This window comes from Apteryx mantelli, chromosome Z (genome assembly GCF_036417845.1).
Source record: "Apteryx mantelli isolate bAptMan1 chromosome Z, bAptMan1.hap1, whole genome shotgun sequence".
In the NCBI taxonomy this organism is placed as follows: domain Eukaryota; kingdom Metazoa; phylum Chordata; class Aves; order Apterygiformes; family Apterygidae; genus Apteryx; species Apteryx mantelli.
In genome coordinates, this window is record NC_090020.1 from 37,685,897 (window position 1) to 37,974,254 (window position 288,358).

At 38.5% G+C, this 288,358-nt stretch overlaps 2 protein-coding genes and 1 long non-coding RNA gene across 6 annotated transcripts; 1 reads left to right on the plus strand and 2 right to left on the minus strand.

The window, feature by feature from the left end:
- Positions 1-24,853: 24,853 nt before the first annotated feature.
- Positions 24,854-33,381, minus strand: MINAR2 (membrane integral NOTCH2 associated receptor 2). 2 transcript variants are annotated; one of them, XM_067315922.1, is made up of 3 exons: positions 33,156-33,381; positions 25,934-26,179; positions 24,854-25,086 (listed from the first exon to the last, which is right to left on the minus strand). In XM_067315922.1, the coding sequence occupies exons 1-3, from the start codon at positions 33,318-33,320 to the stop codon at positions 24,907-24,909; spliced, it is 591 nt and encodes a 196-aa protein (XP_067172023.1). In that variant the 5' UTR covers positions 33,321-33,381; the 3' UTR covers positions 24,854-24,906. The 2 variants fall into 2 exon arrangements, with proteins under 2 accessions (XP_067172023.1, XP_067172024.1); XM_067315923.1 differs by lacking the exon at positions 24,854-25,086 and adding an exon at positions 25,483-25,833.
- Positions 33,382-38,728: 5,347 nt separating this feature from the next.
- ADAMTS19 (ADAM metallopeptidase with thrombospondin type 1 motif 19) lies at positions 38,729-197,390 on the minus strand. Of its 3 annotated transcripts, none has more exons than XM_067315930.1 (23): positions 197,235-197,390; positions 195,718-196,328; positions 162,547-162,712; positions 153,762-153,934; positions 152,813-152,896; positions 151,687-151,844; positions 141,709-141,752; positions 119,843-119,948; positions 104,084-104,224; positions 102,790-102,940; positions 92,307-92,408; positions 89,166-89,296; positions 87,342-87,511; positions 83,670-83,797; positions 81,499-81,619; positions 79,303-79,383; positions 71,667-71,824; positions 70,593-70,746; positions 67,131-67,266; positions 64,437-64,641; positions 62,323-62,475; positions 43,050-43,227; positions 38,729-39,971 (listed from the first exon to the last, which is right to left on the minus strand). In XM_067315930.1, exons 1-23 carry the CDS (start codon positions 197,308-197,310, stop codon positions 39,820-39,822), a joined length of 3,579 nt encoding a protein of 1,192 aa, XP_067172031.1. In that variant the 5' UTR covers positions 197,311-197,390; the 3' UTR covers positions 38,729-39,819. The 3 variants fall into 3 exon arrangements, with proteins under 3 accessions (XP_067172031.1, XP_067172032.1, XP_067172030.1); XM_067315931.1 differs by having other exon boundaries at positions 43,055-43,227; positions 79,303-79,404; XM_067315929.1 differs by having other exon boundaries at positions 79,303-79,404.
- LOC136995352 (uncharacterized) lies at positions 197,339-228,255 on the plus strand. The gene is made up of 3 exons (XR_010886937.1): positions 197,339-197,419; positions 203,989-204,154; positions 227,659-228,255. It is a non-coding gene; the product is annotated as an uncharacterized lncRNA (long non-coding RNA).
- The last annotated feature ends 60,103 nt before the right edge of the window (positions 228,256-288,358 follow it).

Consider the following 288,358-nt stretch of genomic DNA (forward strand, 5'->3'; position numbering starts at 1 on the left):
GACAAGGCTTCACCCCGACATTATCGCTATTATGAGTGTCTCAGCTTTCAGATGAATTTTCCACTTAAAAAATACTATTCCCGCACTCCCTTCCTCTCCCACACACAATTTTGCATGGTCCTTGTGAGTCATACGCAGCCTCTCCAGCAGCGAGGGCTCCTTTACACCTGCAGGTCCCCATCATCTCCTAATCATGCTCACCTCAGTTTTCAGACTACTTACTGGTGTGGATGGAGTCGCACAGGCGTAACGTGTGACACTTCCTAACCGATTTCATTATGCGTACAACAAAATGACTCTCTCCCTTCAGTGTCAGCTGTGCTGACTTCCCAGCTCTGACAGCTTATTTCTGTCACAAAAGGAGCAGATAGACTCACAAGACACAACCATAAAGATCTTTACAATGAAAGTGGACTTTAAGGTGTTGCATATTATCAAGGTAGTTTATAAAGGAATCAAGCATGAGGATGTTTGGGGCAGAAATATTGAAAGGCTGCAGCTGCATTTAAGTTTTTAGTTCAGTACGTTGTATTATACCGATGATTTGATACACTATTGGGAAGTTCTGTCCTTAAAAAAAAAAAAAAAAAAACAGACTTTTTTTGTCACACACTAAAATGCATTTATACAGGCAACTGTGGCATCTAGTGGTTAGTAATAATAATAATAATAATCCTGTATCTGTATTCACTGAAGTAATGGAACTCAGAATGTCTTTCCAGTTCAAATAAATACTTGATATAATAACAAGTTTGGTTGGCTCTCAGGAATTCATGTCTAGTTAGCTTATTACATTTTATAATGCAGTTGATAGGAATATTACACCAGTGTCACACTGAGTATGTTTGAAAGCAATAGGCGAGGCCAAGGCTGGAATAGCCTCAAAAACTTGGAAGAAAAATTTGTAATAAAAATTTAGCATGGCAATAGAAAAAAAATAAATCTGTCTTCTGTCCATTGTGCCACACGCTTCTAATTATAATCTTTGTGGAGTCTCTTAATGGCTTTGGTTTTTCTCTTGTAAAAAAAAAACAAAAAACAAAAAACAAAAAAACAAACAAAATAGGGGAGAATGTGCAATCTCCCATTTTAGCTCAATAGCTTTACAGCTTCTAATCACCTTTTTAAAGCAATTTGAGATCCTTTGAGGAAGGAGGTGCAGAAACATAGAAGTATCATTAGTAATACTTTTAAATTGAAATAATATTGCTTTACTTTTCTGAAGGTAATTCTGGCCGCACAGAATCCAACAGTTTTGTCTTCTACAGCCACAAAGTCCAGGATTGAAGGGACGGGCTGTACTTCTGCAGTGTTGGAAGGGAGACAACAGCATTGCAGAGCTGGTTATTCCTAAACTTTCTCTCTCATTAGTCTTAAGACTAATTCGTTGGTCTTCAGACATTTTATCCTCAGGTGCAAGTCCAAAACCGTCAGCTATAGATTGCTAGGAATTGCAAGCAGGGCTTCAAGACTGGACAGGGAAAAAAAGGAAAATGTCTTAGGTAGATTCTTGGATATTTTCACTCCTCGGCTCGCTGAGGCATCTGAATACGATGCCAATGCTTGTTCTGTCTACAGATTGTATCTGGTGCATAAAAGGGCGTCTAAATCAAGATAGCCTTACTAATAACTCTGTCCATAATTTCTTCTCAAGAGGTGTAAATGAAAAGCAGCAACCCAAGCCAGCTGCCCTGCAAGCAAGGCTGAGGGTGAGCTGTGAAACGTTGCCTTTGGGCACTGTCTTTTGTCCAGCTGGTCCCATATCCTCTGCCAGTAACCTCAAGAAGTGATGCTGTAAAGGTATAGGTTTATCAGCCGAAACGTGCATAGCCCAGGAGCAGACTACAGGGAAGAGAAAGCATCTGATTGATTGAATTTCACTGCCAGGAGGGAGCTCACTGAACTGGATGCTGTTCCAGCTTTATTTCATTTGCCCCCAGATGTCCTACACGAACAACTAAGTCTGTTAGACCCGTAAGATTTCTTTCCTGCTTTAGGAATTAGTTGCTAAAACCTACAACATGTCACCTCTAAAAGAAAACTTAGGAGTGACGGTGAGAATAAATTAATTTCTCCACGTATGTTAGAGCCGTTATTTAGGATAGATCTCTTGACACCTAACTGTGCTAAGAAGTTTTGCTCTAAGGAGAGCTTTATGGAATACTAAGATTTAAATAAATAAATAAGCATACCTTAAATATATGCACACACATGTCAAAGATCAAGTAGCTGTTACTATATTTGTTGATAAAGTAGTTTAGTGACATGCCAGCTAAGGGCCCATTCACTCACTGAAACACTAACAATGTCTGCTTTCCCCAAGACAGGCCAAAATCAAGTTTACCACTTAATCAGTTTTTGGGTTATATTTTGAGGTATTAATGAGAGCTTTAGAGAATTTCAGAAATGAAAAACAATCTCAGTTGTCTTTTTTTTTTTTTTTAACAGGATCTTGGTAACATATTGTGAGAATTCAAAAAGCGGTCTTATGGGTGGCTTCAGTTTAGGTTGTAGCAGCCACTAAGATCAATTCAAACTCTCTCAAGATGTTGCCAACAGAGACAGAGTAATGGAGATTAATGCTACCTTCAAAACAAAAACCAGACTCCAAAGCCTAAAAAAGATTGATGACAAATGGATTTGCTTGATGGAAGAAAGAAATTTCAGTATTCTTGTAGAGCAAATTTTTTTGAAAACATTGAGCTTGAAATTGCCCTTGCACATTCAGTATTCTTACGTAGGCACATACACATCACTTACAGAGCAGTTATAACTATTAATCTTCCTATAACATTTTTATAAGCATATGTTTATTCATTGATACATCTGGGTAATCATTTGCATTTACAGTGCATTAACTAAGGAATAGTTTTATTGTGTTTATTTTTAATCCTATGCACTAAAACTCCTGGGTGTTTGTGCTGAACCTGGTATTGTTGCATGGTATTTGCATTATTACAACATCTGACTTTTATAGCCATCTGCATTTCAATATACAGTTTGATCTGAAAAGTAATTATAGATCTGATCTATTAACCCTGAAACCCATCATACTGAATTTGATTTGAGTCTTTTTTGTTGATTTTACGGGGCGCTGGACCCAGCCAAATCTTGCATAAATGTAGCCCTTTCTTCTGTGACAAATCAGCTTCCTGTATATATTCAGTCATTTCTACACACTTACCTTCTTACTATCATTTCCTTATGGAGCAACAACAGCTCCCAGAGCAGGAATCGGATTGCAGTATTTTGCACTATTTTACTCCTTTGCTATCGTCCACAGAACCATTTCTGAAGCTCCATGTACATTGTCATGTTGCCATCTGAGGTCAGTCAAGTTAAATGGATATTACCGAAAGACAAAACTTTATACATTCTGGAAACATGTATGGTTCTGAAAATCCAGCAGTAACTTGAATTTTAGACTCAGGATGAGTTTGCGACACTAGCTATTACAAAAACCCATGTTTTTACTTGTGAAGTGAACATGCTTGATCAGCAAATAAATGAAAGATAAACATGAAATGCCATATGACTGTAATTCATATCTGGATTAAAACCAGAATGGAAAGAATACGTGCTATAGGCTTGGTTGTGAAATCTGTACTTGTGAAAATCCTTTCAGATTTAATGTTTATTATATGTGATCTTACATTTATGAAGAATTGTTATGATGCTTAAGTTTACACTGGTGATTTATATGTAAATTTTATTTAACGTGTAGTATTTTACTTTCTTCAAACTATTTACTTTTTCTGTATTTTATAGAAGAAGTCCTCCACCAACCTTAAAATACAAATAAATGAGACCAAATCACACTCTCTTATGAATAGGAGGAATACATACACAGCTCTCCCACCTACCTCAGGTGGACATGGTTTCGTGGTGGAGAGTAGCTAGTCTTCCTCCTTTGCACCTAAAAGGCACAGTTTCAAATGATTTCATATGGGCTGGCAGGTTGCATATCATTTCTCCCCATAGGAGCTGACCTCCAAAAGATACCAAGAGAAGGTAGGAAAAGTGCATCTTTCCCAGCAGCGCAGGTCCATCCGTTGCACCCATCTCATGCCGATGAGCTGATAGTGATGTCTAACCTGTAAGTTTGGTAGTGCGCCGCGGGGTCTTTCGTCCTGACATCAGATGGGGCTTGCACCCTTCCAGCGCACCCGCGTAGCCTTCTCCTCTTTGAAACCACGCGTTGAGAAGGGGCTGGTGTGGGAGCAGCTCCCATGCCCATGTGGACGCTCTCACCTGGGAGCTTGGAGCACGTGTGGGAGCTGCAGTATGTGTGCACCAAGGGGGACTGCAGGCAAAGGGCCTTGGCCCGCTTATTCCAAGAGCCCACAAAACCTGGCAGTTTCCCCATTTGGAGCATGTTCTGCATACTATCCCCAAAACTGTGCTTTGGGCTTAACTGGGTTGCTTGGGGTAATTTTCTCGAGAGTCCCAAGCAGGGGAATTATCAGAAAGTTTTAGGGGAATTAAAAGACACGTTCATCCAGCAGAACTGTGGGTGAAAGCCTGGTTCTGCTAGCTCCTTGTACATGTCCAATAGTGGAGGATGCAGTGTTGTTGCCTGCACTATTACTTTTGTCACACTTCATTGCCGTGCTATTCTGGCAGTGGATATAAGGATTAAGAAGAGTAGTTTCTTCCATGTGAAAGGAACTCCATGTGCTGCATCTCAGTACACTCTTGGGATAACTTGTTTTAAGTCACCTACACCAATCCTGGAAAAGGGGTAGTTACAGTCAGGGGACACAAGGGCAAATATCTTCTAACAATCTCAGCAAAAACATTGCTTTCACAACGTGCTCCAAGAACTGGCTGTAGATAGAAAGATTAGGATTGAAAGTAGAAACCTTACTTACATCTTACTTCTCTACAAAATCTGCAATAGGAAAAGAACCCATGTAATGCTTTCTTCCAAGACTATAAAATATGCTCATAAGCTAGTAAAAGGAAAGTTCTTGTTCCAATAGCTTTGAATAATTGCTGTAACACCATAGGTAGCAGCACTGTTTGATCAACCTGGACACAAGAAGTCTCCCTTTTCACATGGAAAAAAACCAAAATAAAAAAACCACAAACCCCAAAACCTCTAATGAAAAAAAAAAAGAGAGAGAAAGGTAAAACACAAATTTAATTGCTAATAGTGATAGCCATGCCCACTGTACACTAATACATTAGTGATACATTCATCTGCAAGCTGAGGCAACGAATGTGAGGAAGCAGCATGAAGCCTTTTCATATATTTTGTTGTGTTTTTTGGGGACATTTGGGGGTACTGCCTGAGATGCAGATCATTTATAATGTTTACACCACATTTACTGCCACAATACTGTTTTGCATTCTCTGAAGGTTATTCCAGCCATTTAAAAAAAAATAAAAGTGAGAGAAATCAATTTTTTTTAATGACTTAGAAGAAAACTTTAGAAAGAAAATAGAAGGATGCATACAGAGGTGAGGGAATAGCTCCCAGAGTGAAAGCTAAACCATTATCTTCCATTATAAATCAGAAGAAACAAAAGTGGTTTTAATTACACACACACAAATGTATTCTCCCAACTTTTAGTGTCACCAAACCATGTGACATTCACAAAGGAAAAATTAATCACTTAATAACTGAAAAAAAAAAATCCCTTCATTTTTTCTTTAAGGGTGCTAGATGTTCAGATTGAGTTTAAGAATTCAAAATGCTTCTCTCTGGATATCTGAGTTATCCATCTTTTTTATTGAAGCAGTAAAAATATTATGGAGTTTTGTATAATCAAGAATATGTATTCAAGATGCAACACAAAACAACTACAGATTTCTTAAAAAAAAAAAAGGTACCCTTGGCATACCACACTTTCTTTTTTTTTTACCAAGAATCCTTCAAACTCAAAATGTTGAGCTATAAGGCGTAATTTGTGCTTGTAACAGCTCTCACTTAAATAAACCCTTACTTTTGTTCCTTAAATGTGGGTCATCAGCACTTTTCTTACGTCTCTGACCCATAGGGTCAAGAGAATAACACGAGGTTGTGAGGAGAAAAGGGTTGTCGTGTTCCCCCCAGCCCACTTTACCAGTCCAGGTAGCAGCAGCCCTACTAATTATATAATAAACAGATTACAGAAATTAAACACCAGACACTCTACTCTCTTCCCACCTCCACCAAAGAAAGTGTAGCAGTATCCAATTTTGAGAACTTGTTCACCTTATTTCAGGAGTATCCAGTTCGGGACACGTCCAGCTCTGACTTTAACAACAGTTGAACAGGACCAGATGGCCTAAATCTGGAATAACTACAGAGAAGCAACTGGGGTCATGAGATTAATTCAAACCAGTGTAGCCTGAGGTAGGATTTTGTCCTTCAAATCTAAGGGAGAACTGCAAGCCCAGAAATCTTATAAACACATTTTTTTCTGATCCTAGGCATGTGGTTTGGTGATATTGCTGTGATATTTTAAGTAGTCATTTTTTAAAGATTTGCAGAAGAGGGTGTTAACAAGATTATAGCAAATTTGGAAGGAAAAAAAGTTCCATTTGTTAGGTAGTTTATTCAAATATCTCTTTGCCTCAGACTTGGCATCAAAATCACCTAATGGAATGTCGTTCTAGTCTGCAACTTGAGATGTCTGGATGAAGAACAAAGAGCGATGCTTAAAATAAAACTTTGAATCACTATTGCATTAAATATTGTAATAACATTATGTTTTGTAATTGTTATATAAGTCTAGGAAAAAAAAAACAGCTTTAATTTGTATGTCTATCATGACACTTTTCCCTCCCGATCCTGGAGAGGAATTTGCATGGTTTGAATTGAAGAACTATAATTAAGAATGTAAAGAATTATACTGAAATATTAAGAAAGCAAAATATTCAGACTTTTAATTATAACCCAACTCTGCAGTACATAAGCCTTCTGAGTTTACTTACAAGCATTCTCATGGAATTTGGTGGGATTATGGACGTGTCAAGTTACATTTTCCCAGTTCAGCTCCTAGTTCTTATTACCAGTTGCATTTATTAATAGTCATACTAAGATTTTTAAGAAGTCAGATAAGAGCTAAGTATTATGAGCTTATTATTCCTGGTAAGTTTAATATGTTGTCTAATATAGATAATCATGCACAGGATTAGAAAGCCTGGCAAGAGGGTTTTTAAAAGGCATTGAATACAGTTGGAGAATAAATTCCTTTTTTTGTTGTTTAAGAAACAATTTGTATATCATGCATAATCTAGACACTTAATAGAATGGCAAATATGTATTCTGTTTTTGCAAATCAGGCCCTGGTGATTCTGGCTGAGACCTCCAAGTTGGCTGTATCCATGCTGCATGTGCCAGCGGCAGCACAAACTCGTGTCATCTAACTACACGCTGCCAAGTAGGGGTGGGTGAAACCTTCACCTTAAAACAGGTATTAATTGGACTATTCAGTTAGGTCCCCGGTACTCTTGTAGCTAAGATAAAGATAACCTTTAGTGCTATGCGCAAAAGTAGTAAGTTACAAGCCCCGTTTGTGTATACGTGCCTGTTTCAAAGGGAATTGCTAAAGGAATCTTTTTTCAGCATTGAAGCTAAATAGAATTGCTGCAAATAATTGTTGTTCGCTGTGTTCCCTAACCTTTACCAGACTCAGTTATCATTTAAAAGAACATTTTTCAGCTTGATGAACAGTGTATTTTTCCTTTTCAAGATCAGCTTTCAGAGTGATGACCAGAATAAGAAAGGAGTTCCTTAGCCTGTTTAAGGACTAGTAGTCTCGTCCAGGAGACAACACCGCTATGCAAAAGTCCCAAAGGGTTCAGGTAGTAAAGAATTGTACTTAGAAATGCATCCCATCTTCTGCATAATCATATGGGAAAATTGCTAAATTCAAAACAAACCAAAAAAAGATTAGGTTAGTGCGCCCATGTTAAGCAGTCTTTCAGCATTATTTCTGTAGAGATAGTTTTCTTAAAGTCAAAAGCAATTACAAAACTGCTGTGGAGAAACTATTAAAATCCTTTTGAAGACTTTGAAAAGCTTATTAAATTCAACAAGCCTTGGATTGTGCCTTAGGACTATGTTCAGTATCTATCTTACCTACATTTTCTGGGTTTTAATATAAGTAGGCTTTTTAAAGCTACATCAGGAGACTAATTAGACATTAACCTCTTCAGCAGTGGTTGAAGAAATAAATACATGCACAGTATGAAGAGTAATTCTGCCACCTTGTGAAACAATACTGTGGCTGCAGCCTGATGCTTTCTGGCAGCATTTCATTATAATTCGAACCATCATGTGGCATCCCTGAGACTGAATTATTGTTATACAATTTTATTTTATACCTTTTATTAGAAAATGACATTAAAAGGAGCTGTTTCTCTATTTGCTTTATGACTTATTTGCTGAAAATTCCATTACAGTTTTGAAAATGTTACAGTTTTAGTTGCTGCTTTCCTGCAGTCTATAGCTAGAGTAAGTTGTGTAAAGAGTAGACAGCTCTTAACAGTATAGGTTTTTCCAAAAGAGTTGCATCTTTGGCAAAAATATCAACCAACTTTTATGCAAGTTCCTTCTCCAGAAAATCTAGAATTTTGTAAAAAAATAAAATAATCCAAATATTCTACAGGCATAGGGATCTTCCTAAGGGAAAAGTTAAATTGTGTGCTTTATCATTTTATAACTACACTCAAGAAGAAAAAGAATTCTCAAAGCCGTTTTAAGAAACTTTTTTGGTTTAAAAGATATGAGGGGTTGTATAAGTGAAAGTATGTGTATGAAATATTGATCATGAGCTCACTTCAGCAAACTTCTACAAGGAAAAGTTACTCTATTTAAACAATATGTCATGCAAAAAGAAGTACTTCGTAGTTTTTCCCTTTATTGTTTACCTATAATGGGAATAGGAGGCTGGATACGGAAGATGTCCGAAACCTGCATTTGGCTGAAGAAAATCCAACAGTTACAGAAAGGAACATATGATATTTCCTTTGTACCCTTTCATTTGATTAATCAGTAGTTTGGGGCATTTTGGTTACTGAGTGCTGCACATGACCACACACTGGCTCAAATCCCACAAGACATGTTCTTATTAACAGAGAAGTAATCCAAGTGGAACTAAGACGTTACATCCTCAGATCTTGAAAAAAAGAGTCTGGAAAAACTGTGGAAGACTCTTTTTGTAGCTAAAAAGAAAAAGATGCCACCAAATTATGTTTTATAATAGCTATATTATTTGAATATATCAGAGGTTCTACAAAGTTAAAGTGCTGGTATATGTTTAGAAGGACAGATCCCCAGTTGCTAATATGGGTATCAAGTTTGTCATGATTATGGAGCAAATAGGTTTGAAATTATGCCCATTTAAACTTTTTTTTTTTTAATATAAAGGAGTTCGTGATTTCCTTAAGTCTAAGCACATATAAATATAGCTCTAGGTATAGTTTCCCAATTCAGTCAAGCTTTTTTTACTTGAAAGTGTCTATAGTGAATAGATAAATTATGAAATTCATAGTTTTTCATATGCATTTAGTAACTAATATTCTCAGAACCAGGAAAACTCCATGGGGTCCAGCTGCTGACATGTCTGCTGTAAAAAAAACGCGTAGAAAAAGCGCGCTTTGCTGAGAAGCTGCCATTCACACAACTGTGAAACATCATGTAATAATCTACAGAGAATAACCAGGACTCGGAGTCGTTCTTCAATTTAGCCTGCAGCCCTGGTGAGAGGCTGCAGAAAATTTACAGATGATCATTCTTATGCCAGAAGTTTCAAAGAGATGTCCACATGGGTAAACTTTTAAAAAAACTCAGGAAGGATAAAACAAATACCAATGTACTCTTCTACTGGTAAAATAAGTCTGTATACCTGCCTTCCTTTTGGACTCTCTTGAATACTGCAATCCCAAACGGCCGTTGCTGTGCAAAACTTAGGTTAAAACAAAAAGGCTTTGGATTTCAAAGGTAGTCTAGTTAGGTTTTTTTACCATTGAAAATGCCCATAAATACCCCCCCCCCCCCCGAATGCTGGTAAGCAGAAGAATTCTTGCACTAACAACAGTTTCAGTTTAAACGCAGATAGAGAATAATAGGCATGTGCATGCATGTGTGTGTACATGGAGGTGGATTAGGCACAAGAGAGAAGGAAAACATGACAGAAAAGTAAAATCTGAGGTTTAAAGTGCAGGCATGTGGCCAAACTCTCTTTGTGTTTTAAACTAGGGCAAGGATTGTAGGAATATCATAGTTAATGTAATTCTTTTTTTAAAAAAAAAAAAAGTTGAAGTCTTATCCACATGAGAAGAGTGCATCCAGATTTGTTCTTTACGTGGTGGTGGAAAAATCCAGCCCCACTGGTGCCGATGGCCCGCCATGGTCCCTGGCCCCATATATTGCTACCTCGCAATATGCCTCATGGCACAGCTATGCACAGGAACCCCTCTGCACCAGAAAACGCAGTTCATGACAGATAGCTAGACCGACTCTGATAAATTTTCATCTAATTTTCCCTAAGGAAGTCCATTGTTTTCCAGGGTATCATGCCTTTGCTGCAGAGCTGCAGCTAAACAGTATTAACTAGCATTCTGTTAAAGTTAAACCAGTCTGCGTGCAGTTTTGACCAGGGCACTACTTTGGCTCGGAATAAACCCATCTGTTTGAACTGCTTTGCTTCAAGGCAGAACGTCTGGGTACTGTTTCAGACAAAACAGACAGTGTCCAGAATTCATAAAGAAGGAAACGAGTTTATTTAATCAAAAAAAAAAAAAAAAAGTTTTCCTGTTCGCATTCTGATTTTTCATCTGGGCTGGGAACTTCAAATGGCTCTTAATGTTTTGTCATAAGGAAAACTGTAGCCTTTGGTTTGATGAATTACTCGCAGGACTGTATCATTAGCAAAAAAAACATTTCCTATACCTTATGGTATCATGTATTCCTGGGTCGATACGGCACGTGTGGAGCCAGAGCAGAAGGGAGCCGTGCAGATGTGCCCACAGAAGCGAGGCAAGGAGGACCGACCGGCACATTAATTGAGGGAGATCTGACACCACCTCGGCATCGTTCCTCAAATAATCTACTCTGTTGCTCGTGTTATCCAGATTTCCTTCCGGATTGCTGGGATTGGGGCACTCGAGGAGGATAGCGAGGGGTATCGTCTGGACAACCAAAGGAAATGTCACATCATGTCCCAGGCTTGGGAACGTGACGCTCCTTGTGGCTGTATTAGCAAGCTGGACTTTGATTCCTGTTAAAGCTCACACTTTGTCACTTCCCCTCCTCCTTTTTTAAAAACATATAATTGGGGGGTGAAAAACCCCAACAAAATACCAACAGACTTTGTCAGGCTTCAGATGCAGCTCAAAGCGTGGCTATGAAGTACAATAAGAAAAATATTCTTAATTTGGCAGGGGATGGAAGAGAGAACCTTCCCCTCACTATCCCTAAGATTGACAGTAAAAAAAACATTCAAAAATACTGCCTAGAGAGATTTATATAAATGTTAGTGGTCGAGTCTATCTTTATTTATTTTTATCATGCCAATTACAGAAAACAAGGAAGAAAGGAATCAAAGTTACCTAACCCTTGCTGTTTTCATATCATGATTTTTGCCTTCTTTCATTCAAGTAATCTCTACTTTGAATTTCAAGGCTAGCACCAACAACTCTCTAAATATTTTAAACAGATTTCAGCTATTTAGCAGCTAGCCCAACCTAAGACAGCATCCAACAAACCATGCCCTGTCATGGACTAAAGGTGTCACCTTTAGCTATTGACACAGTATCAATTGCTCAACGTGTTAATCAAATCCATAAGCACAGCTAATAAATATTTTTACTTGGATTAATGGAACATCACATCAAAGTCCCTGCTGCTGCAACTACCTTGAGAGGAACAAACTTATAGTCTCCATTCTTCCACAAACACGTTGAGGCTGTGCAGCTTATTTGCTACATACACATTTTCTAGAGATGGGCATCACTGTTCTGATGTAAAGGTCCCAACTTGAACTCTTCTTATGCTCTAGTTCAAAGTGTGATTTCTGGAGTGCAGGTGAGGAAGAGGATTCCTCTTGCCATGTCAGACAGGAGCCTATTAAGCAGATACTATACCGATATAAGATCTGCCATTCTCCCTCATTTATTTAGTTTCACTCTCTTAATCCTTTTTTGGAGGAGTCATATCATCACCTTCAAGGCACTCGGTGATTGATCTCTTCTGGTTTTCCGAGTTATATTTGAAATCCTTCTCCTAGTGAAGAACACTCAGCATGCTGCTTTGTATACAAACACTAGACAACAGATCCAACATAAGGAAAAGACCCACCACTTCAATGAAGTTACCTTTCTTGATTTTTTTTTGTTTTGTTGGGGGGGGGGCGCATTGTACATTGGAAGAGAACCTACTGCTGACACTGGTTTTTACCAGAGTTGTACATTCACAGAATTGGCAGACTTGAAAAGAAACAGGTTTCTTTGAGTGAAAAAAAGAAAAAAAAAGAAAGAAAAGAAACCACAGAAACCACAGAAGTGGTTTCTCAAAGAAACAATGCCAGGCAGGGCTGAGAGAAGGAAATATCCCAGTGCATTTCCCATAATGCACAATAACAGGTCAACTTGATTTAACTGCACATTCCTTGTTGGCCTTAAATAGAAGAAGGAAGCACACAGGAAGTGCAAAATAAGTCAGATTACTGAAGATAAGGATCAAAATACATCACAAGGATCTGGACACCAAAAAGATGTGAGATAACAACAGTTATCAGAGATAACAAGAACTCATTCTGTAAGCACACAGAAAAGGTGTCAGGAAAGCAAAGATGCTAAGCAGGCCCAAAGGCATACACGTGGGTGCTCATATCTTTCTTTCCTTTAAAATGCCTTTATATTTATCATTCTCTCTGCTCTCTGAAAATGCTAGTTGTGAAGGCTTGGATAACACAGTGTATATCAGCATCAAAGACACAAAAATTCACTTTAAAATAAGGGAAGAACTTACCAGAGGGAGCCCTTATGTAAGTTAGATATTGCTGAAGTTGGCTGAAACTGCAAAGCTTCATCTTAGCATACCTGCAGGTCTGGAGAGCAATCTTAAAACTGGGAGCTACCTCAGAAGAGGAGTTTGGTGAAATGCTGAAAGAATGGAAGAGGACGAAGTATAACATTAGCATTTAAAAACAGGAAGGTAAGAGGAGCTATGGAGCTGTTTGCTTAACTTCAGCTTCTAGGCAGAATAACCCAAAACAAAACAAAAGAAAAAACTATTTGTTATTGTGTAAAAAATAGCAGAGGTGGCTTGGAGGTATCAGAGCAGAAAGCTCTCTTGAGTGGGGCTTCACAGGAACCTGTGTTTGGTCCATCTCTGTTTTTTAACAGCAAAGAAGAGGATGTACGCTGAAACAGCAAATAATAGGGTGTATTCTGAAACAGTAAGGTGCTTCGTAAAGTCAAATTAGCATTTTTCAAAGTCTGCACAAGAATTTTTATTTTGGAAGTCTTTCATCTTTGGCAGAGACTGCATGGGAGCTCCTGGGCAGAACTAAGCTCAAGGGACCCCAGTCCCACGATGCACCTCTGCACCCCTTGCACACTCTGTTGAGTTTGGATGATTTTTTTTCCAAAAGACTTCTGTTTGGGTTTCTGTACAGGAGCCCTAATGGCCTGCCAGAGCAAGAGATTTGCCACCGCGCTCTGCAGTCAATCCTGCTCACACGACTCGCTGAGCCTGTGCAATAAAACATGCACATGCTCATTCCTAGCAAGCATTTGCTGGTACGCAGGTAGCAATAAATGTGCTCCAAAAAGTAATCTTCCTTGTCTGCCATTTCCTTATCTAGGTCATGAGCACAGCGCCTGTGGTAATGTATGTTAACAGCAATCTCCAAAAGGAAAGCCACAAGCATGGAGTTTTTTTGTTTTTTTCTGGGGGGTGTACGATGTAGTGGTGTCTTAGGACAAAAGGAATAACTTTTTATTTGCAAATTCTGTTAAGAGTAATTCTGTCAGGGTGTATTTCCTGCAAAAAGGATTCGTTCACAACAATAAAGTTAAATTGTTTGAGAGTTTTTCATACAAATGAGGGGAAGATAGAATCAAAGATAAGTCCTCTAAAATTGGAGATTAGTGTTCCTCCTCTCAGTTCTTCTGTTCCCGCAGTTGAGAAAAGCATCAAATTAAGCTTTGAAGAAAAACTTAAGGATTTAAGAAACTTTAAGAAACTGTGCAATGCAAGAGTAATCATACATATGTTCCCTGGTTTGCTGCCAGTATTTTTATCTTCAGCAGTTTGCTTAAGACCACTTTTATTTTAATATAAATTATCTGAGAATTCTAGCCACAGTGGGGGGGAGAGGGGCTATACTGATTGGAAAGCAATTTATGTTAAGGGTACTTCACCAAAAATGTCCTTTTCAAAGGTAATAGACCTTATTGCTTTGTTTGATCTGTAAATATTCTTCTGGAAGAAAAAGGTGGATGTAAATTAGAGTCCAACCCTGCAGTTATAATACATAGCAGTTACAGTCAAAAACTTTGTAAAACTGGCCTATATAGTCTTCAGATTTTTTATTTTTTTCTTTTAAATGCAAAGCTGGAAGCCTTAGAAAGCAGACTTAAGCTGCAAGGCAGAACAGTCTGCCTCTACTTACTGAATAAATGGGAACATTTAGGTTTTTTTAGCATATTCCACTTGCATAAACAAGGATTTTATTCTCCTTTAATTACAAACATCACTTTGAATTACTCGGAACTCTTTGATTTTCTACTTTTGGAAAGGATAGTAAGTTGGGTTTTTGTTTTTTTTTTTGTTTTTTTTTTTTTTTTAAGCATTACTGCATGCATGAAACGATATGTGCAGAGCCAGTCAAAAATATTCACCTCTTTAGAGAGCAAAGAAATAAGGGCGGGGGAAGAAACCCCTGAAAACACGTATTCCTTTCCTGACAGTAGCACAGCGATGATTAAGGCAGCATCTCTGTGTGAGGCCACTTGGCGCTCCTGCGTGGGAGATCCTGCACTTGCTAGGGAGCAGGAGCAGCTCATGTGGGTTTGGGTCAGGACTCGGCAGTAGCCGCCCGCCATCGTCTCCCATTGAGCAGAAGCCCAACTCCTCCCTTGGCAGAGCAGCCCCGACCTGCTGCTTGCCAGGACCTGCTCAGCCGTATCTCGGCTCCGAGAAATTAATTTTAAGCTTCTGTTTGTTTTCATCAGTCTGTACACATTCATTTTGGAGTCTATTTAAAGGCGTAACGGCCACTTTTTGAGTTCTCTGGCCCCAGTGCAAAGCTGTAGATAGCTTTTGCACAGCTCCTTATTGCTACCTGCTGATGCTTCTCATCTGCAGCTGGACAAGCTGCACAGAAAAGACTTCTCTGAGAGAGCTACACCAAATGATTGTGAAGCTTAATTTTGCTCTCCAAGCTCACATGCTGCCAGTTTGTGGCATAAATGCAAACTGGCTTAAGGCAGAAGCAAACTGTGGCTATAGCTGGCTCAAGAAATTTGAATGTTGGCTTGTAACAAATCCAACATTGGCATAGTCAGATATAACCAGGATGGGTCAGTAAGGGTGAAGCTAAATTTGTGCAAGAAGGGAAACTTCAGAAGAATGCTGTAACTATACCCTAAAAGGATGAGTTATCTAAAAAGTCTTGTTCAAGTTATGATGAAGAGCTTCCCAGGTATCCCAACACCCTCTCTGAACATAATTTATGAAAAGAGAAGGGGGGGGGAATCAAAAAAACCCACCCCAAACACTTGAACCTTTTTAGGGCAAGAAGAGTATTCTGATTTCTTAGGAGGAATTCTCAACATGCACCCCAAGTTGTTTTCAAGTCTTAAAAGTAACTAGAAACGTAACTCCTAATAGAGGGAAAAACAGAATGGAGGCATACAAAGACTTCTGGACTTCAGTATCAGACAATTAAGTTTACTATATCACTGTATCATAGTTAAAGACAAATTCAGATCTTGGTAACTTGTATAACCACAGAACAACCACATTCATCATCATCTCATTGATCAACAGCTTCCTCAAATGGATGCTGCTGATATGATCTACGACAGTTTATTCTCCCATACTTCATGAGAATGTCTTGATATTATATTCGATGATTAGATACAAAACTGATTTTGCACCTTAAAACAACCCCTGATAATTCAGTGTTTCTTGCCCTTACGTTCTGCACCAACATGCTAGCAACGGCAACAGCGCTCCGTTAAGCGGATGTGGAGCAAGGAAGGGCAGCCACCTTCACAGCTTCCGACTGAGCCATCATCACTGTAGTTATGTCTAAACTGAGGGGAGTAGAGGACAATCTAGTGTAATGAAAGGAGACCTCGCTCCGAATAGAGGCAATTTTTTGGATGGTAGAGTTGCCTTGTGAAAACAAAGTCACCAACTCCCCAGCCCAGTACCTTGCCATACAGACACAGACCCAGTGGTGGGAAAGCGTGTGACCAAGGTAATACAGTTAGACAACATAGTCAGGGGGGTAAAATGTTTAGTGGGGTGCACTGTATAAATGCTACCAGCATGTATGTTTATTTTTCTTTATCAATAAAATCTCTGTTGTAACAGATCAGTTGAAGACTAATTTTTAGTAAGCCTGAGGAAACTGATTTTCCATTTCAAGGGGGAGACATGCTTTTAGCTCCACTATGAATCCTGTCCTCCCTTGGTGGTTTGTTATATATTGTAACATTCATTTCCACACCAAAAAAACCCCACTGCTACAAGCTCTAGGTTTTACTCATTTGCTTTCTACTGCCCAGGAATTCGACAACTTGCCAATTTATGCACTGACATCCAAGAAACACCCTCACTCCAGTTGCTGGGATAGCCCATTCTTCACTAGCTTTGAGCTTTGTATGCCCTCATACGTCAGGCCTACTGATTTATAATGTTTTATATTTTTCACTCATATGCACAAAGTCAGAGCTACTGTTGCATGATTCCATTCAATCCTAAATGCCTTGATGGGGTTGATTCTTATTCTAACAGTAGCTCATTTTTTTGTACCACATTTCAACCGGGGACTTGGCCTGACTGAACATCACGGTTATCTCTCTGTCCTCAGCTGATCTTAACAAAGCAGGTAGTTTCATCTTCCTCTCTCTCTCTTTTTTTTTAAAGCATCTGATTTAAAAGCTCTCTCTTATATTATGTTGTACTGACTACTGTACTATATGATAAGGTAATATTGTAGGAACCTCAGGTGCTTTTATGGGACAGACTGAAGATATGAAAATCTGTCAGACCTTTAGAGCAAGGTAAACCATTTCAGAGCAAAATAGAACTTTGCAACTCCTGATTTCCATTTGCCACCCTGCAACTTTAAATCCCCACATAGCTAGCAGAAATGGTTTTCAGTGGAAACTGAGATTCAGTGGAGTTAGTCTTAACAAACAGCCGAGAGAGAGAGAAAGAGAGAGAGAGAGAAAGAGGAAGAGAGAGAAAGAGAGAGAGAGAGAAAGAGAGAGAGAGAGAAAGAGAAACCCCAGCACCTTCAACTCCTCACCGAGACAAGCCTATGTGGATTATCCCATGTAGCAGTATACTAATAATTGGTTCAGCTGGATTCTCATTAAGCTGTGATAGCATTTATAACATTATTCATTAAAAAGAAAAGCAACTGGTACAAACATAATGATTGAAGGCCCATGTTTGTTTAACTCTACCTCCATACAGCCCACAATCTTTTATCAATTCAGCACCACCAGTGCCAGCCAGACGCAGGATATCATTCACTTAGGGCTCCCATGCCTAAAAAGTCTGTGGGCTGTCTTGCATATTAAGCACTTTCAATAGGATACTGTGCTTGCAGCTTAAAAAAATCAAGTGCAGCCAACAGATATTAGACTAGACACAAGAAAACAACATCTTCCACAACAAAGCCACTTTCTATCATCTTCAGTATGGATTGTCTTTACCTCCTCCTCTTCCGAAGGGGCACTAAGTTAGAACAGACCAAACCTACCAGCTAAAGACAAAATGTTGATTTAGGATGCACACTTACATGTATTTTTCAATATTTAACTGCACCTAGAGAGATGTAGCCTTAAAGACTGAAAATTTACTTTATATACCCCATACCCACACGCACTAAAAGACAGAAATCCACCAAATTTGAAGCAAAAAAACCCTGATACGCAACAGATTTATGCTGTGTGGTACAACTGTGTGCTGTAATGAAGCATCCTCCTTCTCCCTTCCCCCTTACCTCCACACTGCATCCTCCAACATGACTAATTTCACAGCAAGCAACAAGGAACTTCGCAAATGAACCTACCTAAAGCTACAAGAGTTGCAATTCATTGTGGCAGCTGCAGCAAATTGATTTTTGAGCTGGAAGTGGCCTTTTGGAGCATTTCCAAGAGGAGCACAATCAGCCCAGAGGAAATCCCAGGGGGAAACAAGCTCTCTTCAAGGACGCTGGTTGAGACGCTGGGTTGTTTGGAGCTATCTGTGAAACTAAATATGTGGGTGGAAACAGAAAGGAACACCAACGTGGGATTTAGACCTTCTCCTGAAATTCTAGTGTGTCATACTGTCATTAACCAATAATTCCCCTCTCTCATAGTGCCACAGAAACTGTCTGTTGGCTTCTTTCAGTAATGCCTTGAAAATATGTCTATGTTATGGTAGTTTTGTTGCTGGGTGGCCTTAATAGAGCTTAATATATCACAGGAGAGAGTGTTTAGCATTTATTTTCTACAGCCAGATGAATTATATTAGGTGCAAGGATGAAAAAAAAGATAACAAATGCCATTCATAACATATTCTGGTTCTTGGATTCAGTGTCTTCTGGACAGCATTAGGGCAGGAGCAGAACCACTCTGAAGCGTGTCCAGCTGCAGAGACCCACAAAGTTGCCCTCCACGACTAGAAACTCCTGCAAAGTCCCTCTGTTAGGATGAGGGTGGGCTGTCAGGGCACACACGACCGGCTGCTTCCTGGGAAAGCCTACTGAAAAGCAGCCGCAAAGGGGAGAAGTCAGTGTCACACCTTCGAGGGGACATGGGCAGAAGCTCTTTATCCTAAACCACGTGTACTCAGAGTTCACCTCGGTTCAAACTTGAACTACATCTGTACTTCAGCAGCAGCTTGCCTGTGTTTTGTCTGGGTTTGGGAAGTATCTATCGAGGGGCAGAACCGGGCTCTGCAACGCTTCTATTTGTGTCGCTGCAAACATCATTCATTGCTATGTGCAGCTGGGCAAGTCTGGAGAAGCTGAGCACCTGCAAACCTAGGCAGCAAGCCACTTTCAAGATTTAGCTTAGTAAGTTTACAGTTTGAGCCTAGCTCAGTGGGATAGGTTGCGCATCCGTCAAAAGCCCAGATCCCAGCACTTATGAACTTAAATGAACCTGGTTGGGAAAAAAAAAAACAACACCAAAACTCAAAACCACACTGAGTCTGCATGCAGCAGTCGCTGGAGTTTGAACTGGTGTTGTGGGAGATAGGACTGGAACAGTGATAGCCCTTCCGTATCCTCCGGAAACAGCAACTCACCTGGTTACAAAAGTCATTCCTGTTTTTATTACTGCGTTCCTAAGCAATACAAATAATTGGGTTATGGCAGGTAAGCCAGTCGGGGATGCAGGTAAGGTCAGAGCAGAGCTGTGAATTTATAGAAGTGCTCTGGAGATCCTAAAAAAATTACATAGCGCAAAAAGTTTTTTTTTTTTTAATAAAGGAAACTATATAGGAGAAAAGTGCTGTCATCAAAAAAATAGTATAATCCTCCTAAAATACTGAGTGATAAAAGCTTTTTAGATGTATCTCATGTGACAAAAGGAGACAGTGCACCTGATGTTATACCTGCTGTTTGTTACAGTGGGGAATGACCCTGCTGGAACAATTTGATGCTGCTCTAGACTTTTTAAATCTAGAGGCTTCTGCTAGAAACCAAAATCACATGAGAAAACAGTCCACGGGACCCTCACATCTGTTGTTTCAAAAGTCTGGCTGGTGCTAAGTTTATTTGACTTACAGCCCCCTAAATTTGTACTCCAGTGAATTATTCCCAGTTTACAAGACCTTAACCAAGCGGAGCAAGGCCATTTGGAGCGGACGCTGCAGTCTGTCCTCTGTCAAAGCGTCTCTTAACTTATTGGCGGCAGGGGGATTTGGGGGCACCTTCCTGATCTCTCAGTGATAGTGAGTCAGAAATACACTCACACAGGTTCTGCTCTTATAATGCTTTAGCAGTCAAATCAACATTAATGCAGCCCTCACCCACCTGAGCATGGTAATTGAAACTTCTGCCCAGCCCAGAGAACTTTTGTAATGCTTGAGATCTCACAACTCCCATTGCATTTTCTTTTTTTTAAATCTCACCCTGATGTGACCAAGGCAACATTACTTGTATTAAAATCAAAAGCGTCTCTTACCCTCTTCTTTTCATTTTTTAAAACTTGTCTAGTTAGCGTATTGCCAGGAAAAAAAAAGAACAAAGCCTTAAGCTAGAAACTGTGAAGACACATGCTTTACTAAAGTAACCAGCCTTGCAAGACCTTTTATGTGGATGAACTCTATACTTCACTATGGTAGAGAAATAGCTGTAATTTTCCCAAAATAGTGCCTGCTGGAGCTTCACAACCAAGTAGGAGCCAGCGTGCCACATCTTCAGAGACTAAAAGTAAATAAAAAGAGAACTCAGTTGAATATTTATTGCAGGTTATTCAACTTGACACTTTTTTGGTGGGGGAGAATGAAGGGAAGAAAGAGGAAGAGGAAGGCTAGAAATGTCATCCTGGAAATTTTTCAAGATGTTCTAGGAGTTTGGGAAGAACGGCTGTACTAAGAAAACAAGAAAAAAAAAAATTCCAACTCTTAGAAAGTTCCGCAGGCTAATCTGTATTTGCTGGAGAGAAAGAAGCTAATGTTGCCAGAATCACTTGTGAAAGAAACTGTAGGTGCAATTAGAAGTTGGCAGAGCCTGAGTGAACAAGTGCTCTCGCACTTTTTTTTCCTTATATAATTATGATGGAATTCAGCTTGCAAAAATAAATGTCTAGGTGTATTTTTGCGTAATGTGCAACAAAATGACTGCTGTCTCGTATTGAAAGGTCCCATATAAGATGTGTAACAGCCTTGATATTTCACACTATTTGTTCAAACTAGCGTTTAGTGTTCCACGTTCTTCTAACGTGAAACCTGAAAGGCTACAGCAGCTTAATGGCAAATGAGTGTAAAATGCAGGCCAGGTTCACTGACATTTACGGACTTTCTGGCAAAGTGAATTTAGGCTGATTTAAGCCTTTTTCTTCTGATAACATCTGGTACATTTTAGAACATGATGGATGGAAGGGAAATTTGTTTAGGTGTAGCTACTTGAAGATTTCTAAGCAACTCTTGCTATATTCAGTGCAGTCATACAAGCTCAAAATGACATATGCTTAAAAGATAAGTCTCTACGCCTCAAAGAAACACCTGTTAAAATGTGATATAAATGTGAACCCACCTGGGGAAAGAGCAGGGAAGTATGTTACGTGATTATGGAAGCAGTCCCGTGTTTTCTGCAGTCCATGGCTATTCTGCCAGCGCTCTGAGAGGTGTTGCGGCCGCCTAATCCTGGGGGTGATTTCTAGCCATGTGTCGGTAGCAGAGGTACGTTAACGCGATATTTTCTAACACAAACCTCCTACTCCTGGGGTTCCTCATCAAATTTTGTCCCCGTGCTGCTGTAAATCTCAGCTGATACCCACATGGCTAGTAATTCTAGCTTTCTACCAGTAGAAAGGCAACAGAGTGTTTTTATTTTTCTCTCTCTAAGGCCCCGTTACAGTAAAACACGTCTGTTCAACAAAGAGCCTGGGTGAAGGGTGGATCAGGAGTCCACCAAGCAATTTGGTCTGTTCATAGTTGAAGGAGCATGTCACACCTCCATGCTGACTCTTTGCGCAGACAAGCATTGCCCTGTAGCACCCAGACTGGACAAAAAGCAACACGCTTCCAGTGGAACTTTTTTTTGGTCAAGTCAGCAAAAGAGGTGAGCTGTTTCCATACCCTTCACTAGTAGCCAAAGGTGCGTGGGGAGAAACTAAAGCAAGGAACAGGGAAAGAGATGACACTGTTCCTCCTCGTAGGAGAAGGCAGAGTATAGGAGAACACTGTAAAATATTACATTTACAGCCAGTAATGTAATATTACTGTATTAATATATTAATGTAGCAAGGGGTGACCTGGTGGCATGTTGGCCCTATATTTTGTATGTATGTTTTTACTGGCTATTAAGTAGAATATGAGACTCTAAATAGGAGACTTTGCTGGAATTTGAGTTGATTACCATTGGAATAAAAAATTTATAGCCATGCCAACATCTGTTCCTGTTCTGATCCAAACTGAACTACTTGCTCAACTGTAAGCACCTGCTTAAATCCAATTGAAGTGAAATAAAGTGTGCATGTAAGTGGTCTCTTCAAGCTAGGAATAGACCCCTGAATTTAGATCTCAGAAATTACTTACTATGGAAAAAATGTTGTATGTCCAGTTTAAATGCCATTACCTACTAGAGCTGTTTTACTCTTCTAGCTTTAAAAGCACTTTTGGAATACACTGAACATTCAATTTTCCAAACACCAATCCTCATCCCAAGGGTTACACGATGGCTTTTTTTGCTTCAGTCACCCGTCACTGATAAATTTTAAAAAGTCAAGCACTAAAAACAGCAAGACAAAGCAATCCTGCCAACCACAAAATAAAATTGTTCATATACAACACGTCTAGCCGAATATTTCATCCAATGGGTAAAGCAGCGGTGTCTCCTCAGTTGTTTTTAGAGAAGTAAATTGTCCGAAGGATTCTCATGCTCCACCCGCCTTGCAAAGAGGTCTTTTGTCATCTCTCAATCTATTCCCCCCCTCCCCCCCAAAGTAGTCAATGCTTGTTGACTGCCCTCCGCCCTCCCCCACCAGGTGGCAGCAAAGGAGGCCGCATGAACAAAGTCGCAAAAGGAGAGGAAAAAAAAAAAATCCCCCAAAAAGCGAATTACAGCAAAGCCGCCAAAGGCGTCTGGAAGCTTTTTCGCCTTTGCTGACTCCCCGCTAGATGACAGCAGCGCAACCGGACTGAAGCAGCCAGTAATGGACTTATGGAGAAAACGATTTTATCCCCGCTGCTAAACCCTCAGAGAGCAATGCCGTTAAGAAACTCTCATTATTGGCCGTTTTCCTGGAAATTACAGTGCTCTTTGCTTTTAGGCTTCCCGCCTACAGGCCTCAATAATTTACAAAAATATGTTTCTGCATTGTATGCAATGCACATAAAGCAAATGTACTCGGGCTGGAAAAAACAGTTAAGTATTGTTGCTTTAATGTGAATAATTACTTCATAATGTCGGCTATTAGTCTTGTAAAATGCTTCTAAGCTCTTACTCCCATAAGCTGGATGGATCTGATCTTTCAGACAAAAAGCCTGTCTACGCTAAAACTACAGCAAGCCAGGAAACCAAGTTCCCCAATACATTTACAGCACCATTCAATTTTATAAAGTAGGTACTAATTTTATGCCAATGGCTTTGCATTAAAATGCAGCTACACTTTTGCTGTTGCCTGGTCACCAGATTAAAGCACCATGTTGTTTTAAGCTGGGTCTTCAAAGCAGTTGTGGAACAAACTAGGTTAAGGACAAAGTTATGGCGTAAACCAGGCAAGGAAGCGGGGAATTAAAACCGCTTACCTTCCTGTCATCCCATGCCTGAAGATGAATCCACCCCAACCTAAGTTAAAGCACAAAACCACGCGAGGCTTAAATAGAGCATGTCCAGGATTCACAGGGGGCAATATACACCCTCCCACCTTTATCCTATTCCTGCCCTATTTCAAAGCACTTTTTGTGCAAAGAGAGGCAGCCCTGATATAAAACCAACTTCCTGGCTTTCGTGCCCCTGTGAGATTCCCTTGTGCGAGTGAGTAGCATAGCCCTTTGCTCTAATGTAGAGGTATAAGGGGTCTGCAGCACATGGGGTGTGTTTTGGAGAGAAAAGTAATTTAAATGCTTCTCTCTTTGCCCATTCACTTTTTATTTTCTCATTAAATACTGCCATTTCATCTCGTGTTTTCATTCTCCTAGTTATTCCGAGGTGCATGAACTTAATTGTCTGAGTTCTCTTACCATTTATTTTTGTTCCTTTCCTTTACAAAGGACCTTTTTCACGGCACGGCTATATCACTTAGTCTTTAATCTTTTCACTGTATACTCTAATTCCAGTTTATACTCTAGTACTCCACAAATTTTGCTCCAGTTTTTGACATGGCAGATTAAAAAAATATTGACACTCTCTCTTTTGGGGTGACAGAGGTGCTACATGTTCAATGAACATGACACAGGGGTGAAGAAACCCTGTCTCAGATAATTCTTCTGATGGAATTTCAAAGATTTCAAGGTCTGTTTTTTTCTTTTTCTCCTCTGAAAAAGCGTAAGGAAACATTTATGCATTTAGGACAGCTTTTTGATAAGTGCTGAATTGCTGCAGCAATACATTCAGTCACTAGTAATGTGCAATTTTTCATTTGGGATATCTTGAATGCCACTTTGTCATATTTTTCTATATTCTAACCATAGCCAGTGTAAAAAGGTGAACACGATGGTGCATATTTACTAGAGCAAATAGTCAAATTGTTGCTTATTCTGACCATATGTACCATACTGGAGATTGGATCTGGCCCAAATCACTAGTCAAAAGAATAAGGCATTATGAAAAGTAGCTTATTTATAGTTTTCTTTTTAATTATACCCATAAGGCAAGATCTGTTGTGCTCAGAGTATTTGTTTCTTTTCAGGATCAATTCCGTATGCTGCACAGGAACATTATAAAATAGTGATGTCAAACAAATTGTATTTGTGACAAAAATTTTGGAATCCAAATAAAACAAGGGAGGGGAATAGCTTAATAAAAATATTTATTGAAAAACTCCGATCAACAGTATTTGGCTGCATTAAGTAAGTAAAACGCTGAGTGTGACTATGGTAGTCAGGATGCAAACAGCTAGTACCGTGAGCAGGATGATTCGGCAACATTTGGAATGTTTTTTTTCTCTCTCTTTCTTTTTTAACAAGGTATCATACCCAGGAGTATAAATATCCCCCATCCAGAACTGTAGATCATTAGGATTTTCCTAAAAGAAAAATCAGAAAATGAACTCAGTTCCTCTGTCTTGCACATAAAGTCATTCGACCACAGCTAGAAGTATTCTGGCTATCATCAGATTGTGATTAATGAATTTAAGGCATCATAACATAAATGCAAGAGACTTTCACTTGAACATAGGTTGCACTACTTGCCAGATACTGCAAATGTTGTTCCACTGGGGAAAATTAAAACCACACTTTTTAGCCAGAAACCAAACGTAGGACACCAGCCATTGAAAAGTGATTAAAAGACCCAGAAGAAACCATGTCAAAGAAGAGATGCTAATTTACAAATGCCGATCCGAGTCACCTTCCAAAAAAAGGAACAGTAAAAAAAAAAACCAACCAAAGATAACCGTAAAAGTGATCTGTGTCACAGAAGGAAGGAGTCTGCATGGTGTAGGTAAGGCTGAGGAAATGTATGTTAATTGATGAACAGAATGACGTTATTTAAATGGATATTTTTGTGACCATCTAGTATGTTAGTACCTCATTTATGGATCTCCCCTGTATTTTTCTCATGTGAGGTAAAAACTATACTGTAGCTGTTTTATAGATGGGGAAACTGAGTTATGGGGTGTTGCGGTTGAAGACTTTCTCTAGTCACAGAGGTTGTCTTCAGCAGAACTGAAACTGCTGAAGTCTAACCAGAGATGTAGACTTCTTTTTCTGATCAGACTCCTGTTAGTGTCATGTCTGTACAGGAAAATATGTTCATATTCACTTCTGGAATCCTACCATGGAGAGAGCAGAACATGCTATATAGTGGTTCACGTACACGCACCTTCCTTAGCACTTTACTTTTTGCTCAAATACACTTCAGCAGCACATTACCTTGATGTTACTGGCCAAGTTGGAGTGCAGTGAATGCCTGTCAAAGTCTTGCGCAGTCCAGGAAGGAGTCTTTTTCTTCTCCTCGCAGTCACCATCCATGTGGATATCGCTGTACAAGGGGTTGCTTTTGATGGTGGATTTAAGGGTGATGGGTGTTATGTGTTTCCCAAGTGCTTTGTCTATCATTTCTTGGCTGACCGTGCTCAATTCTAAGCAAGGCAGCTCCGTGACATTTCTCTTTTCTCTCTGTAAGACACAAGTTAGAACAGAAGGTGGCTTTCATCTTCATTTGCCTCTGACACAGGTCCCATTCCAGAGTTATCATCTGTAATATAATAAAACCGTTTTAAAAAATTACACATGCACCAATTTCTCTTGTCCTGGCAAACATCTACAGTGAAATAAGGGGGCCTGACTGTTCAAAGCACATGGGTACAATAGGAACGTCAAACTCTTCTGTTAATATGAACTGGCATTATAACGTTTGCTGGAAGAAGAGCCTCTGTTTTAGAAAGACAGTGTAATGGAGCACCGCAGTGGAGCCTGCAGTTCTGATGAAAACCAAGGGAGTGTGATGCAGAAGCAGAGTTGTAAGGATGAAAGCTGAACAGAGCAGAGGGATAAGGAGATATATATATATAAGGCCTGGCTTTCCTGGAGCTGCACCTCAAACAGCAGGGGTGCGATTCACCACTCTGTTCATGTTATTGAATGCTAAATCTGTGTCGGGATGTCAAAGGGGCCCTACATTTGACTGGAGGAAAAGTCCTTAGTTCAGGCATTGTCAGAACTGAAAGGTAATTAAAAATCTGAGCAGCACCCCAGCAACAGCAATAATTAAATCAGACTACTTAGAAGAGGGGGATGGCAATGGAGGGGGAGAAATGCCCCTGGTGGGATCTGATTTTTGGAGAACTCACAAGCTGCTGCTTACCACAGATGAAGAGTCTTTTCAGATTTGGTAAGGCTGTAGTTACAATCTTTTCCAGTCTGATTGCAAAGAGGAAGGCCATTAGACCATCTAGTTCAAGCTGTCCAACATTTCAATTCACCATAATGTTTTCCTCCCTGAAACTTTGAATTAATCTGTTACTGCTTTGCGGTTCCAGCCTTTTGCCAGCTTCCCCAACAGACCTATTCCTGACACAGCCATTGCCTCACACTAATACCTACCCTGTGTCTCAGGACTGCTCTTCAGCAGTGTAAATTATCATTGCAGTGTAAATTGAGTTTTCCTTGTTAGCAAATAACACTTCCCATTAGCTGCTTTGTCCCTAGGAAAACCCTTGCTTTGAGAAAGGGGAATCTTCATCTGACATGGTGTGCTTGTGGTAGGTGTGTGGAAGACGTATTGTACTCCAGAGCCTTCTGCTCCTCAGCAATCACAGTGTGGACAGTACCCCCCTGCCATATACTCATAAAGGCAGGAGTATACGTGATAAACAGCTGATGGAGAGGCTCAGACCTGACAAATTTCTGTACACGGACAACTACCGAATATGACCTCTTTCCCAGAAACTTTCAGGGTACTTCACTTATACTCAGATCTCCAGCCCTACAGTGCCAGAGGATGGGCAGATTTGAGTACCCAAAGGGCTCGCTGCTGCTGGGGCACATCCCGCTCTTCCTTGCACTGCTCCTGGCTCATGGGGTCCCACCTCTTCCCACACACTGGCTCTGGGGCTGCCCTGACACTGCACCAACCAGTGCAGCTCCCCAAGCTGGTAGAAAACTATTTGCTTTCGTTTGCTTGGGTAATTTTTCTGCCACCTTACTGGGCTGAGTAGGGCGAGACAAGCACAGAGGCAGCACACTAAGGGAGAGGGGCCGCAGCGGTGGGGGGGTGAGCTTCCACTTTCGGTGGGAGCCAGCTGCAATACTGTATCATCACATACCTTATGCCTCAATGTCCATGCGCAAGCATAGACACATGTGAGTCAGTCTGGGGCAGGCAGGTGTAGAACAGAGTGGAAGGATTGGTTTCCTTTAAAATGGAAAGAAGGAGAAGAGAAAACAACAGCCTTTGTCTAAGCAACCCTGGGAGGAAGCATCACGCTGGCATTCTTATCACCAAATCATGCACAAGTGACTAAGCTTGTTTCCCATCAATAATTATCATTAGTAGGTGGGTGGATCCTCAGTGCCGTCCCAGGCCCTCTATTAGTTCATAATTTCCATATGTCATTCCTTAACCTTGACATATCCCCTGACAATATTACTCTTTTTGCATTGCAGTTGCAGCTGGCACTGAAGCCCACTGGATTCTGCTGGCCAGATTTCAGTCGAGCTGATGTTTTTAACTGTCATTTCTTTCTGACTGCATTTTATTTTATTTTATTTTATTTTATTTATTTCTTATTTAAAAGTTGTCAGCGACCTTAATGATGCTTCCCTCAGGCTTGCTAGATAGTTGAACTTGGAGAACATTTTGCTGAAAAAGGCAAACTGTCACACCAGGGGATGTTCAGTCTCCTTAGGCTAACATGTTGTGAAAAGAATGTGACTTGACAGTAATTTTTAAAGCTGTTTTAAATAAAAAGGCTCCAAAACTGTGAATAAAAGGCATGATGCAAAACTTGTTCATAAAGAGTGCTTTGTGGCAAAACTTTTTTTTTGCTCCGTTGCCTGAGGACTACCTTCCTTCTCATGGGCAACAAAACATGAGACCGGGAGAATGTGGTACTCCGGAGGAAAACTAGCAAGGAAATATGATGGGAGGGGCAACGAGATTTTACCATGAGAACTGGAAACGGGGGCAGGAGAAGGCTTTGGAGGGCAGATGTAGAAGTGCCAAGTTAATGAGGAGAATATGCTTGAGTGCTGCTGAATGCTTGGTGGTGAAACTTTTGCAGTAGCTATGTCCTAGAGACTAGTTAGGAAAAAGGAAAGAGAGAAGTTTGAAGCACAGACAAAAAAAGATTTAGGTCGAAGAAATGATATGGAGAAGCAGATTGCATGAAACATATGTATTTACACAAAAAACAGAGAAACAGAAGGAGATTAGAGCATTAAAATATATCTGCAAGTATTAATTCAAGTGGAAAACTGCACATTTCTTCTTTTAACATCTGCAACATCTTCCAGCACTGTTTTCACAGATTTCTGTTCCTTGATTCTGATTCAGGAGAATAAATGTTTAAAGAAAGGGGAAAGTACTGTAAACTGAGGTGTCCATATCCATTACACAACTGATATTCGCTGAGTCTGAGGAGCAAGCTTGAGTGAGGGTGGAACAGCTCTACTCTAAAGCAGAAATTAGAGCATGTAGTTTGTGTCACTCTTCACCAAATGGAAGTAGAGAATACCTAAAAGTCAAAGCAACAGTAGTTATGAACAAAATGAGAAATTGTAGTTGAAATGTATTGAAGAAATACTCATTTAATGAGATGAAAAATGCTCAACTGCCAATCAACAGGCAACTCACCAGCAAGGAAGTTGTTAGTGCTTTTAACTGATTTCTCACTGAGAACAGTTTGGCCCAAGAGACACAGAGAGCTGACACAGCCGGGAAGAGGAGCCTGTGAAAAGCCTCGAGATCTGCAGAGAGAAAATGTTGGTTCCACCCCAGGACCTAGATCCCCCCTAGAAGGGATCAACGAGAAGCCTGAACGACAAGCAGTTTCCGCAGCGCGAAGCCCAAAAGGCGAGAAGCTCGGCGGGAACAGGAGGGAGGGAGGGAGCCCGGCCCTCCGCCACGCAGTGCCTCCCGCCGCCACCTCGGCTGTCTTCCTGTGCGTCCCGGCTGCCCCGGGGCACCGCACAGCCTTGGCCGCTGGCCGTGGCCGGCAGGCAGGGGTCATTAACCAAAGCAGCAAAGGCTGCGGGTGCGCCGCTACGTCTGCAAGCCGTACCCAGAGAAGGCTGCTCTCAAAGGCTTGAGAAACTTGGGCCACCACGTATTGCAGGAATCGTTTTGCAACAACCTCCTCAAGCCCAATGAAAGCGGGTGATTATTATATTAGCAAGTAATTTGTGGAGAATTGCAACCTTCTGCTGCGCAAAGCATGGCAGCACACCCTGGAGAGCGCTCCCAGCACAGGGAAGGGCATTTTTCTTTTATAAAGACCCATTCCTAAGGCAGACAAAAAGGTCTGACGGACAAAAAGCAGCTAGGCAGTGACCTCAATCAATCCCTGTAGTAATTGTAACAGCTGTATAGGTATTGTAAGGCATTCGATCAATAACCAAAACTTATTTATCAGAATAAATAGTTATTAGATCTTTTGAATTTCCTATATAAGTTTTCTGTTCACCCAATCTAACAGAGGGTGCGGTGGAAAAGTAGTCGGGAAGACTCGCCATGAGTGGGCAAGCAGATGTGAAAGCCAATAGGGCAGACAGCTCACTTCAAGGATGCTTCACGCCTGTGAATGCAAGGTTTCTTATCAAAAGAAGTGAAGGGAATCAGATGCACTTTCCAGAGATGTGAAGCAGTATCATGTACCACAAAGTAACCTGGGAGCCAATCTGACATGAATAGGAGGCCAGAAGATGGTTGTAAAACTTTGGCCCTAAATGATAGGACTCAGGAACAGCCATATTAGAGAAAAGGAGGCGTTCATACTGACTACTTTCATTATAGAGTGTCTGGAGTACTTCTGTCCTAATAAATAACTATTTATTTGAAGAAAGCTGTTTTGTCCATCATTCACTGCAGAGATCTGCAGGGTTGCGAGTACATTATATAAAAACTGCTGTACGGAGTCAGACCAAAGCTCCCGCCAACCTTGCAGCTGGTGTCTGGCCGTGGCCAGTTGCAGATGTCTAGGGAAGGATAAGGGAACAGAGGAAGTATGTAATGCCGGTCCGAGCCAAGGGACGAACGAGTGACTGTAACCCAGGACGTAGCTAAGAGGTGAAAACCTCATCTTGCCGACTTCAAAATGCACGCAAGGGAATGACCTGAAACACAGGCGCTATGCTTAGATAAGAGACCAGGAGAGGTTAGGAGTGCACTTGGCACAGGTGCTGTTACACATGCAGTGGCAAAATTTGTAGAGGGTTGTGAATTCCTAAGCACCAACAGCAGTGAAAAGAAGTAGCATGGCATTCAAAAGCAAAATGCTCTTCCAGAAACAGGGAAAAGCGGAGAATACAGGCAGGAAAGAAAAGTCTGGGAATTCCAGCAAATGACCAGATAGACTGAAGGAGAGCGATGCAACTTGGCTCGCAACAGCAGATAAAGACGATTAATTGGGTGTATTCTGAGCACTAAAAACATAATGTGGGGCAGAGAGTCCAGCAGGACTGAAAGCTTTGGGGACAATCAGAAAGCGGTCTGTGACTAGCTATTTGCAGAAGACCCAGTCTGTGCTTTTTATGCTGCTTTTCACAAGGGAGGGCCAAGATTCCTGAACTGCTTTACAAACTATTTTATTTAAAGTAGATGATGAAAATATACACTAAGAAGGAAAACTACTCAGGCCCAGAAGAGGAAAGTAAGGAGAAAGAGCAACATCTTTTTCATCAGAAATACAAATTGCTGTTACATCAAGCTGCTTTTTATAATGGAAATAAATTAAAATACTTACAGGTGGAGGAAACCTGTAAGCACTTAAGAGCACTTTCAATTTGCACAATCTTATGATAAAGGTCTGGAAGAGCCCACAAATACAAAGTCACTTTACGGAGGGAGCCGCAAGTAGTAGTAGTTTCTTAAAAAAAAATGAATTCCTGAGCAGGGACCTACTCTCCAGGTTTAATGACTTCAGGAGCCCCGGGGTCACCCACATATGTTCAGAAATGCATTCGCCTCCCCCCTGCCCCGTTTCCATTTCTGAATTACCTAACCCTTAACCCCATTAGCTCTCTCATCTTCGAGCACAACATGTTATTCCTGTGCCGTCAGTGCCATCATGTTTGCACTAACGTCTGGAACTCATCAATGCTTTTCCCTTTATTTCATTGTCAGCGAAGAAAAGGAAAAGGAGGCGAGTTCATGAGTGAGGAGGCACACTGAATTTTATCTGAACTCCTCGAACACACTAATGACCGTGCTTAAAAGAAGAGGTTGTGCCCCGGTACGAAGCATGCTGCATTGCGAATAGCATTTCCAGAGACCGTCCCCGTGCTGGAAAGGGAGCTGCCGGCAAAACCCCCAGCAGGGGAGAAAAGGGGATTGGGGGGGGGGGGGCGGGACGCTGATCTGCGGAAGAGGCCTGGACCCCGGGCTGGCAGGGAGCGGAGGAGAAACAGCGGAGAGGGAGCAGCAGGGCTGGAAGCAGCTGCGGGAGACTTTACAGCTTTCTCTTCCCCTCCCCAGGCTGAGCGTTGTAGGCTCCTTCTCCTCAATCCCCTCAGGTGTTGGACCCCCACCCTAAGGACCGCCAGGACACCAGCCCCTCGCCGGTCCCCACAGCTGCTGACACGCTTCCCCGTCCCATGACGAGAACCAGAGCTGGGAGCTTGCACTCATATTAGGGGTGGGAAAGGCCCAGGGCTCCCGGGGCGGCCGGAAAAGAGCGCCGGGGAAGTAGGAAGCGGGGCCTCGGCGGGGTGTGAGCTGATGCAGCTGGGCTGCTTCTCATCCACAGCTCAACGTCTTCCCCCTGAGCTCCAGGGCCTCCAGCGCACAGGGCAGATTTACCAAGAAACTGCTACTGCCTCCCTATAGGAATTTGCATTAACACGGTCAGTACGTTCCACACTTAAAACAGTCTTCTATCAGGGTAGCAGAAAGGTGAAAGCAGAAAAACAAGGCAAAACAGAGGAAGCTGCTGTAAACTATGCAGACATATAAGCCAGCAAGATACTAGCAAGAATCTCTAATGCCGTATAGCACTTCATTGGGTTAGGGGAATACAGCCTGGATTTTAGGTTTAAGCCTGATTTTTATCTCCCATGGACTTCTTTTCCCATCTTTCTCCTACCTCGAATTTCTTTAGTGGGGGAGGTTCATCAGCCCCCTTAGTACAACTAAATGCAATTTGTTATTAAGAGACTTGCTGGGAAATGCTATGAAAATGCTACAACAAGCAGTAAAAAGCCTAACGTATTTAAATAAAGTAGGTGGACCACCACAAAGATGGTGACCCTTCTCCTGGAGCCTGACCCTCCCTGAAGTCAATGGGAAAACTTCCAGGGATATCAGTGGTGTGGATTCAGTGGGGACACTGGAAGCTGAATCAATAGCAGAAGGCTCAGACTTGCATGTTGTTTGTCTCCAGATACCCCAACCGAGGTAGAAAAATCAGGAAAAAAGTCAGCCTCTGTTAGTCCTTACCTGTAAATAGACTCTGTTGTGCCACCGCTGCACTCCAGGTAAAGCTGCTTCTGGGAATTTTGCCAGGCTGGCTTGGAGGAAGGCAGGGTTTTTCACTAAAGACTTCACCTCCAGTTGTAGGAATTTATCAGGATGGTTGTTGTTTGGCAAAACAGAGAAATCCATGTTTCCCTCCTGTTGAGTAATAGTGAAAACAGCCCAAGCTCCCGCTTCCTGGCTGTGCACGCTCCTTCTATTATTAATGACGTGAAGAAGGATACGACAGTTTCCTGAAACTGTATCTGACCCCTGTTTGGTGTCAGGCTCACTTATATCATCTACCAATGATAAAAGATGATTTAGAAGCGGCAGAGCAGACAGGACGTGTTTCTTTAAGTGCCTAGCTTAAGTTTTTGAGTTCAAGGTCTATTTTAATAGATACATATGTGCTCATTAAATTTAACAGAGTATCAGTGAGTAGATGCATGAGACACTTAAATGCATACCAGCATTTCCTCAAGTGACCTGCCAAAAATTTCAAGCTTACAGTACTTCAAAGCAAGCTCTTTTTTTCAGAAAATTAGAAGCAGTTCACAGTGCAAAGCAAGGAGCAGCACAAGTCCTCCTTTTCTGTGGCGGTACCAGGACACCTTATTGTGCTATGCTGGTCAGTACCATTTTACCACGACTGCTATGACATGTACTTCCGTAGGTTCAGGGGTTTCTTTGACAGTAAATTCTTCTTTGCATGCGGAAATATTAGTTTGTTTGAAGCAATTGATAACAGAAGTGTTCTTCAGGGAATTGTCTCTGCTCCTGTCCAAGTGAATGGAAAACCTCTTACTGACTTGAATGGTGTGGCATCAGTCCCTCAACTTCCATTATTTTATTTTGAGATTGGCTATTTTTTGTCAGCATTTTGTAAGTATTAAGTTCTTTTGACTTTCAGCTATGAAATTCCCTTTAATCATCATAGTCATCGTTTACGATCAGCAAAAGTAACCTCATATTTAGGTTAACCTTGTATTCAAACCTTTCAGTTTTCGTAAGACACGTTTCATTTCTGGTAACACTGTCACATAGGAAAAGTTTTTTGAAAGTTCATTTTTGAAATCTAGAAAAACCTACTTTGGATTGAGTTAAGCACTGGGAATTAGGGCATCACAAAACTTTTACCTTGTACTTAGACCAGAGAATCACTAAACAGAAATTACACTGACCAATCCATTTTTCTTACACAGGATTGCTGAAATTTAAAAGGAAAATAAAACCAGTAAGCCATTTTTGAAATTTTAATAATGTGAGGTGCTATTGTAACAAACAAATAATTTGATATACATATCAGTTAAAACCACTTATCTAATTAAAAAGCTCATGAATTTTTCCTGCATATATTTATTGGCAATTATTTGACAGAATGATTGTCAATTATTAATCTGTTGCTTTTCAAGAAGAAACTCATATTAGAGTTTCAGATTAGTCTGTATTTTTGACCAGCCACAAAACAGACGGTAGGGATCATTTTTGCTGACTGGACATACACACTCCTGAGGAACCTGCTGCTAAATTTACAGCTCTTTTTTTTTCCAGCATAGTGAAGACCTGAAGCTCTGTAACACACCTTCATAATGTACTGTTAGTGACTATCACGAAGTTACTGTTCCAGATCTACCATAACAGGTAGTCACTCTGTTTCCCTGTGCAGAACTAAAAGAGTAATAATTAGTGTTCTAAAATACAACCACACCTTCTCTCTTCAGCGTACATTCCCTTTTTAGCATCCCTATGAACACAGAATTTTTCCATGTTACTGTGGCACACAAGGTGGGGTGCAGCTGTGAAAAATTACTTACTGACACAACTTCATCACATAAAAACATAAAAATGCCCTACTGGGTCCAACCACCTAAGCCCAAGATCTAGCTGGCTTTTTTCCTACTATTTTTATAGAGCCAATAACTTAAGACTACGGTAACCAATGACACCAAGATCTTTCTCCAGATCTGTAACTGCCAGTTGCAAGTCTGGTATCTTGTAAGCATAGTATAGGCTATTTTTCCATACTTGCACTACCTTACATTTATCCACAATGAAGTCCATCAGCTAACATTTTGCCCAGTCACTCAGTTTTGTGAGGTCCTTCTGGAGTTCCTAGCTGTTGAGACAACACTTGCTAATCCAAAAGAGCTTAACATCATCTGCAGAGTTGGAAATCTCAGAGTTTACTCTTTTCCTCCAGACATTGATGAAAATGTTGAACAAAACACCATCATCATTCCTTGGAGAACCACACTGCTGACCCTTCTCCATCCTGAAAAGCAACTGTTGAGCTCCACCTTTTGCTTTCTATCCTTTAACCAGCTTTCAAACCATAAAAAGGCTGTTCTGCAGTCCTGTGTGAACATAGCTTCTCAAATATTCTTTAATGTGGAACTTTGTCAAAGATTTAAAATCCAAAGATACTGTATTTACCAGATCCCGTTTGTTTAGGACACTACTGAAGCCATGCTGACTCCTTCCCAACAGCCCACCTTTGTCCATGTAGTCAGTGATCTTATTCTTTAATAAAGGCAACTACTGCACCAGGAAAAGAACTCAAGACTCCTTAGCCCGTAGTACCCAGGATCCCCTGGTGACCCCTTTTTCTGTAGCTAGGAATTACATTGCAACTTGCCAGCCCTCTGGCACAGGGGCTGTTTGAAACGACAGGTTACGCACCATGGCCAGCAGTTCTGTAATTTCACCATTGTGTTCTTTCAGGATTCCCACCCTAGTTACTTATTAACATCTAATTTACCAGTTGGTCTAATATTCTTGTATATTTACTTTAAATTAATCCAGCTTTTCTGACCATCCCACTATAAGGAATGGGCAAGGTATGAGAAACTGTACAACATTTCAGCAATAAGGGCTAATGCAGAGGCTTCACTGAACTTCCCTTTCATAGCCTTGTCATCTCCAAGTGACTCTTTCATATCTGTGTTATCAAGAGGTCCCACTGATTGTCTAGTTGTCTTCCTGCTTTTGATGTATTTCAAGTCCCTTTTACTATAGGTTTGGATATCGGTTTCTACAGGGCTCTTCAAAATCTTTTGGGGTTCATAATTTCCTGTTTACATTTGACCTGCCATGTTTTAGGGCCTCTCTTGCTCGCCTCATGCAAGCAAATGTTCCATTTTTGATCTCTTTCACAACAGGCTAATGACACTGTCTCTTTGTCCTCGAAGATGACAATGGAAACTGAAAGAAAAAATAAAAACAAAACAAAACAAAACCCATCCTCCAGAATGAAACAACAAATACCGTCCAGAATAAATGACATCATATTAAAATTCTGGTATTCCTTTTCTCTTTCAGAAAGGTATAAGAAGGGGTAACTCATAACTTTTGGTCACTGCTGCATTTAGCCAGTATGCATCTACAATGAAGTATCCCCACTGCGCACTGGCCTAGCACAAGCCCTGTGCACCACTTAAATCCCACTTAATCTATCAAAATAGAGCCTAAGTGGGATTTAATTAGCAGAGAAGTCTACTTGAGTCCCTGTGAACTGGAGTGAATTTCACCTTTACTTGCCAGCTGAACTTGACTGATTTGAAATTCATTAGTTGAAGTGTTACATATTCATCAGGCTGGAAGAAAAACACATTCATGCAGAGAGATCATTACTGGGGGTGGGGGCAGGGGGGGGAACCAACTCCAAACCGAGTAAATTGGGGTGTGAATGTCTACTGGTGCAGATGGCAAGTGCTTCCCTGCGCACAGCTGGGAAGCGCTGCCAGCTGGGTCTGTGGCACTGCCCTGCACAGACCCACCGAGCGTGCTGGGACCCAGGCCACAGGCTGGGCGCACGCCCCAAAGCTGCTGATCATTTTCTAACAAAACAGATGCTTTGGTCTCTGTTGCTTCTCCAAATGCTAACGGAGTGCATCAAAACAGCAAAAGCAAAATGAACTTGCTTTGAAACTCCTTCAGAGAAGGAATTAAGAGGCATTTTTGCTATGTAAACACAGACCTGCTTCCAAATGATTCACATACAGCTAATTAATAGTTTTGTACTATAGATACCGAAGGAATTAAAGCTGGAGCTGAGATTAGAACCTCCTGGTTTCACTCACTATATTTATAGAGAACGTTCATTTTGCTGTGCAACTTTCCATCCTTGGTCCCTATTCAAATGCCTTTCCTTTTGCGACGTGCTATAAGGATGATTGGAGCACAATTCACTCAGCTCTTTTCAACAGACGCAGGCAGGGTTAAAAATGTACTTCTCCATTTTGCGATAAAGTCAGCTTTCTTGTTCATGAAATACTCAGAAACAGCAGAGCATAAACATTTAAAATTGTGTGGCTGATATCCCCAGTTGAAAAAAGAGAAGTCCTCTTGCCCTTACTTTGGAGACACCTTAACATTTGTTTGATTTTTGTTGTTGTGGTTATTCAACAAGTGCAGAAGCATTTGTAGGACTGGATTCTGGGTAAGGATGAAGAAAACTTAAAATAATGATCGTTTTTTATGCCTGGCAACTACAATAATTCCATTATATTTTAAAATGCGTGTCTGTGACACTGAGGAGTTATGTACAACAGCAGCTGAGCTTTCTGTGCATCGATATGGCACTGTGTCATTTTAATTATACAAAATATATCTTCACACTCCATAATGTCAGAGTTATTTTTTCTTCTTTACTTTTTAAAACCAAAGTGTATTTAATTTAAAATCTTACATGAGCACATCATTAAAGCTGCAGTTTTTGAATGTATGGCAGTATCTGCCAAACCCAACACATTACAGCTATTTGAAAGAACATATATTGATTTCAATGGGAGGGAAGAATGCCACTAAGTATTCTTCCTTGATATGACTGCCATCCTGACTGGTGAGCCTCAGTATATTAAATCTTGTGCAGGTATCTACATCACATCTATAAAGGAGACTCCATGGAGAGATTTAAAAGGCACATTTGCTCAAATCAGAAAAGGTGCATTCCTTTCATTTGCTTTGGGCACAAAATAGGAACCTGAATCTATTACTTATGCCTACCAACAAGCACGGTAATTTAATACACGGTAGTTACTACAAAGATGTCAGATGCTTAGGGCAGTCTACTGGAACACTGCAGTAATTCAGCGTGGATCCAGAGTTCCCCTTTCTGCAGAGCCTTGAAGGGAGGCAAGTTCACATTAAATTGTTAGAGTGATTACTACATCCTGTGATGCCTTTCAGACCCATTTCTCCAGCTGTCTTGCCCACAGGGTTTGCTCTCCTACGTATTTTCAGAGCAGGCCTAATGGCTTGCATTACGAAAGGGAGGCAGAGGTCTTACTCCTCTCCCACAGCCAAGTTCAGTGGTTACAGAACTCACTGGAGATACTAGCTTCTGCTCCACTGAATATTACTTTATTATATCTTACTTTTCATATACCAAGCTTCACAAAGGGTTATGTCTGCCTGCAGCCAGAGAAAGCCAGGAGACAGGAGACATTTGCTGTAGGCAGTACTGTAGCAGTTCCCTGCTCCTACGCAGGTCTCAGTGGATTCTGCTATCAGACATGGATGCCCAAATAGGAAAAATGCAAGTAACAAAAGAAGCTTTACTTTTTATTGAAAATGTAAAAATCATGTGAATCATGTACAATATTTTCTCATAAGGAAAATTTTAGCTGTTTCATAACGTTTCACAAAACTGTAAAACATTTTATTTTTATAAAGACTTTTTCATAAAACAAAGATAAAACTAAAGTAGTATTACAAAGCTATTTTCTAAATCATCAACAGAGAACTGAAAATGTTTAACAGATTAACTCATACAAGTGGCAGGAGGAGGGGCTCTTCCATTTGTAAAACTGCAAGAGGACACACAAAGGTATAGAGGGGCATGGGTCTTTTCTTTCAAAATGTTTAAAATCAAGTGACATGTTAAAACAGTACAGACGTGATTTCATAGGATGGTACAAGTTCTAGGACTGCATTTCTCTACGCTACCTCGAACAGTGCAACAGTGATTCAGTGTAAATCTCTACAGTGTTTCATTGATTCAATACTTGTGTTCAAGTATGTGTCCATGAGAATGATCAAAATCCCTACGTAGCTATTTTGATTTTCCTGTTTATAATAGGTTACAAGTTACAGTAGTCTCTCCTACAGTATGTTTCTAAATCAAATGAACTGATTTCACAATACATTCTGTAATAACCTGTTCAATAATGTTAGCTAACTCACCTCAACATCTGTTGCAAAATACGCAAGATCATTCTGACTCTGAATGCCAAAAATATAATAAAATTAGGAAGGGCTTTATTTCCATATACAGCAAAACTATTCAGCTAAATTAAAATAAATTCAAGATAACATGATGGCTTTTTTTGGCAACAGAGAGACGACGCCTACTGAAAATAAACATTTAAAATACTAATTATTATTATTTTTTTAATTCTGATAAATGTATCCAAAATTGTTCATATAAAAATTAATTATGAAAACCTCAGAGGATAAAACAAGTAAGATGTCTAACCAAAACAATAAAGGATGTCTGGCAGGCAAAAATAAATTAATTTGATTAAATTATATGTAATCTGATAATATTTGGTCTGAAAAAGCACGTGTGTGTGTGTGTGTGTGTGTGTGTGTGTGTTTATAAATAATAAGATTGTGAAGAGCTGAGAGCCAGCCAGCCTGACAGAGGTCAACTCTTTTGTTGCATTTTTTGCGCATAAAAGTCCCTGCATGTCTCACAGCAACGCTGATACCACCTCATGTCTTGACAGAGGTTCTTCTCTCGTATCACCCTGCAGTACACAGGCCACTGGTCTCCCAGGCACTTGAATGTTAAAGCAGCTGTGAAACGACAACAAAAAAAGATCAAATACACTTAACTAAGCGTTACACTTATTAGTGAAGAATCAGGTAGCAAAGGTGGAAAGGACACCAGAAGTGTATCCATGGATGGAAAAGGAGGATAATGTAGTTCAGATTTCAATAAAAGAAAAAAAATCCTCATTATAATGGAAAAATCCTGATTATAATGCTGTCAAGTATTTTCAGCAGTAGAATTTTTGAAAGCCAGCTTACTGTTATAAATTAGAGTAAGTTGCATTGAAACTTGAGAGAGGAGTAAACCTGTGTCTCTGCGCTGCACAAAGAGGAGCACAAAACAGCTCCAGACTCCAAGGATCGCAGGGCAGTGGCTTGGGCTGGGGTGGGGGCGCAAGAACCAGCTCCAGTGCAGTAGCACTGGGGCAGCAGCTCCAGCAAAGCAGCACTTGGACTGAGACAGGCGCCATTGCTGGAAAAAGAGGAGGCCTCAGCTTGAATGATACTAGAATGTGGTTCTCAGTTATGCCTATAAAGGGATTTTTTTTTTAATTTTTTTTTAAATTGGGGACAGGTAGGAAAAGGTATGGAACTAAAGCAAGGAGACTGCTGTTTGTTTTCCGATTCAACTTGGCGTGCAAGATATCAAGACTTTGTGCCATCTTGTAAATGAATGGAAATTGAATAAAACTACACAACGACATCCCTAATTTTTCCCTGTAAGTGAAACAATCTGCTAGACCTTTAATTTTGTCCGGCCCCTTAGATCAAAGGGACCCAAATATATTGTCTTGCTAGCTTGAATGCTACAGATGCCACACTATGAGGCATCCTTATAAGCACCGAGGTTTAAAGACGGTTAGAAAGTCCTGTGCTATACTTAGTAAAGCAAATCTACTCTATCCAGAAAAATGAAACTTACAGTACAGAATCAATAACCATCCGTACAGAGCAGATTTCAGCAATAGGTCAATATATTTGTCCAGTGGCCCAGTGATCTCATTTTTGCATCTCAAATGCACAGATACTGTGCATTTCTTACTTTTTCTCTTCTTTTAAAGTACATCCAAAATGTTGTTTTTAAAATTATCTTCCTAGTCCAATTGCCTGACTGCATTACCCTCTTTTTAGTCACTCCGATGGATTGTTCCTCCTCCATGTCAAAGTCAGGCTATTATTCCTTACCTCCATGTCTTTCAATAGCTTATCCTCACCCAGTTATTCAGGTTGCTCTATTAATACTCTATTGCCACTTTCTAACTGCAGGAATCCCTACCTGCCGACTTCTTTCTCAGAAACCTTCTAAAAATGAGAAGAATACCATACAAGCCCGAAAAGCCACCACTTTGTTCACTCTGCCTCCTCCCACGTTCTCTGTAGCAACCATGGGCATTCAGATGTAGAAACCTGACTATTCTTCATGTTGCCCAAAACAGGCTTATTTTCATTTGTATTGTCTCTCTTCTTTTGAAGCCAACTGTTCACCCATCCACCTGTTTCACTTAAGTCCTTTTACAGTGCTTATCACAGAAGGGCCTGGGTGCCAAAACTGGATCTTGGCACATTCACTTATTCAGTCTGCAGAGCATACACAGAAGATGGGAAAACAATGAAAAACAGGACATGAGAAAGACTCTCCAAAAATCATCATAAACACAGAATTGACAAAAGCAGTCTCGGGGACAATTAGAGTTGCTCTCCTTTCTTTAAAAAAAGGAAAGAGAAATTGAGATTTTTTTTGTAAAAAAAGTAGAAATAGATGACACAATCCACATCCACTGCCACTAGTGGTACCCCCAAATCCAGGGGATCTGTACTGCATAATAGGAATAGACCTGGAGGCCAAAACGATCTATATTCTCAAGAGAAGCACAGCAGAATACTAACATCAGCGCTACATAATCCATTCTACTTGGACAACATAGCCCAATCCCTTTTTGTGGCACTTCAAATTAAGTCAAATTTTAATCAGTCTGAAGTTATATTCATTCATGTAAAACTTTGTGGTTTGTTTTGCTCTGCGACACAAAGCTGCGTATACCTCCCTGGATGGAGAGTGCCAGTGATGGAGCGATGGCTTCTCGCTTCTGAGAGATCAGTTGAACAAAGAAAGGTAAAATGCAAAGGGCAGCTTTACAACAGCGAAATAGTAGATGAAGGGGGCCATAAGCAACAGCTGCTGTCTCATCCAGCAAACTGAAACAATGACTACTGCACAGAAACATCTGTGGATTAAAAACTTCAAAGAGAAATACCCTTCACTGCCTCAAAGGAAGGAATACACACAGCCTGAAACATTAGACTTACTTTCCACACAGGAGTAATCTATTTGACAGGAGGGTTTATCCTAACAACAGCTCTGGAAAATCATCTGGAAAGGGTATGCTGTCCTACAGCAAGCCTTTGAATATGCCCCGATCGTGCTCAAGGAGCAGAGTAACCTTTTAGGGAGCTAATGATAAGACCATCATCAACTCTCCAGTAGGAAATGACAATTAAAGGAATTACATTGCTGCGTAAACACAGAATTGTCAATTCTGTTAAGAGCAACAGAGACCTGGTCTGAATTTAATACAGCAAATTTCTTCACATTGGCAATTTTCTTTCACGTGCCCTAATGCATCAGGCACAGGGTAGAGAAATCTGAGTTAATGACAACTGAAAAGAACTATTTATATTTGTTCCTCAAATAAGGGTCTCCTTGTTCTCATGAAGACTATGAGAATATTTATGAGTTTTTAAAGAGAAAAACAGGAATTTTCTTACTTTAGAAATGTTTGATAAAATGGAGGGGACAAATATATATGAACTAAATTCTTAGGCCTAAAACAAACATATTTTCATCTAGGATGGTTTGAATCCATAATACAATATAGTCCCATAATATGATCCTTCCTTGGATAACAAAATTCTTTACCCTTCTGAGGTACTGTCTCTGATAGAGACACTGGGAAACTGAGACAGAGAGGTAAGTCTTTGGAAACAATTTACATCTCCTGAGTCCCACTTCTGCGTTTTAGACTGGGACCATCATTACTCTATACAGAGAAAGAAGACTAAAAAAGTAACGTACAGCAGAAATGTGTCATTTTAATTGCTTACCTAACCTGGGTGATGTTATTGTGTTAACATTAATTTTCTCATTGCAGGGTTGAAGATGACAGGGTCTGTAGGCTGCAGGCTTTTCTGAGGAAAAACATTCGTTGCCGTGCCTTCCCGTGATCTTGTGCATGCACTGGATGACTCGGGACTGCATTCCTTTGCCACAGGTAACAGAGCACTGAAAAGCACAGAGCACAGACAGTCATTGGAAAGGTATTTTTCCCTGTAAACATGAAGGTACAATGCCAATCCGGCTGGCATCAATGGCAGTTACTTCAGTTATCAGTAACCCAAGATTTCTGCTTTCCACTCAGTTACCTAAAAGAAAATCAATTAAAAAGCACAAAACATTTGGCAGTATCACTGAAGCACTGATTTTAGCTTCCTGTTGCTGTCAAGGCCTGTTTTGCAAAGCCAGTGATGAGACTGAACTGCAATGATGTGCCCAAACAGAGCAAGGGCTGTTCTCCTCTTTCTGTTTCTTAATTTACTCTTATGAGTCAATGTCAGTGAGAGTGACGGAAAAAAGAAAATCTTCACAGACACCGAGGGAGAGCAGTCGCCTATCCTAACGAGCCGTTACTCCTCCTGCGGGTGCTCTTTGCATTAAGCAGAGTGATGCCTCCTCCTGCTTTTCCTTCACATCTTCAAGTTTTCACGTGGGTCCCACAAATGAAGCACACACAATGTGTGAGATGCTGCCCGGCCTTCAGTCAAACTTCCTGTCTTGTTGCCACAGGGAATGAAGTGAGAAAAGAAAACTGTAAAACCCTGTAACGATGGTAATTTTCTGCTTCTATCACTGTAAGATAATATCCTGGGAAGGAAACTTGGACAGTGCCTTACAAATGCATACGAAAACTCTTCTGGACGAAAGAAACGTAGCCTTTCCTCTTCACTGACATTTTATGAACAAAATTTCACAGCACATAAAGTATTATTTGTTCAGTATCACTGCTTTAACTACAATTTCATTGCAAAAAAATATATATTGCAATTTGCTCCTACATGCTAGTGATTTTGACTCATGTAACTACAAATTCAATTTAGTTTTGGAAAAATTTACAACAAAGAACATCTTCAAATATTACTTTAATTTTTTGCATTTAATGATATGAGCATTGGCTGCAAATTCATGCCACTGCTATATGCATAATCCTGACAGCACTTTTAGTCTAGCAAATTTTAATTTCATAAATATTCTCAAAACTTTTCTGCCACATGCTCTAAATTCTGTATCAGTATGCCCTGAAAAGCAATTCCCAAGTCAAGTGGTAATAGATATATGTCAATAGTATGCCTGATTCCTCACTGCCTTGCACAGTTGTCTCCTCTGTATACTGGGTGGCTAGTCTGATGTTGTACCTGCCAGTATAAACACACATTTTTGGAAGAGGCATGTAAAATTTTAAACATGCTAGCCTAAACAAAAATGGGAGCTGGGAAGTTTCAAGAAATAGCTGAAAAAGCATTGAAAAGAGAGAGAGAAAAAGACAAGGAGAGGGTGCTATAATGACAGAAGCTTCCCAATCATCCTATTTCAAGATGCAGATAGTTGGAGAAGCAGAACATACCAAGCCTCCAAAGAAACAGTAACGTTTGAGTGTAGAGTTTTTACCCTTTACATTTGTCATCTACGTGTTTCTGGATGACATTTTAAACACTGTTATTTGGAGGAAAGATTTAGACGTGCTAAATGGGAAACAGAGGGCTCCCACCCAACTATGTGACCCAAGAAGAGTGAGACACGTTTCACTCCGAAAGTTATGAGAGACTAGGATATATACTTGAAGGGTGTTCTCAGAAGTGACTGACCAGGGTTCAAAGCACACTAGAACTTATAACTACATGAAATTAAACACTGACATCCTATGGGGCAGTAAGTGGACTTGATGTGGACCAGAAGTGGACTTCTGTTCTCACTGATATAAATCAGGAGTAACTCCACAAAGTCAACAAAGCTGTTATAATTATTTGCAAATTTAATCAGACACAGCCTGCATGGTCCAAGGCATGCACAGACATCCAATGAGGAAAACACAATTTTCTTTTCAATAGCAACCACAATGTATCATATGAACCAATGTGCTGATTACAGGAGTAAATTCAGCTAGTACTGAAATCTTTTCAAAGCAGAAGTCTCTCATGAACTTTGAATTTAGTACACTGCATTTAAACTGCATGAGAAAAAGACTCTCAACATAATTCCTTTTCCTGAATTCTATGCCTTTTTCCTGCGCAGCTAAAAATAGTCTGACTTCCTGTAACGACCAACATTATAGATGATAAGCATGTATTATTACATATACACCCACCCAAATTTAATCACCAACAACAGCCAGAACATTGATTTTAATCTTGCCAAAATGGCAAGCTTGTTGGATTTTTCTCTCCGTAGTTTCAGGCAAATTTCTTTAATATATTTTGATGGACTAGTGAGAGTGACAATAGAATGGCAACATTAAGAAACCATAAAGCTGAGAACAAGGGAAGATGAAGGTATATCGACTCTTTAAAGATTATCACAAGGATCTTAGTTTAGAATAATTTTGCATGCAGTATTATATATTTTTTTCCCTTCAGTAAAACCTTTTCCTGTTTATTAAACAAATCTGGACTTTGTGTGAACCTGTAACATGCATGTGTCCTCTTTTATCAGAGAAAGAGGACAGGTAAGGTGGATCTGATGCATACGTTCCCTTGAAAACAATTTCTCTGTGCCTAACCTTTGGTTATTCTAAAATAAGAAAATGAAACCCAGCGGTCAGGAGCACTGGAAGGAAGTGAGAACAGGATTTGAAACCACTGGACTTCTGCTGTCAAACTGGGCTCCAATGAATTATCTGCTAATTGTTAATGGAGAACAAGTTACATATGTAGGTGCCTTTCTGGAGAACACTCTGCCAGCAGCCACATCTTATTTATATTAAATGAGCTCTGGATTGAATGCTTTTAATGACTGCAATTGAGACAATATGTAACAAGTAGGTAGATTTCTCTCTGAAGTAATCAGTGTTTAGGCCTTGAATTTCTATACAGAACTTAGGAAGATTTTGGCATTAACATCTCAGTCAGAAAATTAACATCCCTTTAGTGACTGAGCCACTGTATTTTGCGTAATGGTGGCCTTTGTGGGGTATCTCAAAGAGCTCTATGAAGCATTACACTCTAGTTTTCCATCCAAAGACATATACATCTGCAAACAATTAATTTTAGTCTTGCATGACCCCTTATTATCATCCCAACTTCAGAGGAGGAAACAGAGTCTAAAGGATAACAAGATGACATGTCTCAGAAGACATGGGAAATGTGTGGCAAAACAAGAAATAAAATGAGTCACCTGTCTCTTCCCCCCTCCCCCCCCCCCAAAAAAAAATGTACTAGTATTTAACCTTGCATTTATTTCTATTTTATAGCACTGGGAACTTTTATTAGGGCTTGAAAGGTGATTGGGCAAAACTGCCAAGAGGCAGGGCTACCAAGCTGGTTTGCACTCTAAACTTCCAAAGCCAGGTTGATCAGTTTAAAAGAAAAGAGAGGCTTTTCAAAACTGCTAGTGTTTTAAACTCAGTCAGAGATCTGGCAGTCACGCTGTTCTTCCTTGTTCAAACAACATCATCAGCAGCAATGGAGTCTAAATTCAGAATTAATTTAACATTTCTACTGATTATCTGTGAGCCAGAAAAAAATTCAGGTCACTTTACTGTGTCATCTCTGCCACATTCAAGTCACATGAATAGAGTATTTATTAGCAAATTCTACAATTGCAGCAGATACACACAGGGCAAAGGAACTATTTCTAGATAGTCATTTCAACAGCACTCCAAAACAAAAGGAAAAATTTCAGACATTCTACTTTATTTGCATGAAATTAGGGAACATATATCTCCGGTACAGCATTTCACAGCCATAGCCAACTGGCTAGCAGTTGTATTTGCTAGCTACACAAACAGCTACACAACAGTTCAGGTTGTCTCCACTAAGTGGTCTTACACCTGACTCCGTGCCACATACACACCAGCCAACTGCTGGCACAACTGAGCACAGCCACTGAATACTGGAGAATATAAGGCACCCATAGTATTTTCCTTTTTGCCTGTGCAAGGGTATGGACTTAGTCCAGTATCACTAGACGACTCTGCAGTTCCTGCAAACCAGCTAGCTGCAACTCAGAGCAATAGCCCTGACCCTCATTTTGGCGCTCACCTTACTGTGTATGCACATTTGCATTCTAGCTGAAGCCAACTCTTCCCAAACTCTCTCTTAAGCTTGACCCACTTTTGGGCTTGCTCTCATTGAAAATATTCAACCAGAAGCAAATAACACTCACTATATGTGCAGGTGTCACATTTTAGGCAGCAATTTTGGCCTGTAGCTAAAGCTGCATAGCTTCTGTATATTTCTGCAGTTTCCATATTTAAAACCGCAGAAGATTTTCAACCTAGAGCAAATAAAAATACTTCACTTTTACATATTCAGCAGTGAGTTTAATCAGAAAGCAATCCAGTCTGTCAAAATTGATTATGTTTTACATGATTTTATAAATATAAAATACGTAAAATTTACAGCAAATATCCACTCCAAACTAATGTGCAGCAATCTGCAAAGATTAAGCACATCTCAGATTAATTTCAACTCACTGTTTTCATTACTAGCAAACAGAGAGTGTTTTTCTATAGATCTTCTTCCCCTCCTCCCAAATGTCACACTTTTATATGCTACTCCTGATTGTTGTGGTGGTTCATTGCTTTTCATTTTTGACTGTTCAGATGACCTACATTTTAAGGCCATGCAGCTGATTAGCAAAAATTCCCACAGGACAACTGTGTTTGTAGGTTTAGACTAAATGTTCTAATATGCAGCCAGAGCTTTTTTATGTGGCTGTTAATCTGTGCATTTTGGACACAGTCCTAAAGGTACTGTAAAACCGTTCAAGCAGCAAGACATGTAAAACATTCCTGTTAAAGATTACAAAAAATTCCTGGATAAATATAGTTAACAGCTATTTTTTTTTTTAAGTTTTTCTTTCTTTCAAACAAAAACTATCCGGCCTATTTGAATTTTGTCCTACTTTTGAACTTCTTTTAGACATAGTTTCAGGGACAGATAGCTAGGTGTTAAATATAACAATCCTTATACTTGGCATGCACACCATTTACCCAGGATTCCTTCTTTCTGTTCCCTGCCAAAGATATATATTCTGGAGAGAATACATATTCCCATGGCCAACAGCTGAGGAAGGTGCTGTAATGCCTTAGTTGTTTCCAGCTGGCCTTCATAAGAAGTAGGAATTCCTAAATTAAGGGAAAAATCGTCACTGGCAGACAGTAACGGTCAAAATGTATCTTTCTGCCGAGACAAGAGGCAATCATTGCAGAGACTGATACAATCCACAATGAAAAACTCAATCTGTGACAATGTTAACAGAATTGACTTGGACGATTTATTTTCAAGAGTAAATGGATTGTTCAATAAAAGTTTTTTACAAGTCTAAGTAGCATTCAAAGTGGAGAGAGATGTTCTCATAAGGAAACTCAATGACAACTTCTACTGGAAATTATTAGCAGAGCATTCCTAATCATTTATGTATACGTTTGTCGGTTCCAGCATTTAAGCAGTTTCAACCTTTTAATAAAGCAAGCGTGAAACAACATAGCAAGCAATCAAACATTAGCAAAATATTTGTGGACATGCTCACAATCTTTTTGCTTACCTTGTATTTTATAAAGCTTGCTTTTGAAGGCAGGTAGTAGGTAAAATGGGGTATTTGCTTTCAATAAAGGCTTTCAACTGAGTTTAAAAATATTCTTAAAGGTTGCTAAATAGAGCAAATCATCTACAGCTTATTTATGCACTATTTATTTTTTTTATAAAGACATTTGTGAATAGTGCAGCTAATACAAAAAAAAGAGACTAAAAGATCCAAACATAAGACGGAGTCCGAGTTCTCCCATGCATCATTTCCAGGAAGGTTGTTCTGTCTCTCTCATTTCTGACACACCCAACACCTCAGTATGTGAATGCCAAATTTAAATTTCAGAACTTGTGCTAAGTTTAGCTGAAAAAATTCTGCTGTTGGTCTCTCCTAACTTCAGCAACTTCATTTGTCCTTTTATTATTATTTCCTTTCTTCTTTCTTTTCCTTTTTTTTCCCCCTTTTTATTTTCAGCTCTTCTTTCTCGAGTATTCATTAGCACTAGCTAACCGTTCAAAAGAGGTAACATTTGAAAGGAAGACAGACACAAGCCCTGGCTCACCTTTGATAAGTTGGACTAGAGATGGGTATATAATGAAGGGAACCCTGATTTGACCTCTTTTTTTTTTTTTAATCATTTTTAGCTTCTCACAGAGATCAATTACATCGTTTGGTGGAAGGTAAGGGAAACTGTCTTTGGAAATGACAAGAAGTCACTTAAAATTTATGAGTATAATTTGAATGCCAAAAAACCATAAGACATTTGGCGCAATATGATTATTAGAGAGATGACAAAAAAACAAATCATTTTTGCTGGGCTAGCATATGAAAATCTCTCCCTTGGCAATTCACGCTTGAGAGCATCATTATTCGTTTGCTCAGAATCAGTAGTGGGGTTTGACAGGCCTGAATCTTAATAGATTTGCCGGACTAAACACGGAAGTAGCAAATTCTTTGCCCACAAGGAAAAGCTGGCTTCACTTTCCCAACTTCTTTTTGGGACAGACTAAAGAAACGGAATCACCCCCTTGATGATTCGCTAAGTTTGAGTGTCCCAGTGAGACGAACCTGTTTGGTTAGGACAGCTGGGCTCAGCGGTTCCTTCAGGAAGTCTGCTTTCAGTTCCTCCTGGAGGTTTCCACCATGGAGTTCGCGCACAAGCTCCTGCTCAGTCTCTGGGATGTGGAATTTAGAGGCTAGATAACAGCACGGCACAGCGGCACTCACGAAAAATGAGATGAAAAGAGAAGTAATGGTGGGCCACGAATCTCCTCAAGCTCAGGGGAGGCTGATGCCCCAGTGTACTGGTCGTACAAGGAGGGATACAAGACGCCTGAATTTGGAAAGAGAAATCTCTTGCAAGACTGAAGGGTTTTCTACTGTGGCACACAGGGCATAGATTCGGATCCCTTCGGAACCAGGAAAAGAGAAAAAAGGATGGGTATTTTTTTCTGGTAGATTACTGTACCAGCTTTACTGACTTCCAAGCCTCTATCATGCAGATTTTTCTTTTCCCCACAAACAGAAGTCTGATTATTCTTCCCCGCCCCCAAATACTAAGTTAAGAAGTTCCTCAGAAGTTCAAAGCGAAGGTTACACCTGAGAATAAAGCTGCGAAAATTCCATGTGTGACAACGTGGAATCTTGATTCACAAAAACAACAAACTGTCTTACAGTCCCTCGCTTCCCCCCACTCCAAATCAAGGAAGGTATCAGCATTTTCCTCTTATAATAAATTATCTATGTCAAGACAGTAGAATAGTTGGAATGCTGCAGTAGCTACAGGAAGCAAGATTTCTCTATACACTTTATAGAAAGTACAAGATAGACTTTACTTTCCATATATTCTCAATTTTGTATTTAGCTTTTCTATAAATCTATATTTAACGCAAAAGCACATGCAAGTTTAAATCAGACCATTTTTAGTACATCTCTCCTCCTGAAAAATTAATTCTTTATTCTTATCTGGGACCTCAGACACACTGTTAGATAGGATTTGACACTTGAACACCCTTGGATTTTACAAAAAATCAGCTGGCAAATTTTGACATGATACATCAGCATTCTACATGGCTGTAGCATTCTGCTGTAAAAAGTAGAGACATTCACACTTACTGACCATACTCAAATATATCTTCAAAGAACACTTTTAAATTTCAGGGCAAGCCTGACTTTTCCATGAAAAAGCAAGTTACGCAGTTGGTCCATAATGCAAGTCAACACTTTCACCATCACATTTTTATCTCTTTTTTTTGGGTTAAAGACACCTAGATAAATGTATGTTCCTGCTTAGGCTTAAATATATCTTGGCCCTATGATACACTCTCTTAAGTCAACTGAAGACCATTACTGTTTACAGATCTATAGGGCAAACATAATATTATTTACATGCTTCTCAGTAATGTGAAGCCTTAGTTTTTATTTTCCCATATTCTAACTTGTCTTTGTCCTTCAAAGTCTTTAAAGGATGTATATATATACATATACATATATACACATACATACATATACACACACACAGCAGAAACCAAATATTCAACTTTTTTTGCGTGTTAAAATAGATCTGTGGTGGTTGTGATATTTTGAGATGAGGGAAGTGAACGAAAACCTCATGAAGACTATTCCTTTAGGACCTTTACCTTCTAGCCAAGGAAACAAACAACTCCACTCAACAGCACTTGTACAGAACTGGGGCTTATTCTCAGTGTCTCTACGGATGTTTTACAATTCAAGCAATACTAAATGTTTGCCTAAGACTTTCTGTTGTTTTTAAAGTGTGTCAGCAAATAAACTGGAAGGAGACAATTATTTGTTCGAGCCATGTGATAAAATCAGTTATTCCAGGTGCAACTTGTATCTGTGTGAGAAGATTCATACTTAGTGAATTAGACTCTATATTGCCAGCAGTTGGTAAAAAACAAAAAACAAAAACATAAACACCCTTTTGGTAACACAGTGTAAATATTACTGCCATTAATGCTCAGTGATAAATCAGACATTATATCTCACACTTTCATATCTGAGATATTACTGCATGGTCTTTGGTGTGGCAAAAGATGACTTTCCATTGATGATAACTATCAGACTTGCAATCAAGAACATGACAATCTGAAAGAAGTTAGATTTGAAGTCCTCATAATTACGTTCCTCTTTTCTCTAAATTTACTGGAGTATGTGGCTGTGGTCTGATAAAAATGAACTCTCCAAATAATTTCAAATATTAGCTTTTTAATACATAATTTAATGTTAGCATATATTACAGCGCCTGCCTGCTGCTCTGTACCTTCCAGGGAAAAGCCTAGCTCATCAGCACAAAAATGTAATTAAAGGATTATAGCATTTCTAATGAAAAGACAAGTCAAAGAACCCACTAAGAACATAAACAAAACGTCACAGGAAAAAAAAAAGTTCCAAGAAACACCTTTCTTCCCAAAGCTTCTATTGTTTTATATATTCACTTTTCAGAAATAAATTTGCATCCAAAAAACTGTTCTGTACAACATAAAGTTAGGTATTTGCCTTTAAATAGCATTATGACATGTAGTGCTCTCCATTTTTTCTAGTACTGCTATAAGTAAATGAAAGAGCTCATCCCAAACAATGATTTTACTTCCATTCACTACATCTATTGTATATTAAATCACAAAGATCTGAAGTGATAGCAGGTATCTAAGCCAAATGGATTTGAAAGACATTAAAAAAAAAACAAAAAAACAAACTGACAGTTTACGAGGAAACTGAACTTTAAGAACTTCTTTGGCTGAAATACTATGACTCACATAAAGGTCATTACTTTTGAAAGAAAACATTAAAATAGAAACAGAAAATGAAGTAGAAAAATGTTTCACAGGTTATTGACAAAACTTCCACTGGTTGATTTTCTCTTCAAAATGTATAAACACAATCACTGGAAGAAAATGGATTCCTCCAAAATGATTCTAACTGCTCTGTTAGCAGGAAAACCACGTTGCAATGTAACACGTTCATTATGTATGATGAGGTCACCCAAAACTAGGACTGTCCTGCGGGAGCTATCTGAGAGCCAAGAGAGAGACGATGCTAACCTGTGTACGTTGTTGTGACCCTGTGATAAATTTAACCAAGAAAGATCATTACTTTGGGGTGAACTCTGTTTTATGTCAACATTATTGGAAGTACTTGTGGCAAGATTAGATGAGGGAACTCTAGAGATTAAACATAAACCTATGAACAATAGCCTTCTGCACTGAAACAGCACGGATAAAGCAAAAGAAATCTTTCTTCCAATATTTAAAGATCTATAATATTCCCTGTAATTCACTAAAACTGGTAGCCAAATAATATTAAGTAGCTATTCTGATTCTGTCTTTTCAGTCAGAAATCAGATATAAATTTTAAACAATTTCAAAATGCATTTTCAAGAATTAGTTATTAATTATGTTTTTAAAAATATTTTTTAAAAGTCCTGTTACAAGCCATTAGAAAATAGTGAAAAGTGAGGTTCACATAGATCAAAACCAAACAACAAACAGGAAAAAATCATAAATACTTCTGTGACAAAATGGTAATGACTTCATAGAGAATCAAGTTTATTTCAAGAATGATTAACTGAAGCAGTGCTATCTACCTTAACTGCATGAAAGATAGGATCAAAAAAAAAAGCATGAAAGAAAAGAATTATCCAACACACACAAAAAATCTAGATTCCACAAAAGCAGAAGGATAAATTCCAGCAGAACCCAAGCGAACCAGCTCAATGAGTTAAGTGTTGGCAAATTATACAGTCAGTGAGGCTGAGGAAAACATTTGGAAGGAGAGATGGATGACCTTGGAGATGGATGATCTTGGAGATGGAGACACACTAGGCAAAAGAATGCAGACTGGACTAAGTCTCAGCACTGGACTGAGTAACTCAATCTTCCTGTACACATTGACAGGTTTGGAAGGAGTTGTCAACTATCAGAGAAAAAAAAAACTCTAGGCATCATCATGAACAGACTGATGAAATTATTTGTCTAACATGTATCACCAAGCGAAAGTCAGAAGGAGCATTAAGAGAGAAAATGCAGTAATAAACACACACGGCCAAAGCCTACACCGAAAAGAAAAAAAAAAGTTGCTGTAAGAATGGTTTGGTGTTCAAAATGTCAGGGAACTGGAGATCTATTCCCAACTGCGGGACTAGGCATGTAGTGGCAGATAAACTGCAGTGTTTTCCAGTTTGTTGAGCTAAGATAACACTTATACTACCTTATACTGGGAACGTAGCCTCAGGTACATAACCAGGTATTGTAAAGAGGCTGGAGATCCTGATGAATAGACTATACATACATGTATGCAACACATTTATTTCAGCTGAGTGAAAGCTTGAGAAAACAAAACAGAAGTGGCTTTTCTTGTTTGTCTTTCCCCCCTCTCCCCTGTGCCTCACCTCAATGTTACTTCTAAGTCCATTAGCTCCTTTCTTAGTTATTTCCTTGTCATGCTATTTGATAATTTTTTTGCACATAAATTCAGCATAGCTCCTTGGGATACTGCAAAATTTTGATGGTCCATGTAGACCCTACCTTATAATCACTTGTTGAGAATAATCTTTTTAGTCTGGACCTGAATGAGCAAAGATCAGTGTCAGCGCAAGGATTAAGCAGGGACGTTCAATGTTGCTACTCTTCTTCATTCGCTAGACTACTACTCGGGGCTACAGCCCTAGTCAGGCTATAAAGCTCTGCTTTGTAACGGATGTTTAGTAAAGTGTTAGGGTAAAGATTTCAGTAGCAAAACATCATTTATCTACTTGTGAATTATGCATCAGCCTTCCAGAAGACTCATTCTGCAAGGATCCCAGGAGTCCTTAACAAAACTCGACTGGTACTTCTGGGAGAGCATATGGTAAGTTCTGGGTACAGGGCATTGCTTCTGTTCAGCAATTCACAACTCTGTTTTTATTCATTTAAATATATGTATATATGCACACATGGATTTATAAGATCTCTGCAGTGTAATGCCTGGCCTGACACTATAAGGCTCACAAGCAGAAAAGTTTGGGAACCGGTATTTAGTGGCCTGGTCAAGACTGCACTAGAATGATTTAGAAAACAGCAGGCACTGGCAAAGGAGGTGACGGAAAGCTGCTATCGCTCTTTCTGCCTGACCTCTGCCTTTGTAGTTGCACAACATATCTGCCATCAGGAGCGAACTTGTCCCATCTGCCTGGTCATGTTTGCTCCATGAGATCACTATGTCCACATGTTGACAAACAGCAATGAGTAAAACTCAAAACAAGCAAGTAGGCTTGTACTATTATCTTCTTCATAGCAGAACCACTAACAGTTACTCAAAGGCATGCTATCAGTTTGTACTTCCATCTCCGATAATTATAACTGAGGTATTTTTTAAACAGATTCCACACTGATTCTAATTTGCTAATTTTTTCCCTCGAGGGTAATCTCAAACTCCTTTTTGAAAATAAGATCCAGTATCACAGCTTAACATTGCAATACCGCTGCACATGTATGATTTTCCCTCTGTGAAGACATTAAGTAAATGTCATGGTGCTTAAAAGTTTAACCAAACTTTCTCCCTGAAGCAATACTTTTGTATTACTCTCTATAATTATGACAAGCCTTTCTACCAGTTGGTCCAAAAAAGCCGTTCCAAGAACTTATTAAATTGACAGTAACTTGTATGACCAATCTATTTCTTATGCAAACATCTCAGCTTTATTTTTGGGAGTAATTAATTTTTACTTTTAAAGAATGTTTGAAAAAATATCCTCGCCACCCAGACATTCCAATTTTCACTTCATCTTCTACAGTCAGAAGATTTTTTAAAACATCTTTGTTAAAAATAACCCTTTTGGAAATCTGACTATATGCAGTTTCTGGACTTAAGATTAGGGACTCCATATTCACCACGGTTGAAACAGGCTGTTAATGTTCGTGTGCAGTATCAGCACTTTTCAGACTGCCAAACACACACATTCCCACTTTTCAGTGTGAGGCTGCAGGAAGAATAATTTCTTTCAACACAGTCATTTTTATGGAAAGAAAGGTGCTCAACAGATAGTTTAGATATCTGAATCCAATGCACCATTAAAATATCTAATGTATTCTCCAAATCTGGCAGTTCAAAAAAAAAAAAAAAAAAAACTAGACAAGCTGTCATTATAGAAAGTAATTACAGAAGTTGACAGACAGTTAGATGTCAACAACAAAAAACTGCAAAAGAGAGATCATCTAACATTCGTGAAAACATGGATAACTACAGTCTATTCAACCTAAGACAAATTGGACTAAATTGTATAGTGATAAATTTCTTAAAATTCATGCCAACACACAGAGCAATTTCTGCTTCACTAGAAACAGAAGGTTATTTTGATGATGTCTTTCTTAGATCAGTAAGTAAGCCAGAGCCCAATCATTCCTGTCAATTTTGAGGAGTGGCAAACACCGCTAAGGCAAATGGGAGCCAGGCTGCTTCACCTAAGTTGCAGGCTATGGTTAGAACAGAGGATGTGGCTCGAAGGACAGTCTAGGAAATTTGTAAAGCTGCCCAAAGGTTCAAAATCTATGACTGTGTACTAATTCTAATAGCAACAGTATTTATTTCTGAAATATTGCTGGGTATACATGGAAGGGAATGTCATTTATTTATCTATGAAGTTCTCAATCTTCCATTTTAGCAGCATTTCTCTCATTTTATTTTTACCAGCAGAGAGTAAGAAATGCCTAGTTTCTTCAGTTATATTCCAGACCTCCTTCTTTTGTGGGCTTTCCTAGACTCCCTCTACCTGCCAACGCTTATGAAAATGACTTACAAATCAACCTTTTCCCTACTACCAATTTGTGTCCCTAGTGTGTGTTTCAGCACGTTTCCCTGACAACCTCTCTTTAAAACCAGTGGAGACCAAAGCGATCTAATAAAACTGCTGAACTCATCCATATTACTCTTTTCTTTCTCAGACAGGTACAAATTTACCTATGTAAGTGAATCTCCTCTTTCCCCTGGGGGCTGTATTTGCCTCTGCAACTGGCTTCCCTTTGCCAGGCATCCTGTGCTAGCTATCATGGATTCTTTTTCATATCTGCTCCCCTTCTTTTTGCATTTTATCATCCCGTTTACTCCAGAAGAAGGTTGCTTTGGGTGCCCACTTGCTAGCCCACTTGCTAACTTCTTTAAGGAAATGTTCAAAACAAATATATATGGACAGGCTGCACCTTCTGCCTGAGACCCTCTCAGCATGCATAAAGAAATAAAAAGTAGCAATCAGATATTTTTTTTAATTATATAGCGCTTAGGTATAAAAGATTATGTATTTGATTATATAGTTCTCCCCCCTACTATGTCATTTGTCAGATAAGATTGTAAGCATCCTTCAGCAGGGACTGTAAGCTCCTTTTGTTCCTACTTGTTGTTGCTACAGGGCCTAGCGGGGCTCTGATCCTGATGCAAACTGCTGATGTAACACAACTCAAAATCTTTCTAATATAACCCTGCTTAAAGATATTGCACTTCCAGAGGCAATACTGCATCCGCCCAAATTACCTTCCGATTCCAGTTTGCCACTCCTGAAAACTTTGCTTACCCTGAGGAGGCTCGTATCAGTAACAACAGAACACCAACAAGGGGTCCTGCTAGGTTTCTGTGCGATGAAAATATCAGTGTCCCACTTATGCGGGAATTTATGCATGTACGAAATGGGTCATGTCTACTTTCAAAATCCTTCTCAGTCTATCAGTACTTTTGCCTATTATTGAGAGTAGTCTTGTTCTGTTTTTCTAGGAAACTAACATTACACTTATTCCAGGCAGAATACAGTACATTTGAACGGATCTAGAAGAAAGCTTTATCTGAAACAAATCATATTGATATTACAGGATCAGCTGGAAATGAACAAAAAACTCCCCACTCTCACCTGATTATATTGACAGCTGCCACACGATTTGCTCATACCTCATTTCTGAAACAGAGACATAGCTCACTTGCTGGAAACTGACTGTATAATTAACTTTATATAAAAGTTATTAACATGAGGCCAGTATTGCTTTGACTTCTATTATTTCACAAAAGTCACATAATCTCTTTGTCCATACATCTATTAATAATGTCATATGTTGAAAAGTGGCCAGCACTGTTCCATTCCCAGAATCTCAAAGAGCTAATAATTTTGGATTGGGAACCAAAGAATAAAAGCAAGGCTAATTACCCTGTCAGTGCAATTATATCATTAATAATATCCAAGTTCTACACTTCATGCTTTAACTGAAGGAGACCAAATTTGCTGAGTCTATTTGCTATGGAAATTTAGTGTTTGTTTAAATGTTTAAAAACACAGTTTAAAGGTTGAATGCCCATGCTGTTGAACAGGTTGCAAAAAATACATTTTTTTTTCCTCTTTCCCCATTTTTGCATCCTCTTTGACCAGGACAAAATAAGAACAATCCTCATCACTGACAGCTGTTTTTGTACCACTCAAATGGGAGATCTTTATGTGAACTGTTGGGTTTACTCAGTCTCCCCCCTAACAGCTGGAGATGATTTTTTTCCACTTTCTAGAGGGCACTGTATGTACTGTCCGCCTTACATAAATAATTTGGAATGAGCTACGCATTCTGGGACTCACTGGTGTAAAACTAAGCAGTTGCTTACAATATCCTTTGAGATTTGCTGGAAAAGCTTTATCAGATAAACCCTTCATTCCCATTTTCTCTTCTTCAGACTAGAGACAAAGCAACCACCATCCCAACCATTAGGACCATATCTCCAGATGTTACATCTAACTCCTCTGTCTCTCTAGTCTAATACATACATACTATTTAAATTCTGTTGCTGCTTCTTTAGCAGCTACTGAATACATCCTTTCTTTCCAGTTTCCATAGCCAAATCTCTTTTCAGAACTTATATCACATTATGCTCTTTGGCCTCCTATACACATATGCTTTATACCTCTTCATTTCTTACAAATGGCTGCTGCTAAATTCGGCTCCCTTGCCTGTTGTTTTGACCCTATTAATCCTTGCTGAATCCCTCCAAAGGTTTCCCACATAATATCATATCAAATACATTTTTATTATTATTTTCAGAACCTACTCATCTCTCCAAATTATTCTCCTTTTCAAAATTCATACTGCTCCACTTCATTTATTTCACCAATGTTATCAAGATTCTAGATAATATATATATATAAAAAAAAAAGATCTGTGTGTCTTCTAAAGTAAACTACACAAAACCTGCCCTGAAAGCACTCTGTTCTGTTGACATTTAGGTCTTTTTTGGAGAGTTACTTCTACAATAATGTGAACTTCTCTAGTGAGTCAGGCTGACCTGTAAACACGCATTTCACTTCACCCTTCCTCTGCCTACTTGTTTATCCTCCAGTCACAAACTCCCATGAGCAGAACGCACTCCTTGTAAGTCCTCAAAAAAAAGGTAATAGGCGGCTTAGGAAAGGACACTACTGCTAATAACAGTGAGCTAAGCCTCTCACTAACTGGGGCTGTAGGAGCTGTGGTGAGCTTTCCTCACCTGGAGGCAATGTTTACATTGTTAAGCATGGTATTCCGGGGTGGCATTTAGCAGAAAGGGAGAATGCAGCTGGCAGGACTCCCTGCTTCTAGCTCGAGAAAACCAGTTTGAGCCTTTATTCTATACTTAGTCGTCATATTCATCTTCCTCACCAGGGCAGGTATGGAGCTCCAACTGATGTTAAGAACAGCAGTGTTCAGTGTATTGAGCCACTTTGCTGATTTAAGAGTAATTAGGGAATTTAATGCTACATACAGTCAGATTATGCAGCATACTGTCAAATTAAAAGTCAGAGTTTTAGAGGGACTGATGTGCTTATTGACCTATTGGAGCTTTCAATTTTCATCAAATTTGCTTTGATCTTGTTGGTATTATTGTTAAAAGGATGAGCAAAAACATTATTTGATCTCTATGTGAGTGCATCTCTAAAACAAGTTAAATTCCATTACAGCACTATTATGATTATTAATAATGTTATCTTTTCAGTAATAGTCCAATTTAAGCTCCATTTAAGATTATGGCTTAGGAGTTCAAGGGGAGCAGCAAAGCCAATGAGGATCACATTAAGCCTCTTGTTTCAATGTGTGAGAAGCGTCATTTAAATTTTTCAAGCCAAGTCTTGGCATTAGCTTGGGGGAACTTGGCTCTGCTCAAAGGAGCAGCCTTCTGTCAATGTCAAGAATGATCCTAAAGAGCAGAAACAGTGAACACAGAAGGCTGCACTGAACCCTCTGAGTTAGAAACAGTGAGCAAAGATTAACATTTATCTGAGCTTTCCATTTGTTTCCCCCATTGTGGACACATTAATATGTATGCCATGACCTCTCGTTGCTATGTACTCTAGCAATGGAACAGAATAGTAACGGGGGGAAAAAAAAAGGAAATCCAAGTACACTTTAAATTGAACTCATGTCTCTGTAGAGAAATTAAAGTATCTATTTTTTGGTATAAATCTTGGCAAATCTCAGCTGCATAAGTCACACTCAGGCTGTATGTTAACTACCTAAAAGGTTTCATCAGTTCCATGTGAAGCATTTCCTAGTCTTCTGGTTCTGAAGTTTAAAGTACAATTTAGGTGACAGTGGTACAGCTTTGACTGCAGAAGGAAAGCAGAATACATGAGATGCCAGTAAATTTTAAAAAGGAAGAAGTAAGTTCTTGTATATTTGACATAGATGTTTGTGAAAAATATTGAATTAGAGAAGAAAGTCCTTCTCTATCCAGAGGGCACTGGGAACACAGCGTAACTGTCTGAGCATCCCCGCATAACCTCAGCAGCCCTGATTTGAACGACCGCTTCCGATTGAGAAAGCAGATGGTCTTTCTCCGTAGGCTATTCCCTGCTGGTGCTAGTGCTAAATGATGCAGGTTTTTATTGCTGTTCTGTGGTATGGAACTGCAAATACGAGACTTATTTCCAAACACATCTTGTAAAAGTAACTCTGCTATTAATGTTTAGTTGCTTCTGCCTGTCGTTTACAAATTAATGGTTATACTACTTTGTGCTTCTGCAGTAGTTATCAAGGGGAGGTGGGGGGTTATCTTCTAGCATCTATAGGGGTGTTTCAATCTATCATTTTAAACGATCAGCACTCTAAAAAAAGTACTTGACACTATTCTTTTAATCAAAATGTTAAAAACTAACTTACAAAGAAGAAAAGGAAATGGAATAAATAGTAATTTGATAGCGACAAATAGCCCTATAGTCATAAAATGGGAGCTCCCAAGCAGAGTTCTGTGAAACACTAGTTGCCCATAGAGTACTTGCAGCTAATTCTTGGAAGGCTGGCTAGTCATATACTGCTGGCTTTAGTCCTTGTTTCCAGCTGTTACATCACATGAAACACAACTAAAAATATATTAAATACTTCTCCATACAAGCACGTTCAAAAGCTACTGCAAGAATGTTATGCACTGAAAGTAGAAGAGGTGTGTGCAAAGTTATGAACAGAAGTGAAAAAAAAATGTTTATAATCTCTCTGCTGAAGTGTGGTCTACAATGGGGCAAAAGAGAAACTTGACCCTCAAAGGTTCAATTTCGGTATTTCAGCATGTCTTGAATATTCTAAACTGTATCAGATGTTCAAGGTCTCAGTCCAACAGCACACTTAATCATGGATCTAACCAAGACTTCGTGATACAGTTTGGCATATGCTTACGTACCTCACTGAAATCAAAAGCCATGTGCCAAGGAAACAACATACTGAGAAAAGGCAGTAATAGATGCATCCTAGATATTAAATGGAATCCTTTTGGATCCTTAATAGGCTAAAGGTGCCTCCTTGCAAGGACGGAAGGTGTAACTTATTAGAAACACAAATTAGTAAAATGTGCAAACTGGGATGCTGGAGTGTCCTGCAGCAAAAGAAAAGAAATATAATAGATTACAGTTGGGGGGGGGGGTGGAGAGGACAGTAGCATGGCCAAAGGAAAGTATTTTTAATGCTCAGAAATTGAAATGTTATCTTTCCAGAACCACTTTGTTAAGCAATCCTTGAAAAAGACCAGCCAAAGTGTGTATTACACGCAGCCAACAGATAGCCTCCACTCTGCAATCTAGAAACAATCAGCTCTTGCTGTGAGCCAAATGCAGTACGCTGTGCATATAACACATGGCCTCAGTAAGTTATCTGGCCAGAAGTGGGCAAGAAAATAAGGAAAACTGAAAATAAGCAAAGACTACAAACAAGATAACTGGCACATTGTTTCATCAAATGTCATCACTAGTCTCAAACAGGCCTGAAAAGGGAGTAATCCTGATAGGTGACTTTGCAGACATTAATACTTGACTCTGCACAATACTCTCCAGTTCCTGGAGTATGTGCCTGCCTACTGAAAACAGTAAATTTATATCACATCTGCATGATTTTTAAGATTCATCTCATGCCTTCTTCATATTTATGATTTTTATTTATACTTAGGTCACAGCGTGACTGTAGGTTCTCTTTTGTTTGTAGCCTTATTGTTCCTTCAACTGGAAGACCCTACACCTCTGATAAAACCAGTACTTGTTACAAAGAACTCAGCTTGCAAAATGCATTCCACTAAGTGGCACAAGCATCAACGGCGTCTCACCTTAGACCAGTCTCCCATTCTCCAGACGTAGCATTTGGAATAGTCCTCGCAGTCTTCTGCTTCTTTAGGTCTTGTGGACAAAACACATTTCTTGCGGGGATTGGTGCACTTCACAGTTCGATGTCGTACTCCCTTCCCGCACTTTACAGAGCACTGTTGGAAACAGACATTTTTTCAGGTTTTTGCACGAGACATAGTTACCCCACGGAACAAAGTAGGAGTCCTCTGGCCTTCCAGTGACCTCTGCCAGGCTAACATAAATAATTCAAGACTTCAGTAATTTCCTGACTTCCAATCCTCACATGTATAGATACTGGATTTGTTTAAAACTAACAAAAGAATAAAAATCCCTTATTGGGCAGAATAATCATTTCTGCATTTTCAACTAAAAATATATAGCTTGAAATGATCAAAAACACCTGCTTAAGGAAAAATTAAGCTTTAAAACAGTATTTGGATAAGGAAAAATTTGAAAGATTATGATCAAGTGAATGCAAAGAGTTACAGTTTACATATTAGTTTACATAGAGTTTACATATTAGGCAATAATTTTGTTCTAAGAATTAAAGAAAACATAATGAAAGAAAACCTAAATAGTGTTCATAAGGATAAGATGTGAAGCAATTTCCAGTAAACTCTACTAGTGTCTAAAAGACCTTTTGGGGAGGAAAAAAGTTAAAATGGCACAGTAAATGTTCCAAAACTGTATGCAAGAATCCAGACTGAATTTGAAAATTCAAATCCACTGCATATATGGTATGTGAAAACTGCCTTAATGGTTCACAGAAGGTCTTAATCTATGTTTTTTTCAGCTATTCCCACTTATGCTGCCAAAAATTATGCCATTTCCTTCTCAAAACATTATCACTGCTTTCGATCATCCCACTGCTTGCAGATTAAAACTCTCTTTTGCCAAGCTGATTACAACTGCAGGAAGCAGTGGTGGCCAGCTTCCAGTGTAATGGTGATAGTGGGAATGGCCATGGGAAACACCTCACTCTTCAAAATATATTTTTTGCTTCCAACAAAAACATGCTCGCTTCTTTCTGCTTTCTCAAACGTACTAAACAATCTGGGTTTCTTTCTCTCACCTCTGTAAGTGAATACTGTTCTTCCCAATGCCAGCTCCTGCATTATAAACCTCTGCATACGAGACCAGGAACTCCTGCTGTTTACTTCTTTTTATCTCTACCTTAGAATCTGCTTTTCATCCTTGGAAATGTTCCCTGTGCCTTAGCTCCTTCTTGCTTGGGGAGATCAAGGGCTGCTGCTGAGCGGAGGAGTCCAAATGAGGGACTGCACCCATATTCAGAAGCTGTTCTCGTACTTTGAACTCTGAGGGACTGAGGGCGCAGCTTCTGCGATGGGAGGCATGCAGAACGGCCTTGTACTTCCAGCGGAGGGAGAAGCTCCAATAACCCCTACAGTTTGTCCAGATGGCCGTGATAACAACCCCTTCTGCCTCCACAGTCAAACACTACCAAGCCTTTCAGAAGCCCAAGGAAAACACACTGACATGGTCAGTAAAAGTATCTTAAAAAAACCTTCAAATAGTAATTACAGTTGGCATCAATGCTTCAAGATGCAATGGATATGAAATTGTTATTTACAAGCAGTTTTGCTCAGTGCACATGCTGTTCTTGGAAAAAGAAATGAGAAGAGAGAAGAAGGGAAGGAAATGTGCTTTTTGCAAGCAACTCCCCCCATGGTCTCTGTGAAGCAGAATGGCAGCAACCATTTGCCTGATTAACATCCATTGGTACAAAAGCATTTCAGAGATGTTCCGCCTCTGAACACAAGTCCTGATAACTGAGAAGTGATGGTCTTAATTAATTCTATTTACCCTTAGTTACCCACTACTACAGTCAGGACATATTTGACTATTCTTGCTTGAAAATTGCCCAACAGAAACCATTTCAGAACATTAGCTAGGTAAAATGTAGTAATTTTACACGGTTTTCTGAGCCCCTGATCCCTATGCCAAATCACTGCATGAGGACCCAGAAAATCTTTAGGCTGGGCTGTGCCATCTGTCATTGAAAAAAATCATATTCCCAGAAAACTTTAAGGCACAAATAATTACTAAGGAGTATCTGTATAACTGAATACAGTACCTCAGACCAGACTCCCGCTTCCCACACTGTCATGCAGTCCTGGCCTTCGCAGCGCTGCGCAGAAGCGGGCTTTGGCCCCAGGCAGTCTCTCTCCCGAGCTCGGATCAGGGTGCCATTTCTGAGCTGCTGTGTGCAGGCCACTTGTCTGTTCTGGGTCCCTTTGCCACATGTCCGTGAACACGGAGTCCATTCTGTCATCATCCATCTACAAAGATACATAGGCGATATAGTAACAAGAAATCAGGCATGGAAAAGTCCCCTTTAGGCCATCTTATTCTCTTGCTTACCAATACCTTTGCTGCCTAAGACATATTGGTATATTTTCGGTCTCCTTTTTAATGAGATAATGGACTAATTATTTATCTAATGGATCTTACATTTAAATAACATGTTAATGTGCACTTCAGCATTTTTCACTCCCCAGTACCCACCCCTTGTTCCTATGTTTTCAGAGTACTTCATATTTCTTAATCAGTTCCCCTCTCTGTCATTATAATTCCAATTAGAAAAGCTCCAAAATGCAACCATACACAGTTTAAAGGTGACAGGTCACTGACCAGACAATCTATTATTCTCTGGATAGCTATATGAATATCTATATGCCAAGTCCATGCTCTGCACGTAAAGTCCAGCAGCCTTTGAAAATAGTTACAAGACGGAATCACTCCTGTGCCAAAGGCTCGTTTCTCTGGAGGAAGTATAAAAGCTCAGACTTCTTCATGTTCTTTAGGGTCAGGCCTAACTCAGGATGCATGGTTTAAATCACAGAAGCAAGGAAAGCTGATGAAGCGTGGCAGAGCTAACGTATCTGGAGAGCAATAGTTCTAGGGCATAATTTTTCCCAAATGTTCAATAGTTCCAGACTACAGCCATATGCCCTTAAAAAAAAAAAAAATCAAAAAGTTCTGCCACTGATGCAGTGCACAAGTGCATCCAAAAGACTGGATTTGCAAGGGAGAGTCCCTTGGAAACTGAAATTTAACATATCAGTTCCAACCTTCTGTCAGGCATTCATTGTAAGAAAATATAACATTTAACTAAGGTTTTTCATTATTAGTCCAGAGGCTCAATTTACAAATCACAGTTTGTCAGGTAATGCAATACAGTTTAAGATACATCTTCAAGAGTCAATAACAAACAACTAGTTACGCAAGCATATGTTTTGGCTGCATTTCTACAGAAAGGCAACAATATTTGTTTTGTAAGAATCATTAATAGTATATTAAAAACTAGATATATAAATTGAGGAGCATGATATCTTTCTATATTTCTCAGCATAGCATCTCTGAGTAGCAATTAATAACACTTGAAAAAGTACAGCATATTAAAAATAGAGTTGACAATGTCACAGAAAAAGATCACACTATTCCACTTCTATCCATTAAGTGTACATGATGTTAATAAAACAATAATCTGGTCCAGTACATATATAGTGAAATATAAATAAACCCTTTAAAGTGTAACGCTCTAGTCTGTGAAAGTCAGAAGCTCAGCAGTTCCATCTAACTTAAAATGTATTCATCACTGGTATTTTATGGATTTCAGCGCATCATTCTTTCCAGGAAAACTATGTCATCCGGTTCATTTTATATACATTCCTTCAAAAACATTTGCATTTTATTTACTTTGCATTGTTTTCTTTAAAAATACCATCCATCTCTCCTTCATATGACTCCAGTAGCTATACCCCTGAGCTCGCTCCCAAGGACACTAGCTATCGCTCTCTGTCCTCCCCTTTCTTGAAAGGTGGCAGGCGCTTTCCCTGAGTCTGCACCATACTCAAGGACTTCCCTAAGCATAATTCTTAGCTGCAATTGAGAAAAAGGATTGCAAACGGTGAAAGAGGTCCTGGGCAGAAGCCTTTGCTCTGGCCTTGCGGCGTGGTGACACGCTGCCCCCGTGGAAGATGCCCGGCAGGTGCAGAAAGGTCCCTGCAAGGGTGGCAGGCAACAGTCACTGCGTATCAGCTGGCCAGCACGAGGTGACAGGCCACCGAGCCGCTCAGCTGCATGGCACCATGTGGGGTGGTCTCTGCTCGGCACAGACTGCGTGCTACAGCTGTCTCCTGGGGTGAAATTCAGGGAAAAAGCACCTTCTGCTTCTCCTACCACTCAACCATCAAAGTCCAATTCTGCATACTGATCCACAGACACGGGGATGGGGGGCAGAGGGAGGAGAGGAACACTGTCTACTCCAAGTTAAATCAATGTATTAAAAATGAGTAACTGTTTCTTTCACTACCTAGTACGCCCAGAGCATATTGTGTGCTTTTAAAAGAGTGCAGCACTGCAAAGAGTGCAAAAACCAGGAGAGTGCAATTTTGTTCATTCAACAAAACACTAAACTATATCATTAATTAAAAGCATGAGATTAAATCCATCCCTATATAAACAGCATTTACATTTCAATTTCATAATACACATCAGCCTGTGGGGACTCTTACTGAGGAAAGTAATGAGCTGCATACTGAATAAGAATTGATTTAGGCATGTGCTTAAGGCTCTCTCTCCTCTCTTTCATTGAGACTCAGAAGAAACAGCAGCCAGCATTTCAATGTTCCCTACATTTCTTGTTATAAGCTTGGGATGTATGTATTTATTGCACATTCATCGTCACAGGCAGTCACCTCTCTCTGTTGCTCCTAAGATTTTTACATCTAGATATTACAGTCTAATTTAATCAAATAACTATTACCTGGTCTGGCATGGCTGCTCATTGCACTTTCGGATCTGTGGTTCAGGTTTTGTTAAATATTTGCACTTTTTGTTGTCGACAAGACTGATATTCTTGTTCATAATCTTTGTGCAAGACACTGTTGTTTTTCTTTCACCTGATAAAAAATAAAGCAAGTATGTGGGAAAATCAGGAATATACAACTTTGTTAAAAAAAAATGATGCCTGTGGAAGGCCAAAGGTAACTTTATCAGATACAGCTGTTTCACGTAGAATTTGGCTAAAAAGTATAAAACAAAATATGTTAAATTAGGCACTTAGAATTTTATAAAAATATACATTATACAAGGTTCATTCCTTCTACAAAAGTTTACAAGCCATTGATTAGAAAAGTAAAGACTTTGTGAGAAACAATTTGTGCTGAATTCATATACATGCTTAGAACAAGTGGGATGTGCCGTTTCTACATTACTGAATTTCAATCATGGAAACAGAAGACCCAGGAAGGTTTAAGGGTGGAAGGCTCCGGTGGGCTGAAAAAGAAGCACTGATTTATTAACCGCACCGAAAAAGATGCAAAACTGGTAGACAGAAATACATTTGCACAGTATCTTCCTGCTATTTTATATATTCAAATACACAATAGCACACATTTTTCCATCACCTGGACTCACACCCCATCACTCCCCCAACCAACGCGCACGGTTCGTTGACCTAATGGCAGCACGGCAGCCAGTATTCCTGCCTCCCCTCCCTGGGACTCCACACTCTTCCTCTGATAGAGCAAAACAGCATGTTGGATACTTAAAGTGAAAAGCAAAGAGAAATTCTAAAGTTTGTAGGGAATAATGTGATTTTCTAATCCAGTCTTTGCATACCAGCATCAACAGAGTTTTGCTGCTTTATCCCTGTAACGAGTCATAGGCCAAAACCTGAGTCTTAGTGACTTAATTGTTTCTCTCTCAACCACTGAGACCCCGACATTGGGAAAAGCTTGCGGAAAAATTTCACAGAAAGTAAGTTTGCCCATTAACATATAAAATAAGGGAAGGAATAACAAGTCCTGCCTTCCTGTATTGCTGGAGTTTAATACTTCTGCCTGGTTTAGCAACGTATTGGTGAGCATGGCCAACACTTAGCTAAAGGGGATCAGCACATGCAACCTTCAATAAAAAGGAGCCTGCCCTATTCCCCATCAACTAAAGAAAAAAGGCCACATAACTGATCTGATATGCAGAGTAATAATTTAAGAAGTCCAGGTATTGCTTGCTGAGACCTAAAGCATGTTCTTTTAAAAATACCTTGCCTTGATAGATGGGTTGGAAGCTGGTATCTCTTGAAGCCAAACACTGTCAGAAATCAGAATTTAATGTAATAGCTACTATAATTAGTAACTTGTAATTGGACTTGTGCATAATTTTTTGAAAACTAACCAGCCTTGAATTAAAGACTTCATTTAGTAGAAAACACATTCATTTGTTCCTACGGTTAAGTTATAACAATTTACTTCTACCTAGAAGTTTACCGACAGACAGGGTGCACGCAGGGGCAAGACCAAGTTAAGAATGCTGTGTCACCAGTGGTCAGAAATGTACCCGTGGATGGAGCGGTAAAGTTATAAGTACGTCTTATGTGTGTGACCACAATTGACATTTTACACTGCATTTGTGTACGCAACAGCACATGCAAATAATCTATCATATACAGCATTTGATATGTTTGATCTTTTTTTCTGCATTGACATATACATGTGTGTACTCATATTCTCTCCCATGCACATACACAAAGCAAGCTTTTTCCGCAACAAAGGAGGTCACAGACGAGTTACATATATAAACATTCACAAAACCACACAGCTTCATCAATAGTTTCATCCTGACATACACTTTAAACATTTAAGGAAAACATACTGATAACTGTTGTAGTCATTAATCTGATTCATCAAAATATTGATGTTAAAAATTCAAACGCAAACATTTACACAGGGTACAAGCTGCAACACTTTAATTTTGTTATTGCTTCATATAAAACCCCAGAATGAACAGAACAGTTCAAATTATTCTGTCTAAAGTAAGAAATAAACTTTAACTTGTACTTCAGAATATTTGGCAGTTTGAAGTTAGAATACCTTTTATGGAACTTCGTATTAACTCGACTACTTTAAACAATACCAAAAAATGAAAGCCAGTTACATCAGAAAAATATGATCAATAAACATTACAATAAAACTCTCTAATATTCATAAAAGTATTAACGTAGAATAAATTACCAACATATTGCCTTTTAAGGGTTTTTCCAGACAATAGGTAACTTCAGAAACATCCGAGGCAATAATGAGGGATTGTGGTAACACTAAAATTAGACTAAAAATATTTCAGGAAATTGTAAAAAGCATGAATATTCCAAGTGAATATGAGTGCTCCGCTAAGAAACAGAGGATGCTACTTGCACCACGTACAAAATACCTTCAGGGAAGAAGTTTTCTTACCAAGCCACAAAAGGCATGTTTACGGAAACTACGGTAATCTGTCGTGACACCAGGATTGTTCACAGAGTCAAAGTAGCTAGAACACTGTGTTCTTTAAACTGCTGTTTGGAGCAAGTAAAGTGTTTCCAGGCTTTCCTGTTCAATTAGAAGGTGCACAGCAATTTTCAGGAGTGCTGATCAGAAGAGCCATGATTGTCAAGGTTGTGAGCAGGAAAGACAGGTATCAAAGACCAATACAGTATTCACAGCTTAAGTCTGATTACTCAGGGTATAAACAGATCTCTACAGGTTGCATTCACTAAAAACTCAGTGTTTTTCCACTGTAATAACCTTTTCTAGTAACCAACTTCTAAACAGGAATTTTTAAGGATTTTGTTACAATAATATTATGTTCCCATATCTGTTTTTGTGCCTGTAGTTTGTTTTTCCAAATGCACACATTAATGGTTTATAAACATAAACACAGGAAAACTATTGCATCATCATACTAATATCTGCTGTTACAACGTTTGTTCCACATGTTTTTGGATCATCCTCAGCTCATGTTACCAATTGTACATAGCTGATCTGAGAGTGCGGTTCAGCTTTTCTGTAGTTTGAAATGACTTTTACAGATTATTTATCTTCAACGGTTCCAAATACACAATGGAATACAAATGCAATGAACCTTCTACTCCTGTTCCAGCTCTTGCACTTCCTTTTCTTCTTGGAAACAGTGTCCTTAATTCTCTTTGTTAATCCAGATTTCATTCCTTCACTGTCATTTTTGTCTATTTACTTTATTTAGTTTGCATGTTTTCCTATGGCTATCATTATTCTTTTAATCTAATCAGGAGGCATGAGATTGAACTATGTGCTCCATCATTCTACAACTACCCTAGCCTACAAGCTGCAACTATGATATTATTATTAAAAACGTTACAATGATAACCAGTGTCTCAAGTATTAACACACCACGTGTTTTGATTGCCATATGCATGTATGCATATATTTACCTCCACCACATACAGCATCACAGTCCTCCCAGCCAGAATGAGTCCACATGAAAAGAGGTTCGGGTACTTTAGAGCTCTGATTCTCAGGAAGAGGATCCAGTGGGATTGTGTATTCATAGTGTAGGCCATAACTCTGGTCATGGAAAAGTAGCACCTGCAAGACACAGAGAATGAAGACCCACCTGCACAGCCACTGCCTGAAGACAAACTTGGACCTGTGAAGAAATAACCTGAAGAACACAACAGAATGAATTAATGCTCTATAGTCTTGCAATGACAGCTTTTGTAGAAGTAATTAACGGAAGTGATCAACTCCAGACAATGGGAAAAAATGATCTTACCTAATCTCTAGGTAAAAGAGGTCTCCTTAAGAAACAGACAAACAAATTTAACCAGCAGTTTAGAGGACAATCTTCCCTATGATTTCAGTGTTCTTCAATAAGGCAGATCTTGTTTCAACATGTATCATATTTGAATCTATTTTAGATGGATCGCCCAAATTCTTACACTTGAAGGATTCTGAATTGTGAGATACTTCCTCATCATCTCTCCCTCTCTCCATCTGCTTTTGTCACTGTGGCTATCAACTTTTCCTTCCCTCTGCTGAAAAGCATCACAACTCCACTTCCTCATGGAGAACCTGATGATCACAACCCTGAAGGATGATGATGTGCTATGATCAGCCAACAGGATAGAAAACATCTCATATGAATTTTTTATCTCTCTCCTCGAGCTGCACATCAGCCTTTTATGAACCCTGTAGTAATGTAAAGACTTTTCATCCCACCTCAACAACTTATTATTATTGGATTTATTATTATTTATTATTATTATGCAATAATTGGATATTATTATAATTGGATCTTAGTATTATTGCTGGATATTATATTATTATAATAATATATTGATATTATTATTATTGGATTTAAATAGGGGTTTTTTTTAGGAGTGGGCTGACAGATCAGCAGGTGTAACTTACATAGATCTCATTACCTTAAGAAGCCTGGAAGAAAAAATATTAATTACCATGCATTATTATTTGAAACAGATTAAAAAAAACAAACATTTTCATACCAATAAATGTAGAGGTGATGTTGTGGGACCTTTGGCAGATATCTTCTCCCAGAGACCTCTCCGAACATAATGGACAGTGGTCCCAGCAATATTGAACGTTCCTGAATGCTCTATCTTCCAGTCACTATTGATTGACTGTTTTCCAGCATCTCGAAGAGCTGCAAAAATATATGAATAAAGACCAGTATAAAAGCTTTCTGTCCAGGAGCGATTTGGCCTCTACTTACTTCCCATTAGTGTAATTTAACAGGTTGATGAAATCACATGATCCTATTTGCAAAGATATTTGTTGATCTTAATATACATGTGCTTCAATAGGAACATGTTTTAGAAACAATTTCTGGAGGGAATGCTTGGCAAAAACATGTGCCTAACATTAACTGAAGTTAATATCAGTGTTCTCATGCCTACAGAGACTGGCAGCCTCCAGCATAATTCATAATTTGATCACTGAATTAATCTGATTAAGAGAAAGACAACCAGTCTTTATTCCCAGAGTCGTCATTTCTATGATCCATAAAAGACATAGGAAATAAAATTGTCAAAAGAAACACTTCAGGATTTGTGGAATTAGATTAAAACTTAAAAAAATTCTGGCTCAGAATTCTTTCGCTCTAACCACTAAATTTGTTTTTTTATCCCACCTCAAAATGTAACAATACTACCATCATCACACCTAAATACCTATTTTACACAGAATTTCACCACATAATTTGATTTCCAGGGGGAAAAGCTTCTTCATTTTGGCTGAATCATTTCTCTTTTTGGTCTAATTAATACCCCAAAGTATCAATAAAGTCAAGTAAGATACATTCCAAACACTGAGAACACAATCTTTTACATTATTTTTTATAGTAAACTCCAAATTGACTCCCTTCTGTGAAGAACCTGTAATTTCATTTTAGTTTAGTTTAGCTTAGTTTAGAATCATGTCTGAAATAATCATGTGAAGTAAAATATACTTGAAGTCACCTTCTGCACAAGAAGTTCTACACATTCCTCTTCATTGAAATTGCATGTTTGGCATCAATCTGCTGTAAGAGAACCTCAAAAGTTTAAGCTTTGTCCAAAATTTCTTTTTTAAAGTTGTAAGTTAATGTGAGTCATTCCCGTAATCAACTTCTCTCCTATTCATATTTATACTGTTATGTTTTGTTTCTATGGCAAACAATGGCAATAGGTCTAAGGACTGGCAGAAACACAACTGCATGAGACACCACTGATGTGTGCCACTACAGCACTGTGTTAAATGCTAAGACTATAAAATCCAGCAACGCTGCAGAACAGCCCCGTGCTAAAAATAACCAGTCCTTTTACAAGATTTGAAAATTGTTACTTTAGGTTTAAAGATTTTATTATTTAATGCTAACTAAGTTCCATCTAGAGGTTAAATTGTAGGGGCCAAACCCTCTCCCCAGCAGAGAAACAAAACAAATGCACTTGAAAGCGCCGAGGTCCGGTTGAGTCATGCTGCTCAGATGGAGTGGCATCCTCTCCTCGGAGAACAGTGGACTCGCACGGGCTTGTCTTTAAAATTAATGTATATGCTGCAGCACATGTACGCATGCAGGGGACTCAAACCCTGGCCCCAGCATTCCCGCAAATCAGAAATATGCCTGTTCTTGCACGTTCTGCTCTCAGATGCCCCACTTGAGCCACAGAGTTTAGAGGAAGGAAGGAAGGAAGGAAGGAAGGAAGGAAGGAAGGGTGTCCTTGTGCCTTAAAGCTAGGCTTCGGTTCAAGCAATCTAGGTTCTGTTCGTGACTCTGCCACAATCCATATTGCGAGCAAGTTCACAGAGTTTTCCTCCACTCCACACCATGCTCCGACTCCCACTCTGCTCAGCTTACAGAAAAGGATGAAGTCCTCTACACAGGAACACAATATAGAAGGAAAACTAAGCATGCAAGCGTACCCTCTCTCATGCTATAAAACAAATGGAGCAAGATATCTACAGCTAAACAGACAAATGAACAACAACCTCCCACCCCCGCAAAAAGAAAAAAACTGACCAGTGAAGCCTCCTGTAACTGCCACTGAGACCAAAAATTCAATGCTAAAACAAGGAACAACACAAGTTCATCTTTGCAGAGCATGAAACAACCACCAACACAATGACAATTAAGTGATGCCAATCAGCGTAGTGTATTTTTTAATCTCTTCCTAAATGCCAGAAAAAATTTAATAATGTTTATGACATATTCCAATAATCAAATGTTTACTTTAAAACTAATCAGGGCTATAGTTAAAGCGTTTGACAACCCTTACAAGTAAGCCCATAATAGAACGAAGCTACCTAATACAGTCAAACTAACATATATGAATTTAACAGTCCTTGCTGAAGAGTCTCTTTTGCATATACATTTTTGTTGTATTTAGAAAAAATGTTTCTACTATTCACTTTTAAGCATTCCTACACACAATCAATGTTTACTAATTGGTAAGTGGGTTTTTTAGAACAACAATTCTGATAGTAGACATATATTTTGCATTCATGTGTAAATACTAAACATACCAATGAGTAAGCAGCACAAGCCCACAAGGGCTGTTCTGTTTTATAAGTGATACCTATCAACCCACAGGCCACTTGCGGAGGTCTACATACTAGTAGGAGAAGATGACAGCATTTCAGCATCACCTCAGCTAATTAACCCCCACTGGTCATTAATATGCAGGAAATCCTTGTGCTAAGATCATTACTGCTATTACAATGAGAACCTGAGAACAGAGAAGGCAATATACATGCTTTGATACAATTGGACAACAAGCCCAACTCATATTAAAAAAAAAAAAAAAGAGACTGTATTTTTTCTCAAAAGTTCTTGCAAATAAAAAGGAATAGTCAGGTTGTGCTGCTTAATTTTTGTAAGTGGTATCTATCATTCCAGGCTAAACCAATTACGGTACTAATTTACAGGTGCCTCACCTATAGTCATATTTGCAATCTAATGGAAATCCAGGACTTGTAAGACTGTGCTTAAAGATCAGTAAGTGGTATTTTTGTTTGCTATATTGTAATGCTCACACATATAATGAAATTATTTTCCAAATTAACTTTAATTCAGAAATAAACTCCTGATTTATCTGCCTATTTCTTAGTTACATGTTTTCACTCACAGATTTGCTGACCTATTTGCACTTACTTCATCCTTTTTATTTCACAGAACTACAGCACAAATTCTTTCAATATCAAATACAATTGCACGAGAATATTAAATTAATGGTGTACACATATGCATGTGTATATATATAATCTGTTGCATAATTCTACATAGACAAGAAACTTTTTCTAGAAAAAAATCTGAGATACATACTAAAATACGTACATGTAAAAATATACTGCTAAAGTTTATGTGCATACATAACTTATTTGCATGTGCTTAGCAGATAACTTTAAGCGTGCAACCCCATGTAGGTATCCATCTTTGCTCACATTTTGGATCAGACTTTGAAGGGGTTCTGATCATCCTGAGTTTTAGTTTTAATGACTGTGAAGGAAGAGCTGATTTATATCACTTTTCATTTTGTCTACTCCTACTTTGGTAAAGTTAGATTTCAGTAGACATGTCCATCAGGCTTAAATACAACTTGAAGAAAATAGACTTTACTCTCTTAATTCTGGATGTTTTCTGAAATGTGTCACTCAGCTGTTGCCAGTTGTGTGGCTTTGTGCACACACACGGTGATGCTGGGGCACCTTACTTCTTTGGATCCCCAATATTTGAGTCAACAAAAAAGAACAAGAAGGGACAGTAAAAAGGCTTCATTAACACACTAAACACTAAAAACTAAAACAAACAAAACATGCACAATCTTATCCAGCTGAAAAAGAATTCAAATTCATACAAGACTTACTTGAATTTGGCAAATTGGTTTGTATTATTATAAACTACCCTTTGCCAGATGCACTGATGACAGCTTTGAAAGATATGAACTAAATCGCAAATGCTAAAGAAGGCATATTTGTTTCATCTGGATGTAAAACTGTTTCAAAAAGTTTTACTTATTAACCATCTTATATGGCTTTTTATATATGAAAGGAGGTCAAATTTAGTCTCGGGGGACTCTGTTGCCTAGTATGGGACCAGGTCGTCAACTGGCTTTCCTTGAACTTATTATAATTTTTACAATCTAAGAATTTGGTCCAAGATATTTTAAAACTATTATCTTTGTCAGAAATGAGGAATTCAAAACTTTGTATACTTTGTTAGATCCACCTCTGCTTTCCCACACCCTCCCCCCAAAATATACGATATATTTTTTTTTTTACTGGGGAAACATATTTCAGAAAGGAAACCAGATGAGAACACAGCACAATTACGGACTTGATACCTATAATGGATTCAGCAATTAGAGTCATGCAGTGTTAAATTGCAAGCCTCCACAGGGTCTGCATCTCTGAAGCAGATTGATCATACATCCGAGAATAATGATACAGCTAGTTCACTTCTATATTCTGGCTGAAAACAAATTATTTCTCTTTCTTATTTCCAATTAGCACAGACCAAAAGATCACAGTTTTTAAACTGTAGAGTACTTGTTTAGTTATATAGCATTAACCAGTCCTATTGAATCATTATGTGTTGGACCATGTCATGCCATTACATAACAGTGCCACAAGAATGAGCACTCCCATCTCAAACCCCAGTGTATCTCTTACAAAAGAATACTGTAAAATTCCTTTCTGTACCTTACATTGTTTTAAAAACAGAAGACAATTGTAACACCAGCCAACTATAAAGAAAAATTAGCATCAGCGAAGGCATAACCTTATAGCATAGAAATCTAGGTAATACTTGAAACAGTCTTTATCAGCTTGCAATGAAATTCTTTTAAGCGTAAGACAATGAATCAAGTCTTTGGCCAACACAGTTTTAAGCTGATAAGGTTACACCTTTAAGTTTATTTCTTAAAAATAAACCTCAAAATCCTTCCTAAAATATTGCATTTTAGTGCTGAAATTAATTAGGTATTTACTTTAGAAAATATTCTCAAATTAAATACACACCTGTTCTCTCCTCTATATTACTACAAATAATTTCTATTCATGAATACTCGGCCAAAGAAAGAAGAACTACCATCTCATATATCTTTTCTTATACAACTTAACTAGGGAAGACTAGCTAATAACTGGATAATTCACAGTAAAAAAAGATTCTGTAACTCTCAAATCCATGAAGAAATCCTCACTGGAAGGGAATCTGTATCCTGGGGCGTCTGTGCTCTTACCTCCCCAAAAGGGGGATGAGACAAGGACAGACGGGCCTTGGCAGATCCATCAACTCAGAATATGCAGATACAAGCTGTACCTTGCCTCCTTTCCCAGGACGCCAGAGCTCCTGTTACTGGGGTGTATGTTGATTTTTCTTAGGTAAAAGGTAAATCTGAGGTGATTAGGGAGAAATCCTCCAAAGATTTGCTTCAGCAGCACGATCAGTCCATGATGCTATAGATGTGGACTGCGGTTTTATTAATCAACTTAGCGGCATCGTGGCAGTTTCTAGATCATAGTGATGCTGCTTCTTACCACCACATAAATCCAGAGAAAGGCTTTTTATTCTTACTGCCTCCAAATTTGACTTACACAGTACAAAAGGGATCAAATTTTCCATCAGTTTAAATTATCTTCTACTCTGGAAGCCACAGCTATTACTGGAGGCTGGATTACATTTTGTTTACAGCTATATCCTTAATTATACTATTATATAATTAGCTACATTATTTAAAAACTTTAATTATAAAATATGTATATGAAAATTAGCTAAATAGAAATACTGTTGGCCTGTACATTGATTCCTTTAGCTTTCAGGTACAGAAATTGAGAAAGCAAAGTATTCTATAACAGACAATTAGCATAGAGAATTATAAAAGAGAAAATAACCCAGAAATATGGGAGAATTCAATTTGCATTACATTTCACATTTTAGTTACAGTGCTGAATATTAATTCTAAGCTGAAAGATTTATGCCTTCTCCCGAAAACTTGCACTACTGTTCCATTCAATTCAAATTTTTATGCTTTCAGAACAAATGTCCTTCAATTGAAGATTTAAGTTCTTTCTGATAATAAAAAAAGAAAAAAGAAAACAGTAACAATGCTATTTAATTCAAAACATTGCAAGAGAGCTGTTCTGTCTTCCCCAAAAATGCTGAACAAAAAAAACGCAATGAAATACTAGCTGATCTTCACTCAGACTAACATTATTTAGCTAAATTAAGCAAGGTAAAATTAAAGTCCCAATTAGTTAAGAACTAATTTTCAACTCCGCCAGTTAGAACACTTAAAAAAATTAAGCAGGATGTCTGAGAAAGTCCTGCAAGTTATTTGGTGATATTATATAATGGGCATAAAAAAGCATTACATTCTTTCATCTGTGGTAAGGCAGAGGAGGAATCATTTTGGTATTCATGAAAAAAGAATTAATTTCCCTAAGTACAACTCCAATATTTGTTTATTTTTGAATTACTTAAAAAATAAAAAATAAATTGTACTTCAATTGCCCCCATATCATAATAAACAGTGGGAAAAACCTTGGAAAATGTAGAAGACACATCAATGAAACTTCAGTTATTGATTTGACACCCTCCTATATGCACTTATATCCCACAGCAGCTATTGGGGCATCATGAAATAATCCAGAACTCTTGATCCCTTGAGATATCTTAACAGGACAGGAGCAGCACTCATGATAAACTAATTGAATTATCACCCTTTGATAATTTAAGCTGACATAATTAAGACTCATCAGCTTCAACTCACTTTCCATTAAAGTACCAAGAATGCTCAAGTAAAAAGTTTCTTGAAATGTAGATGTTGCTTATAAGCAGAACAAAGAATAGTGACCAAACCAGGGGATTTTTCATTTTGCTGTTCTATTTTTAATACTGAGTCTCTCTCAATTTGAGCTGTAAGCAATGAACAGAACAGGACCAGTTATGACATTTCAGATATTAATTTAACTCCCCCTAACTATAATAACAATAAATTTTACTCTCTTAGACAAGTTTTAGAACTGACTAAAAGAGGAAAAACATTTTTTTCCAGACAACTTTATAGAAACTGGAAAACTAGAAAAATTGATTTTGATTAAATTTGTCCATGAAAGCATTCAGAAAATTTGAAATAATGTAAACAATAAATAGTTTTCTGGGTTCGTTGGTTCAATATTAAAAACTCTGTTGACTTTGTTGGTAATGTGCTATGCATTGGTCAGCATGGTTTTATATTGGCTGAGTGCAAATTATTTCATGTTTCAACATAAAACCTTTTTTTTTGCTAGTTTCAATGTGAAATATTTTCTTTAGCATTTTCCACATGAAATGTTGAAAATGTTCTAACAGAAAATCTGCAGAATTTTTCCTTATGCAATCTAAATGTATTCCTTGAAACATTCTGAAAACAAAAAGGTAAGCATGGCAACATATTGTTTTCACTGTATTTGAGATGACACAAAAGTTAAAAAAAAAAAAAACTGTCATAGCCACTCTTTAATTCTGTCGTTTCTATGAAATTTCTTTAAATGTTCTTTTGAAAGTTTTCCTTTCCACTCACAATTTTGTTTAATCACAAAAGCATGTTTAACTAGCAGTCTTCAGTGTTGATTCAGAGTATGAACACTAAGCCATACAAAGTTTACCTAAATAACTGTGAGCAGGTTTTTCTTCCACAACTTTGATTCTCCTTGCTCCTGCAGGTATCACCAAAGCTTCCACATAACCTAAGTATGAGACCAAATGTCCTGAGTAAAATACAAAAATACAGAAAAGTACCTCTAGCATTTTTTCAGTTATTCTCTTCTGTTTTGCTTTTCAAATATAATGTTATATTCTATATGACAATGGTTTGAGGGTCCTTGCTCATGTAAAGATGTCAGTTATTAGCTTTGAAACAAGCTCTGTAACTGTGCTATGTGTAATACATATGCCATGATATACAATGAACAAAGTAAAACATAACAAGAGTTAATGGGGCTGGGGAATACACAGATAAAGTTGTCTCCAGCCAAGCACAATTTTCTGTCATTACCATCACCAGATGACCACAAGAGAATGCCAACTTCACTCAGCATGAAGAGCTAAATGACACAATGCTAAAAACCAAACAGCCCTCTGTTGCCTTTATTTATTTATTTATTTATTTATTTTGGATGGAGGGGGGATAAATGTTTTGTACTCCAGCTCCCTCTTGCTTTAACACATACAAACCCTGTTCTGAATGGCTTGAGCTTTGAAGTATACTCATCAGATATTTGGTTTGCATTAAAATTGCTTTCATAAAGTGTGGGATTAAGAAATGCTGTTGAGTCATTTGCTTTAAGTAAGAAGGAGTGAGAAGGCAATGAAGGTGAAAAATTACATGCAACCAGGAATGTTTATTAATAAAATCAAATTTCAGATTACTTGGGTGGACTTCAAAAAGTGGATAGTAAAATAAAGCTTTATTCTGTGTAGTTACATAATGTTATATTACAAAATACTGAGCATTTACAACACCTTGTCTATAATCCTGATTTTAACATAGTATAGTTGCCAGGCAGCATTATTTATCTTTAGTTTCCTTAAGAGCTAATAACACATTCTATGTATTGCTGACATTCAGCTTCTGGAGAAGGAACAGTAGTTGTGTTTAGGTGGCAGTGCCAGTGTATTATATACCTGCACTGAACCCTGAATAAAACCTGAAAAGTGTTTGCGTATTTACTTCAGCTATAAAAGAAAGCTGAGACATTGTAATTTGTATTAACAACTACCTTCTCTGTAGTTTTTGCTCTGTAGCTGACATCTTTTTTCTGTGCTTGTAGTCTTCCAGACTCCTCTGTGGTTTAGGATTTCTGTTCTACATTACTGCTAGCCTAAGAGAAGGCTGGTCTCGAGCATCTGAAGGCTGTGCCTCACTTTTTTTTTTTTTTTTTTAGTATTATAGTTTAGCCTAAAATGCACTGAATTCTCTTGATTTTTCAAACATATATTGTTTCTTCTAATTGTACTACTTTGTGATAAGTGATGTACTTACAATCTTGAAATTCTGTAAATTTTCTAAGCAAGAAACTGAAAGTGTAATGGCAAACAAAGGCTGAAAAGAAATGTTCCTCCAGAGAAGAGACTCTTCGTGGGGAAAAGGCATATAAGGCACATGATGAACATTATTAGGATCTCAGTCCTCTGTTCTGTCAACACTATTATATTGGGGCCAGTCAATTCAACTCAATTGAAGAACAAATTGCAGAACCCTGAAAATCTACTGTTTATTCTGCATCAGAAAATCTATTTGCTCTTTATGATATGTTATTATAAGCATAAAAGAACAAATAATAAAAATATGTAAGATTGCTTCTTGAGACGTTTGGCTTTATGTTCACCCATTGCGTACTTGTTTAATGACATTTCTGTAGGCAACAGACCATAACTTGAATATTTATTTTGAAGAACACTAAATGAATGTAAAAACTCTAAAAAATATATAGCGTATTTACTCAAAATATAAATTTCACTTCTTAAACTTATCAAAATCAACCTCTTCTAAGATATAATGTGCTTCTTACAGTAATATAAATTAGGTAATTCCTTAATTTAATGAATCTAAGGAAAACAATATGATTTCAAAATATTTACATTTAAAAATATTCATGAATCTTATCTAAAATATTGAATATATTATCATATAAATATTATTATATTTATATGATAAATTTTATTATCATAAAAATTTCTTCTGTAGCTCTGAAATTCCTGTGAGGCACTGCATCATTTAAGAAAGCATAGCGTATTTTCCAATGGTCAAAGCAGTCAAAACATCTAACAGTTTTCCATGTATTTGAAATAAGCAGATTTACCTGCTCCTCTGGTATGGTTAAAATCTCCTTTAATAACTTTGCATGATTTTCCATTACCATTGCACACACCACAATGATCTTCACGAGCCAGAGATCCTAATATGCCATCACAGCCAAATTTCTGTGGGAGAAGAAAATAAAGCTTTTGAGAGACAGCCCATGACTGCCATAAAGCTGCCTTTCCCAGTGGGCATTTCACCCTTTTGCAAGACACCTGATCAGCCTGATCTAGCTTTGAAGCTAGCCCTGCTCTGAATGAGGGCTGGACTAGATGATGTCTGTCCAGAGATCCCTTTCATTCTAAATTCTTCTACGATTTTATGTAGGTTACTGTGTTCACTCTTCTTGTATAGTTGGCCAACTCCAGAGCTGCTCTCTAGCTGCGCTATGGCATTTCTGAGCCACTGTGCCACACACTCAATGGGTCCTCCTGCTCAGAGATGGCAGCGTGCTTGACTCTAATGCTTTCTGAGCTCAAATTATGGTAGATTCTTTGCCAACCCCATAAGGGTCAAGTGCCATCTGATGTCAAGTCAGTTATGCATCTCATGTCTTATTTTGAATAGAATACAAACATATCTAGAACATGTGAATACAAACTTTTTTTGTGCTTTATGAAAAGCTAGCAACAAGCATTTACTTAAAATAAACAACATTTACTCAAGCACCCTCAAATTACCACGTTAGCTGTATTTCCATCATTAAAATCACTGCTAGCTTGACAGTAGAAACATTTACAGTTAATACTATATGTTGGCCTGACATGAAATAAAAACATTCTAAAATCTAGAAGAATCATCACAGTGTAATCTTGTGCACCATATAAATGCATCTGATGAAACCAATAAAACTTCAACTGCATTTGATAAATGGTGAAGTTAAGACCAGGTTAATGAGGAAATAAAGGATTCCCATAAAAAAACAGAAATCATGGTCTACCAGGAATTTGCTCATCTCCAAGCACATGAAGATAGTTACTTCATGTTATGCATGGAATTTCTATTAGTGTTCTTTGAATTAAAAAAAAGAAGAGAGCAATATAGATTTTAAATTAGGCATTATGTTAGAAGCATACAAAAGACTGCATATCCAAAATGGTAAATCTGCAAAATTTACATTCGTAACTCTAAAGCTGTAATCCCAAAAGTTCTTGCTCATCTGGCATCTAAAAGCACAGGCTAAAATATGGGAAACCTTATAATTTAGATATTTAAGTTTGATAAGCACCTCTCTATACCTCTTGATATTCCAAGAGCCCAATTTAGTCTTAATCAGGCAGGTCTGGTTTGGGATTTGTATTGTCTTTATTACACAGTATTCACAGACACAAACGTGAAGAGTGGATGATATACAAAAGATATTTTTTTTTGGAAAAATGGGGTATATACCACCTTTGGGATTAAATCTGCGAATGTTACATGATAAGCAAAAGCCCCAAGGGTATACTTGTTGCATGTACTCAGTCACTTGAGAAATGCTTATTTGACATACATATATGTACATGTGCACATGTATGCATAAGTTAATTTGTTAAAAGTTATTAGGTTAAAGGTTGTGTTTTTGTTTGTTTTTTTTTAAACTGAATCCAATGTGTACAAAGAGAAGCAGACCAAGAAGAAGGAAAAAAAAAAACCCGTGGAACTTTTATATGGAAGAGTTTCCACATGAAGTACTATAAAAGTAGCAAGAGAACTTCTATGAACCAAATCAAATCTGAGGAGCATGAAGTAACATGAATAACACAAGCATTCAGATTTAATTATCTGTGATGCAGCTCCTTTGGTCCCGGTTTATTTAGATGTAAAATTCTGTACAGGTGAAAAAGGCAGAATTAAACATACATATGCACACCCCATGGCAAAATTCCCCAAGCTGTTGAAAGCTGAGGCTTCCCTTAGAAGATGGAATCAATTATAGTCATCCTTCACTGTGCCGCAATTTGTTATTATCATCCTTATCATCATAGACACACATTCCCCAAGCTAAACCTTCATGTCCTGTGTTGCATTGAGTGAAAGGAGTTTAAAATATTTCAATACAAAAAGAGGCATTCAGTCCTGGTTATGCCTTTTGCAACGTTCTGTCAGAGAAGTAACACATATGCATAACAAACATATGCACCTGCATATGTGCGTGCATATGTATCCAGGCTCTAAAGAAGGAATTCGTACCTGGCATCTGCCATTTGCACAGATATCTACCCCATGCTGGCCACAAGAAGTCCCATCTATCACCTTTTCTGTTAGGAGAATGGGTTGATCCTTTCCAGTTGGAGAACAGAATAAGGCACATGGCTTTTCTGTAATAGTAATTGATGAAAGAAACACCAAATTAATAAAAAGTCACTTAATAAATGCAAAATTATTACCAACAGGATTTTTAGAACTGAAGCCTGTTTATCTGTGTGGCATGAATCTCTGTTAGTATAACAAGTTATCTTGGGAAAAGCGAGAAAAAAAAAAAAAAAGCTTTTGATGCTTTTCCCATCTGCTTGAAAAACTCAAATTCTTTTTCCTGCTAGAACATACTTGTGCTATAAACTTGAGCCTACATAATACTCATGTCATGTTCATTGTAACAATTAAGAGTATGCACATTACAGCTGTTGGAATATTTTGGTTGTAATCTATACTTTCATTCTATTATACTTTTGGCAGATCATAAATACTGGTTAAAAAAGTAACTTAACACTTTCCAGATTTTCTAACTATGCAGGTCAAAGAGAAAAAAATTAAGCAAGTGAAAAACCCCGAGAAGAAAAATATACGGCTTTACAAAGTCCACATTAAAAAAAAAGACAAAAATTGAACTCATTCTTTTTAACATTGTTAGCAAGGTCAAGCAATTTTCTACTACATTTCTGAAACATTCTGCAAATCATTTATAATTTTGAAAAGAATAAAAAAGTAATAATATCAAAAGGCTGATTTTTGGATCCTTAAGAGCCCTCTTTTATAAATAACGGTGTTTGCTTGCCCACTGTTGAGGTAATTACAAATAAAATAAATTAAATCTCCTCTCAATGGTCAACACAAAATTACATGATGTTTTCATATCTTTACTTATTCATAAGCATACTAGCTCAGAACTTCTTCCTAAATCTTTTGTAGATTTTGAAAGTATAATGACAATTCTGAATTCTTAGCTGATTTCCCTTGGACACAGTCTATGCTACTCTGACTTCATACTGACTTCTAGCTAGATTCCTGGAGTGTATTTTATTAGTAAATTAAACAATTCCAGGAAACATTCAAGGGCACTGGCACTCTACTGCCAATACAGTTAAACGGTAGAACAGTCTCCGGCACGTTTTTGGCCAGCGCCAACTAGCACTAACTGTGTCTAGACTGGAAATCACCACCTGCAAAGAACCATTTCCAAAAAGCGGTTTGGATGTCACCACCCATTTTCAGAGCGTAAAAGAGTTGAAAAGGATGGACACAGGCCTTCTGGGCCAGCTGACTTGAGCACAAGAGACTGGCCTGCATGCATTTAATTTGCTAAAATTGACACAGCCTCTGGGCATCTCTAGGGGACAAGTACAAACAGACGTCATCTCCTCTGCCAACATGTGAAGACAGTCAGACACAAGCCATCTCCAGTTGAAAAGTGTGAGGCTCTGCCTGAGTTTGTGCCCTCTACACTGCTGTTATACTGCTTAAATAGTAATTGCAAAGTCACCCAGTAGCTCAAGAATAGCCTGTATGAGGCATTTAAAGGAATTTAAAGGAATGCCTTATCAAGACTTTGAACCTAAACATTACTTTAAGAAGACTGAACTCAAAGAGACAAAACCCCAACAACACTGGGCAACTTTTGTAAATACATGGGAGTTATAACACTCAGAATACTTGCAATTAAAGAGGTTGGGTTACCCACCTTCGTTTTCACCGTACAACTTTGTGGCTAACAGACTGTTAAACACAATTGACGCTATCTCAAAATTCTCCAGAAAAACCCTTAAAAGATAAACAATTCTGATTCTCTTTTATAATTTTAAAATAGGTATTTAACCCATCTTCAGAATAAATTCCAGATTACCCATTTAATTGCTACAACTCTATTTTGGAAAAGGCAAAGTTATCAAGTCAAGCAAAACATGTCATTGATGAGTCTTCCCAAAGAGCCTAATCCTATTTAGGTCACCCCAAAAGTGAGGTATTATCAGTTTTTGATCATATGCTACTTTTCCAAATATCAATTCTGTTTTATGAAGCATGCCATGCAAAGCAGTAACTACAGAGACAACTGCAGCCCCCAGGCTTGGCAGTAACAGACTATAGGAGACCTCATTTAAATACGAGCATTTTGGACATGTTGCATTAGGGTCTAGTAAAGGCTAAAAGGGCAAATAATTAAAGACTTAGGATCAATGTGTTTCTGTAATACTGGAACTCTTTAGCTGGTGTCCAGTTTTGTATCCCCTGAGATACGCCTCAAGATAACAAGATCTCTCTGAACAAAATTAGATGGAAACAACCATCCACACTCCTTAATGTGGGACTGGAGCGTATCAGAGATTTTTCAGTAGATGACTGAAGTATTCAAAGTCAGGCTGAAAGCTTTTGAGCCCTTAGGATATAAATCATGCATCTTGTGCTAGATCACAAGTTACTAAAACAAAACCAAACTGATTCACTAGGTACACACCTATAAAATATCTGGAGAGCGTTCTCCTTCCTCTGAACACCAGCTAACATACAAGCCAAACTGAAAACAGGTTGATCAGTTTTCATTTTGGCACTTTGAGAGTAAGCTTAATATAGAAAATATCCCTTTTTAGCTAAATATATTAGAATAAGTTTGTGATAATACATTCACATTTTTCAGGACTCAGCAAAACAAACAGTTCTCTTAAAATTTATGCTTCAGGATGGTTGCTGATATTATCTTTCATGCTTGAAATATAAATGGCAATAATAAACTACAACAATCTCACACCTTAAAATACGATAACACATACTTATAGTACTCCAGTGTTGTTTCAGGCATTTCTTTATCACTAGTTGCTAATTTTTTTTTTAAAACTGTTTTCATAACTTAAGTCTTTTTGTTGGATTTTTGAATAAAATACAGTATCACAATTTAGAGCAAATTAATTTGAATGGCAGTTACTGTTCATATTCCTAGCATGAACTTGAATAGAATGTTTTGGTTTTTAGATGTTGATATTTCATGACAACTTCATCTCTGTAGGTATTATAAATGTTTGATACTACTATTCTCTTACTTGAACACACTGTTAAAGGCACAGTAACTAAGCAAGACTGTTACACCAAAATGTCAAGACCTTGCTTGAAGTAGCTGTCTGGATTTATAGAAAACTGACCTAACTGCAAGACCTGCAGTACGTATGTATTTTTGCCAAAAGCCAATGCTGGATATCTGAAACATCCAACTGTTAAACCCAAAGTGCTTTTCTCCTTCTTCAAAAGTAAATGTTCACTACAATATCCGTATTGTCTTGCTGGCTTTGCAGATAGAAGTATAATAGATACACATACACTGAAAGATGTAGCATTCCTCTAGAAAGCTGTATTCATGAGTGACTTCATACTACTTTTCTGTTTATGTAAGACCAAACTGATGTTGAATTTTAGTACAAATGTAGTCATCACATATTAAGAAGCATAAATTCAATAGGAACATGAGACAGTAAATTCCAAAGCATGTGAAAATACCACCAGACTTCGGCAATGAAACAAAAACAGCTTACTAAAAATCTTGGTCCTTTAAATTTTTTTTCAAGTTTCTACCATCTGTTTCTTAATCAACGGCAATATGAGCTAGCTATAAGACATATTAGCAGATAACAACGTGGGAGATAGATAGCTTATACTCACCATCATCAATGACAGCCTGCCACTGGTGCACGTGCTTCTGATAGGAAGATCTGACACTGAAAGCCTGGCACTGCCAGTCCCTGAAGGCAGGCACGCCAGCAGGACAAGAAGGGTTTTTGCATATTCTGTACTGTACTGTGGGACCATGACACTCTACTTCAAGGCCTGGACTAGAAAAGACAGCACAAATACCATGCTTGTTTGTTGGACACATTTTGTCAAATTTACAGCATAATTTATTTCTTCCATATACAAAGTCAGTTTAAATAACAGAATTTTTGTTGAAATGTAATATTAAGACATTACCCACAAGAAAATCAAATTCGCAAAACAAAACATGTTTGCCTTCTTTCTGGACCTGTTACATTACATGTGAAGAGCCACAGATGCTAAAATGTACACTTAGCTCCAAAGAAGCACTAGGATTAGCAGGAGTGTTCAGTAAAGAGAACTTCAGCTGTGTTACTCATATAGCTCAGGTAATTTTTTTCTGGCCTGACTGAGCCAAAGATGCCAGTGAGGGGACGCTTCCATTAAATTACATTTGCTGCCTCCTTTGCAGGTGTGGTGTTACAAAGCTCAGACAGTATGCTTTGTTTTCTTCTGGTCCATCCAGTTGTGCCTGTGAGTGCTAATGCACAAAGGCAAAAGAAAAGCAGATGCAGAAACTGGAGCTAATTACTCCAGTACGTTGCTTGAAGAAATGAATGAAAGTGAAATTAAGACAGCTTTAAATTCTAGAATTAGCTTTCGGGCATGCAGCTGGAAGTGACATTTAGATGGGAGGGAATATGAAGGCATTTTGTATATCTGGAAGGCATTTTTCTCTTAGACTATGTTGCTTTTGTATAGCTATATCCATGTTTTCCTCACGTTTCTTTACACAAATTTTTCTATTTTATTGCCTCTGTCTTTCTTTTCCTGTTTCTTTTGCTCAAAATCTGTTATATTGTCTTTCACCTTTCTTCACTTCTCCCGTTTTTTTCTATTATTTTCTAAAACCATCTATTCTACTGTATTCCTACTTCTCTTCCTCTTTTTTCCTTCTTTTCTCTGTGTGTTAGTGACCTACAAAAGAGAAATGCGGTATTGAGTAATTAAGAGGAAAGTATCTTCTATCTGACTACTGAGATCCCTGTAGTGAAATATTGGCTCCATGCAAGTCATTGGTAAAAACTCCCTTTACCCTCAAGTCATGGGATTTTCATTTTCACAAGATAAGAGTTTTATAAATTTTGTTTTCAGATATTCCACACCTAAATGCCTGCAGAGCTGCTAGAAAGATCTCTTTGAAAAGGTTTTAATCCCTTGACCGTCCAAATGAGAAATAAGACTTTTTTTCCCAGTAAAATAAAATAAAAGATGAGAATTTTATTTTGGACACTCTCCAAGTCAAGAAAATCTAAGTGTTTTTCTTCTTCAGGTAAAGTGTGAAACAAAGGTTGTATTCTCCCATTAATGTTATCTAAGCTTTTGTGAACAGTAGAAATGAGGAAAATTAGCGTTTCCACATAATAAAGAAAAATCATTATGGAACAGATAATTTCCTAGAAATTGCATGTTCTGCTCCCATCACCCATTTACATGCACATCAAAAGCTCATGACTCTTACTTGGTTGGGTAAAACTTATACGACCCATTTGTTGGAAAACAGAAGTTCCCAACCGTAAGTAACTTTTCTCCTACTGAGTTTTTCAGTATTCATAAAAAATGAATTGCTTACATATATGGCAATGGTATCTCAGCAGGTTTCTGTACTTGTAAGAATCAGATTCTATTCAGAAACACAGATGAACAGCAATGGAAACCTGAACTTGTTTTTACCTGGGGCATTTGCGCTGTCGACTGCTGACTCCAGTGTTGCAAGTTCGGCTGCAAGTGCTCCACACGCTCCACTCCCCCTCCATGTGCTCCGCAAAAGAGGTTCGACTGATGCACTCGCCAGCCTTACACCACTAGGTCAAAATTCAGCTCTTAGGTAAATAAATCAAGACACATACCAAACAACTCATTGCTTTACAAGCACACAGGAAGCCCAACATAAACACTTTGTTGAATGCACAGTCCTCATTTGAGTCAGGAATCTGTGTTCCTATTGATCCCAGTAGTTAATTTTTCTAGACTAGCAAATATAACAGCCAGAGTCCCTTCTCTGGCTCTGTGGCCGTGTAGTAAGCGCAACTCTTGTCCACAGGCTCAAGCTCAAGTCCATTCCCAGCACAGGGTAGCTACTGGAACAGCCTGCTGCAAATGGTCCCTAGACCAGACTGTCCCCTTCACCTGAGGCTGAGCACTGCCTAGGAGAGTGCCGTTGGGTCCAGCCCAAACCCACCTCAGGGATCAATCACCAACTGACCTGTACAGATGATCACAACATAGCGTTCAGGGCTGTTCCCTGCGCTTGCTTGGTTTACTGGCATAGACATAGCCAGTGGGAACTGCACTGGCCAAGGACTATCCACATATATTATGACCACTGTCATAATATAAAGTTATATTACAAGTTATAGAGAAAATGAGGCTTTATTCACAATTTGTATTCAAAAAGCAGAGGATGGAAGCCCAAGTGAGGTAGTCCCGAGAAAGTCAATAGAAGTTCTGGCATTTATTTAAAAAAGGCCAGATTATCAGCTCTGGATGAAGAAAGTACTGCTATTTCTCATGTAAAAATTATCCAAGTAAAACTGTTATGTTCTGTAATCTGGTACATATCATCATAATTCTGTAGAACAGTATTACTTTATCAGCTTAGAGTAACTGAAAAGCTGTCCCATGTATTATGAAATTTTAACAACTGTAAAGCAGTAAGACTACAAAAAGACAATGAACAATTAATTTCATTGACATCTGGAATTTAACACATTTCTCTTTGCACTCTGAATTATTTGAATTACTGTTATTAATGGGTAAAGTGCCTGAAGAAGTCTCATATTTCAAGCAAACCAAACCATGTCAATAATGCAGTCAATAAAGACCTTTATAACTTCTTACAATACACTTCTGCTATTATTTGCAGTGTCTGTGCCAAGTTCTTGTCTGGTGATCTTAAATTTCACCTGCAGTTTCAAACTGGTCTTCACTAATCAATCTTCATTTTCTGCCTTAAATTATTGCACTGTGATGATGGCATAATTATACCACCTTGAAAAGTCTTCATATTGGACAGCTGCATTATTATATTGGATACGCAATCACAAACTATAGATTTTGTAATGCTTTTGAATGTTTCAGACTGAAAATGCTCATATTTATTTAAAGATATTCCCACAGATACAGTGCATAAAATGGATTTTTGTCCAGGAAGAGGACATAGAGGCTGAGGGTTGCTTATAAATCCTCGACTTACAAAACAACTAAGCTGGAATGGGCTGAGCAATGAAATTTCCATCACTCCTTAAAGATCCTAAGAGTGGAACAGAAGGCAACAATACTCTGTCTCTGCAATCTAAAGTAAAACAAAGCAAGTGACTTGTAAAATCCAAAGCTCATCTTGGGCCGACAAAGTAAATAAGAAGAGCCCTTCCTAATCCACTGAGATGTTTCAGTGATGTCTGCTTAGTTTTTTACTGCTAGGCATACATAATGTATCTCTGTAACCTGGCACAAAGTTCAGCAAGCACTGGTCATTAGAATCAATACTTCTTACCCTCATTGCTCAGTGCGAGCCTCCTGCATTATTTACTGCATACTAGCTAAGCTCTACAATAAGAAAACAGTGTTACCATCCTCATGGACTTTCCAGGAGCCATATCACTACCATATCATTATGCTCCCACGAGCATCAACATAACTCTTAAGAATGAGTCCTCTGCAATGAGTTGCTATTATCACATTTTGCAAGTGAATTAATGAGGCACAGACATTTATGTGCAAAATACACACTAATTTGGATACCTAGTTGAAGATGGCTATGGTTTTACAATGGAAAATACTGGGTGGTCTTAGCAAGAGATGTTGCTTCCTATTCCCTACCACAGGCATTCCAGGCTCATAGAAAAGAACACAACCTCTAACAACAGACAGTAAATCAGCCACACACATTTATCAGAATCACAAGATTGCAGCAAATGTCATTGTCTTAGAGATATAAAAATGAATAAAGCCTATTTTTCTTTGGGTATGTAAAGTGGTACTACCTGAACAATTCATTTTATTCTGTTTGCAGATTTGTTTGCTTTTTTAGCAGATGAAGACAGTCCTTGGTGATTGTAGTATGATTCACTGAGCAAATTATTCCTATGAGAAACTGCTGTCAGCATAATATCATGAAAATCTCAAGCATGTTCCACCTCTGTTGTCTTTTTTATTTGAGTTCATTTACTTTCATTTACAGTTATATACACACATGGCAGGGATTGTTCGAGCATGAAAGCTGTTAAAGGATGTTTAACGTAAGTCTGACTTCAGGCGACCATTCAATTTCTTTGATGGTGTATTTTTAAGGATGTTTATCACTCTTTTAGGTGTGCTGATACTGTATATATACTATATCTTTAACAGAGTTTATCCTAAAAAGTTGTATCACAAATCTGTGTTGATTTTTTTCATGAGACTACTTCTACTATATCTTAAATCATAGCAGAGATCTTTGTATCTTTGAAAACTTATGTTTCTGTTTACAATAAGCAGTGCAACAATGACATTCCATTCATAAAGTAGTACCAAAAACTGAACGAGTTTGAAATAAAACAGTGTAAGCACTAAAACATCTGTGGCTTTGGCTACCTTAGAAAAATTGCAGTGTTTGTAGGGAAATACACTCTTTTTCATATCACACACACACACACACACACACACACACACATATATATATATATAAAAGACTGTGTTATTTTAATGATAAACAAAGTAAGCAATAACTTTAAACAAGTGCAAAGACCTATTCAGCTTTTTTTCTAAAATGTACATGTTCAATGTAATCTATATTGCTTTGTCACTTCCATTTTAGGAAAACCAGTAACTTACCTTTCCAGTGTCACAGTCTGTTCCATCCATTGGTGGATCCAGTTTAGTTTTGCATTCTTTCTCACTTTCCACTTTACACCACAACCCAGTGCAAATGACATGCTGAAAAAACACACATACAGCTAAGAATAAAATCAGTCTTATGCAAAATGACTTTCTGCATATAATTCACTAATTGGGTCATGAAGTTACCAGCTTGACCGTACTGAAGTATGTTTAAAGACAGGTTAAATGCACAAAATTCACAATGGACAAATCCTGCTTAGACTTTCAGTGATCATGGACACATGGAAGTCGTCAAGCTGGTGTGTTGACAGAGAGGGGAAGAACTCCAGAAGTCTCACCCTAGCGGTCACAGTCCTTGTGTACTCCAGATCTGACAAAGCACATAGGAACAATTTTGCCCCAGATCGTGAAGCTGCCACTGTACAGATGCACTTTCCCAAGACTGGAGGAGGTGCGATACAGCCAAGGCTGAAACGTGCATTCTGCTTTGGGTTATCAGCACACAATTCAGGCACCTGAGCTGTGCGCTGGGAACAGAACGAGTTTCTTAGCACCATGGCAAAAATAGGCAGGTGCAGGGGACGTATTTCTTTTTAAACAACACTTGGAGTTTTCTGGGAATTATTTAAAAAATGTCTTTGTATTTTTACTGCTTTTATTTATTGTTCATTCATTTTATGTGAAAAGCAGAAAAACAGCACTGTCACTAGCAATAAAAAGCAAGGTTTTAAGATGAGTGCACTTATATGTACAAAGACTAATGATTTTTTGTGCACCTACATAGATAGGTTCTCTAGAGGTTTGGAAGAAACAGAGAGGCAGAAGACACAGCAACAGGGCAACAGGCTGCATTTAAAGTAGGAAAAAAAAAAAAGCTAAAATGAAAACTGATACTTCATAAGCATTAGTGCACTGACTCCCAACCCCTCCCGCAGACATATACAGCAGTGAAGCGGACATTTTGCAGTCCCTCCCAAATGTTCCCTGAACTCTTTGGGCAATAAATTTCAGTTGGTTCTTGCAAAGGTTATTTAAACTGAAAAAGAACACAGAAGTGCCAGGATGGACTCATAGATGAGAATGAACAAATAAGAAAGACACTTCGAAAGCAAATTAAAAGTTATTTTCACACTGAACATCCAGCCTGGTCAGTCAAATGTTCACCTCACAACTGTTAAAACTCATTTTTAATTTTACCTTTGTACTTGACACATAACAAGCATACAGTTACTCCCTGAAAAAACAGACATAACAGATGCAAGTTTCATAAATTAGAGTGATTTTCCTAACACTTATGTGTTATCTTGTGCAATCCAGAAAATCTTTTTCTGGGAACTATGAGGCTTCTTCAGGACTTCCAAATGCCCCTTGCTCATACCATCCCGATGACTGCTACTACCTGATGCTCTTCCAACAATATAATCCTCATTTCTCTGGAAACAGCTCAAAAATTAATCAAACCTGATATCCACAAAGAAGATGCAAAGTAAGACGACAAATCAGGTTGAAATAATTTTGTTGAGAGAAAGAAGAGAAAGAGGGTAGACGAGAGGGGTGCCAGTCCGTAGAGAAGAGCTGCTTATTTTGTCCATCCTAAGCATCAGAACAAGATAGTCTTATCTACTTCAAAAGAAAGCATAGCCCTGAAGTACGCTGGCTCACGTATTTCTCTAAATTCCCTTGGCAGCTTTCCCTAATTCCCTCTAAAAATCCCTCCTGCTCTCAAGCTGAGAATCACGACTTCGTTCCCCTCCCTGCTTTGCTCCCCTGTACTTGGAAACCACATGGAAGTGAACGGGGCCATCTGGGGCTGGGTTGTGCCCTGCATGTTATTGCATACACAGTGTGATCCCCCCCAAATATGTGCAGTAACCCCCAACAGGGACAAGAAGGATCACAGAATCACAGAATCACAGAATCGCTGAGGTTGGAAGGGACCTCTGGAGATCATCTAGTCCAACCCCCCTGCTCAAGCAGGGTCACCTACAGCACGTTGCACAGGATTGCATCCAGGCGCGTTTTGAATATCTCCAGAGAAGGAGACTCCACCACCTCTCTGGGCAACCTGTGCCAGTGCTCTGTCACCCTCACAGGGAAAAAGTTTTTCCTCATGTTCAGATGGAAGTGTCTGTGTTTCAGTTTGTGCCTGTTGCCTCGTGTCCTGTCACTGGGCACCACTGAGAAGAGTCTGGCCCCATCCTCTTGACACCTTCCCTTAAGATACTTGTACACATTGATAAGATCTCCTCTCAGCCTTCTCTTCTCCAGGCTGAACAGGCCCAGCTCTCTCAGCCTTTCCTCATAAGAGAGATGCTCCAGTCCCCTAATCATCTTTGTGGCCCTTCGCTGGACTTGCTCCAGTAGTGCCACATCCCTCTTGTACTGGGGAGCCCAGCACTGGACGCAGTACTCCAGATGTGGCCTCACCAGGGCTGAGTAGAGGGGGAGGATCACCTCCCTCGACCTGCTGGCAGCACTCTTCCTGATGCACCCCAGGATACCATTGGCCTTCTTGGCCACAAGGGCACATTGCTGCCTCATGCTTAACTTGGTGTCCACCAGCACTCCCAGGTCCTTCTCCGCAGAGCTGCTTTCCAGCAGGTCAACCCCCAGCCTGTACTGGTGCATGGGGTTATTCCTCCCCAGGTGCAGGACCCTGCACTTCCCTTTGTTGAACTTTATGAGGTTCCTCTCCACCCACCTCTCCAGCCTGTCCAGGTCTCTCTGAATGGCAGCACAGCCCTCTGGCGTATCAGCCACTCCTCCCAGTTTTGTATCGTCAGCAAACTTGCTGAGGGTGCACTCTGTCCCTTCATCCAGGTCACTGATGAAGAAGTTGAACAAGACTGGACCCAGTACTGACCCCTGGGGGACACCGCTAGCTACAGGCCTCCAACTAGACTCTGCGCCACTGATCACAACCCTCTGAGCTCTGCCGTTCAGCCAGTTCTCAATCCACCTCACTGTCCACTCATCTAACCCACACTTCCTGAGCTTACCTATGAGGATGCTATGGGAGACAGTGCCAAAAGCCTTGCTGAAGTCAAGGTGAACAACGTCCACTGCTCTCCCCTCATCTACCCAGCCAGTCATTCCATCAGAGAAGGCTATCAGATTGGTTAGGCATGATTTCCCCTTGGTGAAGCCATGCTGACTACTCCTGATCACTTTCTTGTCCTCCACATGCTTGGAGATGGCCTCCAGGATGAGCTGCTCCATCACCTTTCCAGGGATGGAGGTGAGGCTGACTGGCCTGTAGTTCCCTGGGTCCTCCTTCTTGAGCAGTAAAGACTGAAGCAAAGGCGGCATTCAGTAACTCTGCCTTCTCTGCATCCTTCGTCACCAGGGCATCCACCTCATTCAGCAAAGGGCCCACATTTTCCCTAGTCTTCCTCTTGCTACTGATGTATTTGAAGAAGCTGTCTTTGACATCTCTTGCCAGATTTAATTCCAAACAGGCCTTAGCCTTCCTCTTCACATCCCTGCATACTCTGGCAACGTTCCTATATTCCTCCCAAGTGGCCTGTCCCCCTTTCCACTTTCTGTATGCTTCCTTCTTCTGGTTGAGTTTTGCCAGGAGCTCCTTGCTCATCCATGCAGGTCTCCTGCCTCCTTTGCTTGACTTCCTACTCATAGGGATGCACCGCTCTTGAGCCTGGAGGAAGTGATGTTTGAATATTAACCAGCTCTCTTGAACACTCCTTCCTTCTAGGGCCCTCACCCATGGGATTCCTCCAAGTAGGTCCCTGAAGAGGCCAAACTTTGCTCTCCTGAAGTCCAGGGTTGCGATCCTACTTGGTGCCCTGCTGCCTCCTCGCAGGATACTGAACTCCACCATCTCATGGTCACTGCAGCCAAGGCAGCCCCCGACCTTCACATCTTCCACCAGTCCCTCTTTGTTTGTTAGTACGAGGTCCAGCAGCACACCTCTCCTTGTTGGCTCCTCCACCACCTGTGTCAAGAAGTTGTCACCAATGCTCTGCAGGAACCTCCAGGACTGTTTGTGCCTAGCTGTGTTGTCTTTCCAGCAGATATCGGGGGAGATCCAGAGAGAAAGGGGGACAAAAGGTAAAGATCAGCAGGTTTTCAGAACCCAGGGCTGCCAGCAGACGTGCTCTTTCTGACTGAAATGATTTGTTACGTCAGGAAACCTATAAGAGTCTCTGGTCCCTTACATTATGCACGAGAATGGTGTGATAAATCTTATGCTACCTTGAAAAAAATCTCACTGCACAAGAAACATAATTCAATAAAAGATTGTGTCTGAACCAGGGAACAGGACAGTTCCAGTGGGAGTCTTGTAAGTAAAACTGTCTGTAGTATCAGCTTTAAAAATAAAAAAAAATCAAGGATTGTGGAGGGCCAAAGCATTGTACAGAAACAAGATTTCTAATCCATCCTATAACAGTGTCAAGCTTTTGAAGAGGCTGAACTGATAAAACAACAGTTAGCCCATGCAAATCCTAAAATAAAGTTACAGAAGATCTATCCTATGGCTGGGATAATTTTAACAAATATCTTTCAATACCCAACTGTAATTGGTATTCTTGTTCAAAAGAGTTTAGAGAAGAAACAGAATTTATGTTTCTAAAATTGTTTTTAATCATTCATTTTAAGATACAACTTCAGAGCCAAGAACCAAAAGTTAGGAACAAGACTACTGGGACAGTTTCAGAGGACTATGCAGATGTGACAGACTATCTAATGCTCCACCGTGACGAAGTGCTTCAGTACCAACTGCAAAATGACAGAATATACTCTTGGCACAACTCAGGCTCATTGAAACAAAGATATATGCGAATGTAATTTTTGCAATTCAATCAAAATTTATTTATATACCTGAATCTTCATTCCTCAATGACCATATTTGAGGAAAAGGCATCCAGGTTTTCAAAAAATAAAGTGAATTTTTCCTTTAAGTCATCACATTTTAAAGCATGTTTTAGTTTAGTTTTGTTTTGTTTTAAACACTTTCACCTTGTGCTCAACTTCACTTGCATAAGACTGCAGAACAGCTGACAACAAACCTACAGTTCCTTACAAATCCCGAAAAAATTCTTCTAATCTTATGAAGACATGAAGCCAGATTTACAAGGATTTGGGTGCCTAAACACACAGAGGCACTTGAGCTGTTTAAAGTCGATCAAGTCAAGATGTTTGACTTGCTCAAGTGCTTTGTATGCATCTGCATGTTTCTGCAAATACTTCTACACCACCTCTTTATGAACCATTTTTTAATTCCCCCCAGTTAGACACATCTTTGAGCTCACTTCCCCTTCATTAATTTTTAAAAATAAGAATCCAAGACTATTATATTTCATTCTAGACCTTGAGATTTCCCAAACCCAGGAAGTGGGATTACTAAAATTGGAGGATGACCTATAAATTTTTTCTGGACTTTGCATTTCATTCAAACTCCAAATAGTCTCCTTAGTCATTCGTCAGATTGTGCTTCTGCTGCAGAAGTAAGAGATCTAGAGATTACTGTTATCTTTTAACTTTTGACACCTGGGGATTTCTGCATGGGGACAAATCATAATGAGCACCTCAGCCTCTTCACTAAAAACCCTTAATGCTGCAAATTAAACTAGGACTGAAGTGCAAACTAATAGAAATCTGGAGGCCAGTAGCAATATTACAGTCACTCCAAAATCAGAGCCCCAACTTCTAAAATAGAAATTTACTCCTTCAGGGGAAAAAGTTTCATTCACTCAGAATCTGGATAGTTAAGTTAATGTTCATAAACTACTAGGCATCTGTCCTAAGCACAGTACAAGAGCAGTTACAGTTAGTTAGACTAGCCAGGGGAAATAAAAATTGCTGGAGGTGATAAAGTTATACTGATGATATCAGACTATTCACAACCTTTAAAATATTTCATTGTGTGCACACTGGGAAACAAAATGTTGCCAAACACAAACAAAATATTTCCTTTGAAAGAATGAGTTTATCACAAGTATTTAAAAGCAAAAGCTAGTAAAATATCACATGACAGTCAGAGTGTAATACAGAAATAGCAGAGGTCATTCCAGCTTTTTCAGGAGCTTTTTTTGAATTAAAAGAGTGAGGGAGATTTGTGTGCCTGATAGGGATGCTATTCCAATCATACAAGCATCTGGAAAGAAGATGCCAGTTGAGAGTAAGGAACAGAGACAAAAAAAAAAGCAGGTCAGAACTAGATTCGTGCAAAGTCAAGACTGTTTAAAGTCTGGTGGTGGAGACAAGGATGGATATTTCGCCATGGCTATAATATTTCAATGACTTTTGTTCTCTTCATTGTGATCGTTCCCCAAAATGCCTTAAAAATCATGATGAAATATAAGCAGTGTCCTACTACTTTGCAAAGATCATAGCTGTGTTATGACAAGAATCATTTTAGTGGAACTGACTAGATAGCATTCACATCCTGGACTTTAATCTTAAAAGCCAATGTTTAATAGTTCAAAAATTATATTCCCTTGGCGAGTTCCACAATCTCATTTCATCACCAAGGACTACTTCTGGGTCACGCTCTTGCTATCTGTTATGTGAAACAATGTTAGGGTCTAATTGAGTCTTGTGTGACACATTATGGGCATAAAAGCAAACTTGGCTCCCTTACAAGGCAAGCACAGTGACATGGTATAAATCTTGTACCCTGAGATACACTCGCACTTTTTTTTTCTCAGGGTCTATAAATTTTGCTTAGGGTATGAATAAGAAGCCTTTGAAATAAAGTCGAGATATCATGCATGAAAGAGGAGTGGGGGGCTCACTTAGGAAAATATGGGAGTAGGTCCTTTTAGTCCTTTGCTTTAGCCATTAAATCATAAAAAGGGATTCCTGACAGCAAGGGAGAATCATTGGCACTTGTAAAGTTTCTGAGAGGTTGCCATATAATGCAATTGTAAGTTATCCTAAAGTGCTATTCAATAATTACTTTTGTAGAAAATTAAATCTCAGCAGAAATGCTCTGGTGCTTGTAGCACCGACATTTTTAGAAGAACGTTTCTAGATCATTAAGAAAATTAATTTTCATCCTTACTCAATTGTTCTCTTGGCTGAAAGGTTGTTACACATAAAATATACTTGCTTAATGTTAAAAACTGCATGAAAGTCTGGTCATCAAATGATCTTATACTCAAAAAAAAAGACTCTGATATAGTTCATAATTTGTCTGCTACATAGTCACACCAAGGTGCCTGTACTGTTAAGCAGGTAGAATGTATCCAAGAAAGTCTTGGCTGTAAACTGTTGATTTATTTAATTTTAAAAGAACCTTCAGGTACGTTTCTCTTCACTTTCCTGGTTTCTCTAGGACAACTGTAACCACAATAAACAGCCAATTACTGGCAGAGCAAAAGACAGAAAGTGTCAGAAATTTTTTGCAGGGAATATTCCAAAAATGGAATGATCCTATTATTAAAAAGTATACGGTGATAAAAGAAAGTAGTTTGTATTTCACTGAAAATTCAGTGGTTGCCAGTGCATAGTAAAATAATTATTGTAACAAATGAATACTGCAACTACTGAAATATTGCCTTAAATTTAGAAGGGCCTTCCAAATGCTGGCTTCTTTAATGGCAGCCACAATAATCTGCACAGTCAACTCAATCAGCTTTGCATCACCTTCATAATATGTAAAATACGATTATTTGGTAAGTTAAATTCAACGTATTTGTTATTTTCATTGAACATCATCACATTTGAAATGGAAATGATAAAAAATGAGTTTCTAAAATGAGCTTTGCAGTTAAAAAATGTCAACATTGCACAGTCCATGGCCCAGAACTCATGAAGGATTTCTGGAAAGTTTCTATAGCTTGGTCCTAGCCCCATTTAAATTGCAACAATTTTCTTCCACTATTCATACACACTAGAAACATGAGGAGGATGGCTTTCTTACCCTTTGGACTGTGGTCTATTCTTTACTCTGAGTTTCTTCCTTGCAACAGAAACAATATTCTATTGGATTAGGACACTCCTATGTATCTTCCTTAACAGAACAACTTCATTTACGACCCACTCCAGGGAACAAAAGGAGATCTGAATGTAAGACACAGGCTTGTTACACCTAGCTCTTCAGGTCTACAGTCTAAAGACCAAATTTTCTGGATTTTTTTTTTGTGTGTGGGGAAGGAGGGAGGGTAAATTTTGCTTCAAGACAGGAGAATGCAGAGGAAACCATCAAGGTGACTTTTAGAGTTGGCAACAGAGCTTCTCTCCCTCACCTGTGCCCTCCTTAGATTTTCTGGGGTTTGCCTTCAGTGTCTTTTGCATCTTTTTATGTAATTTCTGGTATGAGTAACACAGACCCAAAATTCTTAAAAATGAGTTACAATCATTTTATGGTTCAGTATTTGCATTTATGATTTCTATTTCAGGGATATCAATTTTGTAGAGGATCCTTGCCCTCTAACATTTCTCCAAAACTGTTATTAAGTTCCCTTTTTCTTGCTGTTGGGACCACTGGCTTATGAAGTAACACACTTGACTTACCAAAAAGAGCTAGAATTAAATCGCAGTCTGATAGAAAAAAGGAACAGGTGAAAAGATCAGCAGCCTTTTGTACGGTCTTCCATCATTGCCAGGTTCCTTCTTCAAAGAAACTCTGCATATCTTTGGATTTAAGTTACACTGACGTAATAAGACTTTATGGGAACTTCTTTAAATTAACCATTTTAATATACAATAATGATCCAACAAGTGGAAAAATAGGATGATGATAATTGGTTTAGCTAAAGTGTGTATTCTTGCATAAAAATGCTAAAATTAGAGAAAATTATTGAAGATAATGATTAGAAACAGACAAGATATACACCAAGACCCAGAGTGTAAGTATTCTCCACACAAACAACTGAAATGCTATCAGGGTAATATACTGAATTTAACTTTCTAACATTTCTAACATAGAAATGAAAACTGAAGTAACCTTAGAGTCACATGTCTGAGAGAAACACGGGAAAGGCATCTGTGAATGACAGTTAACATGCATGGGACCATTTAGGTATCTGAATTGGTATGGCTGAATTAAAACTAAACAACACAGGTATTAAAGGAGAATACATGTCCAGGGAAATGAAAAGCATATAAAGGTATTATGTAACAGCATTAACTTTAAAAATCTTTTATCTGCTAAAGATGACAGTGACCTAGAAGAAATAGGGGGCTAACTCTGTACATTTTCTTGTTTGAAATAGGTTTCTAGAGAATGAGAAACCAAAATCATACCTTGTAATATAAAATACATTACTAAAAATCAAGTAGTAGATTGTAATTTATGTAGAAGGATGCTTGGAAGTAATTAAGAACCTGTGTAGAATCATCGTAAATGAGCTCTATTGCCAGTCACTCAGAATGAAAATGTTTTAATTAAAGAAGATAGTTAAAATGATAATCAGAAACCTAAAGCTCTTTTTTTTAGGTGAGCCAGTCTCAGCATATGGTAGTCATACATGTATTGCAATGTTTCCTTTCAGAAACTTTAGGATAAAGATTATTCCTCACTGGAACAGGCTAAAGAAAAAGTACTATTTCCAAGCTGAAAAGATGAAGAGCATGAAAGAAGTAAAGAAATGAGGAACTATTCTTTCCTTTTAAATACTCCTGGCCCTTCCAGGCTCTCTGCATAACTCCGCTGACATTTCATTTCGCAGTCCCTCCGTACCTCCATTCCATCAACCCACACTCTGCACACTCGTAGTCTTTATACCTTTATAATAGCCTCATCTTGTCTTGGTTACCTTTTCAAGGGCACCCTACCTGTTTAGTACCTGTCCCATTTATGTTAAGAAAGGACAATTTTTCTCTATTAAAACCATTCTTAAAATGCTTCTTCAGTGAGAAGCCTACCAGCATTAAACCACAAAATTATGCAGAGCACTGCAATTTTGTTAATCTGTCTCTTTCAGATTAACGTATAGAGATACTGTTTAGTGCAGTGGCATGAAGGGATCGGAGCAAACTTGCTTAGATACTCAGACTCCTACTGCCGTGGCACTGCGAGGCTCTGTCTGGGCTTGCAGGGGGTGTGCTGGGAAGCAGGGTGGACTTGCCTGGACTGAGAGCCTAGCTAATAGCGCTATTCTCCCTCGGAGATAGTGCAGGCACAGCAACCTGAAGTTTAAACACGGAGGTTCAATACCCAAGACACAGGGAAGCAGAACTGACAGGTGAAATCAGGCCCCAGCAGAATAAATGGCAAATAATCAGTTCTTTACATTGAGGTGGACTTCACATGACAATATTTTCTATTTCTAAATTACAAGGAATATATCAGTGATATGATACCATATAATACGATGCAGTATTTTTGGAAATCCAAAGCAGGGCTTACAAGATAAATAAATGGAAAATGTTCACAGTAACTTTGGAAAGGGCAACATAAACTCCTAGTTACAAAGGTGCTATGTCCTTTCTCTCAAACACATGCACAAAAAACTCCTCTTGCTGAGAAAGGAATTAGTAGATGTGTTCTGAAGTGTATGCCCATCCTTACCTGCATTTCTTGGCAAAAGGAAGCAGTCGGCCCAAAAAGAATCTGACACTGTTCGTCTGCAGTGTACATCATCCCGGGGAGTTTGGAGGGAATAATCACAGAATTGAGGCTCTGAGGATTCGTCTGTAGCAGACAGTTACTGGCCTTTGACCTGGCAATAAGCAGAGATTTATACGCTGAGCAATCCTAAAGACACACTGACATAAAACATGCATTTGACATTAAAAAAAAAAGGGGGGGGAATGACAAATCCTAAGGGTTTTTTTATTAGTCAGTATTGTGCTGGCATTCAAAGAAATGACTCCATATAAATTAATCGGTTTGCTTTCTTGATATAATTTAATGGTGTATCTTCATGTTCCACATTTACAAAAACACAACGTAAATTATCAACAGTAATAGGAATTTCAGAAAAACTCTGGAAAACATTTTAGTGTAAATATGACTTAACTGATTATAGTTTGGATTAAGATTTAAACAATTATTTAAAAAATAGACAGTTTCTAACACACAGGCAGTTGTGTAGCTTGCTTTCCACATCTACCAAGGCCTTAATCACTTTAAATTATACATATATATTTAAAAATACATCCATTTTTGAGCTGGTCATCAGAAATTTAAATTTTCTCAAAAGCTGAAAAACTTGAAAATAATTAAACCTGTCTTATGTACCAAATCAGGGAGTTCTAAGTTCTGAAAGGACACATCTGATTTATATCAACAATTCCAGTTTCATAAAGCAGACCTTTGAGGATTCCTAATTGTTGCAAGTAAATTGTGAACAGGTATATTCATTAATTTCATAAACTTATGCATTGTGAAGTAGTTCCTATTTAGAGAAACAGAGCAAAAAAATTTGGTTTCTAGGTATACTATTCTATAGTAAATACTTTACAGTAGATTTCTATGCAATTATGCTGCATGGTTTGATATTGAAAGACAAACCAGACAGAATCTGTATAATGTTCATAGGTCATTTACAATCCAACATTTTTTGAATATATATTGTACATCAATATATTTTAAAACATATTTAAATATTTCATACATAACTATATAGTGGCATATGAAAATATTATAAAAACAGAAATAAATGCTGAAATTTGAGAGCTTAATTTTAAGCAACCTTTCAAATATTATCTAGCTCACTATGATTTAAATTATTTTGGTGGACTACATAAACAGGATTTCCCATTTAATCTCCCATGGAAGTGGCAGAAAATTGTAATTGCAAGATACTTTTTGCAACCACTTGTAGACAAATAGTAAGAGTTCTTTTTCCTGAATGAAATACCTGAGAAATCTTTCCAGATCTTCCCTGCTGCACCGGGACCATGAAACATCACCAAGATTCTGCCCTTTAATCCATTCTCCAGACATGATATGGAGACCATCTGCACAGGATGGGTGGTCATTGTCGTGATTTATTCCCATGCTGAATTTTGAAGTTATTAAAAATAAAACAAAACACAACAATATAACAAAATGTTTTCAAAATGTTTGTAAGCCACAATTCTTGCAAGTAGCTAAGAGAAACTCATGTGTGGTACAGGCATGAAATTTCTTTTGATTTTTTTTCCATAATACCTTTCAAAAAAGTACATGGTATCTTGCCCAAAAGACAGTTCTATGTCCACCATCTGAAAAGTGAAAGTGAAGCCTCATTCATTTGATGAGAAATATTAACTTCCAATCAGTGGTCTAATATATAATTTGAGACAACTTCTGAATATTCAAGCTCACACAACTACTGTGATTTTAATGAACTACACTTCTCTTGCTAACGGGCAAAAAGGCACTGGAAACTTAGCTAATAAAATCATAGAATCATTCTACATTTTGGCAGTGATTCTGTCTTAATTCTATATGTAAATGGTTTGTTACAGTTTTATAGGACATTAAATTGTTTACTAGTTTAATGTATGATTGTCATATCTAAAAAATCATTTAACTGTGTTTTTAATGTCTACTGTTAGAAACAACACCGATGAAGCAATGCAATGAATCTTGATTTTAAAGACTCAGCATCCATATCACCCCAGTGAGTTCTCATATGTGGCACTGCAGTGAAAAATTCTACTAATAATCTGCTTGAGGTTACTGCTTTCTCTCAACTGAAGGACTCACTGTCACTCTCTTTGGCAATAGGCAAACAGGGAGGAAGAAGGCAGATTTCAATGAAAAAGGCGTTTTAAAGTTTTCAAAAGTAGCTACATGGATACGTGCTTGACAGGCATAAGAGGAATCAATAAAAGACGCTCTGCTGTTTTTGAAGATTTATAAATGAGTATGGGGACACTCTCCAGAGCCTTGTATCCAAAGTGGAGCTGGAATTTTGCAGCTCCAGCCTGCCCTGCTGGAAGCAACACTTTATACTGAATGAAGCACTATACCTCATGCCGATTCCTTCAGTCAAAGAACAGTAAAATTGCTTAAGGGACTGCATAGATGGGAGGAGTTTGCCACTTCTGCAGAGAAACTAGAGTACGTTGTGCTGCTTTAAATTTTACGACACTGTAGTGCCAAAGGGCAAAAAAAGGCTTGCCACCCATCACCAAAAACACCAGCTCACTTTTCTTCTCCACTCTATCCTAGTTCCCCACAAGGACTAGGTCAAATTTTACATCAAGTTTTGCAAACTGCATTAGCTTGTGTTTACTAATGAAAGGAATTTAACCCCCCTTTAGGGCTTTATCATGGCTATTAAGAGTGTTCAGCCTCTTACAATTATGTGTGCACTCTGCAATCTGGAGCACTGGAACAGCTGCCTCTGCCTGAATGAGATAATTTTGCTAATTGTGAACAGCGTAACTGAAGTAAAGAAATCTGTTTTGCTGTTATCTTAACTTCTCTCTTTTCCTGAACTGCCCGAATGGGACAAAACATCCACAAGAAAGTGCCATTGCACTTTCCTTAAATATTTTTCTTATATATAATTTCATATGTATTTTCTTTTCTTATACCTAATGCTTAATATACAGAATTTTATATGTCCGTAACTCCAGAGTTATATACACAGTATAGTTCTTCCAGAAGAACACCACACAGGAAAATCTCATGTCACTTCACTTGTTTGCTGACCGCACAAGAAATGGAGTTTGATTACAGCTCTTCAAGTTGTAATTTCTTACTGTAAAAGAACTCATTTATCAGTATCATACATGATATACATGACACATCATTTATGATTTGAAATAAAGAGCACACATACAGAGCAGACATCAACAAATTCATGGTTTCCATTTATACGGAGTCAAAACAACATAAATCACACATTGTAGAAATAATTTCTGGTTACTATTCTCTCTCAGCTGTTCTGAAGAACAATTCTCAAAATCAGGCTCTGTGATCAACTTGTTTGTAAAATCATCTACAAATTTGTGTGCTGAGTTGAATCAATATCTTCACCATTTCAAAAAATTCCACTAGACACCACTACATAAAAACATCGGTGTAACACTTTTTTTTAATCTAACGTTAAAGAAGCATTCTGTATATTCTATAAGTACATGAATTTTGAGGACAACACTGTCTTTTACAGTGGGAAGTGTTAAAAACATGTATACACATCAGCAACATTAACTTTCAGCAATAATAATGAGATCTAATACCAATGCTTCAACTTCCATATCCTTGTAATACTCTTCCTACTCAGTTCTGATGTTCAAGTGAAGTCCAAAGTTATCTGCACTAATTCAATAGGATTCATTCCTAAATACACTTCTGTCTGCAGATTAAGTACACTTAACAAAATACTCAGCAAGTATTGAAGAGCAGTATCAAAGCTTTTGACTATCAGAATGAACAGTTAGTTCAAAAGAGAAGTACAGTTCATTATGCTAATATCAACTAATTAATTTGCAAGAGAATATGTGAGGAGCTTGCAAAACAGCAACAGATCCAGCTTTGCCAAACTCTCAAAAATCTTCTCCACAATGTTGATCTCTTCTATAGCATAGAAATGATTGCATACTTTTATTTGACCTAATATCAATTACCAAACCACATAGGAGTAGAAATGCAGTAGTCAACTTTCTATTTCTTTCACTATGCCACATTATACAACATATAAGGTGAACAGTCATTGCTACCTTTCTGTCCAGCAAGAGATTAATAATTTAAGCACACAGATCTACTTCTTCATTAACTGTCAAGGATATAAAAATATTCTGTGCTCATACTGCAGTATATCTCTAAGTTATGGTATTTTCTAACCTTCCTTCAGGTACCATCTACATGATGGGGACAACTGCATTCTTTCACAAGAAGAAAGGCATTTCAGAAACTGTGTGTGATTGTTCATGGTGCTGTTCTGTATCTTACCACTGCTTTTCCTACAGAATTCACTCCGTTAGCCTTGGGCTCACTGCCCCTCCTCTCCAGGAGCTCCTCTTTCCCACTCCTGAGGTCACTCAACCTCATGCAAGAGTGAGGCAACTACATATACATGTGAGAGGAAGACAGAGGAGTTTGGGGTAAGAGGATAAACTTGCTAATAATCTGAAAAAACATAATTAACAAAGAAGACAGTGCTGTACTTTAACAAGTAAATACATAATATCTATATGGAAATCAATCAAATACTGCTTTAAGAGCAGAAGCATTATTATTTTCACAGAGATATAAAAATGCTCCATGCATCCTGGCTAAAGAATATATATGCCACATATAATATGAAAAGTAGGAAGCATCCTATAGAAAAACTCCCTAACTGAAATATTAGCAATATTTCAACTCACACATTGCAACCAAACTACATTTTAATAATCTCAGTTTAAAAGTATTTTGACAAAGAGCCTTGGCCAAATAAACTACACTAACATTATACATGGTTGTCAAGTCAACTGAAAAAATATTTTTATCTTATAAAACCTCTCAAACTTGTTTAAAAACCACTGCCAGGGTTTTTTTTTTGTGATATCATGCAGAAAGCTGGAACAATCTACACTAGATTTTGAAGATGATCCCTGTTGATGTTTAATGTGCACTAAGAACAGTAAAAAGAAAAATCCCGTAACTTCGTTGTGCTTAGAACTCAGAATTAGCAATTCAGATCCCTGAAAGTAGGAGGCAAATATTGGTTCCATTTTTCAGTGAAGAATGTAATCCTTTTACACTTCTCTATCACTGCAAATATGAAAAAGTGTATATGTACAGCTGGATTCAAGATAGATGACAGTATCTCTCCCTGCAACCAGAGTAATAGTTATATTCTTTCAGGCACAAAATTCATTCCTGTGTCAACCCACATACTGAAAACGTACCAAATATCACACTTTGATTTCCTTTGTTTATAGTTGAGTATTAAGAAATAAAAACTCTTTTATGTCTCAACAAGTGGTCCTCAATCACTATGCTATATTTAAATAAGGTAAATGAGGCTACACACAGATCTTCTGGGAAGAATTAGGTCTGCATTATAAAGTGCTATTTCATATTTCTTCACACTACAGGACTGCAAAATTCTCAAACATATACTACACCCATGGCATCAAATTTGGTCAGTGACCCTACACTATTCAGTTGGAAAGTTTTTATTTTTCTTTATTTTCATTTTGGCTTACAAACGACAGATGATGACCTGACTATCATCATCACATTTCACTTAAATGCATGGTATTGTGGATGAGCAATAATGACGCTATTAAACCAAAAATAGGGTAATGCAGGCACAAATACTGACTAGTATTCAAAAATGTAATTTAAGAGCAAGTAGTTGGGAGAGTTCAGATAGCTGTGAAGAATTGCTTTAGGTCTATCTGTTAAAAAAAATTTAATTAAAAAGATAATAGAGAATAGAAGCTATTGTTCAGTTTTATAAGGTCACTAACCACGAGAGAGGCTAGGAAAGAGGGAGAACAGGAAGAGATGGATTAGTAAAAGCATAAAAGCAGGTACCCAAGGAACCAGGGTAGTTTTTTGAATACTCAGTAATCCTAAATACATTCCCAAATCCTAAAACATGAAAGTTTAGCCAAAGAAATATAAGCAGCAGAGGGATGAGTATAAACTGCAGATCCAGAATAGCAGTATCAGTTTAATCTCATGACAGAGTGAGAATGATTGGAAAAACTTACCCTTTGTGCAGCAGACAGCTTATCTGACATTTAATAGTTCAATGATTCTATAATTACTCCCATAGTGATTCTGTAATTACTCCCAACAATTTTTCTAATCTGAGATTTTGTGCACCACAAGGATGTATTTGGTAAGTGAAAATAACACCACTCATTTAGCTACCACAGACAGGGAGCGCATGGCCACTTTGTCAGCACTTGTACTGCACATTTACAACAAAAATCTGAAGTGTTACCACGTTATTATCCTTACACAGAAGATGATGATGTAAACAAACAGCCCAGGAGCAGGCTTATATATACTATCTTATCTAACTAATGCAGAGAGTATGCATTACTATAGGATTATTTTTTTTAATTCCTGTTAGTGAAATACTGTTTCTTGCATGAATTTTTTAAGTAATTTAAAACATACAAGGAGGGCTTCACAGACTGTTGTATAAACAGGGTAAGATACATGGCTCTACTTGTAAACGAATTATTTACCCTGAAGTGCATAGAAAGGCAAGTAACCTAGCTATAAAAAAGTTGTGATAGTAAAATGCAGGAGGCAATTTCTTTTGGAAAAACTTTGCCTTTAAAGGAAGAACCTGCTGCTGGACATGGAAACCTCAATTCTCTTATTAATTACCTGATGTTTAGAAGAAGAAGAAGAAGAAGAAGAAGAAGAAGAAGAAGAAGAAGAAGAAGAAGAAGAAGAAGAAAAAAAGAAATATATTTAGCTGATCATTGTTAGTCATTGCTGGGACTCTAAGATGTTGACAACTTCAGATTAGATTTTCAATCTTAAAACGATTAAGAAATACAACATGTATACTAATATACGGAAGTTATTCTGTACTGCATGCTGCTGTCCAGCTGAGTCTGTAACTTTTGCTGAACAGCTGCCTTCCTCTCTCTCACTCCAACCCTTCTATCACCATGCTCAACAAGCCAGATCTAGACATAGCATGGTGTCATGGTCCTGTGACTTGAGTATATAAATAATTTAAAACTTTGATGTGACAGTTCTACTTAGCATCATAACACGAAGCTACACATGGCCCCTTGCTTGATTTTTTTAAAGCAAGTATATGATATAGGGGAAGTACGCACCACTGGCAAATAAGATGCCAGGGCTATATCCCGCAAACTGAAGTACGTCAAGATAAACAATTATGTCTATGGTTTATGTCTTTAATTCTGCGCCAAGAAAAACCACAGAAATATAACATGTCTTCAAACTGAAATAAATATGTCATTAGGGAAATAAAACTTTGAGCTATCATCTACTCAGTGAATTGCCAAAAAAGATGTTCATCTCCCTATTAATGAAAAACCTGGACACGATATACACAATCTTTTGTCAACTTTTTCACTGTTATTTTAAATGATCAGCATATCAGCCAAGGCTATGCCTTCTGTAGGCTATTGTTCAGCTACTAACTGTTCAGTTAACACATGCTGTTCTAAGGAGAATTAACTATAGATCCATCCTGGAACATTACAGTCCAGCAGAAATGGGAGATTGCTAGCGGAAGACTTGACTATCTTCTAAATTTCGAGTAATAAAATTGTATTATCTTCTTAACTTGCTAAAAAATGCCAGTGCAGTGCTTGAAAATGTGAGGCTTGCTAAACAGCACTACTTCACAACAACTAGCCTCATTTCTTCCTGAGCTATTTCTTTCCTCATCTGTCCAGTTATCAGCAAAAGGCTAGTCATGCTTGGTTTCTGTTAGGCATGGATGCAAAGTGTTTGGATAAAATAAGATCTATCTTGAGTCACTGTCCTTAGAACATGGACTGAATAAATTAGTTTTTTATAGTTTTGACAAATCATATACATTTTCCTGTTTCTTCTGAACTGAAAAAAGGGCAAGTGGAAATGCAAAATACATAATAAACTGCATCCTCTTCTGTCATCTCTACTTACATATATGTTTCGTTGGAAAACTTCCAGACCGCTGGGAAGTTTGATATATGATGATATACCAAACTCTCACTGCTCAGGCAGTAATATCTTGGGCAGATGTAAATCGGCATCATAATTTCAGAGCACAGATGCCTGCTGTGATAGGCATGCAGAAAGACCAAAGGCTATCAATTTTTAAAGAACACCTCTGCTAAAGCCTGCAGACTGAACGACAGAATTTAAGGCAAGTTCAGGGACAGAATACTACCCTTTGAGTGCTTTTCTGGGACACGCCATTTTTTGCCACTACTTTCAATCTAATATTTTTGGAGGAATATTAAATGTCTTGCTGGTATGCCTAAACTTCTGACAGATACCTTTACTTAATTAAAATAAGTAAAAAATTAAAAAGAGAGAGAGAGAAATAAAAGGGCATAAAGGTAGCTCAGTGTACTGTGCTTTTATTTTTTTTAAAGAAGTTGTTTTTGAACGACTGTTTTGTAGCTTAATTCTTTTCTTAACCTGATAGAAAAAATGGCAGTATTTCTTTGGGCAATTCCAGTGTAAATCTTGTTTGGAATAAAGTACTGCAATATGCAAAATGAAAATCTCTTATTACTTTTTATCAGAATAACAAGCTAAATAACAAAGAAAAGTGGAAGTATTGTATCTTGTTGTTGAGAGTAAATGAGAAAAAACAGTTTTTTAATTAGGCGAGTACTACACTTCATATATGAAATTTAATGTAAAGTGAACAGTTTTGAACTATCAGGGCAGCAAATATTACCACAGCCAGTAATATGATACCAAAAATAGTATACAAGTACGTATATGTTATATGCAGCTATCCACAAACTGCAGAGGAGCGTATCCATTTCTCTGTAAATCTGTTAATGATACAAACATGTGTATGCAAAGGTTATTTTCTTATAATTTGTTCTGTATGTATTTTGAAAATTATTTCAACTTTGCAAACTGCAGCCATGCTTTTCAAATTATATTGCTCAAAGTTAGGTTCCTGCATTTACATTTAAGCTGACAAACAACAATAATTTAATTTTGAGCAGAAAACTCCATAACCACACAAATCAGTCAAAATAGTTCAAGCTCAACATCTTTGAGAGTCAGGCTGCTTCTATATCTAAGTATCTAAACACATGGCTATTTATATATCTATAGGTACATTCATATCTGTATGTAGGTATCTAAATTTAGACTGAGAAACCTAGCTTTGGACACCTCTGGCTTGGTGGCGCTGAAGAATGGTGTGAAAGAATCATCTGATCTAAGAGGAGAGTAAAATTAAGGAAAGAAGCAATAGGGGGAAAACAAGGGACTGTGCATTTGGGAGGAGGTGAAAATGACAGACACTTCCCCTACACCCTCTATCAGTGTCCTTACAGCCCATGGGACCAGAGGTTTAGGAGAAAAAGAAGGAAGCAGGAGATTATTTGGGGACAGGTTACCAGCCCAGGCAGTAGCTTCTTTCCTCCATAGCAGTGACCGCCATGCGAATGGCCAACATTGTCGGACCACAAGGTAACTTGAGTTGGGATGCTGGGAAGCAAGAGCCCTGAAAGGGAGGGTCTCCAGAGCTATCACTACCAGCATTATTAAATGAAGGCTTTATTTAATTATTGGTGAATGGAGTAACTATACTGACACATCAGTTCAGTATATATCCTTGGTTAAGTAACCTATACTTTGCAAACATCTTTTAAGTCAATAATTTACCAAGAAATCAGAGTTGGCTTAATGTACAAAACATTCTCTCTCTCAAGAAACAAATTTCCTTTAAGAGAAATGCTAGCAAATGCACAGCATATAAATGATAGGTTTATTTGGAAGGGGTTTTTTACTATTTACTTCCTAAAAATTCACTGACTCATATATTATGCTTATTACTATTGAGAACTTCACAGCAGGGATTTTCTCTCATTATGAATATTCCAGATCTTAGTTAGTCTCTCTCCTTCATACCAGTGTACAACTTATACAAACCATGAGAAAAAAATAGCAAAAATTTTAAGAGGACGTATTCAGATTAGAAGATATATGTCTTTCTGCATAACAACTGGAGAAAGAAATAGATAAATAATGGCCCCAGTTCTACAACAAGGAAAGGGGAGATATGAAAGTGTAAAACAGAAACAGGAAGTTCCCTACCAACAGTAAAGTGATACTTTAATGCCAAAACAAAGGAAAAGCCTTTTAGGTGCCAAGAAATTAACTTCCCTTACGCCTCCTAGATCAACAAATTCAGAAATCCTATTGGCTCTTAATTTTATAATTAAAATGAAATAATTTATGTAAGCCAGTGGTTAAATGTTATTGAGAATTTTCACAAAAAAACAAAATCAGAAGCTTAAAATTCATACTATTTCGGAGGAGAAGACCTGACATTGGAAAAAGAATGCAGTAACCATTCAAAACATTAATAAAACAAAATATAGTGACGTTGATCCCAGTACTTTCATATTTTTAGTCTACCATTTACTCAAATCAAAAGCATGAATGCAGGATTGCAGGACTAACTGGGGAAATATGCACGACTGATGAAGGCAGCTACACATGCTAAAACATTTCTGTAACTAAGGGATCTCAAAAGACAACTACCTACAGCATGAGCTCCTGAGCACTAGGTTTTGTTTCTAAGATATTCTGCAACAAACTAAACCTGTATTTATTTCTGCAAGAAACAGTTAGGTTTTTAACTTCAATAACTGTTTACCTTGCTCATTTCAAGAGATTTCATACAGCGCTCCAGTGCCTTCAGATCATATATTGCTACATTTAGGGTTCATTTCTGAATGAACTAAACATGTCCTGATTGTTAAAAGAGATTAATTCAGCAGTCTTCTCATAGCAGAAAATTTCCTGAAAAATGCACTATAGATGGAAAATATCTTTCTTCCTATGCAGTAAAACAGCAGAAAAGGTCTCACTTTTTAAATTTCTAATTTATTCTTATACCACATTCTGAAATTTAAATGAAATGTAACCAAGTAAGTTCCTCAGAAAAGAATAGTACCATCTGTGGCATGGACACAAGTAAACAAAATAAAGCATGCTTATCAGGAGTTACCAGAAGCTACAAATTCTGCCTTTTTGGTCTGTCCCTGAAAATGGGAAGGCATATTTGGAGATTTTTATTGAGTTTTTTTTGTCCCTGCCCCTAAGGACTGCTGCTGCCCCTGACCAAGTAGACGAAGAGTCTTATTCCTGTATTTTTCCCCAAAGAAACGCAAGCCCACTCTCCTGGTGGACACAACCTTTGAGGAAGCTGCTGGACTAACAGGGAGGAGATGCCAGCTTTCTGTGTACCCTGCAGATGTATGCAGGGAGGAGAGAAACAGTGCCACTGCCCTCCGAATGCCTCGACGCCGACCCGAAGAGCCACCACTCTGCTCGGCCTCAAACGAGCAGCCAGTCCTAGGTGCCTCTAACGAGAAGGCGCAGCAATTCCTGGGCGCGTGGCGTCCCGGACGGATGCTGGGGCTCATGAGGAAACGCGCCCACCATACCACCGGCTCCTTGCACAGCAACGGAGGATCTCCGCCTCTGAGGCTAAATGCCCCACGTCAAATGCCTTAATTTAGCCATCCTTGTTAATATGAATCCTATCGTGCTTAATTTTAATCAGTGGAAGTGATAACTTCTTCCTCTAGGTTCCAAACTTTACTGAATCAAATATATACAAAAAACAGAGGTTTAAAAAAATCCTGTTCTGTTTAACCACTATTGTTACTGAAGTTTCTCATTATACCTGTGTGATTAGATGGTTTTCCAGATACAGAAGAACTTTAACAAACTTGATTTACTACCACTGCTTTCCATGTGCTAATCTTGTTTCTTGTTAAACACAAATTCAATTATAAAATTCTTTTTTCAGCCTACAAATCTCAGGATAGTCCTTTCTTAAGTTAATTTAATGAGATCCTGACTCCACATGTAGCAACTCATTCACTAAGACTAGCAGACAGTGCTCAGTTTAGCATTGCCTTTTATTATTGTTGATTTTATGGTGTTTGTTATCACATTGCGGAAAGTGATCACGAAAAAGACTGGAGACACTTGTGCTTCATTAGCATTTCCTAGACTCATGTTTAAAACTCTCTTCATGTTCCACCATATTTCACACGGTTGTTTAAAATAGGTTAAAGTAGGTTATTGGTTTCTGAGTTATCAAGTAGCTGTTTGAAGAAATCCACAGATTTCTTGTTTGAAAATACAAAATACCTGGTAGAATATCCTAAATGCTGAAGGAAGCCATGTGTCATATTTCACAAAAATCTTCCCAGAAATAAAATTCTGATGTGTATAAAACTGATTCCAAGAAATACTGCCAGTAGGTCTTTCAGCTATGTAGAACAACTTTTAGGGTACCCTTAGAGCACACGCTTATTATTTTACATGTGTTCTGAGATACCGCAGTTCACATACATCCTTCGTCTCCCCACACTTAAGAAGCAGGCACACTCCCATACACAGAACTCATGTAAGTAAAATGAAAACATACAAGTTATTTGGCAACTGAAATAGCATCATTCCTTCTCTTGTCCTCTCAGTTCTCCATATGGAAACTACGCCTTTTAATCCATTATCATTTATGACAACATTGTATCATTTCCTAATTGCTCAGTAGATTTATTGTAATAATAGTAATAACACTAGTAAAAAAGTGATAAGTAATAAGTAATAATAGTAATAGTAATAGTTAAAAAGTAAAAAAAGGTAACAATTGTAATAATCAAATCCATTAATGCATTACAGGTTTTTATCTCTGATAACATGAAAAGGCTCTTAATATTTCAACATGGAGCTCAAAAAATCAGTTGCTGACCTACAACATTATCTGTCAGTGTGAATAAAAGAGAATCTATACCCACATATCTAGAGCTAAAACAAAGGCACTACATTATTACCACATAAAGATTAGATTTCCATTGTATTTCATTCAAAATAATCATGTTTTAATTCTTTTTCAGTCAACCTGGCTGTAGCTCAATGAATAATGTACCTAGTCATTTCTTTAAATATTCCTACCTTTTCTCTTAAAGCTGACTTGGTACTGATCAGTTACTTATGCCAGTATTTTTTTCCCTACAGACCAAAGGCCTGTTTCCAATTCTGTTTTTTTTCAATTTTAAACAATGTTAACCAATGCAGTATGAATAGAGTTATCCAGATATAAATCTGGGCTAACAAAGCTATGAATCAGAATTATATTTTCATTAATTGTTCTATTATTGACTCACTAGAGAAACTGATAAAACCACAGAGCAACACTTAATAAATATCCACGTATTAAAAGTATTTAATATAATTATAATTGCTCAACTGTGTTACTCAGCAAGCAAACCTAATGAAAAACATTCTAAAACACTTAAGGTATTTTGTCTGTAAGGAGCAATCTATTAAGCTGCACTTTAGGAGTGAACATTGTGTGCATTTGCAAAAGCGCAGCTATATATCTAACAGGGTTTCTAAAAATTCTGTGTTTAACTGGCAGCTAACGACCTGCCCAGTGTGTCCCATTGGAGGCACAAAATCAGTAGGAAGTTAGCAATGACTTCAGAGACAATAGTATGCTCTAAAGTATACCCACATATTATGTATTATACACATGTTCTATGCATCCATAAGCCATATGTACTGTTTTAATATGTAAATACACATTGTGCTTCAGGAGTAAAGAAGATTTGGAGGTAGAGGGGGTATACCAAAATCCAGAATTGTGAGATTGATGTCAGTGCCATCTCAGCTCTGCAGAATGCTTCTATTATGAGTTTACAGATGATCATGAGATTTCATCAGAAACAAATGAATTTCAAATACATATACGATAGTAAGGAGTTTGGCGTGTTAAAACAAACCCTCCAAAATTAAACTTTTACATTTTTTCAAAGGTACTTCAATGACATTCCTCAAAATAATGACAAACTTTTGTGAATGTATTCATTTCTTTATGTCCATACTTCCTTATGTTCTTAGATTGACCAATGAAAAACTGCAACATTTATTTTGCACGTATTTTGAATTTATTCAAATAGTAATTTACAGGCAATTATATTTATGTGTTGTACAGGAAAAAATTAAGGCGCTTTGCCTCATATTTTCATTTTGTTTGAGAACTAGTTTTTGCTTATCCTATGCAGTTTGATAGGTCTCTCTTCACAACATCAGGAGAAGCTAGGATGGTTAATGATATTAGATAAAAAGAAGGCAATAGTCAAGTCACTTGATGATCCAGAAGGAGTTTGTGAAAATTTTCTAGAACACGTGACTCATGTTGAAAAACTGAAAGATTTATAGCTGGTCTAGATGGTGATCATTTAATCTCTACTTCCATGAAAGTTTTTAAGAATGGGCAAGACAGATCTCTGAGAAATATTCTAGCTTCAATTGATTCTCTGGGCAAAAAAATATTTAGGTCCTTTTGAACAGGATCTCCATTCAAATGTTTGTCTCCATTTTGTTGTTGTTGTTTTCTCTCTCCTTTCCCAAAGAGTCAACTACCACTAGTATGCTTTCTTGCAGTCAGTAGAGCTGGAGCAGCAGATGGAGATAGTCAGGCAGAGAAAACAACTCTCCGAAATACCACTTTACTTTCTTTTTTGAAAGAATCTAGTTTAGATTACAAAAGTTAAAGACTCTGGCTGCATAATGGAACTGAGATCAAGCTGAGTGCGAGTGTTTTGCAATGCAGAGTGCCTCTCTAATCTATTTTCACGTTTTTGTGACAGCTGTTTATACATCTCTGGCTATCTGCTCTTTCATTTTCATGATAGTCCTCCCAATTTGTATCTACTCGGCTTGTTTCTAGCCTTCATGAGGTTGAACTTCTAGAAGAAATGCATGGTTCAAATAGCATCCTGTCCTTTACTACCAAACAACACTTGGTTTATTCTTTGTTTCCATTGTTTTTAAATGTCTATTAGAGTACACACAGAGAAAGGCAATGTTTTCTCTGAGGACATCCACATGCCATTACTGTGAGAATAAGATAACTGGGACCTGATCATGATGTATATTTCCAAATTTCTTTGAACACACATGGAGGGATTTGAAAGTTCTGAAATTTTAAAGTGTATTCTGTAACACTTTTCCTCAGGATTCGTGTAACAGCAATTGAGCTTTTCTGTCCTTCCAGGAAGGTCATGCTACATCCTTTCTTTTCCTCAGCCCCACAGCAAAGCAAAGCTATAAAAAGATTCCCAGCTGAGGACCAAATGCAACGAGGGCCAGAGAGCCTGGCTTGTGCAGTAGCCTTGGGAGACCTGCCAGGACTATTGATAACAGCTACAGTGGGCCTCCATATCAACTTTAACTTGTGCTGGACGTTATTTTGTGTCCAGCAGCCATTCTGAGTGTCAAAAGATAGGACTGAAAGTGCTGCAAGGCAAAACCCTCTTTATAAGATCAATATCCTACATTCTCAAGTTTGCTTATGCAGAACATATGCATCTCACATAACTTTGCAAGATCTTTATAACTCGTTCCTGTATTCCAAAAGCAGGAGTCTGTATATCAGCATTTCTCAGGAAGCATAAGGTGTTACATTTTTTGTTGATCTAGATGCCTCTTTTTTCCAACTCCAGTAACTCCACTGCCAAGTTATGTATTCTCTAAAAAGATTTTTATTGTGCAGGGCAAAAAGCATTACTTATTGTTCTCTGATTTTATCATATGTGTTTCAAATAATTTGCTAATTTACTCCTTCAATTAATTTATCTACAGATCACATTCACTTACTGTTTCTTTCCCCCTATCCTTGGTTTACTGGCAAAAGAGCAAGTGTGTAGGAAATGAGTCTTCCTCCGTCCCCACCCTTCTAATGTTGGCAAATACTACAGTGAAAAAAAGGTGACAGTGTGTGGCTACAAGACACCAACAAATCTTTCTTTTGAAAAAATCTTTCCTTTATCATAACTATCACTCAAACAAGCTGGCTTCTATTAGCCTAGAGTTGCTTTCTGCAGTAACAAAAACTCAAAAAAAAAAAAGATTAATTTCATTAATTTCATCCCTCTTCTCCAAGTAATATAACTGCACTAAAATTGCTTATTTTGCTCCCATGAGAAATTTTAAATAGAAATATTTTAAGTTCTAATTCTTTTTTGTAATCAATTATGTTTCAACATTAGACCTCCATTCTCAGACAGCTCTGACCAAATTTAAACAAAATCACTTTTAATTTAGAGTGTTTGTCTGAAGGCACCCAACACTCAACTTTCAGAGGGTCTGAGCTTCAAAGGATTTAACAAATTATTTTTCTCCATTGTTACTCTGAAGTGCTTTTCTAAAAATGTATACACTAATACCTGGAACAGTTGCTACAGGTAAAAATGGCAGATTAACATTCTCCCTTCTGCTTTTTTAATACAAACTTTCTTGTTTATTTTTCTTTAAAAAGTACTGAACCAAGAACTGAATACAACTTTCATTAACTAATTTGATTTGCAACGGATTTTTTCACTTTTGCTCCAAAGTGTTCCTCCTGGTCTGTGTAATGAGTAAAAACAACAGATCGTGAAGGGTAATTTTCTTCACCTTCACCTTGTCTTTTTTTTTCTAATAAGTGGAGGGGGAAAACCCAAAATTAATGTTGCAATGACCGATGACCATTATATGTTTTAATGGGAAGTATCTTGAGAATGCCAAATTCAAATAAGGGCTCTTCCAACTCATGATCTCATTAAAATGTCTGCTGGCAACAATATTCAGAGCTGGATCTGATACATAATACCACAGTCCCAAAAGAAAAAAAAATCTGGAGGCACCTGTTTTTCCTCTAGACTAAGTTAGTCCTTCCAACTAGTTTAATTATTGTGTAGCTATAAAGATTCCTGTATTACTCAGAGCTGTAAACATTTTCTTGACTTACATGTTATATATCAATACATATCACTATTATTATTAATTATTACAAAACCATGGATTTCCAAAGCTTTTAATCAAAATCAAAAGCCACCTTAAAAGAAAAAAGGAAAAGCACAAGTACATAATCAACAAAAAAGTAAATCACAGTCAGTAATATTACACCCTAACAAATATTAGGGCTTGTTATCCATGTACTTACTTGTGACCCATTTCATGAGCAATGGTAAAAGCGAGATTCAGACCATTGTCCTCTGCAATAATACATTTTCGTTTTTCACTGCACATTCCACTCAAATATGCTATACCTAGGAAACATAAACACCATGATCAATGATTTTTATTATTATTACTAAATGCACACATGAGGTATCACAGGCCCCAAACAGGACTAAAACCTTATTGTGGTCAGAACCATCCAAATACATAAACAGGTACCTGCAATGGTTTACTTGCTTGTAAACTACAATGACTGATTTTAGCACAGAAGTGGATAAAGTTAGAAAAGAAATCACAAGCAGTGGTAACATTACCTGATTACACAGACTGCAACGTGTAGGAAATGTATTGTTTAAAAGTGTGGCTAGGTACCTTAATAAGACGTGATAGAACACAAATATGGATACCAATATTATTGTAAATGAAAACAGATGTTTACAATAACAATACACAAATCTGAACAGGTATTCCTTTGATAGACTCAGAAGAAGAGAATGTAAAATGTACAAACTGTCCCAATACATTATCATTGTTAAATACAAATATGGTATTCAGCATGTTATATGATTCAAAAAATGTATAAAGTAGTTGAACGTCACTGAACAAGTAAAATTCTTAGTAGGCTGCAGTCTGACAAAAACATTTATTATAAATGTTAAAATACTTCTATTATCTAATACCTAACTTTTTCATTAAGTAGAAGCCTAAAAGGTAGACTATTGAGTTCAAATTCAAGTTTCCAAAAAGCAGAACATCTGTAACTGTAAAATCTTGAGCAACACAGAGCTTAATTTGTGCAACAGTCATTTTTTTAAGGCATAAATACATTTAATGGGACCTACATTAGCCACTCATTGTTTGAAATCTTGGAGTAAGCAATCAAAATGCTCTTTCAAGTGTTTGGGCTAATTCCCAGGAACATCCTTTCAAAGGAACGTTGCCCTCTGGATTAACATGTTTGCTGGATGTTTGGATACAAAGGTCAAGTTTGAAATGTTTGACAGTGTTTGACATTTAGTCATAATTAGCATTCTAAGTTATCATATCACAAGATAAAAGTCATTCTTCTTACAATCCAAGTACTTGTCATTCTGCAAACGCAATGCCTCATCCACAACATGAATTTCAAGTAGTAGCCCCATCATTAGCTCGGCAGTGTCGTTCTCAACACAGCTGGCTGAAAGCTTTTGGACATAGAGCTCATATGTAAAAAAATATTGCTCAGGACTGAACAAAATGATCACAAAATAGATTAGAATGAGGTGGAATATTTTGCATTTTACTATTACTTTGTCAAAGAAAGGAGAAAAAATGGAGTAAGGGTAAAAGCAACTGGGACTGCAAAAAAGGGCAAAACATGTTCAAAGCAAAAAAAATTTAAGTTCTTCAAATGATACCTCATGCTAAGTGTCTAAGTATAAACACAATTTATAATAACTGTTTAGAAAATGAGAGAAGTAAAAAAAGACTCTGAAATGTAATATTTTATTCCAAACATTATGCTTCAGTGGCTGAAATAAAAAGAAAATTTCAAAAAATTGTTCCAAGAACATTTTGTGTCTGGTAGATCCACAATTGTGTGCATTTTCTTTTAGGTTTCCAGTTTAGCGAGTAAACTGAAAAGAAAGAGGTTTTTTTTAATGATGTAGCTCTGAGTAGGAGTAGAATTGATAACAGTACTGAAAAGAAGCATACGTTAGAGCTCGGACTTCTGCCAACACCAATGAATTTGCAAAGTGCTGAAACAAAAGAGAAAAAAATACCTCACTATAGACAAAATGCAGTGCTGCATTTTGAAGGGTTGTGGGCATTCCTGTTACCATAAAGTTTCTTGAAGACTGTTCAAAACTACCTTCCCTATGGAGGATGGCTAACCTCCACTGGATAAATCTTAGGTGCTGGGACCTAAGGAAAGGAAATTTCCAAATCTCCCTCTGTCTGTAGATGCTGAAAATCAGCTGAAAACCGACGCTCTCCACTCTTCCCTAGGGAAAAGTTGTCCCCTGGCCTTCTCTCAGCCTCTCAAAGGGCAGGTTCAAGTACATGAGCAGTATCTTTCCACACCACAAGATGAGTACTATCAGTTTCCTATGTTCTCTCTATCCTGTCTGCCCTGGCAGCATAAAATATCCCCAAATTACTAGGTACACTGCAAGTTTCACACCTATTATTCAGAAAAAGCAATAATCAGTAGTAAGCATTTTCAATGACACCCAGTATATACGACCGAGACTGTTTATGCTTGATCTCTTTGAGTGCAACATATGAAACATAAGACCTGCATTTCATTTAGATTAAATTAGATTTCTGATTCTGGAAACGTCCAAAAACATCAAATGCAATTAATGCTTTATGACTTTTTGCTTATCAAACAAAGTCGACCTTATACATGAAAGCCACATCAAATAGCAGCCACTGGATGTAGATCAGCCAACTACTAGCCGTGAACGAGTTTCATGTCTTGTCCTTGGTTATTAATTTCACGTGCAGGGAAAAGGAAACCGACTTCAGCAAGCAGCTGCTCTTGCTTAGCACTCTCAGCATTAGGTAGAAGAAAGAATTTCTTCTTTAAATATATGTACATTCACTACAGCTTCCTGTGGCTTATTAACACAGCTGGAACTGCTCCAAGGTTAAGTCCACAAGAAAAAAACCTGAACAATCGCTCTCTTGTTATGATTAAGCTATTCCAAAAGAACCCATGGGCTCACCACACAGCTTCAAATTAACATGCTTAGCACCTGATAAGTGCTGGCTAGAAAGCAGTAACATCATCTCACTGACCATTTAAGGAACAAACCTATTATCTGTCTACACAGAAACCTGTTTCAAAACAAAAAACAGCACCCAGTGGATACATGCCAAATGTAAATTATTAAAATGACTTTACTCTGTGGATAAGTATTTCTCAAGTTAATGCAGAGTAAGATATATGCAATATCAATTAAGAGAGTCAAGCTTTACCACCATACACTAGAAGAATCACTACAATGACTACATTTTCTTATCAAGTACATAACTATCCAAATGAAATACATGCTGCTTCAGAAAAGTACTACTTTTGCCAAAGTCAAAGCAGTGCTTTATTACTACTACCACTACTGCTACCCATGGAGATGTTTTACATTTCACACTATGTAACATCATAATTTTTCTTTAAAGTTTCCTGTTGTTTTAATTAACATACTCATCACATCCTCAACACTATTTACTGTATCAAAATAGACATACATTTACAACTTTTCTGATGAAAAGCACTGTTCAGCTCACAGAGATACTGTCTTAAACATGTTACCAACTAAAATATCTGTGCTATCTGTCAGTCAAGATTGTCAAAGTTGACCAAGACGTCTAACAGTAAAAGAGAACAGATATCCAATGTCTACTGCATCATCTAGGTAAGTTAATGAAGCATGCCAATACTGATGAATGCACATTAGATATCATTTCAAGCATGCTACTATTTTTAAAGGAACTTCATAAACAGTGGTTCTGTTTTTCCCACACATAACAACTGATATTCCCTAAGTACACACTATGAATAAAAATAGTATTTATATACATAGAATCTCTTAGAAAAAATTTTCCTCAAGCTTCAAAAACAGCCATGTAAGATACTGATAAAACACAGCTAAACCTGTAATGGACAGATGTGCAGAACAACTGGTGACAATTTGAACCACAAACATTCAAAAAAAAAAATATGTGCTTGTCACAAGGTGTCATGCTACAATATGCAACATGATCTTAGTTTGAATTATTTGATTATCTGCAAAACCTAGGTAAGCTACTGCAATTGAATGCCCAGGTACACTCAGCTTTGATACAAACTTAAGCATTTGAGTTGGCAAATCAATGGACCTGTGAGCGTAAAAGATAGTACTGAAGTGAACTTGATTACTTCTAACTTTTTTTTTTTTTTAAGCAGCCCAGACGCTTTCCTTAAGGAAAGGAAGTAAAAAGCTTTCCACAGGCCTGACCCCCCTGAATAGGATAAAGACGAATCAGCTTCTGATGCATTTTATGTAAATAAGTGCGCACATAACCCACATTTTCATTACTTTGTTTGATTTATGAAAATCTTTGTAGAAAAAGTAAAGGTTCCAGAAAAATAATTCATCAATATGTAATAAATACGTGGTTAAGTGTTTAATAATGGACTGTGAACTTTATCCCTCTTCCTTAAGGTCACTGCTGCACTTTAAGGATTAAGAGTGGGGGAAAATTCTCAAAACAGGGACAGAATATCAATGTATACAGATACGCCAAACATGCATGAACAAATTTTAAATGTGCAATGGAAAATTTCTCTTTCGAGATTAATAATGAACTTCCTGATGTGGCTCAGAGACCAGCTTGGACTAATATTCTGTCCCCAACAGTGGCCAATGGCAAATATTTCCAGAGACATTATACAAACTAGGCAGAAGTGAGCTTTCCCCAGCATCCACTCCCAGCCTTTGCTGACAGTGTTGCAGGGACTCCCTGAGCTACAGGCTACTTCCATACTGTCATCTTTAATAGCCACCAAGGCATTTATTGTCTATGAATTTGGCTACTCCTTCTTAACCTGTTTTAAGGTTTGAGTCCATAACATGCTGTGGCAAACAGCTCCAGAATGTAATTGTGCGCAACCATACATTTTTCTCTGTTTTAACTATTGCATTGCAAGCATTCTTGCTCAAGTATAATGCTCTATTAATCTTTTCCAAGCCATTTATGTCTTTAGAGATCTCCATCAGCTATCACTATGACAAACTGAAAAGTTCTAGTATATGTAGTCCTTCCTCTGGCAGAAGCCAACCACACTTTTTCATCATCTTGTAGCCATCTGCATACCTTGGCTTTTCTTGCTCTGCTGCACTCTTTCTGACACAAGTGGCCATTGTCAAACTGCATGTGTACTATAAATTTTAAAAGGACCAGAATTATGTTTTTGCTGTGGTTTTCTGTTCTTTCCTAGTCAATCCTAACAGTCAGTTTACACAGCTGATTAGTGAGCCAATGCTCTCAGAGAACTGTCCACAATCATTACTTTTGTACCTCTAATAAAGAAATAGAAGAAAACTTGGTTAAATCATGAATAATTCTAGTAGAAGACAAAGAAGTCCTAAGCTATTCTGTTTCAGAACAAAAGATAAAAATCACAAGATACACAGTAATGTGCAATAAAGATTTTCTTTGCTTCATACTTTGAAATACTGTCACAATGACGGAAAAATCAGATTTAATACTTCTAAACAATAACTCAGCCTTCTTCTGAGAACCTGAACTGGTTTGACCCATTACTCTAACTTCCTCAACACATGATTTGCATAAACAATTTTTCTAGAGATTTCTAGATCTTTTTTGCATGTTCACTGTTACGTGGTATAGAAAATTATTAATATTCTTGATCTCCATTAAAAAAGGTTTAATTTTTTGGACAAAAATAGGAAAGTCTATTTTTAAGACCTATACAATAAAGGTTCCCACTGGGTAAATTTTTAGTGTGCCTTATGAAATCTTCCAGATCTACAACATGTGACTTTGAAAAGGAGACACTTAACCTGTTTGGCAAGAAAAAACTGAATTGGGGCTTTCCAAAGTAAAGCTGAAGCTTGTTACCTGGAAAGCCAGAAACAGGTTTCAAGGTGAGCATCAGTCACTTCAGAAGACCTTTCACCAAATCAGTGCATTGTCTTGATGACATGCTTTTCACTGATGCACTGGACTAATATACAGGATATTCAGTTTACTTTGCATGCGTACCAGCTTAAGAGTTGGTGCCCATTTCCTACAATAAAGGCCTGTTTCTGTAGATTGACAAAACACTTGTCACCATACCAACCTGTGGTGGAGGTGATGAGAGTCAACACTGTGGTACCCCACCTGAAGCATCTCTGACAACTCTAAACTGCTTTCTGTGCTTTGTAACCTGTTCTTCCACTACATTTCCTTTACAAATGGGCCACGTGATAATGTTGTTCTGCAGTCTTTCAGGCTGTTTTTGTAACTTTTTCCATCAACCCATCCTGGTGACCACATTTTTTCCTAGGGGAAAAATGAACAGAGCAAGACATTTGTGTGAACTAGCTATTTTCACTCCTGATGACATCTAAGCACATGGCACTCCTGATCTTCAGATTTGCTTCAGTGGAACAGGAACAAGAACTTCTTCTTTATGATGCAAAGTTATTATTGTTTTCTATTACTTTCTTATATACACATACAAAGATCATTGGAAGGAAATACATTTTGGGCTATCACCTCTACATTTCTGTGCAAATATACATTTTATGTTTTCCCTTTTTCTGATCTTTACTTAGCCCATATGAAAACTTTCTATTTTTTTCTCCACAGCTGATACACTTTGTGCTACTTGTTTATTTTGAAAAAAAAGAAAAGTTTACCTTTTGTATTTCATTACTCCTCACAGACAATATGTTCTTTCAAAGGATGGGAGCAAAAGTAACATTGTTCTACACAGCATCCATGCAGAGTTGCCCTTTTCTAAAATACATTTCATTCCCTATTGCTTTCAGTTTGAGATATGTCCTGTTCAGGGGCTGGAAACCAACCTAGTTTCAGAGCATATGGTAGCTCTTAATCCTGTCAGGAAGCAAGCAGGAGCACTATGAGCATTTGGGATACAAAGTGACTATCCGTGTTTTATGTTGCCAAGTGAAAGCCTGAGAGACGGAGGCATTCTTGAAAGTGGGAAATTCTTTGTGTTCTTTATAAAGAAAAATTATTCTTCAGATGCTCTTAAAAAGAAATGTTTCACTGTAACAACAGTAGGGTCACAGGAGAAAATGACTATCAGTCCTACATATTTCCTTTTAAAACATTTTTGGAGACATAAAACATCTGCTATAGGGGAACAGATATCTTAAATGATCAAATTACCTGATGACTGTTTTATCTGCTATGGTTTATTCAGAAGTCTGTAAGGAATGCATGGCACAGATTTAATGATGCCTTTTCACTGTGGCAAGAATTTAAAAGTGGTTAACTTTCACAGAAAGAGGGGAACAAGTTAATATTCTAGCCTAGCATAAATACGTTGTGCAAAACTTTTTTTTAGAGGTTTACAAACTTTGAAGCAGCAGCTTCTGCTGCAATATGACTTTAAAAGGAAAAGTCAGGGCCGCGAACTGTAGACCAAACTCAAAAGGGAGATCTCTTTGCCAAAAAGGCAAGTGGAAGTTTAGCTTTCCAAGAATACCAGAGTAGGGTTAGTAGTACAAGGAATTACCATTTGAACACTTGCTAACATTAAGAAATATAAACTGACTTCATTTTATGAAGGAGATGACCTTTTCTAATAATTTGTTACAGCTTTGCTATTGCACACTTTGCTGCCCACGCCAAGTGTTTAAATTACAATTTTTTTTTCCAATGTAAGCACTATTTTAAGCATATCTTTATAAAAACTATATTCAGAAAAGCTTGGTTGGTTTTAAAATGTCCGGAACACATCAAACGATCATTTTATTTTCAAGTAAAATAAAATAAAATAAAATAAAATAAAATAGCCTCCTCATTTAATACCAAGGGCCCTGATCCAAGGAAGCAGGAAGCACACTGCACAAAACAGTATGTTAATAAATATGTTGATGTAAGGGTACATTTTAGACTTCCAGAGAAGATACAAATATAGTAAGGGTACTTTAAAAGTTCCTCTGCTTTGACAGACTATTCCAAAACTACCCTTTATTTTCTAAATGGAAATGTAGATAACTTATTAAACCTTTACCCAAAAAAAAAAAAAAAAGTGTTGATCTTAAAACTTGAGCATAGACTTCAACAGGATTAAATGCTTTCTGCCTTTTTTTTTTCTTTGGCAAATTACAAAAAAAATATTTCTTGCACTCCTATTTTAATGCAAATGCTGGCTGTCTCTTATTCTGCTCCTAAGAAAACCTGATACTTTGCCCATAAGAAATTTCTACGAATAGGTATTTTCATGCTATGTAAGATGATCCAATTAATTGTCAAAAATGCTTTCATTCCTGTAAAGTGTGTTTTCACTTTAGGAGATTTCTAAATACTAAAAGCCTCCTTCTCTGTACACTTGGGTCAACATATATTAGCATCACAGAGTAAAAAGTAAAATAAAGGTAACTAAGAATTATAACGTCACTCCATCTGCATAGCAAAAATATTCATCCAGGTGCTTATCTCTCGTCTCACTTTCCTGACAGCTACACTGAGGTGCCTGAGGACTGGAAGAAAGCCAATGTCACCCCAGTCTTCAAAAAGGGCAAGAAGGAGGACCCAGGGAACTACAGGCCAGTCAGCCTCACCTCCATCCCTGGAAAGGTGATGGAGCAGCTCATCCTGGAAGCCATCTCCACGCATGTGGAGGAAAAGAAGGTGATCAGGAGTAGTCAGCATGGCTTCACCAAGGGGAAATCATGCCTAACCAATCTGATAGCCTTCTATGATGGAATGACTGGCTGGGTAGATGAGGGGAGAGCAGTGGATGTTGTCTACCTAGACTTCAGCAAGGCTTTTGACACTGTCTCCCATAGCATCCTCATAGACAAGCTCAGGAAGTGTGCGTTAGATGAGTGGACAGTGAGGTGGATTGAGACCTGGCTGAATGGCAGAGCTCAGAGAGTTGTGATCAGTGGCACAGAGTCTAGTTGGAGGCCTGTAGCTAGCGGTGTCCCCCAGGGGTCAGTACTGGGTCCAGTCTTGTTCAACTTCTTCATCAATGACCTGGATGAAGGGACAGAGTGCACACTCAGCAAGTTTGCTGACGATACAAAACTGGGAGGAGTGGCCGATACGCCAGAGGGCTGTGCTGCCATTCAAAGAGACTTGGACAGGCTGGAGAGGTGGGCAGAGAGGAACCTCATGAAATTCAACAAAGGGAAGTGCAGGGTCCTGCACCTGGGGAGGAATAACCCCATGCACCAGTACAGGCTGGGGGTTGACCTGCTGGAAAGCAGCTCTGCTGAGAAGGACCTGGGAGTGCTGGTGGACACCAAGTTAAGTATGAGGCAGCAATGTGCCCTTGTGGCCAAGAAGGCCAATGGTATCCTGGGCTGCATCAGAAAGAGTGTTGCCAGCAGGTCGAGGGAAGTGATTCTCCCCCTCTACTCAGCCCTGGTGAGGCCACATCTGGAGTACTGCGTCCAGTTCTGGGCTCCCCAGTACAAGAGGGATGTGGCACTACTGGAGCAAGTCCAGCGAAGGGCCACAAAGATGATTAGGGGACTGGAGCATCTCTCTTATGAGGAAAGGCTGAGAGAGCTTGGCCTGTTTAGCCTGGAGAAGAGAAGGCTGAGAGGAGATCTTATCAATGTGTACAAGTATCTGAAGGGAGGGTGTCGAGAGGATGGGGCCAGACTCTTTTCAGTGGTGCCGAGCGACAGGACGCGAGGCAACGGGCACAAACTGAAACACAGACACTTCCATCTGAACATGAGGAAAAACTTTTTCACTGTGAGGGTGACAGAGCACTGGCACAGGTTGCCACGAGAGGTGGTGGAGTCTCCTTCTCTGGAGATATTCAAAAGCCGCCTGGATGCAATCCTGTGCAATGTGCTCTAGGTGACCCTGCTTGAGCAGGGGGGTTGGACTAGATGATCTCCAGAGGTCCCTTCCAACCTCAGTGATTCTGTGATTCTGTGAAACCTCCAGTTCACGTGGTGTGAAGCTGCTAAAGCCACCCTCCTGCTCTGTACGTCCCTGCCCGCTGCAGCCCCTTTGAGTTCTTCTCGTGTCTCTTTCCATTCCGTCAAACCACTTTTTTATGAATATGCTTCCAAGGCTTGTGTAACATCAATTCTCTGTTCTTATTTGATCTAATCATAACATATCACCAATGCTCTTCCTGCTCTTACAAGAAATCCAGCCTTGATACCCTATTAATTTGATTTTTCTAAAATTTAATTCATGATGCCTTCTTCCCCTCCTGCCAGTACTATGCAACAAGCAGATCGGAAATCACACACGAGGCAATATCATTCTCATGCCAAAACACCTCCGTCAGGCTTGCATTCATGTCTATCACAAAACGTGAAGAAAACAAGACAATTCTGTTTTCCTTTGTGATTTATTTCATCTGTGCTATGAAAATGATTCTATTGGATAGTAATGTAAAATTGTTACTATCCTATCTTTGTTTTTTCTATTCAGCTATTGCATTCCTCTTCATTATATAGTTTCTTTACTTCTGCACAGGAAATAAGTTTCTTAGAGATGTCTACAGAAAACTCACACACTTTAAGGTATTTAATTAGTAAATAATCCTAATGCACTGTGAGCAAAATGTTCCCTGAAAAACAGTACAATGGTATAGTAATACATTTCTTCCTTTTCTGTAATCTGAGCGATTCCTGTAAACCACATTTCATGATTTCATGCTTAATTTCAAAAATCATTTTATTTATTAAAATTATCATAGGGTTTTTGTATGCATTTTGTAGCTAAAATTTAACTTTTTAAATTTAAGATTCCACAATTAAAAAAAACCTACGTAATTCTGAAAGATTTTTTTCAGTATTGGAAACATTTTCAAATTATTCCTGGCAATACTATATTAAAAAAAAAAAAAAAAAAAAAAAAAGAGTAGAGGGGAAGAATTAGGCCAAGAAGGTAAAAAACAGAAAAAAACAGTATCTTATTCCATCCAATAAATACTATAGCACCAAAGTTTTCCCCAACTGAAATGTCTCAAGAGATAGGATGCAACCTGTTTTCATCTTCATTACAACCAAGCAATTAGAGATAACAGCTTTATTTTACTTTTACTGCCTTAAATAAAAAAGTTAACTTTTTCGTTTAGATCATTCTGAAGTTTGCATTCCCTTTTGTGTGTGTCCTGCTTAACCACACAGATAAGGGGATTGAAGGAGGTGTCGGTTGGCTGTTATTACTGTTTTTTTAATAGTCTATTATTCTAGGGCCAAATTTATGAAAATTGTGAACTACATTGTGAATTATGAAAACTGTGAAATCAAGGTTTTCATGTGAAGAAGTTACACTATGTTTCATTATAAGAGTGACTCACTGTAAGAATGACTGATCTTAGCACTGGTTATAGCAGATGCCAGTGACTTAGATACTTTCTAAGATATGCTTAGATACTTTCTAAGAGAAGTGCAAGAAATAGCTGATTGTTCCTTTTCACAGAAAACACTGCCTAGATCAGAATGGCTAGCTTCATTAATATCTTCCTGATAAATGAGACTGAAGGCAGAAGTATTCCATTACACCCCATTTCAGTTAAAAAACTATTTGATTTAAAATTACCACTATTATTTTCTATCTCTAAATAGCCTCCTGTATGCCATCTTCATGAAGGTCTCTAAGCTTATATAATTTTGTGATGTATCAGCATACGTGAAGAAAGCAGTTATGCCTCCTAAATAAGAGTCAGTGATCAGGGGCCCAAGTTGTGCCTGCACCGGAGGAGCTTCTGTAAGACCATGTCTCAGTGTTCTTGCAAACCGTTTCCGATTCAAACATTTTTTGAGCTTTTGGGATAGTCTTCAAAGAGAGTCTGGACTCTGAGAAAGCAAGCTGAAACATTGGGCATCAGGTCTTCCCTCCATCAGGGAATCCTTTATTCAATTCCCTTTGAAAGCCTGCAAGATACAAGGTCATCAAGAACTGGAAGAGCCTCCCGTGTCTCAGATGTGCAGGGATAGACCCTGACTATTCCCCTGCTCGAGCAAGCTGAGTAGGGGATGACTTTTTTGATGAGAAACTCATGTTCCATTCATGGTAGGGTACCCATCATCCTGAAAACATAAAACCTTCAGTACAGACTGAAAACAGACACACAAAAGAACATGTTGCCATTTAAATATCATAAAAGGGAGTTATGAGATGGATTCCAACAGCAAATCTGCACAAAGACATTAGATGAAGAGTCAGCCTTGGCCCTGGCCCTCAGTTCCTTCCTGCTTGTATTTGTGGGGCAGACTTTTCACTGTGTTTTGACAAGCTAGATGAGGTTGCATGGATCATCTACAGTGCGCTCTACACATGTGCAGTCCTTTTCCTTTCCTCCTTAAATAAAGCACCCACATATCACTGCCTACACATCCCACACTTCAGAAAAATATGATGCATTTATTATGTGATCTCTCTAATTCCATTGCACTAAACATTTTTCCACTATATAGGTACAAGACACAGAAACTGATGTAGTAGTCAAAAGGACCTATTTGGCCTCTCTTATTTGGAAAAACCATCCAGTAAAACGTACTCAGATTTTTCAGTATGAGATATTACACAAGGGCAAGTACTCTATCCAAACATTACTTCATAAATGTTTCCTTTGAAAGTATAAAATATTAAATGCAAGCATATGTAACAACTATTAAAAAACTGTTGGAGAAAGGTAGCTAGATAACAAGTATGTCTTACTTTACAGCCATATATTTTGAATGTCTTTAATTTGTACTGAGTTTGACATCAAATATTATTTTGTTTTTAAAATTTAATTGTATGCATAAGAAAATTATAAAATAATAATAAAAATAATAAAAAATACTATACAGTGATTCTTTACATAAAATAACATAGAGCATATATTAGCATTCTATACTATATAGAGAGCAATTGACTACAGACATATGATTATTTATAGTGTTGCCAACTTGCACAATTTCATTATGAATGTACACACAGTATTTCATCTAAATGTTTTTCACATAAAGAAAGATACTATAAAAGATAGGTATTAAAGTCATAAAATCCAGAAGAAAATGAAAGATATCTTTAAAAGCTCATATCAGCTGGGCTTGACTCAGTTTTTCAACAGCTCAGACAGACAAAAGGACACAGGAAATGATTCACTGCTCAATGCAGTGAGTGGGGCATAAAATCACTAATTTTTTACATCTCTTGCAATCTGATAGCTCAGACTAGACCTTTTCTGCTGGTGGAAAAATTTTTGCCAGCAGAAAGCTGAGCTTAGCAGTCCACTGCTGCCCCGATTTGTGCCTTGCCGCCCTGCCCTAGCCTTGACGTGACCTTCTCTCGTGTACGGTGGTAGTATTGGTGTGAAGGAGGAGGAAGCTGTGGTGCCTGGAGTGCCTCGCTTAGCGGCAGCACCATTTACTCCTACCAAATTACTCCTACCACAGATGGGGAGAGCTCCTCTGAGGGTCTCTGGCAGATGTAGGTTACTCTGCACTCCAGCAGCAAGGAAAAGGAACTTAGTCGTTCCCAGCTTTCGTAACAGGTGGGAAATCCCTATCCCACGTCTACTATTGATTTCATTAGAAAAGGTAAAATAAAATAAGAATAAATCTTTGCAGTTTACATCTTAGATTTCCTTAGTTCAGGGAAGATTTACATTTAGTGATCTCATCCCTCATGGATGTTAGAAAACAGTTTCACAGGCTGAGATTGGATGAACCACAATGACAGATTTTCATGACACAAGCTAAGGATTCAGCTGGAAAAGTTCAGAAGTGTCCTGCTAGCATATAAATCAAGCTGTAACTCCCTTGCTTTTATAATACAACAATGTAACTACAACTGCAAGGCAAAAAGAAAAAGCCATTAAAATTCAAGACAGTAGACAAGTAACAAAGAATTCCAGTTGCACTTTTACACTACCAGACTGAAACATTTCCAGTATTTAAACACTATTTACATCCTGGGTATGCAGAATAGCAGGCACTTTGGTGCAAAGTGATAAGTATTATTAAAGCATAAAAAAAACCCTCAACCATAGAGATATTTTAAGACAACCACAGTATCTGAATAAAGTTATTTTACTCAGTAATTAGCCTATACTTGTATCTTTAATACTATCTTGTATTTATCCTATATTTTTATTTTACAAATAAATACCATTATAGCTGTTACTAACAACTCTATAAACAAATACACAAAATTATACTGCATATCAAATTATTTACATGTTGATTAATTAGAGAGTTTCATTTTCAAAAATTATTAATATTTAATCAAAACATACACAGGCTAACTGAAGTTCAATCATTGGTTTTCTAAACTCTATTCAAAATTGTGAGCTTACAAAGCTGGATGTAAACACCAAAATTAACCTTGTAGTCTTCCTAAACATGTTCAAAGCCCTACTGCCTCCTAAAAGATATTGCTAAAACAGATTTAGTAAGAAAACAATAAATAATTTGATATGATATAATGATATAATCTGAAAAAACAAAAGTTGGTCTTGAAACTAAATGAAAAAACAGTTTTTTTCTTCACTTTTAACTTTCTAAAATGCTTTGGTTAACTGCTTCAAATCAAAATAAGTTAAAATAAAGGAGGATAAGGAATTGCCTGAAGCAGCAAATTCTTGATCAATTGTTTACAGCAGAAAAGAGTTGGGGGTTTTTTTGTTGTTTTTTGGGGGTTTTTTTTGAAATGATAAGTGGTTAGTAATTAAAAGTAAGCTCAGTGATTAAAAAATTGCCATCAAAACTCCATTCAGAGGGGTTTATTCCGTGTTACCCTACTACTGCTCAGATTAATTAAGTTTTAAACACTTAAAATAAAACACTGAAAAATAAAACAATCTCACTTGTTGCAGCCTAACTATTTTGTATCTGGTTACAACACAGTATGAAACCACAGATTCAGCTCTTGATGTGAAAACCTGGCTCACTGCTCTTGGAAAAGTGTTGCCATTAAAACAAACTCAGTAAAACAGGAGGCAAGGTAAGGTGGAAATGTATCTTAGAGGTTCACAGAAAGCAAGAAACTAACCAATTTTAAGATGGACTTTAAAATATTTACAGGAGGAATAAAGTGGTGGCTTGCAATAGCAGAAATCTAGATTTCATAATCCAGGACATATACCGTAGTTTTGTGTTCTTCTGCTTTATCGATAAACTGCACCAAAGCTGCACTAATTAGTTCAATGTTTTATGATACTGTTAGACTAATTTAGCTATTTATTTTTACACTTATTTGGAATTCACATCCAATTAAGTTCTGCCTTGCTGTACTTTTGGACATGTAACTCTCAATGATAAAAATAGGAGTTTTATTCTGTAGGCTACAGAAATTTAACTTCCTTTGACCATTTAAGAGATCCTATGTATTACAGATATTTGTATATCAGAAGCACTATACTACTATATGGAAATCACTTCCTAAACACCTTCTGCATTTTTGTACTTCTACATAGTTCAAATTATATTAAAGTAAAACTTCTTAGCAAGGCCATAGAAGACACTGGTGTTCAAAAGCCACATTTGACTATTCGATTTACTTAGGCATTTCCAGCTCCTGGATACACTTCAGAGCTATGGTACTTTTCACAGAAATAAATATTCATAAAATGAAATTGAGTGAGATGTCTATGGCTAGCTTTTCCACAAAAGCACTTAAAAGAGGCTCCTGCTCCTATAGTATGAAGTGCTTATTTATAAATAAGTCAGTGAACTTATGATCATGACTTTGCTGTGAAAGGGGATATTGTTAAAAGCCAGTTGTACAAATGGAAAATTGAGATAGGCCTAGATTAAGTACCATATTGGAAATTTGCATAGGAAGTCTTGGTGAACTTGGTGAACCCAAATTCTCTGAATGACAACAACCTTACCCACAAAAGATTATCTTCCCTTTATATGGGACACATTTAGAGGATCTTCTGTTCAGGACAGTTTCTATATTTTGGGGTAAGCTAATGCATGGGGCAAAAATTCAAAGTTTACAAAACTTTTATCGATTCTGTGAATTTTGTGGAGCAGCAAGCCCAGAGACATGTCAGAGAACGTCTGACCTAGATAGCTTAAAAACATGCAAAAATGCCTTCATTCTTCTGGAGAGGAACTTGCTTTAGTTGGTCTCCTCATCTAGTCTGCACATCCCTCTGCCTGTACTTCCACTCTGAATTCCCTACAGTATTCAGAGAGTAACATTTACAACAAAAGAAAAAAATTTAGTTGTGCTAGTGAATACCATAAAAAAAATTCTGGCCACAGTGATCAGCTGTGGTTCTCATGACTATGTATACACCTCCAGGTGGTGGCAACTTTGATCAACTATATTTTAAATGGTAACCTGAAATAGCCTTTCTTTACTGAAACCTAACACAATGCTTTTTCAGTGATATCCAAGCTGACAATTTTCAATGCTAAAATGTTAAAAAAAAAAAAAAAAACATACAGACACCCACCTCTTACAAAACTCCTCTTTCTGACCTCCACTGATTTCTCTTCTCCAAGTGTGCCTGCTACATTTCCCTCTGCAAGTCAGGCAGGACTCCTCACCTACACCCATGCTTGGTCCTTTGAAGGACTGGGTCCGGGCCACCGCCCAGCCCTGAGCTTTACCTGCCTTGTTGAGCAATGAGAAATGCACCTCGAGGTTATGACATGCTGTAAATGATAGGTTTGAAGTCTTACTTTTTGGCATTGACCGACTGGAAATTTCCCTTGCCCCCACAGCAACCGAATGTCCTATAGCATGCATTTGTAATTGCCTTAAGTAAGGTTCTTCCATGATTGGGTCTCAGCAAAAGAGAAGAAACAAACAAACCTCCCCCCCTTACTAGTGACCCCCCGCACCCCAACATAGGCCCTTGTTGGCATCTTCTAGAAAAACAGGCACACACTGCAGGATCCCACTCTAACCACAGGGAAAAGCTGGAAGAGGGGGAACAGACTTTTCCACACTTCTTCATCCAAGTGAAACCGGCCTCACCAAAAACATGGTGGCAGCCTCTCTCTCCTCTTCTCCATTCCTCAGGAGAAGCATGGTGTGGGGACTTCTACTGCTGTTACCACCATGCCCCATCATGGACCAGAACCCAACTCCATGAGACACTAGAGATACTCAGTAAGACTATCCCTGCCTACAGGGCTTATGTCCTAAGGGTTCCTGTTCTGCAGTTAACAGATATTTGAGTAAGTTTTAAATTAGCAATATCAAGTACCAATAGCAATTCTGCCACAGCGCATATGGCTCAGCGTGAGATTTACCATGCTTCTCAGCACACTCTTACCACTTCTCTAGCTAATAAGGTTAAAGCCAGCTACACGAGATTACAACATAGGGATTTTCTGGATAAGATAAGGGACAACAGATGGATACAGACAAGGAAGCACAAGGAAACAGCTTTTTTAAATTTACTTCTGCAGTGCTGATGTCTGTGTTCTGGGGAACTTCTTTGGCTGCCTCTTGGTGGTAATGGGCGCTAAGCATTCAACTTTAATATATCCAGCATTAACCTCCATTGGACAATGATAGCCTACCTAATCTCCTATTTTTGTCGCATCTCTTAATGCAGAGGGCTGGACTAAATGTCTGTCCCTTGAAAGAAGTACTGGAGGAAAAGGCCAAGTACTTCGTGTTAAAGATCTACAACTTTCAAATTATAAAAGAAAAATAACTAAATCCATCTTTGGCATTTTGCTAAGTTGGATGGAAGACATGTTCTTTCACTTCATTTTGTTTTGTGGTCTTTATTGTGTAGATGTTTGTTTGATTCATTACCAGTCATTATTTGTATCCATGCTATTTACATCCTTTGCAACATAATGAAGACCTGATGGCGCCTGAATTTTCTGCTATTGTTTTAAATCTCTGCAAAACTGGATGTTACCAAAGTTAGAAATTCATAATATAGTAAATTTATGATTTATAATATTTATAATATAGTAAATTTGCACCATCCCCCTAAAATAATGTGGCAAGCATTCCAAGGGAGTTCTATTAAGAGACAGTAATATCAGTATTTTATTAGAAAATGCTTCCTAGTAAACAAGTGAGGTGGAAGCATGTCTTGGAATGTTGCTATAGCTGATGCTTTAACTGAAAACAGATATGAGAATACAGGATTGAATGGTACACTAACAGATTTTAAATATATTTAAAAATATATATATATATATATATATATATATATACACGAAGAAAACCCTGCTCTTTGCAAGACCGTAAGATAATGAAACTGGGAAAAACACAGCAACAAAACAGTTTGAAAACAGCATCTAACTACTTTCTCTCCAGAAGACCCTGGAGCTATCAAATTATCAGAACATTGCACTCACAATCCTCTGAGATCAATAAAATGCTGGAAACCCTGTCTTTCCTAAAGCATCAGAAAAACTCCATTTACTATTTCTGAGATATCTTATTACCTGGGAATCTCAACCAGTACTGAGATTACAAGCAAATGGTATCAGTTTTAAAAGGATCTTGTTTGTATAGAATCATATAGGTGTGTCAACATGAGATGTATTTAAAAAAAAGAAGCCTCACCCCAACACAGTAAGAAATTATTGAAACAATCAACTGAGGTCAATCTATTTAAGGCAAAAGTTATCTCCAAAATGACTCATAATTCTGACATATTAGGTAAAATGGAACTCAATTTATACACGCCAAGAAAATTGTTGACTTTTTTTTGACAGAGGCAGATTTTTTAGCTGAGTGTAGTAAAAGGCTTAGGCAAACTAGATCTGGAAATACTACATGTTTGTTTTCCATTTTGTTGCAGTCAGTGTTACTAGGACATTTTACTAGCTATCATAAATCTTTCAAAACATTAACTGTGGTCACAACATTTTATATAGCACATGTGTTGTACACCTGTGGATTTCTGACAAGGGATGAGAGGAGATATTACCTGAACAATCAGATAACATACTTCATGGCCTAATGAAAGGATTCAGGTGCTTAGTGTCTGACATTTGAAACGGTCTATCTTTAATAAAAAACTTTGAAAAAAAATAACTACACAGAGAAAATGCAATTACTATTCACTATGGTACAGTATCAGCAAAGCAACAGCTTGCAGATCGTAGAATGGAAGAATTTTTGTCTAAAAATTGCTTGCAAAGTGTACGTGTTCCTTAAGGAGAAGTTTACTTTGAGTCTTTACAACTTCCAGTAATATGACAGTGTGCTAACATTTTGTACTTTCTTAAACATCACATCACATGCAGTAGAAATGCAATCCAATGGACTGAAAGGAAAGGAAGAACATGCTGGGCTCCCTTCCTGATTCTGTCACTCACCAGCTCACTGATCTTGCGCAGGTCATTCAGCCTGTCAGTATTTCCAGCTATAGAAATTATGCTCTTTCTTATGCCTTTTGAAAACTATTTTGAGATGATACTGTTGTGAGAACAACATTATGTATCCCTGAACAATTCTTCCAGGGCATCAGCATGTTTGCAAGTATGTTCATCTAGACACTATCCATCAGCCAAAACTTCTAGCTTTTGACGCAAATACTGAGCTAGATGGAAACGACAAGCAAAACTCCACAGCTAGTTAAGTTCACAATCACAATGTCCACCAAACACAACTGCATGTTTGTGCTAGGATCTGCTGAATCACTTTGCTGGCACGAGGGCAGAACAGAAAAGCAGGTGGCGGGATGCTAAAACAAGGCAGTGCACAGCCTCCAAGCGGGGCAGCTCCTGAAAGGACGCAGCCTCCCTTAGAAACAATCATTCCCTCAGTTTCTCCCGATTAACATGACCGCAAATTGATGCCAACATAAATCAGCATCATTATACAATCTGCCCCTAAAACTGTAACATTTCATACTAATAATTCACTGCTGTACTATTTATACAGAAGACATTAGCTAACAGCAAACAACTAACGTGGCTTAGAAGGTACATGTCGCACAGGCTCAGTGTGAATCACTGCAGTGAAAGGTACAAAGGGTGGGGAAACTCAAATGTGCATGCGCTTGCTTGAATAAATAGTCCTCCAGCACTTATTTGTCAGCATAACACTTGAAGTGAGTGAGAAAATATCTATTGATTTCCATCTACTGGGCTTAGTACTAAAGTTTGAGTAACGATCCACCAGCTATTTGACTCAGAATTTTATCTGTCAATAACAAAAGAAAGGAAAAAAAACAGAAAGAAAAACAATCCAGACCACTTCAAATTTAAAAGATAGCTCGCTCCCCTGCAGGTTATTCCAAAATCTGAAACATGAGACTGTTTTTGACTAAGCTAACAAAAACTCTTAAAGACAGAGACACCATGATCCCCAAAACCCACCAACTGTAGGAAAAGAATCTTCAATGCTTACCAGTCTAAACTTACATACTCCTTTCATTAGCTAAAAGTAAATTTAATTTCTACGTAAACAACTCTGGAAGTTTTTTTCCTAAAAAAGCCCTACTTTTTTTTAAACCATCATATGTCCCTAATGTTTGAATACTAAAGTCAAGTCAGAAACCACTCATTAAGTTACAGAAGAGCCGTTAGCATCAGGGTGGAGCAAAAGGATCTAATTTCTGTGAAGGAGTAAGAGACAGGGAGCATACACATAAGCAGGACAGGTGAATAGAAGAGCGCTGCAGCCAAACCACCATGGGAAGCACAAGAGCACTTAGGTCCAGGTGATTTTGATCCCAATGCAACAGCCTTGAGATTTTCCAGCCAGAAGGAATTTTACAGGGGCAGTGAGAACTGACAACACTGAAATCAACTTAGTTCAGCTGAAATTAATGGACCTGTGCTGATTTATACCACATGAGAATCTGGCTTACTGTTTTACAGAAATGTGCGATTAGTGAAGGAAGGAACTAATTGGAGTTACTCTGGATTTGCACAGTGTGGAATAAGAAGCTAGCCCCAAAAAACTCATGGCCACGGTAGGGCTTTCCAAATCAGCTGTAGCGTGATACTTATTACAACTCTAAAAAGCATAAAACAAAAAATTTCTACTCTCTAAACTTCAAAACACTTCAGGAAATTAAATACCCTTCAAAAACTGCATTTTACATTTCTTCCTCCTTTTCAAAACTATCAAAAATGAAATGTTAATACATCTTTTGTTTGATCGCCAAGATATCCAGAAAAGTATAAATTTATTCTTTTGGGTTGCTTCTCTGATTAAGAATCTAAAATTTGATCACATAGTCTCACATAGTCTTGGGATGATGAAACAGTAAAAGGACTAGGAAAAAGTGAGGTAATACAATTTAGATCAAAAATTCTCTTCAAATCTTTGCTACTGACACAAAAAAATAAAAGAAAGAAAAAAAGGAAAAAAAAAAGGAAAAAAATCCTACTTCTCCTCTACCCAAGAGGGAGCGCAAGCACACCGCTCAGAACCTGACTACGGACTACAATAGTTAAACAGTCCATTACTGTTGTCCTAATCTTGCTGAAACTATTTAGATTCTGAAAGCTTGTATTTGCTTAAAGAACTGTCACAGGCTGCCATCAGCCAAATGAAATTCAAGTGTACAAAAACATGCCACGACATTAAATGAATAAAAGTTTTATCAACTCAGACCAGAAATAAGTTTGAATCTTTCATGCCCAACATGGCAATTACAACCTCTCCCACCAGAGCTTTATATTGAAAAGCTGTCCTCCCAAGACTGTGAGCTAAATTAATGACTACTGATAGAAAAACTCTGTGCAGCTAGCACTCACTTAACTGCAGCTGCCAGAAGTGTCTTGCACAATAGCTCATATCCTGATGTTTCTGAAAAGTTACATATTTAATAAACCCTGTGTTACTCCATTGCATTATATTACAGTCTTAAGAAAATTTTTTAAAAATCATAGGCAAATTCTGATCAAAGATAAATCCACTGCTTGCTAAATACATAATGAACATCCTCATTTAGCTTGCTATCCTTGTTTAATATTAAGAACATTAAAACCGTTCAGTATTAATGTTTCAACGAGATTAAAAAGAATAAAGCTTTAAAGGGTTTGTTAAAAGAATGAGACAGAAACATTTCACTCATATACACTATTTTGTTAGCAATGTATACAAGTATAACAAAATAGTACTAGATTTCAGACAACTTTTGCATTTTAGCTAGTTAAAACTATCCATGACAGATGCCGTTGCGTTTTTAGCTTCACATATCTGTAACAGTCATTTTATGAAGCTGTCTATATAAACAGTCTCTTACATATATTTACTTACCAACAGTATCACATGGTTCGTCTTTATGTACACAGAAATCCTTCCTAGAATTGGGAGGGGGAAAGAGAAGAATGTTAAGCAAGTCAAATGATCATATTGGTAGTGACTCTGTGACCTATTTCCAAATATTTTGTATGGCTCAATGAATAACTACAGAACTCCATTATCTCAGCAAAGACGATGGGGAAGCAAAGGCCAAGATTACCCAGAACACTTTAACATTAGTTTAACTTCAGAAGAGATTTAGGAGTAGTCAGCTGACAAAAAATGTACCATATATTTAAGTTGCATTGCACATAACTCCTGCTTCTTCCGCATTCCAATCTCTTGAAATGTAGGAAGTCTAAAGTTAGTCTTCAGAAGTTTGCAGAAGTTAGTCTTTTTCTCATTTGAAATGAAAGCATCTGCAATGCTTACCATCAGATTCAAAAGCAGCATTGACTTTATCTTTGCTCTAGATGCTGTAATACAGACAGTTTTTGTGCTCATAAGAAAATAGTAAAAATGACTAGGAAGGAAACATGGAATAAATACGTGCATTTCTGCTAGGGCATCCACCCTATTGCAGTAGAAAAGTTACCTTTCTATTCCGTCTATGAAGCTAGATATGTGTGTATATGTGTGTGTGTACAGATCAGTGGAAGTTTACTAATATCTGAGATATCCTGCAAAGAATTACTCTATATATGGATTTCCTGGTTCCAATATTGATTTAGTTACTAAATATTACTCCATGAGTAAAGGTCTTTGCTTTTTATATCTAGAAAGTTCCAAAGTGTGCATTTGATGTGTGCCTGTAAACTGAGGACCATGTAAGAGAGTTAACCCTTTATTAAGCTTTTTTAACCTATTAAGGCAGGGCTAAGATTCAATCAGATAATTACACCTCCTAATAGCTCCAGAAGAAACGCTGAAGTTAGAAGTCATCTAACTAAGCAATCCTCTTAATACGGATTAGGCTGCACCTCACTTTTCCTTCCCAAATTTTGCCTTTTTATGGAACAGTACCAAATAATCAAAGCCAGTTTTCTTTCAAAAAATTTCTTACATGGGTGTTACTATCTAGTAACTAGATGTTTGCTAGCATCCACAAGAACTGTTTGGTGCTCGAGATGAGAGGGCAGACTGGCGATACTTACCATTTTTGCAAATGCAGCTACTCCAAGAGCCTTTTGTTCGCTGTTTTTTTCCCACAGACTATTCCCACATAGTGACTTAGGCCCAAAAGCAATCTCGAGAGGCTGGCAAATTTTTGACACTTGTTAAAGGCCACACAGCCAGAGACACGGCGACAGAGCTTTTGATTCTGCAGTCCCCGCTGCCAGACGATTACTGAGCAGAAAAGCAGAACAACAGCACTAGAAACTAATTCTCAGAATAAAGTGATAAAGAAACTCTGGGAATCCACTTAGATGGGCCTTAGGGATGGAGCCAAAAGGGGTGAACAAGAAGCTATAATCAGATACAGAAGGAAGTTCTTTCCTTTTTTTCAAACCTGCAACGAATTGCATTAACGCACTGGGCTGTAACACAAGTCTTTGTTTTGCGCTATGTCACACAAGGGACTTATTGTATTGTCAAGCAACATGACAGAACAACTAGAAATATGGTACTTGCGGTGAAGCAAGAGAACATGCATAGAGACAATCTAAGGACATCGACTGGTCTCCCATGTACACATGTACAATTACCATAAATACTAACTGACGCCACAAGTCAAAAGGAGAGAGCACACCTTCAAACTTAAAAGGCGGCCATCTGACATTTTCAAGTTACCAATGTCCAAGAGGTTTCTGCTTATGTAATAGCTTTCTTCTCACATACTGAGTTGTTTTTGTTTTGTTTCTCCTCCTTGGCTGACTCCAGCTATGGTTAAACTGTGCACCCCAGAGTTGGGGGAAACGGCACTGCGATGTTTCAGCAAGAGGGAAGTGCTATAAGCCAGTCTCAGTTCCTTATTTACATTGAAAACAATGTAATACCTTCATTAATTTCCAATTATGAGGATGCATTACATACATTTGAGACAAGGCTACTTAGTAAAGCTTTACAGCTCTAGCTAGACCTACAAATGACTCGCACAGAAATTGTTCTCTAATTCCTACAAGATAACTTAAATATAACTTAGATAAAGATAATTTAAATAAATTATGCCTACGTTATGCATGTCTATATATATACAGACACATATACAGACACACATATATGCATGTATACACACATACTCCTATGTGTGCATATACTCCTATTTCCACACCTGTTGTTACTATTAAATAAAATTTACCAATACAAAACACACTAGCTCATGGTCTATTATTTGTTACATTCAATTGACATGCTGAAACTACGCAAAAGAAAGGAGAGGATATGAACACTTCCAAAGTATCAGATTGTATAAATAGAGCAACAAAGCACACTACAAAGCCCTAAAGAAAGTCCAGCCACTGAGGTTATTTGCCTTTGTTCTTTTCCTCCCTTTTCTTAGCAATAGTAGGGCCTCAGCCCTATTATTTTGCATTACATTAGCATTACCATTAATGCATATAGAATATTTTGTGGCACAAATAAATAACTCCGAAGCTAACATCTAAAGCTGGAAGCTGTGGTTAAAACACACGGAAATCCCTTTCCACTCAGTATCCAGCACACAACTTCTACTACTCTTAACGGTTAGTTAGCACGCACACAGAAGGGAAAGAGGCCCTATGCAAGTGAGAGAAAAGAGGAGCTTTCATGAGATTTATGACAGATTTCTAAGCTTGAATGAACTGGCTAACAGTAGAAAAGAATTCTAAGCAAGAACGGGTAACTACTATTCCATTGTTCTAAGAAATTTCATCAAGTTAGTGAATGTTTTAAACAATTACATAGGCATACCAGTCAAAACACCTATTTCTTGTCCAGACTGATTTACCATTTCCTCCCATATGGAAACATGGAGGACAGATAATGGATCTTACCAGCCTACCATATCTTCATTTTGGCTTTCACCCTACTTTCAATTTCCTAACTTCCCTAAGGCTGATAATTTTGAAAAGTGTAATGGTAGGGAAATGGGTCTACTTCAAACAAAATACCTCCTGCTGTCATTGATGTGGAGTCTAAGATATTAACCTTCATTTATTTATTTTAAGATGCAAGAGATTTGGGGTTTAATGCCCAAGTAAATTTTAACAAATCACAAGTTCTTTATATAGAACAGTTGCAATTAGCGGCCCCCCTTGGGAAATAACATTCTCACTATACTAAAAATGCCTTCATTCAGATTGTACTAAGTGAAAAATGACAACACAGTAAACGTTCTTGTCTTTTCACATTACATAATGTTCTGAAAAGAGTTCAACATATAAACTAAGTTCATGAAACATACTAACCAACTGATGCACTCTTTAAAAAATGTATTAAATGAAAATCAACTTTGGAAGTTATCAACCATGAGATAAATTATACTCTATTAGGCTGGGAATTTAAACAAACAATCTTATTATCACAGGTGCTATTTCAGAAACTGCTTAGTAATTTCAGAGTAAGCCTCAAATGCACTGTGTATTTTAGAAAAATCAGGAAATACTATAATTATATATTTAAAGTAGTTGACAGATGGCTTTGACTCCTTAAACTTGAACCAAGGTTAAAAATGTTGATAGGAATAGGTTTTCTTCTAAAGGTCATGTATCAGCCCAATTAAAAATAGCAGCTCAAAAGTATGGCAAGTGAATCAAGTACGGGACTAATAGATCTCTAAACAGAAAAAGAAATGTAAGTGAGAAAGCCAAGGAAGGTGTATTTGAATGGAGTCCTACAGAATCTAGACTTGGTATTAGCCTTGAACAATGATCTGGAAGAAAATAGGAAAGCGCTACTGGTAAAGTTTGCAACTGAAATTAAATCTGGCAGAACGCAAATGGCAAAACGGACAAATAAATTTTTTCAGATAGCTCATCTGAAAAACTTGTATTTTACCATAGCCAAAACCAGACCCCCAAACCAGACCAGATATTGCAACAGTGTGACAATAGAAAAGGACAGAAAAAATGGAAGATAGGCATTCAAAACACAGGCATTAGGAGTTTTATACAAGAAAGTGAACATTCACCTTCAATATAGATGCAAGAAAATATCAAAGATGGCAGTAGTACTAGTACAACGGTTCATACGCTGCTGTGCCCAATTTTGGTGCTTAAGCTTCAAAGAACAATTTGAAAAATAGGAAAAGGTCTGGAAAGAGCCATGAGAATGATTACATGTCTGGAAAACAGGCTTAAAAAGCTCTCTTACTTAGTCTAAGAGAAAGATGAGTTGTGACTTGATTGCAGCCTACAAGTATTTACATAGGGAGGCACTTTCTAACAGTTCTTGAGCCACAAAGGGTATAAAGAGATTCATGGTTGAAAGCTGAAATGACACAAATTACTTTCAGAATTAAGAGCTGCACCATATTTCTAAATAACCACAGCAGCAATTCACTTCAGAACACAAATAATCTGCCTTTATTTTAAAATCTTTATATGGCCACATTTCTTATCCATAATACTAATCAAATGTAAAAACAGCTGACTAAATTTAATGTTAGGTCAGTCTAGATAATCATAAAGAGTTTTACAATCAAGTTGAGGTGCATGTAATGGAATACAACAGCTCAGTAAGAGTGAAAGACACTACTGAATGGAAGATGTGTAGCCTGAGTACAACAGCTCTAAAGAGCAAATTGACAGGGACAGGTAAAGCCATGCAGAGTTTCCTCACATATAGTATTACAAATATTGTCAACTTCTTGGACACCTTGAAAGATAGACGAGAAAAATAAAAAGCCTGAGAATGACTTAAAATTAGTGAGATTTTTAAAACAGACAAAAATATATATAGAATTCTTAAAATTGTGACAACTACACAGAATTTGGGTTTGGGGGTTTGTTTGTTTTTTTTAAAAAACAACCTTCCGAGTCTAAGATCTGCTCTTTGCATATTTCCACACTTTCTTCTGTACCAGCAATCCCATTAAGAAATACACAAAAGTAAGGACAGTCAAGGTTCTCATGAACTCCCTCGATATCTGCTGCTGACATCATAAGAAAAAGCAGCAAAGCTTTGCAAAAATAGTGGGAGAGGTGGCAGTACTGAAATTACGATGATGGAAAAACTGCAAAGATGAAATTAAGAATCTTTTCCTCTCTCACTGTGCTAACTCGCAAGAACTCATTTTTACAGCGTTTTGCATTTCACTGGAAGTTCAGAGCTAGCAGTAGCAGTCTAATAACCAAATCTCTACCCCTTTACGTTTTAACAATTCTGGATAGCCAGACTCAGCAACCTTTTGGGGAGACCCTGCCACATTAGCTTCTGTGCAGGGGCAATTCACAGCTTTCCACCTCCCACTTTCTTGAACATGAGGGATTTGGGGCGCAAAGAATTATCAGAAAGGTAGTAGAAAGCACAGTCAGAACTGAGTCTGACCTCAATGTTATACAACTGTAAGGAAGGGTAATCCTCGTGTGTGTTAGAAGATAACAGCAAGGCTTGAAAAATTCTTGTTCTAGCTTTGGGGAGAATTCTGTGTTCTGGAAACATTTGAAAAATGAAATAACATTTAGACAATCTAAGTACTGTTTACACCATTTTCTACTGTTAGAGAATCAATCATTTCTAAGAGTGAAAATTCCTCACAACATTGTTTCACTTACATGTAATCTGGAGTGAAGAAACTACAGATGCTGCAGATAAACATGAATAATCTGCTGATTTATACAGCAATACTGCATCTTCACAGTGTATCAGCTGAATATTAAGACGGAGATCTTTCCATCACAAACACATGTGAAAAGGGCAGTTTGGAGAAGGTGACTACAACTGAAACTTTTTGATCCGCATATTTACGTTCTTCTAAAAGTTCACTGTGACACAGACCTACGGACTGGAGAAGCAGCTAGACACGATTCATCCTTTCTAAGTGAAGTTAGGTCCTGTATCATTCCTGCATCCTTTTTTCTATACTTAGAAGGCTTGATTATCTTGACTGCAACAGGGGTCATGTAAGAACTCAAATATGTGAACAGAGAGCAACTGTGGATGCTGTGGGCCTTTTTCTGCCTTACTTTCAGCTACACTATTCAGACCAAACAATCTTTGCAGATATCTTCCTACATAGCAACTAGTAATATCCTCTCAGTAGTCACAAAAACGGGGGCTTATCTCTGTGCAGCTGCACTTTATAACTTAAAAGGCAAGGAGGCCCTGATGTACCAAAGTTTACTTTTCCACAAAGGAAAATACTTCCTGATATATTTGGACCATATTTGGACCAGATGATCTCCAGAGGTCCCCTCCAAACCCAACTATTCTGTGATATGTATATATCTAAAGTAATAGTGCTAATTTGTAACTACGAATCAGACTGTTTTACCAAGAGAGTCCTTAAAACAACTTCTGTCTTAATTCTCACATTCTCCTTATAATAAACCTCCCTGGTGATCCTTTCTAAATGCACTATACAAACTTTTTCTTTTCCTCTTCCTTTTACTTTATGACACCACATTTTAAACATGTCATTATTTCATCGGAATAAAGGAAAAATAAACAAAAGCCTCACAGGATGAAGTAGGACTATAGTCCTACCTAAGTGAAATGATCACATTGGTAACGTATTCACAGGTAACATCACAGCCCATTTTGGCATCACAGAAAGTAAAAGTTGGGGGGGTTGCTCTCAGCTGTATACAACAAATACAAAAATAAGCCTTGAAAAGTACCTTTTTTCATGAAAAAGCTATGACAGCTCTTTGATGGTTGAGTAACAGTCTCTATTGCATGCACATCTTACTCTTTACAGTTAACCATTAAAAAAAGCTCAGCAGAAGAGTGATACTCAATATCTTGCTTCTAACTCTTTTGGTTACTAGAAACAACTGGTACGAGAAAGCACAGTACAGCCTTTTCAAAGCACTCTTGCTGCTCTATTATCAAGCTACACAAAAAGGAGGGGTGGGTAAGTTTTAGGAGGCCTGCCACAGAATGTGTTAGCTAATCAAAACTCTACATTTTTGCTTTAAAATTATCAAGTAGTTGGTGTTCATCTGTCTAAACAAAATTATTTCTCTCAATAAAGCAGGTCTGCTGTCCAAAGCTGTTTGCAAGTTTTGACAAGGGAGCCTGTTCTGTGTTTGTAAAACAGAATGAGACCCTCTGAATTAACAAAACACACAAGTGTAGCCACACATGGGGTTAGCTATACCATAAACCTGATGATGTGCAGAGGGAGCCTGTATTAGCAAAACATTCCCACAGTCAGCAAACCACACTGGTATGATTTATTAGCAGCTAAAGCAGCTCTGAGATGGAAGGCAGTATAGTCCAGGGAATAATACCACTGAAAAAAAGGGTCAGAAGAACAGATCTTTAATTTCTGGCTCCAACACTGACTTACTATCTGACCTCTGGCCAATCACTTCCCTGCTCTGTACTTCTATGTCCTCGAAACCGAGCAGTATATTTACTCTAAAAAAAGGTAAAAGAAATTATAAGCAATACAAATCAGAAGATCATTACTATTAGAAAGCACATCAGAAAAGCATGTCGTAAAGTGTGATTAGGCTTTCCAAAATTTGGAAGCCCTTTCTCCATTTAGAAATTCTACTTTAAATTCAGAAAGCTTTGTGGCTGAACACAGAGGCTGCTAAAGACCTCTCCAGACCACTGTCTCTCGATTTTCTAACTAACACCTCACCTGCATCAATTCTGAACTCTTCTGTGCCTTCCATAAAGGCTGATTAAGGCAGAAGAGGGAAAAACAGAGAAAAGAGGTGTTACATGTTTTTTCACAGTATCTCATTGCCGAGATGAGCCTCACAAGCTAAAGGAGCGCAGCCCGTAACAACAGACCAAAACATAAGGTTTTTCCTAATACACCCACTAAGCTGAGACACCAGATTTGAAGATTACATGTGGGAGAAAGGCTAATCTTGCAAAACTATTGCATGTTAAATCTCACTCTCCTGGCAGAGCCTGAGATGAAAGTCTGAAGGATTTAGGGCTCCCCTGAGCTCCTGTCGAAGATGCGGATATTGCTGACCGTCTCCACTGATCTGGGAACCAGGGGATAAGCGAGAGATCACTCAACAACCCACACTTTTAAAAAAATCAAACACACCATAGTCGCCTATTTATTCTTGGATACTCACAACTGAAATTAGATACAACAAGCTCTACTCCTCTTTAGATTTTCTCATCAGCCTGGTGCCATGATACTCAGTGATTCTTCATGCGTTTGGCCCCAGCCCACTCTTTCCTTCTACTCACACCTTTTCTTCTCCATCTAGAGTCTTCCCCAACAACACACTGCTATTGAAATCACATCCAGGTCTTAATCTGATAAACTCCTTGCAGTCTGTCATCCCAAGGATGTTTTCTGATGAGCTAATAAAAATTTGCTACAGGGAGCATTATTTGTTATTATAATTTATTATATCTTCCAGAGTAGTTCAGAGGAACTTGAGTGAAAGATTACTGCTCAGCTAATATATAAATGTATAACAAATACGATTTGCTCCCTCAAAGAACCAACAATCCATATAACAGACAGAACACAATAAATATAGCAGGATGGGATAGGTTAAGAAGAGAAAGGTATGGGCCTTTCTAAGGAAAGGAAAGGGATTAAACAGCAGAAGTAGCAAAAAACGCTGTAACCACAGAGTTTGGACTTCAGCATCTCCCACTTCAAATATGTTTTCCTCATAATTACCATAATATGGCAAAGATCAGGGAAATAGGGAACAGCAGCTCAACTTTTCAGAGTTTGTTATCTTATTACCTCCCCAAAGAAGCAGGGAATTTTAGGGAAGCACTTTTCTGCTTCAGAAAATTGAAGCACATCATAAATATTGTAGTATTTAGAACGTCAGCTAATTTTAACTACAAAATGTATATAACTCCAAGTGAGGTTGCCCTGAATAAGTGTTATAAGGCTGTTTGTAATTTTGAATATTACATATGGTTTTAGGATTCCACATGACCAGCTAACACGGCAGAGTACAATGGTATTCTAATAACCAGAATTACAGAAATTTTGGTTGGAATGGTCCTCTGAAGGTTATCGCCCAAATTTCCCTTCAAAATGGGACTAAGCCCCACCCTAGACTGCAGTTCTGTCCTTCCCTTTACAATATACAGGTAATGGCTTGTGTGCTGACTGAACATCAAGATGCCTCCCCCTGTGCCACCACTTCAAGCCCAAACCATGACAGCATCTGCTTGGAAGGAAAGAGGTGAGCTGGAAGCGTATTTCCTTCTGAATGTGTGCATGGCTTCATATTTAGTGCTACAAGGGACTACAGATGTAGGATCAAACCCCTGAGGCTGCAGAGCACGTACCATGCACCATGACATACCTTGAACTCACAATGTAACATATTAGTGCCCGAACATTTAGTTTCAAGGCAAACAGCGAGTGTTTGCTAGCTGACATCTCAAGGACCAACTTCCTTAGGGAGAAATCAAAGTGTTATGATTCATTTTACAGGCAAGGGAAGTGTAATGTGATGTGCCTAAGGTCATGCTCATCCAGTTTTGAATGGTCTAAATATGCTTTTGGCTTTTGAATGAAAAATATCTATGGGTTGTGTGTGCTGTCTTTTATTAAATGAAGGCACATGCAAAGCACCATCTAACCTATGGCTACATAGCTGAAGAAGAAACAAGTGGTGACTATTTCACACGTTTACCATCTAGAACTTATGCTTTCTGAATGATTGATTCTCTTTATCACCTTCTTTTTCTTAACACTTCAATCTCTAAAGACGTCAAATTAACTTCCACCTTAGAATTCTAGAAAGAAGCTTCTAGTTACACTCTTTCCCATTGCTAAACTAAACTCAAACTATATTAGTCACCTATCACCTCATAATTCATTTGAGGTATTCTTGTTCTATAATGTTCTCATTATGCCACTGCCTATTTTTTAATGTCCGTCTTTCAGTATTGTACCTTGTGATAAGTATAGCTGCATCAACTGAAGACAAGTCTTCTCCCCAGCTGGTTGACATTTCTAAGTGTATATCATTCTTCTTGCCAAACTCTTCATGTTGCCATTTACAAAAGCTTTCCAGCATTTTTTCTCCATGATGTCCAATATACATATCTGCCTGGAAACAAAAAACAATTGATTTTGTTAGAATTGTGATTCTGTATATAAAATTAAGCACTTCAAAGATACTGGTGAAAATACTGCATTCAGATGCATACAGTGGATCTGTTCACCTAAATTCTCCTTATATGTGCTGTTTTTTTCACTACTTTTGGGAAGAAAAGGTTAATGATGTGAAGATCCAGCATTTGAGTATGAACTGAGTCTTCTCCACTTGCTGAGAGGACATTGAAAAAAAGAAATACTTTCTTATTCATTAAAAGAAATACCGTATTTTAAAATGCACATATTAGAAACATGGATAACTGAATACCTTTTTCCCTGTTAACCAACTAAAATGTGGAAGGATTCCAACAATCTTTTGTAGAAACAACAAGAAATTAAGATTATATTGTCCTGAAATATTATATGCAAACTATTCATCACTACAAAATGTCATTCAAGATATCTTCTGGACTCATCTCTCTTCAGAAAGCAAAAAGAACAGAATTTGAAATGATGCTTGAAACATATGCAATGAAAGAAAAGTGCTATATCACGGCACTGTTTGTCTAATGATTGGCTGACAAAGAAAAATATCTATTTTCTTTCTATTATCCATTCAGTTTAAAAGAATGCATAAAGCAGAACAGAATATATAAGTGGGTTTTTTGTTTGTTGTTCTTTTTTTAAAAAAAAAAGAAGATCTAGCCAATTTGCATGGGGAAAGAGACCACTGCTTTTTATTTTTTTGACTGACTTTCAGCTGCAGGCACAGAAAATCTCAGTATGGACAGCACTTAGACTAGGAAAAGCTTAACCTTTACTGGGGCTGCCCATCACTGTAAATAAATAAATAATACACAAAGAAGCTAACTAAGAAAATATGTCAACCTTGAAAGTGATTGAATATTGCATGCCTTCATGGGGCAGCAAGCAAAGTGGCATTGCCCTCTACAGGATAAGACAAAGGTTGTATATTCTTACTGGTGTCTCATGAAGCAGGACAAGCTTAGTCACACGAAGATTCACTTGCAGTCCAAGGCTCTTGTGCTGGAAAAGGTTAAAAACCTAAGATAAAAAAACAATAAATAAAAATAGGTGCTTGTATTGCACACAGTACACTGTAGACTAAAAATATCAAAATTCACAATTCAAAGGACCTAACAACTTTATATTTTAGCATGACTGCTTTAATTTTCTATTATTTGCAAAGAACCTATAATCACCTGATGGTTATTATATTGCGCTGGTCTTCTGAAGGAAAATAATAGAGCTTAAGTAGTATTTGGTCTGGGAATACAAAAAGGACCATAATGAACCATGATCACTTTATAAACTTTAGCCTGTTTCTCTAAATACTTATATATGCATATAACACTATTCACATCAAAATTCCTGCTCTGTTAAATGCAGGATCATGGTCCAACTGGGCCAAGCCAGGACATGACAATAACTCTTCCTCTCATGTAGAATAGCTCAAGTTTTCACTTATTCTTCATTGTATGTTCCTTCTCTGATGAATTACCTTTCCTTGCATATCACAGTGCTACTTTTCATTGCTTTATGCACCAAACCAGTGTACCACAGCCTCGTTTACAGCTCAGAAGGGATGTAATCTTCTGAGTGCATTACCCTTTTTTCCTTCGGCCACTATGATGATCACATCTTCTAACTGACACCGTCACCTCTTCATAACAAGCATGCATCACAAGAATTCATCCAATATCCCAGCTTTCCAAAGAACAGCAAAAATGGTTTCTAAATGGTTTCTAAAAATCATCTTGGTCAGCTCCCACTTTCTCGCTTCATTGCTGAAGATACAAAACCAGATGATATAACTGCCCCCTTACAGGTGGTCAGTCAGAATAATTAAAAGCAATGAAATCAGTCCACTGTGCATGCATTGTTGCCAAAATGAATTTAAAATTCCTACCATGTTTAAGATAGTTAGAATAAATCGTCTGGCAGCATCTGTTCCATGATACGAAACCATAGCTGGATCTGCGACCACGACAGTTTCTATATTGTACTCTTGAGGTAATTTGTAAGAGTATCTTTTTCCTCTTCCGCTCTCTGATATTTTTTGATTCTTGGATTTTCTTTTATCTGTAACATAAAAGACATTGCTCGATGAATATATCCTTCACAGTACTGGCTTAATATAAGGTTGCTCTGATACTTGTAGAATTTGCTATCCAGGAAAATGACATAACACAGGGTGTAATAACTATGAACTCTGATACATACTTATTTCACACTGCCAATGCAATCAGGCTCAAATGGAAGGCCTAGACTATGTGTAAATGTTAGTCCATGCCAGTGAAGCAGGAGTCTTATCTGGCTACTTAAATAAAGCCAGTCAGATTCTTTGCATCCTTTCACCTAACATATTTATAAATGAGTGTGTGCCTCCTGTTTTGCTTGCGGGAGAAAACTAAATTAATATTAGGCTCGACACAAAAGTAGTCTCACTGAGACTGCAGAAATACTATCTACCCATCTTCGGAACAGAAATACATGTCAATGAAATCATTGCCTCTCAGCATAAAAACAACAAATTTGGATTCACCATGATTTCAGCATCAAGAAAATACACGGAACAATTCACTGATTTGTAAAGATGAAAGATCAAACTATTTCAGATGAATGATGTAAAGAATTACATGTAGCATATAAGTTGGTGGGGAAAAAAAACTCTTAAGTTTTACCATCAGGATTTCAATGTCAGTGCTGCTTGCATTATATGCAGCTAAAATAAGCCAATCAAAACCAAACCCTGGTTACAAGCTTCTAAACCTACAGAAAGCTCCAAATCAAAACCTTGTTACATTTATGGCAAACCAGAGGTTACTGTTCCTGTTAAATTTGAGTTTCCTCTCCAAAAATGTGAGAAGATCTCCATTATTACTTCAGAAAAAAGAAATATTAATTTATTACACGGAAATAGCTTGAGTGAGAAGGTAGTCTGATATCTTGATATGCAAGAGTTAACAATGCTATTTAAAATAATTTTATTTAAAACAAAAATCCCTGTTGTAACAGCCAAACTCTGTCAGATCCCTCAGAGGACCTAAAATTTAGGGGACTGATCTTGTTGAAGTCACTGAAATCAACTGAAAATTTTTTTCAACTCCCACAACGCAATACTCAGCTCTCCGTTTTCAACAAATCTGATGCTCAAGATGACAATTATAAAAACATGTTCTGGAAATATTCAAACATTCAGAAATTTGAAGGAAGTGCAATTAATCAGTCCCATCTCTAATAGGAGAGTTCCTGCAGTCCACTCCATAACACAATACTCTTCAAAACATAACAGTCGCTTTTCAGGAAAGTGCTAGAAATATGCCTTAAAAATCACTGAACTCATACAAATTAACTTTAAAATATAAGATACCAGTGGAAGAATGGATCTGTGATTTAATACAATATTTATAGGATTTTAAGAAAAAATATAAAGTAGCCACGCTTTAAAAAAGGTATTCTATCTTTTACTGTAATCTTTTGTGAAAAGGTTATAAAAGAATAATTTAGTCCATCCCACTATGTCTTAGAAAGGCTGACTTATGCCAGTGAAGTTAGCAACAATATAAGATTTACAAACACCGATAAGCATATAATTTTAGTAAAAGAGCATATAATTTACAGAAATAAATAAAAGATTTGGTGCCTGTTTGCATAGAAATATAAACAACTGACAAATGCATAAACTATGTAAGATTAATTTCAACCACTCTGGTTCTGATCCTTCCAACACTTGCTTTACCTTATGCATACGACCAGCCCAGCCTTATGTGTGTTTGTTAACTGTGGAACTATAGCCTACTTTATAAAACATAATATGTGTTTTTGTCACTCTTCGGAGAATCATTTTTAATAAAACTTCAGTGTCAGGGTTTGCGCCAAAAACACACCCTACAAGCTATACGACTATGACTTACCATACAAGCATTTAATGCTGAAAGAGTAGCCTACAGCTCTCAGTTTAAATAATAAACTCATTCGGGTTAGAAAAAGATCTCTCAGGAGCCATCTGGTCAATCCTCCATCCTCCGAGGAGCAGTGATTGATTCCAGTAAAGTTTCCAGCAACCTAGTTTATTCATTGTTTGCTCCTTTGTTGCAAACAGCAGCTATTGGTTAGAAACTTTTAAATTAGTATTAGCATGACTGTTCAGCAAAGTCTGCTAACATACTTCTCCAAAAGCTTTAACTAGCTGTACAGTTTTACCCACAACTGACAGTAAGCAGTCCACAACATAATAGAGCATTGTGCTAAACATTAACACAGGCCACTTGGGAGGAATATAGGAACGTTACGTTGCCAGAGTATGCAGGGATGTGACAAGGAAGGCTAAGGCCTGTTTGGAATTAAATCTGGCAAGAGATGTCAAGGACAACAAGAAGGGCTTCTTCAAATACATCAGTAGCAAGAGGAAGACTAGGGAAAATGTGGGCCCTTTGCTGAATGAGGTGGGTGCTCTGGTGACGAAGGATGCAGGGAAGGCAGAGTTACTGAATGCCTTCTTTGCTTCAGTCTTTACTGCTCAGGCCAGCCCTCAGGAACCCCAGATCCTGGAGGCAAGAGAGAAAGTCTGGAGAGAGGAAGACTTTCCCTTGGTGGAGGAGGAGTGGGTTAGAGATCATTTAAGCAAACTTGACACCCACAAATCCATGGGCCCTGATGGGATGCACCCACGAGTGCTGAGGGAGCTGGCGGATGTCATTGCTAAGCCACTCTCCATCATCTTTGAAAGGTCATGGAGAACAGGAGAGGTGCCCGAGGACTGGAAGAAAGCCAGTGTCACCCCAGTCTTCAAAAAGGGCAAGAAGGAGGACCCAGGGAACTACAGGCCAGTCAGCCTCACCTCCATCCCTGGAAAGGTGATGGAGCAGCTCATCCTGGAGGCCATCTCCAAGCATGTGGAGGACAAGAAGGTGATCAGGAGTAGTCAGCATGGCTTCACCAAGGGGAAATCATGCCTAACCAATCTGATAGCCTTCTATGATGGAATGACTGGCTGGGTAGATGAGGGGAGAGCAGTGGACGTTGTTCACCTTGACTTCATCAAGGCTTTTGGCACTGTCTCCCATAGCATCCTCATAGACAAGCTCAGGAAGTGTGGGTTAGATGAGTGGACAGTGAGGTGGATTGAGAACTGGCTGAATGGCAGAGCTCAGAGAGTTGTGATCAGTGGCGCAGAGTCTAGTTGGAGGCCTGTAGCTAGCGGTGTCCCCCAGGGGTCAGTACTGGGTCCAGTCTTGTTCAACTTCTTCATCAATGACCTGGATGAAGGGGCAGAGTGCACCCTCAGCAAGTTTGCTGACGATACAAAACTGGGAGGAGTGGCTGATACACCAGAGGGCTGTGCTGCCATTCAGAGAGACCTGGACAGGCTGGAGAGGTGGGTGGAGAGGAACCTCATAAAGTTCAACAAAGGCAAGTGCAGGGTCCTGCACCTGGGGAGGAATAACCCCAGGCACCAGTACAGGTTGGGGGTTGACCTGCTGGAAAGCAGCTCTGCGGAGAAGGACCTGGGAGTGCTGGTGGACACCAAGTTAACCATGAGGCAGCAATGTGCCCTTGTGGCCAAGAAGGCCAATGGTATCCTGGGGTGCATCAGGAAGAGTGTTGCCAGCAGGTCGAGGGAGGTGATCCTCCCCCTCTACTCAGCCCTGGTGAGGCCACATCTGGAGTACTGTGTCCAGTTCTGGGCTCCCCAGCACAAGAGGGATGTGGCACTACTGGAGCAAGTCCAGCAAAGGGCTACAAAGAGGATTAGGGGACCGGAGCATCTCTCTTATGAGGAAAGGCTGAGAGAGCTGGGCCTGTTTAGCCTGGAGAAGAGAAGGCTGGGAGGAGATCTTATCAATGTATACAAGTATCTGAAGGGAGGGTGTCAAGAGGATGGAGCCAGACTCTTCTCAGTGGTGCCCAGCAACAGGACACGAGGCAATGGGCACAAACTGAAACACAGACACTTCCATCTGAACAGGAGGAAAAACTTCTTCACTGTGAGGGTGACAGAGCACTGGCACAGGTTGCCCAGAGAGGTTGTGGAGTCTCCTTCTCTGGAGATATTCAAAACCCACCTGGACGCGATCCTGTGCAATGTGCTCTAGGTGACCCTGCTTGAGCAGGGGGGTTGGACTAGATGATCTCCAGAGGTCCCTTCCAACCTCAACCATTCTGTGATTCTGTGATTCTGTGATTAAGGTCACCGCAGTCTCAAAATCAGTCTTCGATCCTCTGTCGTTCAAGACTGTAGAGGATGAGAAGTCTGCACTGCTTTGCAGACAAGCTGGCTGCAAGGGGCAGTGCCCATCATCCGCCTCAGGCCTCTCTGGGGTTAACAAGCCAGAGGACAATTTGTTCTTGGCCAGCCAACCTTTTCCAAATTGGTGGCAGGATTCCCCATCACGGGCAATCTCATCTATCCAAAACTTTTAGCTCTTCCCTAAGACGTTTAAAGAAATGGGATTAGTAATTTTGACACAAGTGGCATTTGAGTCACTGTCATGATTACCGCTACATAACAGGTGTTAGGCAAAAACTCGCAGAACTTCACATTTCATGAATAGGTAAAATTACAAAGAATTGCTCACTGTTGATGGTACAGGACAGTAACTCCTGCAGAAAACATACCTATATCAATCATGCATGTGCTAACAATATAAAAATTAGATCAGGTGGGAAAGTTGCTTGTTGGGCTTAAAGATATGTAAATTCAGCTAAAAACTTAATTACATTGGCAAAGTAAAAATTAATAACACAGGAGGGTTCTGTGCAACAAGACTCCTAAGTTTTTTTCTGGAAACACGGAAAATATGAAGAAGTCATATCAATATATTACTCAGACACACTATCTGTGACTGAAATGAAGGCTAGAAATACTCTGGTCTAAAATAAATAATAATAATTTAAAAATCATTGTACTTTAATCTACTACAGTTTTTCAGCAGACCACCAGCAGAGTGATTGCTATACAGGCTCCTCAGAAGGCTGATCGTGTTGCACTCTGACTACCCACTCCCTTTCATTGAGGTACCCAGTTATACCTGCCCAAAACAGGCAATACCCAAGTACATTTGACATACAAAAGGAAAGCAAGAGAAAATAACACTAGACTAACAAAAACCATTAAAAAAATCACAAAAACGCCCCTTAAAGAGCTGAAAAATCAGCTACTATAAAAACAGGCTGCCTCAAATCTCTGAGGCAACACTACAAAGAGACTAAGACCACAGGACACCTGAACGCTTACCAGCCCTTAAGTACATTCCCTGTACACCCACATGAAGCCCAGATCTCAGAGCACATCACCATCATTCCCCAAACTTCCTTTTCACAGGGGGAGAAGAGCCTGGATACCCTAGCCATACAGAAATCACAGTGCTCTGGACAGGTCCCTCAAAAATCCAGATCTACCACACTGCGGACACAAGCTCTTACTCACTAGCCTGCGTGCAAAGGGATCGCCCAAGCTCCCTGTGTGTTACCATGAGTTTGGTCCAATGTACGGACAACTCCAGGCTGGAACAAGGGCCTCAGATTAGGCAGAGGGAAGAGAGCTCAGTTTTGCAATCTGGCCCTTTGCTCTAATAGCAAGTGTCTCTCATGTTTTCTCTCTAAGAGACTTGCGAACTGGTCTCCTTGAAAGGTTTCATGGGCCATGTGTTAAGAAAGGTGTGAGGTGTGAGGTCTGTATATGTGCGACTGGCTCACATACATAAATCCATCTCACACATGCATTCAACAAAAGGATATACAGACATACTCATATATATCCAGAAAGCATCTGTTTCCCTCAGTGCGACTCCCTCCTCCCTTTACTAGGAAAAGAAAAAAAAACAACCTACCCATAACACAGAAAACAGGTTCTTTATTCTCCCCGAATGAGTTTGGCTTTGCAGCATCTTTCAATCCAGCCGACAACAGTAACAGACATCAAACAATACCTTCTTTGAACGTCTCTTCATATTCTGCGTGCAAAGCTATTAGTTCCAATAGTGATCCTTCAGCACCTCCCGCACAGACATTCATTCCTTCTAAAAATTATAATTCATCATTGGCCATACACATTTGCTTCATTTGGCTTGATACGCAGCCAGTCTTTGAGATCAATTTGGCTGAAAACCAGCAGCATAAACACCTGTCCCAAAACACCTGTCCTGACACACACAAGTACTGTAGAAGAAAGATCCTATTGTAAAATAGGTCCATATTGCTGAGAAGTGCCAAGACAGTAATTTCTCAGTGTTACACAGCTACAACTCTACCAAAAGCAGCAGTGCAGAATTTGACAATATTGGAGAGCCCCATACCCCACCTGCTTTATAGCTGCTTCATTAATCTACCCTGTTTCGGATTTGACTTAAAACTCTCAATTATTGCTAAAAAAAGCTTTTTTAACGCTTCAACCCACCTTGCAGCCTGTGCCCATATCATGAATGTTTCCCTGATATTAGCTCAGTGCATGTCACACCAAGTATAGATAGAGCTTTTAGCCAATATAACTTATTCCAGCCTCATTAAGTAAAATAACCTGCAATAGCAAAGCAAGGAAGCCTTGCTACTACAACAGCATCAGTTAGGAATCACAGACATTTACATTCTCCTGGCAACACAGTTCTGCCAGCAGATGCTAACCAATTATGCACAGCTTGAGTTACTTTGAAATTCCAAGCTGGAAGCAAAGATAATGAAACTTATTTCAAACAAATGATTGAATCTCTGTTGACAGGCTATTTCACCAAGTCAGAGCCTTGGGCATAAGATTATTAGAACAGAGTAAGCTGACTACTCCATCTAAGAGAACAAGAGAAAGTGAAAGGATGACTTGTAATGAACATGACAGGAAATTATGTCCTTACACAAGAGTTTGCATCTTTAATCATTTTCATACATACCACAGACTGCTACTTACCAGGTGCCCCTCTCTTCCTTAGCCATACATGCACGTGCACACATCATTCATCTTTTCATTCTCTCCCTTTCTCTCACACCCAAAACACATGCAGGTACGTGCGCTCTAACTTGTTTATCATCGCTAATGGAGAGGAGTAACCAGCTTTACTATAAGTGAATGATTTTTGCTGATATAGAAAGCTTCTTTTTTAAATAAGCAGCAGCAATGGAATGCAATGCCTAGAAGAGAAATACTGAGCCTCCTGGAGGAAGTTATAGGTATTAAAAGGGACTAAGTAAATGACATATAATAAGAGACTTTCTTTGCTAATTCACCTTTAATTTCAATCTATGGATGGAAGCCTAATTCTAAAAAAAAAAAACAAACAAAAAAACCCCCAACACAACAGTTCCAGAATAGAAAAAAAATTCATGCCTATTCTATGACCATATAAATGTGACAGAGCGGTACAACTGTTCAAAGAGAATCACAGAACCAAAGAATAATTTAGACTGAAACGGACCTCTGGAGGTCATCTAGGCCAACCTCCTGCTCAAAGCAGGGCTAACATGGAAGTTAAATCAGGCTGCTCAGGGCTGTGTCCAGCCAAGTTTTTAAAGTTTCTAAGGCTGGAGACTCAGCAGACTCTCCAGGCAACCTGTTCCAGTGCTTAATCACTCTTGCTATGAAAAATTTTTTCCTTATGCCCAACTGACATTTCCCAGAAAGCAAGTTACAGCTGTTGCCTTTCATTCTGTAATGGTACGCCTCTCAGAAAAGTCCGGCTCTGTCTTCTCTCTACAACCCCTTTAGGCAGTTGAAGACCCTCCTCTACCTTTTCTTCACCAGTTTGAACAAACCCGGCTCCCTCTGCCTCTCCTCAAATGTCATATAATCAAACTCCCTAGCCACCTTGGTGGCTCTCCTCTGCTGTTTCTTTCCAGTTTACCAGTATCTCTCTTCTACTATGCTAGAAGACATAAAAAAAATGCTGATTAAATGTGAAAAATCATTCTGGTTTATTTCCGGGAGAAAACACATTTCTCACAACAGCATTAAAAATACCCTCAGCTTAAACTGAGGGCAAAACACTTAGACCTCCTCTCTCCATTGGAGGAAGAGAAGCTGCTGATGAAGTAGGAACAACAGGATGTTATCTTCCACAAAAGCCTTCTTTCCCCTCCTCTGTTGAACATTGGTAATCTAAGGGATCAGTAAGTGCCAAATTTTTCTGAAACCCTTCTATTTAAACAATTTTTGCAACTCATCAATGAGGAAGATGCTTTAGGATTATTTCTCACAGTTCTTTTGAGTGTCAATCATAAAACAAGAACACCATTATAAAGACCAATTACATTCATAGCGTCACTCCCATTTGAAAGTGATTACTGCTTTGAGATTACTTTTTCAGCTTACCAGCTGAAACTGGGGTAAACTGTGAGAATGTTTTCAAACTGAAAATTAAGTACAACAACTGTATGTAGCAAGTAAATTGGCAAACTACCAAGACAATAGAAGGGGACAAGAAAGAGGCTGTAATTGTTAGATTAAAGTAAAAAAAAGGCCCAAAGTTTTCCACTTTCGAGAGTGGTTCATTTAAGAAGTAATGTTTATTCCTCAGTGTTGTTTAACTTCTCAGAAAAGGGAACTGTCCAGTCTCAACATGCCTCCTCTAAGTCCACCAGAAGTTACTACTACAAAAATAATTAGATAGGCTTTTGTTGGGGTTTGTCTGTTTTTAAACTACTGTCTACATCCCTTACAAATATGTCGGCTACATTAAATCTGTTCAGCGAGATTTGTATATTACCTGTAACAATACCACAGTACTGATTTTGAGAAGCTGTCTTTTCAGTAATTTTCTCCTCTACGGACCTTTTTCGTCTGTACACCCTGTGTGCATGACCTGTCACAGCCAAAGTGCGATTGAGTGGCTCAATAAATATGAAGTCCTCATTAATCTGTATAAACCCCATCTGCAAAGGAAAACAAAAGGAACATATAAGATAAGAATTTAAGAAGCTACATAAATGTGCACATAATCCTACAGAAGGAAAAAAACCCTCTATCTAAGAAAACCCTTTGTTTTAGTAACCTTACCGACAAGGTGACTACCCTTATATTTTATAAACCTTTTTACTTGAGTGAACTAGAATAAATTTCATTTATTTCAGCTAAATCTGTGTGGGTGGGTGGCTACATGCCAGTAGCAGATGCACGGTAAAAGACCTGGAATGTTAAAAGCTTGCTTTGGGAGACCCATGGGGTCATTTAAATATGTACAGCATGTACAGAGAAGTCTATACACTAGTTTTACAACTCAGTGTGTTGTCACATTTTTTTTTTGACAGCTATACTTAATGAAATATCAGGAATAATTTAGGGAATAAGAATACATCCTGAACAATATGAAGTTGCAAAAGACTTCAATTGATACTCCTTTTACACATTTTCAATTTTTTTTTTTTTTTTTTTAAATAGACAGCAATCCCTTTCCAGTCACAAGCAGCGAGAACAGAGAAACACTGTATTACAGCTATTTAGTTGGTTGGCTTTTTTTTTTTTCTTTCAACATATTTATGCATACACACACATGTAAAAAGCTGACACACCAGATAAATATCTAATATTACAAGAGTGTGGCCAAGGTTTAAAAAAAAAAAAAAAAAAAGTCTAAAACCTATTTATATAAATACCATACAACTCAAACTCAATTCAAATTGTTAAACTGCCAATACATACAAGTTTCTATCAGAATCGCTAACACTGTGGATGCAAGGTGTTTTCTTCGTATAAAATGTCATCAGCAAGACTGACAGTTAACTTTTTAATTCTCTAAACCTTAAAATCTATTAAACGGTTTTACTAAAAAAGGGTAACAAAATGGCACGTCTGGCTTAGGGAAGCAAAGAGCTATTCTCTATGTTTGCATGCAGTATGAATGGACAGAGATAGAAAAGAACTGTCTCTCTGCTGAAATTACACGGATGCCACTATCACACTGAGGTTCCTACCTGACTTATGGCTAAATCTTCAAAAAAAAATTCTGGTCTGGCTGAGAACATGAAATTAAGTTGTAGACGCAGTGCAAAATACACCTTGTTTCAAATCTATAGAGGCATTACTCAGAGGCGTTATGTTTAAAAAAAAAAAAAGGCAATTTCTCCGCATGATCACATTAAATAAATGTGGATAAATGTATTTAATTTCTCAATCAGCTATACTATATGCAAGACGCTGAACAGACTTAGTAAGGTCATCCTTAACATTGTACATAAACTTAAGAGTATCTGGGTCTGTTTGGCTGCTCTGGGTCCTTTTTGCACTTATTTTTCAGGTCAGTTTATCTTAGGTGTGAATTTTAAATGTTACACGTTTATAAGATAAGCTGCACATATTATAAAGTATTTTCTGTGCAACTACCAGATACCACTTATAGCAATGTTTTTCTAATGTAACAACTAATTATTCTAATATAACTATAATTTAAAATAAAATGTTGTTTTTGAGAGCGACACTTTTAAATAACAGGTAAAGCACAGAAATCAACGTGTTTTTCCCTTGATTTTTATGTCTAATGTTGAATTTCACTTGGGCATGAACTTTTTTTTTTTTTAATCATTATTTAGGCCATGAAAGAAGCTGATAAGCTCTGGGAACAGAACAGGATTAGCAGCACATCAGGTGACTGCAGGTTTCCCCTGTCCACCTACAAAAAATGCCTTAGCCCACCTTGAACAAAGACGCAAGTACAGCACATTTGCCGTATTTGTTCCATCTTCATTCTCTTTGCCAAGAGAAATGAAAACACAGCCTCACAGTGCTATTCCTCAGGTTGCCAAATGTCTGCTGAGAAACTGTGCTGGGACCCCTGACTTGTTTTATATTGGCTTTCAGCCACTTGCATAAACTGCACATTAATCCACTGGTAGAGAACTCTGAAAACCATCCCCAATCTCCTGAGTCAGAGGTTAAAGAGCTGAAAACTGATATAAAGGTTATTGAATAGCATTAACATCAGCTACACATGTTCAGATGGCTAATTTTCAGATAAGTGCGGATAGCCAAATAATCTTTGTGATCATTTTGACTGCTTTTGTAAAAAGCATCACTGTTGTTATAGTAGCAAACCAGACAAAGAATTTATGTCCTCCATCTCTTGGACAATTTCAGGGGTAGAAAAGGGAAGGTGAACCTCCATCCTTGCCAACGATACTCCTGATTTTTCGTAATCATTACGAGGGGCATTAAGAACATCTACCATAAACCTGAACACACAGAAAACAGAGAAGAGCAAAGCCATGCATCAAAGCACCACAGATAGTGGGTGCTAGAGCCAAATACAGGCCAGAGTCAAGCTTCAAGCAACAAATGCACAATAAAAGATTGAAAAGGGTAAAAATTATTGTGCATGTGGAGTAGATCTGGATAACTTGTTGTAAGTAAGTTCTGAAGAAACGATCCAGCTCTCACTGGTTTCAGCTGAAAAGCTCCCACTGCTAGGAGCTGCAATGAAACCGGCCACTAAGAAGGTGTACTTATCTCATGCAGCAATAACGTAACATGCGCTTTTTTCCTGTATGCAGGTATTCCTGCTTTTTCAAGTATCTTATCTGGAGTAAAACAAAATGTAAACATAGCACACACACGTTAGTGAAGATCAAACCCAGGACAACTTCTTTTGGCAAAGACTCCTGCAGACCTCCTGAATAACCATGAACTTAATACTGGCTCCTGCCTCTTAATTACTCGTATGCAACAGACTGAGGGCTTAGGTATAGGCTGGACTTCATCTAATATGCATGTACAGTATTACATGGCACTAAGCATGAACACTCCAAAATGGACACACATGCAGCACATGTGTGGGGGGTTTTGTTTTTTTTTTTTTTAAGTGGACACCCTCATTAATAAAAGCTTTCTACATCACACACTCTCATCATAGCAAACCTTTTCACTTTCTTGAAATAAACCAATGTTAAAAAGTCAAGCAGAAACACAAGCTCTGAATGCCAGTTAACCTTCTGCTTTAACTAAAATAAAAATAGCCAACATCTGAAATGTGTTAATAATTATGAAAGGTAGGCAGATCAGAATTGTTTCAAAATACATCTTTTTTTCTTACACTTAATTAAAAATATCATAGATCAGAGACAAAAAATGAAAAAATTAAATATTCTGGACAAGCACATCTGACAAAGGATGTTAAAATATAACTAGGAAAGAACAGCATCTTCTTATTGGCTGTTTGGAGCATATATAAGGACTTGATATTCTGTCATTTACTCTATGAAAACCTACAGTAATCCTACTGTTTCTAATGTAGTTATATTAGCATAAGAAATTATATAAATATAAAATTGAAGGAAATTGGTGAAGATGGCCTATGCATTTAGATACCAGATACTGCACATAGGCCAATACACAGAAGTGAATTTCTTGACTGGCAAAGATCTCTTTAGACTCCTATATACTCTTCCTTCCATACCAATTCAGAGTGGCAGCTTGTTATCATTCAAAGCTGAAACACTGCAGATTTTGAACGTAACATTGTTTCTTGCACAAATTGACACAAATGAGGCAGCAAGAAAAATGAGTATGCGTTACATGCATAAAAACACTATATATTACTTCCCCAAGAATGTGAATGGATAAGAAAAAAAAGAAAAAATATATATTTTGCCTACTATCGTGATCAGAAAAGGAAATGGGATAACAGAAAGAAGAACGTCCATAAGCATGTACGACATCCAGAGATTAAATAGGTCCCATTTTAATAACCCAGAATAGAGAGGGGGCAGAGATAATGCTGTGTCAAAAAGACGTCAGATATGACAAGATGAAATAGCATCCTTATAATATGCTGCTTTGTTTTCATCACAGAGATATATTAAAATGCAATAATAAATACAGACTTAACACAGATTTCAAAGAAATGTCAGAGCAACGAGGCTTTTTTTTTTACTGTACGGTTTTCTTCACTCCACTTGATAACAAAGCATTTTACCAGCTCTAAAGGAGGAGTATCAGTGGTCTACGATTTAGTATTAGTAGCTAGCATAGAAGTACTTTCTAACCCTGGACTTGATACATCAAGCCAAAGCATTTCAGTCACTAAATAATTTGCCATTAAAGAAAAAAAATCTATGAAACAAGCAAAGCACTTGAACTGCGCCCATCACACTGCTCATACTGACAATGCATTTACAGACAAAGCCATAGAGAATTGCACATTCTTCCGGCTCCTGCAAGTTATTACTATCAGCTGCATACTTGTATGTACACAGATGTATCTAATAATGGTGTCTTCCCCCCAAACAAGTAGCAGATTCACAATTTCCTAATTCTCAACTGAAAATAATTCTTACTGTCTTACACCCTTCTTGCTTTCTGGCTACTCTTTTGTCTCTACAACCATTTTACCGGCACCTCAAGCTAGATTACAGTGATAAATGGACATAAAGTTGCCATTTTACCACAAAACTCTCCCCACGATCTCATTTCCATGTTCTTGTGAAGAGGATATAAGCAGTGTGCAAAGTTTCTCCTGTCATTTTCCAGCACGCAGACAGGCTGTACAAAACTGGACTTCACAACCTCACCATACTGCCTAAGATAAGTGGCAATGCCGTCACAGGAAAAATTCATTCATATTAGATGTACAAAATGTACGTGAAGTTTAACAAGCACATTACAACTATCAGCACCAAAACACTATCAGTAGAATTAGGATGAAAGGACTTCTTCAATGCACAGTGTAAAAAATTATTCTTATTTCTAACTTACTGGTTTTAAAGCATAGTTTGGTAATCTACGGCTTTTTTAGTCTTTGTAAAATGTCCCTATATTTAAGATTTATTCTCTTAGTAAAGCATGTAACAAAGCAAACTCAAACAACTCTTCAACTTGTGTAAATAACACAGGAAGAGGTGACCACGTTCTTGTTATTCAAACACACTATAACTTTCTTCCTTTAAATGCCTTCATTGCTGAAGAAACAATTCATAAGTGCCAGTAACTTCTGTCTTCAATTAAGCGCATTTCCTGACTTAACACAGTATACACATTGTAGTTTTTTCCTAGAAGTTTGCTCTATTTACCTGCTCACTTTATTTTGCTGTACAGAATCAGAAGTGGCGGGGGCGGGGGTGGGGGCAGGGCAGTATTATCTCTTCGAACTGGCTTTCGGTTGCTGGCATAAAACTCAATCCAATCCTTCCTGGGCTTTTTTTACTGCTAGGATTTTGCCCTAAGGAAGCATACATGCAAGCGTAATTCCATACCTTATTGCCCTGACATAGGAATAGCATTTAGACTGTTATGCGGAGATCACTGAGTTAAAAGCATGCTTTCAGGTACTGGCCCCAAAATTTAGGAGCAGTAAAAAAACAGTTTTTCCATGGCTTTTTAAACTCTCATAAACCAGACTGGAAGTAGAGGAGTTTAACTTACACATCACCCTGAATCTTTAAGAAAATCATTCTTTATAGGAATACCCTCCCAAAACGTTTAACACGATGGTTAGTTTTATCAAAACAAGCTGATGTTGCACGTGCAAAGGAATTTCTTCATTTCCATTAGGTATGAATGAAGTAGCAGAATAGCAAAGCATACAAAATGCAGAAGGGTTTGCATATTCTGACACACATTTCAACGGGCATGATTATTCACGTAGTCTTACTCAGCGGAGAAAGGATCACTCAGGCTGAAAGTGGAGAGCAAAGTGTGAATTGCTCACAGAGAGGACACAAATCCAAAGGAATCCAATTTGTTGAAAAGAAAATGAAGTAAAGGAGCCCAATGGATAAAGAGACTATAGAAGCCAGGTCTGCCCAGAGGGAGTCTGTGGTTGTTCCCCCTCAAACTTCCATTTCCCCATTAATTCACTGCCAGCCAAACCCTAAGATGTTTGGCATTTCCTCCAGATTCCAAATTTCATGTTTCCCAGCCAGAAATAAAAGATTTCCTTTTTTAGGCCTAAGTCTCCCTCTAAAAATACATTATTAGAAATTATTCTGTATTTGGTACAAGTGCTGTTTAAATTGCCAATATTCTAGTTCTAAACAAATCACCATCTTCTTAAGAAGTAAGCCTCCAGCTCCCCAGTAAAATGGACTACCTCCACAGTAATAGTTTTAATAATGCTGTGTAAGTGCAATAAATTATTTTTAACACAGGTTTATCTGAGATCCATTGCAAGATATTCATATTTCAGGCATTAGCCTTACTGAACGTATATATTTAAAACAGATTTTTAGCAATCGTGCCTTTATTATCTGGAGACATTTGAAACATCTTCATCTCTCAAGATATTTTTACAGGGAAATCCTTCAACAAAAATATGAAACTTGCATCATTTTTCAGAATTTCCCCCTTTCTCAAATTCTGACAAGCTGTCAAGAAAATCTTTCATCTAGCAAAGCAGTCTTCACCCTATTCTGCCAGGCTGGCCAATCATCTGCACCACTAATAAAATTGCCCACTGACAATATTAAAAACATAACAACATCTGTATTAAATAGGAATGAACAGCTGGACTGGGGCAGAACACCCAAAGGTCCATCCTGTGTGGTATTGTCTCCTTAACAACACATAAGAGCAGATGCTCAGCAAGAATATAAGAACAGAGCAAGCATGTAGTTGATACTCTCCCAGCCTCCAGCAAACTGCAGCTCAGCAATCAGTACCAGTAGCTTTATAGTAAGCATAGGCTTAGCTGGAGTAGAAATAAACAGAACAATTTCTTATCCTTGTATTTGTCCATTTTCAAGATTACAAGTAAAAAAGCACTATTAAAGTTTTATTGGCCAAGCAGGCAGGATTCAAGTATGGATTCAAAGTATGAAAAGGGCTGATTAGATACAAAAATAAAATTAATTCATTTTTTCTTTTTTCTTTTTTAAACCCAGGGTTACTGAGATCTCAAGAATAAATCAACACCATCAATAAAAATTATGATAAGAAAAAAAGTGCAAAAGGATCTATTAAGAGCCTAAGTATAAGATGGTGGACAAGGAGTTATTTAACTTTAAGTGACAGTAATTACAGACGGTCCTCTTTCTTTTGACATTTATTTATAAAAGGATCTTTTCTTTCCACTTTGTAATGAATAACATATCCATGCAAATGAATATGTTCATATTCTTATGATCACTTCGTTATAAATGCTCAAAGGCCACACCGGCCAACTCCAGCACTGTTCTTCAGCGATAGGTCAAACTGGAACTCCAAAAAGCCAATAAATCCGTAGCTTTGGGAATGATTCAGGGTTGTCAAATATTTACTAGTGATCTCACCAGTGATCAATGTTGCCAGCCTCCTAAGCATCTCTTGAGCGCTGTGACAAATCTAACACACCTTGGAAACAAGGTAATTGAAGCAACATACTATATGGTCACATATAACATACTAATGGTCACATATAGTGACCAGATGTTCACTATATATGGGGATACGAAATGCCTATGGACTTTTACTCAATTTTTCAGGCATTCGACAGGAGCTCAAAAATGGCTGCTTCGACGCAATTGTTTCCCCAGTTAAACTGAAGAATCATTTGCATCTTGCTGTCTGAAATCCCTTTGCGCATCTCAGTTCTTCCCTCCCACCCCCCCAAATGCCTTCCCTCATCAACCTACCCCACGCCCCCACCCTCTCAAAATACCACCTCCATCCCTACATCTCCTACACTCCCCCAATGGCTATACTTTGCTTCCCTACCTCCACAGCTGAAGCGTGCCTCTTCCCTTACGGGTGACTGGACTGTCCCCATTTCTTGCAGGTGATGCGAAGCACAAGAAACTGCTTCTCTAGGCAAGGTTCTGCCATACAGCTCATCAGTGGTGTCCTGCCTCTGCACAAGGCAGAATTTCCTAACGCTCCAACCACCACTGTATGACAACAGATACTCAAGGTACATTCTAGCCCATTGAAATTACCTCTAATTTTATCAGGAATTCATTGAGGTGGTGTTACTAATGAAAACATACAATTCAGAAGACACTTGCATTAACTTCTTGCATCTTAAAAATATTTACTAATGGTAACATTTCATATTTATGAAACCCAACTGGAAACACAAGAATTATTGCTTGATTTGCATCAAATCAGAACAGCTGTACGCTCTGAAGAACACAGGGAACATTCAATAATATCGTTCTAAGACATATCAGATTATATATGGTGAATTGCAACAAGATACAGGCAGAAAGAATTTCCCAACTCCCTTTCTTCTTCCATGAAAATGCTTTGGGAATCTAATAATCCTACTTCAACTTTTGCCTATTCTTTCTGAATTATGCTTATAAATTAAAGTTTCAACTCAAATCAGCTGCATTAGAAACCCACGTATATTTTATTATACATGCAGTTAAGCTATAACTTAAAACAGGAAAAAATTCCAGGATAGCAAATACTGCAGTACTGCCAAAATAAAATTCCAACGGCAACATTAACTTTTGCTCACACTGACTTTTTATGATTTTTAACTCTGCAACATGAATGCTACATTAACTTTTTTCCCCCCGTACTTAAGGTAAAATAGCTTTTCAAGTAAAAAGAAAATGCATCAAGTCATTTGTGGATGATGAGAAAGCTCCTCCTGCCAGATCTAGAAAGGAAGACTTTTTATCTGGCTGTACAGTGTGATACTTTTCAATCACCTATTAAATCCCCTCACTGAGGGGACGCAAAGAAATGGCAGACTTGGCAAGTGTCCTCAGCAGGAGCATACTGCCTCATACGCATGCACCAAACTCACTGTCTTCAAGTTTCCTATGGTATTTTCAGGTTCTACATTTTAGGCTGCAACTCGTAAAGAGCTGAATAACTATCTTGTTGAAAGACTTTGGTTCTTCCAATGGTATTTTGCCAAAATACAGCTGCAATAAGAAAAGACCCTTGAGTTTGAACTTGGAAGCCAGTAACAGGCTACTCTCTGTGAGAATCCCACAGCTTTGCAATAACCTGCTCACGCAGCTGGTCCAAAAGAGTGATAAGCTGCAGAATGAGAAGTTTACATTTCTCGCCCCCCGAAATTTTAAAATCTGAGGTTAGCAGACAGACCTTTAAAGACAGAAGGCAAATCTTTAAACTGCAGAGTGCACTTTTAATCAGTTCAGATATGAGACACACACAAAATTCTACATGGACTTACTTACCTACTGGCCATTTACAGAGTATAAATATCCTAAGTTGTTTGGATAGCTTTTTCTATTTGTGACATACTTTAAATTCGCATAAAAGGCATTTGCAGCAATGTTTCTGTTCTGTTTAACGTATTCTTTGTAATGGACTTAGCACTTTTATCTAGCTTCCAATAAAATCTTCAATGTAATCAGCATCACTAGGCTACAAAGTTTACAGCTCATAGAGTGCTCAGACCTACAAGACAAAGGCTCAAAAGCAAGTATTTTTGTAGGGCACTTTGGGAAATGCCCATGTCACACGTGGGAAAATTAATCCTGAAGCTGTAAGAAATCTGCACAGCTTCAGTACGATGCCTGCAAAAGTACAGGGTGCATTCTGCACAACTATCATAACGTGGTTTGTGTATGCCTGTTAAAGAAACACTAAAAACAGATACTATAAAAGTACCATAAGTGTTGACAGTTCAAACTGTGATTTTCCCAGCAGCATTTCATAAAAGCTCAACATTTACGCTATTAAAAGTAACATTGCTAAATTTTCCACCGAACTACTAAGCTTTAGAATGTTTTAATTTCAACTTTTTCAACATCTTTACTTGTCACACGTGGGCAATGCAGGGATGAAAGGACACGCAGAACAAAACTGGGAAGCAACACCAAAGAGATGCATGTAAGAAACAGAGGAGGAAACCCAGAGTTGCAGGAGGGGATGAGGAGGAAGGGAGGAGGCCACAAGGGAATTTGACATGACAGAGGAAAACACGATGGAAGGGGAAGAAACAAATACCACCCCTGCACAATGAGCAGCGTCTGCAGACCCAGTATTTAGCTGCTACGTCAGAGTTGCTCTGGACAGGCTTGAGACCCCTGTACTGCAGCACCTAGCTGTGCATGGCTGCACGTCAGCATGGCAGAGACATGCAGAAGGAGGCACTGGAAAGGGCACGCGGGGAGCGCAGGGCAGACTTTGACCCAACACTGGGCAGTTCCCTCCGCCAGATCAAGCGCGCAGCGTCCCAGCAGTGAACGAGGTGCCAGGGGCAGCAGCAGGGGCTCAGGGCCAGCACGGTGGGGAGGCCACCACCTGGCCGAACCTGGCCCCAGGGGCCACTCTGACACAGCCCCTTGCCCCAAGCACCCAAGCAGATAGAATTATACATTACTCATTGCATCACAGGTTTGCTAACTAGTTTCACTTGTATATTTAAAACAGATTCAGTTAAACTCAACTTGCTAAATCAAATCCAATTTTCTCTGTATAAATCAGAGATTCAGTTGAATTCTACCCTCACTGTAGTCTTCATTCCCTACTGCCTGCATTTCATTATTCTCATTATACTATTTTAATTCTTACTGTATGAGCTCTATAGTATTGAAAAACTAATAATAAAGATGAGAAACAGTCTACTACAGAGAATACAAACTGCCTTCATATTTTAAATGTGTTAAATCCACAGATCAAGTCCAGACCCCCATATATTCAAGACTCTGTAAAACCCAGGCATATACTGCTATTACTTTGCAATACAGATACTTTATAAGCCTGGATTTCTTTTTAACATTTTTTCCTTACTTTCACTGTTAATTAAAGCAGTTTTAATGCAGCTGCTGCTTTACTTTTACTATTCCTATTGGAAATTTGTTTCAGATTTTTTCTGCTCCAGTAGTCGGAAACCCTTCCAATTTTCAACCTGAATGTATTTATGGACATTATTTTATACCAATCTGACCCTGGATCTACATGGTTTTCCTCTTTGACCAGCTTTTCAGGTGCCTTAATAGTCACTCTCTCCAATGTTTTTATAAAAAGCAAACCATATTGTATCTCGGTTCTGTTATATGAAGCTAAACAAGGCAACCTTTGATGGTTTCTCGATAAAACAGGCTTTAATAATTATCTTTGTAGTCACAACTGAATTCCTCTTGAATATCAGCAAACAGAACAACAAGCCATTATTTCAGCTGTCATTTCACCAGAGCTTTGTGAAATGAGAATAAAGTTTCTCTATCTCCCCTGAAAGTACTTTACCAGAGCTCTTTCACACCCACATCCCACCTGGTGGCTTGTAATCAACCTGTGATCAACAAACACAAAACCTTTTTCCTCCTCTGTCACTGTGAGCTCTGTCATCAGTCTATATGGCAAATTCTTTCTACGGACAAGCTCCTTGCACCTGTACTAATAAATTTAATCTTTTTCCACCCTTCCAGTTCTCAGGAATATCCATGATGGCAAACCAATGTTTTGTATACTCAGCAAATTGCGCTAACAAACTTTGTAACTATATTGTGAGTTAACAAGTTAACATCACAAACGAAAATATAAAGAATGGTTACTTATGGTTTCACTTGTCTGAATCTTCCCTTTCTTCCACCTTTGCATCATTTTACATATTTTGCTGAAATTCAGATAGACTAGAACTATCCTGTTTCACTGATCTAAAAAAAATAAAATAAAATTATCTAACAAAGATAGGTTAGCTTGGTGCAATCTACATTGAGTAAACTCAAATTAGAGTCTATTTAATTTTCTTTTTACTTCTGTGTCATTTCTTCCTTTAAAAATCTGTGCTAAGGTCTTCCAAACATGAAGAAAGCACCTACTACAATATCTTCTTGAGTCTGCTGAAGAATGAAATGCTAATACTGACTGTGAAATCAAAAAAAGTGAGAGTTAATGTTAAAACTCTAATATATCGTTTTAAAATGCCAGCACCAAAAAGGTACCTGAATTTTACTCTTTGGAGGACAGAGGATGGAGGGAGGGGGAAATGAAGCTTCCTGTAGGGCAAGGATAGGAATTATGAGATGATGGAGGAAAACATATGAAAGCAAAACAAGTAATCAAGTCATACAAGCACAAAAATAAACATGATGAAGGAACAGGCAAACTAATGTTTTATCCAAAGGGTGGGCACACTTCCCTAAAAGTAATTTTGAGTATTCAGCAAAAAATGTATGGAATAAATAACACTGGTATTTCCAGTACATCTGAATGCCACTGAAAGGTGGAATATATAAGTATTATTCAGCCTAAAGAAATTCTGCCTTTTACAGTATACCATGCTTTCTTTGTATCAGTTTTAAATTACCTGCAAATTACAGGGAGTATGTACTCTTCCATTTATTTATGTCCCCAGACAATAATTAAATTGGGAATTGAATTTCTCCACTTAATGGAAGAGATAATACATGGCCACTTTTTTACATAATGGAAAATACTTTTAATACTGTTCTAAAGGACTGGCCTGGCATCCCTCTTACTGTCTGCCCTAATACTCACTCTGTGCAGGAAGACTGATGAACCCAGGAATGGAGCGAGTGTATTGTGCATACGCATGACTGCTGGAGAGAAGGGGTATCAGCATCCCGTATCGTGCTGAGCAGCGATGGAGTCCCTGGTCTGAGTTCTTCCATATATTCCTCAAACATTGAGGCTACTTCAAGCAGGCAGCAGGATTTCCTTACTAGAGCTTCCAGGAAATAAAATCTGCAGGCAGTCAGCCTTAACACCTCCAGTAGTTATGATGCTCGAGAAGTCAAAAAGCAATTCCCTAACCCAACTTTCAGGAACAGTCCCAAAAGAAGTATGAATGCAGTAAGTCACGCTAGAAGCCATCTACACCATCTGTTCATCTGTGTTGTGCTCCCGAGCCTCCCAGCTCTAAAATTATTTCCACCATTATTATTAATAAAGCACAGTCTGCTCCCCAGCTGTTGCTTCTGGTTTCTTCTCCTGTTCACATGAAGCATCCAAGCTAGGTTCTTCATGACTAGGACTGGCCAGGAGTATTCCAGTAAAAGAGTTTTTTTCCTTGGAAAACACTGAACCATCAAAACCAGTATGTTCCATTTCATCTAAAACACTGTGTTCTGTCTATATTCATACAAACAAGTCATACTGACATACAGGCCAAATTTTGTTGGCATTCTGTCTCTCGCCCTGCCAGCTTCCTTTCCTGAGAGTGTGACATTCTGAAGAACGATCACCCCAAGTTAAACCAAAGGTACACCTTGCTTTGAAAGGCAGCCAACTTCACATGGTATATATAGTCTATAAGAAGTGGGAAAGCACAGAACCACAGGCAAACACATAACAATAAGATCATTAGAGATAACATGATCCATACCATTTGTTGCTAACATTTTTTTTTTCTTCCAATACAAAGGTACCTTTTTTCCCCTCAATTTTCTAGGTCGAAGTAGTTTTGTCCATTAGTCTTTGATACTACTTCCTTTTCCTGTACTGTAAGGCATACAAAGTCTTCTTACTGGCTAGATATGGTGATGAAAATTAAGTTTCTCCTAAGAAATGTGCCAGCAGGTTCATTACAACATCATACCTATGCTTTAATAGATTCTTCTTTTAAAAAAGAAAATCCTTTAAGAGTACGTTTACTGAAACGTAATTGCCATTACAGAGACATGGTGGGATAGCTCGCATGACTGGAGTACTGTCAAGGATGGCTACGTGCTTTTTAGGAAAGACAGACCAGGTAAGCGAGGTGGTGGAGTTGCTCTTTATGTGAGAGAGCAACTGGAATGTATTGAGCTGTGCCTAGGGGTGGATGAAGAGCGAGTCGAGAGCTTATGGGTAAGGATCAAAGGGCAGGCTAGCATGGGTGACACTGTTGTGGGTGTTTACTACAGGCCATCTGATCAGGAAGAGGAAGTCGATGAGGCCTTCTACAGACAGCTGGAAGTAGCCTCACAATCCCAGGCCCTGCTTCTCATGGGGGACTTCAACCACCCCGATATCTGCTGGAAAGACAACACAGCTAGGCACAAACAGTCCTGGAGGTTCCTGCAGAGCATTGGTGACAACTTCTTGACACAGGTGGTGGAGGAGCCAACAAGGAGAGGTGTGCTGCTGGACCTCGTACTAACAAACAAAGAGGGACTGGTGGAAGATGTGAAGGTCGGGGGCTGCCTTGGCTGCAGTGACCATGAGATGGTGGAGTTCAGTATCCTGCGAGGAGGCAGCAGGGCACCAAGTAGGATCGCAACCCTGGACTTCAGGAGAGCAAAGTTTGGCCTCTTCAGGGACCTACTTGGAGGAATCCCATGGGTTAGGGCCCTAAAAGGAAGGGGCGTTCAAGAGAGCTGGTTAATATTCAAACATCACTTCCTCCAGGCTCAAGAGCGGTGCATCCCTATGAGTAGGAAGTCAAGCAAAGGAAGCAGGAGACCTGCATGGATGAGCAAGGAGCTCCTGGCAAAACTCAACCAGAAGAAGGAAGCATACAGAAAGTGGAAAGGGGGACAGGCCACTTGGGAGGAATATAGGAACGTTACGTTGCCAGAGTATGCAGGGATGTGACAAGGAAGGCTAAGGCCTGTTTGGAATTAAATCTGGCAAGAGATGTCAAGGACAACAAGAAGGGCTTCTTCAAATACATCAGTAGCAAGAGGAAGACTAGGGAAAATGTGGGCCCTTTGCTGAATGAGGTGGGTGCTCTGGTGACGAAGGATGCAGGGAAGGCAGAGTTACTGAATGCCTTCTTTGCTTCAGTCTTTACTGCTCAGGCCAGCCCTCAGGAACCCCAGATCCTGGAGGCAAGAGAGAAAGTCTGGAGAGAGGAAGACTTTCCCTTGGTGGAGGAGGAGTGGGTTAGAGATCATTTAAGCAAACTTGACACCCACAAATCCATGGGCCCTGATGGGATGCACCCACGAGTGCTGAGGGAGCTGGCGGATGTCATTGCTAAGCCACTCTCCATCATCTTTGAAAGGTCATGGAGAACAGGAGAGGTGCCCGAGGACTGGAAGAAAGCCAGTGTCACCCCAGTCTTCAAAAAGGGCAAGAAGGAGGACCCAGGGAACTACAGGCCAGTCAGCCTCACCTCCATCCCTGGAAAGGTGATGGAGCAGCTCATCCTGGAGGCCATCTCCAAGCATGTGGAGGACAAGAAGGTGATCAGGAGTAGTCAGCATGGCTTCACCAAGGGGAAATCATGCCTAACCAATCTGATAGCCTTCTATGATGGAATGACTGGCTGGGTAGATGAGGGGAGAGCAGTGGATGTTGTCTACCTAGACTTCAGCAAGGCTTTTGGCACTGTCTCCCATAACATCCTCATAGGTAAGCTCAGGAAGTGTGGGTTAGATGAGTGGACAGTGAGGTGGATTGAGAACTGGCTGAACGGCAGAGCTCAGAGAGTTGTGATCAGTGGCACAGAGTCTAGTTGGAGGCCTGTAGCTAGCGGTGTCCCCCAGGGGTCCGTACTGGGTCCAGTCTTGTTCAACTTCTTCATCAATGACCTGGATGAAGGGACAGAGTGCACCCTCAGCAAGTTTGCTGACGATACAAAACTGGGAGGAGTGGCTGATACGCCAGAGGGCTGTGCTGCCATTCAGAGAGACCTGGACAGGCTGGAGAGGTGGGCAGAGAGGAACCTCATGAAGTTCAACAAAGGCAAGTGCAGGGTCCTGCACCTGGGGAGGAATAACCCCACGCACCAGTACAGGCTGGGGGTTGACCTGCTGGAAAGCAGCTCTGCTGAGAAGGACCTGGGAGTGCTGGTGGACACCAAGTTAACCATGGGCCAGCAATGTGCCCTTGTGGCCAAGAAGGCCAATGGTATCCTGGGGTGCATCAGGAAGAGTGCTGCCAGCAGGTCGAGGGAGGTGATTCTCCCCCTCTACTCAGCCCTGGTGAGGCCACATCTGGAGTACTGTGTCCAGTTCTGGGCTCCCCAGCACAAGAGGGATGTGGCACTACTGGAGCAAGTCCAGCAAAGGGCTACAAAGAGGATTAGGGGACCGGAGCATCTCTCTTATGAGGAAAGGCTGAGAGAGCTGGGCCTGTTTAGCCTGGAGAAGAGAAGGCTGGGAGGAGATCTTATCAATGTGTACAAGTATCTGAAGGGAGGGTGTCGAGAGGATGGGACCAGACTCTTTTCAGTGGTGCCCAGCGACAGGACGCAAGGCAACGGGCACAAACTGAAACACAGACACTTCCATCTGAACAGGAGGAAAAACTTCTTCACTGTGAGGGTGACAGAGCACTGGCACAGGTTGCCCAGAGAGGTTGTGGAGTCTCCTTCTCTGGAGATATTCAAAACACGCCTGGATGCAATCCTGTGCAATGTGCTCTAGGTGACCCTGCTTGAGCAGGGGGGTTGGACTAGGTGATCTCCAGAGGTCCCTTCCAACCTCAGTGATTCTGTGATTCTGTGAAATTAAATATGTTATTCTTTTCACCAATTTATTGCTTCAACAGCCCACTGTAAATGGACTTCACTGTACACTCTTATTTTTGGCAGCTATTACCCAGAAGTGTAGTTTAATTGCAGTTTGCTTTAATCAAATCAGTTGTGTCAAAACACTGGAAGAGGCGCAATGCATTAAAATCCAGAACTCATCCCAAACCCTTTTAAGTCTTGCACTGAGAAGACACAGCACAATTTAAACATACATAAAAATTTCAAAACCACTAATGCACTATAACTCAAATTTCAAAATATTAAATGTTAAAAGGAGGTAACAAAGACAGTGGCATTGAGCAAAACCTTATAGTTCTTAAGACGACTCTCCCTGGAACAACTATAGAAAATTTTATAAACAACTGCTACCCTACACAGACTGTCCCAAGTAAAAGATGTGTGTACACTGTTCATTCTCTTCATAGAGACAAGCCTAAAATCTGCTCCAGTCTGAGGTAACTGAACTATCTTTAATAACAACTCATTGAAAACTACTGACATAAGGTGATTCTACGTGCCATTTTCAAAGGCTTCAAACAGAAATAGAATAAATATGAGTTTTAAGCTCCTCAGGCTAAATGTGCCACAATGTGCTAAATAGTCTGTTTTTCTAAAAACTAGACAACAACCAAACCAACTGTGTCTAACTGCAGATAACATACTCCTGATGCATCACATGAAGAGAACTTCTGTTACCTAAGGATTTGCACTGCAGATACTTGTGACCCTCAGATTATCAAACAAAAATTGTGTTGAAGAGAAATGTCCAGCCAGAACGTCACCTAGTAGCTAAATAAAAGCATGAGGAATAGGAATAGCCAGCAGCAGCCCTGATGGCTTTACTCAAGCCACAGAAGCTTAAAGTGATGGAAGAACGGGTCTCAGCAGATACTGACCATTCACATGACTCCACGGTAGTGCCATCCAATCTGACTCTAAAATGTAACTACCAACCCTCTCCCCCCCAAAAAAACAACAAAAAAAAGTCCTCATGGCTTTTACAAAGGAAGCTAATCAGTATACAGTCATTGACAGAAACCACACGAAATTCAGCAATGCTGTGTCCTGCCCTTGGCACAGACTCGCCCCCCTGCACTGGTGCAGGCCGGGGGCTGGCTGGCTGGGGAGCTGCTACCTGGCAGTCCTGGGGGGGCCAGAGACACTGAGCCGGGCATACAACAGGCAGTACACAAGAAACAAAAGCTTACTGAAAAATCTATGAAATCCTCCTGAATTGTAAAATATATTCAGGAAGAAAGAAAATTTACTCAAATACATTTGTCCAAGGTATTTGAAAAAAAAAACCAACTGTGCTGCAATCTTGCATAAATAACAGAACACTGCTTTATACATAATTTCTAAAAGATATAACAGCTCTGTCAGTACCTCCTCAGTTTAGGCTGAGTGATTCTTACAACTCTGTTCTGGTGGAATTTGTTTTCTGTGGTAATAGTAGCTGATTCACGCCACTGCCTGCATCAGCCTTACCTCCTCTCACAGAGGTGACATGTTCTTGGCAATGATGTTGTACTAAGTTGATACTATCCTGAGCTCTACATTTGAGTCCAATTCTATTATTTACTTTTTGTCTGCCATTATTTTCAGTTCTGAATCCTAATCTTGTTCTATCACTGACTTGCAATATAAATTTGGCCAAGAGATTTATGCTCACATATTCTTAGCTAGCATCCAAGTTTTAGGAGTGTGTATGTACCTCAAGTTAAATACTAATGATCTGAGACATTCAAACTAGAGCTTCTATTTTAAAATTTTGACCTAAATCTCAATTTAAAACCTAGGTTTCAATTGCAACATCTACAAAGCAACAATTGCAGTTAGAGGTACTATACACCTGCAAAATGTTTGACAGAAACATATGTACTCTAAATACTCCGTATTTTTTTTTGTTACACTACAAAGCTATAATTACTGTGTAAGTAAACATATTTTTATTAAATTGCAGCTACCCAGATTCAGAATGCACTGAATGTGTTTCCCCTCAGCTACATACCTATTAATCTGTCAAGTGTTTAGGTCTAGCCCCTTTATAGAAAAAGAACAAAGGAGAAAACAAAAATAAAGAGCGAGAGAAAGAAAGACAGAGTATAGGGACAATCTGGACTTTGAGTCTGCAGTAGTTTCACACAAGGAATTCCATTTTCTTTCACACACACACAGTTTCATGTTCACACAAGAAAATTTTTCCACAGATATATCATTAAAACTATAAATTCAAAATTAATAATACCTAAAGATTTATACCTAGAAACTGCAAACCAAAAAATGCAAACTTACCACAGGCATACATTCTTATTTCTTTTCCTTATGCGCCACTCTGGAAGTACCCAGAGTACAGAAAACCTATCACTCTTAGCACAAGTGACTTGATTTATTTTACAAAATTTTAAAATTTAATTAGCATTTCTAATCCAGTTCCTGCAAGCCCTTGTTGAAACAGGAGGTCAAATTTTACATCAGAAACGTGACAGTAAATTTGAAAACCTATTTCGACCCACATTGGGTTAAAGAAATGCTAAAAAGAAGTTGATGCTTAAACTAACTTGAATTCATAAAGCATACTGTATGCATTTTCTTTGAATAACTAAGCAAACTGATTAATATCACTAAGAATATATACAGACAGCTATGGACAAACCAAGCTTCATCAGTGACATCAAATGTGCAAAATGTCCATAAATGCACACAAAGCACACTCCACAATTCGTAAAGAAAACAAATATCATATTTTCAAAGCCAGACGCCTAACACAATACAGATTTTACGGCAATCAGGATTATGTCACAAACCAAAACGTCACCTCTTCTGCCAACCTCCCACGTAATAAATTACTGGTCTGTGTCTTATCACTTCTCCCTTTGCTCCACAGCTCTTACCCTTTATGGGATGGTTGGACTGACTAATACAGTTAGTTAGACTCTGAAATTACTCTTACCTTGTAATTAGTTTTGCTTCTATTTCAGAGGAAACAGAAGGGCTTCTGAGGAAGGGCTAGAATGCCGTAAAGATTGCCTATTTATTTCAATGGCATAAGCTGAATTAATAGAGGAGATTTCTTTTCCTCACAAGCCTTGCCTAACATGAAGTATTTAGTTACACAGCTTATCCACCTGAGCAACTACATTAATTTTAAAAGAATAACTATACAAAAAATGTTCTCTGCCTCTTTCAAATCATTGCTTTTATGCCACTTACAGTCAAGCCCTGATATTATGGTAAGAGTGTAACCACATTATAGTTAAGATCAGAAGAGGCTTTCTCAATTTTAGAATGTTAGAAGTGAAGACAAATGAGATTATGTTATGGAAAAGTCATTTTATGAATGCAATCTATCAAACTACTGCGGTAACCCTCAAAACCCAACATCTGTTCTGGTCAATATATGCTTAATAAAGCAAGATACAGTACACCACCCTCTCTGCCTGAACTCTAAACAGATCCAGATCTGATTTCATAACAATTTACATCAATAGTACTGCTGTGATACTATATATAAAGTTATGTTATATACCAAGAATTTGCTCTTACACTGTGTAGGAAAATACACTGCCTATATCTTTGCATTACAAAATTAACAAACAAACAAAAAAATGCATCAATAAACGGAGCTGGAGCTGTAGTAGAGAAGACAATCTAGAAAGCAACACCTGTGCAAAAGTCATGAATTGGCCATCCAGTTTATTCCTATGAGATATTTCACTTACATGAAAAAAAAAAAGTACTTTTAGGCAGAAACTAATTTAATTAAATAAGAATTTACTACTCTAAGAGAATATAGAAACTTTAAGTATTGTCAAGTCCAAATGCTGAAATTCCATCAGGACATTTTAAGAAAATGAAAAGAGGTTTTTTAACGGTCTTCTGGCATTTTGGCCTTCAGGTTTCATATTTTTAAGTTTTTTAAGCTGTCTTTATACAGGCTAAAGAATTACTTTTCTATTTTTATGAGTTCTCATTTTCATGCAGTCTCATGATTCAAAAAGCTGGAAGACACAGTAGCAGCATGGCGACTCAGGGTTCCACTCCTTCACTTTGCTTCATCAAGAACACAGTGATCAGCAGTGATCGTGGTTCATGCCGTGAACCGTGACCATGGTTTATACAGTACTTGCATCATAGCCTAATTGGCAATACTGCTCAGCTGCAATATCCCACAGATCCGAACTCTGACCAGCACATCAGGATGCGTTTCAAAAACCTGCCTGTGACTCATCAATAAAGATGCTTCTTGTCCACTTCCTGAAATGTTCTAGAAAGCCTTCTTTTATTTTGCTTCAAAAATTATGTTGGAACAATGTGCTCAACCGGCCACAGATGGCTAATACAAAGCAATAAAACAGAACACAAGCAAACTGAAAACCAAAATGTAATCTATACTTGAACAAGCAGGATACAGCCCTTTATTTGCAAAAATTCAAAGCCAAATGGACATAAAAATCCAGTTTTTAAACAGTCACCTAAATTGCAAATTTTGTCTGCTATGCTGTCAAAACCGAGGGACACATGATGCTGAAAATCATTTGATTTTGCTCATCAAGTACGTGCTATATAACATTAAACTCAACACTGCCACTGCTTTATCACTTTTTTATTAGTTTGCACTGCCCCAACCACATCCCCTTCTCTAGAAGAAACACAACAGCTTCCATAAAGAAAGCCAGGATTTTTTAAACTTCATTCCATAGAAGTTAAGTTGAAAATTCTTTACAATGAATTGGCTTGGTGAAATTCCAGATTGTTTATTATACAATGGCATTTCAGTAATTATTAATATCAAATAAGAAAGAATACAGCCGCTTTGCATAGCTAAACATGACTAGTCCTAGAAAGAACATTACCTATGGAAAACTATCACCTTTGGAAAAAATCCTTGCAATTAAAGGCTCAGTGCTTGTAAAGATGTGTTTCTTTGGAGTATTTTACTGTAATATGAATAACTTCAGCCCTTCTTGTGGTAAGACTAATAACCACACTTCTGGAGTATGATTCAAACCGCTGTACCTTTGCTAATGAAACAGTATTAACCGCAATTCTTTAGTGTATGCCTGGATTTAATCCCATGGGGCACTGCAGTGCTATTTTGAGCAGGCAGAAATGTAATAGCATGCAAAGGATGAGTACAAAACATTCAACGGTGAGTCCCGTGCAGGAGATTTAGATGGGAGATATGAGCAGCTGTGTATCTAACCGTACATTAGATACAACACATAGCTCAGTACCCAAAACACCAGTGCAGGGCACCCATGTTTAAACAGATTCATTGGTGTAAAACACTCCGCTAGTGCATACCAATGAGCTACCATTGTTCAAACCCACACGCTTTTCTTGTGGCCACAGAGGGATGTGGCAGCACTCCAAAACCTGCCCATGATTGCCCATAGAGAAATTTAATCTCTGCTAATCCTTAGTGAAATATCTATCCACCACTCCATTATTTTGGTTTACTTCTGAGAGAGGGGCTGAACCACATCCAAAGACTACTTAATTCAAGGCAACACCCTCCACAAAAGCACAGTTTTGTTCGAATCTACAACTTGCCACAACTACTAACCATGGAAAACAGTAAACCAAGGAAGAAAAATAAATTTTATCTATGGGCACAGAACTATAACTCAACAAATCAATTTACTCAATCTACAAAATAAAGTTATGTTTAGGCTTTTTATATTTTGAACTTGAGTTACATGAATCCAGAACCAGAAGTTTTACAGAAATAAATAAGACTCTCACAATTCAGTATGATTTCAGATCCACATTACTTAGTAAAGGTAAAAATATATAAAAGCAATATACTAGTATGACTCCACTCCCAACCCAAATCCATATCAAAAATTTTCTCTGAACTTCGCATAGTTGGTTGCTTTAAACTTCTGAGTATAAACTCTCCTTCCCTTTTTTGGAAAAAAAAAGTAATGAAATTTACCTTTTGTTACACTTACAAACTACAATTTTGGTACCCTCACGAAGGAGGCAACACTGTCTAAGGATTTTTCAAGAACTATTATTTATTTTAGTTAAGAGAAAAAAAGATGTTGTAAAAAGGCCCTCTAGTCTTTTTTTTTTTTTTAAGCTAGAGAGCTCATCTTATTTTCACGTGTATACAGTTTCCCCGATTTTACAGGAAAATGAGAAATGATGAGCAGAATGGAGTTTTGCTACCTAGAAAGACCAGCAAACTAAACCAAGCAGCCTCAGTCTGACTGGTCACTATACGAAACTGAAGCAAAAGGTTTATCGGCTGCTACAACGTAGTACCAGAAGCAAGGAACAAAGGGGTGCACCAGCATTCCAGAACTCTTGGTTATTCTGCTTGTTTAAATACCTTGCCCTAGGATGAAACAAATGATCAGACGGAAAGAGGGAAATGTGCTAGGGCTGAGAGTCAGAAACAGAAAAGCAGTGTTATACGCAGAACTGTATCCACTTTAACCTACAACCCCTCTTTCACCTTTAACTCCCTCACATGCCACTTAATAAATATTTGGGGTAAGGTCCATTTATGTCACAGAGTGGGAATCTGTGCGTAAAATCACTTAAGCAACTTTACATCCCCCACTTACAGTGGGTCTGCAAGTTCTCAGAAGATTTTAAAAACAGCCTAAGTAAAGTTAGAAGAGTTTCTTGAAGAGCTTACAGCAGAAGCAAAAGATCCAGGCAGATTCCTGCCTAGAGAGTATTTTTAAGGAGCAAAATTAAATGGGATTACAATTAAACCATAAGGCCTGAGAGAGAGAGAGTATTTGTACAAGCCTCACTTGATGCTCTCCGCACACGCAAAGTGCAAAAACCCTTCCTTCACCCACTGCAGTATCTCCGAATAACAGGCATTCAGCTTGCCTTGGCCCTCCCCATCTTCAGAAGAAAAACAAAGCACTTCATGCAAGGAGCCTCGAACCAGAGCTACACCTGATCTTCAGGCTAATCAGGGCTCCCTCTGACAAAAAGAGTGCCAAGAAGGCTCAGCAGATCTGTAGCGCAGTTTGACCTTTATATAAAAGATGGCCCTTCCCCCAGGCAGCATCCCCTCAGGCCCCCAGGACATAACAGGATATTTACTTAGTACCAAATCAAAAAAAGTTGTCCCCTGCTGAATTAACAACATCACATGCAGAAGTACCTGTGTTTTCCTTAATGCACAGCTATTTAAAAAAGCCTGACCTGACTTGACCCAGTTAAACTTGTGACATCTAGTGAGAACTTAAGGTAGCAAAGCTGATATCATAAAACAAGCGTATGCAGTTGTTGGAGGATAATCACATAGAACCTAAATCACTTCACAAGTCAGTTTTGGGCACATTTCTACATTTTTGGACATAAAACTCATTCAGAAAATAATTCTGACTGAAGTGCTGGTAGACCCAAGAAAAACATTCACAGCACAGACATCCAAAAAATTTTACTTCGATTCACTTAGGTGCAGATACATGTATTATTACATGTATTAACTAAAGTTATGATACTGATTTATAATCCTAAAGACATGGTTCCACAAGTAACACTAGGAATATTCTTACACGTTTTTCTTCTGAATACTACTTCTTTGTTTACCTATGCCATCAGTAGAAGCAGTAGAAATAATCAAAAAGACCAGATTGTCCAGGCAATGACAGGTTAACAACGAAAGGTTAACTGAACTGTTAATGTAACACAGATGTACATCTGATTTTAAAGCTAATATAGGTATTTTGTGCTATTAGTTTATAAAAGTTTGACCAACTACTGTCTGGATATGCAATACAACACATGCATACATGGGCTCAGAATATTTCACACCATTTCTGTTAATTGAAGCTTCTGCTTAACCAAGAGCAAACAATCAATGCTCACACCACATTCTTAAGTCATCAGTAAGAGATCTGAACAAACCAAGAAAAGGCACACATCCTGCAGATGAAAAACTTCTCCAAATATCCCATCCTCCCCAATAACCCAGCCGGCTTTGACTCATCCCTTTCTGCCTGAGTAGCTGTCTCTGTCCTTTAGCAAAGATGCATGTGCATCATCCCCACACCAACTCTACACGACCATCATCTTTCCCAGACTCCTTCTCCAATATCTTCACCAACTGCAACCCCCACAAGGACCCTCTCACTCCAGAAGCCAGTTTCCTCCCTTATTCCCAGGTTCCCTACTTTTTACGGTATTACATCTTGGAAATCATGGATGTTCCTATTTTTCCCCCTTCACAATCTGTCATTAGCTACCAAACTGAGTCTTCATTCATCCAGGTCCAAAGAAAAATAAAAGTGCTTTTTAAAATAAAGTTACAGGAGTTGCATCTTGCAGAACATTTGTCAAAATTAAAATTCCTGACTTACTTGCTACAGACCATACTATCTGCACATAAAATGAGATGTGGACTAAAGTCAGTAAAGCCAGACCTGGAGAAAGTAGCTCCTAAATATGCTAATCAAATTTCATTAACCTGAACAGCTATACCTGGGCAAGCTCAGCACTCGGTCTTTTCTTTTTAAAGCACCCACCTTCAAATTATGTGGGTCAAAACTTTACTAACTGAATTAATGGACTTACCTACTTTTTCTGATTTAACATCTCAGTTCTATACTTTGCAAAAGAACACTCATTATTTTATATTTATTAACTGAGGGAATTTTTTTAATAAAGCTACTCTGGAGATAGCATATTTCTAATTATGTTCTCTTAGCTTGAAAATTCATTAGAAAGGACATATTTGTTCAGAAACGAAGCACTTCAGGAGAACAGCAGGTTATTATAAGCAGGACTGGAATCACAAACCAAACCTGTGTCAGAATGGAGTGATTACATGATTATAGGAGAGCTCTTAAAGGAGAAAGGAATCATTACCACATGGTTTGCAGCATCTTGGCCCACCATTTCACATACCAGGCCACAGCCTTTAATACTGAAGGAAACAGAGATCATTATTGTTCAAATATAGGCTTGGCCTAAATCAAAACTGATTTTCTAAACTTTGTTGCTTTACATTACCAATGCTGTTCCTGTGTTTAAAAAGATTTAGCCTTACTGTCAAGCAACAAGAGTTCTGAGACAGACAAAACACAACACAAATCCAGCCAAACACTGTGTAGATACCAGGGAAGAAAACAGAAGCAAAAAGGTTTTAGTACTCTATCTTCACAAAGATGTTTGGTGTTTTATGGTTGTTAATGACATCAATGAAACATTTAAAGTGATTACTAGTCCTCATTTTATCAAAAAATAGAAGTGAACCACACTTAGAGATAAGAAATTAGTGGTTTGGGTTTTAATTCACTGAGTGTTCAGGTAGGATAAAGTAACATTTGTTTGTAAATAGTGCTTTGATTTGTCATTAGTGCCTTGCTTGTACATATATCCTGGTTATTCCAGCTGGTCATATTCACTATCTTCATTTTAATTTTCTCTGGCTTCTCTGGTGTGTTTTCAGTTGTGCTTAACTAGATGTCTGAGGTAAGATTATAATTAAGAGATTTTAATATAACAAAGAGGTCAACCAACATAACAGAAAAGCCTGTGCTGGAGGAAGATGGGTCTGTGTCTCAGCATGCTAAAGCAAACTCACATAAACAACTTATTTAACTCTAAAGTTGGAAACGAGACTTCCTAGAAGCCTGACTACTCTTCTCTTTCCCATGTTTCCCACATAATCTGCAACCGCTCTCTCCACGAGGAACAAATCTGATTTGATTTCAACTGGCACACTGAAAGTATGGGTCTTCCTCCAGGAGCACCTCCACACTTCACTGGTTCTTCTATTTTATGCAGGGGGGGAAGCCCCAATTTTGGTCCAACATTACATTTTCCCAGGGGTGCTTCTGGTTTTCTGCAAGGAAACCCACTTTCATAACATATCAAGGCTGCTTTCTGCTCAGGACTGACATTTCCATTCACGTCCTGCCTAGTTCATCTATTTCTGCTGCTGACAAATTTGATATTGCCTGTTTAAAGATGTTTAAAACAAAAATAATGAGATAAGTTAAAGTCAACAAAGCAAAGCCCTGTGAACCTGTGACCTCTCTGTAAAGGATACTCAGGCAGTACCCTCATTCACATCTTTATTTCTGCCCCTCCCAGCAATGTTTTATGTCTCTATCAACTTACAGTGCAACAGTAGGCAGACTGTGAATAAGAGTTTAGCCTTTTAAATAGGTAACTGAACAAGCCTCCAAAAAATCCTGTGATTTTCCACATCCCTCTCTCTTGAGTTAGCCCTAGTTTTCAAAAAGAGGAGATCAAAACAAATTTTTCTTCTTTGCCATCTCTTTTCGTTTAAGGATCCCAAGAAGCTGGACTTCTAGAAGGACATAAAGTGTACTTCATTTCATCCTGCCAAACTTAAGGACAATCCCATTTAATGTTATAATCCCTCTTCTGCAATGTGAAACTTTTGCCCGTATGTATCAAATGGACCACGAATATTGCTACCTACCTTCTTCTTTCCCCTTCTCTCAAAAATTGTTGGCGATCTCTATGCTATAGTGCTTATCCTTAGCACAAAAGAAGCTGTAATTGCATCCCATTTCTTTTGGAAAAGCATCTGGCTCAGAGGTTTAGTGTGCAACTCAATACTGATGTAACCGCAACATCACCAAAGCGGGAAGGGAGGGTTACTATTTTCTCTTGACAAGAGGATAGGCTTGATATTTAACCCATTTGAAACTTGTCTAACTGTACGATGTTATCCAGGATGTGTAATGGGGTAGTTATTCCCCAGCTTGATGTAAAAATTTGTCTACTAAAAAGTCTCAGCCCCTTACACCAGGAGCACACAACCTACAACCCCACAGCTTGCTGTGGCAACTCCTGAAACCCAAGAGTTGTTCCTGGATAAACTGTTCTGGCACTGGCGATCTGCTCTAAGAGCTCCCCACATGCCCAAACACGCAGGGATTTACCTTGTGTGTACACAGCACAGCAAAGCCAAGCAATCTACATGTTCCCCATAGGTCTGAACCTATGAGAAGACAGGAGTTGCAGCTGCTGAGTGTTGCACCGCCACTGAAAGAAGCTGTATGGCCCAAAGGGAAAAGCTCAGCGCAGCTGTCTGAAGCTAGCAGGACACTGGCCACCACCACCAGATACCGCTGCCATTGCAGGAAGGGCTAAGCAGTAACTAAGAACTATACTGACTGGGAATTCCCATATGAAAATGTCGCAACACTGTGGCTAACATCCTTCTCTAGCAGAGCTGCCAGGACAGAGATTCAGCCTGCAAAACGGCCAAATCATGTTCTCAGAAGTGACTGTGTGCAGAATTTTAGAGAAGAGGGAATCTTTTTTTTTAATTTTATTACTATTGTTTTATTACAATTTCATTCTGTTCAATCTGAGACAATCTGCAAAGTCCAACTACCATCGCTGGGTAGATACCAAATAGTAAATTCCAGTTTTGTAGAATCTGTATGATGTGCCCAAAATTTAAAAACCTCATGTGAATATCTTAGGAAATCCAAAATATTTTAGATGTATCACGTGCCATTCCCATACTATTAGCTAATATCGCTAATCTTCAAAACAGTTTGTGACAGAAGTAAAAATTTTGATACATAGTCCTGTAAAGGTATCTTAATTATTTTTTTTAACTTACTAAAGTAGCATGCATGCATTCCATAAGCTAAAGAAGGCACATCATTTTTTTCACATCCTAATTTATTTCAGTTTTACAGTGCTATATTATTCAAAGTAGGGTTGTTGCCATCAAAAGTAATTTTTAAAATGTTAACATCTACCCAAAGAGATTTGGCACTTCTCTTCACAACACAGAACTACCGTCATTCATTCTTTTGCGGATGCTGCCAGCATTGCTTTGGATAATACCCTTTAAATATATGTAAAACAACCAGAATAAATCTGTGACCACTTGCCTATAACCTACTGATCAGGTTTTGAAATACCAGGTTGTGAAAGGCAACGAGGGCTAAAAAAGACCTGAGAAGCACCCTCCGTTTCTTGAGAAAGGGCTGTTACTTGGATTGGGTGGAAGATGTGTTATGGCTTGCTCCCGCTCAAGTTGCTGGGGAAATGCACATTAATTTTCATTGTAAACAGTATTTGGCCTGTCATCTGCAAAAGGGATTTAGAGAACGATAAAAAATGCTTTGTGCCTATTGCATTCTTAAGATCCAGTGAACATACAGAATCACACAGACTAATTTTAAAGCTTCTCTCCAATAAATTAACCCAATCAGTAATGCTGTCTGTTCAGAGATCCCTGTGCATGTTCTCTTGAGCACTGCAGTGAACAGCACAGCTGCACGGGCACTTGGCTGCATTCTCCTACCCCTCCTCAATGTATATGTTGCTCCTGTTGGCACCTCCTAACAGACTAAACATGCCCCACTGCTTTGGGTATAAAAAGACATTTAAATTCTTTCTCCACCTAACTGTTTCCTATTTATTGCAGACAGCTTCAGTTAAAAAAATTAAAAAATAAACTTCAGAAAAATCCCTGCCCAAAACCACTTAGCTCTAGAGTACTACCTAAGCAATTTGGGCCGGAGAAAAATGGACATTAAAGGCTTCTCTTCCAAAAATGAAAGGTGCAGGAAATAAAGCACGCATATGCCCTGCTTACAGAGGTCTTCTGGGAAACGTAGTGAGACTACTTAGACTTCCTTGCCAGCTGCAGTGTGGATTGTTGGTAAAGAACCGGTAGCCTCATTTTCTAGTTCTAAGTTCACAAAAAGTTTCTGCTTCAACGTGCTGTAAAAGAATCACCAGTTGTACCTTGATTTATATTACCAATTGCAAATAAAACTGTTCAAGAATGTTTGATGTGCCTTTTTTTTCATAATTCAAATATTACGGCAAAAAAAAAGCAAGCAGTAGAAACCACCATTTAAATAATTAATGCAATTCATCACTTTCAAAAGAGCAGTCTCACTGGCATCAACAGGAGGACTGCTTGCATCCTGGTATTTGGCTAACGATGAACAACTAGGCAGGCAGCATACAGATGGAGCATTCTTGGAAACCTCTCCTTATTAATCTTCCTTTAACACAAGCACGGAATCCCAAACTGTACTCAGTGCAAATCCTGTTGAACTGCAAAAGGATCTGAAAACCCACAAGTGTTTCACAAAAGAGCTGGAACAGGTCTCACCATTGAGCGTGTGAGCTCTGAGATTACACCAAGGTCACGGCAATGGAGTTTTTAGACAGCCCATGTGTATCTCAGGTCTTTAGTTTAATTAGAAATTATCCTTTGAGTTATGCTTCCTTCATCTGTCAAGATAGGTTGCCAAATGAAGCCAACACTGACAGCCAGATTTTGATCAGGAAGTACAGCTCTCATTTTTCATTTGTATATTCACATGAGTATTATGATATATTATTATCTCTATTATTATCACTCCTCTACTACTGGTCTTGACAGATAACTCAAGAAAAAAAACAACTGTGAAGCTCTCAAAAACTTTGAAATAAGAAATACAGGGAGGCTTTAACATTATGCTGGGAGATATGACTGTACCTTATGTGCTTCATCCAACTGCAACCAGGTGAACTTTTCAAAAGGCACCTAAATCCATTTTCAAGGGAGGAAGGTGCCTAACACCTTAAGAATATTCCTCTGTCTTTCTGCTTATGGAAGGAGCAGTTAGATTTCTACATAGACATTATTTAAATTTCCTGGATGTCACTGGCACATCAGTTCTCTCCATGCCCTACTTGTGAACCAACACCATAAGTCACTTGGATGCCACGACAATTTTACGCAAGGTTTTTTTTTTTTCTTCTCTTTTTTTAATGAAGATCCTGTATCATTTCACAAAACTAGCCCTACAGCAAGACTTCCCGTCAGCCACATGCTCCTTCGTGTCTATATTGCTATGCATGACCCCTTCTGCACACAATGGCCAAAACCTTTCCTGCAGGCCTTTACATGCCTCCATCCTTCCTCCTGGGTAACAAAACCACTGTTGTCTGTCAGGCTACAGTTACTCTCCTTGGTGAATAAAGAGATTCCCTAAAAGGCTACTATCTAAAGAGCAGAATGAATGGTGGAAGTTTTGTTGCCACAGGGAGACACTGTTTTTTCCACTGAAAAGAAAAATTGATGAGTGGAATGTAAGCAGCACGTTAAATGATTTATTGCTCATTTCTTTGCCTTCACAAAGTGTATGCAGGCTAGTGATCTTAACCCAAAATCTGCAAGGCTTTGAAAAGACAAAATATCTTAGACATTCACGTTACGTTTTCTCTAAAATTTCTTTACATTTAAGCTGAAAAAAATATTGTAATTCAAGTAACTACAATAAAATATATGGAGGGTCAAGTTTCAATGGATTTTTACATCTTAAAACAGAAAAGGTAGTTTGAAATATTGCTTGGCTCTTTTTGCAGGGAAAGACCTAGAGGAAGCAGGATGGAATATGCAATGTACGTATGATGTTTTTTCAAGACTCTTGGAAAAAGAGCAACTTACATATGTAACAGAGCCCAAGCAACGACTGAATAAAGAATGACAAATAACTTAAGGATTCTTATGACAACTATGACATAACAGCACTGTGCAAATTTTTTAACTATGTGCTTGATACAGCAACACATTCAGGAAGAACAGCTTTTTAAGAGTTTCACTACAAACAAGACTATGTAGTCAAGGATCATGACAACATAGTCAACAACAGCAACACTTTCAAATTTTATCTGAGATATGTAAAACAGAACTTTTATTTCAGCTGCAGCTATAGGAAAGGGGAACATGACTGGAGCACGTGCATGCTTAGACTGTGGGTAGCCTGAGAGTAAACTCATACTCCTAGGAAAAGTCTGACTGATCCAAAAATTACTACTGGGGCTCCCAAAGACCTGGGATCTACTTAAATGATGAATGTCAGCTCATAAATCAAGTCAAAGGAATTACAGATAGATGATGATGCACATCATTTCTGAGCAGTCATTTGTTATAATTATCTCTTACTACCAGTAAGTTTCTTCACAGAGATTTTCTCCATCCTAATTTTACCCATATGCAACGTAGAAGGAAGTAAAATTCTAACAAGAACAAGGAGCATAAAAGTCAAATGCTTTTCCAGAACACAAAAAGCCTGTACCTGATTGCTTTCAGACCACCTTCAGTTGACTTTCAGTAATTTTCTCCACAATTAACTCTGCTACCACGCTTTGGAAAATCTGACAAAACATCAATAATTAGATGCCAACCACCTAAGAGTTGTGTGAAACTTGGCGGTTTCACTTTGCAGGAGTGCAGGCAAGTATTTTATTTGGTGCCAATCCACATATGTTCCCTCCCTCTCCACCACTTTCAGATTGAGTTTTGACTTTTGAATAAGCCCAAACAGGCAAATGAATAGGCAGTCAAAATTTCCACATTTTACCTGGTTTCACTTCATGACCACGCAAATAAAAAACAGGCAGGCATATCTTCGTGAATCAACAATGGATCAAGTTAGATGTTCAAATTTATGGAGGAAATACAAGAAAGCATCTCTCATGTGATTGTGGTGATTTACACCCATCTAGCCACAAAAAAACCTAGGGCTGTGATGATGTTAACTCTCCCTAGCGCCATTACCGTTTGTGTTCTACGTTCTATAAAGTGCTGCAGGCATGTGCATTTATGACGCTATATAAAGGCTCAAAATGAGAATAATAGTAATAATAATTGTTTTTGTTTTAAATCCTGCCAGGATTTTACATCATCCCAGCTGTCTTCTACTCTTTCCATCCACCCCAAGTATCTTGGGATTGCAGCTCACTGGAGCACCACTGCAGTTGTCAGTGTGCCCAATTCTGACCTTTAGCTGGTTAAAATCTGGAGTAACCTAACAGATTGCTAACTACAGCAGGTGAAGTTTGCTTTACATAAGGAGGTAAAGTCAAATGCCACTGAAGCAAAAACCATCAGAAAGGTCTATTATATTAGCATTACCACTGAGAACATATTTGTTGTGTACTCTAGAAAGGGAAAGAAAGGAAAGGCAACTATGGGGTCCCAAATCCAAGTAACTATAGGTACCACATATGAGGAGAGGTTTGGGGGGGGGGCTAGAGAAAGAAGGACAAAGGGATGAGAGGAATGAAAGAAAATGAGGAATGAAGACGAGAAAGCAGATGTAAAATACTGGTAGAAGTAGAAAAGACAGAAAAGGCTGAAGTCTGAGATGTAGAAGATAAGGTGGAAGATACACAGAGGAGAAGAATAACTTGAACATGGAATGAGAATGAAGATAAAAGGATTGCAGATGGATTAGAGAAGACATGTTGATATTGGAAAAGGAAGGTGAGTGAACATGGGGGTAATTTTAGGACCAAGATAAAATTAGGGCTGGAGATGAGAAAAGCTCAAGGAAAAACAGCATAAGGATGAAAAGGAGATCAGAAAAAGGGAGGTATGAGACAGAGATGAAAGTGCATTTGGAAATGGGACAAAGATTACCAAAACTTTACAGGCTAACAGCAGAAGTAGGACTTGAGAAAGATTATGAATGGGACAGTAAAGCACGAAGGGTAAAATGGTTACAGATAGGGATAAGCACAGAGGTAGGGTTGAAGAGAATATGAAAGAAAGAAGACAGCAGGAGATGGACAGGAATGGAAAGCAGCAGAAAAGATGACACTGGAATGGAGACCTAGGTGCTCCCCATGCATGCACGGTCACCTTACCAATCCACCACAGGTACTGAAGGAGGCGAAGGAGCCCGGGTAGCGGAGAACAGCACCACTGTAGTAACAAGCTCTCTCAGGTTGAGGCTGTGCAGCACCAGGTGGGCTTTTCCCCTCACCCCTGAGCCGCTCCTCCACAGCAAAGCCAGGCGCCAGGAAGCGGCTGTCCCTCTTGAGCAGCAGGTAGAGCTCCCGGGCGAAAGCCGGGATCCTCAGCAGCACCTCCTCTCCGTCTTCGGATGGAGGCGGCAGAGGGGGGGAAGGCGGTGGTGGCAACTGCGAGGCAGCACCGGACCCCTGGGGCAGGGGAGACCAGTGGTAGAACTCCTGCGACTCATACTCATCCTCCGTGTCCTCCTCCTCTGCTGCCTCCCCCACTGCCTGCACCTGCCCCTCCACCGAGGAGGACACTGAGCGCACTTCCCGGGAACTGCCTGCCGCCAGGCTGGGGGTGACAGGGGCATTGGGGGTGCTGCTCCGGTTCCCACAGCTGGGGTCGGCGCTGCAGCTGCCTCCGCTGCCGCTGCCACCAGCTGGCTCCTGCTGGCCCCGGCTCCACAGTGCGGGGAAGACGATCTCCCACTCCTCAGAGTCTTCAGAAGCATGGAGACCTGCGGGAAGGCCAGCAGAGGTTTTAAACAAGCTGAGCAACCAACAACGCTCAGCACGTGCCAGAAACCTACCTACCCCTGCCATGACGCGCTCTTTCCAGCTCCCACCCCATCAAGCATGCCACTCAAAGCCCAGCTGGGCTCCATTTGGCCATTCCATCCTGTCTTCGCACACAGGAGAAGGGCCAGCCACTAGGTGTCTCTGTGTCTGTTCAGGAATTTGAGACACCCTGGTCCTGGTAAGCACAGGGAGAAAGCTGGAGCTCAAGCTGGGTAGAAGGTGTACTTGTGCCAGCTGCTGGATGTGGCTCTTCATGACCTTCTACTCTTCTTCATGACCATCACCTCCATGCAATGAAGTCTGCACGCACCTTTCTCCGTTTAGACAAAAAAGTGGCAATCTTTCACGTGAGGTTCCAAAAAATGTGTTATTTTAGCAGGGAAAACCTGAACACAACAAAAAAATGCAGATTTCAACCCTGTTCTCAGCTTCCTCTGTAGGATCCACTACGATTTCAAAAGATTGTGGCCGAACGCACCCGCGCTCCACAGCCACGCGTTCCCAAGCCCGTGAACCAGTGGCACGAGCACGTGCCCGCCATACCATCACCACTACCACCAAACTGAACCGCAGCCCGGAGGGTCCGCGCACTGCATACGCCTTACCACGTCTGAACAGAGATTCCCGGCACGCCCTCACTATGCGCTTGCAGAGACAGGGAGGCGCGCAAGCTCCGCGGGCCTGACGCGCAGCCGGGCGGTTCGGCTCAGGGGCTCCGCGCGCGCACCGTGAGCCGCGCGCCGCCCGCGGGACACCGGCGCACACGGGCTGCGCGCCCTCCGCGCGGGACACAAGCGCCACCGCTCGCGGGGCTGCGCGCCGCCCGCCGCCCCCGGCGCACCTACCTGCGGCCAGCCCGCTGGACAGCACGCACAGCTGGTAGACCACGCAGCACACGCGGCTCAGCCGCATCCTCCCCATCGGCGCCGCGGGCAGCGCGCAGGGCCCGGCCGCGGCGGCCGGCGAGCGCGGAGCCCCGCGGCGGCGCAGCCACCTGGGGCCCGCGGAGAGGCGGCGGCGGCGGCCACGCGTGAGGAGCGCGTCCCGGCGGGGCGGGCGGCGCTGGACGGGAGCGTGTGTGTGTGTGTGTGTGTGTGTGTGAGCAAGGGAGGGAGGGAGGGCGGGCGGAGCAGGGCGGGCGGAGGCCGGCCGGCAGCGCGGCCCGTGCGCGCACACAGCGCCCGGCGGGCGGGCAGGGGCGCCCCGCGGCGGGGACCGCGCTGCCCCCGCCCGCCGCTCGCCCCCACGGGGCGGGACGGGCCCCGCCGCCGCCGCCGCCGCCGGCCCCGCCCCGGCCGGCCGCCGCCCCCCCCCCCCCGCCGCCGCCGCCGCGGGCGCGCAGCCTCCCGCGCGCCGCCGCGCCCCGGCTGGCGGCCCCCTGCGCAGGCGGTGATCAAGCGAGGGGCCGCGTAAAAGCTTTTAAATGCGCAGGGTAAACTGCGGGGGCAACAGGTAAACACCGCCCTCTCCGAGCCTGATTTCTTATAACTTCTGCTGCTTCACCTACTGTTGCCGGTGTCAGAGGTGACTGCTGCGTCCTCAGGGGACAGCAGAACAGCCTCGCTCGGGCCAGCGGGGCCGCGAGGGTAAGCTGCAGAGCTGCCAGGATGCCGTCTCGAAGTTAGGTGCTTAAAACAGAAAACCAACCAAACAAACAAATATCACGTGTTCGGGCTCCAAATAAGAAACATGTTTAGGCTCCACGGAAGCCGAAGGCAGCTGAGGGTTGCTCTCCACTTCAAGAGCTGTTTGAAACCTGCGCTGCAAGGGTGTTCACAGCTACCTCCGCACAGTATTTTTGATGAGTTATTTGCTTTTGTGAGGAAAAAAAGTTACTGTAGAGTGGTCCTTTCTTGGAAACTGAGTCAAGTTTCACTAAGCAAAATCAGGGAAGCTTGGTGAAAAGAAGATGGCAGATTTACATTTAGGGTTTTAGGGTGAAGAGAGTTTTCCAGAGACTGCTAACTAGTATTTGTGTGATAATTAATTTTAAAATGCATTTTAAGCAAATCTTTGTTTCCCAGCTAAATAACAATAATAACAATGCATATGGATTTACAGTGGGATTACTAGGCCCAATACTGAAACCTTTCCGCAGCCAAAACCCCCTTTACAAACAACGAGCAAATGCTGTAAGATGCGTCTCTTAAGCTGCTGTGCAAGGGCTAAATACCACTTTCAATTACATTTTTTTAAAACAAATTGGGATATATAGGCAAGATATGAAAGTACACACACAGAGAAAATCTGTACTTGCAGGGCATACAGTTGTATCCCAAAAGATATCAACGGAGAACCAGCAGAAATAAGGAAAAAAAGTCGGGGCATGTATGTTTGCTCATTTTAAAACTGTGAATTGCTGAAACTGTTTTCAGTCTCCTGAAGTTAAGTTAGTCCCTTTGAACCAAATTCTGCTTCTCTTATTCACATGTATAATCTTACTCAAAGGACAAAAGAACTACTTCTGTCAGTAAGATAAGCAGAATTTGGCCCTTTCAACACAAGCTGCAGGAGGTAAAGAGACTTAGGAAGCCAATTGAGAAGGACTTTAATAGGTTTGACTTTATCACCAGCTGAAAAAAAGAGGAGCATTTTGAATCAGTCTCCAAATATGAAGACAGAGCAAGCTAAAGTTGATGTCTGGAGCCGCAGCAAATTTCTTCAACCCATTTTATGTTTTCTTTTTTATTGTTTCAATAGTTAAAGTAAAAATGCAGGGGGAAGTTCTCTATGTTTGACTTTGGGGAAAGTGCCCTATAAAACAGAGCCCCTACTGGTGTTCATTAGTTTTAACAAAGTCTGGTCATAGGTTAATGCTGGTAGACGGTATTGTAGCCCACCACATGCTAACTGTTGTCACTGTGAAACTAGTGCAGAGAAGTCTACGTCTAAAAGAATAAGAACTAAAAGAACAAAACTATGGTTTCATATTGCAATTGTTTTGCAGAGAGAATAATATTGTATCCACATGTACGGTACAAAAGGCTTTTAACTTTATTAATTGCAAGGCCACCAAAACGCTCTGCAAAAGAGTTTTTACTTTACTTTACATGAATTGCACGCTGGCTGGAATTCACTGTGCATTTGTAAAATTAGAAGAAATACTATCTTCTAACTCAATACAGAGCAAAATAAAAAGAAGGACTCAGTTTGCTCCAGGAAGTTCTTAAAACTGCACTTCATATCTGAAAAGCTTGTTGGCATTGGGAGTGACTCATGCAGAATCAGAAATGAGTTATGAAAAGAATGTGTTCATTTGTAGATGCTGAAGTCTCGCAATGATCCAGACCATCTCACTGATGGAAAAAAATTGCCGAGAAAGAGCTAAAGAACGTGTACTCGTCTGTTCTTCCTGGTTGACGTAAATCAGTCTCATTTCATTGAAATCAAGGGAGATTTGGCACTACCCCTCTCGTAGCCTCTCGTCCATGATGTTAAATTTGTAGAACCGCTCGGAGACCGTCCCTTTGGCCCTCTCTGGCCCCACCAGGGACTGAGAACGTCTCATTTTGTCAGTGTGCCGAAATCCTCCGTGTCAATGCCTGAATCACAGGTGATATCCCACAGGAAGCTCCGGGGGTCTCTCGAAGACAAGGGACAAGGTCTCTGTCTCCCTTCACCACTATGGGTTCATTTAAAGCTGGCCTGCTCTTACTGTCCTACCTGTATCTGAATCATAACATTAGCAAGGGCAGAATTTTTCCCCCATCTCCTAGTAAATCCGTTTCAATTTAATTCTAGGGATTAAGATGAGTATGGGGCAAAAAAGGCTGTTGATCTTAAAATGTCAGCCCCTAACGAGACAGGCACCACCATCAGTCAGGGACTTTCCTTGGTTTATTTTTTGTCTTTAGTTAATCATCTAGCTGTAAAAGCTATCGCGCTTATGCATACAAAAGTGAATTAAAATTACCTCAGCTTTACAACGTATACAAGATTGCCTCAAGTAATTATTACCAAAAAACTCCCAAACCTCTAATCCTCTTCACAGGGAATTAGTTGTTAATTATTTGAGCATATGCTTCATATATATCTGATTGATGATATCTTTTTTTTTTTTTAATCTTTGGGTACATTTGTTTCAAATTTTTACAGCCTAACAAAATAAGCTAGATCAATGGAAGAAACTGTTTTGTTTTGAATGGTGCTTACTACCTTAAGGCCATGTATCGTATGACCGTTGAGATTAGAAACAGAAACTCGCGTCTTCCTGTTTCTAGGGTGCTTTGCAAATGTTATCTCAGTATAAATAAACTTGTGCAAAATGCAGGTTGAATGAAACTTTTTATGTCTGCAAGATATATGTAAAGAGATGCAAATTTTCTCCATTTGAGCATGATAAAATGAGAGCTTTTTTTCCCTTTTAGAGAATGTTATTCCCTGTCCCTTGAACAAAACAGTGAATTTCCACTGCCTGTTAGCTCACAGACTCTGAATGTTTAGTCTGTAATTCTATACTGTTATTTACATGCTGAAAATGAAGGGTTTATTTAAAATGTATGTATTTAAGACCACTTCAAACAACTTTTCTTTAGCAAACCTTGCTTTAGAGCAAATCTCACACTTATATCTAAACTCAGTAGTACAATCAGATGACCTGTGGAGTAAGACGTGTGTCAAACTATTGTGAGCTTAATACTCTATATTCACAATGTTGCGTCTACTGGTTTAAAGCGCAAAAATTTTAAATGTGCAAAGCTATGCTCATAGTTCAATGCAATTATGTTCCTCCACCAATTCTTATAAGTCGTCCTGCATTTAGGAAATTCAGTGAAATTTCTCTAAGTCGCAGCGCTTAACTTGTGAGCTGTTTCACAAAGTCATATTGGGAAATTAATCAGGATCTTTGTGGGTGGTACAAAGCAAGTACAAGCAAGTAAAGTAAAAATACACTTTACTGTAATTAAAAATACACTTACAATGTACTATTTATATTGGCTGTTTGGCAGAGTCATTGTGTCACGCACTTTCACAGCCCCTAGCATTACATCCTTTTCCTTTGGTAACTTTTTTCTTCAGAAAAATTGATGCTGGGCGCTCACAATTTGATGGAAAGTTCAGTCTATGCAGTGAAAGGTGCCAAAGTGCTCTGCTCACATTGCAGGCACGTAAAGAAAAGATAGCAAAGCTCACTATGAACCTGAGTTCCCCACAACTTGCTCCAAATTTCTATACTAGAAATCATCTATCATGCATATAACTTGATCAATTATGGGAAAAAGGCTGCTGTAGAATCATCAGTTTTGCCACTGCACACTCATAACGAATAGTTCCCACTTTTGGGACATCTTAAAAGAGCACTGCTTCAGACTTGAAACCTTCATGTCACCAGTTGAAGAAAAAAAAATTACTAATTTGGAAAGAAGCTTCTCTACATGAAGCAGAAATCTGGCCTCTCCCTTTTGAATATAAAAAGAAAGTTAAACCAACATAAGAAACAATAAAATATATATTAAAAAAAAAAATCTGAACACAGATTTTCTCCCCCAACTGCTACCTGTGGGCATTGGTTTCTTTTGTCCATTAAAGATTTCAAAGCTCTCCTTGATTTCTTCCATGACAAAAAGAGGTCCTTTTCTCTCCATTGAAATTCCGAGTGTCTCTTCAAATTTAAACAATTTAAACCAAAGAAGAAAGTGTATTTTCTGAATTTTTAAGAACGTGAAACAGAATGTCTGTATGAGTTTCTCCCTGATTAAGAAGATGGTAAAGAAACGCTTAATTTGCGTTTCAGTAAATAGCTGAGAACCACAAACAGACATTAAAACAAATGCAAAATTCTAGCTAAAAAGTTCTATCTTCAAGCAGAGAAAAGACAAAAATAGTCATGCAAGACAGTGTGGGGCATTGGGAATCTCTTAATTATTTTTGTTGTCAGTAAAAATGCACTTGCTTTGGTTCAGAAATAAATTATTCAGTTTTAAAAATTTCGATAGAAAAATAATAGAAAACATGATACATTTGCATAATAAAAATAATATTTGTAAACAGTAACAATTACTTTTCTTCAGAATATTGCCCTTCATAATTTCAAAACTGTATCCTTTGAAAGCTGAAGGAGGTAGGAGCACTAATCTTTAAGAACTCTTGAGACTGCATTTTAAATTAGACTTTGGTAAAAATTTTGGCTCCCAAATTTCCTTGATTTCCTTAAGTTAATTTACACAAGCGAGTAATCCTTTTGAGGCCAATGTGTAGAAGCTTAAAATTGTTGCCATATTATACATGCGATTGCAATCTTGTTCCAGCCTTTATAAAACTTGCCAATACTCAACACCATGTGCAATTTAACCATCAGAAGCTGTAAATAGCGATTGCTATCGCAGGGCACAGAAGAGATGCTATAGCACAAAGTGCTTACGGAGAATACTTTCACACTATTAATTGACACACTGCATGATTCTTCTTGATGACTACATTTAAAAATAATGAAATAAGTGTATCTTAAACTATTCTTGTCCTAGGAATAAATGCTGCTTATGAGTGTGTTATAATTTGTAAACGCGTGCGCACACACTGCAGTAAATATTAACTAGTGGGGAGAAAGAAGTGGATTAATTGCACTATTGTTTATGTAGAAGGAGGCAAATTCTTAGCCCTGCTCTGTTTCTTTCTGTGCTGCCTGAGCAGTAACAGAGGAGAATATTTTGACAGTAGCTTGATAGTTCTGAATTCTCTTAGCAGAGGAAAGCCTTTCCCTGAAATAAAGACAGTGAAACTAACCCCTCTGCCAAACCGTAAGAGCACGTTAGGAGATCAAAGGAATTTCAAATGATCAAAAAAGGTGGAAAAAGAGAGTTCTGCTCCCCCCCTAGGAAATTATTCTCATCCCATTAGGGACCGTAACGTTAGTTTTTAAAGACTTTGTAACCGTTTCTAATTTATATCAGAAACAAAGTGGGGGAACTTCAGCAGGTTACTTCATCTTCTCCCCACCCACATGTCCCCGCATTAAAAGGACGTGGGGACAGCAGACAGAAGTACAAACCGTAGAGCAAAGGAAAGTGCTTGGCAGCAACTACAAACACCTGGAACCGGCTTCAAAAATCTACAGCATTTATGGTCAAAGCAGAAAAACTGACAAACAGATTAGATTATTAGTGAACGCTATGTAAACGTCTGCTATATTTAAACTAGTAAGAGTTTGAGAGGAAGGATTCAATAGTCCACACTCAATCCAACCCTATTAGGCAACCAGTCTGTTTCTGAATTTAGCCTAATTCTATACAGGGGAAATGGGGCAATCATGTTAAGAACTACATAGTGACTTAAAAATACCTTTGCCTAACATATATTCAGTCTAAACAGTTGACTAGTACAGTCATAATGTACTTACACTGTTACAGCTTCTGAGAAAAAAAACATTTTTTGCCAATAAGAATAATTCGAAAGCATATAAACTTGAAAATAAAAACTAAGAATATGAGAATAGAAATGATAATATGTACGTGAGAAATATGAAAGGGAAATCTTGTAGGATGTGAACCATGGCTCCAAGAAAGGGTTAGGAAATTCAGGGGTTTTAGATATTCTGGTAGTTAAATTGATCTGTGGTTGTCAGAGTATCACTATAGATGTATTACTATTTTTATTTTACAGCTTAACATATATTACACTATTAACATACACATAGAAAGAAAGCAAGAGGGAAGATGATCAGCTGCAGGATCAGGAGGAGCAGCTGTAGAGGTGATTGAAGGCTGATCAAGATAATAAAGTCAAGGAAAACAAGAGCAGATGAAGAGAAAATATAACTTCAAAAGCTGTAAGTAAATCAAAGGAAGTGGTCCATGCAGCAAATTTCATTTCTGTGCTGTTCTGTGTTATGGGTAAACGTGACAAATTGACAACCACTCGGGCCGGGTTGCATAAATTCCAATTTAATAGAATAATTGAGCAAGTCACAAGTAAGCAAAACAGCGCTGGGCGGCCGGGGAGTCTCCTGCTCCACCAACGGCGCGCGCAATCCCCCGCTCACAGTCCCCTTATATGCCTGTAACTTCTGTGGTTGCGCCGGCTGTTGCTGGGGGGGGTCGGGATGAAAGCTGGGGTCTTCCTCTGCGTTGTACGTGGTGCCTTTCAGGTCACGCACATACATTTCACAATACAATATCGTTCTGCTGGCTCAGTACAATCATTGTGATGATAGCCGGTACTTAGCGCCTAGTTTCATGATAAAATCACTTCACGAGTTGATGTAACAAATTATTACCTATCACATTCTGTAAGGCGGGACTTATAAACAGCCTTGTTTTCTGAAGTCCATATTTCTTTCCATATAGATTTAATGCAAACATGCAATAGGGTAGGTGAACAAAGATAACCACTGATTTATGGACATCCCTCTTCAATTTGTCACCTAGCTGCAAACACTGAAGAGACCCTGAGGCTTATAGAAATGAAGTTAACTAGCCTCCAAGTCATTATTCATTTAAATGACTTTGCGGATATCCTATTTGCACTTTCCCCTGCCGCAGGAGAGAAAGATTTCATTATACCTACCAGATAAAAAACAAACATTGTAGAAATGATTTATTTTTTCCTATCTAAGGGATTTATTCATAAGAACTGCTATGTGGTAGCCTGCAGAACAGGCTCTTGCTCTTTTAGCCTCTGTAACTGGGAAACCCATTAAGACCGCATGAGTTGTCAAAGCGTATGGTATGTTACACGCTGTAGGAGCACTGCCCACAGGCACTTGCTTTGAAGGCAGGCCAAAGGCGAACAGTGGCACCAGGAGACCAGCTAAAATGTGGAGAATTCAAGGAGACAGAACATGAAACACAGGTTGTGCAATACTCTTAAATAGGCAAAAAGCCACAGCACGTGGCTAAGGGGTTTCCAAGCTACTCTTTTCTTTTTTTTTCCCCCTCAAACTTTTTGCTTGAGTCAAAGTGGAAAAAAAAATACTGGTGTCATGAGAGATGGTCTCAGTTTTGCTTTGCAGTTCCTATCTCCTCCTTCCTCTCCCTCCAGTTATGCTGAGATAGGCAAGAATAAAAGCACAGAAGTTGGTGTTCTTAAGGGAGGTCAGTAGAAATAAACTTTGGGATTACTTTCAAACATCTTTTCTGAACCAACGGATATAAATCTGGTTCATCCATGACTGCTCCTGCTTTTTCTGCCAGTGTGAGAGCTGGTAGACCAAGGGTTTTACCCACACGCAAAGGCAGCAACATAAGACTGTTTCACTACCAATATGAAGGAAACAGATTTCTAACTAATCCAAATAAATACTACAAAGTGTAGTACCTGGGGCTGGTAGTATAAATGTATGCCTAAACAACAGAAAGGATGGCAATCCTGTCACAATTAATTATTAATAGAAATATTTCTGAGAGGCCATCAACATAATGGCTTATTACAAATCAAATTATGTGGTACTTAACCCATAACCTTATAGCTCCTACTATCATAGCCTTTTACAGTTTTCAGTATTTTATTCTACTCATATGCCTGTAAGATAGGAAAGCATATTTTTTATCTTCACTTTAGTGGAACTGAGAACAAAGACATAGTCAAGTGATTTGTTGACAGCCACATGGGAAGGGCAGTGGTAAAAGGAGAATTTAAAGTCATTTAATCATTTTCTAAATGTATAAGCTTCTCTACACACCCACCCATCCACCCTTTTACCTTAATTTTAAGATGAAGAAAAGGAGAGGACCAGGCTCTAGAAGCATATCAGTAGGGATGGTAGCTGACTTGACAAGGCATTCAACAAAGTGACTGTTTTTCATAGCTACATCTAACCACAAAATGTATTCCCTTGTGTGAATACGTGTGATCATTTGCCTGCCGCTCACTACTTGTCATTATTGATTTAGGCCTGGATCTGGACTCTTAGTTGCAAATCACCAACAACTTTTCAAGCTATCCAGCTGGACATTTTTTTCAATGAAATATTATCTTCCCTATACACAAATATTTAGGATCTCGCTTTCCCTTTCTTAGGGATGTCTCTTCTTGGAGACATCCAGCTCTTCCTCCATGGAAGAATTCTCCATGGAAGAATTCAGTTACCCAAACCAGCTTTTTGCTGAAGCCTCACCACTTCTGAATAAGTGAGAGCAACAATTACCGTGTGGGTTTTGAAGGCCTTACTCCAGTCTCTACTTCCACTAGCGATGTTTTGGACTCTCCTTTGCTTTTGGAATCAGAATATGAGCATTCAACTCATAAAGAAAGTACTAATAAGGTCATGGGAGGTCTCAGATATAAGTGAAGCATTTCAGTTATGTTTTTCAAGCTTCACACACCAAAATAATGGTGCAATAGGACATAAACTCAATTAGATATCTTATTCTTAGAAGCAGAGACAGATGTAGTAATAAAATTAGACAGCATTGTAGCTGCTCAGTGGAGAATGCGGAACCTTTGTGCAAGTGTGAACTATGTGTGACTTGAAACTAGCCTAATCTGCTGTACAAATTAAGCTGTCCATAAATATTCTCAGAAGATGGCTTTAAAAGGAGATTATTTTAAATGTAACTATTGTGTGTATTTCACCTGTGCTTCTTTTTTAAAACTGGAATAAACCTTTTCATCTTCTGATTAGCTAGGAAAGGTAACCATTTGTAGAATACCGATCAGTTAATGATATTTTTTGCCTCAGGAAACCTGTATTCAGTATCTGCAAGTTGGTGCCAGAGCAGCACCTATAGTTTTCTTCTTAATGTAGTGAAATTTCTTTGTACATTACTTGTACTTTTATCCCCTCATCCATCAGTCTGCAGATATTAGCGTAACGACTTCCTTTGATCTTTGGAAATAAAGACATTCCTTCTGGAAAAGTTTCTCAAATATTACAAGGAGCCAAATAAAATATTTTTGCAAAGCAAAGAAGAAGGGGGGAAAAGGCTTTATAATACAACCTATCAGTTAACAAATTCAGTTTATTGCAGATTAAAGGGGAGAGCAAGTTCTAAAAGTGAGGTGCCTTGCAGAGGTTGCCTAGCTAATAGCTTCCTTCTTCATAGCTGTAAAGAAGGGTGTTCCAGGATAAATGGCCTCTTGTGACTTCAGCTATGGCTACAGAGGCTGGGAAGGCAGTAAGTTATACAGGGAGGACTCATGCCATTTACTCCAAACCAAAATCTTAAATTCAGCTTTAAACCAATGGTTGTTCAGAAGAAATCCAAATTCAGAAACCTGCATACAGGCTTAGTTCAGTGCTAGCCAGAAGGAGGGTAGATATGTTTGTTTATAGTACATGTGCAATATAGTAGCTATCAGTGATACTTCAGAGTGTATTTAAAAGCATAATTGATGTTATCTGTTTTCCAGTTGATATTCATATAAAGGTAGATGAATTTGTATTCCTTTCTAGCTGCAGGCCACGAAGATTACAGTCCTTCCAGCTTCGATACCCAAGAAACACACGTGTTCTTACATGCTTAGAAGATCATACAGTTGACATTCTCGTTTAGTATGACTTTTAGAGAAAAATGCAGAGGAAGGCACAGCAAAAGCAAACAGGGATATGGTTTGATTGCAGGAAATTATGTGGAAATTGGCCAAATAAGCAAGCTCTTCCTCTAACTGTCCCTCCTGACCTATGAAATGGCCATCTCAGTAGTGGAAATAAGCCAAATGAGCAAGTTGTTCTTCCCATTTTCCCTTCTGGCTTATGAAAAAAGCTAGTGAGAAGGACCACTGCTTCATGCAAAATAACATACTTAGACTGTAAAATCCACCTACCCCCCCCACACACTTTTTCTGCACTGCAAACCATTTTGTAGCAAACTGCCCAGTTCTTAGTACATGGAAGATCAGCTGCATTTATTGAATCAGCACTAAAGTACAGTTCAGGTCTTCCTGGCAGGAAAGTGTCACTTTGCCCATATTAACACATTGTAATTTTTCCCTACTTTTCCTCCTTTCTTGAATACTTGCCAGTACGCCAAACCAAGTGTCTCTTCTGTTGCAAGCTGTGATTCATAAATATGAGCAAAGCTGATGAATGAATGAGGAGACACCTTAAAAAGGAGAAAGGGAAAAAAAAAGAGAGAGAACATCATTTTCCCTTTAATGGTTATGCAAACTGCCAGGTTCCTGCAGTGGCTCGCTGACATACCAGCTTTCAGCTCAAAGCCTGCTGAAGTTTTGGTCCTGTTTTGGGAACCTCCAGAGCTTTGCAACAGGCACAATATTTTAAGGCATTTCACTAGGCAAACTTCTGCAAATTCTCTTCTAAAGCAGCGTTCGTATTAAAGAAGAAGCACCCATTAAATAACTGATCCAAATAACATGAAGCCCAGTTTTATCTTTTAAATGACTGATTTAAAATTCATAATGCCTATCAGTAATTTACACTGTTTGATTCCCTAACATCTATCAGTAGTTTACGCTGTTTAACAAAAACAAATGCCATTGTTATTTTTCGACAGATAAATATGCCAATCACAGTAGACAAACAGTAGGTACTAAAGCTCTAGGCCTTCTGGGGCTTGAACTTGAAGAAAAAAAATCCTGTCTTCTGATTTCATGTTCAAACATGAGCTATGCGACTTTATAGTTCACAGTGGAGGCCGTCACATATTAATGATAATATTCAGTTTCTATTCCTCAGAGCTTTAGGATGACTTTGGTGTTCATGATGCCTTTATCACCCTTTTATTATTTGTTTGATTTCTTTTTACACCTTCAATAGAAGATATCCTTAGAAATGTGTCTCATTAAGAAAATAAATATGTATTTTTGTTATACATGAAATAAAATACAGCAGCAAACAAGTAGCAATTGTAAAAAAAATTGCTGCTTCATACCAAATATATTTTAATCAATATAAATAATAAAAAGGATACATATAAACAAGATAAGTAAAAAGCTTATTAAAAGAGCAAAACTGATATCACTTAATGAAAGGGGTGCTACAATCAAGCTTCATGGTGAGAGTAATGCAGTTTCAGCTTAGTAAAAATGAATTTATTATTTTGTTAAATCTATTTAGTTTTATATAAGACCAGCTTTTATAGAAAAAAAATGAACACACTTTTCTCAAATTAACATACCTTCCCAATTTACCGGTTACCAATTTACCAATTCCAAAAAGAACTATCTGACTTTTTTAGTGGTAATATTGTAGTTGCCACCTTTTTTGAGCAGGCGTGATACGTTTACTAAAGGGTACAGGTGACTGCAATTTTGAAGTGATTTTCGGACATCTTTTCACATCTTTTCAAGACAGAAATATTTTTTTCCTCCTCTTTCAGATCTATGATGAAAATAATATGCCCATATCACATAGATATCTTTCCAAATAAATTTGATGCCCAGAATACATAGTCCTGGCTGCTGAAAAAAACACCTATGTGAAACACCACTTTTTAAGAAAACGAAAAGAAAAGCAGTTGTACAACCATTTCAGGGGACACACAGATAAAATGAATGTGAAGAACTAAACTCTGCTAGAGGGAGCTCTACTGCTACATATTTACTCAAGTGAACTTTGCAAGAATTTCACCATCTACCTACACAAAAATCAGGATACACTAACATGAACTAGAAATGACATACATATATTGCATGTCACCCCAAACACAACATCTAGGTTACTGATGATCTATAAAACATTAGTTTTTGCTGTGAATGTTATTTTTGATATCAGATTAGAGCCTGCTTTAAACAGCAGTATCTTAAAATGGAGGCACTGTTGTGGATGCAGGAGCATAAATAATGTTTTGCAATAAAGAATAACTTCCTGTCCTATTTTCAAAGCTAAGTGTAGACAAAGAACATGCTATTATCCAAGCTCCTCAGTCGCTAGGACCACTTCCTTATCCACAGTTTGATTTACTGCCTAGGTACTTCTATACTGCCATGACTGTGGCTCGTGTAGACCTACCAGGATCAGCTTTACATCAGCCTGTTCTGGCATTGCTAGGAGTCAGGGCAGGACAAAATTGCCTCGTGCAAAATGGCCCAAATGCAAAACTTGCGTAGAAAAAGAAAATATTCTGGCATTTTACCTGTGCTAAATTTTCTAGCTTATCCAACCCTGTTGCTAGCTTTAAACTAGCTGGCTTCAGTTCTGCTGTCTCAGAGGACTCTATCTTAACATTGCAGTGCTATGTACAGAGACTCCCTCTAAATGAAGCAAAGTACAAAGCTAAGTGTGTGGTGAAAGTATAAGAGTTGCTTTACTAATGCTTTTCTTTGATGAAAACATTTTATTTATCAAGCATTGCAGAGACAGGCTCTCACATTACTGACTTCTGACTGTATCTCATTCCCACGTACATCGTACAGAGCAGATGGTATAGCTCAGTGTAAAAGAAGAAGGAAGAAAAAGCTGACTATTATGAGATATTAATTACCTACTTCAACTTACTGTGAAGCTTACAAGAAAGCTTTAGCATAAGAATTCATTAAATATAAGATAGCAAATGGTTCCAAGAGGAGGTTATTGCCATGAATGAGATGCCATATAAGCAATTATAAAGTAAATAAAACTACAGTGTGGTGGAATGTTTTTCTTCCCTAAGAGGGGAAGATATAGGAATGCTTATTTAGAGCTTATTTAAATAGAGTATTTTTGCAGAGAATTTGTTGTTAAAAAAAGAAATCACAGAAAAAGATCAAAATAGCCAGCTAAAACAATGGCCTCTTGAGTCTGAGCATCTTAACAGATGGTTTCTATTAAACTTCTGTTGCTTCTTCAAGAAGAATTGCTTTAATGTCTACTACAGCTTTATTATTATTATTATTTTGAGAACATACCTACAGCATTTTAGACATATAATATAAGGGCCAAACTATGCCAAATATCTGACAGAAGCAATTCTAACAGGCTTAACTTCTGCTCTTTCTTCAGCTGCTGATTCAGGTCACGTTTCCATTTACTTTCTGCTACTGTTGGAATTGATGAACGATTCTGTTCAACAGGAGGCCCTTTCAGCACAGTTCAGTTGCTTTTCAGTATTTTCTCTTGCTTTTCTTCATCAACAGCACATTAGAAGCAAAAGTTCTTAAAAAGAATTGGTTTCTTTGGCTTTAAAAAAAAGCACAACTGTTCAGGACTTAAAAGAAGGTATCCAGCAATCCTTATGGAAATTTGTGACATAGAATTTGGTCCCAAACCCAGACAAGAAAACTCTCATGACTTTCAAACTTTTGTAAGCGTAACAGCTAACTATGCAACATATTTATCTTGTGTTTTCATAGGAAATGTATTCCAAAATGACCCAGTGATATAAGACAGTATCAGTACATTGTATCCCAGGACAATACACCATTTCTTTTTCTAAAATCAACATTATCCAAAAGCAAAAACACTTAGACATATGAGCGATTTTGTTATCTCCAACAGAATAGTGGGAAAAAACGTTTAGCACTTAAAGCGCTATTTTATTTTCCATATTCTGCTGTTAGAGCAAAAGTAACAAGAATAACAAGAGTTCTGAGCACCCTGAGTGAGGTATATCCTGTATTAGCAGGAATAAACGGCGTGTAAACTTCCCCAAGGTGTACTTGATAGGATATTCTCTGCCTCCCGATGATTTTTCATATCTTTCAGATTCAGAATTAGGAAACATTATGGTGATTTGTTATTCTCTTCAGGGGATTTTGTATCCATAAACCAATGAATTATACTTATCCCTATGGCCATTTTGTTAACCTGTGACAGCTCTAAGACCTGATTTTTCAAAACGGCCCTAAATTTCAAGTGTTTATGGAACAGGTGGGTACATTTTGGCAAATATCTCTCTCAATTTAATAGCCAGTAAACAACCAGAAGGAACTTTTAAAAGCTTATCTCATGATATAGTAAATAGTAATTTTAAATAAATAGTCAGAGCACAGTTCCGCAGAGAGCGCAAAATTTGCTACAAAAACCCCCCACCTTTTTCTCTAATGATCTCACCAAATCTAATCTAATCAAAAGCAAATATAATGAGCTCACCAAATGTCTGCCTCCAAAAACACCATGATCACTGTTATCATTACCTTTTCTGGTAATGACAGCATTACATACTGCATCACGATGCTCATGCAGAAGGAACCCAAATTAAGTTTTATTAGCAAATATTATTCTGGTTGTCCCAACCTTAGGGTTATGCAATCAAGATCAGAGACAAAATTTTGCTAATACAGTACAAGCTTATTTTCATGAGCCGCCCACTGGAGGGAGGCGAGACATTTTGCTAGAGAGGTCAGGTGCTCACGCTCTGCAAGCACCATCTCCGCATTGCCATCTTTTTGTTTTCCTTGGCATTTATGCTTTCCCTCTATCTCCTCCTAATCTTGTTTCTCTCCCCCTCCAGCTACGAGTGGTGGCTCAGCCACTGCTTAGCAAGGCTGTACTCAGCTGAGCTGTTTCCACATTTCACCTTTGCATTCCCTGGAAATGAGCTGGAGCATCTCCATCACAGTGCCCAGCACCATGATGATTAAAGAAAGCATTTAAGAACGGGTTCTGCCAACGGCGCGCATTTGATACCCTTTAGCGTGGGCAGAGGTGTGCTCTCTGCTTGCACTACCCATGGCTGCAATGTGGGCATGCATTCGCTAGCAAGCAGAAATCAGATGCAGCCTGCATGAAAACCTAAGAGCAGACAGAAGCTTATAACTGCATGTGAAGCTGGAACACTAGAGCACGTGGCAATAAGAGATGTTTGACTTTTTTTTGTTGTAGAGATATGACAAAATTAGTGGGATACTGTAATAGATGTTTTATTACAGAAGTGCAGGTTCGTGTGGCATCACAGCACTGAACACTAGCACAGTAAGATCACAGTGAATATCTTCTAAAAGTGCCCACAATATAAATAAGTACAACAGTCTGGAGGAAAGAAAGAATACCAAAAACTAGCTTTGTGATAAGGAGAGCATACTTGAAAGATAGAGCTAAAAAACCCACAATATGGCATCAAAAATTCAGTAAATACAATCACTCAGCTCAGCAAGGAGGCTTCTTAAAAATATCTCAGAAGGAATGCATAACTTCAAGCACAGGGTGAAAAAAAAAGCCAAACAGTATCTTTAAAAAAATCATGGAAATCCCACCCTATCAAGAAAACACAACAGAAAATACATTCTGCCAAGGACAATGCAAGACTGAAATTTTGGAAACTATCAGGTCTAAGAAAATTTTAAAAGATTCTTTAAAGCAAAAAATTAACTAATATCAGCATCAGAAAGCCAGGGGACTAAAACAGAAAATTACATTGCCAATAGTTATAAATAAAATAACAGGTATTATGCACACCATTGGAAATCTGTATTAGCCTGGCAGAAAAGATTGTTTTGTGTCTGTATAACCATGTAAATAGTAGAATGTTTCATTAGCTTCAATAGCTGATGGATCAAGCACTAATTTTGCCTATCAGAAAGCCCAGGCAATCCATGGGAGAAAAATTAGGAAAGTAATACTGCAGGAAAGAGACAAAATAGTTTTATTAACCAAAAAAGATCAACAAAAAAAAAGCAAGATATAGTCAAGACTGAGACTATAAACAAGATTACTTGTATGCACACATTGCATTTCCATACTTCTAAATACTTGGGCACCTAGTAAGAGTCTGATGGCTTCTGAAGAAGTTTGTGGGTTTTTTTTTACAGTGGGTTAACTACAGTCAGATATACTGAACCAGTATATATCTTATCTCAGTGTCCCATTAATTAAATTTCAGTTCTGGAAGATTTTTCTCCTCCCTTTCCCGTGAGAACATCATTCATTTCATTCACTGCTACTGCCTAAGAGCTAGTTTTGCATTATTTCTCACCACAGTTGTCTCAAAATTGTAGTTCTCAGGTTTATGAAAGCAAGTGACAAGAATGGGTTATAATATGCTCTTAGATCAGCCACTTTCACATATTAACATACAAGTGAATTCTGGTATTTGCAGTGTCCTTTCAAAACCAACCAAAGTAAGAGAACCATGGTTTGTTTTTTTTGTTTTGGGTTTGGTTTTTTTTTCACATCTTATTTGTTTCAAAAGGAATGCTTGCTTAAATCAGATATGAAGTTATTTTACTTTGGAGAGTATTATTTCAATTGCCCTTACCAAAGTAGGTCTGCTTTACACGGTGTTTTTGCTTCTTGTTTGATGACAATGAATTTTGACATTAATCACCTTTAGGTGATGTGAACTGGCGCTGATATATGAAAAAGATTCAGTTTTCATTTAACCGATACCCATATAAAGTCCCAAGAGTCAGCAGTGAACATGAAGTGTATGTTTGCATGCTGAGGAGAGGCCCACCAAGAAGTTTTTTATTTTTCCGAGTACGAACTGAGGATTCCAGCCGTGGGGTGCCAGAAGCAGTCCAGATGTATGGCTCTACCGCATTCAAAGATGTTTGTGGGAATTGCCATTTTTCCCCTTCAGTCAATTACTATAACAAGTTATTGACTTTGTGCCAAAAAAGATAGAGTGAACTCAATGTCCAGTTTTGTTCTGGGTGTACAGTATTTGAAGCTTGTCTTAGACACAGTGCAACAAAAACAAGGATACTAGGAAAAATTTAAAATCTGATGAGATCATGAATACTCTCCCCCAGGCACACCCCCAAATACAATACTTTCAATAGGTTCAGTAAGTGACTGTGAAAAGTGCCTGGACCCTACATACCATACTGATACACACACACACACACACACAGAGCATCCTCCACAACACTGCAGTCGAGAGGAAGGAACGGGATCTTTTACCTTTGAGCATGTAAGGGAATTTTCAATAGGTCGAGAGGATCTATGGATTATGGGCATGAGGGTGAGGGAGACCGAGGGACACCGAGGTCATAGGCTTGCAATGCAGCTCCCAGGAGGCTGCGAGAGCAGAGAGCCACGCTCTGCGTTCCTCTGATTCACGGAGGAATTTGGGAACACTGCCCGAGCGTATGGACAAACCCAAAGGCCCTCGGTGAAAGGCACGTCCATATTGCACGTAGATACGCCTGCATGCAAACACCACATCTGGGTTCCCCCTCCTCAACTGATAAATGTGTTGGATAATTAATAAGGATGTCTTGAGGCTTCCTGGGAGTAATGAGAGGGAAAATATCAGGCAAGAAATTGAAAGATAAGGCTGGAAAGGGAGAAGAGTCAGATGGAGATTTATCTTTGACAAAGAGAAGAGGGCTCCCTGGGTAGTATAAGACATGAGCAGGAAGGAAAACACAGAAAAAAACCAACAGTCCTTGTAGGAAAAGCATGAGAAAAATTCTAATAATGACTGTAACAAGCAGACCCAATATGAGAAGATGCCAAACAAATGAGAGGCAAGGACAATGCACTAGAACCAGAATTTGCTCCAAAAAGGTACAGGTGTAACAAAAAAGATAGAAGCTGGAAAGGATGCTTAATGGGAAACCCTCTCATGCAGTGGTGGAAGTGTCTGCAGGCAACCCCATCGAACTGCAGGCAGAAAGGGCTGGAGAACCCCTGAGTGTTAAACTAGAAAACTTATGTCAAAGGACTAGGCCCATTAATCTCACTGGAGGCATGGCACAGACAGGACAGTGATCGTTTATTTGTGACCCAGACAAGAGGCACACCGGGGATCCTGCCAAGCCTGCCAGGATTTCCCCAGTAAAGATGACAATTTATGATAGCTGAATTGGAGCTCCTTTTATGAAAAACAAAAATTCGGTATGGATTTCGCATATACTGATTAGCATCTTCACAAAACACTCCAGCAACCCCGGCTAGGATGTTTAATTAGGAAAAACCCTTCATTTGAAAAGATTTTGCTTCCAGTTTCTCGTGAATAAAGCAGTGAACATTAGCTTGACTACTTAAGGTTCTCTCAGCTGCCACAGTAGCCATCTTCTGAGAGAAGATTGGTTGAAGGAACCAAGAAACTTAAAGAGACACAAGTTTAAAAAAAAAAAGGAAAAAAAAGGAAAACCCAGACCCTAAACTTTGTATTACATCTGGAAACGAACTGGAAGGGCAAAAGTTTGCTTTCTCTGAAAACATTTTTAAGAGCCCCTGTAACCCTACCAGCTGAACATGGGGGCAGAGACTCCAGTTACAAACCCTCCTAATAAAAGGCAGAACTCCCTCAGCTCTTCTGACTAGTTTTTACAAGGGTATCTTTTCTTCTGCGTAATTTAATTTGCTGTGAACTTACCTGCATACATGCCCTGAACAAGAGAGACAAGGTGTCTCTTGGTATTGCACCTAGTGAAATGAAAATGTAAAGCTGAGTGATAGACACAACTGTGTTGGTTTTTTTTAATCACCCTCACCCATTGCTTTGAAAACAGGAGTAAAAGACACAGAAGATTGTTCTTTAGCAATAAATAAGTAGAAAGATCTACTCCAAGCTGGATTTGTCTCTGTCATGAAGGGCTATAGTTATAACCCCCTTAGTTCAGATAATAACAGTAACTTGTGGAGCTAATCTGATTTTCAGAATGGATTCTCATTTATTGTTAGGTGGCAACCAAACATTAAAGATCAATGAGGTTTTATGCCATACAGAACCATAACACATGAGAATAACCAGGATTTAGATTTTTTTTGCTCTGACTGCATCTGCTGTCCCAGAAGGAACATTTGATAGCAAGTTGGTAATTAGAAAATTTATCAGTGCAAAAAGAAATGAGGTCTTAAGCTAGATTTCACCAGTTCTAAGTACAAAGAAAGTGGTATTTTGCTCTCCCCCCCAACAATTTCATTGATCAAAAGCAACTTGTGTTTTTGACACATATCTCAGTTTGAAACTCCCCCAATGCTTCTAGAGTCTCACCAAGAGATACTGTTGACCAAAACTCAAGCCAAAAAAAATTTGTCCTTTCTGAAGCCAGCCTTTTTCTTTGCAAGCCAAAACTCAAGTCTGAGTTTTAGTGAGTTTATCCAAGTATAACAAAAATTCCTCATCATGAAACACTCAGCCAGCCCCCAAAGTAGACAATTACTTGGAACTAGTCACTGACTGAGATGTTACAGATGTCACGGAAAAAAAAGCTCATATGTTTTTTCTTGAACAGTCATGGCATAAAACAGTCTTTACCAGTGTCTTTGTCCCTGACACTCTAGTTATCTCCTGTGATACTTACTTTAGGACATTGCTATGCTAAGTCTTGAAAAGGATCGCCAGACAGCATCGCACCGGTAGCTGAGAACACATCGGTTTAACAATGATTTAATAGGCTGCAAAACAACTCTTCTTCAGAGCTATTTATAGCCAGTCTGGATCAGCAACCAGTCTAGACTATAACAAGGAAATCCTTAACCATAATGACTCAGGGTGATTTCTAACCTGAATTCATACAGAATGTGGATTCTGTATACCGCTCTTCCGCTATATCCCAAGCAGTGTCAAGAGGAAGATCCAGAGCATGACCCACTAAACATGCAGGGTCCATAATGACCTTCATTAGCTCCTTTGTTGCTACTTACTGAAACCATGACGTTTTGAGCCTTTTCTGAGGAGTCAGTGTTCATACAGGTACTAAAGTTGCCCAGGACAATAAGTTTCCTTGCTCTCAATCCAGGAGAGGTATTCCATTTAGCTAAATGCCTGAAATCATTTTATATAATTATTTAATTTAGTATGAAATATTACTATCTAATTAAAAAATTGAAAAACCCTTTAAAAATGCCCTTCTGCAATCTACTGAAGCAAGGAAAGTTTTATCAGTCATTTCATTTGGCAAGGCTTTCAGCCATAGTGCATGCCATGCAACCAGAGACATGAAACTGAGCAGTTCTACAAATGGCACCATAAGTTACGAGCAAAATATTATGGCTATTTGATGACAATTCTTGCCAGGCTGAGGACATCTCACAGTTAACAGTGTAGGTAAAACAGCAAGCAATTACGGTAGTGAAATCAGTGTATCTATAACATGCTACTGGATAACAAGTGATATCTGTGTCTAACAGTAGTGCAAACATTAATGCTCAGAAACTGTAGCTTATATTATATTAAACCAGTGGACGACTACTTCCAATCAAACACCCTAATGTTAGCTAAGATACCATGCACGCAGAGACCAACCAGAATTAATACACTCTGCTGGGCTTAGCAGCTTGGCCTTGACATCAGCAGTTCCTTGCAGGAGTCCAGCAGGAAAAGCGGCAGCAGCAGCAGCTCAAAAAGCAGCAAAGATTTCAGTGCAACCTGTTTTTGGCATATCTTTACGCAGGTCAGCCTAATGGCCAAGAGGGCATGACTCAGCCAGACATTAACATGTATAAATTTGAATTTTGTTGTTGTAAGAGGACTACTGAAGCGTGTTACTTTTACTGTGTGCAAAAAAGATGTGGAAGTGCAATAATCACCCAAAATCTTAATTTGTTTTTATAGACAAATTAGGCTGTATAGAAAAAATGGCATTCTCTTTGGACCTACAGAGTGATCACAGGGTTATGATTAACTGTTGTGGAGGGTATGTATGAAAGTTAGCCATAAAGAGGGATCCCATGTGCAACACAGAACTGAGGGCTGGCCAGGCTGAGTTTTGTTTTTTCACATCTCTGTTTTTTGAATTTCTTTTTATTAAGGAAACATGATGTAGGTAGACAGGGAAAGCAAGTTGCACCTTTAATTATGGATTCTTATCTGCTGGGGAACAGGTGGACTTCATATTCATATTTTTATTTTATTTCTAATTCTGCAACAGAAAATATTTTCTTTATACAACTAAAATATTGTTATGAAACTGACTGGCTCAAGAGAAAGAATTTTTTTTAACAGTAGATGGTCCATAACATTTTCAACCTCATCAAATACTATACATTCTTTTTTTTTTAAGCACGTATATTGAAAAGCACTCTAGTTTTAAAGACATTTGAAAAGAAGAAAGGCTGAAAACTGAATTACAGTGAAGTAACAATAAACATTATAACAGAGACTCTAGGTTACACTTAGTTCTCTGTTAGAGTTACAGCTAAATGCAGCATTTGGCCTAATGAGGTTAAATTTGAGACCAGCTAACAGTGAATTTTATCCTGGATATGTGCATTTAACTGTTCAGAACTTCTCAGATTTGACCACATCATGCCCTTTTTTTTCCCTACTGATGTTGCCTGAATGATACTGGAAATCCTGTTGATTCCAATGACTATTAGATCAGACCCTGACAACAGAAGGCCCTCAGTTTACTTAAGAAATATCTGTTGCTGTAGTATCCTTAAGGAGTTTAGATTAAAAATTCACTGTATTCTCTATTATCTTATTCACAAAGTTTTCTGTAATAATCAACTTTGGGGCTGCAACTTTCCATTCTTCACACTGTCCAGAAAAATGAAGTATGTTTATTTTTTGAGTAATTCAGCAAAACTCCTGTAGTTGCTAAACTAGAGAGAAATATATTTATTTCTCATTTTAATTTAGTAAGGTAAAGAAGATATATGCAAACAAAGTGAACCTTATACCATCCTCTGGGTGGCACAGCAAACCCAACTTAATCTTGAAGCTTATTCTCATCCAGGGGTTTAGCTTTATATGTAGAGAAATAACACAACATGAATCTAGATACATGTTAAGCCTCTCCACCTGCTGTTGAATCATGTCGTCATGATTGTCATGTTATCAAGCTCACTGTAAGTGAATGTGACTCAAGAAAGGAACTCTACATTCCAGTAGAGAAGATGAGAATGTCTTACCATGCTATAGACTTTGATCAGGCTTTTAAAAAATCAATGCACAACTTGCTTATAACAGTACTTCAGACTTAAAAAGCAATTGCCTGAAGGCTCTAGCTGCAGGGTTGGGGCCTCAGAAAGTGACAGAGAAACGCTAATAGGTTTGCTGCTGCTATTTTACTGTTTTTTGTTTTTGTTTTTTTACTGTTTTTTTTACCATTCAAAATTGATTTAACAAGGCAGCATCTACCTCTGCTTACCCATTGATGTCTGTGTCTTAAAATAAAAACATTTTTAACAAATATTGCAAATATGACCAAAGTTGTGGACAGGTCCAGGAAAGATGCAAGGACCTTAAGATACCCTTAGACCTACAATTTTTAGAGATCCCCTGGATTGAGATTTTTTGCAAGAAGAGTATTTGCAAGGAAGATACAGATTCAGTGATCACTTTGTTTGTAGTAAGCAAGAATAGGTTTCTATAGCCCAAAAAGCAGAGGACTAGGAGAGTCATGATGCAGCAAGAAGATTATGAAGTTCCGCAGACTTGGAACATTAGAGAAATTCTGCTTCCATCTTTGACATCATAGTTTCCAGTTCCATTCTGTTATGCCCTCTAGCCATCCTGCCTTTTCTCTTAAATTCAGCTTCAGCTTCTTTCCTGAAAGGTAAAATATTGAGTCAGTTTTGGGTTAAGCCTCTCTTGCCTTCCCTTTCAACTCTATCTTTGCTGCATAGTGGTACCACTTTTTCTTTGTGGGCTTCTTACTTTCATGACTAAAGAAACTTTATCATTGAATTCAAATTTCTCTGCAAGGAGATCTTCCAATTCTGTTTTTGGCTCCAAATAAAGATGTAAATTCTAGACTATGCTACACGTGAAACCACTTTATTTGTTCAAGGGTAAATACCCTTGATGAAGGATTGCAAGCAAATACTCATTTATGATTATATTTCTTATATTTTATGAAGATTTTTAAAAGTTATAGGGTGGCCTTATTTGCACAGAGAAGAATGCTGCAAAATGCTGAATATTTTTCCGAAGAGTAACACAATCTTCCTTTAACGTAAGTGGAAGGTAAAAGATAAAGTTGCTCAGTCAACAAACAATATCCTTGGCCATCATTATTCATTTTACAAGCACATAAAAGAGCCAAGGTTCCTGCTTTGTGATGACCCAGAGCTGACAGTGAGCTGGGTCACAAAATCTGAAAATGAAGGAAAAAAAAAATTCAGAACTATTGAAAAAAATGTGATTCAAACCTGGTAAGCAAATTCTACCTCATTCCTTTCATTTATCACTGATGAAAGTGATCTCATTCCCTTAGTGCTCACTGCTGAGGTCCTCTTAATAACGGTTGATGGCAGCAGGTCAAAAAAGAAATAGCTGCTGACAGATCTGCCAGCTGCAGGTCATTTTCACAGCAAAGATGAGGCTTTCATATCTAAAAAACATCCAGTGATTGTGCCAGGAGAAGGAGTGGGCACGAAATTCAAACAAGTTCATAAATAGTAGTTGAAGTGCAGGAAAGACTGTGGTCATGATCCTCCATAATAGAAATTTCAATTTTAAAAAGTTGTTTATAAGGAGAGAGTCGAATATAGACTGAGAATGCAAGGTAGCTGTAAGCCTGAAGATGCAGAGATGGCAGTGATAGAAACCTGAGTCCAAAGGTTCCTGGGGCTTTATTCTTGGAGTATCAATAGTCGTGCTACCTATGGCCATTTTATATATCAACAAAAACCTGAAATTCTCTGACCAGTTCTGCTGATACATAAAAAGCTGTTCTATTCTTTAAGAGCTTCCAACACATCATGAATATTTCAGTACTAATCCCTCAGATCAAATAAGTTGTTCATATACATATTTTAACCGTGAACAACTCAGGAACTGTAATTATTATTTAGCCTAGGCTATGAAAGTTTAATTTAGATTTAAATGCAGTTTCAATCATCCTTGCTGACTTTTTAAATCTGTTTGAAAATGTAATTTGATATAGCACTACAGTCAAAACAAATAAATTTTTCTGCATTTTTCAGATATGTGCTATTTATCCATAGGCTCTTTCTTCATTTTGTAAACCAGCTTGTATTTTGAGGCACCTATGCTTAAAAGTGTCCATTCAAAATTCCTTCTAGAAATGCATTCTTCAGACAAGACCACTAGCAGGATGTGACTGTCTTCTGGGAAAAAACAGACAGATTTTCTGGTGTTTTTTTGAACAATCATCCTTTTAACATCAATAGCAATTTAGATTGAGTAATAATCACAATATTTGACCCAACGTGTCTTGCTAGTTGCTTTTTCAAAAAATGGAAACCACAAGAGTGAGGCAGGTAACGGCAGATTTACCCTTACTGCAGTACACTGCACTTGCATGCAGGGCTAGGATTTTCGGAGAATATTGATGTCTTGTCCAAGCAAGAAACTCTCTTGGTCAACCTCAAGGAAAAGGTAAGCATTCGAATAGTAAGGAAAAGCTGGCGACAGGGATGATCTAATAGAAGAGTTCATCGGGGAAGCTCAGGCAGTTGTTTTCCAAACCAACACCCTTCTGCAGTTTGGACACAAGCACTAATGGATATTTTCTAAATTAACTGCAAGCATCTAAAGCTGTGTGGGCTAAAGTACAGCTCACAAAATTTGCCAAAGCCAAGGTCAGCGGAGGCTCCCAAAAAAACTAGATGAAATTTTGTTTTCAGGTCCCAGTAGGTTTGTAAGGCTAGAAAAGTTTTCTTTTTGATTTTTTTCTTAAAAGCTAATGAGCACTTCAAAGACAGAAACCTGTTTATTCCCATTGGCAACCAATAATCGCAATGAAATAGATATGTGTTTTCCATTGGGGTTTATACCATTTGCTCCAGCATTTATATTACTGGCTTGTACAAAGGAAAGAAATAGTAGCTTGAGCTCATAATATGTCAGGCAAAATATCAAGAAGATTAGGCCACATGGTAGAGCAAACTCTGATGGAAAACATACATTTACTGCAAAGAAATAGTTATGCTAGAAATCTAAGAAATTTTACTGCAAAACAGTGCCTGCCTTGTATTGTGCTCTCTCTTACTCCCTCTCTCTCTATAAGATTTTCTTAGCGGGAAGCTGGGCTTTAACAGAAAGGGTCTGAATAGCAGCGTACTTGAAAAAAAGATCTAGAGAGCCAGTATATGAACAGGAAAGGAGAAAGACAGAAGCAGAGCAAATCTAAACCAATTTTTATTAATAAAAATATGTATCCTTCTCTGGTGTCATCAGACAATGACTGCCACAAATACTAAGCGAGCTACAGATGTTAAAGACAACCATCAAACGTCCTTTACAATGTTTACAATATTTATTATTATGACCTCATTTGAGATTCAGTCTAATACTAATTATGCTCTGCAGCTGTTAGTCCACTGACAGCCTCCTCACTTTCAGTGGGAATAGGGAAAACATTCCCGCTCTAGCATGTCCGTGAAAAACAAGCTGCGCCATCAGCCGAACTGTTCCCCCCAACACTGCAGGGCTGCAGGCTTCCTCTGCCCTGCTTGGCCCGTAGGCGAAAAAGAAAACCCAAAGGGCTGCTGAGCAGCCCAGCATCCACCCAACCTAAAGTCTTAACGACTTGAACGTTTGCTTTGGATCTTGGTTGTTCAAAGTTTGCAACTTTGATCATAGCGGTTACTAATGCTTTGACCGGTATGTCTTCCAGTTTTCCTGTACTAGACTGAAGTGCCTTTTTCTGCCCTAAAACTAAGAAAGATCCCTAGTCATTCTGCCTTTCAGACTGCATGGAAATGAAACTCAAAGTAGGACAGCAGTCCTTTTGCAGACTTCACTGCCTGAATTCACTCTGTAATTCTAGCAAACCGTATGTCGGATCATTTGCCACATAGTTATATTGGTGAAATATTTACTGATTTTTGAAGATGCTACCAAAAGCGTTGACCCTGTTATGCATCTTTGACTTAACTTCTTTGACTTTAGACTCTTCTGACCAAGAAGAGCCTCAACAAAACACAAACGTCCCCATAACATTTAAGATGTGGCCAACCACTGACATTTTAAAATTGAACAATGCCTCAACAAATATCTGTACTCTCTTGTCAGTTCCTGAGCTCTTCCAACTTTCTGCTGGCTCTGGCCATCACAGCAGCCTTTTCCCTTCTCCACACCATTGCCCTACAGCCACACAAGACTGTTTCTGTCCCACAGCTCCCCTTAACCCAAAAATCATTCCCTCGCAGCCATTCTCCCCACCCAGGTCATGTCACATCTTCCTCAGCACTTATTACTCAAATACAGCTATAAGGGGGTGGGAGTATGAAGGGAACCTCTATTAAGGTATGGCACTGGAAGAGTGAGACTGTGGTGAAGAGACAGCGTGGATAGTAAAAACTTGGTGCATATATTGAAAAGATCTCCATAAGTACAGATATTTGTGTGCAGGATTTCAAGATAGTTGTGCTCTCATTCATGCCTGCCAAAAACCAGGGCTGAAAAGATGTTCAAAAACAGAAAAAGAGAAGACCTGTTGCAAAACAGCTCTGCTTTTTTCTTCTTTTGGAACTGAAAAAACATGTAAAACATGCTGTTTTGAAAAGAAAACAATACATTTAAGGTTAATTTCAAACATATATAAACTTTTTTACAAGATGTGTGTAGAAAATGGAAATGATTAATGACAGTCATTGTGTTGCTTTATTGGTTAGTAAGATTTACTGGACAAGCTAATTTTTCTGACGTGAGTGAAATAAACATCAGCATAGCCTTATACATCCATTTCAACATTTACTGTATGCTAAACATTTATTTCTGTTCTACTGCAAAACAAAATAGAATTATCACTTACAATGCTGGACGCCACGCTAAACCACAAACCATTTCCCTTCACAATAAATCTGCACTTTTTGCTTTATGCTCCTCTCAGAAAAATTCATAGGATAAATCCTGTTCTACTGACCTGTTTCATTGTGCTGACTCATATCATGTCGCAAGCAAGCACACGATTTGGCAGATGTTTGGGGTAAAGAAACTGTAGACTCTGTAATTATTTAGAGCTGCCAAGAGAATGGAGAACAATGGTGGGTGTAAATACATAGCTCTATAATAAACCTCAAGACTTTCAAGCCCATGTTAGTAAGTAAGCATGTCCATCAGCCTAAAATTCAGAAAGGGTTAGCTTGCAATAACAGCCAGTAGGTTTGTTTATGGGACCATTCCCAAGTCCAGTGAAGTTAACAGCAATCTTTTATTTTACAGCTCTTGCTGCATCTTCACGATAATTGTATTGCTTTCTGTATTCATGCTGCAGTAGTTCTTTGCATTTTCAACTGTTGTTCAAGCACTAACTGATTAAACTTTCCATCATCTGTAGGGGGTATGTGCTTCCATGGGCATCCCTCTCTCAGTAACATCAGGTTCAAGCTTTTTACACTTACACAGCATTTGGGTCTTCAGGCCCCGAAGGTCCCAGAGCTCCCACCTTGCAACCCCACGTCCCTTGCAAGCAGAGTGAACTTAAGCCTAGTTCAAGCTGCCCACAAATTCTTGTGGGAGGGCTTCAGGGACCTTCCGGGAAGAAGGCTGGACCTCCTTGTCTGCCACTAACCCTCTATGGGATACCACCACAAGAAGGAAACAGAGGCTGCTGGCCCCACCCTTGTGGTGGAAGGGCCGACCAGCGTGGCACGTGGTCCCTCCCGTGCCCTCCCACAGCCTTGTCCCTCTCTAATCACCTTCTGCTGTCTTTTGTGCCAGCCTTCTCTCTGTGCTTATGTATTCGCTCATTCGCCAGTTTTTTGGAGATAGCTCAGAACCTGCCCCACATTATATCCAATCTCAGCTGGTCTTACCCTCTTCACGCTTTAGCTGCAAGACCAGACCTGGGACTTTCTGTGAGATGCCCTCCCATTTAAAAACAAATTAGCACTAGCCATGCTTATGGCTCTTTATTTCAGCTCAACGCGAGGAGGAGACTGATGTTTGGTAGCACAAACGTGCACGAGGAGTCTATTACAAGCAGCCCTCGGTAGTCACTCCAGTTTTAAACAGGCTGCAGATTGAGCCTGCCGCAGCGGAGACAGCACATGCAACTCTTTAGTGGCAATAGCTGTGGGTTGGACGGACATTTACAGATGAGTAAATTCAAACCATTTGGTGTGTTCTGAATGGCACGGGACACCCGTTCAGGAAAGAGACAGACTTCCCCCAGTCCCTGGCAGGGAAGCAATTAAATAAACTAGACAAAGGTGGCCATATTGTTCAGGAGTCAGACAAAACGCACATGTGTTTCCCTTTTGTCCAAGTCTGGCCAGAGAAAATTATCTTTAAATGGAATTAAACATGACAGTAGCTGTATTATTTTTTTAAGAATGATGCTTTAGACAAAGCCTACATGATTCTGAACAAAAATCCGTCTAATCGTGATTAGCTCTTATACCTTTCTAAAATTCCTGAATTTTATCTTTCTGAGAAAGTCAAACCCCTGGGTGGGTCTTCAAGTTTTTTTTCTCCAAATTTCAGGATTTGTGTTCACTCAGCTGCAGAGCAGCAACAATGTCATGTGACATGTGAAAAGCAAGAACACTCGAAGTTTAAAACACTTGCTCTTAAATATTCAATTACTCATGAAGAAATAAAGCAAACTTGTTTCACAAGCACAGATATAATCTGAAGAAGTGACAGCGTGATCAGTATATTAAAAAAAACTTTGTGTGTGTGTATATATATGTATATATATATAAAAAAGACACACATATAAAAAGATATTAACTTACTATGTTATACCCTGAAAAAGTTTCCTTGCTTTTTAATACTGATTTATTTGTCTCATAAGGCTTTTGTCAAGCTGTTGGGGTTTTTTTGTTTTTTTGTTTTTAAGTTTCTACAGGACTGTCAAGAGGAACATACAACACAGATGCTTATCACAATTGCAACAAGTGAAAACATAATTTCTGCAGTATTTATAACCAAGTTACATCTCATAAAAGAGCCACATGGAGTGGAAACAACTGAGAAGACAAGTTTCCCATGGAAACTGAGAGGCCAGAAAATGAAGCTTCTTAAGAAAGAAGCTCTTACTCTGGGAATAGCCATATCTCATAAGGAAGAAGACACGAGCACATATTGTGGTTCCCCAGCTGCCAAGAGAGAGGAGCACAAACCAATATAGTCCAGGCTGTCCTAGAGAGAGCACTAGCAAAACCCAATAGTAGTAGAGTTGAATTTTTGAAAGTCAGATTTTTATGGGACACAAAACCAAATATGTCTTCCTGAATGTATGGGACATCCAGACTCTAAGAAGCAATAAAAATAATGTACAATATTCAAGGTCACTGCTAACAGCTGTAGGGAAACTCCTGTTCTGAGGAAAAGCATTTACCGACAGTTTATAAGGGTTATTGTGGACACAGCTCTGTAGTTGCATTGCACTTATGACTTTCAATCTCTGAGGAGCAAAAATAACACATCATGTTATGTGCTGTAAGGCAAGGTGTTTGAAAGGGAAGAGCTGCATGAAGTGCCTCAGATACTTTTGGTATATCTGCTGTGTCTTACATAGTGACATGGATCCGTGGCTCCTTCAGCTGTCACCAGTACTGCTTTGGCTGGGGACCTCTAAGGGACCTGTGCACTGTGGTGGGGCCATGCCCTCATGAGTCTCAACTCACTGTCACTGTGGTTTAAGACCTTCTCATGCAAAACAACAGGCTCACATTGCCCCTTCTCTTTCTTCTTGCAGGATGCTGGCATGGTATGACCTCACTCTCTTCAGCTGCTGTCTGCCAAATTCGGGGGAGCCTACTGCAAGCTGTTTTCCCCTGTGAGAAAATGTAGTCTCTTCTCGGTATGGGGAAGTCCTTCAGATCCTGTATGACATCGATTATTTTGTTTGGCTCTTTTTGTTGCTTTGTACTCCTACAAATCTTCATTTCATCTGGCATTACTTTTCAATAGTACAGGCTCACTTTATCCAGTTTTCTATTAAATATGACAGTTGTACTTGATTGATGCCAAAATATAATTTGATAGTGCTAAATATGAATGACTCCACATGCTTTTTCTAAAGGTGCTTTATTGCCCAGACAGTTTTCCAGTTGGTCTGGGGCAAGTGGTTATATATCTATGCCCAAATTTCACTACCTGAACTCCTGCTCACTGAGCATTATATAGTGCTGTTATGCTAGATATACCATGACTATAAAAAAAAAAAAAAAGAAGTGCAAAATCACCTCTGTTTCCTAGGAAAATTATCATGGGGAAATGAGATTGGTAGCCTTCAGGGACACTCCAGGGACTGTAGGTTTACTTCAGTATGTTTTCCACCCACCCCCAATCAATAAACCAGTTTTTGTCTACTTTGCACTGGGACTAGTCCATTTTACTCAGACTGCTAAGACAGACTATTTTGGTTGAGTTTTCATTTATGATATATGCAGGAAATTACAACAGCATCTTCTAATTATTTTGCCAAATATTAATTACAGATATTGTAATAATCTCTCTCTGTCCCTTTTTTTGTCATCTTCTTGCATCCATTATTTGTAGGTACAGAATAAGGTAATCTCTAATAACCTAATACAAGATTTTGAAGATCTGCATCATCCAGCATCTTGATTCCAGTACCTTTGCATTTACATATGATAAGGCTCCACACAGAGTAATATTAGCATCTGAAGTGTAAACCTTTTGAAAAATTACAGCAATTTCTCTGGGCAGAGAGTATGCTTTCTAAGAATTTACATATAAAACCATTATTTACAAATTGATCTTAATTTAAAACGTCATTTTATCAAAATAGAATTTATGGTAATTTTTCCTGGTCTTAATTATTTCAATAGAGGGAAAAACATCAGATTAACTTGTTTTGCAATCTCACTTCCTCAAAGGTTCCAACATTTTGCCTAACTAATTAAAAAGGAATGAAATATTGTAGGTTACCTTTGAAGAAATTAGTATATATTTAGGTTAATTCTAAATTATTGATGTACCAGCTGTCATGACTTTATACAGAACCGAGCAAAAATTCATCTTGCTCTTAGGTGGGGTTCTGGCTATACTTTCGGAAAATTTTCATTTTGGAGATATACAGTTAAGGTGCCTGAGCAACCTGATTCCTTTGCTGTAATTATGGCTGTGTTTATATGGGTTTTAGCTAACAAACAACCTCGTTCTTTTATACTCTTAGGCAATACAAGCCATGTCACATTAGCATGGCATCTTTCCTAAAATAATATACACTGCTTCACAGCAGGGCTTCTTAGCTCGGGCTCTGTGATATACTAATGGCAATTAAATGGCTTTTAGTTGGCTCGGGCTCAGGGAAGAGCTTGCTCACGTCTGTTGTAACATACCATTTAGCAATACCTCACGTAATAAACATTAATTAATGTTACTGGCCACGTGGGTGGTCTACATTTTTTTTTAATTTTGGCACAAAAATAGAACAGAATGACAGGTTACAGAGTATTTTGCCCATCTCTCAGCTTGAATTGAGTATTTGGGATTTTCAATAGTTATTTTAATAATTAATATTTTTAAATGTTTTGAATCTGTACATGTTAAATTCCCATTTAGAACACAATATTTTTGAAATGCCTTTTTTGGCACTTGGGGGGGGGTTCTAATGATAAGCAACCAATTCTCACAGTTTGACAGAGGATGCAGTAACCTGCTGTGTCAGATGATTACATCTGGATCAAGGATGTTCAAATATACTAGGTATTTACTGCCACATCTTATTAATGCCATGTAATCTTTCACTAAGGGCAGAACAGAATTACAGATGGTTAAGAGTTTTCCAGTATTTTTATTTTTTTTGTTTTTGTCAGGTTCAATATAATCAGAACTGAAACTTTTAGCAGGAAAGAACTAGTTTCACAAATGATGCAAAAAGCTTTGAAAAGTTTTAACAAACTAGGCTTGAAACACCTTGCTGTGGGATGATTTCTTTTGTTGTTGAAAACTTGAGAATATTTATGGCTTGGGGAAATCACCTCTACAGATTTGTGCGGGAGATCAAGAGAGACAGTGGTTCCCCTGACTTTTATTTGCAGATCAGGCACCTTCATTGCAAACCCTGACCTACATTCATGTTTAAGCTTATATTTGCTACTTTTCATGTGTTCCTCTGCACAATAATTTTTTTCCATTCCAAAAATCTTCAGTCTAGCTCTTGGCCGTTGCAACCAGTTACCCCTTAAGCTCTGAGCTGTCCCTGTCCCTCAGATGGTGCCATCACCACCTGGCTGAGCCCTCCTTAACCATCCCGGTGCAATGCAAATGGTTTAAAACTGCTTATGCAGTTCAGACTAAACCCTTTGAGACTGAGAACAGTTTAAGAAGCAATTGCGTCTCCACCTATGATGGAGTGGCTGGTTTTATTAGTGGTGCCTAGTCTCCTTCAGTGCCAAGCTAACCAGGCCAGCTTCCTTGGGGCTGAAACGGAGAGGGAACCCCCCTGCTAGCTGCTGGACCAGTGCAGGTGTCTGAGAAGTTGTGTCTTCCCTCCTTTCTCCTCTCCCTCTCCACTGTGAGGCTCTGTACAACACGCGGTCACTCCTCCTGCCATCCAGTTACATACAGGGGGAAGGCAGCTTCAGCCAGGGAGTCGAACTTTCTGTTGTTCAGTACCAGGGAGCATTGGGCATGATCCTTGGGCTCAAGAAGATGACATTGGCCAGTAAAAGACTTCCATGGATGCTTAACAGCTTAAGACTTAGAACTGGAGACAAAACAGGATCCTAACTAACACTCCCAGCACATATAAATTCACTCTAAAATCAGATGGGTGTTTGGAAAGCCTGAAGACATAGCTCAGCAATTGCTCAGGAGCTAGTCAGTAAGCTTCATTAAGCTAATGGTTCTTGAGCCTTCGTTTGAGTTGTGTTGTCACCTCACGCACAAGTCTGTTCCATGCTGTTTCTTAGGTAAACTGGGAAATCATATCCCTTTTCTTCCTAATTTGCCAATGCATCTTTTTTCTCCCCCCTCAGCATTAAAAAGTTTTCTTTATTTCCATATTTGGGTAGATTTCTTCACTCCACATCACTTTATCTAGAAATCATGGTAATTTCATACTGAGAGAGAAGAAAAAAAAAAATAGTAAGCCTGTAAACCAGGTTAAGTTTTATGGAAAAGACTGGCATGTTTCCAGGTTGGTAATTCTAAAATTACTAAATGGTAATTACTGGTGAAGTTCACCTGCATTCACGGACCCTTATTCAAATCCTTTCTAAGTCTGCATAAAAGATGTGCTTAAATATGCAAAGTCTTGTCACCAGACCCTCTGCACTGGCTTTAATTTAAATGAATACCGTGGAATCTCCGGAGAAATCATCCAATTCTCATTTCTGATAATATTTTCTTTTTGTCAAGATACTTCATGTCCAACTTTCTGCCTTCCAATGGAGAGAGGCTGAGTTACAAGTGAGATGATGAACAGCCAGCTACACTCCATTTGCTTTAGTACAATTTGAACACAAGAAGTTATGGTGACCTCGCCATATATAAAACAAATACACAAGTTATGTAAGCTGTCAGCCTAGCTGTAGCTGAAGAGTGTCCACAAGATACTCAGGACTCTTATTCTAATTATAAAAAATAAAAAAAAAAATACTTCCAAGAATCTTTTCCTTCATACCTCTATCACATTCATCTGTCATTTGCTAAGTCTCTGAAATAGTCCAGACTTGACCTTGTCCCTGTTTTCTATTTCTCTCTATCACTTTTCTACTGGCAGCTTTCATACATCATGTGATGTTTTGTACCTCATTGAAAAGTCAGGGTGTTTCATAAGTACAGTTTCCTGGATTGTAGCATCCTTATTACTTTAAATTAGACCATACAGAATAGCTCTTCAAGGTAAATCAGAGGGTAATTCATATCCCATGTTTTAAAAAAAGATCACTTCAATTAATCAAGTAAAAAGAAGGATCCTACTGTAAAACTCCACACAAGCAGAGCAGTAAAACTGCGGAAAGTGCCTGTAGTCGTGCAGTTATTGCTATTTCGGTTTGCAGTTCAACATTTAACAAAGGAAAAAAAACAGAACTTGCACCTAATAAATTAAGCTCATTGTGACACAGACAAGAATTTAAAGAAAATAGCTAAACTTAAGTCCGGGTCTTGTATGTTTTTGTATGATATTCAAGGTGTGGCCAGTAGAAAGAATGAAAGCAAATCTTTCAAAGAGTATGGATATCCATTTCCAGTCATTATAAAGGGAGCCTCCTGGTGCAAGTTTGCCTAAACGTACATGCTGAGAGTAGGTTTAAGGGTTAACATCAGTATGAGGTGGTTTTGACCATCTACATGTCTGCTGAGGCTTTTCTTCCAGTCTGTCCTAAAATGTCACGTTCCCATTGCCTTACATGGTTTTGCTGCCTTTATGAACAGAGGAGTGGTCATTTACTCAGCTTGGAGGGGAATTAGGCACAAAACCCTCTGTATTAGAAAGAGAAGAAACTGATTTTATCATTGAAATTAAGAATTATGACTTAATTTCTTTCTTTGAATACGTGTCTCCTTCTATAAAGGATTTCTTGCAACTTACTGAGCTTTGTACCAGAGAATTTTGAGCTAAGGATTTTAAAACTTTCTTTCTAGAATTATATAAGAATTGCTTGCTAACATTTTTTTATTTTTGTGTCTAAAGGCACAGAAAATAAGTCCAGTAAATACATTTAAAATGTATCTGTTTATAACTTCACAGATCTTCAAATTCACCGTGCAGCTAAAGATTTTATATATTTTATTAATGTAAACTCCCTTTTTAATTTGGGGGATTAAAAAGAATATATGCTATGCAAGAAGGACCATTTCTAAGAGACCCATGTAAGCAAAAGCTATACTGAAATCACAAACACTGAAGTTTTCCATTATGAGATAAAAGAAATTTTCAAAGTGTACAGGATTATCTTCTTGTCTCATTCTATAATCTCATAATGACAAATTCTGAAATACAATTCTGTATAAAGCAGCATCATGTAAGGATTTGCACAAAAATCAAGCAACCCATGCTAAAAAGAAATGTGAGATTTAAAAAAAATCAGCTGGGCACCGAGAGAGAAAGACAGACGACGACTCTTTTGGCTGAGATGAGGCCTTAATGGCGAGCTCAAATTATGGCACAGAGACAGAGAAAAGATCAAGATGGAAGAGCAAAGTTATAAGCTGTTGAAGAGCAGTTTAACAAAGCGAATTAGAATCTGTTTGCGAAACATTTCGAAAAACGCTGTTTTGAGGTCACTTAGTCCAAGCAGAATGCTGAGGAACACTCTGGAAGATGAAGCTGATATAGTGATATTTACTGGATGGAGAGAACTGTCTGGCTACAATACTTTAGTCCCCCTGAAGTTTAGATAATAAGGATTTATGAAGACTATAAAGAGGGAATAGCAATAGTCCAGATAAGAAGTGATTAATGCCTGACTGAGGATTTCAGCAAACAGGGAGGTCAATATAAGGCCAGATGCAGGCAGAGATCTATAGGTGGCAAATTTACGGGGGGGGGGGGGGGGGGGGAAAGAGCTTAGAAGTGTTTTGCTCAGAACAAGATCACCTATAAGAATTTATTTTTTGTTAATATAAAAACTAAGAAGAATGAAAACAGTCACGTATTTCAGGACTACGTTGTTTTAAGCAGGGCCGCCTGAAAGAAAAATATTATGCAATACACAAGCTTCCTTGCATCACAGTGCTGCTTTTCTCCACTTTTGTGCTCCTACCTCATATAAAATGGCCATTAAGTTTTCCCTGAAGAAAACCACCATGTCTGGTAGTTTATATTAGGCAAAGACTACAAAGCGAGTAAATAATTGCTCCACACAACCACTATTCTTTCAGTGAGTTTTGGTTTAAAGGACAGAATATGCAGCCTTTGCTCTTAATTAGCCATAAGCAGTTTGTAATGGTTTGCAGAAACGCTAAGGCTTCAACCTCCAATCTCTTTTAGACCAATCTAAGGTTTGACTGCTGTACCAGCTAAATAACATTTAGTCTTGCATTTTCATTAGACAATGCAATAAAATAGCCTGAATAGCAGCCTTGTACATATCTGCATTACAGAGTGTTAAAGAAAAAGCAATATTTAGGCCAAATTCCACCCACAGAACTACAGTGGACTTCTCTGAAATTGCACAGAAATTACAGGAATGATTTAAAAAGACTGAAATGCAATGCTGTGAGTTTTCGGTTCTGATGAATAAATATATTTTATGCAGGCCCAGTTAGTCCATATAGCAAAAACAACAAAAAAAAACAATCAAAATTGTATAACTTCAGTTTGGAATAACACAGTAAAGATGAATAGCAAATGACTGACCAACTATGAGCTTCATCCCTTTTTTTGATGAACTGAGACACCCGCCTCTAGAGGGAAAGTGATCAAGTGGCAGGGAGGGTAACATTAGAAAAATGTAGGAATAATAAAATGAAGTCTGAATTCTGGAGGCTAATAAACCAGCAAAAATAAGTTAGGAAACAAACACATTAATTATCTAAATAGCTAAAAGAAGTAGTCACAGGACTACTTGTAAATTCTTGTTGTATTAGATGGACACATAAACCTAAAAACTGGTGTACATCATTGTATTTGTCAGTCTGTCTATAAAGATTTTTTTCAAAAATACCAATGCAAGCTAGTACTCCAAAAAATGTTTACCTCCCTCAGTCTATCAGAATAACCTTTGACATAGGTGGGAGATTGTGTTGAAGAAATTGCAATTTTAAGCATCTTAGTAACCAGGCAAGCAGAAGACACATGCTAGCACATATATGCCTGTATACAATTACTTGCATACATAACAGTATGCAAGATCTGGTCCCTTGGATTTGGAGCTGTTTGGGCCGGAGAAGCTCTTTTCGGATGCATGTTGGCAGCATCCGAGCTGTAACACCATTAATAATAAAGGAAGTGGGGAGGGGAGATTATAGCTTCCCTAAGCATTTCTCAATCTTGTGCTCTCTAGGCTATTGTATGATGATTCTCTCCTTATCTGAGATGACCGGCACTAATGCAACTTTCTACAAACATGGGCCAGATTCACCAAAATTGTACTCTACTTCTGTTGGGGGGAGCCCCTGCAAGCCATGCTGCCCTGGCTGCAGGTGAGTTTCCACAGTGGGGAAGTGGATAGCGTTTCATTGAATTTAGCCCTTAAAAGATCTTTGAACATTCAGGAGTGTCAGCAGCAATGCAGCACATCTTCAGTCTTCCATTTTATCTTCAGCTCATTATTTCCTTCTTTTCCTTTAGTGTAATAATGAATTGTTTGATGCTAAAAAAAAAAAAAAGCACCCCCCCCCCCCAATATACCTAAGTTGCTGGTAACACGTGTAACTACTGCTGCTGTAATTCCAGCCAGCCATTTTTGGCTTTGCGATTGAAAGAACAATACTGACCTAACGTATCAGTTCTTGTATAAACCACAGCGAGGATTCTACAAATACACAGTTTGTCTTAACGTAAGGCTATTTAAATTGGCAGTCTTATTCAGCTGTTATGTTCGGGGAGATAAAGTTTGCCTTTGACGCCAAATCTTAACCACGCGCTGTTCTATATATCTCAGATTTTAAAACACAAGGAAAAATCCTGAAGGTATCATACCACCCTTTGTTCACCGTCAGCCACATTATCATCCTGCCCTTCTGCCAGCCGAATTGACTGATGCTGTTTGGAGCAGGATACATCCCAGAAGCGGCAGTCGAAGGCGCCATATCCTACCACACTTCAGTGAAAGATAGGGCGGCCGTCGTATCTAGCGGCTTTTATGTAGCTCTGCCTAAAGGGTCAGTCCCAGGATAACTCGCGCTCTGTTGTGAGCGACAGTCATAGCAAAAAGCGTTTTCAATGCTCCCCCCCATCCAGTTTTGGGGCCAATATCTCCAACTCTCGCTACAAGATGAACCCAGTCAGACAAGGTACTACACGCGCCCAGTTGATACCAACAAGGCTTAATCTCCTCTTAAGCTCAGGATGTTGGTAAGCCCCTTGCAGAATACGGCCCTGCAGCTGTTTAAAATAACACGGTTTTAATCAAAACTCTTGACAACAAGAGTCCAAAGAATTCTTACAGCAACAGGCTCACTCGCTACCTGCGGCAGAAGTAGCCAGGACAAAATGGACTGCGTTTTTCTTCATGAACAAACATTACGGGAAACTGCCAATTAAAAAAAAAGTCCCAGCGAAGCTCCCTTTCCCCTTTCCTCTCCTCCCACCGTCCCTCCGTATCGCCATAACTGCTCTACAGTCTGCCCTGCTAGTTCACGCGCCACGTGATGACTCTGATAGCAAGGCTGAGCTCTCCCCAGCCCTTCTTGGCTCAGGACCACAGACGAGCTCCTCAGAGCGGGTCCAGAAAATGACTTCCAGAGATTAGCGTTACCGCTTTACAGCCCCTTGGAGCAAACCCAAGGGCCAGGACCCACAGGCCTCTGAAAAAGAAAAGAGTTGCAAAGTGAATATTTGGGTGATCGTCTCCTGCCTAATTTTAACTAAAACAGTAATTTCCTCCGACGCGGTTGCTGAGCTGCAGGTTTGTTTACGCAGGACTCTTTGAAGTTCTCCCTCTTACTCTGTTTTTTTTAATCTGAGTTCAGTTTCAGCTTTGTTCATTAAAAAGCCATCAGCGAACCTTTGTGTTTGAATTCTGATTTAACCAGGCCGCTTGGGGGTACCGTGCTGTAAAGCCAACGCAGCAAGCAACATGAAGAGAGGCAGACAATCTCATTCACAGCCCAAATGTGCAGGAGGGCACCTGGAATATAAATGTGTCTGGGTGGGCCAGAATTTTGGTGATTAATTGCCAGCCGGTGTCCGTAGGAGATAGAAGGGCACGGAGAAGCCGAGCGAAAGCATTCCTTGGGGCCTTCACTGCTCAGCCACGCTGCAGATCGAGGGAGCACAGCAAATCTCATCAGCAGGAGTGGAGCTTCTCATAAAAAAAGAGCCAAATATTGACATGTTATTTATTTGCTCCTTAGTCACGGTTACTCCAAGTTCAGGGTTTACACAAGGCTGTAAGCTAGCTTAATTGCCAGTGGGTTTTTTTTTCCCAGAGCTGCCTTGTAGCAAGGGTACCTTTGCCTAACCATAAATTCAATTAAAACCACAAGCTATGCTGTTTGAAAGTATAATTTTAGTAGATTTCCACTTAACCTGAAAGCGTGCTGCATTTTCAGCAGAAGTGCTAATTTGCTGAAAACATCAATTCAGAAATTCAGTCCAAAAAACCAAATAGTATCTGCAAACATTAAAGCAGTAACAAACTTGGATTCATTGTTCTGATGAACTGAACAAACAGAAATATTAAAAAGGCTTAATATTTTATAGATCTATAGTGCTTCACATTCAAAGATACCAACTTTATACAATGGCAAGATAGATAATTATGAGATTTCCAAATTATCCAGCTTTTCAGATGTCTAGAAAAAAGCTGAGGCACAATGACATCAGGTGATGTGTCTCATATAATAAGTCATAAAAGCCAAAAAACAAATCTAGAAGTACTTGAATAATAGATTCCATCATCTTCTGTTAAGCTTTCCATAAAAAAGTCTCTTCTGATCATGCACTTACAGAAACTAATGAGTACAAATTTCAGAAGTACCCAGATGTTTCATGGGAATAAATCCTATTTCTGGTCATGACTTGCATATCTAACAGCCTGAGGTGAACTGAAAAGGAATGGCATATGGGTTCCTAGTACCTTTTTTTTTTTTTTAAATGGGCATTTCCTTTTGATGCTTTTCAAAATTTTAGACAGTAGTTCCCACTGAGTAGTGTTCTGAGTACTATACCTTTTAAAAACAAACTGAGTCTCTTGGATAAGTATTTCATACTTTGTGTGCAGAGCTTCAGCAATTGTATATTAAAAAACATGCACTCCATTAGCTTTCAGCAGAACTAGGATCATCAATCTAAAGAAGACACATTAACACATCCTCCATTTTATATTTTACAAAAATGCTAATAGCTAGTTACCATTCATCTGCAGTTTAAATCTCTGATAAAGCATTATTACTAAGCTACTGAAGACTTTTCATTAGTTTTCTCTGATGTAATGTAAGAACATAAAACTGGAAGGAGTAGTCTTGGAATATTAAACCTAGGACCTTCTAGCCGCAAATAATCATGTTATATCTTCTCCTTCACAAACATGCAAACTTTCACCTTAACAGTTCTTTAATCTTTTTATCCCCCTAGAAAAGTTCCTCCAAAATCTTACTCCCTGAATGCTTAGAATCTTATTTCCAATCTGTTCTTACTCACTGCCAGTTTACACTCATGCTTTTCCTGCATGTGTTCCCTTCCCTCCTCAATCCTTCTGCTCTACAGAGAGAGATCAATCACTACTTTTGTTTTTAAGCCACATTGGATATGTTTTTTGGGTATGATGAGTAAAGTGCTTGAAGGCCAGCTACTCAAAACTTCCCTGAAGCCCTGAAAATAGTTATTGTTTCAGTTTTGAGTACTACTTCATTAGAATGACATCAGCTTACAGGTACAGGCAAAAAAAAAAAAAAAAGATTTCTCTGTTGAATCAATGAATAGGCAGCTTTGGTTGGTCCTTTTTAGACAAAAGTTTCAAAGGAGTAGAGGTTTCAGAGGTTTTTGATGAGCTGTCACATCTGTTTTTATCAACAAAATGTTATTGCTAGATTCTGATTTGGCGCAAAGTTTTCTTCATTGAATTACTTGCTCATTAATCTTCTCTTCAAAACTGTGTTTTCTGAATTCTGTTCTTTTTTATACTGTTTTCTGTACACGTGTCCAGAATTCCTCCAACAAGGTCTGTTACTGTTTCCATTTAATTATCAACAGAACAACATTTGTGCTCAGAGTCTCTGAACATATCACAACTTTATTTTCTTTCTTAAAAAAGAAAAAAGAGTAACTTTGATATGTCCTTAAAAGTGAGGTTTTTTGTTTAGCTTCTTTTTGGTTTTTCTGAGTCTGTGATGGACTGATGATTTAAGAACAACTTGTTTTATCCACCTTTTTCATTTTGACTTCCACTTTTTCTTCCTAACACAAGTTCTTGTTCATTCAATTTTCTCCTGCCCAAGCTTATCACAGGCAAAACTGTAGGATCTTGTTTTGCTATTTCAGTGCAGCTTTCTGAGCAAATTTTGCAAGTTCTGATGATTTTGATTGACTTGCCAGATTTTGTCATTTTTACACAATAGCTTCCAACAAGTATCTAGGGAAAAAATCCCAGGTCCACAGAAGAGTGCATTGCCCTTTTTATTTTCTACATCCTGGAAGCACATGGATGCAAAAACTTTGATTTTTCTTTTCCTCCCCTCCCCCCCATATTCCTGGAATTCTTTTCACACGAGTTTGCTTTGGAGTAAAATTATAGTAACCTCTTAGTGACTCATATGTGGAAAGAAGTTTTTCCCAGTGTTGGGAGTTCTTTGGTAAAAGCTACACTCTCACTGTGTCAAACACAGAAAAAAAAAAGAAAAAGAAAAAGAAAAAAAAGCAAAGCCATGCAAAACAGATCTGTCAGGTATAACTGTGGCTACCTCATTGTTACAAAACTGAAAAAAATCTACCTAAAGTCCAGAGACTTCCAGGACTCCCTCCTAGGTGTTATTACCCGGTGGAGCCACAGCTCCCCGGAGATGCTCTGGCTCTGCTGCACATCCAGATGCAGCTGCAGGCGCGGGAACACAAGGTCCCAGCCAGCCCAAGGCTGCCTCTGCACCCAGCTCATACCACCACCGTCATCCAGTGCCTTTGCTATTTTACAAGTTCTGTTTTGTAGTTTTCCTGTATAGGAAGCTACGTATTTCCATACAGTTTCTAGTATTTTATAGAGAATATAATGTTAATTGCATTGCACTGTGTGCCTGTTTGTCAAGGCTAATATGAGTCCCGAGTAGTAAATGTCACAGAGCAACCTGGAACGGTTTATCCATGAGGAAGCAAACAAATGAGAAGTAGTCCATGGAACAGACACTTTCAATACCTTTTCAATAATAAAGGTATGTGTTTGTGCATTCACCCACGTCACCTGGCCCAAAGGCAACTGCCTAGGCACATCATCTCTTAGTTTTTCACAGTACTTTCCCTACTGTGCTGCACAGTGACCAGGAACACAAATCGCACTTTGAGAAACTCAGAACAGCAGCAGCTACATTTGCTTCTTTGCTACATACTATAGATATTTTTCTGTAGCTAACACCACATGTCCTGGATTGAACCCCAGCACTACAATGCCAGCATTCTTAGCTCTAATGGAGAGAATGTGTTAATTCATCTTTTGTTTCGCAGCTTACGATGCTCTTCCCCCTCCCCCCCTTTAACTTTTTGATCAGGCCTCAGACACTTTGAAGATTTCCATTTCTGATTTTACTGCTGTTAAATGACATATATAGTGTTTGATTCCAAGCAAAGAATGCCCAGCTTCCACACCACAGAACCACCAAAAATAGATTCTCCAGAGCTTTTGCAGCCATACACAGGCTTCTGCCACCCTGAAGCCAGCCACAGTTTAGCCAGCCATTTAAGGTAATTTCCTTTGTTAATATTCTTTGTATATTTTCAAGGTTTGATAAAAGTGGATTTAATCATAGAGGTTAAGAGATGGAAAATTATATACACACACACACACACATATATATATATATAGCTTAAGTACAATCCATCCCTCCTGTGCAAGCAAAGTTGCTCCTTGTAGTCTTCCCCCCAACAAGGTCCATTGATCTCTAGTACCTGATCTGTGCACTGCTGGATTACAGAGTAGTACAAACCCAATCTGGCATAGGTGTATTTCAGATGGATTAGCCAGAGCCCGTAATGAGATGTATATGTAGTATTTGCCATAGAAATGTCACCCACTGTCCTGATTCCTTGCATTTGTCCTCTTGATGCACTATGGTTTTTTGGAAAGAGGGGAGGGTCTTGCTCCATGTATGTCCCTGACACTGAATCTATCACCATCAGTGTAGTTACCCTCATGAGGTGATGATTAGGTCCAGGTGGCTCTGCTAGGAACTGACTTTGTTCTTAAGGGCAGACACTGCTGTCAGAAAAAGCTCAAATAAAGTGACAAATCTCTGTCAGGGCTGGCAGCAGAGAATTGTACCACAAATTTCAGAGGTTCAGCTGTTAGGGAAAATGTCAGGTTGAGGAAACTGGTTTCTGTAGAAATCAGTGTTTACACTCTACCTTGGTGAGGAAGGTGGCCAACAGGAGATTTTTTACAAGGCAGAGGATTGCCAAGGTTATTTGGAAGCAGACAGCCACAGACATGTGGCATTTTCCTCATGCCACCTGCAGGTGGTGAACCTGCATAAAGTCACAGAAAGCTTTATTCACATGAGTTTCCTTACCCATATCAGAACAATCAGTTGGATGCATTTTTGTGTTCTCTTTGGCCACTTCCATTTCTATAAACACAGCAAAATATTTTTCCATTGCATTTTTAGACTGGGCCACTTTGTGAACAACGCTAACACTTCACCCCCACCTCTGTAGGCTGCACAGTCCCTTGGTGTGACACCCGTATCCTCCACAGCTCCTCCTAGGCAAAAATGACAGCAAGAAGCCAGGAAGGTCCCTAATGCCGAGTCCCTCACCAGCAGTAGTTATCCTTTGTAATGGATGAGTCTTTTGTGTTTAACTGCTGCTCTTTCAATACAGATAACTCCATTGGTCTTATTTTCAGCGTTATTCCATAAAGCATTGCAGAGGAACAACCAAGGACTGGGTATACTGTAGCACAGAAAGAGGAATGCACTTTGCAGGTGAGGGGAGAGGAAGAATACCTCTTCATCCAGCTTTGCTCCTTAAGGAAAGTGGTCATGGCCAAATGCCAAAATGGTCATGCCAAGCAATTCTGAAAATTTGCGCAAAAAAATTCTGACAAGTTACTCTCAGTCTAACTAGTGAAGTTTGAGCCCAAGAAATACATTCATCTAGGTTGCAGAGTTAAACCCAACACATGATTCAAGTGGCCAATCCCAAATCTTCAAGTTTAGGGTCTGATAATCAGATTAACTAACTAACTGCTACCAAGTCTGCAACATACTGGGAATTATTCACTGAAGTTATAATATAAGGGAATCTCAAGGAAAAGTATAGTTTACTGGGGCAAGTGTATGTTAATAACAAACAGCTGAATAATTTCTTCATTAGAAGTAATCTGCCCAGCTCTTTTTTAAAGTCCATTTTCACAAGGAAGAAAACTGGGGGAAGTGATCCTGAAGCAATAGCAACAACTAGTTTCTCCTTTCTTTATTCTCTTAAGTTTATGATTAAGGTCGTTTAGTGCACAGCATCTGTTTTCTTTTCTTTACAGTTGAAATTACATAATTGGAGTCTCCATGGACTTGATGTTTATATAACCTTTTACAATTTTAAATTCTATGCAACATCCACGTTGTTTGTTTTGGGGCATAGCATTTTAGCAAAGATTAGACAAAGGCTATGCTGAACGGGGACAAAGACCCTATGAAAGTGGTAAAGCTATTAGAGATAATTCTAAATGTCAAACAGTAGAATTCAACTAGGTGACAAATCAGACATTAAACAGGCCACGGTCTTTGCAGAGATCTTGACATTACTCTGTAATGGAAGGAGGATTGTGGACATGAATCGAGTTCAAAGGCTTCTGGTGGAGGCGGGGAGGGGGGAGTCCATCATCAGTAAATGTCTGCATGGTGTCCGAGTTAACCCTCAAAAGGCAAAAGAGCTGCACAAATGAAAAATAAAATCAAAAGAAAAAGAAATACAAACTTAAAAAAAGACACATATGAAACAGGCCATTTGGCCCCTTTTTAGTAGGGCTTATCCAGCTCCATTTCCTGGAATAGTTATACTGGTGTCTTTCCACAATGTAATACTCTTAATAAGCTAAATACAAACCTAAAAGCCTGCAACTTGAAACACAAGTCTTTAAAAAAGGAACATGCAGGCCATTTCCTAACAGGATAAACAAGTTAAGAAAAACCCAATTGCCAGCACAAGAATATATCAACTACCTTCTACACATTTGAGTGTGAAGTTCAGATCAGCGTATAGACTCCATCACTGCATTTGTTATCCCCAGTACTTTAATAGCTATAAAGCCAGCTCCACGGGATCCAAAATTATACAGTTTTTAAAAAGCCAAAATTACTTTCCAATATAGTTCTCATGAAGAAAAATCTCATAGCCATAAAATCTGATGCATCAAGAAATTTTAGTTCTGGGGTTTTGGCACTGAGGCTTCAAGGATGAAAAAGAATTGTTGTTTTTTTACCCATTTCTAGATGGACAAGGATATAAATGCAACTCCTGTTAGCTCAGGGTCAAATATTACTTGCCATGAATCACAAGTCAAATAGTAAATTACTTGAAATACTTTTTTTGCCTTTTTTCTTTCTTCCCCTCTATAACTAGTGGGAGAAGAGCAATTTCCAGTCTGCTTTTGTTTGGAGTTAGAGTTTTAAAAATTGGAAAAAAGCTAAAGTTAAATTAAGTTTAATTTATTTTCTTCTTCAAACATCCCAATTGCAATTCATTAACAGTTGCAACGAATGAAGAAGGAAAGGCATCTAGCTAAAGTAATAGTCCACTGGGCTGTGTGGATTATCCCATGGATATTACCCAGAATCACCAAGTCTTTGGGGCTGGAAGGGACCTCTGCAGATCACCTAGTCCAACCCCCAGCTAAAAGAAGGGTCAGTCAGAGCAAGCTGCTAAGGGCCTTGCCCTGTTGGGCTTTGCATATCTCCAAGCATAGCGATATTACCAAATGCTTAACTGTAATAGATACACCTTCATACAGCAGACCTCTTGCTGAGGCATGCAAGCACTAGGCACTTTCTTTCATTTCTCTCACCTGATTCAACAGTCTGCTAGGCTGACTTTATAAATCAGTCTTCACCTACATCCTGTGATGCAGAGCAAATTGCCTAACAAGAGCTCCAATCCCTTATGTTATCAGATCCCTGGGTTCCACCCATACAGAAAATTGCCTTGCTTGGGGATAATAGCTGTGTTAATTTTCCCTTGAGGAAAACCTCAGCTTTCTATGAATAATATCTAAAACACCTCCAATTTTGGCTATGGAGTCACCTTCAAAACCCAGACATTGTCTGAATGCAGCATCTAGGAAGGGCACAAATCTCACATACCTTTGAAGGTAGGAAAGTGTTTCCCATTAATGGCAACAGACTTCCAGAATAAACAGTTATTCCAGAGAAATCCCACTACATCGCAAGCATATTGAGAGCTTATGCAGGCTGGCTTTGCCTTGGAGTACAGTGGGCAAAACACAACAGCCAAGTTATCCGTAGGCATTAGCTTAAGCACCACTTGGCAGCTCAAGGCTAAAAATAATCGAATGAGCCAGTAAAGAGTTGGAGGGACTCCCAGAGTCTCTTGCGAGACCTTTGCTAAAAAGTCTTCTGCCAAACTAAAGAGAAGCTTGAGGTGATTTTAATTGTCCTTACAGAACAGCCTCCCTCTGCAGATGCAGCTCGAATCACCCATGCCAGAGATGGTCTATCTGTTGGGACTCTGCCTAACACTTCAGAGAGCAATTTTCTTGTTTTGGAATAGTAGAGATTATAGCAGGTATGCAGTGTTTTCTCACAGTATCCACAGCAAGTATACCACAGGAAACCCAAGGCAACCTTTACCCATTCTCTTTCATTCCTACCACCTCCTCTTTGCTTGGAGTCAGATGGTTCATGACATACTCACGTCTCGCATCTCCAGGGCCACGAGGGCAAAAAGTCAGTGTTGCACCCTTTCAAACAGAGCACACATCACCCACGCATGGGATTACTCTTCTGACTTATAGGGAAAGAAAAATAAAATTATGAGTTTCACTCCCATCTGTCTCTCCTGCCCATTTTGTGTAGGCTAGTGCATTGCTTTCAGTAACCTTCCACTCCAAGAAGTGGAAAGATGATGACTGCTCCCATCTTCTGCCCCAAGCACTTTCAGGCTAAGAACTGAAATCATACAGTCACGTTTAGGCCAGCACAAGAAAGACAAAAACCTCCGCAGAAGCTTTTTCCCAGAAAACTAAGAGACAATAGGATTTCAGCATGTTAACAAAAATAATAATAATAGTAATAAGCCACATCCACAAAAAGGTCTTTATTTTCTGGGTTTTAGAACTGAATACCTTTTATTACTAAAAATAATACTGTTATTAACACTATGAAAACAGCTATTCACTGGTCATTATTTTGGATTTATTTTCTGTCTGTACTGGCCTTCCTTCTTTGGAACTGAAGCTTATTTGTTTGATATAAAATACTTTTGGAAAAATACAAAGAAAAGAGGAAAGGTTGGAAAAAACTACAGTTTCAAATTAATGAAGTATACTGAACTTTAGACTCCTACTGTCATACATATTAGTTCCAGAGCTAATGAAATTGTCTGTTAAGGGGCAGATTTTCAAAATGTTTATTCAATTTTGTGTGGGGAAAGAAAAGCTGGGTATGTAGTTGTGCAACCAGTTATTTGCATCCCAGTTGCAAATTGCACCAAGTTACAGCCAGATGCTTAACAGCTTGCTTTATTTCTGTGTTTGTCTGCCTACCCCTACATTCATAGGGGATGCAGGTGGACCTAGATGCCCGACTCCAGAAATCCTTTGTGATTCTCAGCCTTAACTGAGTGATCAAAATTGCATCAGCAATTTCCAAGGAAAAAGTTTTACTAGATATGGTTTTGAATTGACAGCCATCTGACCTCACAGCGAGCAAAGTGCTTATCATAATTTAATCTACAAGTTAAACGCTTATCATAGAAAGGCCAGAATGAACTGAGGCTAGTCACATTTCTTATTTCTCAATCCAAAAACCAGTCAAAAAGAACCTGATGATTTATTTGTTAAATGAATGCATCATTAAGTATTATATACAGTAAATATACAATTACTGATTCGCCACTATGGGAAATCTCAGCCTGTTCTTAAGACAGGAGTCTTAAGACTTGCCCTGATGCACAGGAAGAGCATTAGGTCATCCAGTCTGGATCTAATTCTTATCCTAAAGGAAGCCTTTACTCCTACCACTTACCAATATGCACAGAAGATTACAAAATAGGAGCAGAGTCTCTGTCTGTACCCTACGTAAGCTCTACAGCAGATCTTTAAGCCTCATTCTTTCCAGTGGGATTTAACAGGTGCATCTTTTTGCAATAGAAGGCACTATCATAGACAACTGATGGAGGAAATGACTGTGGGTGACCAGCGAGATGAACAAAGGTGAGGTCGCCAGAGCTATATAGTCATTTTCCAAGTCATTTTCTTAATATACAAAAGCTTAGGGTGAGATTTTTTTAAAAAAGCTCTTAGTATCAGCCTATTGAAGACAGTGGGTGTTTTAGTGCTGAGTTCAGTGGAAGAAATTTATAAGACTTTTCTTTAAGAAGGACAGGATGAGAAGAGCTTGAAAGGAAAGTCAAGTTGGGCCAGATGGCACAAAGAGGAGGATCAAAGCAGACCTCAGCTATAAATGTTAAGAAAGAAAGAAGAAAAAAAAAAAGCATCATTTGCATCATTTCACACTAAGAAATCAGATAATAAGAAAAGAATAATTGTCCCCATTCTCAGAGCTCCAAGGTGACATTAGAGTGGGAACGTCAGAATACAGATCGTTCTTCTTGGATTCTTTTCAGTCTTATTTTATGTACTTGGAAATACCAGCACATCTAGTCCCACACAAGCTGACTTTTTCTGTTCTGTGTGGGTTTTAATCTGTGGACTTCAGAATTAAACTCTACTTGCTCCTCTTAGATTTATGTACTGGCATTTGAATTCTTTAAGCTAACTTTCCTCATACTTTACTGGTAGTAGTAAAACATCAAATATTAGTTATTATTATTATTAAGCCTTAACCTCAGCACTTATTAGCCAGTTCGAAGTTTCTTAAGTAAAGCCTTCTTTAACATTTCTGCTTAGAGTTTAGATTTGTTGCCCCAATTACATTTTTATAATGCCACTAATTTGGGTGATGTTCTTCTTTTCAATAGTTATTGTCATAATTGTGAGGCAATAATTTTATTTACCATAGTCTTCATTTCGGCAAAGCAATACTGCTTCTAAAGTTTTGGGATAGCTGAGGGCAACAATAAGCAGAGTCTGTAAAAATAAGGCGGTATATCTGAGAAAGCAAAAAAAGTGTCTAAAAACCATAGAATCTTCAGAGATGGGACTTAATCTTGGTAAAATTTTGTAAATTTTTTAGTAATTTTTTTGCCTAAACTTGACCTAATTCTTCTAGATTTTTCCAAAAAAGAATAAGAAATGAAAGAAAACCAAGAAAAAAATTTTTTGATTTAGTCCAGAACATTTTAAATACTCACAGGACAGGCAGCACTATAATGGAGATGTTTTGTGGAAGAAAGAAAGAATACATAGCAAAGCCTGAGTACTACTAACTTTTTTTTTTCCCCCAACACTTTTTAAATTCCTTCCAACTTTGAACTGAGTCAGAGAACACCAGATTATTTGGGGGTAGGTGCCTATTGCAGTGAAACACATGCATATGGGAGGCCAAAACACCAAGAGAAACGTCAAATCTATCCATCCCTAAACCTGGACAGAGCTTTCTCCTCCACCTCCATCGCTGCAGTGTTACTGAGGACTACAAATTGGTCAAACCTGAACTTTTAGTGATCCTGATCACACACAAACTGAAATCAGTGCAGCTGGGGGTCAAATTATCAAACTCTGACAGATTTAGGGCTATTCATATAACATCACTAATGAGAAAGATTTTTCCCTGATCATGAAGGTTTGACTTAAATCTGTAGATGAAAAACTGGCAACAGATGCAATGTTTTTAGTAATATCTTCTGTGAAAGATTTAGGAAGTCAGCTATAAATACCAAGTACAAGGAACACACAGGGAGCTAAAAATCTATTGGTTTTGACTAAAGAATCAGGCCCTCAGAAGTCCACTGGGCTTGCACCCTCCTCCAAAACTAAACCTGCAGCTAAACAAATCCTGTAGAAAATGTGTCCTTGGTACAAAGTAAAAAGGATCAGGGGAGAAGGTAGGAGAGAGAATGGAAAAAATATATATATAAATAAAAACTGAGTGATATATAGATAGATAGATATAGATATATGGGTTTTTTTCTTCAAATAGACAGATTTTTTTTCCTCTTGAATTCATAAAAAGCTAATATGGTTCAACTACTTGTTTGAAAACCAAATCTGTCCTGAGCTTCTATAAGCACGATCCAAACTGCTTTTGCATAGGAAAACACCTCTTCCTTACATGCATCAAAAATTTGTGCTGTAGGCGTGCTGTTTTGTGTACCAGTTTTAAAAAAGAAAAGAAAATCCATTTTCCGTGGATAGAAGCCCTGAAAACAATGATTTATAATGGAAATATTGACACAATGCAAGACACAATAGGACCAGTTCTGCTTTTAGATATAAATGATTCATGCTGCAATGAGTCACCTTCTACGTGGGGGACTTGATTTCCTGGCTCCATCACTGCTCAGTTTATATCCTAAAACATTATACTTGGATGTTTGTCATTATATTAACTTGTATAAGCAGAAATATTAATAAGACCACCAAATTATCTACAGAGCCATGTAATTTTTTGTCCTGTGTCAGAGATGTAGGTATTAATGCAATGCTTCATCAAAAGCCTCTTGTTCTATTACTTTGAAGATCAGATCAGTATGCCTTATTGTTAACCTCATGTTCCCTCAAAGTAAACACTTCTTTAAAGTCAATATTTCTATAAAGCTGTAATTACTTGGCCTTAATTTTTTGGATTATTTCAGTTGTACTCTTGTGTGTGTTTGTTTCTTGTGTTTATCCTATGATTTATTGAGAGCTGTTTGTTTGCCTGATGCTGTGCAGACAAAGAAATGGATTGAATAATTCCCTTTATTTGCAACAAAATATTGTTGTTCTGAGGTTTCACATAGATACATGAGATTCAAACTGAATTTGAGATTCATATACCATTTTCCAGGGTGACTGCATGCAGATATACAAAAAACATTTACTTCAAGTAGACAAATACCTCTGGTACTTTCACCAGCTGAAAAACACATGACCAAATAAAAGGAATTTGGAGTGCCGTAATCCTGCATTGTCCTGCTGTTACAGAGAAAGATGGGTTGTAACAAAACCCCACTTCCAAGTCAGAGGCATTTGACAATTCAGATTCACATTTTGAGGCTACGTCCTACTTCTAGCCAGAATCATCCAAATCCTCCCTGATTTTAAGCCAAAAAGTCAACACAATTAAATGAAGAAACGATCTGGCCAAATCATTCTCAATGTAAAATAATTTCCAGCATCTTACAAAGACATTTTGGGCCAACTTGATGCTAACCAGCTAGTGTTTTAATGGACTGAATGAACACTTATTCCCTTGCTGATGTACTACCTTTGCTGCAAAGCCTTCTAGGTGAAGCAGCAAGTAGTCAGCATTTCTCCAAGCTAGTAACTTGCCATCTTGCTAGGTAAGGAAAACCACAGTGCAAACATATGATGGAAATACAGCCATGCCGCCCAAAATAACATGCAGCATGGCAGTCATTGCCTTTCAGTGGTTCCTGCTCAGAACTACAACAGTAGGAAAAAGCTGATGAGGAGAAATGTTGCCACGTGGTGGATTATCTGTTCCTTGAAATCCGAAAATAAATGAATTATACTTTTCTTAGCATTTAGACCTCTCTTTAAGAGAGAGGAAAAAAAAGTAGCGGACACTGCCAAATGCATCAGGCAGATGTGGCTGGAGAACCTGCCTGAGGTGCCAGCTGGATTTCTATTAGCATTCTTGGAGAGACTGAAGACACGAATTGCTGCTTTGAATTTAATATATGTTATTTCCTGCCTGCTGGCGTTACTTATGGGACATTTGCTGTCCACTCTGCTGTGCCCTCCAAGTGCTTCCCCCCCCTTTCAATTTTTTCTTCTTTTTTTAATAGGGACTTTTCACAAAATGAAACCAAAATAATAAATTGGTGCCTTAAACATTTGGCTCCAATCCCTCGGTTCTTAACCAAAGGCAGACAGCAGTTCACAGTAAAGAGGAAAGGCAAATGGTTAACGCATTTTAAGATACATTTTTGGCAACGACAGAAATTTGTGAAATAGTTTGACTTTTTTTATTTAAAAAAAAAAATGCTTAGTAGAACTACTAGCATGTTTCTGTGACACCAATACCCTTGCGAAGCCTCTTTGCAGCTCACGTTGTAATTACATAATATAAGCAAGGCTGACAACAAAGACCACAGTTTACCCAAAGAAGTTATCTATACAAACCAAACCAGTAAGTAAACTGGTCAGCCTGACCCATAGTGCTCAAATATTCTGTGCCACCAGCCAGGACTAAATTAATAAATTAGTTCAGTGTCGCCAAAATGCACTGGAAATAAAAGAGCAGAGGATTTGGTGTGTTTTTATATGGACTGACTGCACTAGATTAAGAAGGTTCCAGGATGAGTGCATTCAAATATATGTATTTACATGCACACACACAAGCTCACAGGTGTTTTGTACCTGCATGCCCATTTCTATAGCTTTTGGATATTACTTGCTTCCTAACAGATGTATTGTGCACATGGTTTTGAGAATTTCTATTATTTGGTTGCTAGAAAGCGAGCGTTCAACCCTGTATTTTGTTTCATTTTTCAGGTACTTCTACAACAAGAGACAGATGAAGCTATAGTTTTTTTCAGTTAAACTTTTTTTGTTTGTTTGTTTAATATTTATTTTATATAATGGTTGAATCCCTGCAGCCCCACACCGCCATACCAGTACTTCTACACTATCCTGCCCATATCCAGGCAGGTCCTTCTCATCTTTCTGCAGCTCCCAGCCAGATGCTGTTTCTCAGCTCAACTCGGACAGATCAAACAGACAGCTCCAGAGACTGAATGAAGCCCCTGGGCAGTATTTCACGCAGGCCGGCTGAAAGAGCTTAGTATCTTTGAAACCTCGACGTCTTTGTCAAGTTTTGGTGAAACTGTTCAAGGGAGTCTGGGATGCCTGCAAGAGACGCAGACACGCAGACACCATGACTGCCTAAGCCTTGTTTCCTCAGGAAACTAGAACAAAACATGCCTAGAGGCACTTCTAAATTCCCAAACTATTAAGCAGTCCTCAAGCTGAGGATAAGAAATATGTGTGCTATGCATTGTTTGGAAGATTTCAATGCACAAAGTGAGAAGAAAAGTGAGAGTCATGCAATCCTACCTAAAACTAGGATTTTTAGTCAAAAACAGCAACAGTGCTTTTCCACAAGTTACTCTTGTATGAGGTCAGCACCAATATCTACAATTATAAATGCTTATAAACAAGTTCACCAATACTGTAATAGCATATCTCTTGCTGAAAAGGCAGGTTATTCATAGTAGACCTGCTCAAGGTAACATCCCATATAAGTTCTGTCACATGTTGTGCTTTCACTCTCTTCCTGAAATATTTAGGGACAGCTACAATTTTTGCAAAAAGTATACATATGGTACTTTTATAGTGCTCTATAGTTTATCTGATATTTTATATTTTTCATGACTTCCGATCACATGCAAGTGCTTTAGGTGAACAGAAGGCTAAGATACTTTGAATATGAAATTATAATTAGCAAGCACAGAGTAAAAAATGTTCTTTTTCATATGTAAGTGATCATATAGATATACAGGCACAAAAAGTGTTAATGCAACTATACACACCTGTTATCACATCAAAGTATGCCTAAAAACTGTCAGAAGGAAAAAGACTTTTTCTTACAAAACAGAGCCCTGCCTTATTTTACTTAGCACTACAGGCAATAATGCCTCAATGCCTGCACCTGAACACTTAATAGTGCACAATAGTGCACAAGCCTGCTGTGGACAAGCTCACATAGCAAAAAGCAGTCTTTCTTTAAGGAGGAAACAGCTTCAGATGTGAAGGCAATTAAGGGCATAGAGAAATTTAGTCTCATAGCCAGGAAGGATTTGCAGAAGCAGACAGGGACTTGCAGAACAGCAACTGCCCAGCAATTCAGCTGGCCCCAGTAAACGTCCTGCCCTGGTCCAGGGACTCCATGGATAGACTGTGGCAGCAAGCGCGCTGGGAGGTGCTTGGCTGATCCAGCCTTCGGGGTAGGAATCAGGCACCTGATTTTGCAGCTAGCAGCGAAGCCCTTGGTCACTTCACAGCTTTGCTTGAGCAAAGCAGACAGGAATACACTCCAGCTTGCAGTAAAAACTGCATTATGTTGCATTAGGGGAAAACAACAAAAAAACAACAGCAACAAAAACTCGTATGAAATTGTATCTTATTCCAAATATCCTGTAATGAAACCTATAGAAGTTTGTCCTTCCTTCATACAACATATGCTTGTACACTGTATACATTTGACCAGAAGGTTTACTTTCTGGAGTCATTTCATCCTACTTTGAAATGCATTTACTTTGATAAACATTCTTCTTTGACACTCACTTTCATGCATATACAGAAGAAAACATAGGCAAAGAGATGAAACTATCATAGATTATTTAATTAACTGATCTGTTAGCATATAGAATCACAGATTTTTTTAATGAGATTCTGCCATGCCTTTTGTGGGTACAAGTGAGATATTTTTAAGCTTTCTCCTGTGTATTATTTGTCTCTTACTTTATATTAGATCCCCATAGTCTAATTCTTGTGTAATTTTAACATATACATTGTCACTGGTTGACTAGGAGATTAGATTCATAATGCAGAATTTAAACAGTTTGGTTTTTTTTTTATTCTAAACAGGCATGCTATATGCCAAATCACACTTTGAAATTTTTCTTTTCTTTCTTTTTTTTTCCCACTAGGCAAGGCATAAAGGATTTCAGTCACTAACCACTTTGGCATAAAAATATGGAACAAGTTTCATGAACAGAGAACAAAACAAAACAAAAATTGTTTTGCTGATTTTCACACAGCTGAAATCCCAGTTATTTGAAGATACTTACATGCAGAAATATGCTATTAAAAAGATTTACAAAAAACATATTGGCAAGCAACACTTCCCCATCATGAACAACTAATTTCTATTCTTAGCTGCAGATTTTGAAAACCAGGAGGAAAACCAAAGAGACAGAAATAGAAACAATAAACACTCTTTAAACATAAACATCTATCAATTTACTGTCATGATTTTTTGTCACATGTAAAGGACTGTTGAAAGCTTTTATTGCATTTGACAGCATAGATAGGCCACAATCAATGTTCCAATCCATAACTCTCAAATGAATTAAATGCTTGAATTATATACTAAATCATCAACATCCAAGCCCCCAAAACCCTGTTTATTCATAATTACACTTTAAGAAATTGAAACTAAAGAGAAATACTGAAATTCCTTAATGTACTCATTAATCTCTCCTACAGAGAACATGCTTGTTGTTACTGGTTCTTGTGAATGGTGACCTGTCTCTCTACCATCAGATCAAGTAACTCATGTATTCAATGCTTTCGCAAATGATAGGGCTCAGGCTTCCCTTGTATGCAAAACAACAAGCAAAATAAATGCAAACCATCAATCTTACAACACTGGTTTCTAACCTTTTGTGTAACTGAAGCTTACCTGAGAAAAGCAAGCAATATTTTGTAGTCACCCCCCAAGCTTTGGCCACTTCACTTCTCTTTACTTTCCCTTCTTCTAGTTGTAGTCACCACCTCTTTCTCATCCTCATCTATTTATTCCCTGACACAGGGCTGCTGGTGCTGAGATTGTGCTAATAAGCCGAAATGGGCCCATTTGCCCCTGGCCCAAGCTATTGGGGGGTGTTTTCATGCTGAGCTCCTGGTATTGGAGCCATAGGGCAGTCCTAGTATGGCAGGGCACACTGGCTTGAGCTCCCTACCTCACACTGGTATTTCCAGAGCGAGCCACTTCCTCCCCTCTCTGAAAAGCTAAATGTGCTTTGTGTTCCTGTGTTTGTAAAGTGCTTTTTGCTCTTCAGAGAGAGAACATGATTAAAAAAAAATTTTCAAGGTAGACTAAAGTATTTTTTTTTTCTAAAATGCAAAAAGAATGTCAACTTTTAGGCAAATTTAGTCTCATTAATAAATGCATTTTAAATGCACTTTAAGGCAAAGCTGTTTAAGATTAATTCTTCCTTCATTTAAATACCAAAATCTGGGCTAATGAAGGCCATTCATAGTCCTCTGTTCTTTTTCCAATTGCAGCTGATGGCATCTCTACTATGCAAAGTAAGTATGAGGAATAAATTTGTATTGCTGCTTTGGGTATTTGCAATGTCATCTGTTATAAGAGAAAAGCATTGTTCCAGATTCAGGTTTTGGCAGGTAAGAAGGTTGTTTATGGTGCTTTGTGTCTTGCTTTAATCACAGTTGAAGGACATGGTTATTAGAAACATATTTTTATTTCCATCTGTTTGTTTTGACTAATGACATAAGGCTTACCTAGTTATTTACAAAGTAATTTTTCCTAAAAGAATAGGAAAAGACAGAGAAATGTTTCTTTAGGCAGTGAACTTAGCATAATTTGTATACATGTTAATGATAGCACATTCTTACAATTCCTTTCACAACATAAGGTGCGTTCTTCCAATATAAGTTACAAGATATTAACAGAAGCAATTAGATATCCATGACAAGTAAGTCTACATTTACATTTAAAACATGTAATTTACCTAAAATTATTTGATACCAGATGCTAATAGCTCAGGTTTTATATAAAACAGTTGTAATATCAAAACATTATTACTAGTCCCTTCTTGAGGACATATGCTCAAATTTGTTACGTACTTACTGAATATTCTGCTGGTTTTCAGTGATACTGGAAATTACTCAAGTTACAATAAACCTAGTTAAAAGATTTAAGAACTATTAGGCGTATATATACAACACCATAAAATATCCCCTAGTCCACTAAATCAGAGAGCTAAGAAGCAGCATTCCTCTGAAATCCCCTGTTACTCCCTCTGAAACAACTAATAAAAATGGCAATGACATTCACAGCCCTTACGGGTGTAGAAAGACATTCAATGGCTTTGATAGCAACACAGGGGTTTTGCCATCCTCCTGTTACTTTCAAGGAAGACCATATACGTCTGATGATGCTTTTTGCAGACCTGTCCTAAGAAATTGGTAATTACTGTCTACATTGATTAATACTTTGAGACCGATTAAATGCATCGGGAAGGAACAGTGAAAAAAGCTCATTGGCTTTCTCTCCTGTCGAGTTTATATCATCTGATCAACACGCAAGCAGAAGAGTGAGGTAGGATTTTAGCCAGCAATTGCCGCTTTTTCCAGGAATTTGTCGTTTATACTGTTTTCACTGAAATTTTCTAAAATCATATGCATGGTCAAGCACTCATAGGACAGGAAATATCAATATTAACTACTCCCTTTTAGTCACGATTTAGACAAGAAGGTGACATCCAGGCAAGAAGACTTGGACTTTCCAGTGCACACAGACATGTGACAATATCACGTGAGACCTGCCTGACTGTAAATCCAAAATATAACGTATTGTGTGTATACACACCTACACACGTTATGCGGGATACCTCACTTCAGAATATAGGGTTCATACACAGTAGGCCAGGACAACAAATACGTTAAGTCCCTTCCTTTTCTTCAAAAAGAAACCAGAAAAAATCCTCAAAACTTTGGCAGTTCATGAGAGTCTCAACAAGAAGTAAAACCCAAAAGCAAGTTAGAGAATTGGCACTAGGGAGACAGAACTTGTTGAGTGTGTGTTTTTTTTTCTGGTTCCTTGCTAGTCTTTTGCTCACAACAAAAAAACAGTATAGTTAAGAAATTGCCCAGAATAAAAACTGCGAGGCAACAACATAAAAGAACTGGAAGCCTAAGGAATGCTATTAGCATGAGATTGATAAACATGACTGATCTTCTATAGCTACACTGAAACTCTTGTATAAACTTGATTAATCATTGTCACAAATGTTAGTATGTACATATTTTTAAAATAGTAAATGATTTTGCTTTGCCCAGCAAATTATAGTATTTGTGTATTATTTAAAGAACACTTTTACTCTAAATATGTCCTTAAAAGACTTTTAGAGCCATCTGTTACAACACGCTTGCACAAAATGTAAAAAAATGTCTAGTAGGAATTCCAGGTGAAACAGCGTTCAGCAGAGAAATTGCTCCTAACCCCCTATTGCCTTATTGAAGGAATACTGAATAACATATGTAAAAATGTGAAAAATGCAGAGTATGGAAATATAAGATACGTGTATTGTTAAAAAGGATTTGTAAATGTTAATACAAGTAATGTATTTCTATGTACTTTACGTCATTGTAGTTACAGACTTGGACTAAAAGTTGGTTTGGAACAAAAGTCACACTTGTAATCATACAAACTTGCTGTCTCAAATGGAAAAATGGATTCATTTTAAAAAAAACGAAGAAGCAGAGAAAAGCAGAAGCTTGTTTTCTCACGCAGTTCTTGAAGCTGGAAGACAAACTGAGGTTGAATTTTTAATGATGTTTTTAAAATAGTTAATGCATCAACTCTAACAAATTGAGTCTTTACTCTGTATTCTTGAAAGTTGAAAGCAATTAATATTTTAGGTCTATTTTCTTTCTCCTACATAAAATAACCCATCTATTCCTTTATTCTCTAGGTTTCTAGTAACTATTATTATTCAAAAGAAGTACAGCTTGAAAAGCTAACTACCTTTGACGTAATCTTCATTTGAAGAAGCCTCTGATGTTGACTTTAAGACAGTCTTGCCATTGCATGTCACAGCATCATGAGGTCACTACTAGGTTAATTCGTTCAATCATAGTCAAACAAACGAGCCGATTCACTTCAAAAAATTCAAATGGTGGCACACACCAAAATGGTTGAAGTTGCTCAAGAGTGGCTCAAACAACAGTTTTAGACTGAAATATAGATGTCGTCTTCCTCACCATGAGGTAAGGTATTCCGCACAGTGGTTTAAATGTAATAGTCATCTTTATAACTCTCCCCAAGACTTACCGTTGAACTTTGGGAAATGAGACCACCACAACAAAAATGGAACAGCTGGAAAATGCTGTGTGTGGATTATAATACGGACGTTTTGGGGCCCCGGTGAGCTGAACGAATGTCAAGAAGGCAGAGAAGAAGATATGTGGTAGAAGATGACCTAGTATGATACAGGAGAAAAGCTGGAGTTACTCAATGTTTCACCTCTTCTTTCCCTTCTGTGAAAATCCTAACCGGTCGATACCAAAATTCTGCTCAGAACATTTCATACCAGCTTACACATACTCAGTGCAAGGTTTTCAAGCCTATGTAGCATTTATTTACATTCAAGCAAGCAACCCAGCCAGGTTCTGAGTTCCTCTGAGAACACGATCCTCAACAGATTAAATCTGAATGGGAAACTCCCTCTTTTCTGCACTGAAATTATAGCTTGCACTGAAAGGAGCACTTTCGGAGGACGTGTCTCTTCTCTTTGGAAAAAAAAAAAGTTGTGAAACCTCTCGCTCCAATTCTTCCTACACACCAGACAAAATGAGGAAGGAAAACGTTAATATAGACTGACATTCCAAAAAGCAAGGAGGAAGAAATCCATATAACTGTAGCAGCTGTTTCGGCTTCATAAACAAAAAAACCAAGTCTCTCTCATTTGCAAGTAACGTCTAAAAATAATAGTTTGCTTTGCATATACACATAAGAACACATATACTCTTGTTAGAGAAAGCTGAAGAACAAAATCAGTTATTTCACTTTCACTTCTTATTGCAACTAAACAAATCGTTCACCATGCTATTTTTTTTCCAATTTTGAAAGGAACTAAGATCACAGGTAGTCATTCCACCATGCTTGTTCTTTTTAGAAAAAAACAGATTTTTGTTATGGTTTTCAGTGACTTACAGTTCAAAGCAAAAAGGACCTAGAATGAGATACAAAAGAAGTTGCTTAAGCTACCTGCAGTGCCACCACGATCAGTTAACCTCACTGCTTTCTTATGGGCATTTTAATAGGTCATTAAAATAAAGGCCAAATTCTAAAATAGTGTTTGGTGAGGGAGACAGGTTTTAGAGAGTCCCCACCAAAATCAGAACCAGAAATGGGTAAGAATCTCCATTTTTAGCATTTTGGATATGTAAAATAGCTTATCAGAAAGCATTTTTTTACAGCTAGCTGTCAGAATAGTCTGGTATTAGCACACTGGATTATGTCCTGAAAGATGTAAAGCTTTTCTTAAAGGAAGGGATAGAGCTTCTGAGATCTCTGGAAAGACTTTTATGGACCTCTGCAAAGCCCACAGAGAGCAAATCTCCAGCTGCCAGATAACTGAACAAAACAAAATCACCATGATAAACTGACATTAACAGCTGCATAGTGTTTGCAAATGTTACTTGTTCTTTTAAGCTAAATTTTTGTGATTTTTTTAATATAAAATTGTAATGTGTGTGAATAAACAGCTCTTTAATAATAAATTCCTTTATTGTAATAAATGACAGAATGCATATTTCATGCTGATACAACCTGGTGAAAAAAGAGTTTTAGCACCATTTATTTCAGCCACATGTTCTCATTCACAATATTGCTTACAGAACTAAAAAATATTTATCTTATGGATTAGAATGCCGTTTTATAACAGATTCCACAGCGTTACATGATGTTAATGGGGTGAGCTCGTAACACAAAATATCATGCCCCCTTAGCAAAAATTCACTCAACCCTCAAACTAAAATCCTTTTGAAATGCTTCTGTTTACCTAAATTTCCTGATCACATTATCACATTTCTCTACTTTAGAAAAAGAGAGAGGGGGAGAAAAAGAAAGACAGAAAAAAAAAAATTGCAAGGGAGGAAGGGAATAAAAGGAGTCAGGGCAATTATTTTAATGCCCTGCAACTTCTTTCAGTCTTTTGGGGGGGTTTCCCAGCTCTTTTAGTCTTCCCCACCCCATATTTACTAGTGTTTTGGGGGATGGCTCAAGCCTTTATTCTGGTATCCCCGGGTTGTCTGGAGTCTGCAAGGTCCTTTAAGAAGTGGTAGCCAAGTTCTGTGCTTTTCTAGGTACTGACCTTTGAGTTCTCTGGTATTGCTAGGTCATTACTGGATTACGGACTTGCCAGACACCAGCTGAAGAACTGGAAGGAACAACTGGACTTCTTTTTTAGCTCCTTTGCAAGACTTTGGCTGGGCAAAGGAGTTTATTGTTCACTTCTGAAACATTTTTGTTCTTAGTGGTGAGGAGAAAAGAGAATTTAGCAGGCTGACTCTGCCAAAAACAAGAAAAAAACAACCAAAAAAGTCCACTTACAAACGATAAGATAGAAAAGTCTTTATTCTGCTGTGTACTCAGGAGTTATTCTGTGATGTGGCGATTAAGTCAAGCCCTATAGGAATTTAACATCCAACAATCAAATTCAACCAGTTGTTCTGAATTTGGCAAAAGGCCTTCAGTCTGAATTTATTTTTGCAAAGCAGCAATGAAAACAAGCCTCATGCTTTGCATAATTTTTAAACATGTGCAAGACTTCTTCTGTAAAGACCAGGTGCATAGCCTGCAAACCCTAGAGATTAGAGAGCATCTCTGATCTGAAGCTGCTATAAAGCTGCACAAAGGAGTTTTGCGCACAGTAAATCAGAGATTAAACAGAAAGTAAGCAAAGAGAAGTCATGTCCTAATAGAAATATATTCTTTCACAATCTGCACAGATGAAACCAAACAAAATAGTCAATTGCTAAATTATCGAAGGCCAATTTGATGCTCTAGACTGTACTAAACAGAACTGCATTCTTCTGAAACTTCACTGGGGCTATGACCCTTTGGAATTTGAAAGTCTTGCATCTTTTAAGCTTCAATACTGCAGAGTTTAAGAAATCTATAGGGAAAAAATCCCCTGAAGCCTGCCATCTGAGTGAAACAAGCCAGTTTGTACAGAATCCAACAATTACGCAAAGTCTGAGGCTGGGGGAGCTCCAATCACTTCCCCAATCTTTATCAAATCAATGTTTGTGACAATTTTCAGGAATTCATTAAATTTAATAAATTGAAGTGAATAAACTTAAGCTCGTTAAATGGCTCAGTTTTCTCAACTCATGATAGAAAATGTTATGCTGTATTTTCATTTACCTACTCTTTCTGCCAATTGTAAATGGCTGAACTAATAGTACCAGTATATACAGTATCATTTACACCCTTCACTGATATGTCTCCCTTGTTCTTTCATGCTCTAACCATCCATTAGAATGACTGCATGTGCGCAAGGCAAATGTAAGTTTCAATGCTCTAATACATTTAAAAGCAAAGACCTCTATGATAGAAAAATTAATGAGAATGATTGCAAGATAGGACCTGCAATACTTTTGCCTTGTTATTATCAGCTAATACATGGGTTAGAAAAATAACTTTTAATTTATTTATTTTTTTTATGTCCTGTAGAGTTTCACACCCATTTTAACAGGCCGGGGAGAGGGCGGGTTTGGAGAGAATGTGGTAAAATGAGGGTTAGAAATTTGTTTTCTTAGTTAGGATTTTCACCAATCACAAGCATGCAGTGGTTAGGGTTTCAGGGAAGACAAACAAACCAACACTGCAACATTAACAATAAGAATCACGTGAACTGGTAACCCTGGTACGTGCTCAAGATTCGAATTTTAATCTGTACCAGACACAGAGCTTTCGCTGCATCTCTTTGGATCCCCCGGAGGGTCTGGCCACCCTACGAAATGGTGGGAGCAGCTTGCTGAGAAGGTGCTTGCCGGTGCTGAAGACAGAGGGAAAGCAAAAAAAAAAAAAAAAGCAGACCAATGCGAAATTAATAAAAATCATTAAGGAATTCAGCACATACACGCACACTGTAGCTCAGCTCTGAGACTAGTCCCCCGTCTTACATGACAGTAAATGGCCGTTCCTTTGCAACAAGAATTTTTACTGTGAATTTTGATAATCATCATGCACTTCTGCAGAGAAATACACACATCACCGGTTCAGTATTGTATTACTTTTTCCACTGCACTAGTTTTATGGTGCATTTACAATGCCTGCTCATAGAAGAATGGGTAGGATGAAGAGTATCTTATTTATTTGTTGAAATATTGGCTACTGGCTATATATTTGAGTGACAATTGGCCCTGAGCATAGTGCCACCACAGTGCATATGCACCATGTATATCCACTGGTTACATGGGAAACATCAACACCATCCAAGAACTATAAAATATATGCAATATATTAAAAACTATATGTACATATGCAATATGCACACTTACTTTCTCCCAGTGGCTATACTAAACTTTAAAAGTAAGCATGTTTTCAACAATTATTTCATAGTTTTCTTCAAAGACTTCCATTATAAAATTAAAGCCACACGAGGAGGGAGGGAGGGAGGAATTTTGATGAAATTCCCTAACTGCTAAGTATCCCCCATTAGCCAGCTATGACAGGCTAAGAGCTTTATTCTGCAAAACAGGATTAGCTCCAGGTGGGTGCAACTGTCTGCCTGAATTCCCGCAGCTGGGTGGCGAGGGAGTGGGGAGCTGCAGAGCAACAGGTGAGGGGGCTCATCCAACACCTCCTGCACGAACGCAGCATTTCAGCCTGCTCCTTGCGCAAAGCTGGTTAGAAAGAAGAGTTTCAGGTTGCCCCGCTTGACTCTGCACCTGCTCCTGAGTGCTAGACTGAGTGCAGCAGAGGGTGGCCAGAAAAAGAAATCGGGCAGCTAGCTCCAGTGTCGCTTGCCCTGGAGGAACAGCTGGTTTCACTCCCGCGCTTGTGTGCTCCGTTGAGCCCTTCCCAGTGCCCACCTCCCTCCCTCCGAGCTGCGCTTCAAGGGCAGACGATATGGCTGCAGACCTTGTGTGGGAGAAACGATAAATGAACGGCTAGCTGTGGAGCCACGGGCAGCCGAGCTCGTTCGAGAGTTTACAGTGAAAGGAGAGCGGAGGCAGAAGGCCGTTGCCTCATTCGTTATGCATTCTGGTAAACAGGGTTTCATATTCTTGTCGGGGATTGATAACATTGCCACTCTCGCCGCGTTCATGGCCTTGGAATTCAGAGCCACTGCAGAAACAGGCAGGATCTGGGCTGCACGCTCTTCCAGCGCACATGTACATTTACCAAGGTAACAAAACAGATGTTACGGATATGTAGCTAATTTCCTTCACATTTCACATGCAATGTTCTAATAGCCTTCAGCTACATGACGGAAGTCAAGACTTCACTGCATTTCTCCAGATTTTTCCAGAAAAGCCAAAACTGGGAGGAATGTGGATCAGCTAATTCTTGGCTGAGGCTTAACAAGGACAGCACTAAACAGAACACAGCTGCAAGCCCCACTTAAGAAAAATCTTTGCAAGCAATAAATATAGTTGAATAATATCAATTCAGGAACTTTTTTCCTCACTGACAGCCTTAGACCTCTCCTGACAACTGCTGTGGCAGGATGTACAGCTTGACCCCCATGGGAAAACACTGAGTGTATGTCTTCACTCAGCAGCCACAGAGGTGTAAATGCGTGCCCTGTCTGACAGGATAGGCAGAAAACTGAATGCACTACAGTACTCCCAAGATAAGGGCTTCACCTGCCTGTTTTGGGGCACCCACAATGAATACTGCAAAAGCAATCTGAGAACTATAAAACAGCCCCCTGTTATATGGAAGAGAGAAAAACAGTACCAGAGTCTATGAAAAAGAAAAAGGATTGTTGTTCTTTTTTATTTAACATTTACATAAATACCATCAGTTTGAGAGACAGTATACATATATGTATGACTATGCATTTTGGACAGGATGGGTCAAATCTGCTAAGTCAAGATCCCAGGCTTGCAGGAGGGTCTCTTCTGTGAAAGAGAACTTAGGTTTTAAGGCTGGATCTGTTTTTTCAGTTTACAACTCCTAATCTTACTTGTGCTGACCTTGGAGTCCGCTGGCAGGCACTGGACATTCTTTTTGAAATCTAGCTGTAAAACAAGGAGATTACAGTCCCCCACTGCAGACTCCCTCTGGCAGCATGTCCCTTCACATCTGGTGGTAGAGATCCTCCTCTGGTGCACCTTATCCTTTTTTCAGTTAAAATCAGCATACTCCAGTCACAGCCAGCATTTAGCCAGCTGACCCTAGCAGGGCAGATTTGAATTGAAGCAGTTTAGGTAGCTGTCGTATAAGCAACTTGGAGGGCAGCCGTAAGCAAATGGCACCCCCTGGTAGGAATGTACTGATGAACATACTCTCCTCTTTCACAGAAAGACAACAGGAGAAGGCTGTGATGTGAACATTTTACTTTGCTGTTCCTGCAGAAAACATAGCTTTGAAATCTTCACAGTTAAAAAGCCCTTTTGAGGGCAGCAGGAATAAAGAATCAAAAGCCTAATCCTAGAAACCTTCACCCACTTGAGATGGCTCCAGAACTTAAGTGGGCAAAAGCTGCAAAAACAGGCTTCTAGAGCCTACAGTGACATAGGAAGTGCAAGCTGGAAAGAGGAAAGTCTTAGTGTAATCATAAGCAGCAACAGAAACTCTGTCTCAGCTGTGATCTCAGGAGAGCCATATTAACATAGGGGTGTTGCTAAATGTATGTGTCCCAAATAGTTGAGACCCAGAGAGACCAACTTCAGATAATGAGCTAAAGAAGGTTAGCACTTTCTGAATAAAAGCAGAAGTAGCACAGCCCTTCATGGACCTATCCCCATACCACCTATAAAACTTGAAGCACATTGAACATAACATTTAACTTTGGCTGAACTGGATAAACAATTTGAATAGGGTAAGAAATGCTTAAGTAGCCTCTCCTTTCTAAGCAAACCCACGAACAGTTTAAGTATATTAGGCAACCTCAACTGCAAGATCTCCCCAATATGTCCTTAACTATTCCAGCTCTAAGTACCACAGCTCAGCTCTACAGCAGCATTTATGCACTCAAGTCCCACTGGAAATCAGTGCTAGACATCTCTGAGTGCCCAGCTGCCTAGATACTTGTGCAGATTTTTGGACCCTAAGTCTTTTTTAGGGCATATGTCAAAGGCTCTTGCACAAAAGCGAGCCCTTCTGTAACACAGCGGTACAACCACAGCGAATCCATATAGTTTACTTGGCTAATACCACATCAATCTTTGTTTGTGCTGTTTAGACTATAAAAAGGCCATTTCATATCAGTTTCCAGCTCCGCGCTCATGCACATACCATTTTGCCCAGTCCTCCACATCTGCATATCTTACTGTGGGAGGTTCATTATTTTCTTCTCGAAAAGGAAAGGGAGACAGACAATAAGCCGGAGCTTTCTCTTGGGTCAGGAGCAAGGGGGTGACAACATGGCCTCATGCATCTCTCCAAGCTAAGGGGACCAGCACACCGCTGAAGCGCTCTTTCAGGAATTAGTGCAACACAGGTGTGCCTGTGAGTTCTCAGACCCAACTTGTTCATAAATTGCCCACGCATCCACATTTGGCATGCTACTATGTACTTAAGCCCATTTGCAAAATTTGAGTTAGTTACCTGGCTCAAATAAAAGAGAGTAGCTAGTAGGTATGAGCTGGTTGCTTCTAAAACAGCTTTTCAGCTCTTTCTGACTCTGAACACTTCTATTTCTTTTCAAAGTCAAACAGATTAGGTTAAGCAGTTTAAAGATAACTTGTTTGATTTTGGACTGTAAAGAAGCGGGAGAGGAGATAGGTGCAGACAGGAGCTCATCTCTTCTGGGAGGTGACCCTGCATTAGCTGCAAGCAGGCAACCTGTCAGCTGAAACCAGCACCCAGGCTCTCTGTGCTACAGCCGATTAAAGTGAATGACCTTGATTTTTTTTCCCCCTGAAGTGACCAAATGGGAAATGCTAAGGCAGTCCCATCTGCCCTAGCATTCAGCACAACTGCAATGTTTTCCTCTTAGACTTAGGAACTTTCAGCTGGGCTGTGACAAACGGCTATCACTTGCAGATTTCGCTCTCGAAGGGTCTAACAGACCTGTCTTGGCCGCAGGCCTAAGATGCATTATAGCAACCTGCAAACTGCTGAATGATTTTTATTACCAGTTACCTTGGTTGCATCATTCCTGAAGAATTCTCTGAAGTTTGGCCACACAAAGTAAGAGCATCTTCTCGCTTAGTTGTAGTGGTTCCTGGAATACAGGTCTATATAAATTCACTGAAGCAGTGGTTAAATGTTTTATGTACTAATAGCATTTGTTTTATGGTATTGTTGTGAGGAAGGGAAAACAGTTCAGAAAAAAATAAGGAACCCATTTTACCCCCATGACCTGAACCTTCCTTCTTTTCTCCCATGCCAGACCAAACTCTCTTACAGCTTTGGAAATGTTTGTTTAAGTGTTTTCCTGCCCATTATTTTTCATTGTTGCATACTTCTGCACTTGCGTAAGGGGAACTTAGTGACAGATGAGGCAGAAACAACTGCGAAACTACAATAAATAAATTATGTCTCAGTGTTTTCCAGGGAGAAGAAAAGTTGGAATGTGCCAACAAGCGAGGTAAGTTTAAGTGAGGAGCAAACAAAAATTAATTAAAATACAGTGTCTTTAGGACATATAAAATATTTTTTTAGGGAAATAGTTCTTTTAAGAAAATAACATTAAACAGCTTTGAAAGAAATGACAAACATTTGTTCTGTTCACAGCAGAAGCTCTTAACTCCTCATGAGGAACAGGAGAGATTTGTTCAGTGTAAGATAAATTTAATGATTTATTTTGAGTTAGATAAAGGGCAAGAAAAAAGTTAATTCCTTGAGAAGGGCAAATCAGTCCTTAGATAATTGTTTATTAAACATTGTCATTTTGTTTCTCTCTCAGAATACCTTACAGAGGAACACAATCTTTTCATATTTTTTTAATATTCAAAACTGCTTATCCATTTTCCACCCGTGGAAGGCAGCTACCCTGTGGCTGTCTGCACAGAGTTCAAAATTCAGAGGTGAAATCATACTCTTTCTAATATCAGTGGTGATTTTGCCCTTGATTTTACAGAGGCCAGTGTTTTATTCTAGATAAGGAAATTTCTGAGCCCAGCTGTCTGTAACTGAGCACACATTGCAGATTTTTCTATTTCATAGAACAGTTACATATGAACAATATCCACCACTTAACTTTCTCTTTCAGAAGAAGTTCTTACTAAGGATGTTAAGTTGAATAATTACCAATGAAGAATAATACAAAGGGTGCTCAAGGTTGGCCAAAGCCCATTTTTTGCAAGTTTCAGCTTCTTCTTTTGCAGATTGTGGTAACTAAACCTCTCAAGCCTGATTGCAGATTGGACAAGTCAGGGACAGGAGTCGGAGGGGTGACGCTAACAGTGTAATGAAAGGCTGTACCAGTAGTTCAAGGACTGGGCAACTCTGTGGGAAATATAAATTACACTCTTTTTCTGCCCTAAACTGCAGCCCTCGACAAGTTATTTTAGCACTTTGTATAAGTGACCCAGTTCTAAAATATAATAATGCACAATATAATAATGGAGCCCACAGATGGGTTGTGGTGGTGATGTGGCCTATATAGTAAAGAAAATAAAAAGGAGCACCTGACTGAATAGAAGTTATTTACCGACCACCTTCATGGACATACAAAAGTGACATCATTTTTGGACCCCAGTTCCATAATTAGATCCATGTGAATAAACCTGTGAGCTTTTGTGGACTTTCACTGTCTTTTTTTGTTATTTGCCTTCAAAGCAGCTACATGGAAGCTCAGGGCCCTGCTCATGTGCCCCAGATGCAGAATCAGGACCCTCAATTCACTTTTTTCCTTACAATAGCAACACAAATGAACAGCTAAATCATAGAAACAATTGCATGAACTAGGAGAAAACTTTTGAAAGTATCACAGCGAAGACTAATTCAGAAGGCCAGCCAAGAATGCTATTAATGACAAGACAAGATGAAAAATGATGCTAGAGATGACAGTAAGATAGTGGCGGTGAATGGCTTCACCTCAGATATGAGGAGGGGGTCAAGCGCAGTTCTGTAAAACAAGTACACACATTTCAGTGAATCAGATGGACTAGCACAGAGAAACAAAAACAGTTGCTGTCTACACTCCTGCTCCCTGGGTAAACGGAGGGGATTTTTCATCTCACATTCCCCAGTCACCGTTCTCTCAACATGGATGTTTTTCTGAAATGACAGTAAGAGTACTAAGTCCTGTCATTTTTCCTGTAAGTGAAATCTGGATACAAAGATGGAAAAAATAATGGCTTAACAAAAAGTTCACCTTTGTATAATAAGGCATATATACACACACATACAGCCCTGCATTATATATAGGCATAATTATTGTGTTTGTATCTTGTTCCAACGTACATGCCATTTGCTGAAATGAAACACCTAGCAGAAAGACTGTAATTCATTTCATTTCTTCACTTTTGCTATATTTTGGTGGGTTGGCAGCCACCTTCATATCTCAGACTGGAGCCCACAGAGCAGACTGAAGAGATACTTAACCTCTTAAATCATGTCTCTTATTTTCCGTTATCTTACAATTCTAAAATTTCTTGGCAAAAGCAGCAGGAGGTTAACAAGAGAAGTTCTTGTTTGTAAATTCTGCTTGTGTTTAAGGCCAAAATAACAGCCTTTTAATGCAGGTTCACAAATAGGATTCCCATCTGAATGGGCATTATCAGGTCTGGTTCAGTCATTTCCAAGGTCTTTCAATACATTACAGTATTTGTGCATTTTATACTCAGATCTCAGTGTTGTTCATTAAATGCCATGTCTTAGGGAATTAAAGGATTCTGGAGGTCATTACATTTGATTTAAAATTCAACTTTCTAGTTTCTCCTTAAGAAGAGTATTGTAGCTGCTGGGGCATGGCGACATTGGTACAAGGTCTCTGGCAACCCAGGCACAAGGAGTCAAATGTCATGTTGGAATCACCTAAGGTTTCAGTTTCTGTTCGAAACATTTTAGTACATCTACCAGGCCAATTTTTTTCTGATCATATATACTTCCTAGGTGGAATTATGGTGGAATTATCACTCTCAAAATTCACTGGTCATACTGACTTTTCAGGACCTATCTTGTAGATGTCATCACATACCTCAGAATTAATAATGAAAGGAAACTTTCCTTACTTCTTCAGAAAGAGTAACTGATGGACTCCAAAATGTTTTGCCAAATTATCTAAAGATTCATTTATTCTTTCACAGTGCACATAATAACTGTGAGGCCAAACAGCTGGAAGCCATGGCATGTGTATATGTTACACTCCATACGTTATTACTACCATCTCTGTTAACACAGTACATTCTTTAACTAAATCCTTCTTCTCTAAGTGATATTTCTTTAAGTCTTTGACACAATGTGATCAATGTTCTGCCACCAAAGTTTATAAATGAAAAACAAATGCTGAAGGGTTTGGGGAATGGGGGTTGGTGGCTAGTATTCTTTTTAAATGTTGATCCAAGTTATCCACTTCTTAGTTGATCCTGTATTATCATTATATCTACATACTTAAAAAGCCTCACAGGAATTTGTCACTCCTAATACAGTAACACATTATATATCTAATACTGACCTGCAGCATACTCCATGAAATAAATTGTATACAATGTTTCTCTTTAATTTTCTAATTACATCTCATTACATAGAGAGAAAAAGAGGTTTTCTTTTTTCAAATATTATTATAATGAATAACTAATACTACTTTTTGGTGGAGGAAATGGCACTAAATACCAATAGAGAGACTCAGAAGTTTTGTGCTGAATTTGCATGCCTACCTGGATATCAAAAGTTCTTTGGTCTGCAAAACTTGTCTAGAAAGCCGGCAAAAGTAGGGTCTCTTGAGATATTGCAAGGGCTCCCTGCTTCTGGCTGGGACATGAGCTCCTGGTGTGTCTCGCTGAGAACTGCAAATGGATCAAGGGTGCAAGGCAATAAAGAGAGACATGTCCAAGATACCCCCCCACTGCCAAGTTTGAATAACTTGGAAACTTACTGTCACCATTAAGACAAAACCTCTTAAGAGAATCTTTTTACTGAGCTACATCTTCACTTTTATGGCTTTTTTGCTAGTTTCAATTTACTGTTTCTTAATTATTCTGTGAGGTTCCTTCTACATAAAATCCAATTATATAAACTTCAAGCTATTACTTACATGGCTAAAATATAACCATTAATACATACTTTTTACTACCCAAGAGGCATCTCCTATGTCCTAATAAAACAATTTCTTACCTGTATTGGTGGCAATCCAAAACAGAGGAGGTAAAGCTTCCCAGCAACCTCAGAGAGCAGAAAAGATGGGGGATTGTTTGCTTAGATTTATCAAATAACTTCTTTTAAAACTAAAATTGAGAAGTAGGATTCCTCCTTAATGAAATTTAAGGAGCTTAGGATTACCTGAGTAGAACTACAACAGTCTCAGTGGCCATACTGTCCAGCTCGAAGGCTTCAGTAGGATTTCAAAGGAAGGATGAGAGATGAGAGATTGGCACTACCCTGAGATTTATTAAATAGTTATCCATTCCTTCTCCACAACCTGTTTTCCATGAATTGTCAGAAATTTCTCTCTGCTAGCCTTGAAGGACCCAGCTCCAGAGTGCCCTGTGCAGGCAATACCATGCAGAACAGCCACACTGAGTGGAGACACCAGGCACCAAAGAAGGAAAGGGTGAGGAAAGGTGAGAAACTGCTTCAAATAGCTGATGGGGCCAAAGGCCTGGAAGCATACAGGAGAGGAAGCTCAAACTTTGCTTTGCAGGGAAAGAGCTATCTGAACTACTGGGGAGAATATTTAGATTGTACACAGTAGGAAAATTATACCGTACATGTATGAAATTATGACTGCTTATTCATTTCTTTCTACTGACACCCCTTCCTTCTTCAAAAGTTGGTGCTGTCCACAATAAAACCCTTAAAAACATAGTAATCCACAAGGAAGAGATCTCAGCATGCCCCCAGATGCACCCTTGATCCTTTTATTTCACTTTGGCTTGCATTATTTATCATTTTTACATTAGTCTGTCTCAACACACACTGCTGAATTTTGCAGCCTTGTTGATCAATGTCAACTTTTTTTCTGTGAGTGAGTAATTCATGACCTACTGACCTAAATCTCCAGCCACAGCAAAAGTTTGCCTGAGAACTGCTAGTCTGGTATGACCACAGCTCATTAAAAGACTACCATATTTGTGTTTTCTTCCTCACTTCATCAGTAAGAGAATAACACAGCACAGTTCATTAAGTAAATACAAAGAAAAAGGTCAACTCCTTATATCACGATCCAAGGCTTACATGATTTTACATGATTCACATTCAGGTAAACTACAAGGTAAATTTTGAATACAGTAAATGTAAAAAGAGCAGCTGTTTTCCTGCTGTCTGCCTACAGCTATCTGGCAGAGGAACACAAATAACAGCCATGGAGGGAAACCTGATTTAGGGAACACAAATACTTGTAAGTCCCAAATCCTGAGCTCAGATTAGAAGCCCACTTTGGGCTTTTGGATGGCTGTTCTTTCAGGACAAAATATATTATATTTTGGTAGGATTCTTAGAACAAAAGAGGTGGTATTTTCAGTACATAACGATGCTGCTAATATTTTTACAGGTTAAGTAGCAAAGAGGTTTATTTCACTTTATTTTTTGGTCTTCCTCTCCTTGCAGTCCCATATACTAGGGCAAAGCATGGTGTCTGTGTTTAAGGACTTCTGCAGAAAATGAAGAGGTGAAAATTATTTATACATTGAGCCCATAATTATACAACAAATTCACATTCTCTTGCTGGTTTCCACATTCTCACTTTACTTCAGTTACAGTGGTATCCTATGTATTTTCACCTCCCTATACAATCAAGGACTTTGCAGGAAAGATCTGTGCACAGGACTGATATGGTTATATTAAAAAAATGCTTAATTCAACATTGACAACTTCACCACATGAGGTCAAGAAGTGCTGACATAATATCCCCACAGGGCCTTTGGAAATAAAAAAGGTGAAGACAAGAGAATGGAAACAGTATGTAAGACAGATAGACCGAACAAAAAGAACAAGAGATTGTTTTGCAGAAGTGATTTCCAGGGTTCAAACAACTACTGCACATCTAACTAAAACCCAATTGTTCTCATCCGTGATCTTTAAAGCATTTCTGTTTCTCACAAAAAGTTACACAGAATATTTTTGTTTTCTGCTTTATAATCCATTAAATCAAAAACACATGAATGAGGTTTATGCAATGACATATGGAAGTCATTAATGCTGCTTTAGTTCTCAGCTAAGTACCCAGTTCTGTACTCCTTAAGTAAGAAAAACTCTTACTGAAGTCAATGCAAGCTTTTCTTGCACAGAAAGAAAAAAACTGAGCACTAAATGTAATGATCTGTAGGCTACTAAAATTGCCCAATGACCTCTATGTCAGTCCCTTTTAATAATAGATACTCTTTTTTGCAGAATGTAAATTCTCGCTGTACAGTGAGTGATTGTTTTCTGTTCGACCAGGGACCAATTTGGCTCCCACAAAGTCAAATGCAAAACTCTCCCTTACCTCTGTAGGAAGCAGGATTAAGACTTTTACATGGTTTCTTTACAAGAAATCTTCTGTCTCAACAGGCTGCCACCTTCTCGATTAGCCTTAGATGAGAGTGGACTTCTGCATCAGTGTCAGTCACACATTTCTTGACAAAGAGAGTGCAGAAAAGTTTACCTGAACATTGCAAGGTGCAAATCACAAGAATTATAACACTCAAACCCTTAGACAATTTTTTTAATTAACAAGTGCTTCGAAGTATTATTCATCTTGATCTCTACTCAACCTCATGGAAATCAGTGGCAAAAGAAACAAATGAATGGGAGGAGGTTCTGAAATTTTTTTTCATTTGTGAAGTAAAAGATATTGATAGGCAATTTCATTATCCCGAATACTCAAATAATGAGAGAAATGTTGTTACATGAAGTCTCTGAATTCAAGTATTCTGCATCCAGTACTGTTCACATTCACTGTTGCTTTGACTTTTTATTTGAGCAATATTCTTTCATAAATCTCTCCTTGGTGATTGCTGTGAGCCATAAGATATTTGATTATTGGAAAATACCAATGGAAACTGAAGACTGGGATGAATTATCAGTAAAAAAAATTAAAGAGCAATATAAGATATCATGACTGTCATGTATTCCCTGTGCAGCTGAATAATTTCATCTATATATTTGTGATATAACACTGCATATTGGTGAAAATTTGTGTATAATACAAAGGTATATAGACTTACATGGTCTCTATAGTCCATTAGAGAACTTAAACATTTTTAATTTTAAAGATATGTCTAAAACTATTAGAAACTGGAAAACAGTATTTAGCTGAAATTGTGTCACAGTGCAACAATTTCTTCTTCCAGTATTGTTCAAGGAGTTGAGTGAAGGTTCAAAGCCCTGTGCATTCATTATCAGCTTTCTAGTACTTCAGAAATTCTAAAGAAGGACAGAAGGAAGGAAAGAAGGATGGAAGGAAGTTACACGCTAGTTCAGGTCGCAATTTTCTGTGATGCTAAAACAGATTGCACTGGAGAGTATTAACTCTATAGAAAAGAACAGCAAACAACTGAATCCATTGCCATCAATTTCCATGCAGGCAGGATTTCACCAAAAAGTTCAGGCGAAAGTTTAGGCCCATGAAACCAATGAAAAGATTTTTAGTTTGCTAAAAATGACAAGGAAAATATATTTATATAATCAGATTAGACTGCCTATTGCCAGCGTAATATCACTTTTGATATAAATGTATTGAATTAAAAAAAACAGGTATGTAAATATGCAACCAGCTGGCATCCAAGTATCTTATATCATGTGCAACAAGAATGCAGTCAAGTAACACACTACATACTATTCTCATTGTTAAGTGTATCCTAAAGCAGGCTAATCCAGAAAGCCAGATTTCTACAGAATTTAATACATAGCTGGTGAAAAAAAGGAAAGAACGGTTTAAGAAAAAAAAGTTACTATTCTAAATGAAATCTAATGCATCATCTCCTAGGTGGAAATGAACTCTTTTATTCCAGCTTACATATTGAAAAGTGATTTTTGAGGTTACTTCATAACATGTTGATTAGATTCTTAGGAAATTCAATGCTGAGTGTCTGAATTTCATGGAGAAGTAAATTTTCTTTATTCACTAGTTCTGCTGGGCAAATAACACCACAAATTACACCAGTTCTGATGTATGTCTCCTCTGAAGTTATTTCTTATTATGTTCCACATAGTCATTGGTTCTTCAAATTGTTCCATATAGTGTTCTCTTCTGCTTTGTCGTTTTTGCAAGGATCAAATTCTATCTAGGTAATATTTTGTAAGATTCTGAGAACCGGTGCTACTTTTAGTGGGCTGTAAATGTCTTCTCTACTTTGACCTCCTCAAATATCTCTCAAATGTAAAAAGGCAAGAAGCTATCCAGCAGGAATCCTTGGAAACTGCTGTGTGTAACGTTTCTGAAGACAATTCTTTACAGCGATATTTCTAGACTAGGCTGTCCAGTCTAATCTCCAAACTCACAGGGAAGTTACAGGCTACAGAAAATTATTCCTTGTACTGAGGTCAATAGTTCTAGTTTAGAATATTCCGATAGCAAGGCAGGGAAAAAATGAAATTAGTTTTTTCCAGCTATTAGGAACAGATCAAGCAAGGAACAATAAGGACCTTTCATAGAAAAAAAAAAATCTGGTTCATGATATTAACCTCCAAGTATGTGTGAAGACCACACATGAGCCATGAAGTCAATGATTAATCAGATGGAAGTCTTATATATTTTTCCTGAGCAGGAAAGGAGGGAGAAAATCAATTTTGAATTTCTTTGCACTTTCACCTTCATCTAGTTTTAATGAGCTAAATAATAAATACATATTTGAAAGTTACAGTTGCCAATGAGCATTATGACAAAAAATATTTCTGGTCACTTCGACAAAGCCACTAAGTCCTTTGCTATTCCAGAGTCAGATTATAACATAATTCTATGCTGTTGTGATTATATATTTGCCTAGATGAGGACTACACAGAAGCCACTGGATGGGAAAAGTCCAATTCAAACAATTTTCCAGCAACCCTTCCAAGTTAAAGTGAAGGAAGTGTTTGGGCAACAAAGAGCTCTTTACTTCAGCAACCAGTGCTTAATCTACCATAGGGACTACTGACTAAGATTCATGTTTCCCTTTAGGTTTCTTGTAGGTTTTGGACAGACATTTCTGAAAGGTCAGAATGGCCAATAACCTGCATGTGGCTTTTTTAGAGAGGTAGGCATGAAATGTCTAAAACTCCTATTCCTTTTTCACCATAATGAAAAGAAACAAAAATTTTCAGGAATATAACTATCTAGGTAGGTTATATTTTTAATAAGTTTTGCTCTTCTTCATCAAACAGTCTGTCTAATGGCATCTAAAAAGTAGAGCCTTATCTACAATTAAAAGCAACAGAAAACAAAGCACACTTCTGACACTGACATTGCTAATGTCGTAGAACTAGTGTTTCCTCTGTTTTAACCTTGCTAGGTGGCAAAATCAGGAAGGGGTATTGTATCCTGCCCCAGTGGAGTGAACGGCAAACCCCCAGCTGATCGCAGTGGTGCCAGAGTTTTACCCAAGAAGTTCAATCAGAGCAATAAGATTTACTGGATGTTTAGAGTCCTTGTAACACTTCATGAAAAAAAAGCTAGTGGACTAATTAAACTTATACATTGGAGAACTAATGCTGAGTGTGAACACAATGTATAACAAAATATTTTTCTCAAGAAGCTATTTTCCTTTACCTTGTACATTTAAAAGCTCTTCACAAAAAGTGGGCAAGCATAAACATTCAAAGGGAAAGTCTGAAAATCTCAGAGTGCATGTCCTTCTGTTGTAGCTTAAAAGTAGACCTACCAATTAAAACAGGTTGAGAGCTGTCACACTACAAGTTCCCCTCTACTTCTAAAGCTGCCAAAAGACAAACCTTACCACCACTCTGTGGAACTAAAATCGAGTGTCACAGTTGGTACCCAGACATAGTCAGAGAATCCTGTCTGTCTTGACAGCAAGTCAAAGCACTTCAGGACTTTGGCTGGATAAGAACAGAAACGGTTGACTTTTTAGATTCTGAGGAACGCTTAGGTTTCTTTCTCATCTACATGCAAATCGCCTGTTTGAAACTTGGGAAATGAAAGCCCCAAATTACAAGAGAAACATCAATTCTTCTGACGAAAAGAAAATGCATGCTTACAAGGAGGCTCACATAAAAATCCTTCACTTGGCCAAATGAGCGGTTATGTTAGAATGAACCTATTTTCACAGGCAATGTATGTTTTACAGAACAGGACAGAATTTTCTCAGCACTCTGCCCTCTCTATCATAAATATCTTGGTACTGTGCAACTCTTTTTCTATCTCTATATATGTGATCCCTGATCCCCCTAAGAAATTGGATTCCTATTTTCAATAATTTGGCTCTTTTTCTTGCATTTCCAGGACCAAGTCTTCAAGAACATGACTAATCACATTGTGCTCTTTTACAGACTCTGGGACTGAGATCAGATTTTCCACTACCCATTTAAGTAAGGGATAAAACACAACTCAGTACCCAGAAAAAAGGAAGCATGATGGCCAGATCTCCTGTGTCTACTTTTTTATTTATTTTTTTATTAATTTCAAGTGTTTTTCCCTTTCTTCATATTTTTGGACCAGAAAAGGTAGCGTTACAATCATAGCAAATGCTTTGTGATAGTAGCTTTTACTGCAGGCTTGGGAAGCATCCTTTTTAATCACAATTAAAACAGACAGCAGCACATTTTTATGACATTAATTCAAAATTGTACCATGTGAATACAGATAGCATGCTGCATGTGCCAGTGAAGAGGCAAAGTAAGGTTTCTAAGAGGCAATCAGACAGTCAGTGCATTTTATATGACACAGTCAAAAGAATTACCAGTCACAAATGTCATTGGGATAGACATATATATCCAGAACTGTGGCGTATCTGTCCTGGCTGTTGGAATGCATGACACACCCATGAATGGATGGATTCACCCAGAAACAAGTGTTTCCAGGTCTCATAAATTTAGCAGAGCAGATACATATGTGTCAAGGTCAACTAGTGGTGTGTCATCGTGGTAGTTTATCCTAAGAAAAATCTGTTCATGCCTATTCTCAGAACAGCACAAAAGCTATTTAGGGACTATAAAAAGAAAAGCTCTGTCTGAGAACTGTATATGATGCACAGAAGTCAAGAAACAACAGAAAATTGTCAAGATTTTCAGCAAATGCAAGAATATGCTTAAACATATCTTTTAGCTTCTTAGGCATAAGCATCTGTGCTATGGCGATGAATCTACATAGATTATGGCAGACCATTTATGAGAAACATGTTTTAAATTGCTTTCAATACTTATTGTAAATGATGGGAATTATTCTGTATGAATTAAATCTAATGTAATGCAGATGTTGGATGTGTTAAAATTAGTGCTTTAGGGACAGCAGTTTCTGAACATGTTCTGTCAATGAAACTCAATTCACATTCAAGAATTTCTACTGCCTGTCAAAAGAAATAGCACCAAATGTAACATCAGCATCCAGCTACGGATAGTTTAATAGGGAGATTTATTCAAAAATTCAGATATAACTGGTCAACAGTTTCCACTGAATCAAAGATTTATTTGAAAAAATATATTGCTTGTGCTTAAAAATTGTTCTTCAAGCAGAAGGCTGATATATTTCATTTTGTCTCTGTTGGGTCACTATCAGAATGTTTTGTTTGTTGAACTGATCTCCAATATTTAGTCATTTCAACAACTTCTTATGAGCCCTCTGCCTCATGAGACATGCAATTCAGAACCCCAGTCTTTCCTCTGAGTCTGGGTCCCCCAAAGATTTCCTCTCCCATAGAGCAATGTGACCATTCCCCCAACTAATTATTGTCATGGGCACCATCTAGGAAGTACCATCTGCCAGGGACCTGCTGCACAGAGAAATATTCCTGAATTAAAACTCTGTAAAGGATGAAAAGCAGTTCAGCACGTCAAACTAAAACATTTAGAGAGGTTTTTATTTAAATAGAAAGTTCACCAGGAAATGTATAAACCTTTCCGAACTGATATCTTCTGACCGTTTTTGTGGGATTAATATTCTGAAAATTCAATTTTTAAACTTAGTTCAGCATGAAAACAAAATTACAAAACATCAGAATTTCCAAATGAGACAGAAACTGAGACTTTTGCTCCAGTTCTACATTTGAGCAAGCCAGTAAGAATTTGCATTTTACCAAGTTTTGTGTATTAAGGATGTTTAGTAAAAACTATTATTTAAGCCTGAAGAAACCCACGTACTCCTTCATATTATGTATGTTATTTAAAGAGCAAAAGGCAACAGTTGGGCAATTGCCTCCATTGAGCTTTCATCTCCAGAAAAGCAAATATCTCGGACCAATTATGAATTCAATTTCTATTCCCGGTAACCCGGTCACATCAACCTGTTGTTAATTTGGAGAGTTTTTTGTCTCTCCCATAAGAGTGCTCATTCATGGTTTGGTCTCTTGCTGAGTAATCCCATTAAAAGATAATCCCATTTATTGAATCTCCTTCCTGAAGCACAATTTTATGCATCATCCCCTGTGCTGCAGCCTGCCTGCAAGGGGTTGCTGGGAAGGTCAGAGCAGCACCCGGGGTGCCGCTGCTGGGAGTCCCTCCTAGAGAAATCCCTGGATTTGCTGGTCTTCTTCCAACTATTGAGGGAGTCTGTCAGTAGGCAATGACAATTTTCCTAGGCAGAGAAGAAAAGAAAGTATCTAGCTTTTATAGACATATCTACCCTCACCTTCATTTTGGCCCTGTTAGGAGAAGCACTTAAAATCGGAAGCATTCCAAGTGAGCCAGACAATGGAAAAGTATAGGGAGCAATACTGCACTTTCTGACCAAAAATTGCACAGTTAAAGGAAAGATCTCACCTGCTTTCAAGGTCATTCCTTTTCAAATGGTCAAATTCACATTTATGTATAGATATCTATTTTCAACAGTACAAGAATATATTCAGATGTTGATAAAACAGTGGCCAAAGAAACCGTTAGCACTAGTGTCGATTATTCTTTAAAAACCTACATCATACGCTTCCAAAATAATTGATGTCTGCTGCCAGAGACAGATGCAGCCAGATGCCTCCCCACCGCATACCAGGAAGCACAGGCTCCCTACAACAGGAGCTGTTAATGGGGGATTACAGCACCCTGGCCCACTTGCTTGCTCTCCTTCTCTGTAAATTATAATCTATGAGCTGTTAAACTAATAGTTTTGTCATGAGCTGTGTTTCCCCCAAAGGTGTTAAAAATTAATGAACCACTAAACAAAAAAAATCACATGTTCACCATCTAAGAGGCTGATCCTCACGAATAAATGCATGTGGAGCGGGCTGGCGGCATGCCACCCTCGCGTCCCGATGGTGTCAGCAGGATGCTGCGCAGGGCCAATGGAGCAGCTTCGTTTGCAGGACTGAGCCTCCCGCAGCCTCTCTCTCTAACCAAGTCTTTATGTGATGCCGTGAGAGGTTCCCATGCTCAAAAAGTTGTCTGACAGGCATAATTTCTCAGGCCAAATCCTTTCTTTACCATGTACTTATCTACCTTAGGTTGACAGAAATTTGTTTGAAAAAGATTTCCTTGATTTTTCTTTTCCCTCAGAATAAAGGTTTTTAAGTAGTGTTGCAGTTTGTTTCGAAGGTTTTTTTGCCACAAAGCAGTCAATGAAGTTAATTCCCACATACTTTTACAGCCAGGGAACCATCAGTCTAGAAAAGTATTGGAAAAAATACTTTACTTTGTTTCTTAATTTTTTTGTGATAGAAAAACATAAGGAATAAAGAATAAAATGAACAAAATAAAAGTACTACATAGGCAGAGTGACTACAGGGACAAAGATGTCACTGTCCACTTATCTAATTTCTCCTACTATATTTAATATGAAGTTATCCGAGTATCTATTTTCATGGCCTTGTAAGATTTGGTTTCAGTATTCAACATTCAGATATTCTGATAGGAAATGGAAACATCACAGAGACAAGATAGCAACACAGGCTATAGGACAAAAATATTCCTTGCATTAATCCAACTGCTTGCTTGAGAGAGCTTTCACATCTGTCAAACCAATTCAATAATGCATTTTAAATACCAAAACACTTTTAGTCTCATAATTCAATACAGTAAGCCAAACGCTTTCAGCAAAAAACAAGGAAGGAAGCAAGAGGGGTGCTACAGGGATTTAACAGGTATTTCATACTAAGTAAAGAAGAATAGTTCACCCAAGTATATGCAGGTCAAATTCCCTTGAAATCAGTGAAGTCTGTCCCTCTTGCATTGAGATTTAATTTGATCCCAGGAATGAAACTGCTGTGTCACCATTACTAGCAAGCATTACTATGGTCATCCTAAAGTGACACAATAGCAGGAACGATTACAGCTTTTATTTTGGTACCACACGTCATTATTAGAACAGAATAACTCTCACATAGGAGTACTTAATTACTGCAAAATAAATTAAATAATTTGATAAAGATTAATTAACAAAGTAAATATTTTGTTATATTTATCAAAATAAATTTGGCTCTCACACAGAAGTAATTACTGCAAAACAAGTTAAATGATTTTAACCATTTAATTAACAAATTAAATTGTTATTACAATATATTTTCATTAAAAGATTTTCATCTCTCACATACAAGTAATTAATTATTGTAAAGCAAATTAAATCATTTGTTCTGCATTTCATTTGATGTTCTGAGCTAAGTATAGTGTAATGATTGCGTTACCATCTTTTAAGTCTCTGCTGAAGTTTGTGGGTAAGGCAGAAATGAATCCTGCTGCTTAGTTTGGAGGCGAAATCCTTTTGCTAGACACACACTGTCTTTTCATAGAACATAGAATTTCTTATGACAGCTTTAGTGTTATGCTTACTACCTCTTATAGAGAAAATATTAAAAGGGATTTCTTTGGAGCATTTCTTCCAGTTTTCCCAACATTTATTTGGTTTTCCCTACATAAACAACTTCAGCTCCAAATGCTGTGATAGCATCTCCTGAATACACCAGTTCTGAAGTTTTAAAATTAATCACATAAGGAGTTGATCATTCCCTATAACCTAATTGAGTTTTGCCAAGATTTCCTGGTGGGACCACTCAGATTAATCATCTACTTCTGTTTTCCAGTTCTGCCAACCCGTTTTCCTGGCTAAAAGGCAAACTTATGATGAAAAACAAAAACGAAAATAATTCAGAATGCTAGTTTCTGGTTTTCATCAAGATGTCAAATTTGACCAGCTGTGGACTCCACATGTCTGAGGAGAAAACATGGGGCCATGGGTCTCAAACAATAAGTAAGGAGGCTGAAGGAAGCAGGAACAGAGTGGAAAATTGGAGGTTAGAAGTCCATCGCCTCTGCGCTGAGATGAATACCTTCGTTATTCTCCCATTTCTACACCAAGTCAGCTAAAATAAGCCACATCATTACCTCTCATGTAAGTTGTGTCACCTTTATCCACAGCATTGACCCAGCCACATATCTCAAACGACCATACATTTAGGTCTTGCAGCTTTGCAACATCTGCAGTCAAATTGGCCTATCGTGTCAGCCCATTGAGCCCTGCTGACTCAAAAAATCATGTTGTGAATTTCTTTTCCCTCAGCATAATGGCTACATTTCAGGAAAACGATCTCTTCAGGCAGCGCAGAGCTGTGTGGCCTCCAGGGTTGGGCTGGAGGCTGAATGTCTCAGCCTCAGCATTTTGATGGCACTAAATTCCCTTGGAAGTAATTCAGAGACAAAGGCCATTAACTTTATTACCTGTGAAAAGCTTAATTCTGCAAGCACATAAAGGAGCTTTATAGGAGCAATTATTCTCAGAGCTCAGTAAAACTGGACTATATTCATCTATAGGTAGATTTGAAAAATTGGACATTGGTATTATGTCCATCTTATCTACTATGAAGTTACTTACTGATGTTATTTCCATCTAATTTATGATGCTTTCCTCTTAATATTTACACATGCTGTCTGTAATCCAAACCAAGCAGAATTCATCTGTCTGTAATGCTAGATATATGACATAATGCCATAGAGAAAACAAGGTATTGTGCTAATTCTTGTATTGCAAAGCATATGCATGAGCACAGAAGCAACTTTGCCACTTCCTGACTAAATTGCTACCCATGCAATGTTAAACGTTTCCCAACTTTTACAACTGGCATTGTTTCAAACTCCTACAAATGGAAGCCACATCCAAACATCAGTAAGTCTAAAACTAGTGAAAAGAGCAGGAATGGGTACACAAAACTGAGTAATATGCACACTTGGGCCAAGTAAAGTACTTTAAGAGGCAATTTTTGCTCCTTATCATGGATTTACATATGGAATTACCACTGATGCCAGTAAAAGTTACAAATTCAAGACAAAAGGAGAGAAGGAGTCAAGATTATCTACTCAAAGCAAAGTAATTCATGATCCTTTTTGTTGTGCAAGATCTAAGAAAATGGAACAGTATCATATTATTAGCATTATATAAGACAGGTAGATTCAGATCTGCATGTGAACTTTCTCATATCTAGGGCAAGCTTTTGATACTTATGATAACTTTTATTAGAAGATATCAAGCGGTTTTACAAATATGAGGACTGTAACCCAAAAAGTAGTTAAAGATGTGGAATGCATATGGAAAGATGAAAAAGTGATTTACATGAAATAATACAACAAACCATTGAAAGAACCAGGAATAGAAGTTAACAATCCTGATTGTTAATCCTGTACTCTACCAACGTAATGCTGCTTTCTAATGGAAAAAAAAATCCATTAGTATTTTTAACAAGTCCAATAGCTATGCATTTATACTGAAATAAATCAATTTATGGAAATAACTAAAAGCCTTTAACTTTATAGCTGAAATAGTCTACTTTGTAGTTTACATACAGTAGGTAAAGAGCTAATGGTTCATTTTCCAGACTAGAAAAGCACACAGCATTAGTATTTTTGAAATCTATCCAAGCTTCAAGTGTTTATATAGTAGTTGGTAAACTGTAACAGCTGGCTTACTGCTGAATTGAACAGGATACCTGGTCTAGACATTTAGACACAGATGACAGCACCCTAAATTATGCACTGCTAGTAGGTATGTTGCATATTTCATACACTTGAACTGCCTAAGTAGACTTCAGTGAGCAAAAATGCTAGGACAATCACGTATCTTTTTTCAAATAAATTTCTTCTCCTCATAATAATTTCTTGGTTCTAAAATTACTTTTTGTAGTGTTATGCTTACAAGAATAAGTTTTAAATGCCACACCAGAAAACTTTACAGGGTAAATTGTTTTTATTTTACCCCAGTATCTAGTGACCTCAGCTAAGTCGTCACACAGCACAAAACACCTGATCACTGTAAGGGAGTCAAAAATGGAGGTTAGCTCAGGCATTCACTCAAGATGCAATATGTAGGATTTCTCTAGTGAATACTGAGTTACTCATAAGAACAGGCTATTTCAAAATATCCTAGAGCCTGATGGTCAGAACACTCTTCCTGAGGAGATATGAGACATATTTTCTACCTAAAAGAGGAGGAAAGAGATGAATCTTGTCCTCCCACACTCTCAAGTAGTCACTCATTAGATAAAGCAGTGGGGATGTTGGCAGCAACAGTAGCACCAATTTTGGGACTCTAACTCTACTCACAAAATGTTTTCTTCCAGGCATAATTATGCAGTGTATTTAACTCAGGTTCATAAATAGTTTCATGACTGTCCAATTCTAATTGCAAACTAAATGGAAGAAAAAGACTAAGAAGGGAAACAGGTAGAGATGACACCTATTATAGCCATTGTTTACAACATGTGAAGTAGATCACTCTCATGTTTGTTATTACCAAATAAATTATTTCCTACAATAAGCTTCATAGCTGCAAAGGGGAAGCTAAATTCAAGGACCTGAAGTCGATAAATACAAGGTATACAATTAGAGCATCACCAGATGATCTTTCCTGGGTAAGGAGAAACTAATACATTACAACAGTTAATTGTTACTGCACTATGCTAGAGTAATAGCCACTGTAGAGCACTGTTAGCCTGTTTCTGTGCAACCAAATTATTTTAAAGTCACTCTAGTGGTAACTCAGCTTAGTCCCTCTGATTTCACACTGAAAAGATCAGGGACATTCAACTGTTTAGTGAAATTGGCAGAGAAAGACTGGAAGAAGGCAAAAATGATGGTCACCTGTAGAAGAAAGGGGCCGGGGGGGGGGGGGGGGGGGAGAAAAAGAGGCTTGTAGTTATATATCCACGAGCTTAACTTCTGCAGGGCCAAGGGGAAGGAGTAAGCAAGCAAATGATTGTCAGTACTTCAGATAAAACAAGATGAGAACAAGCCAAATTGGAAACGCTATCAAAACCAAATTATGTCAAAACAATCTCTTTTCCTCCCATGACAGGGTAATAGCCTCCTGAACAAAGGAAAGCACTAACCACATGTATTGGGTTTTTCTATAAAAGCTTCTGACAGTGTTTCACGTGACATTATATGCAACTACAGAAGCATGAGCTAGAGGAAAACAGTACAGGGTAATGCAAAAGTGCCAGTAGTCATTATTAGCGCATGATCAACTTAGAAGGTGTCTTAAGCACAGTTGCACAAGGGGTTTTCCTTTGTTTTTCTTTTCTTTTTTTCCTGTATTTTCCCTCATAAGCTGAATAATGATGATTTATAGATGACATCAAGGTGGAAAAAACAGTAAGCATACTAGAGAACATTAGAAACCAAAGTTATCTTTACAAATTTGGAGTCATAGTCTGAAAGGTCTAAGTCAGCTCTATGAGTCTGTCATCCTAGTAACTCATAGTTTCTTATAGTTAGAGCAGTTTCATTTGTGTATATATGTGTATTCATAAATATATATAGATACACACACACACACACACACACACACACACACATATATATATATGTCAACTAAGACAGGCGAGTGGTTTGAACACTGTGAGATGCCATGGCCAAGGTCCCCCAGAGGGGAAGAGCAATTACTCAGCGCTATGTAATCTTCTGAACAGGAGTTGAATCAACACTTTAGGATGTTTTGGCCAACTCTGCAAGGTTCCTTAGTTATCAGCAAAATCTGGTTGAAGTGGCAAAGATTATGATAGACCTAGTAGTCATTTCACCCTTCCTTTGCACAGATCATTACCATCAACTAAGATTAACAATCATTTCCTGCTCTAGCCCAACTTGAAACTTAAGCACACAGAGGAAAATATCCCAGCTCATATGCTGCAGGAATTGATTTACTGTTGGAAACAAAAACATACTGGAAACAGTAATGTGGTACAAACCTGACCTGATTTTTTCCCCCAAAGGATAGAAGAAAGCACTTAAAAACGTCATTTTCCTAGATATAAACTAGATAAATAACAAGCATTTATAAAATAACATATTTCAGTATTTTACCAACTACATAGTTTGATAAATATCTCTCCTCATTTTTTTCCAAATACCTTTTCTTAATTTTTATTCTAAACATGAATCTCAGCCCAGTTATCATCCCAGGCCATCCTGTTGCCCTATCCTTACAGCAAAGCAGGTAGCAAATCCCAGAATCAAGCCTTGTTTCAGAAAAAAAAAAAAAAGTCCAAAACCAAAACCTGGGACGAGACCAAAATGTTAGTAAGGTAAAATATAGTCTGCGCTACTCAGGTTTTGTTTCCATTGTGTAGAACCAAGTAGGTTTTTATTCATCATGTTGCCCTAGCAAAACATTAGATTTTCAGACCTTTTGGATAGCTGTAGAAAGATATTTCTGCCAGTTTTGCTTAACATGCAGAATTATTTTCAACATTCACCTTACTTAAAGAGGTTTAGCAAACAATTATATCATATTTTGGATCCAGATACAATTCACGCTCTCACACTGATGTGGAAAGAAATCCCTCAGGAACAGCAGCATTGCAATGAGTGGGCTGCTTGTTCTTGGTCCACTTGTTAGTCATTTGAAAGACATGTCTGCTCCAAAAGGCAACTGCTTTGAGTGTCATCCTCCTCCCTTCCCAGGCAAATCCAGTCAGTACCCCCCACACACACTCACCTAACTACTGCCAAGGTGAGACGTGGAGAAGCCCCTTCCTCCTGGTTTCCTTAGGAAGAAGGCAGGCAAGCAGACAGGGAGGGAGCTATTTTGCACTCCATGCCTCCAGAATCAAGCAACCAGCACTTCAGGTGCACTGCAGACCTCACCCACTGGGATAAAAGCTGTTTTCCCAACATTTTCAGTAGCAGGCAATAAGCATCATGGCCCAAACAAGCAATTGCAAAACATGCATGCAGGCAACTCAATACTCCTTGATAAAATGGAGTATTTGCTAAGATGCTGCTTTTAGTTAAAACAGCGAGAATGTAAGGCTTAGATCTTTGTTATACACTGCCTTGTAATTACCAGTTTCATTCTTCAGTAAAGAAAGATTATGTTCATTTTTGGAGGGCAGCAATAGGCAGCGGGTAGATCCTTGAGACCACAGTGCGAGAAGCTCGCTGGCTGTTCACCACTGCTTGCCTCTTCATGTTACAGTCACTGTAAGTGATCTACACCAGGAAACCAGAAAGGTTATCCAAAGCAGCAGAGTTAAATTATCAGATAAAACTTTGTCAATTTACACTTCAGTATATTTAAATGGTACCACTGGCAAAGGGAAATGAAGTAACAGGTCATGATAGAGCAGAGCCAGAGGGACAGTCTGGGTGGTATCGGGAGAGGAGACTGGTGCTTCTCCAGAGTTCTCAGTTTATTCTCTGGAACGTAAATAAGCAACTTGAGAGATTAATTTCAAATGTCATTTAATATCTGCAGGCTCCCTCAGTAATTTCTTGTGCCCTTAATTTTAGGGTTACTATATGAAATCATTTTTCATGACTGAATCATCCAACAGTGAATCCTATAAAAGCAAAATGACAGACTGACTACACCACCCGCAGCAGCTGATAAGCTTCCTTAGGCTCTCTAAGAGCATGACACCCCTTAAACAAGTCCAGGTGCTACATCACGGAAACAAGGCACTTGATTATTAGCAGCATATTTTTTAGGGCTTTGCTAATAATCAGTGCCAGGTGAGGATGCATGTCAGTTGGACAAATATTGCGGCTTCTTCATATTGCTCTGTGTCTTCAGGTTCTTTTCCCATGAATCTGTAGAATAAGCAGGTCACTATCTTCCTTGCTTCTTAGCACCCCAATATCCCTCTCACCCTGAATAATTACATATTAGATAGAGGAAAATGATGGACAAAACTGGAAGAGAGTGCACAGTATTTCCCAAAGTACAAAAACACAAGCAAATCCTAACTCTTACCTTAGTCAGAAATAGATAGCATATGGACTAACCGGATTAGCAATACCTGGTATGCCTATTGGATAAAAGTTCGCTCAGGCTTTCAAAAGGAAGAAGCTATGGCAGGAAATTAAAAGAAAACCTCAGACAAGATGGCCTTATTAAGCCTTATAGGGAATGTCAGTATAGCATTACTCATTTTTATTTAGTCACAGCTGAATACACTGCTGAGAGGAATGCTCAAAATGGGGGCTGCTGCTAAGTAAAAAATTGGGGGGTGGGGGATTAAATACTTTCACAGGCGCTTCAGTATAGAAATACTGTGAATTAGCCAAAAGCTTAAGAGCACAGCTGATGCAGATGTCCATCCTGCTGAAAGATGTTTTCTCTGTGGCATATAACTTGCAAAACACTACCTGAAATATAGGAAGATCCTGCTTACCTGGAAAAAGAATGCTTGAAATTGGTTACTGGTTAATAGTGTAATATATTTACGAGCACACCTGAGGCAAAATAAAAACAGATAATAAACCATCATGTTCAAGTATTGCAGACTTCAAATAACTATTATGATTATTTTTCAAAGTGAATATGAAAATGACTCATTAAATGCATAATGCAGGCCATGCAAGGAGTTTTGCAGAGTAGGTATTGTTATCAAAGGCATCCATAAATTATGAAAGCAAGAGAGCTGAAATAAAAGTAAATGAAGGAGCATATGTAAAAACTTACTAGTCATTCCAGAAATTTACAACCATGAAACAAAAAACACCAAGAGACCAAACCTTTCAGGACTCACAGGATTAGTCTAGATAAAAAAGAGAAAGCCTGTCCAGGGACTGGATTAAGACCTTATTAAGAATACAGTCCATAAACAAATTGAAGCTATGTTTCTCTGGGCAGTAGTAAGGAAAAGCTGATGGCATACATTCAGAAACTAGCAAGGAACAAGTATGATTCATCACACGCTGAGATAAATTACTTTTTTCATCAGGAATTCAGCAAGTGAGGCTATGCCCTCCTTATAAAGAAAGCAAGCTGATTTCCCTATAAAAGAGCAGGCTTCTGATATTCATGAAGCCAGTATACAGAAGCAACATTTCAGGCCCTCGTATAAATCTATTTGAGGTCAAAAAGGAGTCTTTGCACCTATTGAAGGGGATACTACTCCCATATAGACTTATGCAAGAAAGAAAAAAAAGTTAGTGATAACATCTAGGGAGCTCCTTGAATCAAAGATCAGTTGATTACTAAGCATTCATCAAAGAAGAATACATTAGGAAACAACCAGAAGAAATAAAATCATTTCCATAAATTATTATCATTAAATGGCAGAGAGGAAGTTGGGTTCTCAAAAACGTGGTTGACCTTGCCAAGAGGAACAGCTCTTAGCAGCTGTACCAGGTTTATACAATGTAACTACCTCAGAAATACCAAGGAGGTCACACAACCTCTGTTTTTTAAAAGATGTTGCACTCTAAGCCACTGAGAGAAGTAATGTCTCTCTGGTGGGAACTGCTATATGCTATACCAGCACATAATTACGATAGTTATGATGCTAGATGTGCCTTATATATGCATTCTATTCTGGAATTTTTATTTTTAAAGAATCACCCTGGAATAATGTGACCAATTCATTTTTAAGCCAGAGTAAGTGTAGATAGTTTATAATGAAATCTTTTTTTCTAGAAACAATGTCTACACAGGGCAGCTGTATTAATTAAGCTGAAGCAGAGTCATTTTGTACAAATATATGAATACATTTTGTCATGTAGGTAAATATTAACTGACAAGTGAAGTCACTAGGAACATCACAGCAGACAAAATGACCACAGCCAAATGAATTGTTTTGAGACCCTTTTGTTTGTTTACTAATCATCTGCATTTTTTTACAGTGGTTGTATTTAGACGATATTATGTTATTACTAAATCATCCTCTGTTTCTAGCTTGTAACTCAAATCTACTCTTTTCTTCTTGCATCTCACTGCTTTCCTCTCTTCTTATTCTTCCTTTTTCCTCTAAAATTAGAGAGGGTACAGACTAGAAAAATAAGTTACCAACACTAGTTTTCAGGGTACTATATCTTGTTTTCTATTTCCATTACAAATATAATAGTCATGCTTTTCCTTCCCTTTTTGTGAGATTTGAGTTGCTTAATATGGAGAAGAGCAGTGGAATCAATAAAATGTCTTAAATGTTAAAGACAAACTTAGATGTGATCACTAACTTGAATGTTATGTTATGCCCAGTATTTTTTGTTGCAAGAGT

Excerpts from the sequence above, each read along its gene's own strand:
- MINAR2 (XM_067315922.1), bottom strand. The coding sequence starts at position 33,320 with ATGGATTTCTCTGTTTTGCCAAACAACAACCATCCTGATAAATTCCTA. Across the intron at positions 26,180-33,155 it reads ACAACAGAGTCTATTTACAG|AGAGAAAAGAGAAATGTCAC; the intron begins GTAAGGACTAAC and ends TGTGTCTTACAG. Across the intron at positions 25,087-25,933 it reads ACTTGGCCAGTAACATCAAG|GAAAATCCTAATGATCTACA; the intron begins GTAATGTGCTGC and ends TTTTTCTTTTAG.
- ADAMTS19 (XM_067315929.1), bottom strand. The coding sequence starts at position 197,310 with ATGGGGAGGATGCGGCTGAGCCGCGTGTGCTGCGTGGTCTACCAGCTG. Across the intron at positions 87,512-89,165 it reads CGACAGCGCAAATGCCCCAG|TCCAGGCCTTGAAGTAGAGT; the intron begins GTAAAAACAAGT and ends TGTCTTTTCTAG. Across the intron at positions 64,642-67,130 it reads GAGCAGCCATGCCAGACCAG|ATGGATGATGACAGAATGGA; the intron begins GTAATAGTTATT and ends GTATCTTTGTAG.